Source organism: Arctopsyche grandis, chromosome 1, assembly GCF_051622035.1.
Source record: "Arctopsyche grandis isolate Sample6627 chromosome 1, ASM5162203v2, whole genome shotgun sequence".
In the NCBI taxonomy this organism is placed as follows: Eukaryota; Metazoa; Arthropoda; class Insecta; order Trichoptera; family Hydropsychidae; genus Arctopsyche; species Arctopsyche grandis.
The window spans coordinates 39,115,822-39,386,877 of record NC_135355.1 but is presented as its reverse complement, the minus strand read 5'-3'; the positions used below and the strand labels follow the sequence as shown (position 1 = coordinate 39,386,877).

The 271,056-nt window shown below is 34.9% G+C and overlaps 12 protein-coding genes across 15 annotated transcripts; 5 read left to right on the top strand and 7 right to left on the bottom strand.

Annotated features, from left to right (window-relative positions):
- Window positions 1-20,200: 20,200 nt before the first annotated feature.
- On the bottom strand, window positions 20,201-31,853 carry LOC143917873 (uncharacterized). Its single transcript, XM_077439489.1, has 4 exons — window positions 31,698-31,853; window positions 25,158-25,207; window positions 20,840-25,078; window positions 20,201-20,298 (listed from the first exon to the last, which is right to left on the bottom strand). Exons 1-4 carry the CDS (start codon window positions 31,763-31,765, stop codon window positions 20,201-20,203), a joined length of 4,455 nt encoding a protein of 1,484 aa, XP_077295615.1. The 5' UTR covers window positions 31,766-31,853.
- Window positions 31,854-73,220: 41,367 nt separating this feature from the next.
- On the top strand, window positions 73,221-160,029 carry yki (Transcriptional coactivator yki). Of its 2 annotated transcripts, XM_077442680.1 has the most exons (6): window positions 73,221-73,960; window positions 146,735-146,844; window positions 153,789-153,953; window positions 156,293-156,453; window positions 157,202-157,504; window positions 159,906-160,029. In XM_077442680.1, the coding sequence occupies exons 1-6, from the start codon at window positions 73,413-73,415 to the stop codon at window positions 159,999-160,001; spliced, it is 1,383 nt and encodes a 460-aa protein (XP_077298806.1). In that variant the 5' UTR covers window positions 73,221-73,412; the 3' UTR covers window positions 160,002-160,029. The 2 variants fall into 2 exon arrangements, with proteins under 2 accessions (XP_077298806.1, XP_077298815.1); XM_077442689.1 differs by lacking the exon at window positions 153,789-153,953.
- An 8,601-nt stretch (window positions 160,030-168,630) lies between these two features.
- On the top strand, window positions 168,631-180,608 carry LOC143917864 (cytochrome P450 4C1-like). The gene is made up of 15 exons (XM_077439478.1): window positions 168,631-168,910; window positions 170,617-170,726; window positions 170,962-171,052; window positions 171,127-171,309; window positions 172,726-173,114; window positions 173,260-173,328; window positions 173,396-173,564; window positions 174,566-174,745; window positions 174,894-175,043; window positions 175,121-175,214; window positions 175,712-175,797; window positions 178,931-179,313; window positions 179,379-179,616; window positions 180,197-180,376; window positions 180,448-180,608. The coding sequence occupies exons 1-15, from the start codon at window positions 168,748-168,750 to the stop codon at window positions 180,606-180,608; spliced, it is 2,646 nt and encodes an 881-aa protein (XP_077295604.1). The 5' UTR covers window positions 168,631-168,747.
- Window positions 177,038-177,961, top strand: LOC143919981 (cytochrome P450 4C1-like). Its single transcript, XM_077442633.1, has 4 exons — window positions 177,038-177,240; window positions 177,317-177,426; window positions 177,516-177,606; window positions 177,673-177,961. The coding sequence occupies exons 1-4, from the start codon at window positions 177,090-177,092 to the stop codon at window positions 177,873-177,875; spliced, it is 555 nt and encodes a 184-aa protein (XP_077298759.1). The 5' UTR covers window positions 177,038-177,089; the 3' UTR covers window positions 177,876-177,961.
- Window positions 180,609-180,749: 141 nt separating the features above from the next.
- On the bottom strand, window positions 180,750-185,953 carry LOC143916681 (myrosinase 1-like). 2 transcript variants are annotated; one of them, XM_077437917.1, is made up of 9 exons: window positions 185,854-185,945; window positions 183,955-184,052; window positions 183,580-183,848; window positions 183,107-183,511; window positions 182,080-182,379; window positions 181,855-181,989; window positions 181,667-181,773; window positions 181,441-181,576; window positions 180,750-180,926 (listed from the first exon to the last, which is right to left on the bottom strand). In XM_077437917.1, the coding sequence occupies exons 1-9, from the start codon at window positions 185,895-185,897 to the stop codon at window positions 180,876-180,878; spliced, it is 1,545 nt and encodes a 514-aa protein (XP_077294043.1). In that variant the 5' UTR covers window positions 185,898-185,945; the 3' UTR covers window positions 180,750-180,875. The 2 variants fall into 2 exon arrangements, with proteins under 2 accessions (XP_077294043.1, XP_077294125.1); XM_077437999.1 differs by lacking the exon at window positions 180,750-180,926 and adding an exon at window positions 181,053-181,273 and having other exon boundaries at window positions 185,854-185,953.
- Window positions 185,954-187,780: 1,827 nt separating this feature from the next.
- On the bottom strand, window positions 187,781-194,150 carry LOC143917854 (myrosinase 1-like). Its single transcript, XM_077439466.1, has 9 exons — window positions 194,074-194,150; window positions 192,976-193,073; window positions 192,602-192,870; window positions 192,129-192,533; window positions 189,685-189,984; window positions 189,460-189,594; window positions 189,272-189,378; window positions 189,047-189,182; window positions 187,781-187,945 (listed from the first exon to the last, which is right to left on the bottom strand). Exons 1-9 carry the CDS (start codon window positions 194,148-194,150, stop codon window positions 187,781-187,783), a joined length of 1,692 nt encoding a protein of 563 aa, XP_077295592.1.
- A 15,290-nt stretch (window positions 194,151-209,440) lies between these two features.
- On the bottom strand, window positions 209,441-216,152 carry LOC143919931 (protein disulfide-isomerase A3-like). Its single transcript, XM_077442531.1, has 9 exons — window positions 215,779-216,152; window positions 212,583-212,791; window positions 212,286-212,514; window positions 212,093-212,209; window positions 211,884-212,016; window positions 210,396-210,559; window positions 210,088-210,319; window positions 209,872-210,006; window positions 209,441-209,791 (listed from the first exon to the last, which is right to left on the bottom strand). The coding sequence occupies exons 1-9, from the start codon at window positions 215,934-215,936 to the stop codon at window positions 209,687-209,689; spliced, it is 1,482 nt and encodes a 493-aa protein (XP_077298657.1). The 5' UTR covers window positions 215,937-216,152; the 3' UTR covers window positions 209,441-209,686.
- A 2,425-nt stretch (window positions 216,153-218,577) lies between these two features.
- Window positions 218,578-222,835, top strand: mRpS31 (mitochondrial ribosomal protein S31). The gene is made up of 7 exons (XM_077442579.1): window positions 218,578-218,671; window positions 218,819-218,994; window positions 219,063-219,337; window positions 219,413-219,536; window positions 219,612-219,764; window positions 219,842-220,062; window positions 220,878-222,835. The coding sequence occupies exons 2-7, from the start codon at window positions 218,972-218,974 to the stop codon at window positions 221,141-221,143; spliced, it is 1,062 nt and encodes a 353-aa protein (XP_077298705.1). The 5' UTR covers window positions 218,578-218,671; window positions 218,819-218,971; the 3' UTR covers window positions 221,144-222,835.
- Window positions 222,836-223,010: 175 nt separating this feature from the next.
- LOC143919973 (uncharacterized) lies at window positions 223,011-244,820 on the bottom strand. Its single transcript, XM_077442603.1, has 8 exons — window positions 244,663-244,820; window positions 243,818-243,869; window positions 229,011-229,069; window positions 228,782-228,938; window positions 228,526-228,706; window positions 228,292-228,448; window positions 227,426-227,577; window positions 223,011-225,354 (listed from the first exon to the last, which is right to left on the bottom strand). The coding sequence occupies exons 1-8, from the start codon at window positions 244,730-244,732 to the stop codon at window positions 225,346-225,348; spliced, it is 837 nt and encodes a 278-aa protein (XP_077298729.1). The 5' UTR covers window positions 244,733-244,820; the 3' UTR covers window positions 223,011-225,345.
- A 5,111-nt stretch (window positions 244,821-249,931) lies between these two features.
- On the bottom strand, window positions 249,932-254,986 carry LOC143919996 (putative SERF-like protein). The gene is made up of 3 exons (XM_077442657.1): window positions 254,760-254,986; window positions 252,399-252,513; window positions 249,932-250,904 (listed from the first exon to the last, which is right to left on the bottom strand). The coding sequence occupies exons 1-3, from the start codon at window positions 254,764-254,766 to the stop codon at window positions 250,826-250,828; spliced, it is 201 nt and encodes a 66-aa protein (XP_077298783.1). The 5' UTR covers window positions 254,767-254,986; the 3' UTR covers window positions 249,932-250,825.
- Window positions 254,987-257,617: 2,631 nt separating this feature from the next.
- On the top strand, window positions 257,618-265,569 carry tun (N-terminal glutamine amidase tungus). Of its 2 annotated transcripts, none has more exons than XR_013261290.1 (6): window positions 257,618-257,849; window positions 260,767-260,920; window positions 261,004-261,152; window positions 261,224-261,348; window positions 262,745-262,950; window positions 264,905-265,149. XR_013261290.1 is itself a non-coding variant. In XM_077442619.1 (6 exons), the coding sequence occupies exons 1-6, from the start codon at window positions 257,770-257,772 to the stop codon at window positions 264,953-264,955; spliced, it is 657 nt and encodes a 218-aa protein (XP_077298745.1). In that variant the 5' UTR covers window positions 257,618-257,769; the 3' UTR covers window positions 264,956-265,569. The 2 variants fall into 2 exon arrangements, 1 of the variants encoding a protein (XP_077298745.1); XM_077442619.1 differs by having other exon boundaries at window positions 262,745-262,842; window positions 264,905-265,569.
- LOC143919963 (methionine aminopeptidase 1D, mitochondrial) lies at window positions 265,388-269,858 on the bottom strand. The gene is made up of 8 exons (XM_077442590.1): window positions 269,628-269,858; window positions 269,350-269,560; window positions 269,085-269,276; window positions 268,916-269,023; window positions 267,548-267,701; window positions 266,640-267,430; window positions 266,479-266,573; window positions 265,388-266,311 (listed from the first exon to the last, which is right to left on the bottom strand). The coding sequence occupies exons 1-6, from the start codon at window positions 269,669-269,671 to the stop codon at window positions 267,234-267,236; spliced, it is 906 nt and encodes a 301-aa protein (XP_077298716.1). The 5' UTR covers window positions 269,672-269,858; the 3' UTR covers window positions 265,388-266,311; window positions 266,479-266,573; window positions 266,640-267,233.
- Between the last annotated feature and the right edge of the window lie 1,198 nt (window positions 269,859-271,056).

Here is a 271,056-nt window from a genome sequence, read left to right as displayed (position 1 = left end):
AATTATACATATACTAGGGCTTCGCCCTCGGCACCCTCCTGAGCCTTTACCTTCTAGGGCTTCGCCCTCGGCGCCCCCCTGAGCCTTTGTCTTCTAGGGCTTCGCTCTTGGTGCCCCCCTGAGTCTTTGCCCTTTAAAAAATAAATTGAATCGGCGCCTATGAATCGAAAATGACAGCTGCGCCCCCTGCGGCCCCTTCGAGGCCCCATGCGACTGCACCCCATAAGGCTGCGCCCCTTGCGCCCCCTCCGCCCCTTGCGCCCCCTGCACCCCTTGCGCCCCCTGCGCCCCCTGCGGGGACTTTGAATCCATTGAATCGAAAAAATCGAATCGGCGCCTATGAATCGAAAAAAAAAAAATCGAATCATTTGTTCGATGACGTCACGGATCTACGAACGAACGAAGGATACATACATACATATATACAAAGTCTCTTTCTAAATTATATATTAGATAACTTGGTATTAAGCTTAAACTTCCAGGTATAAAATCTCAGTTCAATACGCCCAAAGGCATTCGAGAAAAACCTCAATCCTCTAGTGTAAAAGTACTACTTCTGGTTGAGGTAAAAATATTTTTAAAATATTAAGGCATAAAATTTATATTATCTGTTACATGTAAAAATATTCAGTCCGATTCGGTCAGCGGTTTGGGAGAGAATTGAATTCAAAAACTTATAAAAAGAGGACACCTATAAGGGGAGGTATCATTTCCTATCAACTTAAAAATTTACATCGTATCGATAAGAATTTTAGTAATCGATACGATAAGTTTCTATTCGATAGGACGAACGGTGTTCAAAAAATCCCCAAAATACACATACATATTTTTTCTAGATCATGAAAACGTGATTAGTGATCGATTCTGAATCATAATCTCGACTTTGAATTTTCGCATGCTCACAAAACTTCATCTATTATTATTACAAACATAGATAAAGTAAAAATGATTTGTAGCCGTAGTTTGCTAACCTTGCTAGTTTTGAATTTAAAACTGTTGAATTACTTGCATCTCTTCCACAAAGGTTTACCGTTTTTTTTTTGCTTTACTGACAAAACAGAGCCTAGAGGTACTCCAGACTCTTTCAAGTCGAATTATATTATTGTTGTCATAGTTTTTTATACCATCGCATTTTTTATACCATGACGGGTCGCATGATGTATTCCATACTTTCTTGCATATATAAAGCTTGTTGATGATTTTGCCCCACTCTAATGCTCGTATTTCACATACGCATCGTCAGTAGTGTCACTATTGTGTCAATGTTCCTACAAAGTTCACACTTTTGAGCAATGATATCATTAATTATCCAATGGTGATGTAAATACCTTTAACCTTCATCCGTTATGACAATATAATGTATTAATTTTTATGAAATGAAGTTTTATTTTAATTAAAATACGAGTTGTTTTGTTTTTTATCATATTGAAAAAAATAAGTAATAAAATCGTTGAATTTAAATCGTTAAAATAACTAGGCTTCATCTATCTTTTGACATTGGATATTGTTTTATCATTAGTCACTGAATGATAATAACATTACGAATAAACTCGTTTACTAAACCGTTTGTCCTGAAGTAGAATTTTTATTCATTGCAACATTCGTAAAATGTTATTTTAGTATGAGACAAATAGTTCAATATCAAAGTGATTTTTTTTTATTAGTTATAATCAATCAAATCACATTGGATACCTGAAAATGACTAACACTAAGTCTAATATTTGTTTTAAATGGCAACAAACTTTTTTAACAATCACATCCTTCGAATGTAATGTTATAAATATTAATAAGATGATGTGGCCAAATTGGGATATTGAATTTTTTTTATTATCCTATCAAAGCAGATAGTGATAGTGATAGATTACTTTTTAAAATAAACCTCACTCAAAGTTTTAACTTAAGTTTGAAATCACTACTAGTTGAAAAGTCAGCGGAAAAAACACTATTATAAAGCCAGCAGTATGGCTCGGTGGTTGCGTTTATGTTTAGCACCGAGAGTTTACCGGGTTCGATCCCGTACTAATCTGTAATACTGCTGGTCAGACTGGGATATTTGTGACTGCAAGTCGATCGTTTTTTATCAGAGTTTGTCAATTTATCTGATTTTCATTGTTGAAACGGTTCCTCCATAAAATTGGCAAAAATCATCCTACCCGCTATGTCACAAATATCTGAATTTGATTTATGTACAGTGTGTAAAAAATTGTGTACAAGTCTAAACCCATATATTATAATGTTTCTATGGATTAATTCATTAATGAATTAATTGTTAATTTCGTGTTCGAAATACAGCGATTTATGTAATAAAAATGCTGTAATGTTTGTAATTAATTGTCTGGGAAGGCGCATTGGGGTCTACTTTTGAGGTCTTCCCGGTATATATCTATGTAAAAATAAAATAAAATAAATATAACAAAATCTAAAGGAACTTTACAATTGAAAGACAGTCTTTCGGGTTTATTACGATTTTTAAATTAATTGAACATATCATGATAGGGGTCTACCTCACGGGACCGAAAGTAAAAAGGTCGAAAAAGCAAAAATCGGAAGGCAAAGATTGAAAATCGAAAGATCTTAAGTCGAAAGATAAAAAAAGGGTGCATGGTAAACGGTACTATGTACTATATACATATAATATATATCAGTGGCATGCGGTGAAATTATCTCTCTTTTCGTCATACAGCCTTGTTTAATGTGCGCGCGCAGGATACGGGAGGAAAAGCCTTTTCCTCTTGTTCCTGTTGTATCCTGCTCGCGCAAATTAAGTGAGGATGTAGTTTTACCGCACGCCACTGATATATATACTAACAGTTTTTCATATGTATGCATAATTTAATAATTTATTATTATTATTTTTTTTTTTTTTAATTCTGTGAATGTGTGTGTGTGTGTGTGTGATGGTGCGTACGCACCAAGCCAACGAACGGCCCACAGGCCAACTTTTAAAACCAGTAGCGTACAAAATATCGAAATAAAAATTAAATTTAAAAATTGAAATTAAATATCAAAATTAAAACTATTATTATTATATTAAAATTAAATTCAAGTATCAAAATAAAATTATAATCATTATATTAAAATTAAAATTAAATATTGAAAGTTAAAACAGAACATGCACAATTTAAATAAATTTTCGAGATTGACCTAAAATTAGATCATCAACAATCACATACAGGTAATCCTCGACTTTTGTTTGTCGAAGATGTTTTGACTTACGAAGATACGCACTAAGATCGAAAAAAAATCAAAGAATTATTATTTTTACTTCCCCGTAATGCGCAGTTACTGAGAATATATCATATATTAGTATGGGTGATCCAACGATTTTTGCTAACCCGGGGTGTTGTCGGTCACATCAAACGGATTTTTTTATTCTTCAATTGTTTCTCTCGTCGAAATAAATCAAGTAATTAAATCATTTCAGAGGTAAAATTTATCGGATAATGTGTGATTATTAATTTTATTTCGACGAAAGAAAAAAAACCCTTTGACAAATCACCGACATCCGACACCGCGTTTTTTTATGAATTGTTTTTTTTTTTATCGATCATCCACGTGGAAATACAGTAACATCTCGTGACGACATTAACAATATTTTTTTTCGCTCGTAATCAGAGAAATTATAATATTTCTCTGGTTTTAAATGCGGTATCGTCGTAATTCAAAACATTGTTGTAATTCAAAACATAAACGATGATCTAATTTTAGCTCAATCTCGCTCTTTAGCTTGATTTTGATATTTAATTTCAATTTTAAAATTTAATTTTTATTTCGATATTTTGTACGCTACTGCTGGTTAAAAAGTTGGCCCAAAATCGTCGTTGGTTTAGTCCGTAAGCACCATGAGTGTGCGTTTGCTGTTTAGGTGTGTGTATGTTTTTGTGGTTTGTGTCTGTGTGTGTGTTTGTGTGTGTTTGTGTGTGTGTGTGTGTGTGCGTGTTTATGCACGTATAAACATACATATGTACATGTATGTTCACTTGAGGTGTGCGTGCATTCGCACGGCACATTTCAGGTATTATTTCCTAACGCATGCGCGCTTTATGTGTTCATGCGTTGTTGTTTATTTTGTACTTGGTTATGTACAGTGTGGTTTTTTTATTAGAACAATGATGTGCGGTTGTTCTTGTGCGATATTCATGAACAACCGTCTCGTTCTCCGACGAAAGGGTCTCTTAGACTGTATTCGTTGGGGGGGGGGGGGGTGGCTTAATGTTGAGGGCTTTAAGGGTCAAATTCCTTGACCTTTAAAGCGGGCTTAGAATGTATGCATAATAAACGAATATTTTCGACTGAATATTTCACAGTCACCCATAATGATAGACCGTAACATCTCCTGCAACTTGCGGTCTATTCCCAGGTTCCCACATAATACTACCACTACGAGGTCAGTTAAGTCTCAAACGACGTAGTGGTCCAGCACAGGGGCCACACCACAAACTGACCTCACTCACCTCTTCGTATGTTGATATTTTCAAAAGCGAATAACGTCATATCTGGGTCGAAGTAACCGTGACCTAGCCGCTGGCAGCAGCAGTTTCCATCGTCGTGGTCTTGCCACCAAGTGCCATTCACAAGAGACTTCATATGATGGAGCAATGTTGTCCACGACGAGGGAGTTCTCGAAATAATTAAGCCTTGCGAAAGTTTTTAAACTAGTTTTTTCCCCCTTCCAAATTGAATCTTCGTCATCGGCGAAAATACTCAAATTTGTACCGAAGCTATCTTTAGAATATAATTGTCCAAATTTGTAACTGATTTGTAACGCATACGTCAGATTGGATCAACAAAGTTGAACCGTAGTTTTGAGAAGTGGACCTTGAATATAAAAATTAAATCAAAAACGACTTGAACCTTTGGAGCATTGATATTTTCAAGGTCACATTCTGGTTCGGTTTTCAATCGATGGTTTAAATCAGAGAATTAAACACGAATAAATTACTATTTATAACACATTATGACTTCCGACTTCTAGTAAGATATGTTTGACAACAATAAGGAGTTGAAGAATCAAAATGTAACTAAATGACTACAAAAATGCAAAGAAATTGGGGTGGAGAATATGATTTCAAGCCATTTTTTTATGGATTGTAATTATATTGGTTCCATTTGTATTCTATAATGGCATTATTAAAATGACGATGATTATTCGATTAATATTCTGTGAAAAAACTATTCTCTCGATTTTCCAATAAACGTAGCCTAGCGTCTCCATTGTAACCTGGTACCAATTTATATTCGAATTGAATTTTCAGTTGTAATATATTTTGACCAGTTGGAATTTAGTTCGGCACATGAATCAATTTACGTGGGTTAGACGGAATATATTCCAACTTCAACTGTAAAATATTTAAATATTAGGTACATATTCTTCAGCACCAGTGGCGGCTCGTGAGAATTACCAGTGGGAGGACTGCAGATATGAATCGAGCTGTAGTATCTCGTTGACCAAACCAGTGACCAAATGCAAACAAAAATGGCATACATATGTACTATGTATGTTAGAAGGGCTGCAGCCCATATGGACGAGCCGCCACTGTTCGGCATATTTAAAAGAAATATTTATACAGGGAATTTATACAACTAGAATATTAAGTTAAATAGAAAAATCGATTTTTCGTTATATGTATGAATAATGACTTTTTCGGACCAAATTATCAAATTAAATTTGCTGTTTTCTCAAAAAATACGTTTTCAAAGATACAATAAAAAATACTAAATTAACGTTATTATAATATATTATTTTTTTAATTTAACCCTGGCTAAGGCTTGGGTACCCGAGAGAATGTAAAAGCCAGCAGCATAGCTCGGTTGTTAAGCTTCTGCTTAGCGTCGTGAGGTGCCGGGTTCGATCCCAGGGCCGAGCCTCGAGTGAAAATGAATTTTTCAGAGTATGCTGCTGGTTAGACCTGGATTTGTGACTCCAGGTTGATCGTTTCCTATCAGAGTTTGCCAATTTTCTCTGATTTCATTGTTGAAACGGTTCCCGGTAAAAATTGGCCATTATATATACAATATGTCACCAATAATTTGTGTTTGATTAATGTGCAATGAATAAGGTTGTGTACGATTTGATAGATGTCTCATTGATTTGCGAGTTTTTCAGTGTCTCGTAATTCAGTTACTTATATAATGAATAAAAAGTGCTGCAATATTTGTAATTGGCCAGGAAGGCGCCTTGTTAAACAACGCTTGTTAAACGTCAGGAAGATTTACGGGCCCCGTTTTTAAGACGCGTTGTATAGGATATTTTATCTCCAACGTAATGGCAGACGATACATTAACGTATATTGATGACCAAAATGAGCAATATGGCAAAGTATGAAAACGATCGGATAAGAGATAAAAATGACCACCAACACGAAAGCCATGTGAAATGCAAAGGAGGTATGTAAAAAAAAGAGTGCAAGGGAGACCACAGGGGAGATGGGTAGATAAAATCAGAAAAATTAATTAAGAAAAAAGGGATGAGAGTTGATTAAAATGGAGACGAATTGAAGTATGCTGGAGAGACCTTAATCCAACAGTGGATGATGAATGGCTGTGAATGATGATGATGATGTAAATATAGTCACGCTAAGTTAGACATATACAGATGTACACTATTTTTAAAACAATAGGAAGTGCAACTTTAAATGAGACATCTTTTGTATTGTGGTTTTATTATGAGTATGTCAGAACAAACACGCAGAAACCGTAAGTGCTATGAAAACTAAACAGTCTACCAAAAGATATGTAAAAAGTACATTTTTTTTATTATTTTATTATAGCATGTTTCACATTTCAGCGTACATGATAATAAAAGTTAATAAAATTCCAGGGAAGCCAAATAAAACATTAGGAGTAACGAGACAGTGGTCGCGATATAATTAGAACGAACACGCATTGTTGTTCTCAAGTAAAACTACTGGTTCGTGATGATTTTGCCACAATTTCTAACGATTCTGTTTCTGAAACTCGAATTATAACCAACACGTATGTATTTTCAAATTGTGAATTTGACCCGGAAAATAGTTTGTTGCTTTTTTTATGCATTTCAGCAAAAACGTGTAAAACTTCACTAATTCGGTCAGAATACAATGTCGATATTTTACTACGACGTTTTTTCTGTAATGAAAATATAACCAAAACTGCGTTGAAACTTAATGTAGCCAAACGTTCAATTTTTGTATTGCATATACAAAATGTAACATCAGTCAAAGACAAAGCAGAAATAATTAGAAGATATAGTAAAAATATTCGCATCTCGTATGGAAGTTGTTTTTAATTAAAAAAATGTGTATTTTTCACTTGGATATAATCTGAGTTGTTAATTAGATTAAATTAAGATCTTATCTGAGCTTAAATTGATTCTTTGGTCTACAGCAGAGGTTCCTAAACTACGCTGTTTGTCTGGTCCACAAATAAATCTCAAATCGGAAGAATCTCCACAAAGAACATAAGTGGTTAAGAGGGCTGTACACCCGAAACCTTAATTTTGTTACCGTTCCTTTCTTCGATATATATATTGAGTGTATGTATATATTGTGTGAATGCGACAATATATATCAATATATATATATATTGAGTGAATGCGACAGTTGCGCTTCGACCAGATAAAACTTATTTTAAATTGACAAAATTGAGGTTTCGTATTCTCCTATTTTCTCCTCCAAAACTGGACCAATTTTAAAAAAAATTTCATCATCGGTATGAGAAAGATACTTTCTGTGCATCTATCGGCGTATTTTTTTTAAAATCGACCGTTAAATAAACACGCTGGACTCGTTTCGTGGGTGTAAAAAAGAGGCGATTTTATAGATGTTTGGCGGCTCCTAGCTCCTATAAAAATAATTAATCAAAAAAATAAAACGATAGATGCACCCCAATGGTGGATATCCATAGCATATTAAAAAATAATTTCTCTAGTGCCATAATTGAGGAAGGGAGAAGTATAGTACGTTTGTATGGACAAAGCGCTGCTGTCCAGCCCTCTTAATGTCGTTATTATTTCGACAAGTTCTTTCAAATATCTATGGGATACACAGTTATCGATAAAATATCACCGAAAACACTCCAGGGGGTGATTTTTGGGCCATGTGCCATGAATACGTGTTTGGCGTGCTGCATTTTTTTCGCATGTTTAAAAATATCTAAAAAAAATCATGTGCCACGTGCCTTTCTGTGTGATTTCGCCCTTTAATAAACTCAAGGCGAAAACACACAGCAAGGAACGTGGCACGTGGTTTTTTTTAGATACTTTTAAACATGCGAAAACAATGTGGCATGCCCAGCACGGGAAACCGTAAAAAAGTCGATAATGTTCGTTTACCATGCATACATACATATGAAAAACGGTTAGTATATATATATATCAGTGGCGTGCGGTAAAACTCTCTCCCCCCCCCCCCCCCGACGTACATCATTACTTAATTTGCGCGAGCAGGATACAACAGGAACAAGAGGAACAGGCTTTTCCTCCCGTATCCTGCGCGCGCACATTAAACAAGGCTGTATGACAAAAAGAGAGATAATTTCACCGCATGCCACTCATATACATATATTATATATATATACGTACCGTTTACCATGCACCATTTTTTTTTTGATCTTTCGATTTTCGATCTTTCAGCTTTTGGTGCCGTGAGTTAGACCCGCCCAAGCACATACTCATGCCACACCCAGCACACACCGTTCCAAAATCACCCCCTGGAGTGTTTTCGGTAAAATTATATCCTTGATTGACAGTGATCGATAACGTTGTATCCCATATTTGAATAAATGTAGGAGAACCCCCACAGCGGGGAGCCAAGCACACGACGTATCATTCTTCCCTGTGTGATTTCGCCCTTACTCCAGTAAATTTCTAGAATGTTCTAGAATCGAACCTAACTCCACTCATAAAATATTCATATTTGGCTAAAAAATTTGGACACACCCAATCTAAAGTCATTGGTAATTAAATCAATATAGTTCAACTTTCAGCTTTGGATTTGTAAGCCAGTACCAAACCGTTACATAAACGGGGGCAGGGGAAACACTAGTCGAGAACCATGCTTACTGGGTCGTTGGTCAATTGAATTCTAATTCTGATTACAAAGCAGTGGTGAACACAGAATCTAATCTTGGGGGGGGGTTTAATGGATGTAATACTCAATTATATATAATTAGCTGATAGCAATATATTAATTACCGCCAATTGGTGTTAATGTGCTATTTTAATCCAAATGATCAATGACTATCGCACGGCCAACGACTGTAGTATTTCTGCCACTTACATAGACATACAGTATACTCTCGATTATCCGAGCTAATGCTGGTGAGGGAGGGCACGGATAATTGAAAAACACGGATAATCCGAATCATCAAATTTTGACTTGGTTTCAAGTATAATATCATATTAACAACACAAATTTTTGTTTCATAATTTTAATACTCATTATTTATGAGTGGCCATTAGTAGTTAGTACTACTGTTGCCAAAATATAAAAAAAATCTAGTCAACCAGTCAGACGAAGCATTGAAATTGTCTACTAATCCTAATTTTTCATGGAAAAACTTGGCTGTTTCCATGAAAACATTTGACCGCTATTTGGTATTCCTTCTGCTTATTTTTGATTTAACTATTCAAGTATAGTTGCAAGCAAATCTTCGTATCTTGATCCGCAGAACTATCACAATCTCTCGCGAACGCCTCTAACTTATTTTTTTTGTTTCACTAGGTATATTTCGAACAGGTATGTACATCTGAAATATTTTCAAGTTAATAGCAAAGGAAATAATTTCACACACAAAGTATTATAATTGATAATAATTAAACATACGTATGTTCGAAAAAATCTGCTCTGAATACACGCACTTGTTACTTCTTCGATGATCAAAAGCGACTGAAAGAATTGACGCAATATTAAAATACTGTTGCGTAGGGGTGGGTGGAGGATCCAAGTAAAAGGCCAAAGTCGTGTCACAGCATTTATTGATGATTAAGGAGATGCACACACTGGCAGTGCTCCGTCCAAAATGGCTTGATATCGCCTAAGTACCGCCTTATAGGTCACTCGACGTCCGGTTTGTTTACCTATTGTTATGGTCACGTACTCGGATGTGCAGTCCCACGCTTTGGCGTTGTTAGTTCTAAGAACTCCACGGGAATGCGACCGAGTACCGCTATCGCCGCTAAGTGCATTCGGGGGTATCTCATTGTTACCCGATAATCCTCGAAACCAATTATAACGGTCACACAGTCTCTGGGATGCTACTCGGCCTAATCCGATTGCCCTTACTCGGCGGTGTACGTAACGGTAAACGGACTACTAGTCATATGTAAACCAGTCACAGGACAACCGGTCGCGCTAGATCGGTCACACGTGATCACCCGTCACACTAAAACTGGTCACGAGAAAACTGGTCACACCATAAAATCGATCACGATAAAACTGATTGACCGAATTTAGGGTGTCACCAGTTTTCTCGTGACCAGTTTTAGTGTGACGGGTGATCACGTGTGACCGATCTAGAGCGACCGGTTGTCTTGTGACCGGTTCACATTTGACTAGTAATCACCAAACCGTACGTTACAATACATTTAAAAGGGGAACGGAAAACATTTCTGTGTGACATCATTCGTTTCAAATAACACGCATGTTTACGGTCGCAATCAATCGGTGCGTCTCATTACCATATAAGAACAAAATTTAATTAATTTTAAAATATTAATTAATACTTTTCAAGCACGGATAATCCGCAAACCGGATAATCCGCACCCGGATAATCGAGAGTACACTGTATTCATAAAAACTTATACAGTACTTTTCATTTCATTAATTTATTTAACACGTTCAACCCGGCGTGTACCACCGGTGGCCACGCGGATAGTGCTATAGCAGACTATAATTTTACTGTTCCACTCCATTGAGCACCCCAACACTAAAATTCCTATAAAGATTTAGGGACAACTCATTATATAGAGTGATTTAATGCCGTCACGCGTAATTGGGTGCCGATACGCGTGACAGTGCCGTCACATGGGCAAATGTATGAAATCATGCGCCGGGCTGAATGTGTTAAAGTAAATACATAGAAGCCTAAAATGTGTCTTCTTAAAATTGATTCTAAAAGTTCTACCACTGTGGCCTCGTCAATCATACTACGAGCACTGTTATAAACAGTAGCTGACGTAACTTAGTCGGATATAGTAAACATCACACATAGTACATTGATAATACATGCTGTAAATTGTTTTTAATAAGCGCTTATCGATGATAGGACGTGCCTCTGGCCACTAATTGCTATTATCGAACGTTATCGAAGTGCATGGAAGTGCCCTTTGGCGAACCATCTATTTTCCATAAACATGCTCGCATTGCAAATACAATACATACATTATTACCGGAGGGGGATTCCTTTTTTGCTCGGATGAAATTACACTTTATCGTCGAGGAGAATTTGACACGCAGCGATAAGAAAAATATGCATGCGATAAGATGTTCTTGCCCTTGAAATGTGTCATTGTATATGCATCATCGCCAATCGACTCCATTGAAGTATCGTTCGTATCAGCCAACAGAAATCGAAAGTCGATGATTTTAGAATGAATATGTCTTAGAAATTCTGGTTTTTTAAATGAAATGCATAATAACATATCAACTGCATTATGTGCAATACAATTTTGTATTCATATATTCGTCACTGTGTGGTGACCTATTCTTGAATGATCGATATGTCGAATGTATCATTGTTCAATACGAATGTATACATATATGTATATAATATATATTATTTCAGATTCCTCAATATAGAAAGTTCATATTAGAAAAAACTTTTTGATTTTTTTTTTAATTTTCTTTATATGTAGAACAAGTTTCATACTACAAGTTGTGTATTCTATTTCTTCTTTTTTAGATGAGTATGAATAATTTTAAATTATTTCTTAATTTAAATTGTAAATAGGTTTTTGAGCTCTTTTTCCTATTATGCTGTACATTAACATTAGAATAATATAATACTATGATTACTAACCAAATAAAATAAAATTGTAAAATAGAAAATGATCAGTAGATCAGTAGCTATTCAAATAGATATAAGATGTATTGTGAACATAATTTCGTAATAATAAAAGCATTTAAAAATCAAAATCAAATTATTTCTTGATCGTAAATTAATGCAAATTCTCGTTTTAATCAACATATGTACATTAAAGTTTATTTTATAAACACTAAGGAAATTAAAAATAATGGCTAAACGTCCTTTGACGACAAAATATGATTTTGTCATAATAGTGTCTTTTAAGAGAAGAGCTGATTTTTTTTAAGTACACATTGTAAAATATAATTATTTTCTTATATTTCAAATGAAAAAATAAAATAAAATAAAATTTCATCGTGTAGTACTAATGTGTTTTTTAACGTACAGAAAATGAAATAATACGAATTAAAAAAAGTTTTTTAGTACAACGTCATACATATCTGACTTGTATTGGTGTACTATTGCCATCTGTTGATCTTAATGCTAACTATAAAATGGTTAAAGTAGGAAATTAGATTACAACAAGCTTTTGATTTGCTGGGATAGATGGTGGAAAATTAAATTACATAATGTTGGAAGAAAATTATTTAAAAAAAACTTTAGTTATTAAATAAAATGGTTCTCTAATTCACTCCTCATCGATAGCAGTATTTACTTTATCAGCTTTAAAATTAATTATTAAATTATTATGATTTGCGAATCTGTCCCTAATTGTTCATCCAAACCTTGTATACATCTTTTTTGAAAATATTATTTATATGTATGTATATAAATGTGTAAAGTGGCTATACGTTTAACATTGGAATTTATGCGAACTAAATATATGTAGGATATTACAGTGAAATTCTAGGAAATACGCTACAAAATAAATTGCAAATACTCAGATTTGCATTGTAGGTAAATATTTTTGAGATAACTATTTAATTCACTTATCTAATACTTATCTACCATAAATGAATCTGTTGCCAAAGCATTTCAAAATGGTTATGGCTATTGTGGCAATTACAATGGTAGACAATACAGATGGGTTGAAACGAAACTAAAAACATGGAAGATTCGTGTTTCAAACGATTGCTATGACATGTTTCACAATTTGGCGATATTATTTACGAAGGAGGAGAGGAGCTTAATATGACGTCTTTGCGCGATATAATTAGTTGTCATTTGACAAATTTCTCAGAGCGATTCGATTTCTATTTTCCACCAGATGACGATCCACAAAAGGGAAAAGGATGGATACGAAATCAATTTTTGCCATGGAATGATGAAATATCACCCAATTTGGAAGATAAACTAATTGATCTGACTGCAAATCAAGAATTAAAAAAAAATGTTTTGAAACAACAACTTCACTTACAGGCTTTTGGATCAAATTAAAAGTAGAATTCCCATATATTTATGAACTTGCAGTGAAAACTCTTTTACCATTTGCATCAACTTACCTTTGCGAGACTGGTTTCTCAACCATGAGTATAATTAAAACAAAACATCGTAATAGTGGGGATATTTGTGATCCATTGCGTATGGCATTGTCATCGATTAAACCACGACTGGATAAGTTATCTAATAACAAACAAGCTTATATGTATGTATCATTAGTTTTTTTTGTATTTTCATTTTTTATCTTTGTCTAAGTACTTCTTTGAATTCAATAAAATAATTTTACTACTTAGATTTTATTTTATTTTTATTTTTTTACATGTTTTCAAGCATATACATATATATGTAACCTTTTTATTTTAAAATATGATGCTGGTCCGTGAGAATTACTGAAAAATATAAACTGGTCTGCCAGCTGAAAAAGTTTGAGTAGCACTGGAGAAGAAATCTGAAACACAGATATGTACACAGGTGAGATCGAAAATAGAAATTTCAAAAAAGTCGCGCAACAATCTCAATTTATATTAACATATTTTTATCATTCATTACATAACCTATTCCTGGAATAAAAATAATAAGGGATAATGAGAGTCTATAATGTAAATTATATAAGATATAGTGTGAAAATGATAAATTTATAGGCGTTTAAACAATTAAAATCTGCCAAAACGAGTCAGGGGTGGAAAGTCAAACATGTTTGTTACAGACATTACTAACAAACTAAGCAGTGGATTCTATGGCAGAATCACTAATAACCATTCTAACACACTTGTGAAGAGTCTCGGTGATTACAACAAAATGTCTATACCCTTCAGGTATAACACACAGATTACCTAAACACAATCTGCTTTAGGTCATCGACTTTAGAGAGTATTTAATTAATATTATGTATTAGATGTATTATGAGCATTTATAAGAATTGTAAATAGGTTTTTGAGCTTTTTTTCCTATCATGCTGTACGTTGGAATAATATATGATTTATAACAAAATTAAATTAAAATTGTAAAATAGAAAATGATAAGTAGATCAGTAGCTAAATTGATATAAGATGTATTGTGAACATGATTTCGTAATAATAAAAGCATTTAAAAATCAAAATCAAAATCAAATTATTTCTTGATCGTAAATTAATGCAAAAGCTCGTTTTGTTCAACATACTTGAAGTTTGTCAAACGAAGTGAAACTAATAAAAAAACCCTGTTATGATTAAATTTTCGTAATTTTTTTTTAAGAAAATAATAGACAAAATTGATAAAGTGCTTCTATTAAACAACATTTGATTGTTTGTAATTTAATAACAAAACCTACTGTAGGTTGTTTCATGTTTCGCTGTGGAAAATTTGTTTAATATTTTTGATTTTTAAATGCTTTTTATTATTACGAAATTATGTTCACAATACATCTTATATCTATTTTAATAGCTACTAATCTACTAATCATTTTCTATTTTACAATTTAATTTAATTTGGTTAGTAATCACAGTATTATATTATTTTAATGTTAATCTAAAGCATAATAGGAAAAAGAGCTCAAAAACCTATTTACAATCCTTATAAATGTTCATAATACATCTAATACATAATATTAATTAAAGACTATCTAAAGTCGATGACCTAAAGCAGATTGTGTTTTGGTAATCTGTGTTTATACCTGACGGGTATAGACATTTTGTTGTAATCACCGAGACTCTTCACAAATGTGTTAGTATGGTTATTAGTAGAGGTAGGACCGGAAGCGCGCCGTCTATTGTTCCATTTTTGTAAATGCTTTTGTAAAAAAGGTTCGGCAAACCTTTAACAATGCATTTACATCATGTGAACAATGAACAGCGCGCTCTGGGTCCGCTCTTTAGTTATTAGTGATTCTGTCATAGAATCTACTGGTTAGTTTGTTAGTAATGTCTGTAACAAACGGAATATTATATATGGCATGCAGTTTTTTCAGGTTAGTATATATGGGTGTATTATAAATTATTTTTAGGGATTTATTTTGTATTACTTGGAGCTTGGAAATGTTAGTATTCGAGGCGTTATTCCATACATGTGAAGCATAGGTTAATAATGGTAATATGAGCGCGCGATATAATTTTATTTTATTTAGCGTTGATAAAGAACTATGGCGATTAAATATTGGATATATTGAGGATATACCCCGCATCGCCTTGCATTTCGCTGCCTCAATGTGAGGTGCCCATCTCATTCTTTTATCAAACGTTACTCCTAAATATTTTATTACTGACTGCCATTTCAGACTTTCCCCAGAGGGGATTTTCAGATCTGAACTTGGCTTGTCTAATATGATTGCAGCATTGATTGTAAAAATGGCGAAGTTTCAAAACGATCGGAAGAATGTAGGATGTCAAAACCAAAATGTTGTCAGAGCGAAGGAAAACATAGAAGAGGCTTGTAAAAAGTGGCCCACGTTTTAATCTGCGGATAAAAGTGTTGTCGAGAGCAATTACATGTTATAATAGTATGGCCGAAATTAAGGCTAGGCTACTGGGCCGCAATTTGGCCGCATTAGCCTGTGAGCTTTTGCGGCCACACAAAAAATTCACGCAGAAACGGACTGCAAATAGTATTTTTGTGATACTTGCCATAGTAAATTTCTTAAATTTTTATTTAAAATGCATACATATACATACGTATATAATAGGATGAATTGAAATTATATCAACGGTTGCTATGTACATACGAGTATGTATGTATGTATGTATATATTGATAATTTTTTGTTATTCTATAGTTTATAGGACAGAACTATGCTTATTTTTACAAACCACCTTTACGTTTCACATTAAAACGACTTTTTTATATCTCTTATCTTTTGAAGATAACGTCACTTAGGTGAGTGTTGTCCAACATTTTCCATCATTTTTCTCTGTATGATTGATAAATAATTATAAAAATATGTTTTCTTTTATTACAAACCTCTTTTACGTCTCACTTACGATTACAACTCAGGAAAAAGTTTGCCTCTTATCCGATCGTTTTCATACTTTGCCATATTGCTCATTTTGTTCATCAATATAAGTAAATGAAGCCTCCGCCATTACGATGGTGCAAATATATCGTGTAAGATGCGTTTGTAATCTGCCCGCCGACATTCTTCCTGACGTTAATCGCCCTAAATGTTCAGTGGCATTGATCGCCCACTGCGCTCGCCTCGGCGTTTTCTTGATGAATATCCCTTTTCACCGTCATCTAGCTTTAATTGCTTGAACGCCTATAACTATTTATTTTTTCACTCTACATTTATGAAATTCTTATTGATCCAAACTAACAAAAGCGATGTATATTTATTTACTTAAGAATACTTGAGAAAGACGGAAAAGCCAATGGACCCAACGGGTTTGATAATCATACAATATTTCATAAATACAAATATTAAATAACACAATGAAAGAATCAAATGAAAATAAAAATCAACAACGAAAAACTAAAAAAAAGAAAATATGAACCAGTCAAAATGATACCAAGATTCAAAATTGTTGATTATTATAAATACGCAATGTCTTTTTTGCAAATTTGCTATGTATAAAAAATGTGTTGATTGTAACATAGATGTCTCTATTGCTGTGCTACTCAAACTATGGTCCGCGGCCCATTACTGGTCCGCGGAGAAAGACGTAATTAAAAAAATAAAACAAAAGCTTATGTCAGAACTATTTAAAAATATAGACTGGATAGCCAAGCTAGCTTATTTGACAGATATTTTTTGCATTTTGAATGACCTTAACTTATCCATGCAAGGAAGAATGTCATCTTGTTTCACAATGGCAGACAATACAGATGGGTTTAAACGAAAACATGGAAAATTCGTGTTTCAAAAGATTGCTATGACATGTGTATGTTTCACAATTTGTCTGATATTATTTACAAAGGAGGAGAGGAGCTTAATATGACGTCTTTGCGCGATATAATCAGTTGTCATTTGACAAATTTATCAGAGCGATTCGATTTCTATTTTCCACCAGATGACGATCCACGAAAGGGAAAAGGATAGATACGAAATCCATTTTTGCCATGGAATTATGATATATCCCCTGATTTGGAAGATAAACTAATTGATCTGACTGCAAATCAAGAATTAAAAAAAATGTTTTGAAACAACAACTACACTTACAGGCTTTTGGATCAAATTAAAAGTAGAATTCCTATATATTTATGAACTTGCAGTGAAAACTCTTTTACCATTTGCATCAACTTACCTTTGCGAGACTGGTTTCTCAACCATGAGTATAATTAAAACAAAACATCGTAATAGTGTGGATATTTATGTTCCATTGCGTGTGACATTGTCTTCGATTAAACCACGACTGGATAAGTTATCTAATAACAAACAAGCTTATATGTATGTCTCATTAGTTTTTTTTTTTATTTTCATTTTTTATCTTTATCTAAGTATATATATATATATATATATATATATATATATATATATATATATATATATATATATATATATATATATATATTATATATATATATATATATATATATATATATATATATATATATATATATATATATATATATATATATATATATATTGTACTTATTTGAATTCAATAAAATAAAATTTACTACTTAGATTTTATTTTATTTTTATTTGTTTACATGTTTTCAAGCATATACTTACATATATAACCATTTTATTTTTAAATATGATGCTGGTCCGTGAGAATTACTGAAAAATATATACTGGTCCGCCAGCTGAAAAAGTTTGAGTAGCACTGCTCTATTGTATTATATAAACGTACTGTACTTTTTGAAATTGTTAGTACTTATGTACAAAAAATAATCTCACTATACATATGTATGTATGTGTCACCTTGAGGTAATTCCTTTCATGGCACCTATGATATAATTTATTTATTTATTTAAGAATATGAACCCAAGATGAACCCAAGATGTCTGATAAATAATTAAACAGTAGAAATAAAAATATTAAGTACAGTAAAATATTTCAGTACAGAAATATAAATATTAAATATGATAGTGAAAATAAAAATCAAAAAAGAAAACCAAAAACAAAAAATATAAACCAATCAAAATTGGCGAAAATAAAATAAAAAAGAGAAAATATACAAAAAATTAGCTCTAAAAATAAATGAAGAACCACAAAAACTCATTTATTTTATGGACTGACGCCACTTTTAATTATTATAAAGACTCATATATCTCTTTTTATTAGCACGAATTTACAAAAAAATGTATTTTAAAAGTATGGAATTGTAATTTTTCATCACAATACGTATGCAGTAAATTCAATCTCCTTTTAAATGTAAAACTTTCTGCCGAATAATAATCGATTGAATGTGAAATAAAATTACTTATCACTTAAAGATAACAAGTCACGGTTTGGGCGCGCACCTATTTTTATGTAATCATTAAAAAGTTGAGTCATAAATAAATATTACCTACCAAAAGGATAACTTACCGGAATTTGGCCGCATCAGTCGATGATCTCTTGCGGCCACGATCATCTTTCACCTGAAATTTTCACCACCCACCCCCACCCACCCGCTCACACTAAATCTATTGTGAAAATTCACGCAGAAATTGACTGAAAAATATCGTTTGTGATACTTGCCATATTACATTTTCATGTATTGCTAAAAATAAACACATATGTATACAAAATAATTAATATTAACAATTAAACGTATGCTATCTATGTATGTATATGTATGTGAAATAAAACTTTAAACTTCCAAGTCTACAAGACTGTGTGTGAGGGTTTTTGAAAAACCCAGTTCTTAAAACCCATCGATGCCAGGTCCAATATTTTGTATACCCCATGGGTTCAGGTCGGTTTCGGGTCACTGTGGCTAAATAAAACAACAATTTATCTACAATGTCTGTATGTACATTTTTATTTTATTCATATATATATATACCAGGAAGGCCTAACAGGTAAACACAATGCGTCTTCCTAGGCAATTACAAAAAAAAAGTATAAAACATTGAATAAATAAGAAAAAAACACATTTACATATGCACATATATACACATTTATATATTTTTGCACATGCAAAAATCTGGCAAATAGAATTAATCACAAATAGTAAATCGTTATAGTAAAAACTTATAGTCAAAACATGGCTTTTCTTGGATTGAGAATACTTTGGCCAAATTTAATCAAATTTGTTTTTTATTGTGCAATTCACAGATTGCATTGCAAATTCTGTTAATCATTGTAAAACATAAAACAACATACGTACATAAGTCAATGATACAAATAAATATAGGTTTCATACATAAAAAATTAATTAATTTAAACTAACATTTATAAATGAGATAATTAACGAATAAAATTGGTTGAATTTTTAATGATACATTTTTAATTTGTATATGCATAAATAATATAAGAATTTGATGATAAAATATTTCAATTAGTTCAAGTACATTATTATGTTATTAGGGAGAGAAATGAAATCTTAAAATTTAACACAAATATGAAAATTTTTTTGAACACATGAAAAATTCTAGTATCTTTGTGATATTGATAAATCCTCTGCATATGAAATCCTTGACAGATTCAATTTCATAAATGTAGTAATTAGCAATTTACTACAGTGAAATAAAATAAATAAACAAAAAAATATATTTTGCATGCATTTGGAAAATATAATTACAATAATTATTAGAAAATGTAATACTATATTACAATAGTTATATAGAATAATATATTGCAATAGTTATTTAGAAAATATAATACAGTTATTTAGATGTGGAAAACATAATTTTGGTTAACTGATTATTGAACACAAATTGGTATGAATAATATTCATTTGCAATGTATTTCTAAAAATTTAAGTGCATATGATTAAATCAAGTTTACTGGAGAGGATCCTTGCATTTATAATATACTTCATGACTGGAAAATGTGGTCCACCATGACGACAAAAGACTACAAATGACCCATGAGAAATTTTTACATCTCGTTTGACATAAAATTTAAGGATATCAAAGTTTTTAATTAATTTAAATGTGCATACATATACATATATTGATTGATATTTAGTTTAATTTTTTACCATTTTAGTAAAAGGTCATTTTGATTAACGACACATATCATACATAATATATTTGTACAAATAAATCATTCAATAAATCAGTTGTAATATATCTGGGAATTTGATATAATAATGTGGAGATGAAATGTACATATCTGTTATGCAATAGTAAATTCACAATTATTAGATACATTGAAAAAATATTGAATGTAAAGATAAAATATAAATTTAACGGACTAATTATAAAATTTATGTGAAAAATTGAATGCCATATAATCCAACAAAGTGTTGTACAAATAAAGTATTGTTATTTATTTTAATTAATTTCCGTTTCTACGTAGAATCAGTAGTAAACGTAAACATAGTATGATAGGTCGTTAAAGTAAGATAAGTCAATTTGTACATACATATACTGCTATATTATAGTGCAACTACGATGGCACGTTGATTTGAACTTTTTATGAATATTAACTGTCCTCTCATGTTGTTCACCATAAAATTCGACATACACTTTCAAAGCCTTCTCGTAATACATTTTAGCTGCCGTGTAATTTTTCAAACTTTGTTCCAAACATCCCATATTATAAATAACTGTTGCCGTTGCCACATGATCTTCGCCGTAAATTTTCTTCCGGGCGGCAAAAACCTCGTCGTAATGAGATTTTGCGATGGCGTAATTTCCTAAATCGCTTTCGGCATTCGCCAAATTCATCCGAGCTGTGACCGTTTGCACATGATCTTCGCCGTAAATTTTCTTCCGGGCGGCAAAAACCTCGTCGTAATGAGATTTTGCGATGGCGTAATTTCCCAAATTGCGTTCTGCAATCGCCAAATTCATCCGAGCTGTGACCGTTTCCACATGATCTTCGCCGTAAATTTTCTTCAGGGCGGCAAAAACCTCATCGTAATGAGATTTTGCGATGGCGTAATTTCCTAAATCGCTTTCTGCAGTCGCCAAACCCATCCGAGCTGTGACCGTTTCCACATGATCTTCGCCGTAAATTTTCTTCAGGGCGGCAAAAACCTCGTCGTAATGAGATTTTGCGATGGCGTAATTTCCTAAATCGCTTTCTGCAGTCGCCAAATTCATCCGAGCTGTGACCGTTTTCACATGATCTTCGCCGTAAATTTTCTTCAGGGCGGCAAAAACCTCGTCGTAATGAGATTTTGCGATGGCGTAATTTCCTAAAAACCCTTCTGCGACAGCCAAATTGTTCCGAGCTGAGACCGTTTCCACATGATCTTCGCCGTAAATTTTCTTCCGGGCGGCAAAAACCTCGTCGTAATGAGATTTTGCGATGGCGTAATTTCCTAAATCGCTTTCTGCATTCGCCAAACCCATCCGAGCTGTGACCGTTTCCACATGATCTTCGCCGTAAATTTTCTTCCGGGTGGCAAAAACCTCGTCGTAATGAGATTTTGCGATGGCGTAATTTCCTAAATTTCTTTCTGCATTCGCCAAATTCATCCGAGCTTTGACCGTTTCCGCATGATCTTCGCCGTAAATTTTCTTCAGGGCGGCAAAAACCTCGTCGTAATGAGATTTTGCGATGGCGTAATTTCCTAAATTTCTTTCTGCATTCGCCAAATTCATCCGAGCTGTGACCGTTTCCGCATGATCTTCGCCGTAAATTTTCTTCAGGGCGGCAAAAACCTCGTCGTAATGAGATTTTGCGATGGCGTAATTTCCTAAATTTCTTTCTGCATTCGCCAAATTCATCCGAGCTGTGACCGTTTCCGCATGATCTTCGCCGTAAATTTTCTTCAGGGCGGCAAAAACCTCGTCGTAATGAGATTTTGCGATGGCGTAATTTCCTAAATTTCTTTCTGCATTCGCCAAATTCATCCGAGCTTTGACCGTTTCCGCATGATCTTCGCCGTAAATTTTCTTCAGGGCGGCAAAAACCTCGTCGTAATGAGATTTTGCGATGGCGTAATTTCCTAAATTTCTTTCTGCATTCGCCAAATTCATCCGAGCTTTGACCGTTTGCACATGATCTTCGCCGTAAATTTTCTTCAGGGCGGCAAAAACCTCGTCGTAATGAGATTTTGCGATGGCGTAATTTCCCAAATTGCGTTCTGCAGTCGCCAAATTCATCCGAGCATTGATCGTTTTCACGTCGTCTTTGCCATATTTATGCCTCACAATTGATTCCAATCGCTCATAAACTTCCTTTCCCTTTTTATGGTTTTGTGTGACGGAATAGCAATTCCCCAAAGTCCATAATATTTCTTCAATATAGAACGTGTGATTATCATCAGACCCGGATGCATAAATTTCGTCGACACACAATATAAAAGCCTCCAAATGAAAAGTTAATTCACGTTTCGTATGAAAGTCACTCATGGAATATTTTTTTGGATGAACGTGTTCCATAAACTCTATCGTTTTTTCAATGAAGGTTTCTTCCAAATTTTGCTCCTTCATCATCAGCCGCGTCACTAACTGCACCAAACTGTGAATAGTAATATTTCCAGATTCAATCTTAATGATCGAGTACTCTATTAAAATCCCGAATTCTTCTTCCAATTTTACTTTAAAAAAGCTTTCCAACCATTCTGTTTTAATGTCTTTCGTAGCCAAGAAAGAAATCACGTTGATAACCTCAATGGCCTTTTTACCAATATTTTCATAATTCAAAATGCTTTGGAGAATATTCCTGAAATTTGTGAATGTATTTTTCTTGTAAGAACTTATTTCTTCCGGTAACTCCATTTTTAATATTACCCCCGAACTTTCATTAAACTCGTCAATACATTTTGAAACTGTATACTCGCTATTTTCTTCTAATTTTTTTTCAATATATACTGCCACTTGTTGAATCGCCAATGGGAAAAATTCCAACATTTGAACAAGTAGTTTTACGCGATCTGTATCCAGTTTATCTTTAACACTGATTTGATTTTCCACTAGTTTCTTTGCGTTTTCAGGACTCAATACCGTCAGGTCCGTTTTGAATTTCCAATCTGAGGTCGCCGTAGTTATAATTACAAATGGCAACTTTGTTCCAAAATCACTCTCCTTGGGCATAAATGGATCGATACTATCCATATTGCAAGCATCGTCAAAGACGAAGAGGCACTTTTTCGGATAGAACTCACGGTAGACGTGCTCTACAACTTTGTCGATGTTTTCTAATGTTTCGTCCGGTTGCTTTGTGGTTTTGTTCAATATCTCGGCCAATCGTCGAAAAGAGTCCTCCATGGATTCACGGGATCCTGCATCGATCCAAATAATTATATTTTCGTGCTGCCTGTGGTATTTTTGAATATATCCACGAACCAGTTCTGACTTTCCCATTCCCGGAAGTCCGCAAATCACGTTCGTGTGCTCGTTCTTTATTTTTCCCATCCGAATTTTGCTGCTTAAATCTTCGATTTCTTTGTCCCGGCCCATGAATGATTTCACAGGATTTTGGACGTTGAATTTCACCGCCTTCCATTCTAATAATTGGTGACTGTTTTCAAAGGTCTTGTATTTTATTTCTTTTTCTTTCTTCTTTATCCTAACTACTTCCTCTCCCGTCCAATTGAACACTTCAGAGTGAAAATACTGCAATATGTCATCCACGTATCGGTCAATGTCTTCTTTGTGGAAGTCATCATCGCCATATTTTCTTTTGTGTTCCTGTAATATATCTTGTTTAATGATTTCCTTTAATTCCGATTGATCCGGTTGGTTTACTGCAAAAACAAATAGTCCAAAAAATGCTTGTATCTCTTCCACTTTAATGACGCTATTCATCTTGACGTCTTTTAAAGGTAATTCCCAAATGGGATACTCCGATATTTCCCCCATTCGTTGATTTAAATATTCAACACTTATATCATCAGTTTTAAAGTTGTCGTCTTTCTTTTGGTTTTGTTTGTTTTTACGAACACATTCCTCGGTTATTTTCTTGTGAAACAGCTGAGCTTCCTTTGACGCGACTTTCTTATTCAATTTTAAAAAGCCGCCGTAGAATTTTTTTTGATCGACGTCAATGATTTCTTCTGTCAAAAACTTCCAATATGGTCTTATGACGTCCTCCACCTGTTGTAAACTCTTTTGTCCCGTAATCCAATCCTTCAGTGCTTGTGCAAGTCTTGTAACATTATATTCGTTGGCTTTACATAACAAAATATGTATTAGTTTATCGTTAAATTTATAACGACAAGATTCTTCCTTTGTTACGTCGAGAATACTATCTTGATCAGTTACGCGTTCAAATAAATCTTTGAGCTTTTTGGGTTTAGAATTAACGTCAATTGGATCGAATGTCATCAACTGGTCGGTCAGAATCATTTTGGGACCTATACTGCTTTCCATATCTAACGGGATGTTGGTGTATACGATGAGATCTTCCTGTTCTATCCCCTTGAAGTAATCGTCTCCTACCATATCTTTGTAAGCGAAAAAGTATTTGATGATACTAAAATCGCTATCGTCACCAGTTAGTAAACTCATCGAGTCGATCTTCTTCTTCCCAGTCGCATTGTGTTTAGCTTGCAAACAGCGACTGGTTTGCTTTTCTCCTTCTTCTCGCAAAAAGACAAGATCGTCGAACTTTCTGGCTGGTTCTATCTCGACGCCGATTTTAAATATGAATTTGCTAAAAACGGCTCTCATGATAAACAACATGGCAATGTAGCCCTCATAATTGCGACCTTCTTGAATTTGTCTGGCTGGTGCTTCTAGAAATTAAAGTTATATAATCGTGACAATCTCTCCGTGACTTCTTATATTTAAATTTAATTTTCGTGAAATGCTTACTTTTGTTTGTAGGTTTTTCTCCCTCTTTTTCTCCCGTATTCTCTAATGCTCTGTAATGGAATTAAGATAAAACATGTTATATTTACAGTCGGATGATACATTAACCAAGCAATTTATTTATAATATAAGTGGAAACATTTGTTTTTAAAAAAAAATCCGATGTAACCAACCCATGACTTTAAAAAACAAAATTCGACAAAGACACATATAATTACATTCACGCATACCGCCAATGAGAACTTTTTCTATACAAGTTTTATCACTTATGTATATATACGGAAACAGACACAAGACAAAGCTTCTATTCGTTTTGTTGGATTTTGTTCAAAATTTTTTATTTCTTCATAAAATATTTAATTACTTAAAAGTGGGTATGTGTGGATCATTCAGTATTTTGGGGATTTTTGGAACACCGTTAGTCCTATGAAACAGAATTTTTGAAGGTATCAATCTGAAATGTTGGTATTTTTCATGGACTTACTTAAAGTTGACAAAGTTTTGGCTAGAATCGTAAGCCAGAAGTAATATTTTTTGAAAACAATATTTCATTATTTTAATTAGACCTTTTAAATTATTTTTATCTTCTTGGTATTTTTTGTTTCTGATATTTATAGTGATTTTAATAATAATAATAGCATTTTAAACAACATCCGACAGCCAAAAGTATAATTTTTGTCTTGTGAAATTTTCCCTACGTTTTTCTATTTGGTCAACTTTTTGAAATATAAACAAATATTTAACTATGATGTTTGTCTTTTTTTTTTTTTTTTCACTCTGAATAATCTCATCAAATAATAAATATCATGATTTATAATTTATCGTGAAACTTAAACTTAAAAAAGGGGATACCTATAAAGGAAGATACCATTTCCCATCAACTTAAAAATTTGAAAAAATATACGTCATATCGATTAGCATTTTAATAACCGATACCAAGTTTCAACTCGACAGGACTAACGGAGTTCAAAATATCCTCAAAATACACACACACACACAGTTTGAATCAGTTAAAACTTATTATCATAAACGTTCCAGAGTATGACGATAAAAAGCAGTTAATAAATAAAAAAAGCTTTTAATGACAAAGTTTCGAAAAACTATAGGAATATAATCAATATTAATAAAAGATACAATTGAATTTTCAGAAAAATCAGTCAATAATTTTTCATTGCAGAATAAAATCACATTTCAGTTAATGAACACATATCATATACATGTAAATTGAATTTACTAGAATGAATCTAACTTTTGGGATAAAGTCAGTTTTCAAAATAAAATTGAATTCATAAATAACAATCAAATTATCAGGATGAGAAAGAATTGAATTTTCAGAAAAACAAATCTTATATATATTTTTTTAAATCTAACAAAATAAATATATTGAGAGCATCAATTTCGAGAAAAAAAAATACAATCCGTTAACGGTTTAAATTTTTGAAAAAATATACTACATATGTTAGGATATTAATATAAATAAATTAAATCGGTCATCCGATACTTTTTTAAATATTTTTATGTATCTATAAAAACTTTTCCGCTGGACCCACTTTTTCAGCTGAAAAATCTGGTTTGATGTTACTAGATTGTAAAAGCGCCATCCCTCTGATTTTAACGCGAATTTTTACCACTATATTTCACACGTATATAATTCTCAAACCGCCAAAATGTCGACTAGCTACAAAAATGTGAACACATTGTGTTTTCTGCTTATTGAAGTAGAATGTGAATAATTAGAATTATAGTTTTGTCATTTTTTTGATCGAAATATTCAATTAAATATGGATATGATTGAAAAGTAAATAATAAAAGGGATGAATACAATGCTTATAATTCTTTGAATTATCTTAAAAGTCGTAATTATAAGAATAATGTTTCAATAAAACTATTTTTGTCTTTAGCATACGAATTCTGAGTTGACTAGAATTTCCAACTATATTCATTTTAATGAACATGACGTTCTAGTATGATAGAATATAAATTTTATTGAAAGAAAAACGATTTTCTGTAAAACGAGAGATTTTATCACAACAATGCATATATTATAAACTACATACATACATACATATATATATTGGACCGGTTTGAAATACATAGATATAACTCAAATGTATTTATTTATGAACTTTTCTTCTGCATTTTAGACATTATTTCTATACAGGCGAGGAAGGATTTTTTGTCCATCCAAAAATTGTCATTTAATTCAGGAAAATTATTTCCAAAGAGTTATTTGATCTGGGAAATTTTTAACATAAACTATCGAATAGTTCTAATTTTTCATAAATCACGATAATTTTTGTTATTTACCATCAAAATTTGTCAACTTCAATAACAAACTATGTGATTCTTATTAGGTATAAGCATATATAAGTTATCTTTCCAAATCTTTATACCATTACAATCACATACCAACGCATAATAAAGTCAACCGGTCCTTTAAAATCATCACAAAAACTCCCACTAATAGTACTAAAAATATAATATTGGTGCATCCGTGTGAAATCCAAAATATAATACGTAATTTAAAAATAAAAAGGCACCTGGGCGAGATTCAATAGATAACATCATAATCAAACAACTTCCATTTAAAGCTTTAGTCTCATTATCTAAAATATTCAACGGGTATTTCCCAGAATACCCGTTGAATAAAACAGCCAACGTAATTCCCATACCTTAGCCCGACAAAAGCCCAAAAATCCCGGCCAATTATCGACCCATTAGCTTACTTTGCACGCAAAATATAATCAAGTCAACAAGAGGATACCAAAAATATCGATATTGAGAAAGTTATTGATAAGTTTGCTAGTATAAAACAGAGACGTTATCCTTTAGTTAAATAGTCGTATTTTATTTAGTTTTGTATATTGTTGAATATTTGTTTATTATTGTAGTGATTAATAAGAATTTAATGAACTTGTATTAGTTGTATTACTTGTTTATTGTTATAGTGATTTACATACAATGAATTTTAAATATGTTTCTGATTGTTTTTTATTCTGTGTTTTAAATAGATTTTAGCGAAAAAACTAAAATTAAAAAATATTTTTCCACCTACATTAACTCTGATAACTTTAATTTCGATTTTTATTATTTTTTACTACAATATATAATTTGTTTTTGAATTTTTATTTGTATTATATGTTTACTTCAGTATGGTTTGCTATTTAGATCAATGTTAATTTCCTGCTCAATGTACATATTATAAAAATATGTGTGTATTATATGTTTCAGACTGTTTTCCGATTTTTATAAATAATGTATTTTTTTTGTATTGTGCTTTTTCCGATTTCTTGGTTCTACTTATGGCAACCATCCATATTAGAACTGTTCCAGGTTATTTGTAAAATGTGATATGTATATGTTTTGAATTATAGTTTTGAATGGTTATAATCAGTTGATATTTATATACCTCCAATTAATAGAAAAATCATAAATTGAAAATTGTAGAAAACAGCGCCGGCCTCCCCTATTTAATATTAGCAAATAAAAACCATTTTTAAGCTGTTACAGTTTTAAACCATTTTAAGTGTTTAAAGATTAATTATTAACCCTTACAGACGTGACTTTTTATCTTTGGATGAAAAAAATATTTTTTATAGAATTCTATTAAGTGAGTTTTTTTAAGACAATTTTTTTGGAAAATACAGCACGTACATTGTAATTTAAAAATGGTCTGTATAAATGTACAAATTATCTTACCAAAAATTTCAAGCAGTTTATAAAAATCTTGAGATGATAAAGATGTAGTAATAATAAATAAAGCATAGATATCATGTCAAAATAATGCAAAAAAATTGATTTCTTTGCAACAAAACAGCGAAAACAAATCTGACATACCGGGATCCGTGCGCTCGGACCGTAACATCGTTGACAAACTGTCATGTAACTCAGTTCTCTTACCTTTGATGGCAGCACTGTCAATGCTAACTGAATTAATAAGATGTACACACGATGTACAAAAGGCCCAAAATATAATAATACGTCAACTAGACCACAAAAACACATTCAAATTACTGTACATTGCAATGTACACTGGGTCTGTAGGGGTTAATTCAGTCTACTTTAATGTGTAAATTTCTCTGCCCAATTATTTTCATTCGAATACTATGTACATACATACATACATCAATAATACTCACTTAAAGATAAAAACTCCTCAAAAATATCGTCATGTATTAGGCGCACCCTTTTTTATATAATCATTATTAGTTCAGTCATAAATAAATTTAATACGATATATCTCCCAATAAGATCAATTTCAAGTGTTTTTCATTCACTTATCGGAAAAAATTGCACAGTAACAATGACATTAATTTTGTAGCATTAGAAATTTTGGAAAATTTGTTTGTAATAATTATCAAATAATTTGGCCAACTTCGGTTAATATCGTATAAAATGTATACTGTACATATATACGTATTTTTAATTTACCACGGAAGTAGTAAAATTACCCAAACCTCAAAAAAAAAAGGTTAGCTAATAGAAGCCTGTATTTATTAGTGTTTGCAATCGAGAATGAATTAGAAAATATCAAATGAGATATATTTGCCAAATTATTAACAAACAAATTTTTCAAAATTTCTAACGCTACAAAATTTGCTGTCGCTATTAAATCGCCATTATTTTTATATATTTATAATCATATACTAAACATATGTATGTATGATATATATAAAAATAGCAGCTCTCGAACATTCTAGAATACGATTCATATCTCAATTTTTCAAGCAAAATTTTCAGCTTATCGTTTATCTCACTTTATATGTTATCGAATTTAGTCGATTTTATAAATTTATATTAAAATATTATGAAATATTTTCATGTGGATGGTCATTTTCAATACAATAACAGGCTGTTCTGATGAAAATTTATTTTGAAAACAATCACTTTTTGTAAACTTTTATCTTATATACATAGTTCTTTTACGTAATGCGTTTAACGATATTTCTGTTTTTTGTCAAATATATATTTTAAAATATTGATTTTACTGTAATCAAATATATTTTCATTTCATCGAAATCTGAAATTAAAAAATCCGAATTTTAAAGATGTGTTTTCAACCGTTTAAGCTCAAAAATATATAAAAATGTATGTAAGAAATGAAAAGTTTGTTGACTAGAATTTTCCACCCGTACATAATAAAATTTACATTCTATCATACTAAAATATCTAGTATGATAGAATGACAATTTTATTTAAAGAAAAACGATTTAAGGCATTGATGTCTTCTGTAAAACAAGTGATTTTAAAACTTTTTTCCGTACATACATATGTATGTATGTTAACTACATATTTTGGACGGGTTTGAAATATGTAAATATAACTCAAATTTATGAAATTTTCTTCTGCATTTTAGAGATTATTTGAATACAGGTTATGAAGGATCTTTTGTCTATTCAAAAGTGACAATTATTTCAGGAAAATTTTTATCTTTTTTTTCAAAAAAATTCGAAAGGTTTCAATTTTTTTTTTAGGTATTTGTAATATGTATAAACCGCTTAAACATGGCTAATCTAATAGTATATATTAATTTGTTTTTTTTTTATTAAATTTATTTGAATCGAAAAAAATAACATTTAAAGATTTTTTTTATATAAGGGAACCCAAGTTGTAAAAATAGTCCTGATCCGGTCTGAAAAAGGAATCCGGATTCGGAATAGAAACAAGAATCCGGATACGGATCTGAATAGGAATCCGGACCCGGGACTGAAAAAGGCATTCAGAGGTGGAACTGAAAAAATAATCCGAAACTGAAACTGAAAAAGTAGTCGTCATCGTAATTGGAACTGATAAAGATATCATAGAAAATTAGATTTTTTGTATAAAATCACAGATTCTACCACCCAAACTCCGGATACGGAACTGAAAAGGAATCTTAAAAAGGAAACTGGAACCGGAATTTAAAAAAGGAATCCGGAACCGGCACTGAAAAAATGATCGTCGTAGAAATCGGAACAGATAAAAATATTGTCGCATAGAAAATTAGATTTATTCGATAACGTCTCGGACACAAACCTTAAATACTTACATTAAACCTTATATACCTATATATAGTTACATACAATGTCTCTCTAGAAATTATATATTAGATGAACATATGTATGTATATAAGTTATAATTTATAGCAGGAAACAAAAAATGACACATTTTCTAATAAAATAAAATTTCACCAAGTTTCGAATATCACACTGTCGCGTCGAAAATCTTTAGAAATGGAACATTTATTTTTGGCATAAAATCGAATCACATAGAAGTAATTTATATTTGTATTTAAAAATAATATTTTGGGATAATAATAATTATATTTTAAAGATACAATACGAATAATCAGAAAACTATTAATATTTAAGAATTAAAATCTAATATAATATTTCTTAATTCATCAAAAAAACATCGTGATATTTAGAACATTAATGTCGATACATGCATACAATTTATGTAATATTTGGAAATTAAACTTATTAAAATTTAAATTAATCAAGCTAATATTTTTGAATCTCGTATACATAGATTTAATCATGTAAAATTACATTGAAAACAAACCTTGGACCCGCTTCTTCGGTTGAACTTGCAGTCGCTTCTTCGGAGTTATTAGATTGTGAAGTCTCCATCCCACTGATTTTACCACAGAAACTTACATATAAAGATTTCAATAGCTCTTATGAATTGCACACTAGGCTAATGGCTGACGAATAATTCAATCGCTCTTTTATAGACGAATTCGTATCTTATCTTTTCACGTGTTTTCAGATCGATATCAAAATGAAGTAGGGTCGATTTGTCACTTACGCCATTTTTCTGTGCAAACTTACATAAGTAAAGTTCAAATTGATAATAAAATGTATGTTCAAAATTGGTTTCCAATCCATACAGTGTGTTTAGATGCAACCAGGAACTGGAGTTATTCGTCGAACGTTCGATTTTTGCTAAATGTTTCATTTGAATGGTTCTAATCACTTGATGCATTTCGACTTTTATGAATAGGATCATTGTAAGTCTACTAAATTCTTAATTATTATAAAAAGAATAATTATTAATTTGAAAGTGAGGCAAACAGATCCGGTCTCCACTACTTATTAATAACAAGTAAGGACCATTGTACATATGTATTTTTTTGTTAGATCATATTTACAAAAAAAAGTATTATAATAGTACGAAACTAAAATTTTGCATCACAATATATGCATGTAATAAATTCGGTCTTCTTTTAAGTTCAATTTGTTCTGCTGAATTATACATACTCGTTCGAATATGAAATAAATATACTAATCTCTAAAAGATAACGGTCTTAAAGTATAATATACTAGTGGTTTTACCCGGCTTTGCTGGGTATTTTAATATAAACCGCTTAAAAATGGCCGTTACATACATATTATATATTAGATAAAGTCACGGGTTGGGCGCACCTATTTGTTTATCTAATCATTAAAAAGTTTAGTCACAAATAAATTTAAAAAATATATTATCTACCAATGGGATCATTCACTTACCGGAATAAATCGATTACAAAATAAAATTCGATATTGAACTGATGACTATGATAGCGATACAAATTGAGCGCAAATTTATGGAAACTTGCACAAAACAAAAGTTCTACTTCTGGTTGTTAGATTTTGTTCAAATTTTTTTTATTACTAAAAATCACTATCAGTATTATACTCATTAAATATCAAAAAAATAAAAATAATTTTACAGGTCAAAATAAAATAATGAAATATTGTTTTAAAAAAAATTATTACTTCCGGTTTACGAATTCTGACCAAAACCCTACCAGCTCTAAGTTAGTACATTAAGGATAGAAATATAAATTTTCAGCTTAATACGTTCAGGGGTGTGGACAGAGTAGTCGGCACAACATTTTTTGTGACGAACACACATGTCTAAGGGGTCGAAAAAAATAGTGGAAGAAAAATCGAACAAGAGTAAACTGCCACTTCCGGTTGACAGATGCTTACTAAATTTTATAAATAACTTGGTATTAAGTTTAAACTTCTAGATATGAAATTTCAGTTCAATAAACCAAAAAGTTTTTGAAAAAAACATAAAAAACCTCGATTCTCTAGAGTAAAAGTACTACTTCCGGTTCAGATAGAAATATTTAAAAAATATTAGGTTATAAAAATTATTATTTCTATCATATTTAAAAAAAAATTCAGTCTGATTAAGTTAGTGGTTTGGGAGATAATTGAATTCAAAAACTTAAAAAAAAGAGGACACCTATAAGGGGTGGTACCATTTTCGGTCGACTTAAGAATTTGAAAAAAGTTTACGTCGTGTCGATAAGAATTTCAGTAATTGATACTAAGTTTCAGTTCGATAGGACTAACAGTGTTTAAAATATCCCCAAAATACACACACACACAGACACACACACAGCCACACACACACACACACAGACACACACACACATTTTTTCTAGATCATGAAAACGTGATCAGTGATCGATTCTGAGTTCGAATCAGTCAAAATCTCGTGTTCGAATTTTCGCTTGATCACAAAACTTCATTTACATATTGTTACTACGTACATAGATAAAGTAAAAAACGAGTATGGGGTAAAAAAAATGGTTACGTTTGGCTACCTGCTATGTGTGTATGAAAATTTCAAATTCGAAACTGAATAATATACTATATTTATATAATGTACAAAATTAGCGATTTCAAAAGAGATCTTTATAACGAATGTCAAATTTGAAAAATAAAAAAAAATTGTCTTTTAGCTAAGATGTAAATTTTTAATTCGCATTAAAATTTAGTCTCTTTACAAATCTCCCAAAAGTAAACTATTTGAAAAATTCGTCCTCATCTTTTACCATTTAATAAAACTATCATATAGTTTTTAATGTGATGAAAATGTCTATATTTTTATGCACCTAAACGCATCATAACATTATGGACTCGTTATTAAATAATTATTTAAAAACGCATAATTTTCAACAATAACCATAGAACGGGAGATGTTAGTGGTTATCTTTAAAATTGCTTTATAAAGCTAATTTTTTCGAGAATTGCTTCTGCGAATCCTAACCGATGTAATACTTTAATTGTGGGAAAAGCCGAAAAAAATTATTCGAGTTCCGCGAACGAAGATATGGGTGAACGAACGGTCTGTGAAAGAGATGGCCGCATACGTAATGACTAGAGCGCCGCGTCAGTAAACGAGATCTTGGTGAACAGACGGGCTGAGAAAGAGATGGCCGTATACGTAATGCCTGGAGCGCGTCCTCGGTTTACCGAAAATCTGTGAACGAGTTGTCGTGTCACCGTTCTATATAGAGGGATAATATAATGTTTTTGTTATAATACTTATTTGTACATGTAGGCAGTTTGTTCCATTTATATGAATTTCTTCCTCGCACAATATGTCACAATTATCTAGTATGAGCATAGCGATCTCACTGTTTTTATTTATACGGTTAGTAGTTGATACATAAGTACATATATCCCGGTATATAGTACGTCACTTCACTATTTGAATGAGTTTCTGTTAACACTATGCATGCCGGCTTCTTGAGACCATTATTAATAGTTGATAAAAATTCAGCTATGTTCCGTTCTATGTTTCTTATGTTCATATGAAGAATGTTTGGTGGATACAGTATTCTTGGTAGCTGTTATATGTTTTTTCGTCAATACTATTTTTTTTGTCTAGTACATTATATAGGAAATCCGTCGTTGTTATTCGTAGTCAATTGTGTCTCTTGCTACTTTAGACATTTTATTTTTGTATGGACATGAGTTACTGAAAGCAGGATGATCTGTCTTATTGTTTTTGCCATATTTTGTATTTTCCGATATGCAATTTGCACAGACCGGTGTTTTTTCTCTCTCAGGGCATTTAGCGAAGGTGTGATCACCCATGCAATGAGGGCACACCGATGGATTAATTCGATGTAGGCATCTGGAGGCTGTGTGCATGAATTTACAGCAGTCGTAGCACTGGGTTAATGGATCACAATCCTCTATTTTAATTATTTGGTACTGGATGTTTAGCTTTCCTAATGCTAGTAAACTTTTTCGCATTGTACCGCTGGTTTCCATGATATAGTTTGAGAATTTGTTCCGTTCTTCATCTTTTTGATCCCGAGTATCGCGTTGATGTTTCTTAGAATATTTATATTTTATTTCAGTTAATTTTGTTTTCTTCGTTTTTTGAGAGATTATCCCTTTGACTATTTCCTCTTCCGTCAGGTTCGATTTGAGCCCTTTGACAATTAATTTGGCTTTTTTCTTTATTATTTCATTTATTTCCAGGTTATAATTGTTTTTTAATTTCTGTTGTTAGAGTGTTGGTGTATTCTTTTTTTGGGCAAGATATGATTACTTGTTCTTTATTTGTTGTTCGTGATCCATTTATTCCTATTTTGAGTTGGTCTAATTTAATGTCTTTCTGTATCCAGTTACATATTTCTGCAGCTTTTGTTGTTTTTTTAGTTGATGATTATTATATGATAATTATAGAGAACCTCTCTTCTTTTGGATTTTCTTTGTTATTTGCCGCTAGAACTTGTGCGTAAGATAGTGCTTTACTGTTTCCTTCTATGGTTTTTTCTATTTTCTTCGTGAGTTCTTCATGATTTTCGATTTTTGTAGTAAGATAAATTCTTCTTGGTGTTTAATTTTTTCAGCTTTCTAAATCTCTTCCAATATATTAACATTTTGTTCTAGGTTCGTTTTGGCTCTTGAATCTTCACTGTTGAAATTTTTTGTATTTCGGTCTTAATGTTATCAATGGCCCAGCGCTCGTTGGGAGAGTGTTTATTATGCGATGGTTGGGGGAGTGTTTTATTAAGCGATCTGGATTTTAATAACCATCTATATCAGTGTTTCTTAACCATATTGAAAGAGTCTCTCCCTTTACCACAGTTAAATTATCCAACACCACCCCTCCCCCAATTCCTCAAAAAAAAATTATAAAATGACACTCCTCTTTATGTATTTCATACAATGGATTCCCTAGAACAAATAATAAATTATAAGAAACTAGCTAAACCCGGCATGGCATGTGTTGCAATGCCATAATAACACATGCGATTCCCGTTCCCGTTCCCGTTCTCGTTCCCATTCCCGTTCCCGTTCCCGTTCCCGTTCTCGCTCACATTCTCGTTCCCGTTCACATTCTCGTTCCCGTTCCCATTTGTCAGCAAAACGCAGGCAGCGAACAAATTTGAAATTATTGCGTTGCAATGGCACTTATTTCCGTTTTCCCGTTTCCGATCCTGTTTTTTTCCCGTTTTTTTTTCAGTAATCTTCCCAGGAATGCATACAACAAATCCTGAAAGTTCCATCGTAATCGGTTCAGTGGTTTAGGAGCCTATTCGAGACACACACAGACATTAATTTTTATATACATACAATATAAAAGAGAAGATAGAAGATAGAAGAAAGAAGAAGATAGATACAAAAAAAATCCATGATATTATTTTAATATGCAGAAGTTCTCAAAAATTATTTATATATTACAATATATGTAGGTCATACATATTGTCATTATAATATTATTTCAATACAAATGTAAATGATACAATAGGAAATGTGAAATTTTATTAAAAATAAAAAAAATCCAAAGAGATCCGTGAGCTTTATGTGCTTTTTTACTTACCTCTTATACAGTTCACATGGTTTTCGTGTCAGCGGTCATTTTTTATATATCTTATCTCTTATCCGATCGTTTTCATACTTTGCCATATTGCTCATTTTGGTCATCAATATACGTCAATGTATCGTCTGCCATTACGTTGGAGATAAAATATCGTATACAATGCGTAACAAATATCCAGAATCTCGGATACGCTGACGTTTATGACGGTACGTAAGGCTACCATAATCTATCTTCAACCTTTTCGCCTTGATATGCTATTTAAGATTTTAATTGTTTAAACGCCTATAATTCACTTTAGTATATTTTATAAAATTTCCTCTGTAGGTTCTCGTTATCTCTAATATTTAAATATTTATAGTTTTAACTCTCATATGTATATATAAATTTCAAATTTGGCATCTAGCTTCATGTAATGTAATACACGATATATATTGATTTTTGGCCAAATATGTCAAATCTGACATTTCACGGCTAAAAGTATATCTCTTCACGGAGTTTTATCTGCGAGATAAGTATTCAATAAGAAGTTATGTTGTATCTAATTGTTAATATGATTTACAATAAGCTTACATACATTTAGTTTTTTACAATAAGCTTACATACATACATCATATACAATTATTTTTAGTTATCAGCTGATTTAATTTATCTGATGATTGAAAAGTTCATTTCTGTAAATACATAAACTCATTTATGGACAATCACTCATTGATAATCTATTCTTAAAGCAAATCATTAAAGCAATTTCAGTATAATTAAACTATTCTAACTGTAAGGTTCCCGGCATAAATGAGTATACATATGTATCTCCGGCTGCAACTCATAACCTCAAATTTAATTGTTTTATTCCTCCAAAACAAACTTTCTAACCAATACAAGTTACATACATATGTACACATATCAAACAGTGATAGTTTTATTTTTAGTTATCAGCTGATTTAATTTTTCATACTATTAGGTTCAAGTTAAGTTAAATCTCCTATTTGGCTTATCTGTAATTAATTTAATATTTTTTTCAATATATGCGGTTACTACGCTATAACCTTAAGAGGGCTGTACACCAGCGCCTTGTCCATACAAACGTATTACACTTCTCTCTTCCTCAATAATGGCACTATAGAAATTATTTTTTTTAATATGCTATGGATATCCACCATTGGCATGTTTCTGTGGTTTTATTTTTTTGATTAGTTATTTTTTATAGGTGTTAGGAGCCGCCAAACATCTATAAAATCGCCTCTTTTTTACACCCACGAAAAGAGTCCAAAGTGCTTATTTAACGGTTGATTTCTAAAAAAGTACGACCACACAAACAGAAAATATCTTTCTCATGATGATTTTTTTTTAAATTGGTCCAGTTTCAGAGGAGACAACTGGAGAACACGAAACCTCGATTTTGTCGATTTAAAATAGATATTATCTGGTCGAGGCGCAACTGTCGCGTTCACTCAATAGATGTATATATATATATATATATATATATATATATATATATATATATATATATATATATATATATATATATATATATATATATATATATATTTATATATATTGTCGCATTCACTCAATATATACATTCACTCAATATATATATCGAAGAAAGGAACGGCAACAAAATTAAGGTTTCGGGTATCCAACCCTCTTAATACGATGAAGAAAATGCTATAATGGGTAATTTTACCTTTTTCTACAGAAGAAGGTATAAATGGTAAAAACGGATCCAAAAAACATCATAATAACATTGATTGAACATTTTTTTAGCCTGTCTTTTTTTTCTTCAATAAACTGTTTTTTTAAATTTTAACTGACACTTTCTACATATGATGAAAATGGATTAATTACCCAATCTGGTATTACAAATGTATGCAAGTCTTTGAACACACGCACACTCGTAATCATCGAGAAAATCAATTAGTTTTTTGACTGTTAAAGACTGCAAGAGCTAAAAATCTGCAAAAATTCCACATTTTTTAAACGCTTGTATCTCAAAATCGAGAAAAAGCCAACAAAAATCATTATCATAAGTCAAACTTAGTATGGGTTGGTTAGTTATATTTAGCTAATTGGTTTATTCATTCATACAAACAAACAAATTTTCACCCTAGATGGGTCTCGAACTCGTGAATACACAATAAATCACTGAAAATAATTTATAACACATCCATGTACATATACTAACCTGAAAAAACTGCATGCCTATAAAATATTCCGTCACAGACATTACTAACAAACTAACCAGTAGATTATATAACAGAATCACTAATAACCATACTAACACACTTGTGAAAAGTATCGGTAATTACGACAAAATGTCTATATCCTTCAGGCATAAACACAGATTACCTGAACATAATCTATTTTAGATCATTGACTTTAGATAGTCTGTCGTTAATATTATGTATAAAATGTATTATGAGCATTTATAAGAAATCTAAATAGGTTTTTGAGCTCTTTTTCCTATTATATTGTACATTAACATTAAAATAATATAATACATACTATAATTATTCACAAAAAAAAAATGTAAAATAGAAAATTATCAGTAGATCAGTAGCTGTTAAAATAGATATAAGATGTATTCTGAACATAATTTAGTATTAATAAAAAGCATTTAAAAATCAAACCACAAACAAACAGTTGAAATCGGTTCATAATAAAATAATAATTATTTATTTATTTATTTACAAAAAATAATACCACGTTGATTTTATGCATTACAGTGGTTAAATTACATATTTACATACATGTAAAAATATAACAAGTATTAATAACTACTGTCGTGCCCCTTGATTCCAACGGGTGGATTTGGAAAGGAATTGATTCACGAATTAAATAAAGTTATATGTTATATGTAATCATAATGTTAAGTAATTTATAGGCGCGCGCGCGTATTAATGCGCTATTAGCCCACGTTGAAATGATTAATGAATATGTGTGTATATTTTCGTGGAGGCATGTACGCTCCCGTGCATCTGACGCTGACGCCACCCGTTCCAACTCGCTCAATACCAGGAGCACATGTCAGACGCTAATATTGCCACTTCCCCGCTTCCCCGCGCCTCCTCGACACGATCGGTCGTCATGCCTCATCCCTATGATTATCGTATACTCCTGATATTCTACAATTTCTTTTTTAAATCTCTATACTTGTCCACGCACTCGCTATACAAACATACATCCATACATACGTATATACATCCCGTCCGTTTTTATATACATATTTATTAGTGTTGTACCCGATGACATACATATAATCTCTAGGGTGTTGGCACATTATTCTTTTTAATTTACATTAATGACATCTCAAAAATAATTAAGTATTCAGACTATCTTTTATTCGCCGATGACCTTAAGCTTTTTATGACAGTTAAGTCTCATAGTGACGCAGCCCTTCTCCAATTGGACTTAGATGCGCTGTCAAGTTGGTCTGTCGATAATAAATTATTTTTTAGCATTCAAAAATGCTGTGTTCTCAATGTGACAAGATCTTCAAATCGCTTGATTTATCCATATCGCCTAAGTGGTGTTGAATTAAAGTTTGTAGATGAATATTGTGATTTGGGGGTCTTGTTCTCGAATAATCTTCAATTTAAACGACACATAGACAATATTTGTTTGCGTGCAACAAAAACGCTGGGATTCTTACTTAAGAGTTAGCAAACCTTTCCAGAGTACGTTGGTGCTTAAAATTCTTTATGAATCTTTAGTACGTAGTATTCTAGAATTTTCTTCTATTATATGGAATCCTACCCATATAACTCATTCATTGAAGATTGAGAGAATCCAAAAACGGTTTCTCAGATATCTTTATTTGAAACAGTATGGTTATTATCCTTGGCTATATCCTAGTGCATTCTTATTAGGGACGTTAGGTTTCAACTCATTTGAGTCTCGTCGGAATATGTTACTGGGAAGACACTTTTTTAAGCTGTTGAATGGGATAATACACAATCCTCAGGTTCTAAAGGAATTTAGGTTTAATGCACCTTGTAAATTCAGGGACTTGAGAAATCGTGATTTGTTTGTTCCTCCTGTGGCTCGCACAAATATGTTGTCAACGGCTCCTATGTCTAGAGCGATATATCTGCTTAACAGGATTTCTGGTGAAATTGACCTTTTCAATATAAAATATACTAATCTGGTTGAGTGGTTGTTGGGGAATTCCAGTGGTTGATTTTGCCTATTATAAATATTAATGATTATTATTACTTTATCTATGTTTTTTCTTTTTTTTTATGATTTTAATGATGTTGTGTTAATATTGTTATTATTACTGAATGACCGGCCACAGCGACGCGTTGGAGATCTCTGTAATGTCACTGTGGCTAATATGTTAAATAAATAAATAAATAAATAAATATTAAATTATTAAATAAAAAAAATAATATGTGTCGTCGTTCACGTTATCTAATATATAATTTGGAAAGAGACTTTGTATATATATATGTATGTATCCTTGGTTCGATCGTTCATAAAATAAAACGGAACGCTTAAACATAAAACGGAACGCTTGTGAATTTTACGACTTCGAGGCAATAAAAGGATTATCCCTTTATGTGTAGGTTTTTTAACGACCAAATATTTTAAATATGATTGTTTTCTAAGATTTGAGTTCAGTTTAGTGTGGGTTTTCGAGGATAAAGCATCAAAATCAAATTTTAACAGGTCAACATGATAAAACGCGCTCAGTTATCATTGGAGAAGGGTGTAAAAATCGCGACATTAGCGAGTTCAGGATTTTCCTTTCGGTCAATTTCCAAGAAAATGGGATGTTCTATATCGACTGTTTCGAGAATACTGAAAAAAAAAGAGAATCTGGAAGTTTTGATCGTAAGAAGGGGACCGGACTGAAAAGATGCACATCGAAGAGGCAATACTGTAGCACTGCCCTATACTATTCATAAAATATATTTGATAGGAAATGTTACCTCCCCTTATATGTAGGTGTACTCTTTTTTTTAAATTTTTGGATTCAATTATCACCCAAACTGCTCGACGGATTATACAGAATTTGTTTGACATGTAATGAATATTATACATTTTCCACAATTATATTTTTACCTCAGCCAGAAGTAAGTACTGTTACTCAAGATAATCGGGGTTTTTTATGTTTTTTTTAGAAACCTTTGGATGTATCAAACTAAAATTATACCTATACGTAAAATTTGATGAGCAACCCGTAAGTGGCAGTTTACTCTTGTTCGATTTTTCTTCCACTATTTTTTTCAAGAAAATTCAAGTATAATCTTTGTATCAATGTTATTATAAATTTAATAAATCGGACTGGGGATTTATTCCCCTTTGAAAAGTTGTGACCGCACGATTTTTACCACACCACTAAGCCCATCAAGCTGAAAATTTATATTTGTATTCTTTATGTACTAACTTAGAGTTGACTAAGTTTTGGCTAGAATTAATAAACCGTACTAATTTTTTTAAATAATATTTTATTATATTATTTTGACATTTTATGTTTATAGTGATTTTGAGTAATAAAAAAAAATGAATAACATCCGACGACTGGAAGTAGAACTTTTGTTTTGTGTAAGTTTCCATACATTTGCACTGAATTTGATCTCATAGTCGGTATTTGTGAACGTGTATGTGTGTTTTTTTATCGAATTTTGTTTTTAATATTTCATATATCCCTCAAATAAATAGATAAAGGCGTGGGTAAGCCATAGCCGAATTTTATTTTTCAAGTGAGACTATTTTTTTTTATCTCGCAAGATTTGCAACGTTATCGATTTAATGGCGACAGCAAATATAGTACAAGCACTGGAAATTTTGTAAAATTTCTTTATCATTGGCTAAACAAATAATTCCCCCACCTTCGGTTAAAATATTGTACACATTCGTTATCGTGTTTCTTTTTTATATTTGGCTAGTTACCGTGTGATTTTTTTTTCCGATAAGTGAATGATCCTATTGATAGATAATATATTTTATTTTATTTATTTGCGACTCAACTTTTTAATGATTATATAAAAATAGGTGCGCCCAACCTGTATAATATTTGAAGAGCGTTATCTTCATGAGATTAGAATATTTATGTAATATTCGAATAAACTGTATACATAAACGTTTACACATATAACATATATGTATATTCTGCATAATTTCAATTCCTACTATTATAACACATTTTTTTGTAAATACGAGGTATGAAAAAAATATATACATACATATAATGGTTTAAACCTGCTATTAATAAGTTATAAAACATCATTTTACCAAAATGCAACTCCTCAAATTAATGAAAATCAATCAATGAAGTAATCTATTATTTTTAGCCAAACGCACTAATTTGTATCAAATATTTTGTATTTAAATAAATATTTTAAATTAAATCAATTTTTAAAACCAATTTACAAATCTTCCCCCATATAAAATTTAATATTTTGAATACTTGTACATGTTCAGTATTCAATTAACAACCAATGAATTTTGTACGCCGTTTCAAAGAACCCTAAACTGTAGACAACATTTTCTGAAAAATTTATATTTTTCCAATTTTTAATGTTGGCTAGCATATATGTACATACATATGTATGTACATACATATTACCCATTTACATCGTTGATTTAAAGTTCGATATGTTATGATTATATACTAAATCTAGCAAATCTGAGTTGGAAAATAGAACAGAATAGAATTTCATCTGTCACTGTCACACCCATATATCCTAAATTCGATCCACACTATAATGAATGATCGGCTTATTGATTTCCCAGAATAGAATCACACACTAATAAATGGTCAAATCGTATTTGAAACTAAACACATACATATGTACATATTATATAATACACGGAAACAATGTCCGAATGCAGAGATGAAGATCTGTCAAAATCCACGCCAAACTATCAACGCATTCATTTCAATCATTTCAACATTTGATGTTTTTGTTTTGTTCGAGTTCCGTACTGAAATTTCATCGCAGTTATAATATTATATATAATGATGTGCCATAAAAATAACACTTTTACCGATGTCATTTTTCTCCGCGTGCCCCTTCATCCATAATAATGCTTTGTCGCAGTAATAATGCGAAATAAAAATGTAACTTGATTCGTTCCAATTGAAACATCAAAAAGAGACGTGACGGAATATTCCTTCGGAAAAGTCTTCAATTTTCCGAAGGAATATTCCGTCGCGTACAAAATCTGACAACCGGAAGTAGAAATTTTGTCTTGTATAAGATTCCTTACATTTGCGTTCAATTTGTATCGAAAATTCTCTCTGATAGCCTATATTAGTAAATGTGTATGTATGTTTCATTATCGAATTTTGTTTTTCATCCTTTTATATTCCTCAAATACTTATTTGAGATAATTTTGTGGGTTGATCACATCCAATTTTTTTAAATATGTATAAAAATCTTTTTTTTCAACTAAGTTTCCTCCAATTTTTACGATCGATGCATTATTCGCTTACTTACTTATCCCTGTACTTTCCTGGCTTCCTACTTTCCTGGCCATACCTTGGATATATGTACATACATATGTAACCTTACCATAACTATACATTCATATGTAACATAACCAGCAGCATGGACTAGTAATTAGCATATTATGCTTTCGAGCAGAGTGGTCACGGTTCGACTCCCACTAGTAGCTATTAGCCAAATCTTGGTTTATGACTCCAGGTCGATCGTCTCCTTACAGAGTTTGCCAATTTTTCTGATTTTCATTGAAACGCTTACTGTAAATTGGCAATTCCTTTCCAATCTCTCTCGCACATCAAAACGTTATTCAGCATCTTGAGGTTCGCCAAATTCCATAATAAAATGTTTCAAAAATTTCTCCATAGATGATGTTTGTATGGATTCGCTTGTATCAACTGTATTATTGTATTGTATCTGTATTAGTACATTCATCGCATTGGAGCTATATGTAAAGGCAAATGTACAAACATGTTCGTTTGAAATAAAAATAAAAAATGTGACTTCAAGTCGGTCGTTTCCTATCAGAGTTTGCCAATTAATTTGATTTCAATGCTGAAACAGTTGCAAAAAAATTGCCAACCTACTCTGATTTGTCACCATTATTTGAATATAATTTTGATTTAATTATAATAATGTTGTAAACATATATAAATTTGGCCATAGGTATGGCCTTGGGGTAAAACCCATAATAGCAACATAGTAAATAAAAATATTTATTATTAAATTAAAACTATTTCCACTCAGCTCTCAGTTCTTTTGAACTGCTCGTAATATTTTATACAAAAAAAAACATATTTTTAAAATATTGCCTTCACAAATTCTGTTGAAGATCTGGCTGCTGGGGTTCCAAGGTGGTTAAACGCAAACATTTTTTCGTCGTTTGTTTGACGACTTCACTTTCGAAAATCACTTTCTTAGAAAAACGGCATAGTTGATCTATTATTATTGGATGTACACAGTGAGCATCCAAGTTCTGGTATATGTAAATCGTTTCATCCGTTACGATACTGATAAGTTATCAGTCCCAAATTATAAATTGGCAGGAGCATAACCTTCTTATATTTATTACGGTATATATTTGTATAATTGATATAATATATTCGCTCTTAAAGCCTCTTTAGTTTATTTTTAACCTTATTCTTGGTTCTGGTAATTATCCTGAAAAATGGAAATTATCTAGAGTCATTCCTATACATAAAAGTGGCTCTAAAAATGAGGTTGAAAATTACAGACCTATTGATATCATCTCGGCTATTCCCAAAATTTTTGATAATATCCTTCACCGTTTGATTCTTTTGCAGTTCAAAAGATTGTTGTGTGATGAGCAGCATGGTTTTTCACCATGTCGTTCCACTACCACTAATCTTGCCTGCTTTTCATATTATACCATGTCTAAAGTTGACGATGGACAACAAGTTGATGTAGCCTACTTTGACTTTCGTAAAGCATTTGATCTTGTCAATAATGACGCTCTTATGATCAGATTAGCTGAAGTGGGCTTTTCTCCACGTCTTCTTGAACTCTTTGCTTCTTATCTTAGTGATAGGAAGCAATTTGTTAGATATGGTATTTATGAATCTCCTTCATTCCTCCTTCGCGATCTGGTGTAACTCAGGGGTCCACCTTAGGCCCTTTACTATTTACAATAGTCATTTATAACCTCCCTAAAGTACTACGCAATGCTTCATGTCAAGGATGAGAGGCAAGCCTCTCTCCTTCAAGCAGATATTAACACTGTTTTAGAGTTCAGCTCCAGTTTAGGACTTGAACTGAATACTAGTAAATGTGCCATTATGAGTTATGGACGTTCTTGGATATTATTTTAACATATTTATCTGGTAACCTGCACTCATCATTACTTTTTTAATTTGAATGTGATGTATGAGTGGAATCTAAATCTACTCTCTTCCATTTGGGCCTCGCTGTGATTTTATTTTTTATTCATATTTTGTTTTATTTATTTTACTTTTTCTTTCTCCTTTGTATATTTTTACGTACTATTTTAATTGTATTGTTGCGTAGGGGTGGGTGGAGGATCCAAGAAAAAGGCCAACAGTCGTTTCACAGCATTTATTGATGATAAAGGAGTTACACGTATTGCTAGTGTTCAATCCAGAATGACATGATATCGCCTACGTACCGCCTTATAAGGGGTAGATCTCTCAGGACGTCTAATCTGTTTACCTACAGTATAGTCACGTATTCGGATATGTATTCCCACGGTATGAGAAGTGCAATCATTGTTTAGCTTTCATGCACTTAGCTCGTCGCTAATCCCTAAAACCACTTACACCGGTCTCACGGTCTCTCAGGACGTCTACCCGTCTTAATCCGCTCGCAGTTACTCGGCGGCTCTGTTTAGTATACGTTACAGTATTATTATTTTCCTGTTACTTTTTTATTATTATTTTATTTTACCATGTTTTCTGCTTTTTAATTTTTCTGTTTTTTACTAATTTTACTTGTATTTATATCTTTGTTAAATGTAGGCCATTGTGGCGCATTAGGTTCTTCCTGTAATGCCACAATGGTCCAAAACTATTAATAAAATAAATAAATAAATACATATCTGCCCTCCGGATTACGCTTCTGTAGAATTTGAAAAAACTGCGTAAACCCACAATTTTCTATTATATAATACTAATAATATAATACATTATATTTCTACCATGTAAAAATAATGATACCCGGTTGCTAAGTTTTGCATATTCAATGATCAGTGGATAGTTGATTACTTTTTTCATTTGGCCCTCCATACATTTAAAAATTCCAAATCGGCCCATTTCATAAAAAGGTTAGAGGACCTATGATTTAAGTCATAATATAAAACCCAGCTCTAAAACCATTCATCAATATGATTATTTTAATATAGCAGATGGTTCAATATTGTCATTTTTACAAGCCTCATATCAGCTTGCTTTCGATTTTTATAATTCTGTAGCGCTAATAGTGGCGATTTAGGGAAACCTGTATGTCACACAATAGTCTAAGTTTAATTAGAAATAAATAAATAAATATAATGTGATACATTTTGTTATGCATATGTCTAAATTTGTGGATATATTTTGTACATTATGAAAGCAAATTCATAAAGTTTTATTGACAGCAAACGGTAGTAAATTGTTACTATTTTTGCGAAGAATATCTGTTTGTTTTAATTATATTAAAAAGATTCAAATCCACTACACAAAATCAAATTTATTTGTGTAAACATATATAGTACGTCCTACTGTTTTGATTATTGTAATTTTCAAAATACCGTATTTAATATCTTGAAGTGAAACAAACTCACTTTTGTTTCCTAAAAGCTCTTTATTCAAATATTTTTATCACACCTTGAGCCAATAATTTTTTTAATATCTTTTAAGATATTTTTCCTATTAATTGTTATATTTCATTGCTTTAAAATACTTCTAATTAATTGTCTAGCGAATTTTAATCCACCTCACAGAGTACAGCGGTCGGACTACTGCCATCTCGCTTGCACCCAAAATATTACACGCTACAACCATATACACAACGAAAGCATTTAAATTGCAATTACCGCTTGACTTAGTAAGTTTAGATAAAAAAATATTGAGATAGAAAACCAATCCTTATAAACGTGGTGAAATAAAAAATTTGCCAAATAAATGAAAAATAGGACGGAAAAAAAATCCGTAAAAAAAATATATATTTTTGACTTTTATAATTCGCTAGACAATTAATTAGAAGTTTTTTAAAGCAATGAAATATAAAAATTAATAGGAAAAATATCTGTCTATTGATTCCAATACTCACTTTGAGCGTAACAATCCTAAATTTTGAGTTAAAGACCGCAAAAGCCAAAAAACTGTAAAAATCGCGCATTTTTTTAAACGCTCATATCTCGTAAACGATCACCCACCAACAAAAATCAATATCATATACGAATTCAGTGGGTCAAAATTAGTACAGATTGGTTAGTCTCCGCTCTGGTAACTCAAAAACGTGATTTTTTGTTGCTCAGAGTAATTAATTATTTATGCATCGTTTCTATTACGCATGTTGTTGTTCCCTTTTGATGTTACTCAAAGGAGCATTTTTTACTTTATTTTTGTTTGATCTCAAGCGCTTTATTTTCTAACGCAGTGTAAACGAACCTTGCATATTATAAAACACACATACAAAATAACCCCAGCATTATATTGTGTTAGACATAATTTTACATCCCCTAAATTTAATTTACAGTCACTGGAAAATAAAACGAGGCCCGGTAGTAATAATTAGAAATTTGATACATTCAATTTACATAGGCGTTTAAAATAAACATTTTTTTTTTCACTATCGGAAGTAACGATCTGTGCGAAAATGAATTCGTATACGTAAATTGCGTTACTTCCAAATATGTAAATACATTGCGTGTTGTGTGCATTGTTGGGAAATAAATTGCGGTGTATATTCTTTGAGCTTTTTCGTATTCTAATTGGTGTAATTGTGGTTTTTTATTGTGATTTAAATGGAACGTGACGAAATTTGATCGCTTTCGTGATGCGTAAATTATACCGAAAAGATTGGCTTATAATAATAATAATAATAGCTTTTATTCCAGACGATAGGGAGAATAGTGCAATCCCCAACGCCCATATAAATAATAAAAAAAGTATTGAAAGATAGTAAACAAAAAATAAATAAATAAATGTAGGAATGATTTTTAAACGAGCCGTAGGTATGGTTGGTCAAGCTGGGATAAAGTGTGTGTGGTATGCATGGGAGAGACCGGATGCGTGCTGTTATTTATTTTTATTTTTATTTTATTAATTGAAAAATCAACAGACAGGATGTACAGAGATAGGTATAAAAAAAACAAAAAGTAAATAAATAATATATGTAACATCCGAGTCCAATAATAGATTTTTACAAAAATGAAAAAGATAAATATAAGGAAAACAAATTAAAAAGTAAAGAATAAAAGCATGACAAAATATGTAGTACATTGCATGATTAAACTATAGTATTAAAATATTTGGAAAAGGTTATAAGATAGAATATAAGAAGAAATTGAAATTTACAAATATAAAAAACAAATGAAAAAGGTAAATACAAAATAAACAAATGAAAAGGAAAAGAATGAAAGCTATAATATGATTAAATAGCACATTACATAACTAAACTAAAGTATAAAAATAATGGAAATATTGGAAAAATAGAATAGAAGAAAAAATGAATCTGTTATGGTCACTTGTTGGAGAACGAGCCCGAAGACATGTACAATAAATAGTTCTGACTTAATCTGTGCGTTTCGCTTGGAATCCTTCACATCCGGATCCTATATAAATATATAAATATTACTAATAATAAATAATAATAATAATAATATATAATATTAATAAAAATAATAATAATAAGTCTAATAATAATAAATAATAATTATAATAAGTCTAATAATAATAAATAATAATAATTTAATGTCTATTCAAGGCGGTCGGTGGAGTAGTTCCATCCATCGAACATACAATGAAGAATGCAAATGAGAAAGACAATTAGGCGATAAAAATATACGAAGACGTAGAGAGGCCGCTCTCATCCTGAGAATGGCTTCAAAGTGAGGCACATGCCCTTCCACAAAAATTTGCGACGCGCTGCAGCTCCTAGGTAGCCCGAAGAGAGCACGGTAGCAGTTGTTGTATTGTACCTTTATCTTCCTCATCGTCTCCCGCTTGTATCTGGTCCATAATTCACCAGTATAGAGGCTAGTACAAAAGGACATAAATAATTGTCTCTTAACCTCTACACTGGAGTGGAAAAACCGTCTAGCCAGCATATTTTCCCTTACACAAATGGCTCTTCTTTGTCTTTCGATGTCACGGTCATCAGAGAGATCCTCCGTCAGCAAGTGTCCCAGATACTTGACTTCTCTAACAGTTTCAAGATTACGCCCATCTAAAATAATGTTGGGGACGAAATGAGGACCTCGACCGTATCGGAAAATCAATACCATGGATTTACTCGTATTATACCGCATATTATGTTCTGCAACATAACTCTAGCAAACTTCCAGGAGGCGATTCAGAGCTGACGGAGAAGGCGCCAAGATCACCATGTCATCCGCATAGCTGATGTGGTTACTGCATATTCCTCCTATGTGGCAACCAACTCCAGTCTGTCGAAGGCGATGTGAAAGTTCATCCATGTACAGGTTGAATAAGCCAGGAGACATTGACCCACCCTGTCTAACCCGGCACTTCAAAGAAGCGGGATCAGAGTATAAATTCCCCAGCGTACATGGCTGAATTGGTTCCGGTGCAAGGATGCTAAAAACCTCACGATTTGACTTGGAGCTCCCCTTTTTAACAGTTTGGACCAAAGTAGATCATGATTCACTCGATCGAAGGCCTTGGATAAGTCTAGAAAACAGGCGTATACGGAAGTTTTTCGCGATGTATAAAAATCTTCTACCTGTTTTAAAGTGTAGATGGCCATGTCCGTCGACGAGTGCCTCTTGAATCCAAACTGTTCATCTAAACATTCCAATGATTGGGTTCCACTGATTTCAATGGTATTTTCATAGTATAGTGGATGTGGTGGAGGCAGTTCAACAGCATGCTGCATTTTTATGGAAAAACATAAGTCAGCTAATACATTGTGGAAGCAAAAGAATTTGAGTGATGCAAGGCAGAAAGCGGAACGCGTGGGGAGAAGTATGACAAGAGTAGTGGACATAGTGGATAGAGTGAAGAGATTGAAATGGCAATGGGCGGGTCATGTAGCTAGGAGGATGGACGAAAGGTGGACAAAAGAAGTGCTTGAATGGTACCCGAGAGAATGCAAAAGGGTAAAAGGAAGACCGCAAGGAAGATGGGTGAACGAAATAAGAAAAATGTGCGGGGTGAGATGGATGAGTGCTGCGCAAAACAGAGACGAGTGGAAGCGTGTTGGAGAGGCCTTCATCCAGCAGTGGATGGCGAATTGCTGTAAATGATGATGATGATGATGATGAAGGAAATTAAAAATAATGGCTAAACGTCCTTTGACGACAAAATATGATTTTGTCACAATAGTGTCTTTTAATTAAGAAGAGAAGAGCTAATTTTTTAAGTAAACATTGTAAAATATAATTATTTTCTTATATTTCAAATGAAAAAATATACTATGAGACATTTAAAATATAATGAGAACTACAAAAAATAATTTTAATCTTGTAATTCATACGACAACACTCATTGAAACTCCAGTCAAAACATGTTATTTAATATATTTTGTTATTTAAAATTTGTTGGCTTAAGTCCACTGCCTTAAAATTTCATCGTGTAGTACTAATATGTGTTTTTTAACGCACAGAAAATGAAATAATACGAATTAAAAAAAGTTTTTTAGTACAACTTCATACATATCTGACTTGTATTGGTGTACTATTGCCATCTGTTGATCTTAGTGCTAACTATAAAATGGTTAAAGTAGGAAATTAGATTTCAACAAGCTTTTGATTTGATGGGATAGATGGTGGAAAATTAATTTACATAATGTTGGAAGAAAATTATTTAAAAAAAACTTTAGTTATTAAATAAAATGGTTCTCTAATTCACTCCTCATCGATAGCAGTATTTAATTTATCAGCTTTAAAATTAATTATAAAATTATTATAATCTGCGAATCTGTCCCTAATTGTTCATCCAAACCTTGTGTACATAATTTTTGATAATATTATTTATATGTATGTATATAAATGCGCAAAAGTGACTATATGTTTAACATTTGAATTTATGCGAAGTAAATATATGTAGGATATTATAGTGAAATTCTAGGAAATACGTTACAAAATAAATTGAAGATACTCGGATTTGCATTGTAGGTAAATATTTTTGAGAAAACTATTTAATTCACTTATCTAATACTTATCTACCATAGATGAATCTGTTGCCAAAGCATTTCAAAATTGTTGTGGATATTTGCAGGTACTATATCTGCAAATTATTGGCTATTGGCAAATTATTGGCAAATGAAGGCTTTGCGCCTGTCACAGATATAGTACCTGCAAATAGCCAATAATTCGCAGATATAGTACCTGCAAATAGCCACAACCTTTCAAAATAGGTTGGGAGATTTTTGAAACCATTTTAGTTCTTGTTTTTACTGTGTGTGTTTGTCCGTACATAATTGCAAATGTTGGGTTATCCAATGCACTTGACTCCATTACGTGTATGGTTGATGAATTGTAATTCAATTTATTTTTCAATTAAGTGTAGATATGCTCAGGGTTTATCTAAAAAATGAAACTCGTTAAAAACTTCAGCTTAATGATTTATTATACATTTACCATGACAACGACCGTTGGAACACATAATACTGATTAATTTTCAATAAACAATGGATAGTTATGCAGTTTGAGAAATGCTATCTAAAAATATATATGTATAATGTTAACCGTAGGCCATTTTTAACTTCATAACTACATACACTGCTCATTGATAGAATTGAGTTTTTATTTTTTTAGTATACTGTATGCATGTAGATCACAGGTGTAACATAAAATCTATAAATCAAAATCAACCTACTCACTATATATTTAGCAGTAACAGTCTTGCATAAATGGCACACATATTATTCTTCATATTGTAAGTGTTAATACTAACTTCAACTTATATAATCTCTGCTAACTTATTCGATAGCAATGTGGAGTTTCAAGTAAATCATAATTTTTTTAAATATTCAATATATAGTATAATTATACAATATAGACTTGGATGTAAATGAGAACTTAAACAAACAAAACAAAACGATTTTAACAATATGAAAGACTACTAATATTTATTGTACTTTATAAAACGTTCAGTTTATGTTTGTGTGGTTCTAAAATTGGCTTTCAAAACATTTGAAAAAAAATTGTCAAAATATTACATACATATTGAGGTTAAATTATTTAATATTGATACCAAACATATAATACTGTCCATTTCTTAATAATTCTAACCATTTTTTTTAAAACACCGATACATCTTTTAAATTCAAATCCCAAAGATGCCAATGTTTATAGTAAATAAAATCATAGCTCATAATTACATATAATGATTGCAAAAACGTTAGAGGTTGAGAGATTCACTTTTTCCATCGACATTTCTATAAAGAGCATTCAAAAAGTGTTTTTTAAAAATTAAAATAATCACATACTACCATCAATCGTTAATATACTTGTAAGCTATCAAACTACACATTATCTGTCTTATATTTTCAAATGGCCTGTCTTTAATTGGTCAGTAACTTTGCTTGATTTGTTCAGTGTCATATTATCGGGCACTGAATGCTTGACTATTGTCGAATATAGTTCAAATAAACAGTTTATTATTATATGTACGTTACGATTTGTACAGTACACTTATTATTATACGTTATTAATGAATTCCTATAAAAGTTACTGGCCATTTAATTTGTTGCCTTTTCAAATCTATAAAGAAAACAGATTTTTTCAGTATTTGGCATGAGCATCGGTAACATTCCCAATGGCAGTATTTTTTTGAAAAATATTCATACAGCATAAGTAGCTCTGAGCAAACTCTAACACTTTATTTTAAGTATATAGATTTGATATAATTATTATTATTGTTAATAAATAATTTTAGCAAATTCGTAATTATTGCACGTACAATCATTTGTTCATATAAAAAATTATTTGCAGTTTCAGAGAACGTATTGCATTGCATTTCGTACCGAATATCGTTAGTACAGTATACAAGTGTATTTATAAAATATTTAAATAAAAAAATCAGTCAGTATTTTGTTGACATTTTCTTGATAATGTCATCGCTACTCAAGAAGAAGAATTGAAATGTGTAGATTTTTCGCGGTCCCGTTCAACTTCTACAGGATGCATCCTTTTGCGGTGTGAAAAACAATTCCCAGAACTTGCAAAAGCCTTCGGACAATATGGACAACGATATGGTCTCTCTCCTGTATGTTGGTTTATGTGAAACTGAAATTGCAATATTAATAAAAAATATTTTTATAATAAATTCAATAATTAATAGTCGAATTGCCTGATTGCTTAAGTGGGTGAAAGTTAGAAAAATTAATTTAAAAATGGAATTTCATCACAATATATTGGAGTCTATGGTCTAAGTTAGAGTACTGTGATATTTATTTATTTAATATACTTGGGAGAGGCGGCAAAGCCGATAAGCCCAAGGGGTTTGAACAAACATATTTTACAAATTATACATATATGCAATAAAATGAGAAAAACTAAAATACATTAAAAAAACAATATTAAAATAAAAATAAGAGAGAAAAAAATATATAAACAAAAAAAAAAGAGAAATACGATTATGGGAAAGAAGAATTACAAAAATCCTTTAGTTATAAAAAATGCATCAAGCTTATTCTTAAAAATATTAATGTTATCAGAGGTTACTATATCATTGGGAAGACTATTCCAAACTGAAACCACTCTGTTTGAAAAGAACGAATCTCTGATCAATTTATTAGATTTTTCTTTTTGGAGTCTAAGCGAGTGACCTCTGAGGTGAGTGTTTACATTGAATGTAATAAGATTAGACGTATGACAATTATAGTGATTATTAAGTATTTTATAGACTTCGATTAAGTCACCTCTAGTTCTTCTCGTCTCCAATGTAATGAGATTCATTCTTTTCAATCTTTCGTTATAAGAAAGTGATTTGAGTTCAGAAGGAATCTTTGTAATTCTCCCTTGAACCCTTTCAATACATGTAATATCCTTTTTAAAATGAAGATTCTATATGTTAAAAGCGTATTCTAGTCTAGGTCTGATGAAAGTTTTATATATTTTTAATAAAATAGTTAAATTTAGAAAATTGAATACCCGCTTTATAACATACAAAAATGAGTAACTTTTGTTGACAATATGATTAATATGTGAGGACCATTTTAGGTCGCAAGTGGTGATGATACCTAGGTCTAATTGGTGTTGGATGCAATTGAGGAAAAGGTTGTTTATTTTGTAGGAAAGATTTGGGTTATTTTTTCTTAGGTGGAGTACAGAGCATTTCTTAACATTTAAAGTTAGAAGCCAAGTTTTTGACCACGTGACAATTATGTCCAAATCGCTTTGAAGAGAATCGTTGCCATCTGTGTTGGCAGGACAATAAAGATTAATGTCGTCAGCGAAAATAGAATATTCACAAGTGAGGTCATTTGCTATATCATTAATATAAATTAAAAAAAGATATCAAATTGAAAAACTGTAGGTTTACAGAACGGACAATCAAACAAAAAAATATTCGTATATAGTAGATAATGATAGTTAAATTAATTTTCAGTTCACCTTGAGATCTTGATTTCGCTTAAAAGTCTTTTTGCACAAGGGACAATTATGTGGTCTAGCATCACTGTGAGTAACACTATGTGCCCGTAATGTACTATTAGTCGGATATACACGTCCGCACACTCCGCATGTATAAACTTCACCCCCATGATATTCCTTATGTCGAAATAAATTAGATTGTGTTTTAAACCTGTGAAGCATAAAAAAGTCAAGTTCAATCACAAACATCCAATCATTTACTTCCATATTGGTGTGAAATTAAAACGTGTTTTACGATTCGACTTACACTCTACCACAAATATCACAATTGTATTTCTCTTTATGGGATTCCATATGTACTTTGAGATTAGTCTTTCTTGATATCTCCTTTCGACATATTGGACATTTAATTTTGTTGCCACATATAGATAATTCCGTTTCCTGTTTATTTAGATGCAACCAAGAATGATTTTGTAAAGCAATGCTAGAAAAAAAACTCCTCGGGCAAAATGTACAAACGTAAGGTCTTACACTATCAGAAGGAAGAAATTTCTTTGTAGGTTTTATCGGTTTCAAATCAGGCATCACCTTCATCTTTTTGTCGAACGTCAGCTGTCCGGAAAACCTGACCGAGTCTATCGAGAGCGGCTCCGACCTGTTGTCAATTTTTGTCAGAGTTGCACAATCGATATCTTCTTCGGGTGGTGAATTTGTATCCTCGTTGAAGTGTTTGCTGTCATTGGTCTGGCTGTCGTCCGTGTGAGAGTCCAGAAACATCATCGGGTCGAGTCTCACCTCCATCTCTGTCACGTCCGTCTCGTCTTCGAGCGACGAATGGTCGTCTTCAGAGTCTTCGTCTTTAATTTGACTATCTTTGTTGTGATCAGGTGAATTCGACGAGACGTCATTCTCGTCATGTTCGCTCAAATTATCTAATTCTAATTGTTTACTTAACGTATATTGAGATTGATATGCCATCTCGGCGAACACTCTGATCGAGTCTATTTGGGTGCAACAACTTATGCAAACCATTTTAGGTAATTTATCATTGAGAGCAATCTGAAATGCGAAAACAATAAAAATATTAATATGTTACATACATATGTAGAATTTTAATATGTTACATGTGTAAAAAATAAATATTTATTTTAATAATTGAGCCGATTTCATATTTGAACTAACATTTATGACTTGTAAAGAGTGCCATTCGAAATTATTGGTAACATTTAACAATAATGATACTTAGAGACCCATATTTTTAACATTTTGTATACTTAGATACCCATATTTTTAACATTTCGGTCATCGACTTTAAAGAGTCTTTAATTAATATTATGTATTAGATGTATTATGAGCATTTATAAGAATTGTAAATAGGTTTTTGAGTTATTTTTCCTATTACGCTATACATATTAACATTATAAAAATATAATACTATGATAACTAACAAAATTAATAATTTAAAATTGTAAAATAGAAAATGATCAGTAGATCAGTAGCTATTAAAATAGATATAAGATGTATTGTGAACATAATTTAGTAATAATAAAAAGCATTTAAAAATCAAAATATTTTTAACATACTAAAAATTTGAATTTATGCTTTATAATTTTTTTACATTAATTTATGTATTTTCTCATATTACTTAATATTTCTTAATAACTGTCATTATTTTTTATTTGTTATTTAGCTTTAAATTGTATGTATTTCATAAATTGTGTTACAAAATATTGAAATCATCTTTATTCTATTCGTTAAATTGAAACATAGAAACGCTAAAATTGGAAAAAAAATACAGGTCTCTAATTTATACTAAATATTATTAAAAATACTGACTGTCTAAATAAAAAGCGAAAGAGTATACTATGAATTAAATTTACATCAAATTTGCACAAATTTTGAATTATTAATGCAGTTTTGTCCCATTTTTTTTCATATTCTGGTGCACACTGGTAGCTTCACGAATTTTGGCGAAAAAATGTACATATTTAAGTCTTAACTTTGATTTCAAACCGTTTGTGTAGTAAAAATACTGGTAGAAAATGTTGAATGACTAAATAAAAGAGCGAAAGAGTATAAAGTAAATTATATTTACATCAAATTTGCACAAACTTTGAATTATTAACGCAGTTTTGTCCCAGATTTTTTTCATATTGTGCACACTGGTAGCTTCAAGAATTTTGGCAAAAAATGTACATATGTAAGTCTTAACTTTGATTTTAAACCATGTGTATAAGAAAAATACTAGTAGAAAATGTTGAATGACTAAATAAAAGAGCGAAAGAGTATAAAGTAAATTATATTTACATCAAATTTGCACAAACTTTTAATTATTAACGCAATTTTGTCCCAGATTTTTTCATATTGTGCACACTAGCAACTTCACAGTTTTTGGCAAAAAATGTACATATGTAAGTCTTAACTTTGATTTCAAACCGTGTGTGTAGGAAAAATATCGGTAGAAAATGTTGAATGACTAAATAAAAAGCGAAAGCGTATAAAGTAAATTATATTTACATCAAATTTGCACAAACTTTGAATTATTAATGCAATATTGTCCCAGATTTTTTTCATATTCTGGTGCACACTGATAACTACAGTTTTTGGCAAAAAAGTCTTAACTTTGATTTCAAATCATGTGTGCAGGAAAAATACCAGTAGAAAATGTTGTACATGTGTATAAGTCAAAGGAACTTATAATTGAATTAAAATTATAAAGAATTAACGATATAATCAAATTTCCACTAAAAAAAGTAGCTTTAATATAAAAATATTTTTATTTTAAGATTCGGTCACCCCTCTGCATTGTTTACATAACAAATTACATATCATAATGGCGATGTGATAAATTGGCCAATTCTATAGTGAGGCAATCAATAAAAGGCAGTAAAATAAGGGAGGATTGTATCGAGTAGAGTGAATAAGGGATAGAGTGAGTTGTTACCTCAATGCGCAGGTACTTGCTGATGCTGTCTCTGAGCATGATGTGGTGTCCTCGAGGGCCGAAGATCATGACGCCTGCATCGAGGGCGGAGGCGCAGAGTCGGCAGCGGCGCCCCACAGACATGCCGCCCCCTCGCCCCCTTGCCGCCCCTGCCGCCCCTGCCGCCCTCAAAGCGCGCTCTCCTCGACACTGTGTGCGGACGTGCGCGCGCCCTGCCGCCCCTCACATTATTTTAACGATCTTTTTTAGTTGACGAACCACCCCGCATACTTACTACCCCCCTGTCCCAACTAGCGGTGCGCGATCATTCCCACTCTTCTCACTCCCTGCATCTCGCAAACATTAACATAAACATAAACACTATTTTGCCACCGTTCCCATATATACATATGTGCATATCTGTATCTGAATGGAATCACACTCAAGAACGTATGAAAACGAAATTTTGGAACTTTTAAACAGCTTTTCAAAGTTTAGAAATTATATATTAAAAAAAATCCATCTTCAAGTTAAATTTATTGTAATTGAATTGTACATATGTCACAGTGAAGTTATATTTCAAGTGAAAATATATTTTCAGTGAAATCATAACCAGGTTACGTTTTCAGGGTTGGTTTTATTTTATTTTTATTTTTTTATTTTATTGTATTTATTGAAAAATCAACAGACAGGATGTACATAGATATGTATAAAAAAACAAATAGTAAATAAATAATATATGTAACATCAATATATAATATATGTATGTAATAAATAATATAGTAAATAAATAATATATGTTTTATTAATTTAAGACTAGATTGCTAGGGTTGGTATTATTTAAGGGTTAGGATAGGTTAGGTTAAGTAAGGTTTGGTCCTATTAATTTATAATTGGGTTGTTAGGGTAAAATTTATAAAGTTAAACGTTGTAAATTCATTGTTTGATACAATTTCACTGCTTGAATTGGTGAAAATATATTTTCACTTGAAATATGCTTTCACTGTAGCATATACATACACATTATAGAAGTTTTCGTTTTCGAATTGTATTATTTTGTACTAGCGGCCCGGCCCGTGTGCACATACATAATTGTGCACTCGGTAAAATATCGCAATTCCGATCAACGGAATTAATTATTTATGAATAATTTAAAATTATTAAACTATTTTGTTTTTGTCGGCCACTTATGTGAACGAAGTGATATGTAGGGTCTCTTTCCACGATATACGATTCCAAGGGGAGAAAGAGAGACGGAGCATGGTCAGTGAGTGCTTCGTAAACACTCGCCAAGCTTCGTCTCTTTCCACGATATACGATTCCAAGGGAAGAGAGAGAGAGAGAGACGGAGCATGGTCAGTGAGTGCTTCGTAAACACTCAACAAGCTCCGTCTCTTTCCACGATATACGATTCCAAGGGAAGAGAGAGAGTCGGAGCATGGTCAGTGAGTGCTTCGTAAACACTCACCAAGCTCTGTCTCTTTCCACGATATACGATTCCAAGGGAAGAGAGAGAGAGAGAGACGGAGCATGGTCAGTGAGTGCTTCGTAAACACTCACCAAGCTCCGTCTCTTTCCACGATATACGATTCCAAGGGAAGAGAGAGAGAGAGAGAGACGGAGCATGGTCAGTGAGTGCTTCGTAAACACTCAACAAGCTCCGTCTCTCTTTCCACGATATACGATTCCAAGGGAAGAGAGAGAGAGACGGAGCATGGTCAGTGAGTGCTTCGTAAACACTCACCAAGCTCCGTCTCTTTCCACGATATACGATTCCAAGGGAAGAGAGAGAGAGAGACGGAGCATGGTCAGTGAGTGCTTCGTAAACACTCACCAAGCTCCGTCTCTTTCCACGATATACGATTCCAAGGGAAGAGAGAGAGAGAGAGAGAGACGGAGCATGGTCAGTGAGTGCTTCGTAAACACTCAACAAGCTCCGTCTCTCTTTCCACGATATACGATTCTAAGGGAAGAGAGAGAGAGAGAGACGGAGCATGGTCAGTGAGTGCTTCGTAAACACTCACCAAGCTCCGTCTCTTTCCACGATATACGATTCCAAGGGAAGAGAGAGAGAGAGACGGAGCATGGTCAGTGAGTGCTTCGTAAACACTCACCAAGCTCCGTCTCTTTCCACGATATACGATTCCAAGGGAAGAGAGAGAGAGAGAGAGAGAGACGGAGCATGGTCAGTGAGTGCTTCGTAAACACTCAACAAGCTCCGTCTCTCTTTCCACGATATACGATTCCAAGGGAAGAGAGAGAGAGAGAGAGACGGAGCATGGTCAGTGAGTGCTTCGTAAACACTCAACAAGCTCCGTCTCTCTTTCCACGATATACGATTCCAAGGGAAGAGAGAGAGAGACGGAGCATGGTCAGTGAGTGCTTCGTAAAAACTCGCCAAGCTCCGTCTCTTTCCACGATATACGATTCCAAGGGAAGAGAGAGAGAGAGAGACGGAGCATGGTCAGTGAGTGCTTCGTAAACACTCACCAAGCTCCGTCTCTTTCCACGATATACGATTCCAAGGGAAGAGAGAGAGAGAGAGAGAGAGAGACGGAGCATGGTCAGTGAATGCTTCGTAAACACTCAACAAGCTCCGTCTCTCTTTCCACGATATACGATTCCAAGGGAAGAGAGAGAGTCGGAGCATGGTCAGTGAGTGCTTCGTAAACACTCACCAAGCTCCGTCTCTTTCCACGATATACGATTCCAAGGGAAGAGAGAGAGAGAGAGAGAGACGGAGCATGGTCAGTGAGTGCTTCGTAAACACTCAACAAGCTCCGTCTCTCTTTCCACGATATACGATTCCAAGGGAAGAGAGAGAGAGAGAGAGACGGAGCATGGTCAGTGAGTGCTTCGTAAACACTCAACAAGCTCCGTCTCTCTTTCCACGATATACGATTCCAAGGGAAGAGAGAGAGAGACGGAGCATGGTCAGTGAGTGCTTCGTAAAAACTCGCCAAGCTCCGTCTCTTTCCACGATATACGATTCCAAGGGAAGAGAGAGAGAGAGAGAGACGGAGCATGGTCAGTGAGTGCTTCGTAAACACTCACCAAGCTCCGTCTCTTTCCACGATATACGATTCCAAGGGAAGAGAGAGAGAGAGAGAGAGAGAGACGGAGCATGGTCAGTGAATGCTTCGTAAACACTCAACAAGCTCCGTCTCTCTTTCCACGATATACGATTCCAAGGGAAGAGAGAGAGTCGGAGCATGGTCAGTGAGTGCTTCGTAAACACTCACCAAGCTCCGTCTCTTTCCACGATATACGATTCCAAGGGAAGAGAGAGAGAGAGACGGAGCATGGTCAGTGAGTGCTTCGTAAACACTTTTGCATGAATGTTCTGAGATATTAATCCTTCACAATTTTCTTACTTCGTTCATCCATCTCACTTGTGACCTTCTTGGAGTCATTTTAATGCGCAAACACGCAGTGTGTACGCGACATGTGTTTTTTTTTTTATGAGAGTTCTCCACATAAAAAAAATCACTAGCACGTCCGATATTTGCCATCGTAATCCAAGCCAAAGTTCACCTCTTGGAGTGTTTTCAGTAATATTTCATCCTTGTAATAACCCTACAATGCATAGTGATTCACTTATTTGAAGAGACGTTGGAAAAACTTGTCGAATTAATAAGATCGTACGAATTAACATGGACATGAAGACACATCCATTTACAGTTGGAGTCTTCCTAGTCATACCATGCCATTTGGGGACTTTAAATCAAATCAACAAAGTGTTTCACTTTCTGTCTCGTTATGTATGTATGTAAGTGTATTTTATATTTTATATACATCATGCTCAGAGACATATACATAAATCATACTCAAATAGTGGTGACATGGTGGGTAGGATGGGTTATTAGCCAATTTAAATGAGGAACCGTTTCAATGATGAAATCAGTAAAATCAGGCAAACTCTGATAGGAAACGATCGACAAATATCCAATTCTGACCAGCAGCATACATATAATATACTCAGAATACATTCTTTTTTAATCAAGGTCAACCCACGGGATCGAACTCGGCGACCTCTCGGCGCTAGACAAAAGCCCATCCACCGAGCCATGCTGCTGTCTAATTTTACATAAACATATACTAAATTTTTACATATACATATACCAGGAAGGCCTAACAAGTAAACCCCAATGCGTCTTCCTGGCCAATTATAAACACCGATAAACAATTTATACAGTAACTTTTATAGTGCATCATTCGAGATGCTCGAAATTTGCGAGAAATAGGTCAAGGTCAACAATTTGTTGGAAGCGTTTCAATGAAAATAAGATAAATTGGCAAACTCTGATAAGAAACAATCAACCTGGAGCCACATATCCAAGGTCTGGCCAGCAGCACCGTAGGAATTAAGCCCGTGACCAGTCGATCTGAAAGCATTACATGCTAACCAGTAATCTATACTGCTGGATAATCTGTTAACCTACGTACATACATGCATAGCATGAAACTTTAAATAACATATTGACATTCAGTACCCAAGTTTCGCATCTATTTAACTTGTGGCCTTCAACATATGTACATCTGTACATTCCTCGAGTACCATTCGAACACTTTCATTCTTCTAGCCACATTGCCATTTCAAACTCTTCACAGGCTTTGCTGTGCCAGCTACTTTGGTCCACCACTTACCCATATATGTACAGTGGTGTCACCCCAATTTTGGAACAACGGGTTTCTGATTTTTTCTTCAATAAAATTATTTTAAAAATATATTTGTAGATGTATTTTTTTTTCGTCGAAGGCAAGGCATGATATGAAAGTTCATTGAATTTTCAAGATTTGTATAATTTTTGACAAAAATTATATGAATTTTTAGATTAAATAACTGGTTTCCGGAAACCCATGGAAACCAGATATTTAATCCCTATTTGGGCTTAATCCCTATTGGGTGACACCACTGCCGATATGCATATATATTTCGCGTCTCTTCTAGGGATCCCAAATATTCGTCGACTTCAACTATTCGAATATCGAATAGTAAATCAAGAGCTATTCGAATATTCGAATATATTCGAAAATTAAAAAAAAAAAAGGTAATTACATATGTACTAAGCATAAATTTGAATGAATCGTATTATCATAGTTGCCATTGAATTCCACCGCGTTTTTACTAATAATAATTTCAATTTTTTATTTTCTTTTTTCATTATGATTTCTTGTAAAAATGTATATTTCGACGGTGACTTCTTAAATATTCGTATTATTTTTCTGATGTTTTCTAAAATTTCGTAGAGATTATTATCGATCGAAAAGTGATTTTCTTCAAACATTTCCGTATTTTTTTTTTAATGAATAAAAATCCGTTTCTTCACATGTAGACATTTCATCTTCTTCATTATCTTCATTTTCATCACATTATATGTATATTTAATTTTCTTCATAATCGTCGGCTTCTTCGTCATCACTCTTTTCATGTTGATTTTGTGTATTTAGTTTATAAAAAAATATATACACGAATAATATTCGAATAGTTGATGAAATATTCGAATAACGAATGGCTGAAAAATCAGATGAATAATTCGAATACTCGAATATTCGATTGGGATCCCTAGTCTCTTCTCGTACTGAGTACATGTACAACGTTCCATTCTAGGGTTCCAAAAACCGCCCGAAAGAAAAAGACCACACAATGACGCTTCAAACTTACGCGTCGGTAAAATCGCAATTACGAATATTATTATTAAGATGTTTTTCCAGTTTTTTTTCACAGTAAGCTTCCCGATCATGCATACAACAAATCCTGAAAGTTCCCTCGTAATCGGATGAGTGGTTTGGAGCGTATACGAGACAGATAACAGATATTTAATAACACCAACCCTAACAATCGAATCTTAAATGAATAAAACCAACCCTGAAAATGTTTGTAACCAACTATAGTTACAAACTTACAAAGTCTCTTTCGAAATTATATATTAGATGTATTATATATTATACCAGAATCCGGCGGCTCCCCCGGGGGGCTTTCGCCCCCGGCGCCTTCCGTCCCCCGTCCCCATGTCGTCATGAAGATTTTCACTTACAGAAATTATACATTAAATATAGATTGTCAAAAAGCCGGTTTTTCGGTTTCGGTTTAAGCCGGCTTGGAAGGCCTAGTTCCATACTTATCTGGTTACTTATAGATCGGACCGGAGGCGTGCCGTTCATTGTTAATTGTTGCTGTGCTTTGTTCACGCAACGAAGGAAGCACGCTTCCTATCCGCTCTTTAGTTATAATAATAGAAGCGCCCTTTTGAATACATTTCTTGTTTCAATAACACGCGTACCATTTCCATAACTACGCAATATTGTACGCGTATGCTTATGCTATTGCCGAATGCCGACGCTTTCATGAAAACTTTCATATACGATGTTAATTGAATAGCATGTTAATTAAATGATCAATTTACTTATAAAAATGTGTCCCATATTGTTTATTGTGTGTGTTTTTAATGTATCGTGCAATTTTAACGATGCACTTGCCCAGAGAAGTTTTTATCGGACATACGTCGACCACCAAGCATCAAATACGACTGATGCTAAAATTATTTAGGATTGTCTGTGGACAATCGTCACTTGACAACAATATAACGCCTAAAGCCACTTCTATTGTTATAACATTTTTCTGCATGTTATAACAATAGAAGTGCATGCTATCTACCTGCATGCTTTGGTCTGGTCGCCCTCAACCAAGTTGTTCGCGAGTTGAGCGATGCGGCCCGGCCCTTAAGCTCTTACGCGTCACGCAACGTAGTGCGTTATATCTCATACAATTTCATACAAACAATATTTGGCCGCACGCTGCCGTTCGTGTCGCAGACGCATAGTGCGGTCAGACCTTTAGGACTCATTATAACAGTGTGCAAGCCTCGCGTCCATACATTACAACTAGCACAACACCAAAGATCTTTTCTGAAGATGGAGAAAAATGATGGTCGAGTCTAAGGCTTCCAATCCCGGGATCCCGGTGTTTTCTGGTACCGTGAATCCCGGTGCTGAAACTAGTCTGAATACCGGGATTACGGTGCTGGCAGAAATTTCTATAAAAACAATATGGAAAACAACATTATATAATGAACAATGGTGGGATGAGCAATGACAGTCATAGTAAATTTGTTTGCCACCCGTTTCGACGCCGGCTTGCCGTTTCCACGAAATGGTATGAACGGCCTGTATTGTGTCCCATATATTGTGCTCAACCGCAATTATATTTGAAGCATATTTTAACTGATTCGAACTCAGAATCGAACACTGATCACGTTTTCGTGATCTAGAAAAAATGTGTGTGTGTGTGTCTGTGTTTATTGTGTGTCGGTGTATTTTGAGGATTTTTTGAACACTGTTCGTCCTATCGAACTGAAACTTAGTATTGGTTACTGAAATTTTTATCGGTACACCGTAATTTTTTTTCAAATTTTTAAGTTAACCGGAAATGGTACCTCCTCTTATAGGTGTCCTCTTTCTTTTTCAGTTTTTGAATTAAATTATCTCGCAAACCACTCATCAAATCAGACTGAAATTTCTTACTTGTAATAGAAATTATTAATATTATACCCAATATTTTTTCCTAAGCCGAAGTAGTACTTTTAATTTAGAGAATCAAGATTTTTTATGTTTTTCTAAGAAATCCTTTAATTTATCGAACTGAAATTTTACCAAGTTATGTGTAAAAGTTGGTAAGCATCCGTCAACCAGAAGTACTTTATTTAATTACATTTTCGGATGTGTTTTATTTAATCTTAAAAATTTATGGATGCGAACCGAAAATTTAAAAAATGTAGCCAAACTCTCAAAATTTGTACGCCAATATGGGAGTATTTTTTGCGTGAAACATCGGGAGAGTTTGCAAAATGCAATTGAACGTTTTTGACATATGAAAACATGCAATTGAATGTTTTTGACATATGAAAACATGCAATTGAATTTTTTTTTCTTATACATTTGAAATCCCGGTGCTAGCACCGGGATCCCGGGATCGAAAATTCCCAGCACCGCAATCCCGGTGCTGAAGTAAGCTTCCGGGATTGGAAGCCCTAGTCGAGTCATGCTGCGTACGGACCAAACCAACGACGATTTTGGTCCAACGTTTTACCCAGCAGGATAAAACCAGTAGCGTACAAAATATCGAAATAAAAATTAAATTTAAAAATTGAAATTAAATATCAAAATTAAAAATATTATTATTATATTAAAAATAAATTCAAATATCAAAATAAAATTATAATCAATATATTAAAATTAAAATAAAATATTGAAAGTTAAAACAGAACATGCCCAATTTAAATACATTTTCGAGATTGACCTAAAATTAGATCATCAACAATCACATACAGGTAATTCTCGACTTTTGTTTGTCGAAGATGTTTTGACTTACGAAGATACGCACTAAGATCGAAAAAAAAATCAAAGAATTATTATTTTTACTTCCCCGTAATGCGCAGTTACTGAGAATATCTCATGTATAAGTATGGGTGACCGAGCGATGGTCCCAACCCGGTATGTTGTCGGTTTATCAAACGAAATTTTTTTAGTCTTCAATTGTTTCTCTCGTCGAAATAAATTAATTAATTAAATCATTTCAGAGGTAAATTTTATCGGATAATGTGTGATTATTAATTTTATTTCGACGAAAGAAAAAAAACCCTTTGACAAATCACCGACATCCGACACCGCGTTTTATAATGAATTGTTTTTACTTTATCTATGTACGTAGTAACAATGGATGAAGTTTTGTGATCATGCGAAAATTCGAACTTGAGATTTTGACTGATTCGAACTCAGAATCGATCACTGATCACGTTTTCATGATCTAGAAAAAATGTGTGTGTGTGTGTGTGTCTGTGTGTGTGTGTGTGTGTGTATTTTGGGGTTATTTTTAACACCGTTAGTCCTATCGAACTGAAACTTAGTATCGGTTAATGAAATTCTTATCGACACGTCGTTATTTTTTTTCAAATTTTTAAGTTGACCGGATATGGTACCTCCCCTTATAGGTGTCCTCTTTTTTTTAAGTTTTTGAATTCAATTATCTCCCAAACCACTAACTGAAACAGACTGAATTTTTTTTAAATATGATAGAAATAATAATTTTTATATATTTCTATCTGAACCGGAAGTAGTACTTTTACTCTAGAGAATCGAGGTTTTTTATGTTTTTCTCAGAAACCTTTTGGTTTATTGAACTAAAATTTCATATCTAAAAGTTTAAGCTTAATACCAAGTTATATATAAAATTTAGTAAGTATCTGTCAACCGGAAGTGGCAGTTTACTCGTGTTCGATTTTTCTTCTACTATTTTTTTCGACCCCTCAAACATGTGTGTTCGTCACAAAAAAATTCAAGTATAATTCTTGTAGCAATGTGAAAAAATATTTAATTTGTATAATAAAAATAGTGATTTTAAGTAAAAATAAAAAAAAATTACTTAATTTCATGAACCGGAAGTGGGATTTTATTCACTTAGAAAGGTTGAAAATGTTATGCCCACTACTCTGTCCACACCCCTGAACGTATTAAGCTGAAAATTTATATTTCTATCCTTTATGTACTAACTTAGAGCTGGTAGGGTTTTGGTCAGAATTCGTAAACCGGAAGTAGTATTTTTTTTAAAAACAATATTTCATTATTTTTTCATTATTTTATTTTGACCTTTTAAATTGTTTTAAGCTTCTTGATATTTATTGTGTATAATAAAAATAGTGATTATAAGTAAAAATAAAAAAAAATTACTTAATTTAATGAACCGGAAGTGGGATTTTTTCCTCGTAGAAAGTTTAAAAATGTTGTGCCCACTACTCTGTCCACACCCCTGAACGTATTAAGCTGAAAATTTATATTTCTATCCTTTATGTACTAACTTAGAGCTGGTAGGGTTTTGGTCAGAATTCGTAAACCGGAAGTAGTATTTTTATTTAAAACAATATTTCATTATTTTATTTTGACCTTTAAAATTATTTTTATTTTCTTGATATTTAATGAGTATGACTGATAGTGATTTTTAGTAATAAAAAAAATTTGAACAAAATCAGACAACCGGAAGTAGAACTTTTGTTTTGTGCAAGTTTCCATACATTTGCGCTCAATTTGTATCGCTATCATAGTCATCAGTTCAATATCGAATTTTGTTTTGTAACCTTATTATATTCCTCAAATACATAGATAAAGTCATGGGTTGGTCACACCCGAATTTTTTTTTCGCTCGTAAGCAGAGAAATTATAATATTTCTCTGGTTTTAAATGCGCATCGTCGTAATTCAAAACATTGTTGTAATTCAAAATATCAACGATGATCTAATTTTAGCTCAATCTCGCTCTTTAGCTTGATTTTGATATTTAATTTCAATTTTAAAATTTAATTTTTATTTCGATATTTTGTACGCTACTGCTGGTTAAAAAGTTGGCCCAAAATCGTCGTTGGTTTAGTCCGCGAGCACCATAGACATGTCACATGGCATCACGACGATGACATGTCCATCAACATGTTATCACGCGGAAGCTTTCGTAGACAGTGCAGTGAAGTGCAGTGCAGTGGGGCGGGGCGAGTTCACCTGTTGATATCGAAACGCTAGTCAACGGCACGGCACGGCACGGCACGCGAGAGGAGAGATGCGATCGTCGCACACACCTGAAAAGGTTGTCGACCCCCCCACTTGTTCTCTCGTCGCGTATTCATCTTCGGCTTCGGTCTCGATGAAGACGCGACGATTCTCGATACGACAATATTGAGAAATGCACCGCACCGGCAATCGCTAACGGTATATACGAGTATGTACTCAGGGACTATGGCATGGGACATCGTCAGATAACGCGGACGATGAAAAGCGGAAGAAGAAACTTTTCTATAAATGAATGAAAATGCAGCGGGGAAGAGGTGGGGAGTGGGGTAGGGGGGGGGGGGCTAGATATGTATGTATGTATGCATAACAAATAAAAGCGTTTGTTTGCGTCGGCGAGTCGCGATGCACACTGGGACCGAATGGTTAACTGCGCGTCACTTTTATTTTTTTTTATCATTACTAACCTCTTCTTAGTTCGGAATTGATTTTTATTATTACTAACCTCTTCTTAGTTAGGAATCGATTTTGTCGTGTGATGAAGTTTGGGTTCTTATCCGATCATTTTCAAACATTGCCATTTTGCTCGGGTTGGTCATCAATATAAGTGAAAATGACGTCCGCCATTAAGAGGGCTGTACATCCGAAACCTTAATTTTGTTGCCGTTCTTTTCTTCGATATATATATTGAGTGAATGCGCAATGTATGTCAATATACACCAGCAGTCACATAAAACGGAACGCTTGTGAATTTTGCGACATACGTGTTTGTTTACTTTATCTTAGTTATTTCTTCTGCATATTGGTAAAAAAACGTAATTCTTTTAAACTGTGTACAAAATACAGTTATCTCGTATATATGCAAAATAAAACAGACTTAGGTACAAAAAACCCGTAATATACCTGCTAAGGGTATATTACGGAATTTTATTTAATTCTCATATTTATTTTATTTATTTACATATATACCAGGAAGGCCTTACAGGTTAATCCCAATGCGCCTTCCTGGCCAATTACAAATACAAATGCAGCATTTTTATTACATGTCGTTGAATTGCGAGACACTGAAAAACTCGCAAATTAACGAGACATCTATGAATTGTACATACATTTTATTGTACATTAATCAAACTTCAAATAGTGATGACATATTAGGTAGGAAGGATTTTTAGTCGTTTCATCAATGGAATCAGAGAAAATTGGCAAACTCTGATAGGAAACGATCAACCTGGAGTCACAAATCCAGGTCTGACCAACAGCATACTCTGAAAAATTCATTTTCATTCAGGGATTGAACCCGGCACCTTCTTGACGGTAAGCATAAGCTTAACGACCGAGCTTTGCTGCTGGCTTAAACATAAAGACAATTTAATATATTATCCCTATTAATTCAATTCAGATTCGTGTAAATACGAGTAAATACTAGTACGAGCTTTTAGCTCGAAATTTCACCGATTTCAAATTCAGTACACTTTCAACTAACCTTTTTAAACGAAACCAAAAAATAGTGTAGCCAGAAAACTATCCCAATAAACATGTTTTAATAGAAAAAGCTCAATATAAAATAGTATTAACAGTCGGTGAAAATACGTACTTTTGACTTTTAATTTGAACTGGACGACTACTTAAGAGGGCTGTACACCCGAAACCTTAATTTTGTTACCGTTCTATTCTTCGATATATCTCTTTCTTGTTAATGCCTTGTCCGCATCCGGACGTTGGCGACCACCTCGTCGATTATTTGAATATATCCGCATCGGTCTTCAGCGGCTCGGAACAGCTCTTCGGCGCTCATATCGGCCCACATGCGCATGTTTCGAAGCCAATATAACTTTTTCCTGCCAATCCATTTTTTTCCTTCTATTTTCCCCATGGTTATCAAACGGAGAAATTCGTATTTTGGACCCCGTATCATGTGTCCGAGATACTCCATCTTTCTCCGCTTGATGACAGAAACAAGTTCCCTGCCTCTCCCCATCATGCCGAGGACAGCTTCGTTTGATATCTTTTTGGTCCACGGAATCTTCAGCATACGCCTATAGACCCACATCTCAAAAGCTTCAATGCGGCTGATCATCTTGGTTTTCAGAGTCCACGTCTCACATCCGTGTAGTAATACTGTCCAGACGTAGCTCTTCGCGAATCTCAACCGCGTATGAAGATTGAGATGCTTGTTTGTAATAAACTAGATTTCTCTGAACATATTTCTTTTATTACCAACAAAGCATTTAAATCTCTTGGATTCCTACTCCGCTCAACAAAACCCTTTAATGATCCTTATGTACTAAAATTACTTTATTTTTCCTTTGTAAGGTCTCACCTTGAATTTGCCTCAATTATCTGGTCACCTTTTTATTTATCCCATATTAATTGTATTGAGAAAGTTCAACTTAAATTTATTAAATCCTTACGCTACCTTTTTCCTACCTATACCCATTCTACTGTTTCCGACATTTTAAAAATCCTTTCTTTTAACAATCTTTCTGTCAGGCGACGACATTCTGATGCTATATTCTTCTTTAAGCTCATAAATGGTTTCCTTGATTGTTCTGATTTACTGAATAAGGTTAATTTCAGAATCCCAGTTCGATACCCTAGACGCGTTACACTCTTTTCACTCGATCCTTTCAATACTAATTCCCAAAAATATTTTTATCTGCAGCGCGTTTATCGTATGTTTAACGGAGAGCTGAATGAGGTTGATCTGTTTGGTATTTCCCTACATCAATTCAGGTCTAACATCAAGAGAATCTTGACCGATTGATTCATTTTTTCTTCTATTCTATTTTTCCAATATTTCCATTATTTTTATACTTTAGTTAAGTTATGTAATGTGCTATTTAATCATATTATAGCTTTCATTCCTTTCCATTTCATTTGTTTATTTTGTATTTACCTTTTTCATTTGTTTTTTATATTTGTAAATTTCAATTTCTTCTTATATTCTATCTTATAACCTTTTCCAAATATTTTAATACTATAGTTTAATTATGCAATGTACTACATATTTTGTCATGCCTTTATTCTTTACTTTTTAATTTGTTTTCCTTATATTTATCTTTTTCATTTTTGTAAAAATCTATTATTGGACTCGGGTGTTACATATATTATTTATTTACTTTTTGTGTTTTTTATACCTATCTCTGTACATCCTGTCTGTTGATTTTTCAATTAATAAAATAAAAAAAAAAAAAAATAAAATAAAAATAAAAAAATATATATTGAGTGTATGTATATATTGAGTGAATGCGACAATATATATCAATATATATATATATATATATTGAGTGAATGCGATAGTTGCGCTTCGACCAGATAAAACGTATTTTAAATTGACAACATCGAGGTTTCGTATTCTGCTATTTTCTCCTCCAAAACTGGACCAATTTTTAAAAAAATTTCATCATCGGTATGAGAAAGATACTTTCTGTGCATCTATCGGCGTATTTTTTTTTAAATCGACCGTTAAATAAGCACGCTGGACTCATTTCATGGGTGTAAAAAAGAGGCGATTTTATAGATGTTTGGCGGCTCCTAGCTCCTATAAAAAATAATCAATCAACAAAATAAAACGATAGATGCACCCCAATGGTGGTTATCCATAGCATATTAAATAATAATTTCTCTAGTGCCATAATTGAGGAAGGGAGAAGTATAGTACGTTTGTATGGACAAGGCGCTGCTGTCCAGCCCTCTTAAGAGAGATTTGAATGCTGAAAAGTACTACAAATGAAAGATAAAATACCCGACTATAGATTCCAATATTAATTTTGAAGTATAGTACGTTTGTATGGACAACGCGCTGCTGTCCAGCCCTCTTAAGAGAGATTTGAATGCTGAAAAGTACTACAAATGAAAGATAAAATACCCGACTATAGATTCCAATATTAATTTTGAACAGAAAATTGACATATTTTGAGACATCGACCGAACAATACCAAGATATAGAAAAATCGCGCGATTTAAAAAACACATATATCTCTGAATCAACATTTTTTATTACCAGATTCGTGTTTACTGGGCATAGATCTATACGAAAAGTCATATCTCGTATCTGAACCATTTTTCGTGTCGAACAGTGTAATCTGAAAATTGACAGAGCACACGACCCGTCAGACCCATCGTGCGGCAGGCGGGCGCGGAGAGGAGGGGGTCGGAGTGGGGCCGGAATTCCAAGCAGCGGCGCGCACTGCGACTGGCGACCGGCTAGCGTGGAGTGCGGAGTGTGAGTGTGGAGTGCGAGTGCGGAGTGCGGGTGGAGTGGGGAGTGGGGAGTGGGGAGTGCGGGCGCGCGGCTGTGAGTAGAGTAGTCGCAGTCGCAGTCGCAGTCGCACTAGTCACTAGTGAGTGTAGTCTCGCGTCGCGCGCTCGGTGTCTGTGCGGTGTCGATCCGGCGCGCCTCGTTCGGGGGGGGGGGAGTGCGCGGGTGCGGGTGATCGGGAGTGAACCCCGTGGAAAGAGGACTGGGGATTAGGGAAGAGGAGAACGCAGGGCCGTGCCATGGCTCAGTCTCAGGCGGGAGCGGTGGGGGCGGCGGCCGCGGAGGGCGGCAACCTAGTGCTGCGCGTCGACCAGGACTCGGACTCGGACCTGCAGGCGCTCTTCGACAGCGTGTTGAAGCCGGACTCGAAGCGGCCGCTGCAAGTGCCGCTGCGCATGCGCCAACTGCCCAAGTCGTTCTTTATGCCGCCGTCCACGGGCTCCAAGTCCCCGTCCGTGTCCCACTCGCGCGAGAACTCCGCAGACTCCGCTTTCGGCTCGGGGGGCGGAGGAGGCGGAGGGGGCGGCGGGGGCGGCCCTCCCCTCGCCGTCTCCCACTCCCGCGCCCACTCCTCCCCCGCCTCCCTGCAGCAGACGTACGCCGCGGCCGGCCAGAGCCAGCCCCCCCAGGCCCAGACCCAGACTCAGACCCAGGGCCAGGCCCAACCCCACCGACACATCAAGCAGCGCTCCTACGACGTCTCCAGCGGCCTCCAGATCGACGACGGCCCTCTGCCCCCCGGCTGGGAGCAGGCCCACACCCCCGAGGGACAGGTCTACTACCTCAAGTCAGTACTATTATAACTCACCTGTTTCGAACCCCAACCACCTGTTGCATCCCCTACCCTACCCTACTCTACGCCACCGTGCCATACCCTACCCCAACGCGAAACCTTTTACATATCCCACGATACGTGGGGGACTTTTTTTACTCCTGCCCCAAAATATCATATCCAATGTTTTCATAGGTAATCGGATAAATGCATTCTCGAGACATCCAAACTTTCAAAGATGCTCAAGAAGAACTAACGCAATTCATAGAATTCCACAAAAAGACTAGAGGATTACTTGAACTTATTTTTTTTATTCAATCACCAGCACATTTAGTTCTATTTGATGTTTCTGATTTTTTTTTTTTATAATTTTAATAATATCTTGACCTTGAAACTACAAATAAACTACTGTTTGATATTCGATTATATACGAATATTTGGAACCCCTAGTGCTAACCATTTTTTTGTTTTCTATTGCGTAAGTCTCCTTGAGCGCTTTTGAGAATTAGGATTTCTCAAAACTGCGCACTATTCAGTGCATTTTCATATTTAAGTACAAAAGCCTACCGATATGCTAAATTTTGATTACAAATACATCTTCGTGAGTGCGAAACTCGGCTTGTTTATAAACAAAACATCGATTTCAAGTGAGATTTTTTTCGTAAATGCTAACTTATTTTAGTTTGTGGAATCCATTTGTATGGAATATGGTTATTTTAAAATTTTCATCCACTTGGAAGTATAATCCACGTGACAAAAGATGCTGCAATTTCACTGTGCAACAGAAAAAATCACGTTGTTTTTTATTACCACGTTTATATTAGTTTCACTTTGCTATTGTTTTGGCCTAAAACTATTGCGATCGCTTTGAAATTTTGCCATTTTGAGATTTCAATTGTTATTCAATTGTTGCTTTCATGTTTTAAATATTGTTTTAGTCAAATGGCCGACGATCGTTACGTTTCATACATATGTATTGTACTGTAGCTGTGAGAAAATCAACAGTGCATCCAATCGAAACAAATATATCAGCGTATTGGATTGAAACAAACCAAATTCAAAACAAAACAATTCTTTTGTTTTTGTTTGCATTTTTTTTTTTCGCCAAATGTAAACACTCGTCGAGGACACTTCAAATGTGTAGATAAAATAGTATTGTATTTGTAAAAGTGAACTGATAACGTAACTTTTTGAAGTAGGCATGCATCCTTGTTTATTGACAAAAATGTAGCATCACAAGTTTTCGGAATCAGTAGATGTTGTTTAAAAATACATAAAATACAATCATGATTCAATATATGTATATCAGATATGAAAGAAACGGTCTTATCTCTGATACATTTCTCGTGAATCCATATCACATTTGTATACTGCTACGAAGTGCTACCAATTTTGCTTTGCTTTTTACTTGAAATTTGAAAGTATTAAATACAAATTGTGACCCAATGGAGTTAAAATCATACAAGATACACGCATATGTGCAATTGCAACAGTTATTTGAAATCCTTGACCTTTTGAGATGATTGCTTTGAATTCGTAATCTATGTATGTACTTGCAACTCCCTTACATATCGATATCTTTTATTTACAATTTTGTTTTGATTCGTAACGTCGATCCTTGTTTACTACGATGCGACGATATGTTGATGTTTCGTTTTGCAATTTTACATAATTGCAACCTTGATTTGTTGCATCGCTAGTGATTATTTTCATCGGAATCGACGACCATATTAGAAGAAAATCATATCTCCTTTGGAATTCGTCCGACGCATGCGGGGCCGTACAACGTCCAAAAATTCCACATTTCCTAAAATGGAATTTTCACTAAAAACACCCACGATGCACCCAAAAGAATGATTGTGAAACTATAAAACAAACACAATTGCACATATTCTTATTTTTCCCCACACATGTTCTATCACCTCACATATGAGTAGGGATTGCAAAAATACCGGAAATTCCGATGCTGATATTATGCAAATAAAAAAATTATACTTTCGATATTTTTTTTAAGATTAATCAATTTTTAATAATAAAAAAAACATTACTTTCGATATCCCGAGCACCGCTTGCATGTTTCAACGTGTTTATTGAAAAATACACCAAACCCAATAATTCAAATACGATATAAATAAATAAATAGGATATTCGGGTACAAAACTGTAAAGTAGGTACGTCCCAGGTATAAAGGATTATATTTTTAAATAGAAACTCGTGTTATCATTTGTGATTTTAAAATTTTCTTATTTAAATTAAAATTGAAAGCTTTGAAACTTTAAAAAACATAGGGGGTAGTAAGGGGGGCGTGATACTGAAAATTTTAACTTAACATTTTATTTAACGATAAGTATCGGAAAACAGCTCAAATTAAAACAATTTTAAGGACGTGTGGCGTGATAAAATAAAGAGAGATTGAAAACAGTTTATAAAAGACGTTTTCGTAGTTTTTAGCCATGGAAATGTCGTTTTCGACTAATAAAATATACGAATTTGAAAAAAATCGGTATTTATGTTTTTAATACCGGTATTACCAAAGGCTTATTTTCGGTCAAATAGTGATACTACCGGTATCGATACTTTCGGTATTGCAATCCCTACATATGAGTATGAAAATGAACTATTAATCATGAAGATACTTCAGCTTGGAGTTTATACGTTGTCTTGGGAAGTTGATTGTGCTTTAACTATTTTTATATTTTCTTAAAGTTCAAAGAATATTCCTATCCTACCTCTATTTAATATGAGAAAATCTGATTAAAAGCCAAGAAAACAATTGGAAAGAAAGCTTAAAAGCATAATAAATCATAGGAATAGACGTTCTCGGTATAAACATTGTTGAAAATGCAATTTGTAAAAGGTAACTTAGAAAAAAAATGTAAACAATAAGCAAAATTTCACTCCTGAGAGTGATTTGTGGTGATGATAAAAAAAAAACACCCTTGTAAAAATGGATTCTTCCAGCTATAGAATGGTTACAACATTCATTAAAAAAATAAAAATGAAAAAGTTGCGTGTTGACTGTGTAATCGTCTCAAGTATTGGATACATCGAAGAATAGTCCTTTTCGTCCTGCTCACGCTGCTTGAGTTAAAACGTGTATTTGTATTGTTTTACTCTGAATTGGCAACGTCGCTGCTTTTGGCTGCTTGTTTGCTGCTTGCTGCTGTTACTGTAAACTGCTGTTGACGATGATGGCCGCCGTCGCTGTTTTAACTTCAACTTCGTCATTACAATTTTTGTGGTAAAATCCGTTACCGTTATCTCCGCGATCATCGATGACGTTGACAATCATCGGCGCCCATGATCCAAGTCCACGCGCTTTGATCTCCACCGTCGGTTTCTCGACAATTGTGAAAATTCGATATCGATCGTCGAAAATCGAACATGTGGCAGATGCTGAAAAAAAAAGCCGGTCACCTTGTTTGTTTGTTGTGTGAATTTTCGCTCGTTCTTTTTTGGGCTCTTTGATGAAATTGGAAACTGGCAATTCGATCATCACACGCTTCTGTAAAAACACTGGCCGAAGAGTGTACAACACCAATAAACAAGAAAGGCGGGCGTGTTCAGTGTGGACGCCTTATCTAACCGAACATAATATACGTGGGAAGTTGACGCTAAAAACGCAAGTTTATGATTCACACGACCCGACTGGAAAATATCAATATTTTCAAACGTCGAATTGGAACTTTTTTTGTGTTCTAATCAACATGTGAAAAGTCGTGGGCTGCGAAAACAATAGTTTTGCGGTTTCGTCTCCCACGCTCCTACCTTGCGATTTCGTCAGCGGCGCTTGTTTCTTATGAACACTTACTTCCACATTGGCATCCACTTTAGTGTCCTCGTGTGACGCCAAACGGATATTGGAAGTGGTGTTGATTGATAACCGCCAATGTGCTTAAAAAGCCTTGGGTTCTGTTAGGGATTTCAAACGACGTCGAGAGATTCTTAGAATGTATCGGATGTCTTCTTCGAGAAGGGACTATTTAACACATCCGTCAAACTATCCTACTCAGTGACGTGGGTGGGCTATGTATCGAGATCAGAGATCCGCATAGATGTGAAACATTGCATTAATTTGGATAACGAAGAGAGAGATAATGGAAGTTAAAGGAATCGATGGGAGACGAAAGTACTCAAATGGTACCCAGCATAATGTAAAATGTCACAAGAAAGTTGGGAGGACGAAGTTAGGAAAGTTCAGACCAAAAGGTATATAGGAAAGCGTAGAAGAGGCTTTTATCCATTAATTTTATTTTATTTCAATCGAACATGTACACTCACCTTTACAGATCGCTTCAAAGCGATGAGTGTACTAATACAGATACAATACAATAATACTATTAATACAAGCGTCTTTATACAATGCAAATTCATACAAATATCATCCTCAGTGACGATTATGGAGATATTTTTGTAGCATTTTATTATAGAAATTGGTGAGCCGAAAGTACTCAAATGGTACAAAACATAGTGTAAAATGTCACAAGAAAGTTAGGTGGACGTAGTCCGGAAAGTTCAGACCTAAAGGTATATAGTAGAGGTTTTTATCCAGTAATTTTATTTTATTTCAATCGAACATATAAACTCGCCTTTACAGATCGCTCCAAAGCGACGAGTGCACTAATGCAGATACAATACAATTAATACAAGCATCCTTATACAATGCGAATGCATACAAACATCATCCTCAGTGTCATCTATGGAGAAATCTTTGCAGTATTTTATTGTATATACATTGGCAAACCTCAAGACGCTGAATTAATTGAAATTGGAAAGGAAATGCCATTCTACAGGAACCGTTTCCATAAAAATCAGAAAAATTGGCAAACTCTGAAAGGAAACGATCGACCTGGAGTCACAAACCAAGGTCTGGCCAGCAGCGGGACTTGAACCCGTGACCACGCTGCTGGTTGATGATGAATTACTGAAAATGATGACCCAAACAAGATTTATATCAATTACATATCTGTTGTGCCGGTTTTTCATGATACAAGTAGCTTGAACCAAGTAACTTGGACGTTACTCGCAGCGTGGCAACAGGTGATCCAATTGTTTTTATTGAAGGCTGACATCCGACCCGAGCAAGTTGAACCGCGCTCAAATTTACTTGAGTCAATTAAAAAACGATTGGATTTTAAAAACTAGTACCGACCAAGGAACCCGGTATTAAGAGGGCTGGACCCCAGCGCCTTGTCCATACAAACTTATTAGACTTCTCCCTTCCTCAATTATAGCACTAGAGCAGCGTTTCCCAACCTGTGGTACGCGGTTGATGGTTGGTGGTAGGTGAAAAAAAATCAGTAATGGCGGACATGCAGGAACGAATAATTTACAATCATAAAAATATAAATATTTTCTATATCTAATATATAATTTCGAAGAGACTTAAGTTTGTATCTTTGTTTGGGAACTTCGAAAACAAAATAAAATTTCCATGACAACAATCAATTGGTTGAATATTATATTTTTTTCGATTAAAATAAATTTAATAAAAAAAAAACAAATGAATATACATACATATACTATTAGATTTCTCTTCATATATTTTAATAAGGGAAATATAGAAATTGATGGAATCCAGCTCCAGACTTAAGGGTTAATCTCACATCATTTGAACCAAATTTAAAAAAAACTAATACAAGTATCTCAATAAATTTATTTTGTAAGGAGATTTAATGAAAAGAAAACATATTATATGTACATTGTAATTTTGTGTTTTTATAAAAAAAATCAATAATATTTTTACTATCACTAATAGAAGTATGACAAGATAGTAGATAAATATATTAAACTTTGAGCATATTATAATTGTGACTCAAAAAAATTTTTTTCCATAAAATTTCTTACCAAAACAGATCTACATATTGCGTGTATCTTGTCTTCACATTCCTTACCATGCAAATACTATATATAATAATTACTTTTGCAAACACAAATTTCATGAAATACAATCATTTTTATATGGTGGTACAATTTAGCGTTATGTACTACCAAGTGGTACGCGAGTCAAAAAAGGTTGGGAAACGCTGCACTAGAAAAATTTTTTTTTGCTTAATTGATTTTTTGATTAATCAAAAAAAAAATTGAAACATGCCTATGATGGATATAAATAGCATATTAAAAATAATTTCTCTAGTGCTATAATTGAGGAAGGGAGAAGTCTAATACGTTTGTATGGACAAGGTGCTGGGGTCCAGCCCTCTTAACCACTTTTATCTAATGTCTCCAGTGTAAGTCAGTTGTATTGTTTTACAATTGTTAGTTAGACTAGTCGGTTTTGGCTAGGTGAATGTAAAATTTATGTATGTATGTAAGAAAGAGGTGCAGCCGTCTTGTGAGATTTTCTCAAGGCTGACGGACCTACGAAGGGTTCATGGCAGAGTTGCTAGGAAGCCCTGGCACTGGTCTAGACCAGACGCCCTCAACCTTTTGAGGTGTTTTGCTGTTAAATTCGGCGAAGTTTACGCGACACATTGAGATTGGTCAATGATTTTCATCCGTTGAGACCTTGGGACGTGGGCCGGAGGGAGTCGGTTGTGGACCACTGATCTAGACTACAAAGTTTTTTCAAGACAGACGAGTAAATAAAAATAGAGCCGAGAGGTCACCAACTCGATTGTGACCGGCCGTGACGCTTTGTACACGTTGTTGATTCAAACTATCACGGCAATCCTTCGACTTTTCAACACTGCATAATTCAGTGTTTGGCTCTAGATTGCCAATCATTTAGAACGGTCATGGCTGGGATCGTCGACTGATTCATCGTAGGACAAAGGGTTGCAATAACCAAACTGAGTTCTGAACAAACCCTTTGAGTGGTGACGTCGTTTCTGTTGAAAGCCCGCCACGCTGAAAATTTCGCCAACATTTCCTACTAGGATTATTTAGAAATCCAATAGAAAGCAGGTATAAAATTGTAGCTAATCAAAACAAACCCTAGATAACTACCGCCGAGGATTTCGAGTTTTGTAAAGGTGTGTTTAAGCTCTCTGATATATCTTGCAACAATATAAAATAAACAAAATAAGTGTATTGATGAATGTATTTTTCCAGAACTAGTTCCATCTTCTTCATTGTTGTTAAAATGTAACGCTCACAATCTAAATGTCAAGCCACAGTCTAAAATACTCAGTAGTTAAGGGTTTCCATTGGGAAATTCTGCTATGGTTATAAATTCAGAAATTCTGATGTAAACCAGTCTTTATAAACACGGATTATACGACCCATGTTCAATGCATGTTTTACTAACCTCGTCTTAGTTCAGAATCGATTTTGTCGTCTGACGAAGTTTGGGTTCTTATCCGATCGTTTTCAAACTTTGCCATTTTGCTCGGTTTGGTCATCAATATAAGTGGAAATGACGTCCGCCATTACCGCGGTGAAAAATAATCATAATAGACACATTTGAAAATACTGCATCTTCCTTCATGGTGACGTCTATCGTCCACACTGCTCTGATCGTTTTTTTCCTTTTCGCCCCCCCCCCCCCCCTCGTGCTATGGCAGATTGAGCACTTTGCCATACTCATGATCAAATTTTACGGAGAGAATTGGTGATTTCTTAATTAGGTTTTTTATATATTGTCTTTATTTTATAAACAAAATATAGAATAGGTTAGTTTTTAAAAAAACATTTTTTTATATATATATTTTAATTTTTTTTTCTAGTTTTCAATGCTACCTGGAAAGGCTTATCGTATTCTTGTTTGTTTTGTACATGCTCAAAATACAACGCCTATCGGCGTTTTCCAGGCCCATGTACTTGTTGGCAAAACGCCGATCGGCGTTGGTCAGCATTCAAAGGGTTAGCTCCTATGAGTGGTTCATCGGCATTCAATCAAATATGTATTGAAGTAGTCCGGAATTAAAAGCTAGTTGTAAGATTTAACATGAGGCATGTTTCTAACGAAAAGGTCCGTTCCTAACTGATTGTAAAACACCAATGAAATCTAAAGAAATTTCATAATCTTAATGTACGTGACAAAGGCCAAACTTCCCATGAACTAGTCGTCATTGCCGACGAGTTAAAATTAGCAAGTATGATTTTGACAATGTTCCCATAATAGTGTTTTCTGAGAAGGGCCGGATTTTTTTTATGAACCTGTTAGTCGAATGATTATATTTATGACAGACAGCAGGTGCCTTTTGCCGGCAATGATGTTTCACAATAACTGTTATTTATGAGAATTGATCATTACAATTAGATTTTTGGCATATTTATCTCTATACATTTCGTATAGTTGAAAAGTCTAAGCCTAATTGAATAAAATAAATTGTTTGAGATCTCCGAGCAGTCCATCATTCTGAGAGACATTTGAAAGAAGTTTTCACGTCCAGGGATTTACTTTTTGCAGCTTTGCAACTTTTTTAGCGAGGGGAGTTTGTCTAGACGGGATATGAAACGAAACGTTTTTGTTTAGTGAGTCGCAGTTGCTATATCTGTCGGTTGTTTTGAAAAGTTCGACAGTTTGTGTTTGGTCTCTGACGTTTCGATGCGCATTAGGTATAACGGTGTGACTTATGACTAGTCACCGGAGCCTGAGGGGGCTGTGTATTGTTCAAAGGTTGTAAATGCATTGTTAAAGGTTTGCCGAACAATGGATAGCACTGTGACTATCCTACCTCATAAGTTATGACCGCGATAAAGGATGACAGGTGGAGAGTGGAGTATCGTGGAGAATTTTTATAGACAATACATAGTAGATACAGGAAGAAGGGGGGGGGGTGAATTTTTCTTAATTGAGACTACGCATCAGATCTATAAAAAAAATTCTATATACATTTGCCACATAAAAGTTGACACTTATCGTGCGTGGCCTTCCAAACACGGTTCTTTTTCACCTACCTGATTTTTTTTTACATACACGACCAAAGAACAAATAGTTTTTTTTTATTATTATTATGTTCTCTTATTGCTATGACGGATATTTGTATGCTTGCAACAATCAACAAATTCGGACTAGCCGAATTTGCTTCAGAGTAAGGGGATGTCGATTTTATTGTAAACTTACGGTTTGTAAACCAAAATACGGTTGATCTGGATTTAATAACCAGCATCATATCTCCTCAGTGATGAGATAAAATTGGCAAACTCTGATAAGAAACAATCGATTTGGAGTCACAAATACCCCCGAATCTAACCAGCAGTATGGCGGATCGAACCCACTGATCACTTGGTGCTTTGTATATAAGTATGCATATACATGTATGTATGTACATATATATACATACTTATATACAAAGTCTCTTTCGGATATTATATATTAGATATACATATAACCGGTGGCGTGGATTAGTGGCAATAGTAGTTTTTTGTTTGTTTGTATAGAAACAATTTCGACTGCATGAGACATCATTGCTTTTGTTGCTGGGAACTCACCAGCTTCCGTCAAATCGTCGACAACAATCATAGAAAATAATTTAAAACAATGGAGTTTTCTTATATGGGATGGCGAGACTTGGTTACGGTCTCTCGCCGGACCTTTTCCCCAGTGACCGCGGACTAGTGGTTAGTATCAGTGGTGTAGTCGGACCAGGTCGCCGCCCCGGCACTTTGATTGATATAGACATTGTTTTTCGAGTACAATTAAAAAATATTTTGACTAAAATTTTGTATTCCGAATATTGTGAGCAGACTCTCGTTCTAACACTCGATGACCACAAGCGAATAGTAATCTGAGCACATTCAAAACTTCGAAAGAAAACATTGTTTGAACTATTGACAATACGCATTTGAGCTTAGATAAAATGAGGGAACTCTACTTAAATGAATAGTCATCTCTAAATTCGCATGTTAAAATTTGATAGTTTTTTGACATATGTACATGGTTTTAGCATTGCTAAAAGGAAATGTTGCCGTTGACACACAAACACAGGTTTTGCAAAATCAAAGATGTTGCATTATGGAAGTTTGTATAAAATATAAAAAAATACATAATAATTTCAACAAGTAAGAATATTTAAGTATTTGAACTACCAATATTAGGATACAACATTTTTTTTAGTAAGGAAAAAAGCGGAGGGGGGGGGGGTCGTAAAAATTAAACACGGACCTGGTTCTTTTTTATTTAGCGCTACACCACTGGTTGGCATATTACGCTTTCGAGCAGAGCGGTCACGAGTTCGAGTCCCACTAGAGTCCCGCTGCTGGCCAGACCTTGGTTTGTGACTACAGGTCGATTGTTTCTTATCAGAGTTTGCCATACTGCTACATATGTAGCTCAATACTAGACAGTGGGAGTGGCTCAGCTAAGCAAGTATGGTCTGCTCGCCGGTTTTAGAAGAAAGTGGCGGGCGCTCGGACCTCGAGTCCTCGTCTGCATCGACACCGGTTGTTGCGCAACGCAATTCGGTGGCAGGAGTGTCTGCTTCGAAAAAGGAAAAAGCAAGTGTTCTGGTTGGCGTCGTCGGCGCCGCGGTATTTTGATTGGGAGGAGAGCGTCGGCGCCGCGGCGCCGCCACCACAAATAAGCGTCGAGGAGCGCCGGAAACAAGGTCGCCGGCCTACATTCTATTTGCGAGCGGGACCAACTCATTCACCACACACACCCATCGTCACCAACGGGACAACACCATCCACCACTGACCACCCCCACCCCCATCCCCACCCCCCACCTCATCTCATCTCACCTGCCCACCACCCAACTCCTCCCAGACTCCTGGACGCCGTTCAAGGGTCGCGACCTTGCCGAAATGGTACCCACACCCACTGCTGCCGTCCGTCAAGCTTCTGACAGCTTCCGGAAACCCTTTGTTCAAAATGTCTTTAGCCAGCAGTATGACTTGGTGGTGGCTTTTATGTTTAGCACCGAGAAGTTACTGAATTCGATCCCGTATTAATCTTCAAAACTGCTGGTCAGACTTGGAGATTTGTGACTCCAAGTCGATTGTTTCCAATTTATCTGATTTTCATTGTTAAAACGGTTCCTCCATCAAATTGGCAAAAATCTGTTCAAAACGTCTTTAGCCAGCAGTATGGCTCGTTAGTTGCTTTTTTGCTTAGCACCGAGGGGTTACTGAATTCGATGCCGTGCTAATTTTTAATACTGCTGGTCAGACTTGGAGAATTGTGACTTCAAGTCGATCGTTACTTATCAGAGTTTGTCAATTTATCTGATTTCATTGTTGAAACGGTTCCTCCATCAAATTGGCAAAAATCATCGAGCTTCTGAAGGCTTCCGAAACGCATTGTTCAAAATGTCTTTAGTCTTTGCTTTTATGTTTAGCACCGAGAAGTTACTGAATTCGATCCCGTGCTAATCTTTAATACTGCTGGTCAGACTTGGAGATTTGTAAAGTCGATCGTTTCTTATCAGAGTTTGTCAATTTATCTGATTTTCATTGTTGAAACGGTTCCTTCATCAAACTGGCAAAGATCATAAGGGCTTCTGACGGATTCCGGAAACCCTTTGTTCAAAATGTCTTTAGCCAGCAGTGTGGCTCGGTAGTTTGTTTTATGTTTAGCACCGAGAGGTTACTGAATTCGATCCCGTGCTAATCTTTAATACTGCTGGTCAGACTTGGAGATTTGTAAAGTCGATCGTTTCTTATCAGAGTTTGTCAATTTATCTGATTTTCTTTGTTGAAACGGTTCCTCCATCAAATTGGCAAAAATCATCGAGCTTCTGAAGGCTTCCGGAAACGCATTGTTCAAAATGTCTTTAGCCAGCATTGTGGCTCGGTGGTTGCTTTTATGTTTAGCACCGAGAAGTTACTGAATTCGATCCCGTGATAATATTTAATACTGCTGATCAGACTTGGAGATTTGTGACTTCAAGTCGATCGTTTCTTATCAGAGTTTGTCAATTTATCTGATTTCATTGTTGAAACGGTTCCTCCATCAAATTGGCAAAACTCATCAAGCTTCTGACGGCTTCCGGAAACCCTTTGTTCAAAATGTCTAGCCAGCAGTATGGCTCGGTGGTTGCTTTTATGTTTAGCACCGAGAGGTTACTGGGTTCGATCCCGTGCTAATCTTTAATACTGCTGGTCAGACTTGGAGATTTGTGACTTCAAGTCGATCGTTTCTTATCGGAGTTTACCAATTTATCTGATTTCATTGTACAATGTGTAAAAATGTATGTACAAGTCTGATCCATATAATCCAACTTAGAGCTGATAAGGTTTTGGTCAGCATTCGTATACCGGAAATGGTAATTTTAAAGAATATTTCATTATTTTATTTTTAACTTTCAAATGTTTATAAGATTTATAGTAGTGTTTCGCAGACCCACAAGTCTTGGGTGTAGTCTCGATGTGCTCGTCTAGGGCCGATCCATCTCCATTAGGGCGGATTCTGGACCAGAGCCAAATCGGCTGCGGCAGGGGCGACTCTTCGTCGACGACACGTTCACCTTTTGTCAAACATAATCCATCGAGACTTTCATTTACCCGTGCGATCCGTCTCGTTGCGCGCGGTGAATGTCTCCAGTCTGCGCTTTCACGTATCGGACTGTTGTGTTTCAATGTTAGAATCATTATCGTCATCGTCATCATCGCCGCATAGTCGTGGGACGCGTCCTAGACTCGTAGAGTTTAAAATCGTCGACGAGTTCGTTGACTCGTCCTTGATGTGTGCGGCGTTTTTCTCCGCGAGATTAATGGACGGTTGGTTGGTGGTGGTCGAAAAATTTATTCGGTTTTCTTAACGGTTTCCGGTTTTGATGTAATTGCTGTCAAGGCTGTCCAACTTCGGATGCAGGTCGCTTTTCTTCCGATAGAACTTCTAGTCGACTTTGTGTCGCCGGTTCATGGCGGCTATGAGATTCAAGGAGATTTCTCCTGAGATTCAGATCGTTAGTACTTTCGGATAAAGTCCAATTCAATATATTCAATATACTCGTCAAATGACGTATTTTTATGAGATTTCTTAATAATCATGCTCATTACAATTACAATTTCGCTTTTCCTTGAGGCCTCTTTCCCGGTCAGTCCATCGACACTCAAAATTATAAAGATCAAACTGCACACATCTCTTCTTTATCTTTGAATTTTTTAGCATATTATTATGCATTGTTCATTTTTTTGCAACCGAATAATCTTTGACACATATTTTTTCTCTTTTAGAATTACCCAAGTTTTGTTTTCCATACATTTATAAGTTGGCTACCAAATGTTTTAGAATAATATCCGATAATTTACACTCAAGGTGGAAAGTGTCGTATTCAGGCTCAGCAGCAACAATTTCATTGAGAAGTCGAACAGCTCTTGGAATAGGAGCCATTCGATAAAGAACTGTGCGGGCAGGAGGTACAACGATGATGATGTCTACCACCATATAATTATTAGGGACAAAAAGTCCCAACTGTACCAGCAACGACGGGCATGATGTATTACCACGTAGTAGCTGGAGAACAAAACGAATTTGATGTTCATAGTCGGAAAAACAGGGCGAAAACACACAGAGATGCACGTAGCACGTGGTTTTTTTTAGATACTTTTAAACATGCGAAAAAAATGGGCCGTGCCTTGCACATATTCATGGAACGCCCAGTACGCCCCGCCCCAAAATGACCCCCTGGACTGTTTTCGGTAAAATTGTATCCAGCTTGACATTGATCGATAGCGGTGTATCTCATATTTGAAGAAATGTAGGAGAAATTGTCGACGTTCCACGTGATACATTCCGTGCTGTGTTTTCGCCCTAATGCGTCTCTGCCAAGTTTTACGCATCATTTTAACACTCTGAGACCCATTCACGCCTTTTGGTGTGATTTTTGAGCCAACTGTTATGAACCGTTCACGCCTTTTGGCGTACGGACCATACGCCTACTTCGTTATCAGAAAAAAAATTGCAAATTTCTTGAAAACTATGCGGCCCCTAGGCTAGGTTTAATGCAAAAATGAGCGGGCCTCAAAGTGTTTATAATATTTAGTGATGTGCTCGAGACGCTATCCCAAGCTGAGCTGAATATACATACATCTATATAATGACAGATTAAGTAATAAACCAACAGACACAACAAGGTTGTTTGTTAAGCAACAAACTTGCGCCGTATCGTAAAATTAACGGATTATGATAACAGCCAAGGTGCTAGTTACAAAGCATCGAAGCTCGCATGCTAGATCGATCTCCTGGGTGTACGTTCCCTTGGAAACTCATCGCGGCTGATGTCATCGTCGTCAGTGCATGACATAAACTGACAAACGCTGAAAATAATAATAATAAAAGAAAAAAAAAACTGAATCGAGTTCGATTGTTGTCTCAGGTGTGCGCCATTTCTTGTATTGTTTCAACGTTTTGCCTTTGCCACCGGTCTCCGGTGAATCACACAGATCGGTACTCGGATGCGTCCTCGTCCAAAATAGACGGTCGATAATTGTATTCGCGACCGCAGCTGTAGATGATTTCCAATGTGCAATGTGCAATCTCTGGGCTGGTAGTAGGTGCGCCATTGCGATCTGAGACCCCAGATCACCTGCGGTTCTCGCAGACCAGCCGCAAGGTCGGCGAGTTTTTCTCACGCGAAGCGCAAATGTCAAGCGAACGGTGATTTTTCCACTTCCTCAATTATCGGTGCACGAGCGGAGCCGCGTAGTTTCGCTCTCTTTCGGTGCATTTGTTTATGTAGGTGTCCGTCGAAGTTGACTGGCTGGTGTCAAAGTCTTTTCGCTCAGGGGCAATTAGGCGTGTTGACTTTGGTATAATTTGCACAGCGGGTTTATTTTTTTGAATCGTGTCAATCGTTTGGTGAGTAATCGAGGTGGGTGCAAGTTTGGTCGTTGAGGGTGGTTAGCACTCCCTTGCCCAAGTGCTGGGTAGTGTCAATATCCACTACCCAACCATCTTGGGTAGTAAAGATGCTTTGAATTCATAGTTTAGCATGTGACTTCTTCTGGCGCATCTTTTACTTATTTATTTACTAGTGATAGACCCGATGAAAATTTCAAAAGTAAAAACTACCTAAATGCTCGTGGCACTATTTTCTGAGGAAATATTGGTAGCAAACCATTGATGTATTAATACACATAGATGGGCCCTGACGCGTGATTTTGGTCGGAGATCTTGTCTTCACTAACTGAGGGGTGCGGGGGGGTTTAACTAGCGGGGAAGTTGGGAAAAAAATGGTATTTTTCCCTTCGACGCAGCGGTACCTACCTACCTACTAAGAGAAACTGTGCATGCGCCATGTATTTTGCATGCGCCAAAAGGGAGACCATTATAAAACGTGAGGTCGGATCTAGTGTATTATACATCAATGTAGCAAACAGTGTATGTATATACAGGTTGTTTCTTTATTCGTATATTATATTGGCAGAGTTTTAACTGTGACATTGTTTTATTTAAACTTAGTCTATGCCCTCGCGATCTTCCCAAAATTCACCCCATAGAGTGTTTTCGGTCATATTTTATCTTTGTATTAGAAGTGATCGGTAACTGTGATTCCCATATTTGAAGAACGAATGAATTAACACGAAGATACTCCCATCACAGTTGGAAACCACGAGTGCGTCCCGTGACGCAAATTTGAGTGTGTTCTTACCTTTAGGTTTACCTGTTCTTTAGGCCTTTTATACTAAGAAGAGTCACCATCATCCTTTTACGATAGTCAACTTTCAATCAATAGTTATTATCTCTAATCAGTTGTGACACAAATTCATTTGGAAGCATTGTTAGAAGAAGCTAAGTCGTCAGATTTGTCTATATATGTATTTATTTATACTATGCGAAGGGCCAATGGACTCAATTTTATATTTTCCCCAAGATGCCGTTATCGAGTTACCACTGAGCGACAACTATGGTATTAAACTCGTATGTACATATTTTAAATTTATAGATTACGAATTTTGAAATCTGTATAATGGTGTAATAGTGGGTAGGATTGTTTTTGTCAATTTGATGAGGAACTGTTTCAACAATGAAATCAGATAAATTGGCAAACTGTGATAGGTAACGACCGAAGTGGAGTCATAAATATCCAAATCTAGTTAGTAGCACTACAGATAATACTTACTCGGAATAAATTCTTTCAATCGGGGTCTACTTACGGGATCGAACCCGGCAACCTTTTGATGGGTAGCATTAACGCAACCACCAAACTACTCATACTTACTTATGTCGAAAATATTTTCAAAATTTAGAAATTAACCTCCAAATACTTCAATATGTTATATACTGTCCACCCCCGATGTACGGAGCATTCATCAATATATCTACATATGTATATTGGTAGCTGGTTCTTTGTTTGTTCAATTGCTTTGGTGAGTAATTGGGGTGGTTGAAAGTTCGTCATTAAGGGGTAGTTAGGTCTCCCTCGCCCACCTGTTGCTTTCAGTGCCATCGTGTTGGGTAGTATAGAGGTTCAACTTTTATTTTTATACATGTGTATTGTTCTGTCATAGGTTCACCACCACCATAGTTAGGTTTCAAATACTTCAATATGTTGGTTATAACCTGTAAATCTACAAAATGCAAAACAAAACATGCTCAGAGTATCTGTTTTTTTTTTCGCATAAAACTTGGATCACTTTCTGGTAGGAATTTCCAATGCTTTGGTGAGTAATCGAGGTGGTTGAAAGTTAGTCATAGTCTCATAGAGGGTGGTTAGGTTTCCCCTCACCCACCTGTCGCTCCATATAGGATTTGTATATATATTTTTTTCATTACAATTATATACCGAATATTGAAATATTAGAAAACCAAAGTTATGAAAAAAATATGTACCTTACATACATATGCAGTAGTAGGCCCATAATAGTGTTGTTTACTACTAATTATCAATTGATTAGGTGCTATGATGTGCTAGTTATCAATTGATTAGGTGCTATGATGTGAAGTCCTAGTTATCAATTGATTGGGTGCTATGCTATGATCTTATTTGCTTGATTTGTCCTCAGAAAAAGACAAGATAAAAATGCTCTTGAACATAGTGATGAGCATTATTAGTTTCTCATGAAATTTACTGCTAAAGCCGCCTTAAGAAATGAGTAAAGTGGACAATTAAAAGTTAAAACCCTCATTATGAACCCACTTCCCTCATATCGAATATAGTCCCAAGGACCTTTCTATTGCTGAGTAGACGTTATCAGTACATCAGATCAACTGCACGCTATATACTCTATTATTTTATTTTAAGTTTAAATTTGAACCATTGTGACAGTCACAATGGTTCAAATTTAGTCCCTAATGCACCACATTTGTCGAAAAAATACAGAGAGATGAGAAAAATAAAAATATATAAATATACAGACAAAAAAATACATTTATACATAATCATAAAAAAAACAATAGCATTATAATAATAGCAGATAAAGTAAAAATATCAAATAATAAAATACAAAGTAGGGATTGTCTTGCACCTATAACCAGCACCAATATACATATAAGAACCTGCCGCAAATACAAAACATTCCTGCGAGGCCCAAATGGAAGAGAGAAGATCAAAATTCCACTCGTACATAACATTCAATTATGAAAATAATGATGGGCGCAGGCTACCAGACTATTAGGTTAAAATAATCTCCGATAACCGATCACTGAGGTGGAAAATATCACAGGCTCAGCAGCAACGATTTCATTGAGAAGTCGAATAGCTCTTGGAATAGAAGCCATTCGATAAAGAACTGTGCGGGCAGTAGGTACATCCATCAAATGATGATGTCTACCACACACATACATAATTATTAGGGACATAGTCCCAACTGCTCCAGAAACCACATAGAAGCTGAAGAACAAAACGAATTATGTACATGTGTAGTTCTCGGAAAAGGTCGTTTCTTCGGTGTTTTTCCTTTGTTTTCTTCGATTTGAAGGAAAATATCTGATTTTGATGTGATCTCATTACACTGACTATAAGCAGTTGTAAGTAATTATTGTAGTATAACGCAGTGCTTCGTGTCGCTTCGCATCACTGTACACGCGGCCTTTGGTACAATTCTTTGAAGTACTTCACTCATTGATTTGATTTTTGTGTCAATATTGATCAACTTCACTCTCGATTATGGTTTACTATGACGCATATTAGTCATCACTATCAGCGTGTTATTATTACGCTTTCGATAATGTTTCCCGTAATGTACATATACATATATTATTTGCAACATTTTATCCCGTGCATGTGTATCACTTATCACTCGGACTCACCATTCAGTATCGTAAATACTCTTATCGGTTTTCCGCGATCGTTTCAATGTATTTTTATTTTTATTTTATTATATATATTGGTCATTGTTAGCTATCGACCATATGTTTTTGCGATTGTGCGACTCGTACAACACACGCGAAAATTTTACCGTAATGTCGTTACGTGTTTGTATATTATTATCCGATGACCAGTTTCGTAACGTCTCTTTTTGGAATTGTTCGTTTATCAATATAATGAAATCCTTAATCGTCATCGGATTACAAGCTACGTGTTTCCTTGTCGTGTTAATTTTAGACTGTTCAGCGATACCGGTGATTTGTGTGACATTTGTCGGTAAAAGTTCGAGGCGCGTTTTCCGTTCGTCGCTGTATCTTTTGCAATTTTAGAGGGATCTTGTTCAAATCGTGCGTGCGGGTAGTTGCAGGTGTTGCAGTTGATCTTGTAGTAGTTTTGCGAACGTATGAGCGAAATTACGTATTAATAGGCAAAAACAAAAGTCGCGGTGCGTTGCAGGAAACGTGGCGTCCTTGCGTTTTACGCGCATGCGCACGCGCCTCGGCCACCGGATGCTCTTGCGCAGCCGACTACCGTTTTTGTCATTCATAAAAAAAGCATTTCGGTGTCCGGTTCCGGTGCAATGCCATGTTTTGTTACACATTGGTTGCGTTATACGCATTTGATGATATTTTACTTGCATCGTTCCAGCAGATTGCGTTTATCGTGTAGTTGTATGAGTTCTGATCTTGGAAGCTTCAAGAGACTGACCGACTGACTTATGTACATATATGAACATGTACATGGCTCCAAAAGCTACCATCTCCAAAAATAATATGCTTAGAATTCCAATCGGATGTAATGTGCCACAACTTAAGTTGTTTATTATTGTAGTTACAAGCATAAGGAATTATCTATTATTGAGCATACAAAACGTAATGCAAAAAAATCTGACTTCGACGATGAATGCGTCCTTGACTTTCCGCTGCGTTTTTTCTACTTTGTGAGGTTTTACGACCGTGTTTGCTTAGTCCCGATTAGTATTATATTTAAATGTACCCGTACACTCTGGCGGACTCGGATAATGTCCTTCTTTGTAAATCCCTTAGACTCCCTGCAGGTCTTCGCAGCTGGAAATCCCTCGTGCATCCACTTTATCTGTTTGTGTCTTAAATTAGGTTTATTACATTAAATCCAAGAAATATTATAGGAGTGACGAAACGGGTGTCGCACTGTTCGTAGGTATGCTAGCGCGATCCCAAATCCACCTGTACGGTGATAATCCCCACATTGGGACAGGTGTAACGCGTACAGGTGTGTCCATTTCCAATTGGAATACACCACGTGTGTGGACGTTCGGGTGGCCTTCAAAGGGAACAAGTGGACTGACCTGGAATGTGTCGTTATCTGTCGTAGGAGTTCTCCTGGTTCTAAACTCCTCGTCGAAAAGCTAGAGACCCGGTCACGAGGTCCTTCCTCTACGTAGAGGGCTTCTGGTTGTTCCGTAAACAGTTGCGTATGAAGAGGGTGAGAGCTCTTGCTCCGTTCTGGAGTTCTGTGATCGAGATTTTAGTGACGTGCGCGAGATCGCTATTTGCGGAATAATCACCGAACCGAATGTCAAAGGACTGAGCGATGTGGGTAGAAAAGAGCACTCTGTCTCTCCTTGTTATAAGTTGTAAAATTGCATGCTAGTTATAACTTATAACTAGCATGCAATTTTATACGACGTTACATCATGCGATACCAGTTTCGCATCCATACCTCATTACTGCCAGAACACATCGATTGGAGTTAGCGGTCTACGGGCCGGCCAAATCAGACTCTCCGCTTAAGAACAAACTGTCGTTGAGAAATGGACCTGAAGTGAAACGCATCAAATGATGCTTGATTTATAATTGATGAAAACTCTCCTCGTCCTCTGGTCGAAATGCAGCATCATTCTTGTCGCGCTACAAAGCAGACGCTTCGCTCTGATTGCAGACGGTCGTTGCTCGCTAAGAAAAGGCCGCTAAATAATAATCACACACATATATGATCAACTGTGAACGTGCATACTTCTCCGGTTTCATTCAAATCAGCTCAAGTCATTTTGCAAGGTACCTATTTCGTACGAAGCATCGATTACTGAAGCCCCAGCAGTCCTCATATGCTCGAATGTACACATGTACGTAGTTTGTGATATGTGCACAAATGTCGATTGATAGAGTTCGACAAGTCATTGACGCACTTAAAGGGCAAAACAGGTTAAATGATTTCTTCTGTGGACTCCTCTTTGTCCCCGACGCGATGATCGAAGACGGGCTCGCTCCCCCATGGACCAATCACGATCGATTGCCGATAAAACTTATTTCTGTACAGTAAGCGATAAATGCCAAACGACTGATTTATAGTCCCCTCGAGGGTAACAATCATCCATAATACACTGAATGTGCTCGGAAGAAGTGAAAAGATCATCTTACGACTGCAGCGACTGTAGCAGAGTTGATTTGTTTCAATCTGGGTACACATAAATTCTAATTGAAATTCCCAATTACATATACATATATGTAGAAAAAGCAATAGTGTGAAACATCATTAAAAAAACACTGTCATTCATTTTATTTTTATTTTTACATACACATATATACCAGGAAGGCCTAACAGGTAAACATAACCCAATGCTCCTTCCTGGCCAATTACAAACATCGATATACAATTTTTAGAATAATTTTAACACAGCAACATTGGAGAATTTTTTTAAATAGGTATAAATCGTCAAATTTTGAGATGCTGAAAATCTCGAGACATTAATGGACAAATTTGCAGCATTTTATACATTTTACAAATATTATTAATATTATACAAAGTACATATAAATTAATATCCACACAGATATCTATGGTCAAATTTGTAAATTTGCAGCATTTTACACAATTCAGCAAAATTCGAGATTGCTGAAAACTCGAGATTTTGTGAGAAAGTGGGTAATGTTGCCAATTTGTTGGAACCGTTTCAATGAAAATCAGATTAATTGGCAAACTTTGATAGGAAACTATCGACCTGGAATCGTAAACCAAGGTCTGGCCAGCAGCAACCAGTGTGACTTGAACCCGTGACCACTATGTTCGAAAGCATATAGCATAAAGCTAACCGCTAGTCCACGCTGCTGGTTAAGTACATATTACGACTAATATGAATACGTTCTAAGTACATATTACAATTTGACAGTGGTTTTATAATATGTAGACATTAAGCGTTGAAGATAGAGATTGTAAAAATTGCCTATTGTCTGTGGAGTAAAAACTGATATTCCGAGGAAATGCTATCAGTGCTTTGGGTATGCTAGGTATTTTTATATACCCACTATTTAATGCAAATAATTACATTATGTTACGTTTGAGCAGAAAACTGCAAACGTTGGCATCTCAAAGTGTCTGTTTACATGATGAGATAAGCGCACACATGTATTATATTTTGTATGCTCCACCTTATCTGTGTAATATGTACTGATTTTTTCTTCTCCTTTGTTTCAGGTAAGTCTTCACTTTGATGTTATCAAGCGGTGGGTAAATATTTGTAATTCAGCAACTTATGTATATAATATTATGTGAGTGGAAGGTTTTGATTGTGTTACGTATTAAATTAGGAGTACAAAGCTTTGAATTGAGATACTCCTTAGAAGGTATTTATGTACTGATTAAAAAAAACTGACTATAATGATGGAAATTGCAACCAAGCATGCATGCTTGCTTGCATCTTGAGCATTTATGTACATTACAGTTTACTAGTACTGTAGTACTTTCTATATCAGGTAAAAGTTCAGAAAAAAAGGTTAGAAGAATTATCGTTCAACTTATTATTTATAAGATGTTCCGCCCCGTTTATTTAACTTATTCAATGTAAGATCTACATACATAGGTAGTATAGTTCGACCATGATATTGTGGAAACGCAGAATTTTGACTTATGTATGTCGGTGCAAACTGTAGCTACAATGTAATGTACGTACATATGTACATGTGTATGTAGCAATGGTGTGCTGTTGAAATATTCCTATTTTTGTCGCACAGCCTTACTTGCGTGTGCGCAAGCAGAATATAAGGACCCTAGTGACGTCATACCGAGTCCCTTGTATCCCGTTCGCGCACACGTAAGTAAGGCAGCTGTGCGACAAAAACAGGGAGATTTTAGAGAGCCACGGATATTTAGTTGTGCAATTTATGGGTCAAGTAGTTTTTATGTAAGTTTGATATACAAGGGAACATTGAAATATGGTGACCCTACAATGCCTAATTAGGTTCTTCCTAAAACTTTTTTTTGCAAGGTTTTTATTATTTTTGATGTTGTGAGCCCAGTTTCTTATTGTGAGTACGTATGTTTTATTTTTTTTGAATATGAAATATAATAAATAGGAATTTACTTTTGTCCTATGCGGGTATGTCGGCGCGGCACTGTCGTGCGCCGTTTTGTCGGCGCGGCATTTTCGTACGCGGATTTGTCGACAATATGATCTGATGTGTGCTAGATTGTTTTTTCAAAACTACTTAAGAACCTTTCCAAAATGATGACATACATATGTATGTAAATACAAATGTAGCAACATTGCTTTTCCAAGTTTCTTATCTATAAAATTTTTTGTGACATGTTGACATACTTCTGTGTGTTTACCAAACTTATATTTTTAAAGTACATACATACACAGATTGTTTCCAGAAAATTTCACTTTATTTTATTTTGTATTTTACTCTCCTATGTTATGTCATCATTACTCATTAGAGATACCTAAGATATTTCGATGACATGATGCGTCTAATGCGAACCGTCAGATTAATCTACTTAACTGATTGCGTATCAACAAACAAATTATCAATATGTCGAATGGTAAAGAAGAGGGACCAAATTTACCCACTGTACTTACTGACTGATCTACTTACTTGTTACGTTATTATTCCTTGTTAACCCTTTGAATGCTGACCAACGCCGAACGGCGTTTTGCCAACAAGTCCATGGGGCCTGAAAAACGCCGATAGGCTGTGTATTTTGAGCGTGTACAAAATAAACAAGAATACTACCAGCTCAGCCTTTCCGGTAGCATTGAAAAAAAAATTCATTGAACATGGGTCGTGTAATCCGTGTCATTAATTTGTCAACGTTTATTAATACTAGTTAACAGGGGAATTTGTGAATTTATAACCATATCAGAATTACCCGATGGAAATCCCTAACTTAGGTTTTGGCTTGGCATTTAGATTGTGAGCATTGCATTTTAACAACAATTAAGAAGATGGAACTAATTTTTGGAAAAATACATTCATTAATAGACTTCTTTTTTTTATTTTATATTGTTGCAAGATACATTAGAGAGTGTAGACACACCTTTACAAAACTCAAAATCCTCGGCGTTACTAATCTAGAATTTGTTTGGATTACCTACAATTTGAAGAAAAAATGCATTGAAAATGGGTCGTGTAATCCGTAAAGAGCGGACCAACTTTGCGCCATTCATTGTTCGCCGTGCTTTGTTCATTTTTATTATGAACCTTTTTTATGCTCTCTAGCTTTGTAGTTTGCCCTGTTTCCTGGAAAATATACCAAAAACGCCCTGTTTCCTGGAAAAAGCACGCTTCCGGTCCTACCTCTAAACTAATCCGTGTCAATGTTTATAAAGACTAGTTTACACCGGAATTTCTGAATTTATAACCATATCAGAATTTCACGATGGAAATCCCTAACTGCTGCCTATTTTAGATTGTGAGCATTACATTTTAATAACAATGAAGAAGATGGAACTAGTTTTGGAAGAATACATTCAATAATCTACTTCTTGTGTTTATTTTATATTGTTGCAAGATATATCAGAGAGTCTAAACCAGTGGTTCTCAGGCGAAATTTTACCGTGGCCGCACAGGTGATAATAGTGGTCCCATGGAAATGTCTGGTGGCCGCACCAAATTTAATCAAATAAATTATAGTTACAAAAAAAGTGGATCAATTTATTCATAAAATAAAAGAAATTTTAACATTTTGGTATCTATTTATTTAATAATAATGCAAATGGAAATTGCTCAATACTCCTTTCTTCCAATGCAAGCCGCATTGCTGCTTCTAAGTTTGCGTCTGTCAACTGGTTTCTAAATTTGTTTTTAATAAAGTGCATTACACTGAATGATCTTTCGCAATATACGGTAGTGGGAAAAATAAACAATATTAATAAAGCAATTGTTGCCAAATCTTTATATTGGTTTGTTTCATTGTCAACGTATATTTCCAACCAAAATTTTTGAATATTATTAAGACTAGTTTACACCGGAATTTCTGAATTTATAACCATAGGAGAATTTCTCGATGGTAATCCCTAACTGCTGCCTATTTTAGATTGTGGCTTGACATTTAGATTGTGAGCGTTACATTTTAACAACAACGAATAAGATGGAACTAGTTTCGGAAGAATGCATTCATCAATAGACTCCTTTTGTTTCTTTTATATTGTTGCAAGATATATCAGAGAGTCTAAACACACCTTTACAAAACTCGAAATCCTCGGCGGTAGTTATCTAGGGTTTGTTTTGATTAGCTACAATTTTATACCTGCTTTCTATTGGATTTCTAAATAATCCTAGTTGGAAATGTCCTAGTGGCAGGCTTTCAACATAAATCTCATCAGCACTCAAAGGGTTAAAGTAAACGCTGAATTTTCTATATTTTGACTAACTACCAACCGACACGTACAGAGGTAGACTAACTTTGTGCATAGGAGTTTTTTTTTTTTTGTTGTTTTTAACTTATCATCACATGATGAGATCTTCTTCTCTCTCTTCTCGGTTGGATGCTTTCAGGCGAGTGCATTAATGTTTTGGAACGAGTGACAGTCGTTCGCTAACTAGAGAGTGGTCCGTGTCGACAAATGAGTTGTCACGTGTGTACATGTGTACGCCTCTGGTACGCGTTTGGCATCGATCTCAGCGACTTTGATATTTCCGATAAGCGAGCTAGCCGGCGCCACTGGCGTTCTGGGAACGTTTTCGTTTCGTCACTATCCATTCACAAGTTGTGCGCCGCCACTGCGCTGTGATTAATGCGACAATACTCGGAAAACGCTATCGATAATACTCGAAACATGCGACTGTTGATCTCCGCTTGACCAATTCGCATTTCGCTCATGACTAATCCCTTCTAATTTCGGGTCCCGGATTTTTAGAGCTTCGACGACTGCCATTTCGGGATCGGATTTGTGGGCACACTTTTCAATTCGATGTATGGTTTCGCCCGACGGAACCAACCCGCGTGAGTGCTATTGAAGAAAAAGCGTTGTCGAATTACTTGACATATGGCTTGGCCAGCAGTACAACTCGGTGGTTGCGCTTATGTTTAGCACCGAGAGGATCCCGTGCTAATCTTTAAGAGGGCTGTACACCCGAAACCTTAATTTTTTTGCCGTTCCTTTCTTCGATATATATATTGAGTGAATGCGACAATATATATCAATATATATATATTGAGTGAATGCGACAGTTGCGCTTCGATAAGATAAAACGTATTTTAAATTGACAAAATCGAGGTTTCGTATTCTCCTATTTTCTCCTCCGAAACTGGATTAATTTAAAAAAAAATTTCATCATCGGTATGAGAAAGATATTTTCTGTGCAACTATGCGCGTATTTTTTTTTTAAATCGACCGTTAAATAAGCACGCTAGACTCTTTTCGTGGGTGTAAAGAAGAGGCGATTTTATTGATGTTTGGCGGCTCCTAGCTCCTATAAAAAATAACTAATCAAAAAAATAAAACGATAGATGCAACCCAATGGTGGATATCCATAGCATATTAAAAAATAATTTCTCTAGTGCCATAATTGAGGAAGGGAGAAGTCTAATACGTTTGTATGGACAATGCGCTGGTGTCCAGCCCTCTTAATGCTGCTGGTCGTACTTGGAAATTTGTGACAAAGTCGATCGTTGCTTATCAAAGTTTGCCAATTTATCTGATTTCATTATTGAAACGGTTCCCCTATCAAATTGGCAAAAACCTATGTCACAAATATCTGAATTTGATTTATGTGCATATGTAAAAATATATGCACAAGTCTAAACATTCATAGATGTCTCTATGGATTAATTAATTAATTCTTAATTTGGTATTCTTCAGAAATACGGCGATTTATATTATAAAAATGCTGCAATGTTTGTAATTAATTGTGTAGGAAGACGCATTGGGGTCTTCCTGGTATAGATATACCTATGTAAAATAAAATAAAATTTGTATTGTTACGTAGGGGTGGGCTTAGGATCCGAATGAAAGGCCAAAGTCGCTTCGCAACATTTATTGTTCCACACGAAACCGCCGATCACTCCGAAGAATAATCTGATCTATTGTATGTACCTCCTTATAAAGGACAAGTTGCACAGCGCAGCTTCCCCGATCCATTAATGTATCTATTATCTAGGCACTTAAAGATCTACCCTGGCGAGTCTATTGTTTATGTTACGAGTCTATTGTTAATTTATATATAAAATTGGTGAACAACCGTCAAGTGGAAGTGACATATGTATGTGTGCTCTTTACGAGAAAATTCAAGTATAATGCGGACGGCATTTCTGTCTTAAGGTTTTAATATTTTTTTTTATTTATAGCGTAGAATTAAGCCGAAGGTATGTTTTTAAGGTAGATGTTTTGTTTTATTTAGTTTGTAATTATCATTAACAATTTTTATTTGTTTATTACCTCCGAAATTCTCCATTAATTTTCAAAAATATACTTGATTGGGTCATGTTAGTGGTCAGCCGACCTTGGTCTCTTTTGGGCTCGTTTGATGGAGCGATTTGTTCGTGATCAATCGCTTGTAGACTCGTTCCGATAGACTAGTAAGTAGGATGTAGGTCTTCCAAGGACAAGGAAATATCACAAAGCAATGGCTTATTTGCCATAGGATTTCGCAAGCTCCGTAAACTTCTGGGATGTCTGTAGACCGCGTACGTCTAGAATTCCGAACGATTGTACAGTATTATTTACGAATCAATTAATGTCTATTTGCGTCGCACGGGAAGCTTGATATTTCCCGGCGCCTACATCGCAAGTTTTGCAGATGTTCTTCTCATTCAGTGTAAGCAAAATAAGTATGGCGTCACTGTGATGTTTTGTATCGCCGATATACCAGTCGACAGACATGTGACTTTCAATGGTTATTCGAGAAACGGAATCTTTCAGCCTTTCGAATCCTATCTGTGTATAAATTATCGAACGAACCCCTCGAGTGCTTACTGTTTATATATACATAACGTGTAGTCAACAAGCCGGCTTCCTCTTTTAAAAGATTACTAGTAACCAGGTGCTCTTGATAAAAAGTCAGTCAGTTGACATAAGTATTTTCTGTAACGAACAGTGTGACTTGTGATATGTATCAGGATAAATCATTAGTTGAATAGTCCATGGTTTTAATTGTTAAAATCAATAACGGATGCGAATAAAACATTAATTGTCTCCTTGAATTCGTTCCTGAGACTGTTTATGGTCATTGCTTACATTTTTCATGTTTATCTTTATTGATGAGAACCTCATTTGAAAATTGTATTATTGAGCGTGACAATATGTCTGACTTGGTTCTAAAGCAGTCACTCCTTACTTCTAGTAATACTCAGACACATTTGAAGTCAGTAAAAAGCTGCCGATTTTTTATTAAATATTTTAGTTAAAAACCCAACGACAAACAGATTTAGGGCGCAGACAATTTTTATTTTGTTGTTGATATTTTTGCACATTTTATCATTGTATTAACATAGGTTTGAGAGTGATCGATAGCGTTGGTTGTGATTAGAGGTAGGATAGTCACAGTGCTATCCATTGTTCGGCAAACCTTTAATAATGCATTTACAACCTTTGAACAATACACGGCCCCCTCAGGCTCCGGTGACTAGTTATGATATTTGAAGAAATGTAGGAGAAACTTGTCGAAATAAGATTGTGCCAATAAACAATGACATGAGGATACGCCCATTACAGCTGGAGTGTAGGTATGACGTGCCGTACGATTCAGTGTGTCTGAGCCTTTATTTGAAATAGTTTTGAGGCGACATAGTCGACGGAATCAAGTGGTTTTTCAATAAGTTAAGATAATATTAATAACAAAGCAATAAGTAAAACGTGTAGAAAATTGTGTAAAACACAATGAAAGAAAATAAAAGTGTCTAAATGCAAATAGAAAAAAACAATAGATAAAGAAAATAAGAGTAACCGAAAAAGAACTATAAAACCCCATTATTTTTTAGAAAATCGTCTAGTTTATTTTTAAAATAGCCTAATGTATTGACTCATTAATTAGACCATTCCTAATTTTAACCACTCAATTTGAAAAGTATTCATAATTTATTTTGGTAGTTATATATTTTTGGAGTCTGAGATGAGTGTTTTTGTTAGATGCAATTAAAGGCTAATCATACGACAATTGCAGTGGTTATTTATGTATAACTTTGTAAACTTTAGTAAGATCGCCTCTCATTCTTCTCGTCTCCAATGTTCAATGTTCCAAGATTCATTCTTTTCGATCTCACATCGTCTGATAGTCATTAAAGTTCGAAAGGCATTTTTGAGATTCTTCTTTGAACCCTTTCATAATACCCTTTGAGGAGTCCAACTTGTGGCTAAAACCTGATTTATGATGTCCAAAGATGAAGCCTATTTATTGATTGAACAATATGTTGGATACATATTTGAAAGACCTGCTACCTACTAACCTGCTAATTTGTTGCTAAATTGCCCAATAGATAAGAATCGACAATAAACATGTTCTTTTACTAGTTCACGTACTACCCAAAGACCTCAGACCGTATCGAAAGAGCAGGAATTTCAAAGGGACAAGTTAATTTGGTCCGTCGCGTACTCCAAGCGCTCCAGAGCACACGCCATAGTAGCACATCTATTACCACCAACGTGTTGATAATTTAATCGCGTGCACTGTGTATAATAAAATAATAAATCGAGATTTCCTCTATGCGTGTGTGTTGTCCAATAATGGGGTAATCAATTATATGCGTGTTCGAGCTACACCATGAGTAGTTCTCATGCCAAAAGAAGAAGAAGAAGAAGAGGAGATGCTCCGAGGAGATATAAATGATTGCTTTTGTTGAACAGGTCGAAGGTTTACGTGTGTGCGAGGCTTTTGGTTCTGGCCGACCATTCCCTGGGGGCCTTTTGTGTGCCTCGTCTGACCTTGGACCAGGATCTTTATGCTGGTTTTCCCAGACCTGTCTTCTTGTCGCCTTCATTCAGAGTTTATTTTTGAGAGGCTCAACGGTTGTCGTCTCGATCGTGAGATTATTTCTCGCTTCATCTTCGCCGATTGGGGTTTTTTTTTTTGTAATCTAAAACTTTTCTTCGAGGTGAGCTTCAATACAATGCCAATATGTTATTCAAATTTTATACAATTATCATACGACGAGTTCGACGACCAGCAACTTTTGGCAGCCTTCACTTTTTCAATGAAACACTTGGGTACTATGAAAATGCTTACAACCCAAATTTTGAATTTCTTGCAAAGATGTAAACATCAGATTTACAAAAAATCATATTTTGTACGTTCCAATTTTGACAATTTCATTTATTACAGCAGCTTTTCTCATCTGGAGTCTATGTTGCCCCATTGAAACCCCAGAACATTTCTGAATATAAGCTATAGTTCCAGCTAATTTGTATCGGAGAGCATTACTAAATATTTTTTCTCACTAATAGACGTATTTGAATTATTTTGTGATTATCATTCTAGATTGCAAATGTGTGCTATTGAAGATATTTCGTTTGGCAAAATTGCCGATGACGGTAAAGTTGTGAATTGGACCGGTGCTCTTCGACGGTAACGCAGGTGAGTCTGATCTCAGGTAGACAATTCTCAGAAGGATCTCTTTTATGTCCCGTATATTTGTGCGGCAGGTAGTCTTCTTAATGCCCGACCAGGTCTTCTAAACACATAACAACCGTAATTTATCACCCCCCTGTGAGAGCAGCCCCCGGCAGTAATTTTGAAATTAATAACCGGTTGTGGCCCTCCGGGAGCGCTAACCATATCGATTCGCCTTACGAAATGAAATCAAATTATAAAATCCAGGTGTATTGCATTCCATCGAAGGTTCGGATGTGTTGGATGTTGGAGCTTCGCTCGTGGAAATGTGAAATTGTTCTCGTACTAGTTTTTCCAGATTTCACTTCGTTCGTACTATTTTTTATCCACACTCTTGAGTTTGCTTCATTTCAGTCAATTTGACATTGAGTAAACCCTAAACATATAGTTCCAAATAATACAAAATAATTAATAATACACCCATATATACTAACTTGAAAAAACTGCATGCCATATATACTATTCCGTTTGTTACAGACATTACTAACAAACTAACCAGTAGAATCTATGACAGAATCACTAATAAAATAACCATACTAACACACTTGTGAAGTCTCGGTGATTCCAACAAAATGTCTATACCTTTCAGGTATAAACACAGATTACCTAAACACAATCTGCTTTAGGTCATCAACTTTAGAAATTCTTTAATTAATATTATGTATTAGATGTATTATGAGCATTTATAAGAATTGTAAATAGGTTTTTGAGCTATTTTTCCTATTAAGCTGTAAATATTAACATTATAATAATATGATACTATGATTACCAACAAAATTAATTTAAAATAGAAAATGATCAGTAGGTCAGTAGCTATTAAAATAGATATAAGATGTATTGTGAACATAATTTAGTAATAATAAAAAGCATTTAAAAATCAAATCAAATCAAACATTAAACTAGACGAGCTTTTGTCGTGAATCTGATCTCATAGGAACTTCGTTATTTTCTTCCTACTGAATTTGTAGGTATCTGGGTTCTAAACTCTTGACCAGATTCTTCCAGATGATACCGTTCTGCGCTACTTTTGGAAATTGATTTCAATGTAGTTTTTTTTTATGAATTCTGAATTAAGCTCAACTTTCGTACCTACATACATACATACTCAACGTGTACAATCAATTGATAGGGAGTTGATAAATAATACAAAAAATGCACTACAATATTTTACAACAACTTTTTGATTTTTAAATGCTTTTTATGATTATTAAATTATGTTCACAATACATCTTATATCTATTTTAATAGCTACTGATCTACTGATCATTTTAATTTTATTTTATTAGTACTCATAGTATTATATTATTCTAATGTTAATGTACAGCATAATAGGAAAAAGAGCACAAAAACTTAAATACAATTCTCATAAATGCTCATAATACATTTAATACATAATATTAATTAACGACTCTCTAAAGTCGATGATCTAAAGCAGATTATGTTTAGGTAATCTCAACAACTTGCTTTCAACTTGGCCGTCGATCTCTGATTATAACGCAGCGACAAAACGACAGCTCATTTCGACGCATTTATATATACATAGGTATATAATATCGCTATTCCGTCTGTCTGTCTGAGATAACGCTCGCCGTACTATAATCGTCAATTCGATTCGAAATACATATGTATGTACGTCACTGCTAAAACGTATACGAAGATATAATAACAAAAGAAAAAACTTCTATATATACTAACCAATGCCAATGTTTCCGCTTGGCTGGGAATTAACCGCCATTTATTAAAAATTTATTTTATTAATAACTTTTTCTATCGGTGTTTTATTTTGTTTATATGTAGGTAGGTAGTCAGTTTTTACCATTTTTTTTTCATATAACAATTAAATATAAATATATTTTAAAGGTATTTGAAAAAATTCGAACCCGTGGGGATCGAACATACATTTCTTTAATTGATGACCGACGATACATTACTTTTAATATTTTTTTATATTTAATAACTTAATATAGCAACATCCATGCGATGATATGTCATCGGGTACAACACTAGTCAATAAACAAACATACTCTAAAGCGCAAAACAAGTCTCATTGACTACCTGTATCACGTGTCTCTTTTCTAATTAAATCCTAACTATGTAGAATCAAAATAGTAATAACATTTTTTATGTGTTCGGAGTCGATTTAATTTTCGTGATTAAAATTAAAATTGAATATTAATATATGTATGATTGAATTCTTTTTTTTTAAGTTTAAGCCCGTTGTCATTTTTATTACATACATATGTACATACATCATATGTGCCATGACAGTAATTACCCTTAGTTACATTAAGTACTAACCATTTTTCAAACAGGATATAGATTACAATAGAGACATCTATAGATAATCAAAAAAAAATTTGATACTCAAATTTGTGAGAAATACATTATGTAGGTAGCATTTTATATGATTCAAAAAATTCGGAAACTGTGGGAGCATAGAGCGATCTATTGAATCTGTCACAACAATTAATCTAGGAAAATTCTATCATGAGACGGTCGATCTGTGTTTTTTTAATAACCAAAAGATCTCGCCAGCAGCGTATATGGCCGGGATTTGAACCCACGACCTCTCTACTGGTGTGCAATAGTTCTATCAGTGCACTATGTTGTGGTTTACGTCATATTTTGGCGTAAACACTCTGGTGTTTAAAATAATTTTCGAAAGTTCACTGAGCAAATTTTGCGCCTGTTTGAACTTTCCAAAGGTTTGGTTTTAAACTTGATTATCAAGCAAATAATACAATAGAATTATTTTCAGTGGTCCCAAAAGAGATTTCATTATTTGATTACAAGACAATAAAAATTGACGGTAGACTGCTCACGACGAGAATATCCTTATGTATTATAAATTAAAATAAACAACATTGTATGTATGTAGTTTTTTTGTTTTTTTTTTATTATATTTATATTCAGATTTTATGTAAAACAGTTAGCTTTCGTTCGTAATTCATTTCGTAATTCCCCATTTTTGTTAATTGCTGTTCGGCGAGCGTAAAGTCGTAAAACACTGGTTATTATTTTTAGATGGGATATTCAACGACTATCGAAATCACTTTGGTACATCGTGATAGGAATTAATCAGACCATCTATCTATCTTTTCTTCGATATTGATCGGAAACTAGAACGTTCGCGAGCATGCAAATTAGCTCAAAATGGTAGTTGTGATGCACAATTGAACGATTTCAATACATTTTTGATGCATTTAAGAGGGCTGCACACCAGCGCCTTGTCCATACAAACGTATTACACTTCTCTCTTCCTCAGTTATGGCACTAGAGAAATTATTTTTTAATATGCTATGGATATCCACCGTAGGCATGTTTCTATCGTTTTTATTTTTTTGATTACTTATTTTTTATAGGAGCTAGGAGCCACCAAACATCTATAAAATCGCCTCGTTTTTACACCCACGAAAAGAATCCAGCGTGCTGATTTAACGGTTGATTTTTAAAAAAATACGAAGACACAAACATAGAAAATATCTTTCTAATACCGATGATGAAATTTTTTTTTAAATTGGTCCAGTTTCGGAGGAGGAAACTGGAGAATACGAAACCTCGATTTTGTCGATTTAAAATAGGTATTAGCTGGACGGGGCGCAACTGTCGCATTCACTCAATATATATGTATATACATATATCGAAGAAAGGAACGGCAACAAAATTATGGTTTCTGGTATCCAGCCCTCTTAAGAGTAGATTCATTCTACGTACACTACTAAAGATTTTGCTTATTGCGTTTAAATACTATGGTGTTCTATTTCTCGTGTACACGAGCTGAACTGGTTGGGTAGGTGATTTTGACGAGTGATAAGAGTGATGTTGCCTGTGCTCTTGAAGTTAGGGAGATAAGCGAAGATAAACATTGTCAGTATCTGTGTCTACATATCTGCTCTGAGTAAGTTGTCTCATGACGCCAATTTTAGAAATGATGCTTTGTTTTCGAATCCACCACCGTGATAAAGGTGTGTTATTTACCTGGAAATTGTGGCCATGATAACGGAAGGCTACTTGCTTACAAAAACGCACGTTTTTGTCATCGCTGTCGTTGAAAATCTTCGTTCGTGTCTTCTTTTCTCACGTACATTTCGAATTCCTGGTGCTTTTTTTTTTTTCGTTATAATTTGTATTGTGCGCATAACAATGCACATTTGAATTCAATCTGAAAGAATGCAGATAAAAATGTCGTTCATTCGTTCATTCATGTTGCATTCTGTACGGAACGAATTTTTAATGTATAGTTTTGCGAGTAAGGGAAAAACTTTCGACATCGTTTCGAACGTCAATGGATTTCAAACGGGGATGACATACATATGTATGTAAGCCAAGTTCAGATCTGAAAATCCCCTCTGGAGAAAGTCTGAAATGGCAATCAGTAATAAAATATATAGGAGTAACGTGCGATAAAAGAACGAGATTGCCACCTCACATTGAGGCAGCGAAATGCAAGGCGATGCGGGGTATATCCTCAATATACCCAATATTTAATCGCCATAGCTCTTTATCGACTCAAAATAAAATATAATTATATCGCGCGCTTATATTACCTATGCTTTACCTGTATGGAATAACGCCTCGAATACTAACCTTTCCAAGCTCCAAATAATACAAAATAAATCTCTAAAAATAATTTATAACACACCATAGCCTGCGCTCATCATTATTTTCATGATTGAGTGTAATTTTGATCTTCTCTCTTCCATTTGGGCCTCGCAGGGGATGTTTTTTATTTGTGGCTGGTTCTTATATGTACATATAATATATAAATCCCTACTTTGTGTTTTATTATTTGATTTTTTAACTTAATCTGCTCATGTTTTTTATGTTAATAAATGTATTTTTGTCTGTGTATATACAATAATGTTTGTATTTTTATTTTCGTCATCTCTAACTGTGTCTATGCCCTTAAGGTGACCTGTCAGAGATGAAGGGCGGAATTGCGCGGATGCTTTTCAAATAACAATTCATTAGTATTGAAAGCAAGAGATCAAAAAAATATAGTTGACAATAGTGACCTTTTTTGTACAAAAAACATCCTCCCAACGCCAATTTTTGACGTTGACATACATATCTAATATATAATTTCGAAAGAGACTTTGCATGTATGTTTGTTTGTTTTTTTGGTTTGTAGAATCCGTGACGTTCATTTTAATAATAAAAAAAAACAAATGAATATTCAAATAAAATAAAAGTATTCAAATAAATTTAATAAAATGTTTACTATTAGATTGGGCATGTTTAAGCGGTTTATATTACAAATACCGAGCGAAGCCGGGTAAAAATACTAGTAAAATAGAAAATAGAAAATGATTATGATCTCAAAATTGCATTTAATGACAGATTTCTTCTCAAAATCGAAATTATATAATATATAATCTCACGATTTTTCGTAATATATGTGGGTAAAATCGTTACGACACAAATATTGTAGGTAGCAACCCTCTGACACAATAATCAGTCAACAGGTCGCTGTGTCTATGGGCCATTTATAAATGTCCAATTATTTGTTGTAGTGGTTTTATTAATTTTATTTTATTAATAGTTTTGGACCATTGTGGCATTACAGGAAGAACCTAATGCGCCACAATGGCCTACATTTAACAAAGATAATACAAGTAAAAAAAAACAGAAAAATCAGAAAGCAGAATAAAAAAATAATAAAAAGTAACAAAAGGAAAATAATAATACAAATAAAATGTACAAAGGGGAAAGAAAAAGTAAAATAAATCAACAAAATTTTATAGTGGAAGCCAACTTACACTTCGTAGTGGCGCGACATAACACGAAGAGGATACTCTATCGATTCCAAACTTTCATAGAAGCAGCATTGCTAACTGATCACTAGTCACCGGACCCAGAAGGTGCCGCGTATTGTTCAAAGGTTGTAAATGCATTGTTAAAGGTTTGTAGAACCTTTTTTACAAAGGATTTACAACAATGGAACAATGGATAGCACTGTGACTATCCTACATCTACTGATCACAGTGCTTCGTCTCCTGTCATGTCGTATGTGTCACTCGTTAGTAGTCCAAAAAAATCAAATAATAATTAATAAATATTCTTACTTGTTGAAATTATGATATATTTTATAAAAACTTCCATAATGCATCCTCTTCGACATCTTTGATTTTGCAAAACTCGTGCTTGTGTGTCGACAGCAACATTTGCTTTTAGCAATGCTAAAACCATATACATTTTTTTTTTTTTTTTTTTTTTTTTTTTTTTAATTTCATACCAGGAAGGCATTACAGGTAAACCCCAATGCGCCTTCCTGGCCAAATTACAAACAATACAGCATTTTTTTATTATATAAGTCGCTAAATTACGAGACACTGACTTAAACTCGACAATTAACGAGACATCTATGAATTGTACATACATTTTTATTGTAATATTTACATTAATCATACTCAAATAGTGGTGACATAGTGGGTAGGAAGGATTTTTAGCCAATTTTTAATCGGGAATCGTTTCAACAATGAAATCAGAGAAAATTGGCAAACTCTGATAGGAAACGATCAACCAGGAGTCACAAATCCTGGTCTGACCAGCAGCATTACAGATATACTCAGAAAAATTATTTTCAATCGAGGTCAGCTCAAGGGATCGAACTCGGCGCCTCTCAGTGTTAAGCAGAAGCTTAACGACCGAGCCACGCTGCTGGCTAATTGGCTTTTTGACATATGTACATATGTCAAAAAACTATCAAATTTGAACATGTGAATTTAGAGATGACTATTCACTGAGTTCCCTCATTACATACCTCCTTTACGTTTCCCTTACGATTACAATTCAGGAAAAAGTTTGCCTCTTATCCGATCGTTTTCATACTTTGCCATATTGCTCATTTTGGTCATCAATATAAGTAAATGGATCCTCCGCCATTACGATGGTACAAAAACATCGTGTAACACGCGTTTGATATCTGCCCGGCGAGATAGTCGTTGACGTTTATCCATTGTTTGTTTATTAGTTTTAAACATAGATGGCGGTAGTAAAATAAAATTATTGTTTGTATTCAAAATAATAATTTTATATACAAATTATAGAAGAGGTATGTTTTTAAAAAACTTTTTTTTTACTTTATATATTTATTTTATCTATCCTCAAGTGCGTATGGTCAATAGTTCAAGGAATGTTTTATTTCGAAGTTTGGGTGGCTTTAGATAAAAAATCCAATAAAGTTCATTAAACTTCCTTTAAGATTTGAGTGTGCTCAGATTACTATTCGATTTTGGTCATCGAATGTTAGAACGAGAGTCTGCTCACAATATTTGGAATACAAAATTTTATGTGAAATTTTAGTCAAATTATTTTTTAATTGTACTCGAAAATCAATGTTTATATCAATCAAAGTACCAGGGCGGCGACTTGGTCCGACTACACCACTGCTCATAGCCCATTTTCGCAAGATTAATGTCAGTGGTGTCGCGCTAATATGCACGTACCCAAAATTATGAACAGGCCAACGAATATTTGACACCTGCGAAATCTAAAAACCGACACTTGATCATAACAATTTATGATGCGTTACAGGATTGGTCAAAGATCTCGTGGAAGGGGATAAAATGTGATTCGTGTAACATATTGTCGTGCTATAATTCTATTGTTCTTTGTCGTCGTCCGATGCATTATTTCTCTACTATGCGAGTATGTATGTATGTATGTAATAATATTCCATCTCATAACAAGTATTCAAGGAAAAACTAACCATATTATCATCATGTGCGTACACACAACCACTCAGGTATGTATATACATATACAGGTATATCGAAATGTAGCTTGATTAGCATTTATTCGTTTGATTGTTGCTCGCTTTAGTGGAGAGCTGGTTATACATTTTTAATTGCGTAATTATCACAACACGTTTTGTTCCTTGTTTCTGACGGCCAACTGGTTGAAATGACGATATTTGTCATTAACGACTGTCTAAACACAATACGAATATACACGACGCGTTGCCGTGCTTGTTCACTTCGTCCACTATTCTCTCGTCGTTTCGACACTTTCAAAATCGTTTAATATTATAAAATACTAGCTGAACCCGGGATGCGTTGCAATGCCAGAATAAGGCATGCAATTCCCGTTTCCGTTTCAAGTGATGGTTGAAACTCAAATAACGTCTCTTCAAAGCCGTGTCGTCATAAACCAACTGGTAACGTGGTGACCAACGAACACATTTCCTTGACTACACAATGGCGCTTCAAACTTTCGAGTTGGTAAAATCGTAATTACGAATATTATTATTAAGAGGTTTTTTCCCGTTTTTTTTCACAGTAAGCTTCCCCGACACGTATACAACAAATCCTGAAAGTTCCATCGTAATCGGTTGAGTAGTTTAGGAGACAAAATAAAATTTTAACAATTGACTTCAATAAAGCCTTAAATAGTCCTTGAACGATCCGTTATCTAATTCTTCTTCAATGGTTATCTACCAATAATAAATCATTCCGACTGTCGCCACGATAAATCATGCAACTGATTGCCCGACATCTCATCGAGTTTGGTAGGTACATCTAAAATATCTAATTAGCGCAAAGTAAGTGCGAAATCACACAGAAAAGAACGCGGCACATGTTTTTTTTTTAGATACTTTTAAGCATACGAAAAAAATGCGGGACGCCTAGCACATATTAGCCAGCAGTATGGCTTAATGGCATCGTGTATGTTTAGCACCGAGTGATCAGAGGGTTCGATCCCCCTACTGCTGGTTAGATTTGGGGGTATTTGTGACTCAAAATCGATCGTTTCTTATCAGTAAAGCCCGGGCCCAGAGCGCGCCGCGTATTGTTCAAATGTTGTAAATGCATTTTTAAAGGTTTGCCGAACCTTTTTTACAAAGGATTTACAACAATGGAACAATGAGCGGCCCCTTGGCTATCCTACCTCTACTTATCAGAGTTTGCCAATTTTATCTGATCATTGTTGAAACGGTTCCTCAAAGTTGGCAAAAATCATCTTTCCTGTTGTCACAAATCTTCTGTATTTATTGTGTGAAAATTATGTACAAAAATCTAAATCCATAGATGTCTCAATGGATTAATTCTGTGATTAATTAATTAATTGTTATTTCGTGTTCTTCAGATTCTGCAAATACAGTGATTTATGTCACAATAAAATGCTGCATTGTTTATAATTGATTGTCCAGGAAGGCGCATTTGGGTATTCCTGTCAAGCCTTCCTGGTATATATCTATGTAAAAATAAAATAAAATATATGTGTATCTATAGATTAACAGAAAGCTACTCACTTCGAAGGAGTTTTGTAATATGCATGTATCATGCATATGTACTGGGATGCTCAAACTCTATTTTACGTTTACTGTTGTAGGCAGTAGTAGAAGTAAGGCGGGATGGTTTCCCGTTCCATTTTTTAATCGTACAACCATTCCGTTATTTATTTTTCGAAGTTTTTCATTAAAATCATATTTTATATCCCTTGTCTTTAATTTATTTAGTAGTATTTGGTTGATTTTGTACATACATATGCATACTCTCGATTTATCGGGGAATGGATTATTTGCGACCTTCCGGTCACTCTGAAAATGAACAAAATCATGATAACGAATCTATTGTACACGGAATTTAATGAATTTTGCTACATATAATGATTATTGTAGCAGAAGAATTGACGAAAGATGGGCAAAAGAAGTGCTAGAATGGTACCTGAGAGAATGTAAAACAGTGCAAGGAAGATGAGTGAATGAAATCCGAAAAATGTGTGAGGTAAACTTGATGAAAGTTGCTCAAAACAGAGACGAATGGAATCCTTTGTCCAACAGTGGGTGGTGAACGGCTGTTATTGATGATTATTAATCTGTTTCAACATTTATGTGGTATTTCGATTTATCGTGAGTTTTTTTTACAATTTCGCAATAAGTTGATGGATTTAAATGAAAACACACATCAATGAGTTTCATAAAGCAATTTATCTGCTCTTCATCATGCAATTTATCTTCTCAACCGGGTTGAGTTGGGTTGCTGGTGAAATTGATTTATTTAATATAAGCTTGCTGAGTGGTGCTAGTCGAGTGGTTGTTGAACAATACTCATTGTTGATTTTATCCAATATGAATGTTGTTAAGCACGAATGTTTTATATGCGTATATTTGTATTATGCTTATAATTAAAGGCCGGATAGCCAAGGGGCCGCTCATTGTTCCATTGTTGTAAATCCTTTGTAAAAAAGGTTCGGCAAACCTTTAACAATGCATTTACAACATTTGAACAATACGCGGCCCCTTGGCTATCCGGCCTCTACTTATAATATGTCTGACTACGGTGACGCGTTAGAGTATTCTGTAATGTCGCTTTGGCTAATATGTTAAATAATAAATAAATTTAAAAAAAATCATCTGCAGCACATTTCATGTATATCAAAAAATATGCGGCAATCAACATAAATTTGCGTATTAGAAATAAAAAATGGGATAATATTTTTGGCACGGCTGTAAAATAAATTATACGACAAATATTAAAACGACATTTAATGTCAAATTAACATCTCTAAAATAGCTCGCACGACAAAATCGGCGTTCGCCCGGCAAATCAAACGTCAAACGGGTTGCCAGTAACAAAAACAAACCTTGAAGTTTCAGTGAAATCATTACCAGTTACATTTTCACTGGGTAATCGTAATATCTTATTTATTTAAGGGTTAGGTTAGGAAGTTAGGGTTGGCCCTATTCATTTAAGATTAGGTTCTAGCAACCTAATCTTAAATGAATATTTAAGTCGGTATTTATTTTTGTTACTGGCAACATTTGCCGGGCCAATCAAACTTGTAGTCATGAAAAAAATCTTCGTAAAATTTTCCTTATATTGACAGAGGAGGGAGTTTTTGCGATATTTGGTATAATTTTGTTTGATAGATCTCATAATGTATTTAAATTCTTTCAAGGAATAATTGCAGTTAAATTTTAAAAGTCTCAACATGAGACCGAGACTATTGACTAGAAGAATCCACATGCTCTGATATTGCTCTACAGTAGTTTGCTTCAGTCATGTGGTCTCCTTATTACCAAACCCATATAGATCATTTAGAGACAGTTCAGAAGCGTAAGATTGCTACCAACTTATAATGTCAGACTCTCTTTTTTCAAGATCGCTAGTTTGTCTCATCGCAGAAGGATTTCTGATTTGTTACCTTTATACAAAATTGCTAATGGTATCCTTGACACATCTGTTTTGAACAAAATTAATTTTAATGTTAATGCCCGATTCACCAGATGTAGAAATCTGTCCTATCCACAAATTTGTAATAACAACACTTCATTTAATAGTAAAATCGCACGTATGTAAATATATGCCGTCTTTACAATGGTATGGATGGTTGTCTCGACCTTTCTGCTGACACTTTCAATACTTTTAGGGCTAAGGTGAAGAAGCAAATCTGTGGTTGATTTGCTTCTTCACCTTCATTTTCATTCATTGTTTATTAATTTTAATATGTTTTTGTAATTTTTCTTTTTTGTTTGCTTTATATTACCATGTGATGCTCACTGTACATGGAATATAATAGTTCATTTGTATTTGTATATTTTTTTGTCTCATTGTACTGCTGCCTTTTTTATATTTTACTAGTTGTTTTACCCGGCTTCGCTCAGTATTTGTAATATAAACAGCTTAATCATGGCGAATCTAATAGTAAATATTCATTTGTTTTTTTATTAAATGTATGTGAATCGAAAAAAATATAATATTCAACCAATTGAATTGTCGTCATAGAAACTTTGTTTTGTTTACGAAGTTCCCAACCAAAGATACTTACATATATACATACATACAAAGTCTCTTTCGAAATTATTTATTTATTTATTTTATTTTATTTCATACCAGGAAGGCATTACAGGTAAACTCCAATGCGCCTTCCTGGCCAAATTACAAACAATACAGCATTTTTTATTATATAAGTCGCTAAATTACGAGACACTGGCTTAAACTCGACAATTAACGAGACATCTATGAATTGTACATACATTTTTATTGTAATATTTACATTAATCATACTCAAATAGTGGTGACATAGTGGGTAGGAAGGATTTTTAGCCAATTTTTAATCGGGAATCGTTTCAACAATGAAATCAGAGAAAATTGGCAAACTCTGATAGGAAACGATCAACCAGCAGTCACAAATCCTGGTCTGACCAGCAGCATTACAGATATACTCAGAAAAATTCTTTTCAATCGAGGTCAGCTCAAGGGATCGAACTCGGCGCCTCTCAGTGTTAAGCAGAAGCTTAACGACCGAGCCACGCTGCTAGATTCTGTATGTGTGCCAATTTAAATAAAATAAAAATAAAATAGAATTAAATTTTATTAATTTATTACATAAAATTTCGCCATCTGATGGCCAGCTCGAAACTAGTGTGTATACCACGTGTCCCATTACCAAACGAAGTCGGACCTCCCTGTTACAGTACATTCTTCGAAAACTTCTGGGTGCCTGCGCGCCGTCCGCTTCCGCTCTGTTATACCGTTTTTTTGGTCGGTTCAAGATTGATACCCTGTTGAATTAGAGATAGCGTGTAAACGTTTTGTTGATTTGTGATAATTGTGCCCACGTGTACGGTGTGTGATCCACGTAGTCGGTGAGAGGTTACACTGGTGGGAGCGGCGGCCGGTCACCCCGCAAGGCCGGTGCGCAAGGATGCCGACGCTGCTATCAAACCGTGCCATCTCGCCGCTTGTCTCTAGTTGCTGTTGCTGTTTTGACGTTGTTGCTGTTGCCAACCGACTGCGGCCAAATTCATCGACTTCTCAGTCAAAACCCGTCCGATGTGCACCTCATCGACATACCGGTTCTGGGCGGGTCATTCAACCAACTCGGTGGACTTTTTAATCAGGGAGCAGTAAGTAAGCAGACGAAAGGTGAAAGGTCGGCTTCCTCTGCATCCCCTGGCTCTTTTTTTTCCTGTTTTTTTTTTGTGTTTTAGCTCAGTGAGGCTGGATAAGTGGGCTTCGGCGCCGGTGTCTGGGCGGCTCCAGTTGGCTAATCGCCGATTAGAGTGCACCGTTGTCGAGGAAAAGTTGTTGAATTGGCGTGTTGTAATGGCGTATGCGTGTAGCAAGAGCAAGCAGGCAAGCCGTTGGGCAACAACGCTCGAGGGGGCGTCACGCCGGTGAGCCCAACCACCTCTGGACACACTTGCCTCGCTTGACACTTTGCAACTTTCGTCGTTCTAGCAATATCCTGTATGGTTATGGAGTGACTGTGCATGTTGTCTTCGAATTTATATTCAGCTCCAATTAGATACCAACCACATTTGTCTCGTTTGATGCTGGCAACCTTTGTAGTTCTGGCAATATCCTACAGTGGCTTCACTAGGGGTGGTATCACCTGGTGCGGTAAAACAATTAATAATTAATATGATGAGAACCACTGACATTTGAAACTTAATAATTTATGATGAACCTTTTTTTTGCACTCTAAGCTTTGTAGTTTGCCCTGTTTCCTGGAAAAAGCACGCTTCCGGTCCTACCTCTATTTATAAAACACCCCCCGGAAATCTTAAAGACGTACTTTAATCCTTTTAATGCTGACCAATGCCGATCGGCGTTTTGTCAACAAGTCCATGGGCCTGAAAAACGCCGATAGGCGTTGTATTTTGAGCATGTACAAAGTAAACAAGAATACTACCCGCTAAGCCTTTCTTGGTAGCATTGAAAAAAAAATGCATTGAACATGGGTCTTGTAATCCGTGTCAATGCTTATAAAGACTGGTTTATATAAATTTATAACCATAGCAGAATTACCCGATGGAAATCACTAACTGCTGAGTATTTTAGATTGTGAACATTACATTTTAACAATGAAGAAGATAGAACTAGTTTTGGAATAATACATTCATCAATAGACTAATTTTGTTTATTTTATATTGCTTATTTTATATTAGAGATTCTAAACACACCTTTACAACACTCGAAATCCTCGGCGGTAGTTATCTAGGGTTGGTTTGGATTAGCTACAATTTTTATACCCGCTTCTTTCTAAATAATTCTATTATTTAGATTCTATTACGTCAGCACTCAAAGGGTTAATTATTAATATTTGTTAATTGCTATGACTAAGGATAGGAGGTCGACTTCTATTAGGACAAAAAAATGGGTCAATTTCTTCTGTAGTCATTGTGTATTTATCTCCAAATTGATGCTTCCAACTTCCAAATGTTGATTATAAGTAGTAGTTCCGCAAATCACTGCTTAGACACTTTTTTTGGTATTTGGTACAAAATAGGAGTAAATCAAAGACTCGGAACATTACAAGTCTGAAATTTCAGCTGCAAGGGTGTAGAATTTTTGATTCTAGAGTAAAGTTGCTATTTTCTTAGGGATGAACCCATCACTTTCGATAACCTCTTGACACATCTGCTTGATATTTTACAACTTTCGTCGTTCTGTATCTTCAAATTGATAGTTCCAAGTATTCTCGAATCTGCTCCAAATGTGTCATAGATATAATTAGTGGAAGGAGTGTATGATCAAACTGCTAAACGGGTATCGAAACTGATTGGTGTTTTATTTTGTTTTATCTTTAAGCTTCAAAACAATGGAAAATGATAGTTATCTTTGTTATCACTAGCGCTGTACTTATTACTCTCAATTCGCTATGACTGCTACTTAACGTTTAATCTAATTATCAAATGGGATAACTTTTTTTTTAAATGATTGTTGACTTTTTCACTCATGAAACACAAAATTTTAATTAAATATGAGGTTATATGTAAAGAGCGAACCAACTTTGCGCCGTACTTTGTTCATTTTTATGATGAAGCTTTTTTTTATGATATCTAGCTTTGTAGTTTGTTCTGTTTCATGGAAAATAGACCCAAAACGCCCTATTTCCTAGAAAAAGCACGTTTCCGGTCCTACCTCTAGTTATATGTATTAGTTAAATTGGTCAAATTTTAATATTTTTAAAGATCACAAACTAAAAAAACGATATTTTAGATACATTTTTAATATGCGAAAAATCTCAGAACTATAAGAAAAATACTTTGCTATTGTAACGTACGCTGCGGATTAAGCGAATAGAATCCCAGAGACTGTGTGACCGTTCAAAGATTATCTGTAACGGATATCTGTTAACGGATTAACTAAATGCATACCGTGCGACTGGTATAAGTGGGTTTTAAGGATTAGCGACAAGCTAAGTGCATGAAACAATGATTGCACTTCTCATACCGTGGGAATACATATCCGAATACGTGACTATACAGTAGGTAAACAGATTAGACGTCCTGAGAGATCTACCCCTTATAAGGCGGTACGTAGGCGATATCAGGTCATTCTGGACTTAGCAGTGACACTGCGTGTATCTCCTTAATCATCAATAAATGCTGTGAAACGACTGTTGGCCTTTTACTTGGATCCTCCACCCACCCCTACGCAACACTATTTTATTATATAATTGAATATGAAAGTACAATATAACAGGTATGACTTCCAACATGCCCCCCCCCCTCTCTTGACGGCCCTGCTTATACATATGTCTGGTCACTGTGAATATTCTGTAATGTCAGAATGATCTGTATTTTCACTGTGGCTTATATTATATGTAAATATATAAAACAAAATACTGGGAGAGCTGCAGCCACATGGACGCCAAGAACAGCATGAACGTGTATTATACCGGGAGGGCTGTAGCCCATTTTACTTATCGTAGCAACATTTTGCTCGGCTTTGATTGAAAGAGAATTTTCATTTTATCAAATGCAATCATGAGATAAAATTTTAACAATTGACTTCAATAAAGCCTTAAATAGTCCTTGAACGATCCGTTATCTACCAATAATAAATCATTCCGACTGTCGCCACGATAAATCATGCAACTGATTGCCCGACATCTCATCGAGTTTGATAGGTACATCTGAAATGTCTAATTAGCGCACAGTAAGGGCGAAATCACACAGAAAAGAACGCGGCACATGGTTTTTTTTAGATACTTTTAAACATGCGAAAAAAAATGCGGCACGCCTAGCACAATTTAGCCAGCAGCTTAATGGTAGCGTGTATGCATGTTTAGCACCAAGTGATCAGCGGGTTCGATCCGCTACACTGCTGGTTAGATTTGGGGGCATTTGTGACTCCAAATCGATCGTTTCTTGTCAGAGTTTGCCAATTTTATCTGATCATTGTTGAAATGGTTCCTCAAAATTGGAAAAAAATCATCTTTCCTGTTGTCAAAAATCTTCTGTATTTATCTTCTGTATATACAATTTGTACAAATCTATAATCCATAGATGTCTCAATGGATTAATTCTGTAATTAATTAATTAATTGTCATTTCGTGTTCTTCAGCTTCTGGAAATACAGTGATTTATGTAATAATAAAATGCTGCATTGTTTGTAATTAATTGTCCAGGAAGGCGCATTGGGTCTTCCTGTCAAGCCTTCCTGGCATATATGTTAAAATAAAACTTGCAACACACCCGAACTATAATTCTGGCAAAAATCGGGATAGCAGGTATAGCTTCATATATAATACAAAAATACAAATATCAGCCATTAAATGATTTCTGAGAGAGTTCGTCAGAAGAATACCCCAATATGTCAAAACAAGCTATTTTTGTTTTACTTCCGTTTTCTGTATCCTATATTGTGTCTGATATCAAAAAGATTTGCAATTCAAATTCGTTAAGAGCTTCGTTTACTAAATATAACTATGAAAAATAACTATGAAATAAATAATCAAGTGTTTTAATAATTTATTTTATTGTATATTTACCCAACTTAAAAAATAAGCTAAGTGCTCCGTTAAAATTTCCGGATTTATGAAGTGTTCCATTGAATTAATAAAATGCTGCATTTTTTGTAATTAATTGTCCAGGAAGGCGCATTGGGGTCTTCCTGTCAAGCCTTCCTGATTTATACCTATGTAAAAATAAAATAAAATATTCAAGGTACACCGTCCTAAAATCACCCCCTGGATGGTTTTCGGTGATATTTTGTCCTTGTATTGATATAAACTTGGCAGTGATTGTTAACGGCAAATCCCATATTTGAAGAAATGTAGGAGAAACTTGTGGAAATAATAAGATCAGATTGTATGAATTAACAATGAATTGGGGACGCCCTTTCTTGACCGCTTCCAAGACCGCGTGCCGTTCCGTTCATCTCTGTGTTTTCGCCCTTACACCTTACACCTTTCGTACCCCATAACCAACGCTGACGCTTCTTCATCTCAGTTTCTTAAACGACCATGTTTGCAGATTCTTCGTCGAGCATATTTTCACATGATCGATGATGTTACTGGCAGATTCTGAGCACCCGTTCGGTTCTATTTGGGTACGTTTTTGTTCGCGCGTTAAACATTTACGATCTGGATGCGTTGGTGTAACTATGCGTTTCCACAAACATCGGTTTCCTGTGGACCACACCATCCGAGACCATCCATCGTGTGGGATTTTTTTGCCTACGTATGTTTTCGCATTTTTCGCGTCGTTTCCTTTTTTTATTATTCTTGTTTTTGAAGTATTTTCAGCTAGCGGTTTTATTTCTCGCCGATGATCGAATCGGACTCGTCGATACGTTATCTATTGCCTAATCCAAAGTTCGAGCCGTTCGGATTTATTATTATGTTGTTTTTCATCTGCTCGTAATCTCGGATGGTCTCTGTTTTTTTTTATATATATATTTATTTTTTCAGCGTCGAAAGTGTGTCGAGGTCGAAGGGAATAAGCGTCCCAGCATCCGGTCATTTTCTCGATTTTTACACATGTGTAAGTGGATACAGTTAGTATTCAACATCTCGAAAGCATGAATAATTTTCATATGAAGTGGTGCGTATCTGATCTGTATCTCTCTCATATGTATGTGATATTATTCAAATTCTGTATGTATTTGCATATGTTTTTTGATGATATGTATATGGAGAAAGTTTCGTGTGATTTTTGGTACGTTCTATTAAGTCTCGGTGTGCATTGGCGTGCATAAAATTGGATCTCGGCTAATTTCGATATTTGTTATTGTTATCAAGAACGGAAATGGTGGATGTGTGGACGTTGGTACGTCATTGCATTCGCCATTACGTCAGTTTTCTCATACTATTAGAATCGTTCGTAGTAATCTTGACGCAATTGGAGTTACATACTAACGTGCGCAATGCGTAGGTTTTATGCATGTACTCGATTTTTATCAACTTTTTGTTGCGAAAGCTTAAAAAATGATCTAAATCGATTGCATTTTTAAAAGCATTATCATGGGGATCCAAATTTTGTTCGAATTTTTAGAATAAAATATTCAAAGATCGCACGTAAAGATAAGCTTGGCTGAATTTATATTCATTGGACACCGAACAGATTTAAATGGAATCATCTGCGGTGCATTTTTTATGCATAATTATTGTATGAGCCAAAACTTTGTGCAATGAGCTCTATCTGCCATCGAGCAAGACTGTTTTGCAAATCGACACTTTTTTGATAATATTATACATATATAACCAGCGGCGTGGTTAGCATATTATGCTTTCGAGCAGAGTGGTCACGGGCTAGAATCCCACTAAAGTCCCGCTGCTGGCCAGACCTTGGTTTATAACTCCAAGTCGATCATTTCTTATCAGAACTTTTCCTAATTTTCATTTAAACGGTTCCTGTAAAATTGGCATCTCTCTTGCTAATCTCAAGTACACAGCGTCTTCAATTTGTTCGCCAATTTGATAATTTGTTACAAAAAATTCTCCATAGATATCACTGTGGATTGTTGTATGAATTCGCACTGTATAAAAAATTCTTATGTGTGTTGACTTATTGTGTTGTATCTGTATAAGTCCACTCGAGCCATGTGTAAAGGCGAATGTTCATGTTTTATGAAATAAAGTAAAATAAAAAAATATATAGGAGTGGATCTCGTATGAAATTTTATCGTGGCCGCATAATTAGCATCAGCGCTTTTATATATTATATTTTTTCTGTATACATTAAATTTTTCTTCGGTGTGATTTAAAATTAAAGTTTTTTTTAAAGGTAGTCTAAGTTGAAATGTAGAAGTTCTTTAAAAAAAATTAATATTTCTAGTACATGTAAAAAAAATCAGTCCGATTTAGTTAGTAGTGTAACGTACGCCGCGGATTAAGCGAATAGAATCCCAGAGACCGTGTGACCGTTCAAAGATTATCTGTAACGGATATCTATTAACGGATTAACTAAATGCATACCGTGCGACTGGTATAAGTGGGTTTTAAGGATTAGCGACAAGCTAAGTGCATGAAACAATGATTGCACTTCTCATACCGTGGGAATACATATCCGAATACGTGACTATACAGTAGGTAAATAGATTAGACGTGCTGAGAGATCTACCCCTTATAAGGCGGTACGTAAGCGATCTCAGGTCATTCTGGACTTAGCAGTGACACTGCGTGTATTTCCTGAATGATCAATAAATGCTGTGAAACGACTGATGGCCTTTTACTTGGATCCTCCACCCACCCCTACGCAACAGTAGTTTGGGAGATAATTGAATTCAAAAACTTAATAAAAAAGAAGACACCTATAAGGAGATATTCCATTTCCAGACAACTTAAAAATTTACCTCGTGTCGATAAGAATTTCAGTAACCGATACTAAGTTTCAGTTCAATAGGACTAAAGGTGTTCAAAAAATCCCCAAAATACACAGACACACACACACATTTTTTCTAGATCATGTAAACGTGATCAGTAATCGATTCCGAGTTCGAATCTGTCAAAATCTCGATTTAGAATTTTCGCATGATCACAAAACTGAAATAAAGTAAAAAAAACTGAAATCATATAGATTTCGATGTATAGAATTAATTAGAAAAGGGCAATATTGTATTTTTTTGCACATTAATCTCCAAAACTTTGTATAGTAAATCGCTTGAACCCCATCGATAGTATTCATTTCCTCAAAGCAGTGTGCTCCTTTGTACCAAGATACCCAGAGGAGTATCCTAGACTCGCGCTTGATCTTCCCCGTCATCAGTCACTGCATTCAATGTTTTGGCACTTCCTTAATCATCAGACCAAACGAAGTGCTCGTCTGGTATTTGGTGATTTCGTATGGTATAGTGGTTTCGCCCGCTGAGCCTTTTGGTTCCACTCGTCTTAGAGGGAACGTTGATCGCATTATCCCCCCCGGCTGATTGATTATTTTGGCCGGACTCGCTCGCCACTTACTGGCTGGCGAGTCGGTGTGCTAGCCAGTGGCACGGCACAGTAGTGTTGTCGGTCGGTGTCGTTGCTTCTAAATTTAGTTGTATCTCTCATTATTCTATAAATAGGGTCGGGCGCTGCGCCCCGGCGCCCCCGCCCCCGCCTCGCTTTATTTAGCCGCCTTGGGTTATTCATCATCGAGCAGCTCCCGGCCGCGGTGATGCTGATGCCGACCGCCAATTAAATTTTGCTCTCGCCGAGGGAAGAACGTCACCAGACGACACAACTCTAGCCTCCTCAAAACTCCGACGACGCCAACACAAATATAACCCCGTCTATTTTTGAGACGCGCTATCGACGTTTTACATCGCCTCGGGGTGATCCTGAAACGGAACACAGATTTATTCGCCGTCGGAATATGTCCTAAACGTCAATCAAGTTATAGTGGTACTCCAGCCGATGCGGCAGATAGCGCGCTTTTTTTTCGCGTTAGGTTTTTTATCGTTGTTCTCGAAGAGTTAATGTTTTGGATCATTAATAGAATGCTATTAATCGATTCCCAAAAATAAAAAAAAATTCTTGCAAATTCACAATTTTAAGTTTTGTATAACTCGTGATACTTAAACTTGCCAAAACTAAATAGCAAACGGTTTTTAAAAGGATCTGTAAAAGTTTAATTATTTTTTCATTCTCAAACTGTGTTCAATATATGTACATATGAGCCCATGATTGTGAGAGTGGTCTATGCCAAGAAAAAAAAGTCGATTTTATTGTTTAATATCGGTAACATTGTAATATGTAATTGATTTAAAAAAAAATCTTGACAGACCACTTTCGTAATTATCGGCACATATATGTCAATGTATTGTAACGTATACTAAAAAGAGCCGCCGAGTAATGGCGATCGGATTAGGCCGGGTAGCGTCCTGAGAGACCGTGAGACCGGTGTAAGTGGTTTTAAGGATTAGCGACAAGCTAAGTGCACGAAAGCTAATCAATGATTGCACTTCTCATACCGTGGGAATACATATCCGAATACGTGACTATACAGTAGGTAAACAGATTAGACGTCCTGAGAGATCTACCCCTTATAAGGCGGTACATAGGCGATATCATGTCATTCTGGACGGGGCACTGGCAATGCGTGTATCTCCTTAATCATCAATAAATGCTGTGAGACGACTGTTGGCCTTTTACTTGGATCCTCCACCCACCCCTACGCAACAATATTATATTAAAATATTTAATACAAATGACAAAAAAAATATTTGTTGATAAAAAGTAACAATGGAAATCTCAAATTTACAATGTAGTATGTATATATGTATGTAGGTATATATATTTCTACTTTCGAAAAATTTCAGAAAATATCTGGCGCATTTTTTTTATTCATTAGCATATTGTGTTATATAAGGATATTTCTGATATTCTTATCTTAAAAATGTATTGTCATAAGTAGAGGTAGGACCGGAAGCGTGCCGTTCTTTGTTTATTGTTTGCCCTGCATTGTTCATTTATGATGAACCTTTTTTTGCACTCAAGCTTTGTAGTTTGCTCTATTTCCTGGAAAATAGACCCAAAATGCCCTGTTTCCTGGAAAAAGCACGCTTCCGGTCCTACCTCTACTTATGACTTTATACATTTCATAAGTCATCTTTTTTATCAAAAGCATCTTGACCGCTTTTCTTTAGTTATCACTTTTATATATAACGGTAGAAGGAAGAATAAATGCTTGATTGCTATTGGTCAGCTAGAAGTTCTAAGCAATTGGATTTTGTCTTCTGCCAACATAGCTGAATTAAATCGATACGCTTTTGACTACTAATCAATATCATTATTATCATTTCCAACACGATTCACTAGTGGTGAAAAAGCATGTCTTAACCCGCAGGGTTTGTCCCGACAAGTTTCACCTACATTTCTTCAAATAAGACAACCACCGTAATCGTTCACTGTCAATATGTGTAAGGATTTTTGACCTGGGTCATATGATAGCATAGATCAGGCGTGCAAGCGCTTTTTTTTACATGTGCAAAACACCTGCCGCGTAACTTTCTGTGTGTCTGCACCTTGAGCCATCATATTTTCAATTGAATATTTTTATTCCACTATCTCAGTTGTTGTATGTGATGCTAATCATGCGTCTGTGGATGTACCGAGGATGCAATGTTCCGCACTTTTTTTTTTATGTATTAAACTTTATTATGCATCATTTATGTATGCCGGGTTGGAAACCTATGAACGTGTTCTATGTAAGCCGTATTGCATAGTATTTTAGATACTCTAAACCGGATTGCTTTTATATTACACGTGTATGTTTTGCTTGCAACCAAAGTTGTTGTCTGTTATGTTTCTAAGATAATTTTAAACGGCAAAAAAAAATGAATCTGGGAATTACGCGTGTTGTTTGTATATTTTATTTTTTTATCAAAAAAAAGTCGCGTGGCGCTTATTGTGGTTTCGGAAATTTGGCACTAGAACTCACGATAGAAAAAAGAATCAGTCATTAGAGATGCGATGAAAGAAATATTAAAAGCACATTTAAACTTTGCAATGTGTTTTTTGAATGCGTGCAAATTTTTCAGCTGGAAGTGAATGGAATCTATTCCACGGATTTGTATTCATTTTGTTTTGAATCGAACACATTTAATATTTCTTATGTATTTTTGTAATATGGAAAACGCTATTCTAATCATATTTGATTTGACAAAAAATTTTACGTTCGATACAACGTCCAAAATTTATTCGTTCACGTGTCGAATAACTGTTCGTCTTCGGCGAAATGACCATTTTTAGAAATATCCGTATCCAGGAATCATCAATGGACGAATTTCATGACGTAATTTTTGTATTTTTTGCGGGATTCGTGGTTAGACAACATTATCACCGCCGGAAAATTTCCAAAATACTCGGAAATTGCCACTTTTCGTGAATTTCAAACGTAACTTTTCGTTTCAATTAAAATTACGATCATACCAAGTGATCAAAATCATTTAACATTAAATAAAATTCATTTAAATCTAATGATTATTTAATGGATAGTTACGTATTCGTATAATAATGTAAGAAATTGGAGGTCATTCATACTATCCAGTAGTTCTCGGCAACAGCACAAACGACAGCTTCTATTCATACTACACAGCAGCGCACGTTTCGGCACGTTCACACTTGTTTTAGTCGAGTGTAAAGCAAAATCGGCTTACATATACATATGTTACATTACAGAGCGCGACGATACGGCGCAATTTTGCTAGCGTCGTATCGTAGGGTCAATATTGTAACAGTATGACGTTTCTGAAAATATTAATGTGCGCATGCGCACTTTCGTCAAAGAAAAGTAAACCGGGTCTGCTTGATACTTTGCAGTGACGTGTACTGTTGTATAGTATGAATAGATTTTACGTTTACGCTCCGTATGATATGAATGTTTCCATATAAAATTTACCGTGTACTGCTGGTTACATGCAGTTGTCGGTACGTGCTGTGCTAATATGAACAGACCTTGGAGCGTATAAGCGTGGAAGTTTTTTTCTACTTATGACAAACTTAATAAATGGAGCTGACTCAACTTGATGTCACTGGTTCAATATAATCACACTGAATATAATCAATCAACTTTTGGACACATTTTTATTTAAATTGTAATACCTCATGCATAGATACATATTCATGTGTGTAGTACATAAGTATTCGGTTTAGGCATTTGGAACATTGCCATATTATTCTACGTAGTAGAGAACATTACCTTAAGGTACATACTATCCTCTTGGGTCATAGATTTATATCCGAGTGCCGTGGGGCTCTGAATTACAAAATCATGGTATTTTGTATGTGCTCATGGTCATTCTCGTTTACATATGTATGTATGTATAATCTCGAATTAGGTGTTACTTACATAGACGGGAGGTCTCACGACAGTAGCTTTTCCCACGGTCGCAGACGGTTAAATTTAACCGACTCGAATGTCTCATCAATTAGGGCTTTATAGGGTCTAATTGTCCATCGTCGCAAGAAGCTCTCTGAAATGCGCACACACTCGGACAAAATAGGCACAATCGGTTAATGAAAAATCGCATTTAAAAATATTCAATTCTGGAAAGGTGGTGTATGTCTTCGTGCTTCAGCTTTAAGTCCTTAGGTTGAAAATATAATATTATAATGAATGGTATAAATATACATATGTACATAGAACCAGACCCGGCCCGAAGGTATATGGCTCCCCTAGGCAGATTGGTTTCAGCGCCCCCCCCCCCCCCTTAAATTTTTAAACAGTAAATTTAATGAAAGTGCTTAAAATCTTATGTTGAAGAAAATGTATTAAGACAAAAAGAAAAAAAAAATCAAAATATGCACGTTTTATGTATGAAAATGAATAAAATAAAATAAAATGCAGACATTAATTTATATTCAACAATGGATTAAAGAATTTTATAGTGACATTTCTTATTTCGAATATGATTTATATTTAATTTCGTGAAGCAAATCCATCCCTGATATATATGTAAATATACATACATACATGTATGTTTTAGCGGTATTTTATATAAAATACAATTCCAAATTACAGTTCGTTGTTTTACGAGTTTTATTCTTGAGTGGTTGATATTTGACAGTAAACTTCCTGCGCTCCTCCTTTTAAATTATATTTTACAATCAGTATCGTTACTTCGAGTAGAAAAATTAAGTTGAATATAAAATGTTTTATAAATACAAAGAAAGACATTTTTTTTTTTCAATTTAATAAGCAAAAAATGAAAAATGGGCGCCTCGCAGCGCCCCTTGTCCATGGCGCCCCTAGGCACTTGCCTAGTCTGCTGCATCTTTGAGCCGGCCTTGCATAGAACACTATCGTAACAACAATCGCAAAATACATTTTCTGAAAAATGAATTATTTATACCTATTTCATTACCAATAATTCAATAAATACGGTGTTAGTGATTTTTTTTATTTTAATTTTAATTTTTTTTTTATATTTTGGAAATCCCTATTATTATAACTAGAGGTAGGATAGTCACAGTTCTATCCATTGTTCGGCAAACCTTTAACAATGCATTTACAACCTTTGAACAATACACGGCCCCCTCAGGCTCCGGTGACTAATTATAACTACTAACAATTTTATACGTTGGCAATAAAAGTCGATCTTACTAAAATCATTCAAGTTATATACATTCAGAGTCGGAGTCGAAGTCGAATCATAAAATAAAGTCTTAGTCACTAAATTTTGATGCGACCTACAGCCTTGCTTATCTACTGAGCTATATATGTATACCGCTGCTTGAAAACATTTTGGGTTCGGAAAATCTTCTACCTACTACCCAAGTGGTAGTTTGAGACCCCCAATCTTTTATCACAAGCATACAGTTAGTAAGAGCGAAAACACACAGCGATGAACGTGGCACATGGTTTTTTTTTATATAGTTTTAAACGTGCGAAAAAAATGTGCCGTGCCTCTCACAGATTCAGGGCACACCGTCCAAAATGACCCCCTGAAGTGTTTTCGCTAAAATTGTATCCTTGCTTGACAGTGATCGATAACGGTGTATCCCATATTTGAAGAAATATGTGAGAACTTGTCGACGTTCCACGTGCCACGTTCCTCGCAGTGTGTTTTCGCCCTAACTACGAAACAACACTCGTATGTATGTAACTACGGCACATTATATTTATATATTTATCATTTTGGCGCGTGTTACGTTATGAGTGTTTGGGGTATTATTTCTGTCCGGCTGTAAACACCTTTTCCTGACGTAGTCGCCTACGGTTATGGCCTGTGAAAGTTTCCGCTCAATGAGCCGCTCACAGCGCCGTTTTACTACTTGCAAAAATAAAATTTTCGCCGTTCGTCCCACACGCGGCATACACACACACACGTGCAAAAAGAGACCGAAATAATACGGAAAAAAATAAATTAAAAATATACATACGTGCACGCGCGCGCGCCTGATAAAATAGAGAACAAGTTGAGAGAACTGTTGTAGCGCGACGTCGCGATGCGATTGTTGCACTCGCGAAAGTCAGATGCAACGAATGTGTGCATGGATGATACCGCCATTTGCATAAGGAAGTGTGGCGACCTCTTCGATAACGGACTTTCAATTGCATGGTCGTTGTCGTTAATTTGAGCTGCGTGCATAGTGACGCGACGCGACAAATTTCATGTCAAGCGCGACGTGGACGCTTTTCCTAGAACCCGAAGAAGATGAAGCAAGGTTTCTCAACCTTATTTGTGTCGCACCCCGAAATCTCCCTGTGCGACCTACATTAAATCAAATTTATTTATTATTACATAGTCAGCAGCATTGATCGGTGGTTGTGTTGATACTAAGCACCGATAGGTCGCCGGGTTAGATCTCGTGAGCTGACCTCGATTGAAAAGAATTTATTCCGAGTATAATCTTAAATGCTGCTGGTCAGACTTGGATATTTGTGACTCCAAATCAATCGTTTCTTATCAGAGTTTGCCAATTTATCTGATTTCATTGTTAAAGCAGTACCTCCATCGAATTGGCAACAACCATCCTACCCATTATGTCATCACTATTTGAATATGATTTAAAAAAAGATATTATCTATAACATATGTAGATGTCTCGCAAATTTTCTTATATACATATAGTATTTTTTATTATGCTTAGATGTCTGGTCACAGTGTTGCGTTAGAGCCGGGCCACACCGTACGACTTGCGAGCGACTTGGTTAAGGGCGACCAGGCCAATGTATGCAGTTAGATGGGGCATTTCCACACCCGTCATCTTCTTTGTCGCTCACATTTCCATACATTTTTTCTGGTCGCGCAACTAATGGGCTGACAAAGTTGCACGTGTAATGTCACCTTGGCTAACATGTAAATAAATAAAATAAAATGTGCCATCTTTGGAATTACTCCAAGGCGACACAAATGGTTAGATTAATTTTTGTACGTACGTACTAACAATTTTTCAAGCATTAGTATATAGAATACAAATAAATACATCTATGGGTAATCAAAAAATTGTCTCCAACAGTTTCGACCAATTGGTTGGATCGACAATCGTTCAAAGGCTGGATTCAAGGTAAATTCGAGGCCGGATTAAATTAGTTTGTGGGCCGTATATTAGTTAACACTGGTATATGTTGTATATTTTGTCGTAAGAAAGTTTTACTTCTCGTTTGAATCGCTTCTCGAGTAAAATATCACTTTACCGTCGCCTTGTTTAAGCTATTGAAACTACGTTCAATAATATTTTGTTGGTTTATTAACTAGTCCTTGCCCGTTATTAATTCTCAAAGCAAGCGCTAAGTGCTGTCCCTTTTTTTGTTGTTCAAATAAATATACGCCTTATTCCCTAATGGATATGCTCACTATTTTCGTTCTTTCATAGAAAATTGAAATTCATAACTGTTAGCTTTGTTCAAAAAGCCGGTTTTTCGGTTTCGGGTTTAGCTGGCTTGGAAACCTTAGTATGAAGCAGTGAAAACATCAATTCGCTCATACATGTATCATGCTAAGTAGCCGGATGGCCTTCAAGTGAATTAGTTAAGATGTTTTTTCACGTTTATTATCTCAATATTAATTTGTCTAAACTTATCTCTCCAACAACGCGCAACTCTTTCGGTAATCTAAGTCCACAGAAGTTGAACTGCCAAAATACGATTATTTCCATCTAAACCCGACGTAGAATCACTCTGAAGATTAATTTTAATTGAAATGGTCCACGTCTGATCGATTTCTCGCACACGTAATTTTTATCTGTCATTGCGACTGTTTGTTTGTTTGTTCTTATCGCCAGATAAGAGCTGAAATCCAAATCTAAATCGATCCAGATTCGATTCCACGAGTGCACTTGAAATCGCAACAATAGGCTAACGCTTCATACATCACATCTCGCAAGAAACTTTTGACAGATCTCCGTCAGATCTTCACAAGCTTATCGCTTATCTTATCGAGTCGGCGATAAGTTGAGACTATTTGTACAGAAAAATCTATTCCTTTTATCATATGTAGTTTTAATTCTTATCTATCCATTGTTTCATCGTATCGGTAAATCCCCGTACACCGGTGACGATTTGATGACAGTGACAGCTTATTTCAATAAATTTAACTTTCATACTTTTAGCGTTTTTATTTTTATGATGATTAATTTCGAAGATAAGATTATTGTTTTTCGTGACAATCTAATTTAAATCGTTCAATAACAACTAGTATTATATATTATTTGTATCGAAAGTGACGAATCGCCAAAATTTAATGTTGAACGGAGACGTCATATTTTGCGAATATTTAATAGATTTTCCTCATTACATTCATTGGTAAATAAAGTTTTATATATATGTAGCATCTTGGGATAAGGCGGAGACACAGAATCGTAATCTGCATGAGTTTTTTTTTTTTTTATAGTTTTGCAAATGTAAAAAAACGTTAGTACGCCTGATTTATGCCCGGCCAAAACTCACTCCTGGAGTTTTTTCGGAGTTTATTTTTATTCCATCAATCAAAGTACACTCGTCATTACAGATCGCTCCAATGCGACGAGTGTACTATACGCACCAAGAAATTATAAATATTTTCAATTTAACATATGTACATACATATATACGGCCGCAAGGACTATTGAATTAAGTTTAACAATTAATTAAGTACAGAATTAATCCATTGAGACATCTATGGATTTTAGACCTTGTGCACAATTATTATAATTTATACACAATAAATACAGATTGAGACATCTATAGATTTAGATTTTGTGCATAATTTTTACAAATTATACACGATACATACATAAGATTTTTTGTGACAACAGGAAAGTATTTATTTGACAATTTGAGGGCTTATTTGCCAGTTTCAACAATGATCAGATAAAATTGGCAAACTCTGATAGAGAAACGATCGATTTGGAGTCACAAAACCCCCAAATCACTGCTGTTCGATCCGCCAAACAGCAGTTTTGGCGGATCGAACCAGTGATCGCATGGTGCTAAACATATACGCTACCATTAAGCCAAACTGCTGGCTTAATACTAATTTACATATGTATTTGAAGAAATATAAGAGAAACTTGTCGAAATAATAAGATCAATGAAATGAGACACGCCCATTCACAGCTGGAGTCAACCTAGGCATGCGGTGCCGTACGATTGTTTTTTTTTTACACATATATATATATATATATATATATATATATATATATATATATATATATATATATATATATATATATATATATGTGTAAAACCCAACAAAACCCCAATGCGCCTTCCTGGCCAGTTACAAACATTGTTATACAATTTTTTACAATAATGTCACACATCTATGGATGAATTTTTAAAAAACTTACATTTTCGGCGCATTTTTTAAATATAAATCGTCAAATTTTGAGATGCTGAAAAACTGGAAATTCGCGAGACATTTATGGACAAATTTGCAGCATTTTTATACGAATATGATATTCTGAAAACTCAAAAATTGCGAGAAATAGGTGAAGTTTGCACATCTGTTGGAACCGTTTTAATGAAAATCAGATAAAATGGCAAACTGGTAGGAAACGATCGACCTGGAGTCACAAACCAAGGCCTGGCTAGTAGCAACCAGTGGGACTTGAACCCCTGACCACTATGTTCGAAAGAAAGAATGTAGTAACTATTAGTCCACGCTACTGGTCAAATCTCCTCCAGAAGGCAATATGGAATCTCAAAGACACTGTATTGCATTGAAAATGTTTCATAACAATGGAACGGATGAGAAGGAGCACGTGTACGGGAATCGTGCACTTACATACATACCAAAGTGACACTGAGGTAATTCAGGGAAATTTTATAATCCTATGCACGTGACGATCGCTAAACGTCCTTTATATTGAGCGACCTTTGCATACTTATGCCTGTAAATTTCAACTGTATGCTGCATACCCAAGCTTTTTTTTTACATATCAAAATTTTCCTCACTATGTATTCTAAAGTTATAAGTAGTCACCGGAGCCTGAGGGGGCCGTGTATTGTTCAAAGGTTGTAAATGCATTGTTAAAGGTTTGCCGAACAATGGATAGAACTGTGACTATCCTACCTCTAGTTATAAGTTAATGAAATTATTCGTAACGAAACGATTCTCTACTAACTGATTGCTTCCAACTATTAAAAGCATTAGATACATTTCATCCCTTACGTCCTTTACTAACAAGAAAAACGTCCCTTACTAACAAGTATGATTTTGTCAAATCGTGCTGTCGAGTCTTCGGAGGCGATTTATCGGTCAATAAATCGCTAGCTACGATTTTTCTCATAGCAAGCCATTGTACGACCGACTGACTCAATGAAAGAATTATCTAGAGACAAATCTCTCGACTTCCTTTTAAAAAATCTACTTTCGTGCAAAAAACGCTCCTGTCCCTCGATCAAGTATTTATTTATTTAACGTTCCCTTGTCTAATTATTTAACGTTATGTCATGTTTTACGTTAAAATATGTCATTTTGGGCTGTTTCATTAAATTTACATATTTTTTCGGCATTACAAGTTTTTATATTTACTCGTGATGCCATTGCGGGTTGCCCCTGAGCAACACCCGTGGTATTAAACAAGTACATATATGCATAAATTTATAGGTCATAAAATCATACTCAAATAATTGTGATATAGTGGGTAGGATGATTTCGCCGATTCAATGAGGAACCGTTTAACCCTTGAAAGCTGACCAACGCCGATCGGCGTTTTGCCAACAAGTCCATGGGTCTGAAAAACGATGATAGGCATTGTGCAAAAAATAAGCAAGAATACTACCCGCTAAGCCTTTCCAGGTAGCATTGAACATGGGTCGTGTAATCCGTGTCAATGCTTATAAAGACTGGTTTACACCGGAATTTCTGAATTTATAACCATAGCAGAATTACCCGATGGAAATCATTAACTGCCGAGTATTTTAAATTATAGCTTGGCATTTAGATTGTGAGCGTTACATTGTAACAACAACGAAGAAGATGGAACTAGTATTAGAAAAATAAATTCACCATTAGAATAATTTTGTTTATTTTATATTGTTGCAAGATATATTAGAGAGTGTAAATACACCTTTACAAAACTCGAAATCCTCTGCGGTAGTAATCTACGCTTTGTTTGGATTAGCTACAATTTTTATACCTGCTTTCTATTGGATTTCTAGATAATTCCAGTTGGAAATTTTCAGCGTAGCGGGCTTTCAACAGAAAAGACGTCAACACTCAAAGGGTTAAGCAAGTAATTGATCGAATTGAGCTAGTAAGTCCCACTGGCATTTCAAATACCAGACTAAACTTATATACGTTGCACATTAGGGTACATTGAAAAAAAAAAAACAGCTCAAGTTGGAAAAGATGTTTTGTTCTGTATCAATTCTAAAGAAAAAAATATAGGCACTGCCGCCAAGTTTGTTTAGTTTATTTTTCGAGGGTTTTATTATTTTATTTTTCTAATTCACCTCATCATATAAATGTAGGATGTTTCGTCACATTGCTGAGGTACGAAATAATTCTCAAAATTTGTCGCATGTACCCTTGACGCGTCTCCGGACCATTACGTCCACTATTCACAAAATATGATATGATTTTAAAATAATTTTATATTCTAATCAATTAAAAAAAAAATCAAATTCTTTTTTAAAATGCATTATTGCGTGGACGTGAAGGGAGGTTTCCAGGATCGGAGACAAAGACGCAGTAGTGAGTAATTTTAAATTAAAAAAAAAACCTCATAGGGTTTTCAACAGAAAAGAGAGCACTCAAAGGACTAACGTTTCCTTGACAAGTTTTCCACTAGATCCTTCGTGGGGAATTATAATTAAGCATTTTTCGCTCCATCCTAATGTACGCAGGTACATATTATGTACATACATAGGTACATGTATATATACTGATTTTGATTACGTATGCAATAAGGGCGATATCGTGGCTCGGAGACGTGCTGAAAATTGTTATTTTCCTTTGCGAGGCGAATTATAAATGTAAAGCAGGTGTGTTGCCATATCCGCGTGTTGTGTGCGTGTGTGTGAGTGTGTCGGGCATACTCGTAAGTGCATCGCGGCGAAGTGCACGCGATGTTGCATCCGGGCCGGATTGCACCGCGTCCCGTCCCGGCCAGTCTGGCCCTGTGTCACTTTTTGTGTCTGGCTCGGCTCGCCCGCTCAAAAAACTAACCAGACGCACTCGTGTGCGTGCACAAACGCAGACTGCACCGACGGTCATCCTCGATGCATCCAATTATTCAAAAACATTCGACGGACGAACCCCTCTCACGGGACGAACGCTTGAGCCGAACGATGCAAATATGCGCTTTATAGGCCACGACAGGTTGAGCAACTGTTTAAAATAAAATTATATCCATTTACTCACATTGATGACCAAAATGAGCAATATGGCAAAGTATGAAAACGATCGGATAAGAGGCAAACTTTTTCCTGAATTGTAATCGTAAGTGAAACGTAAAGGAGGTATGAAAAATGTAAGGTTATAAAGATTATGAATTCTTTTACATGAAAAAAAAATTCAGTCCGATTCAGTTAGCGGTTTGGGAGATAATTGAATTCAAAAACTTTAAAATTAATAAATAAAATATACAGTATAATATAATTTATTTGGGTTTGGTGCATCCGCTCTAAAATCGCCAGATTAACAGAACGGCAGCTTTAAACGTAATTCTCGTTTTCTCAAATGATAGATTGCACATCAGACGACGAGTAACCTTTCGATGTGCACAGATGCAATTATTAAAATTGAGTTGGATCTTTCTGGCGAGTTTAATAAGGCAAAATTCGGAACTAAAGTATCAGAAGCACAGAACGTATACAGGGTAGGTGTATGTCGGGACTTCAGGTAGATTTCGCTTAGTGTAAGTGCGAGCAGTGCACACGCATAAGGTATACGTGTCGTTAATCTGTGTTCAGTCTGTCTGGCGCTTGTCGATTGTTAGCACCGCATCGACATATTGTATATCGCCAAAATCAAAATGGTTCGACTTGTTATATACTCAGATAAATTATTAAACTCGCCTGAAAGATCCAACTCAATTTTAATAATTGCATCTGTGCACATCGAAAGGTTACCCGTCATCTGATGTGCAATCTATCATTCGAGAAGACGAGAATTGAATTTAAAGCAGCCGTCCGTTAATCTGTCGTTCAATTTGTCTGGCGATTTTAGAGCGGATGCACCGCATCCATTTTATTTAGTTATATAACTTTTAGAGATCGAACCGGAAGCGTGCCGTTCATTGTTAATTGTTGCTGTGCTTTAATTTATGAAGGACCTTTTTTTTTGCACTCTAGCTTTGTAAATAGAACAAAAACGCCCTGATTCCTGGAAAAAGCACGCTTCCTATCCGCCCTTTATATATAAGTATTTAGTTAACAGTAACTTCATACAAACATAGTGTCAATGAACGGATATAGCAGGTAGGTACTAATATACCATTTATTGCAGTTATTCGTCCTGTATTAGTCGAAAAAAAAGGTTCACGCCCAAAATATAAAATGCGCCTGAAAAAATATATCTTTTATAAAAGCTTTTCAACCAATAGGAATCGAGATGTATAGTTTGTCTACTGCAAAGACTACTGAAATGAAATATACAAATTTTGTTTTGATTTTTTAAAATTCTTATGTACTCGTCATGGTATATATTTGTTGCTGTAAATATTTTTTTCAAAGTGAGAGTTGTTTCTACAATTGCACTTTGCTTAATGTTTAATTTGTTTCTATTGACCAATTTCTAATTCTTATCATTGGTGGTTTTTGTTGCTTCGAATCTTAAAGTTTAAGTCGTTGCTAAAAGTTCCGCCTCAAATTCAACACTTCTCGAAGTCGTACTCTTAGCTACAAATAAATTTCAACATTGAACTTGTCGCCACAATCACCCGACAGATGCAATTTTGGCTACAAATACCGTTCCAGAGTGACACATCTCGAAGTTGTACCTGTTGCCACGCCGAACATCTGAAAGTTGCACCTGTTCCTACACATATTGTAAACAGTAGTAGGGCTTTGGAGCATATTCCTAATAGATCTGCCACTCAAAAGTACAAGGAGTTTCATACAATATGTTGAATTCTCTGTTACATCACTTACGTTACCCACGACTCTCCGCTTCGAAGCAAATGTAATCGACGTACTTCCATTTAAACTTTGAACGTTAACGTGGATTAACGGTAGTTTTAACTATTTGCGGAATTCTTCGAATAGTTACACGCCTCCTCCTCCTCCCCCCCCCCGCCTATTCCCCTGTCTTCTTATTGGAAGTGTCGTCGTCAGGTGTGGAGTTGATGCAAATCGATCACGGCAACCATTCTGGTGGGTTTGAGGACGGATTCGGTTTTGTTCATGTCTTCGACTGCTTGATGTGCCGTTATTCGTCAGTTTGCGGCGAAGCCTGTTTGTTCCGTCCTAGGCTGGTCATTAGCTGGTGCAGGGAGCCGAGTGCACTCCTCTTGCAGCTTCACTTTCGTCGTGCATCGGGTCAGTGGCCCCCCGCCTTACAAATAGCCGCTGCGTGAGCAGAATCTCGAGGCCTCCGCTGGACCAAGCTCTGGGACCTTCTTTTGTGCTTCCACCTTCCCCGCCACTATTTTATTTACCGCAAAACAAAACAGGGAAAACAGAAGAACAGGTCTCGCCTGTCTCTGTCGCATCTCCTTCTCCCTCCCTCTTCTCCGTCTCTGGGTTTCCATTAGATTGCTGTAGCATTCGTAAACTTTCGTTTAATTGTGGCTAATTGACAAGAGGTGTCTTTGAGAACCTTGTATTTTTATTTTTATTTTTATTTATTTTACATACTAGCTGAACCCGGCATGCGTTGCAATGCCACAATAACGCATGCAATTCCCGTTCTCGTTCAAATTCCCGTTCCCGTGCCTGCTCCCGTTCCCGTTTGTTGGAAAAACGCAGTTAGCGAACACAATTATTGCGTTGCAATGACACTCATTCCCGTTTCCGTTCCCGTTTTTTCCCGTTTTTTTTCACAGTAATCTTCCCGGACATGCATACAACAAATCCTGAAAGTTTCATAGTAATCGGTTCAGTGGCTTAGGAGCCTATTCGAGTCACACACAGACATTCATTTTTAAATATATATATAGGGATATATATTTTTATTTATTTATTTTACATATATACCAGGAAGGCCTTACAGGTATATCCCAATGCGCCTTCCTGGCCAATTACAAATACAAATACAGCATTTTTATTATAAGTCGTTGAATTGCGAGACACTGAAAAAACTCGCAAATTAACGAGACATCTATGAATTGTACATAAATTTTTATTGTACATCAATCAAATTTTTCAAATAGTGGTGACATAGTATTTTTAGCCAATTTTTTTTTCCGGGAACCGTTTCAACAATGAAATCAGAGAAAATTGGCAAACTCTGATAGGAAACGATCAACCTGGAGTCACAAATCCAGGTCTGACCAACAGCATACTCTGAAAAATTCATTTTCATTCAGGGATAGAACCCGGCACCTTCTTGACGGTAAGCAGAAGCTTAACATTAAGAAGCTTATAGACATTCATTTTTATATATACAGGTAAACCCAAATGCGCCTTCCTGGCCAATTACAATTACATTGCAGCATTTTTATCACAAGTTGTTGAATTACGAGACACTGAAAAACTCGCAAGTTAATGAGACATCTGTGAATTGTACATAAATTGTATTGTACATTAATCATACTCAAATAGTGGTGACATAGTAGGTAGGAAGGATTTTTAGCCAATTTTTAAATGGGAACCGTTTCAACAATCAAATCAGAGAAAATTGGCAAACTTTGATAGGAAACGATCGACCTGGAGTCACAAATATCCAAGTCTGACCAGCAGCACTACAGATGTACTCAGAAAATTTCTTTTCAATCGAGGTCAGCTCATGGGATTGAACCCGGCGCCTCTTGGTGCTAAGCAGAAGCTTAACGACCGAGCTATTCTGCTGGATATTATATTACGTATAAAGATTTTTGGTTCTAGTATACAAAGTTCAACATTTGTCTTGGACGACCCAAGAGAGCAACACTCACTATCTTTCTCCCAAGTCTAATAGAGCGAAATCAGACAGCGCTGAATGTGAGACGTGGTTTTTTTTGATAGTTTTAAACATATAGAAAAGATGTGGCGTTCATGGGTTTAGGGTGTGACCAGTTTTGGTGTGACGGGTGATCACGTGTGACCGATCTAGAGCGACCGGTTGTCCTGTGACTGGTTCACATATGACTAGTAGTACGTTTACCAGTAAAAAGGAATGTCCTAAAAATACATTTTTTTGCATACGACAATTTTTTCGCTATGGACATGTAATAAGAATACAACACTTTTTTAATTAAATTGAATTTTTATTAATTATAAATAATGTGGGATTTAGTTTTATAACCTAGAAGAATGCACGTTTGTATGATTAGGCTGGCATACATGAGTTGAAGAATGGTTAAGTTGTCATCCTGTACATGTGACGCGCGAACGATTAGTCCATTGCGGCGCTCCTTGAAAGAAACAATTTTGTAAACCGCCCAACAATTCTTTATTCTACTCTACCGCCTATGTCTCCAACAACCAGATCCTACAATACTGATCATATTTTTCATAAATTGCAAAGTATGATTTTCAAAAATCACCCGTACTTCACATCTACCATTTACTTACACATGTACATATAGAGAATGACAGCTTTGGCCGATTATATTAAGTATAATAATACCTAAATCACGCACAATATTCAAAGCTTAAGAGGGCTGTACACCTGAAACCTTAATTTTGTTACCGTTCCTTTCTTCGATATATATATTGAGTGTATGTATATATTGAGTGAATGCGACAATATATATCAATATATATATTGAGTGAATGCGACAGTTGCGCTTCAACCAGATAAAACGTATTTTAAATTGACAAAATCGACGTTTCGTATTCTACTATTTTCTCCTCCAAAACTGGACCAATTTAAAAAAAAAATCATCATCGGTATGAGAAAGATACTTTCTGTGCATCTATCGGCGTATTTTTTTAAAAATCGACCGTTAAATAAGCACGCTGGACTCTTTTCGTGGGTGTAAAAAAGAGGCGGTTTTATAGATGTTTGGTGGCTCCTAGCTCATATAAAAAATAATTTATCAAAAAAATAAAATGATAGATGCACCCCAATGGTGGATATCCATAGCATATTAAAAAATAATTTCTCTAGTGCCATAATTGAGGAAGGGAGAAGTATAGTACGTTTGTATGGACAAGGCGCTGCTGTCCAGCCCTCTTAAGAATGACGCATATTTAATTTCACGGCTGTTTGCAGCAGGGAAAAATGCTCAACTCTAATTGGTCAGCTTAGATGCTCTGACCAATAGGAAACGAGATTTAAAGTTTGCCGCTCTGCAAAGACATCTGAAATGAAATACGACATCGTTACAATGTATTGGGACGGTGCGATTTGTCTGCAGTAGAGATCACGCGTACCATTTGCGGAAGACAATATTTAGGTCAGTACTCATTGACGCGTTCCTTCCGTCGAATTCGAAGTCCGGCAAATCGAGGCTCTGCGATATTTTGTTTGGCCAATGATGAATGGCGACACGGTCTCGATGATTAAGCATAAGAGGAAGAAAAGTGCGAGATACGCTGTCGCGTTTGGCCCCCGTTCAAGTGTTGTTATTTCTGACTCGACGTATCCCGCCTTCGAATCAACACTCTTTCATTAATATAATATTTACGTATTTATTTCGAAAAGAAAAAACTCTGAAAAATATACATACATACATATGCATGTATACAATTACTCGGTGTGGCCAACACGTGATTCTGTGCTATATAATAATAGTACGTGTTTACGCGTATAAATGTACAACTATTTTTGGAAAAAGTGAATCAGAGCTCTAACATGGATCTCTGGAGTAAACTGACATTTCCGTTCAGTGGTACTTGGAGTGGTTCAAAAGTTTCGTTCGTGTCGTGAACTCGATTTGTATTTGTTTATCTCGAGCTTGGGGCATCGTTCAACTGGGTCATTTTCTGATTTGGTCTGGAAGTGGATACAATCAGTTGTTGATTTGGTTATTACCAGAAATCGACAGTCAGGACTCTTTAATACACAAAAAATGGTTCACTATTGTCAATTGCTATTGTACTGCAAAGGAAGAGAGCAAAAAACAAAATGGTTGACAATAGTGAACCATTTTTTGTGTATTAACCCTTTATAGAGTGATGACTAGACTGCGGATAGAGACCGTGCTTTTTCCAGGAATCGGGGTGGTTTGACTCTATTTACAAAGCTCGAGTACAAATAAAAGGTTGGGCGAACCTTTTACAACAATTGAACAATAAACGGCGCGCTGTGGATCCGGCCACTAGTGATGACTAGTCACCGGAGCCTGAGGGGGCCGTGTATTGTTCAAAGGTTGTAAATGCATTGTTAAAGGTTTGCCGAACAATGGATAGCACTGTGACTATCCTACCTATAGTGATGACGTCTTTTATGTTGAAAGCTCGTCACGCTGAAAATTTCGCCAACATTTCCAACTAGAATTATTTAGAAATCCAATAGAAAGCAGGTATAATAATTGTAGCTTATCCAAACAAACCCTAGATAACTACCGCTGAGGATTAATCTTTCAACAATCTATATATGATATATAAATTTGAATGTCTGTCTGTCTCGTATATGCTCCTAAACAACTCAACCGATTACAATGGAACTTTCAGCATTTGTTGTATGCATTTCCGGGAAGCTTACTGTGAAAAAAAAACGGGAAAAAACCTCTTAATAATAATATTCGTAATTACGATTTTACCGACGCGAAAGTTTGAAGCGCCATTGTGTAGTCAAGGAAATGTGTTCGTTGGTAACCACGTTACCAGTTGTTTTATGACGACACGGCGTTGAAGAGAGGTTATTTGAGCTCCAACCATAACTTGAAACGGGAACGGGAACGAGAATTGCATGCCTTATTCTGGCATTGCAACGCATGTCGGGTTCAGCTAGTATGAAATGAACAAAAAAGTCTATTAATGAATGTATTTTTCCAAAACCAGTTCCATCTTCTTCATTTTTGTTAAAATGTAACGCTCACAATCTCAATGCCAAGGCACAATCTAAAGTACTCAGCAGTTAGAGATTTCCATTGGGAAATTCTGCTATGGTTATAAATTCAGAAACTCCTGTGTAAACCAGTCTTTATGAACATTGAAAAATGAATGAAACGGTTTATACGACCCATGTTCAGTGCATTTTTATTCAATGCTACCTGGAAAGTCTTAGCGGGTAGTATTCTTGTTTACTTTGTACATGCTCAATATACAACGCCTACCGGCGTTTTTCAGGCCAGTGGACTTGTTGGCAAAACGCGTTGGTCAGCATTCAAAGGGTTAAAGAATCCTGGCCGCCGATCTCTGGTTATTACCAAACTTAAGTGGACAAGATGCTTTAACCCACAAAATATGGTTCACTGTTGTCAATTATTACTATTGTCTCCACCTGTGAGTGGGCGTAACCTATGTATGTCGTTGATCTTATTATTCCTAAAATACTTCAAGGGTTGACTTTTAGACTAGCATAGATCTGGCGTGCTAAAAAAAACCACGTGCTACTACTTTACCTCGTGCCGTACTTCTGTGTATCTGCGCCTTTACCTTCGAAAGGTTAGCTATAAATTCGGTCCACAAACAAAGCGATTAGTCTGTTGTAGAGATCACTGCTCACGTTATTTGTATCGTAGCTATTCGCTTATGAAATCGCTCGATTTCGGTTGAATATTTTGAATCTTTGAAAGACCTGCTACCTACTACCTACTGATTGTACGAACTACGATAAATTCTGTCGATAAATTGTCCAACCTTCGTCGACCTTCTTATGTATCAGAAACTCGGATAACACTCGGTTTGATTTCGAAATGCAATGCTTCGATTTGCGTTTGCTTTTTGTCGATTTCCGCTTTTAAGCTTTTACTTCCCGTTCGTGAAAAATTATGACACAGTTTTCCGAACTTCCGTCATGATGCTTTCTTTACACGCGTGCGATGTGTCATCTCGCAGCATCTCTATCTCTTCGTAATGTCTCTTTTCCAAGAAGTTGTTTGTTTTGTTTTGTTTTATTTTTTCAACTTAACATGCGGGCTTACGATGATTCTTCAGTGGATAATAAATACACGTCTTTTTATCGGCCTCGTGCTCTTTTTGATGCGAAAGTTTTTCGCAGCTTTTCCTAGAAGCCGACACGAGAGCGACATTGGGTGGTCATCCATTATTCTTTAATGATGATAGAAGTTCGACCTGAAGCTTTCCTAAATTCTCTGAAATGATTCACACTCGTATTTACAGTAGAAATGTTGCCTAATCAGCGGTTACATGGAACCAACTGCATATTTGGCGAAGATTCCTTTACTATTTCAGATTCCTTTTGTATGGTATTAAACGTATACATACATAAATTTGAAATCATATTCAAATAGTGGTCACAATAATTTTTGACAATTTCATGAGGAACCGTTTCAACAATGAAATCAGATAAATTGACAAACTGTAATAGGAAACGATCGACTTAGGGCGAAATCACACAGGGAAGAACAGCACGTCGGGTGCTTGGCTCCACGCTGTGTGGGTTCTTCTACATATCTTCAAATATGGGATACACCGTTATTGATCACTGTCGAGCAAGGATAAATACAAGGATACAACTTTGCCTAAAACACTCCAGGGCGTGCTTTTGGGGCGGTGTTTGCTGGGCGTGCCATGAATGTGTGCTGGGCATGTCACATTTTTTTCGCATGTTTAAAAGTAATGGCAAACTCTAATAGGAAACGATCAACTTAGGGCGAAATCACACAGGGAAGAACAGCACGTCGGGTGCTTGGCTCCACGCTGTGGGGGTTCTTCTACATATCTTCAAATATGGGATACACCGTTATTGATCACTGTCAAGCAAGGATAAATAGAAGGATACAACTTTGCCTAAAACACTCCAGGGGGTGATTTTGGGACGGTGTTTGCTGGGCATGCTACATTTTTTTCGCATGTTTAAAAGTATCTAAAATAACACCATGTGCCACGTTCCTTGCTGTATATTTTCGCTAATAGAGTCACAAATGTCTAAAGACCAGCAGCACTACAGATAATACTGGGAATAAATTCCTTTCTATCCCGGCAACGTTCTCGAACACGGCAACCTCTAGGTGGTTAGCATTAACACAAACACCAAGCTATGCTGCTGGCTCTATAAATAAATTGATCTTCTACCACAGATGTACTATCGCTGATCACCAGATATCGCGTTCGCGCCAAAAAGGCTTCGATGTATGAATAAGCTGTATACAACAACCAATAAGGACTCGCGACCCATCGACCAATGACCTATCTGTGTTGAGAGTATAAATATTAGGCGGTTTTGGTCCGTTCGGAGCCGGCAGATCGACGGATCAAGAACAATAAACTACCACTACTACTAAATCTTTCACTCCGATCTCGGGAACGTATCTACACGTCCATAATACAAATATAATACAAATTAAATAAAACGCCCATGTTCTTTTGTCATGCGTTAATGGAGCCGTATATGGACGTAGCTTTGCCTAATGGAATTAACCCACATGCGCAGCTTCATAAGTAATAAATACTATTGTAGTTTGGATCCTTTTTACAAAACTACTCACATTGTTGCTTTTGAGCAAGTTAAATCGTTTTTATAAGTGTGGGGAAAATTTTTATCAAAGATATATGTAGGTACGTACATATATGGTGGAGAAGTTCACGACTTGTTCGACTAGATCAGGTCAACTTTAAGGCGCAGAAACAGTGTCGTACGTGGCACGTGTTTTTTTTTTTAGATGGTTTTACACATGTAAAGAAAACGCTAGCACGCCTGATCTCTAGCACCCATGCCAAAAATCACCCCCTGTAATGTTTTCAGTGTTTTTTATCGTTGTATTGACATACTTTTGACAGTGATCGATAACGATGATTCTCATATTGCACTTAAGCCTGGAGATAATCCTCGAAAACCAATTATAACGGCGGCTCCTTTTAGCATATGCTACAGTATTATATTATACCAATGTTAAGAGGGCTGAACACCAGCTCCTTGTCCATACAAACGTATTACACTTCTCCCTTCCTCAATTATGATACTAGAGAAATGAGAGAAAACTGGAGAATACGAAACATCGATTTTGTCGATTTAAAATACGTATTATCTGGTCGAAGCGCGACTGTCGCATTCACTCAATATACATATATGTATATATTGTCGCATTCACTCAATATATATATATCGAAGAAAGGAACGGCAACAAAATTAAGGTTTCGGGTATACAACCCTCTTAATGTACAGCATAATAGGAAAAATAGCTCAAAAATCTATTTACAATTAATTAAAATTACGATTATGTATAGTTCTTATCAACTAGACCGAAACGAAGCTAAAATGATCATTTTTTGATAATGTTTCGAGCCCTTGATAAACCTGCTACCTACTACATAGTTAGGGCCGGGCCGCACCGTGCAACTTTGTCGGCCGACTAGTTGCGCGACACGAAAAAATGTATGGAAATGTATGCGACAAACAAGTTGACAGGTGTGGCATATCCCATTTACCTGCATGCATTGGTCTGGTCGCCCTCAAGCAAGTCGCTCGCAAGTCGCACGGTGCGGCCCGGCCCAAGTCGCTGCGGCAAATCATCCCGATAAATTGTAAAGCTTATTACAAACGAATAGCACGACCTACACTATTATTAGTGCATGTTTTTAATTGATTTTTTTTTATTTTCTAGTCACGTGAGCCGTACCACTACCTGGGAAGATCCCCGCAAAACACGTCAGGCTGATTTACTCACATCACAACCTGCATCCGCAGTACAATCATCCCAGTCTACCACCACAGGTAAATTGCGTTGAATTTCTCAAGGAAACGTCAGCTCGATTTTACTCTCTAAGTTGTTGGTTGTTGTTTTTTTTTTTTTTTTACCTTTCATTATTATAAACGTCTATCGCATTGGCGCCATAGCCATAGGACGTGTTCTAGCGATCATTCAAAGGTGATTTGAAACTTGTACAGTTTCAAATCACGTTTTGTGACGATTTCAATCTCCGCCGGTTAGTGTAACATTTCAATTCGAATTTTGTCTTGTCACGCCAAACATCGGAAAAACACGCGACATTGCGTTCATCAAGGCAATATCGTCGTGTGATACACATAATATACGGACCGTAAAAAAATAATAATAAAATAAACTCGCGTTACACAAAACACGGAAACTGCAAACTCGTGTAACCTTCGTTTTAGCTTTAATTTCATACTATTATACTAATTTGCACGAAAATCTGACAGTCGCACGGTCGTTGTACCGCAAAAAAAAACAACGTACACATCAACGTGTAGTTTAGTAGTCAACACTTTTGTTGTTTGCGTTGAAAGTAAATCTTGAAATTTATGCTAATTTTATACTAGTTATGCTGAATTTGCCACTGATTAAGTCATTTTGATCGAAAATAAGGCTTAAAAGAAACATTATTTCGAAACATTAAAATCTTTATATGTATACCCGTTGATAAGATCTGGGCCTTGTTCTGACCCCTCTTGTCAGGATCTGCTAGATGTTTCCAAACAAAATTCCTTTCTATCATCTTAATAATTGACCCTTTGAATGCAAAAATTATTATTATAATGCTCAAAATTAAGGCTATTAATATTTATATGTACATATACCCGTTGATAAGATCTGGGCATTGTTCTGACCCCTCTTGTCAGGATCTGCTAGATGTCTCCAAACAAAATTCCTTTCTATCATCTTATTAATTAACCCCTTGAATGCAAAAATTATTATTATAATGCTCAACATTAAGGCTTTTAATGTACATATACCCGTTGATAAGATCTGGGCCTTGTTCTGACCCCTCTTGTCAGGATCTGCTAGATGTCTCCAAACAAAATTCCTTTCTGTCATCTTATTAATTAACCCTTTGAATGCAAAAATTATTATTATAATGCTCAAAATTAAGGCTATTAATATTTATATGTACATATACCCGTTGATAAGATCTGGGCATTGTTCTGACCCCTCTTGTCAGGATCTGCTAGATGTCTCCAAACAAAATTCCTTTCTATCATCTTATTAATTAACCCCTTGAATGCAAAAATTATTATTATAATGCTCAACATTAAGGCTTTTAATGTACATATACCCGTTGATAAGATCTGGGCCTTGTTCTGACCCCTCTTGTCAGGATCTGCTAGATGTCTCCAAACAAAATTCCTTTCTGTCATCTTATTAATTAACCCTTTGAATGCAAAAATTATTATTATAATGCTCAAAATTAAGGCTATTAATATTTATATGTACATATACCCGTTGATAAGATCTGGGCCTTGTTCTGACTCCTCTTGTCAGGATCTGCTAGATGTTTCCAAACAAAATTCCTTTCTATCATCTTATTAATTAACCCCCTGAATGCAAAAATTATTATTATAATGCTCAAAATTAAGGCTTTTAATGTACATATACCCTTTGATAAGATCTGGGCCTTGTTCTGACCCCTCTTGTCAGGATCTGCTAGATGTCTCCAAACAAAATACCTTTCTATCATCTTATATTAGTAACCCTTTGAATGCTAAACAACGATCGTTTTTGACGTCATAATGATCGTATTTGAATAATTACTTCTGAGCTATTGCATCATTGGTATGAAATATTTTATGTGTATACTAGTGGTTTTACCCGGCTTCGCTCGGTATTTGTAATATAATCCGCTTAAACATGGCTAATCTAATAGTAAACATTTTACCTACCTACCTACATATAAACATTATATAACAGCAATAGAAAAATTAATTTTCAATAGATGGCGCTAAATGCTTGTGTATTTTCCAAGAAGTGTCGATACAAACAATACAGGATTTTTCCTGATTCTACCACCTTAACTTTACTTACATACATATATACATATGTACACAGTCTCTTTCGATATTATATATTAGATGCATACTTTTCCCTTCGCTCATATAGTCTTATAATTCTACTATTTTCTATCTATAATAAGACAAACGTTAGAAAATCGTTTTCTATTATAGAGGTCACGAGCCGTCGTGCAAAAATGCAACTAAAATGCAAGTTCATTAGTCGTATGAATATATGATTGAACCTATTTACCGTATGATGGTCAACTGTTATTTGGACCAGGGCCACACCTAGGAGTTCGGCCGCCTGTGTGCAGACTTAAATTGGCCGCCCTTTAATTTTATCAGCATTTTTATAAATCATATTATTAAAAAATTAAGTGCATGCGATTAGTGCAAAAATCTTACCTTGCGATTAATATAGTGTTGAAAATTTTAATCACAATAAAAATTAAAAGAAAAACCAAAACGTTTAGTTCTGAACAGGACCAGACGACAGAGAGACTGAACGTTTTCAAGTTCATTCATGAAAATATAGTGCTTTTACCCCCAATTCCACATCTAGGACATTGTTCTTTCGATGACCAACCAATATTCAACATCCTTGTATAAATACAACTGGCAGTCGTAAAGATAATAGAACATAACAGACTATGCGGATCGAAGCTATACATGCTATCTCGTTATTTCCCCGAATTATAGTGCGGGAGTGTTACAAGTTAACTAAAGGCCGGATAACCAAGGTGCCGTCTTGAAAAAAAAACGGACCCAGAGGGTGCTGTGTATTGTTCATTGCATTGTTAAAGGTTCGCTAAACGTTTTTTTTTTTGGACTCTAGCTTTGTAAATAGAACTAAACCGCCCCGATTCCTAGAAAAAGCACTCTGACTATCCAGTGTCTAGTTATAACTAGAGGTAGGATAGCCAAGGGGCCGCTCATTGTTCCATTGTTGTAAATCCTTTGCAACAATGGAACAATGCATTTACAACACTTGAACAATACGCGGCACGCTCTGGGTCCGGGCTTTAGTTATAACTAAAGAGCGGATCCACTTTGCGCCGTTCATTGTTCCATTGTTCGCCGTGCACTGTTCATTTTTATGACGAACCTTTTTTATGCTCTCTAGCTTTGTAGTTTGCATTGTTTCCTGGAAAATAGACCCAAAATGCCCCGTTTCCTGGAAAAAGCACGTTGGACCTCCGTCCTTTAGTTGTAACTTGCAACAGCAATCCACAAGTATACAACAAGACAACTTAAATGTATTTTAAAAAGTCCGATATCTTGTTTCATATTTGTTAAGGAATATCATTTTTTCGACTCCCATCCTGTGTGCGTTGCACTCATTTGGGCGTTCATAGTATGCCATTTAAAAGAAAAATTATATTGGGAAATACTTGTGCTTTGGTAACCACTCAACTCTCATAGCAACTAAATCCTTGTAAACGTGGTAGTCTTTACTAAAGACACTCCAGACGTAAAGGTCACCGTCTGAAAGTCCCTAGTTCTAGTAGAATCGCCAGTTAACCTTTTTCCTTGTCTGGCTTCGCAAATAGCATCCGGGTCATTGTGTTCCCCAACTGGTTGATTTGCAGTTCACCACGAGAATGGCCTTCGTGCGTCTTCTTCACCTGTTAAATGTCACCTTCGCTGGTCCTCTTTCCATTCTCCTCAATACCCAAACAATTATAGACACCGTAGGTTTCAAATCGACATAAATTACGAAAGGTGAAAGTTCGGGTTTTCAATTATTGAAATTTACAACTTCGTATTTAGCAATCCAGTTTAGAGCACACTTTCTCACGTAACTTATGGGTGGGGCTTTCTTACATAGGTACAGTCCAGGTTATAAATAGTCAAGGCCTAATCTTGTCCAGCAATGATGCTTTTTTGTATAAAGGACTTGCAGTCGAGAATACTTTGGACTAAACTAAACTAAATGAGCCGATCTCGACGTATAAACCATATGGTTTTATTTTTTGAGTTTCCCATGTCTCACTTAAAAAACTTCGCTATGAAGTGAGACATGCTCATATCCAATATGAAAGCAAATGGTTAGTTGGACGCGAGCCATCAGTTCAATGTCGTTGTGATTGGTATTTAATATCAGGCCTATTCCTAGACAAAAACATTTGTTAAGTTGTACTCAAACCTCCAACTGATTTATAAGTAGAAGGAAGTATATTTATTATTTTAACTTTAAAGTTTAGACCATTGTGGCATTACGGGAATTCCTAATGCGCCACCACAATGGTTGAAAATATAACTGAAGAAACTAAAAATATATTGATACAATAGCAGCAAAAGTTCAAACAATAATAGAAGTCGTCACAAAACATATAATAATAGTTAAATATAAGGAGAAAAATTAGAAATGTCTTATATCAACAGCCAGTACCAATAAATAAGAACCAGTCGTGAATATGGAAGAGAAAAGATCAAAATTCACACATACATAACATTTTATTATGAAAATAATGATGAGCGCAGGCTACCATTCAAATTGGTTAATATAATCTCTTATAACCTACGCTCACTGAGGTGGAAAATACCACATTAAGGCACGGCAGCGGTGATTTCATTAAGAAGTCGGATAGCTCTTGTAATAGGAGCCATCCGATAAAGAACTGTGCAGGCAAGAGGTACAACCATCAAATGATGATGTCTACCACGCATATAATTGCTAGGGACATAAAGTTCCAACTGTTCCAGCAACGACGGGCATGACGTATAATCTATCAATCTACTTATATATATATTATTAATATATATGTAAGTAGATTCGTTAATATCATTCCATCACGGGGTTGAGGTTAGGTGTATCATAAGAAGGGTCGTTTTGAAAACGTTAAGCAATATCATGAAGCTTTATAGTGGCTTAAATTAGATTTTATTATACATACATGCCATGGTAGGTTGGCCCAAGGCGACATCTATGTTCAAATTTTTGTACTAAACATTACAATATAGTTATTATTATACAATACAATAGCGTCATCTATGGAAAAACTGGTACAATCAACGAATTTGTGTAAAACACATTCTACTTACAATGTGTGTAGGTAAGCATATTTTTAATATTAACAAATTTTACGAGACATGAATTTGAACACATAAGGTTGCTTATTTGTTTGGAACCGTTTCAACAATGAAGTCAGATAAATTGGCAACATCTGAAAGAAAGTGATCGACTTGGAGTCACATATGTACATATATGTGACTCCAAGCAATATTTTATTTAAAACTTATATGCACTGTGAGGGACAGTGCATATAAGTTCGGTATATATAAGATTTTGGAGTTATGTGATTAAGTATGTATTAAATGAAAATACTAGTATGTATTTAAATTATATTACATAAATAAAGTAAATCTAAGGTCTGGCCAGCAGCACCAGGCCAGGTGTTGAATCCGTGACCCCTCAGCTGAAAGCATTATACGCTAACCACTGAGCAAATATATATATGAACACGATGCGGTGCAAACGATCGACAAGCGCTAGACAGACTGAACCACAGATTAACGACACGTGTACCTACGTTCTGTGCTTCTGATACTTTAGTTCCGAATTTTGACTTATTAAACTCGCCAGAATGACCCAACTCAATTTTAATAATTGCATCTGTGCACATTGAAAGGTTACTCGTCATCTGATGTGCAATCTATCATTCGTTAAGTCGAGAATTGCGTTTAAAGCAGCCATCCAGTTAATCTGTGGTTCAGTCTGTCTGGCGCTTGTCGATCGTTTGCACCAAACCCATATGAACAAATTGAATTTCCAGCACCAAAATCTGATTCTGAATTATAATAATGATGATCAATTACATACTAATGCGATATTTTCAAGTACTTTTTCTTCATTTGGGAGTATTGCAATGCTTTTTTTATTATATTATTATTATAAACATTTTTTTTTAATCTATAACGAAAGTCTTGCTTAGCGTCAGAGGCCGACACACAGTATATTTTCTGCTTATATGAGATTAACTTTGTTTTAAAAACTTGAACCACCCAACAGATGCATACTGGCAAAAGGACGAGCACTTATTTTGGAGTATGAATGGGTTACTAAGATGTGTTGGAATCATAGATATAGAATAACCTAGATAAGCCATTACGTACACTTTTGGTCGGAGATGTTGTCGCCACCAACTGAGAAGTGCGGGGGGTTTAACTACCGGGGAAGTGGTGAAAAAAAAGGAAGGAACGCAAAAAACGCAGTGGTCAGCAACCAGTTTATGTACATATGTACATGCACTGAAGTTTCATTTTATTTATAACTTTATTTTATTGGACACTCTGCGTGACAGTAAAACAAACTAATAAAGCCATATTAGGAAAAAATATTTAGCTATACACACTATATTAAACTACAAATGTATGTTACTATAATGAAACCATCATTAACTATTACAATATTTAAACATTAGTAACTTCCACAAGGATCAATTTTAATGCTGACACTTTAATATTTAGTTCATTGTTTGTAGTTTTAAACTTAATGTCGATTTCTGAATTTCCTTCAGTGCCAACAAGATATACGCGTGCATTTAGAGACATCTGTGGCAGACTGTTCAATCACTGCATACAACACTACATATGTACATCGCGCCGATATTTCATTATATGTTAAAATACTACTATAATTGAAGACATTATATATTAATTCTTACTTATGATATGTGATGCCATCCGATTTTTTATGTTTTCTTGAGTAATTGTAACACAATTTCATTGAATACGTTGGCATTTTCGAAAAACGTCAATCGACCTTCCGACTTAGAAGCTAACTAGGTACTGAGAGAGAGTGTGCATGCACCGTACTTTCTTTTGTGTGTGCATGCACCAACAGGGTGATCGGCTTAGAGCGTCAGGGCGTATCTATGTATTCTATATCTATGGTTGGATTGTAGTTAACGCGTTTTGATTGTTAGCAGCAAGCAAGAACGGCAGTGTGGGCGCGGGCGGCGCGTTGGGGGCCTCCGGTGACTCCCTGGGGGCTCTTCCTGAGGGCTGGGAGCAGGCCGCCACCCCTGAGGGCGAAATCTATTTCATCAATCATGCGACAAGGACCACTTCCTGGTTCGATCCCAGAATACGTAAGTGTCTTATCACTGATTAAGAGATGTAAAAACTTCATTTGTAAACACTCCGTCTTATGCTATATAATATATACACCTTCTCCGTCCGTGTCATAGTAAAGTTTTGCTTTTGTGGGAACATCGTCGCACTATCTATCTGTCTTATTTGCTTCAGTCACAATCTGTCGTCCTTGTATAGTCCTGAACCAATTGGAGAAACAGTAATTGTACAATGTGTAGAGATCGCTCTATGTATCTACGAAGGCCCACTGCCGCTCCACGGAAAAGATGCGCACAATAAAATCTTTCACTGACTATTGCATTTGCGCAATTTTTCCCAGGAGTGGGGGTAGGTCTTTGTAAATAGAACTATCTCAAGCTTGGTGTAATGTGAATCATTAATTATAATATATAATAATACATTAACAGATGTACCCGTCGTTGTCCGAGTGTATAACAAGTCGAACCATTTTGATTTTGGCGATATACAATATGTCGATGCGGTGCAAACGATCGACAAGCGCCAGACAGACTGAACCACAGATTAACGACACGTGTACCTTATGCGTGCGCACTGCTCGCACTTACACTAAGCGAAATCTACCCGAAGTCCCGACATACACCTACCCTGTATACGTTCTGTGCTTATGATACTTTAGTTCCGAATTTTGCCTTATTAAACTCGCCAGAAAGATCCAACTCAATTTTAATAATTGCATCTATGCACATCGAAAGGTTACTCGTCATCTGATGTGCAATCTATCATTCGTGATGTCGAGAATTGCATTTAAAGCAGCCATCCAGTTAATCTGTGGTTCAGTCTGTCTGGCGCTTGTCGATCGTTTGCACCAAACCCACAATATGTATAGGATTAAAATATGTATAATACATAAATTCTACTACAAACACAACATATATATTCGTTGTCGTTTGAGTGTATGATAAATAATTTTGGATTGAGTGACGCCGTGTGTTTTTAATAGATTTTGGTACGGCTTTGAACGTATAACATGTTGGGTTTAAAATGAGGTGTTATAAATTATATCCCAAATTTACATACACACTTACCCGGCGTCGCTCAAGTCGAAATTGCTAGTTTCATTGCTGAAATAGACAAAACGTATTCATAAATTTTAATGGTTGTGGCTATTTGCAGGTACTATGTCTGCAAATTATTGGCTATTTGCAGGTACTATATGTGCAACAGGCGCAAAGCTTTCTGCGCATGCGCGTGAACTGTCACTGTCAGCGTGTTTACTGTTAAAATTTTGTTTTAAACCTCTTAAAATTTAGTTCGAACTCGTAAAGTGACGTTGAGTAAAAAATAAAATCCAAATTAGTTAATATTATTAATTGTTAGAAAATTATTATCATATACAACGTATAATACCTACGTACAAGTACAAGCCGCGAACTAGCTAAATGATATAAATCTATTATAATAACGTGCGAAATTTATTTGCCTCATGTATAATGAACGATTGATTAAACAAGTCTAGCATACATTAAATGTAAGAAATTATAATCAGATTATAAGTTCACGCAGACGGCTTTGCGCCTGTCGCAGATATAGTACCTGCAAATAGCCACAACCAATTTTAATTTGAAGCCGGGGATCCCGAGTATGCAGTCGCAGTGTATTTTCAGTTGTTATATAATCTAACTGGCGTTTTAGATTATTCATATTCGAATTCAGTTCAACTAGTAAATTATATCTCTACACTTTCAACAATGTGCGCCAGTTGTAATATAACAGTTGAATTTTGACAGCTCTGATGTTTTTACGAATGCTTTAGAATTCAATAATACGTTAATATTGGCTAGGTTTTACAAATAAAGGTAATGAATGAGTACCGTTTTATGATAACTCTTAGAATGTGTTCAAAACAAAAATGTAAACTTTCCAATTCATTTTACTAGTCAAGTGACGTTTTCACGAAAACCTAACTTCTCCATCTAATTTATAGTTTATACCAACTTATAGTTGAAGTGTATTTTCAGTTGTAATATATTTTGACCAGTTGGAATGTAATTCGCCATGTGAATCAACTTACATGGGTTAGATGGAATATATTACAACTGAAAATACACTTCAACTAGAACGGTAGTTGGAATTTATTATAACTAGTCAAAATATATTACAACTGAAATATACACTTCAACTGTAACATATCTACTAATTGCTAAGGCTTGCATATCATAATAATTTATATTGTTAATTCGAAACATTCCTATATGTATGTTTTTGATACCTTTCCGGGATCATTGATATGTAATATATGTGAGCTTAAAACGTTTATATATGGACAGTTTTCATTGAGATTATTTGTATTTAACTATTAAAACTTCTATTCCAGCTCAACATTTACAAAGAAGTCCGGCTGCCGGTGTCACTTTACCTCAGGGATGGAATCCAGGCACTGCGAACACTCTTCAAGCCTGTCAGAAACTACGGCTACAATCACTTCAGTTGGAAAGAGAACGGTTAAAGCAACGTCAACATGAAATTCGATTACAGGTATACTATATGCAACATGCAATAATATATAATACAATATATGTGTGTGTGTTGATGTGATATATGGACTTATATATGTATTGTTTGCAGATGATACATTGATATATATATATAATTGGAAAGAATGTTGATGTAATGTCTGAGATTTTAAATATAGAATTAAATTATGTGAATGACTGGTTGTGTGAAAATAAATTAAAGCTGAATGTGAATAAAACAAAAATGATGTGGTTGAATGGTAAAAATAAAAATATATTGAATGAAAGTAGAATTGATGCTAATTTAATTGAAAAAGTTGAAAATATAAAATACCTAGGAATATACATAGACTCGGGACTAAATTTTAAGATGCACGCTGATTATATTAGTACATTATCTTTTCTTTATAAGTTAGATCATAAGTTATTGCCTAAGTACTTTGATGATTATATAATAAGGAATAGAGATAAACATAGTTTTTATACTAGAAATAAGGACAAACTAGTTGTAAGTAGAGTAAGAAAAAATAAGACAGCTGGGGGTGTTTTTCACAGGGGTGTGCTCATGTATAATGCTCTCCCTGAGTGCATCAGGTCTGCTAAAACCATGGATGCATTCTTGCGAGGTGCGAAGAGACACCTCTGTGACGGACAGTACATATAAGTTAATTATAAATTTTAGAGTTAAGTAATTAAGATGTATTTTTTAAATTAGCTTGATAGCTAAGATAATATATAAATAAATAAATAAATATATATGTCTGTTTTAGCAAAAGTTGATTGCTCGTCAAGCACCTTCGGTCGTGTCGGGAGTTATAAACAGTGCCGAGTTGCCGTTGGATCCATTCTTGTCCGGCCTGACGGAGCACACCCGCCAAGAGTCGGGTGACAGCGGTCTCGGCATGGGCTTGGCGCAGTCCTACTCCATGCCTCACACTCCGGAAGACTTCCTGTCGAACATCGACGACAGCATGGATTGCGCCAGTGAGAACGGAGGAACTACGATGGACGCTAATGACATATCGCTGAGTGATAATATTGACTCTACAGATGATCTCGTACCTTCTTTACAAGTGAGTGGTGTTTGAATGCTCTCCAAATGCGAAGGTGACATGTCCGTCGTAATACGAATATCTGACCAGTATATATCGGTGGGTTTATGAGTGGTTCAAGTACATATGTGCAATAGTGTACATCGAAAACACTGAATTTTGGAATTTGGATACAGCTCGAATTGGAAAAAACGTTCCGTATCATGGGGAATTTGTAAAAAATAATATGAAAATTCTAAAAATATATATTATAACGTAGAGAAAATGGCCTCGACGTATAGAGGAGTCGTGTATAACGGCCATCAACCAATAGGATCGCGCGACTCATCAACCAATAGGATCTCGCGAATATCTGTAGAGCATTAGGAGCTGGAGAGCTGACAGGTGCAGACCAATAAAGAACCTCTACTACACTACTGCGTCTTTGTCTCCGATCCTGGAAACCTCTCTTCACGTCCACGCAATAATATTAACACTGCCGCATTTTAAAAAAGAATTGGATATGTTTTTTAAATTGTTTAGAATATAAAATGATTTTAAAATCATATCATATTTTGTGAATAGTGGTCTGGAGACGCGTCAAGGGTACATGCGACAAATTTTGAGAATGATTTCGTACCTCAGCAATGTGACGAAACATCCTACATTTATGTATATGATGAGGAGAATTAAAAAAAATAAACTAATAAAACCCTCGAAAAATAAACTAAACAAACTTGAATGGGTTGGCGGCAGTGCCTATATTTTTTTCTTTAGAATTGATACAGAACAAAACATCTTTTCAAAACAAAATGCCAGTGGGACTTACTAGCTCAATTCGACCAATTACTTACTTAACCCTTTGAGTGTTGACGTCTTTTCTGTTGAAAGCCTGCCAAGCTGAAAATTTCGCCAACATTTCCAACTAGAATTATTTAGAAACCCAATATAAAGCAGGTATAAAACTTGTAGCTAATCCAAACAAACCCTAGATAACTACCGCCGAGGGTTTCGGGTTTTGCAAAGGCGTGTTTAGACTCTCTAATATATCTTGCAACAATATAAAATAAATAAAAGAAATCTATTAATGAATGTATTTTTCCAAAACCAGTTCCATCTTCTTCATTGTTGTTAAAATGTGATGCTCACAATCTAAAATACTCAGCAGTTAGGGATTTCCATCGAGAAATTTTGCTATGGTTATAAATTCAGATATTCCGGTGTAAACCAGTCTTTATAAACATTGACACAGATTACACTACCAATGTTCAATGCATTTTTTCCAATGCTACCTGAAAATTCTTGATTACTTTGTATATGTTTAAAATACAAAGCCTGTCGGCGTTTATTAAGCTCATGGACTTGTTGGCAAAACGCCGATTGGAATTGGTCAGCATTCAAAGGGTTAAAGCGCCAGATCTCATCTTTCAAAACCACCACAGCAAAGCTGTACCATATACATATATGTGGTAGAGATTCCTGACAGATGACGCTGTTCAGGACCACGGTTGGGATGTGACGGTTGAGGTGAAGATCAAACACGTACGTTTTGTTTTGTCATGTTGTTTATTAAGACGATACGTGCGGAGGTTTAGCGACCAACCGCGCGGAGCACAGGTCCAACTGCGACTAGCTGTTACATCTCTGCCCCTTTTCATCCCCTTCTCACAATCAGTCGTAACATACTCTTTCTCAGCCATAGCCCATACATCAGCCTTTCGTTCAATTCCAACCCTACATATATGTACATATTGTAAATCTTAACCCTTTGCCTGCGGCAATAAATATAGCGAACAAGCCCTGTACGCCGCACCTTTTTCGCTAATTTGGCAATCGAGTTTTCGACCTTAAATACAGATTTTAATATTTACACAAGTAACCAGATATGTTAATTAATACATAAAGTATTATTATAAACAATAAAATATATAATATATCTCGTAGTTTTGGCTTAATTGTCAAATAATCATTCTTCATACAATTGAGGCGTATCGTCGCCATTGTTCAACAGACGTGACGTCACATAAACGAGGTTTCAGTATGGTTCCACAAAAAACTAATTTTGACTGGTATATATTCATTTTAAGCAAATTGAATAGATGGCATTCAACTCTCAGTAATATATTCAACCAATTTTGAACCTTAACACAGTTGAAATAGGCGCATATAAGGCTCAAAATCCCTTGCAAAGTTCAGAAATTCTATGGAAGACAGACTCGCGCAAAGCTTCCATAGAAGACCGTTAAGTTCTCCGATAAATACTGTTGATACAGTAGGTATATATGAGTTCAACTTTTGCATTAAGTCCCCCTGATTTATGGTGGCAATTTCAAACTGCCACCCAGAACAATAAACCATTACGGACATGTCAACTTTGCTATCTGCAAATGTGCGTCAATTGGCGAATGATTTATTCACTAATTTGTGACTGTTTGTGTTTCAGCTCGGTGAAGAATTTTCTAGTGACATATTGGATGACGTTCAGTCTTTGATAAATCCAGCTACCAGTAGACCTGACAATGTGCTGACATGGCTATAGAGATATTACTATTGAATTTCATAAAATTGTACATTTCGTTTGTTTGTATTACGTTTGAAAATAGTGTATGCAAATATCGCTGCGTATTTGTCGGAGACAGAGTGAAATTATACATAATATACACGCATATATATTACACACACACACATGCCAGTTTTTGATCGCGATCCTGTGGCTAAGTTTTCGCGACACGGTGCTGTAAAATACATAAATATACGTACGTTAATAAATAACAAGTGGCAGCGTCTTACTACTGAGAAAAATATACATATATATTATTATAAATATATATATATATAATTGTGGCAACTATTTTTTAAGAAGCTGTGACCCATTGTAGGTGCCTTAAGTTTGTGCCTGATTTTGAATTTTACTAACAATATATTTTTTGAATATATATTACGTAAAAGGAAGGCAAGTTATTGAGATTTTTACTTGTATAGTGATGATTGCTATTGTAACGGAGGATGTGACGTATGTTAGTGTACTGAAGAGTATTTTTTATTTTAGCGTTTTATACATTTTTAAAAATGATCTTAAGATTACCTAAAATGTATTCATTTCTATTACTCGTTAGCGACTCAGATTAATAATCAATATTTTCTATGTATGTTTTTATATGTTCTATTACTATGTATGTATACAATTTTATAATATGTATTTGACGTTGGTTATAATCTTTTAAGTGTATTTTTTTTTTTATTATTATTTTCACTTACTTTTACAATGCAAATAAGATTTTTAACATCGTCGTCGGTCGCATCATCACGTAAAAAAATCATTTAATGTTAATATTCCATTTTAGAATTGAACTAATGCATTGTAAAAATATTTGAAAATGAAACACGTAAATTTCAATGTATATTTTTGTTTTTAGTTAGTTTAGGTATATAAAATATATATAAATATATATATATATATATATATATATATATATATATATATATATATTTATATATATATATATATATATATATATATATATATATATATATATATATATATATATATATGTGGGAATTGATGTGAATGAATGTAATATTGAGGGGTAATGGCAAACAGTGGTACACATGAGTGTACACTGTTATGAGTTGGCAGAACTGACGACAATCCTCCCTATCTGAATCCTACATATATATATATATATATATATATATATATATATATATATATATATATATATATATATATATAAATCAAATTGAAATTATATAATGTTAGTTCAAATTTATGAGATTTTTCACAAATGGCAATATAAGAGTGATAAGTTAAGTAAATATAAAGAGCAATAATAATACATGTACCGTCCATTTCATCTATGCCTTAAATATGTCTTATTAGATATGAAAATGATATTTTTAATATTAAATATTTATTCACTTAATCATTTTTGAATTTATACGCATACATATGAACATATGTATCACTTTTTTTATTACATCTATGAACGTTTTATTTACACGAGATTTTAATCGCTCTTGTACATGTGTATATGTACTAGTGTGTAATATTATACAATTTTATTTCTCTACGTATGTATATTATAAAGCATACTTTTATATATGTATGTCTATGCACGGATGAAAGCTTGAATTTTATCTGCATTTTTTGGAAGAAATAATGTTTTGGTGTATAACGGTGCACTCTCCGCTCTTTTGAGAGTGTTTGCTTAGCTGCACTGATTTTTATATTATGTAGTGAGAGATTTTTATTATATGGCTTGTTCATCTCCATATGTGTCTGTTTGGAGGTGATCTCGAAGCTTTTTTACTCCGTCGAAAGATTATTTTATCATCAAAATGTATATAGTCTTGTATGTGTGTAACGTTTAAGCATTGTTGAATGTATGAAATATAAAAATTCTTCTTTGCCTGTTCATTAATTGATGCACAAGTACATATTAATACTACTAGGCTTTGAATATATTTATTTTAAAATGTATTATACACACACATCAAAGTCAATTTCGCTTGGAACCTGACTAGTCAAAATTAGACCGTAATATTGTATTAAATTTGAATCAATAATAAGTGCTGCATTTTAATATAAAGCCCGTGTAATTGGTACGTGCTTGTGGAAATTGATTATGACTGAAAAGAAGTCACTGAACGGTCGGAATCTATTTTAAATGTACAGACGAGTGATTGTGGATTAATTTATCATCTCGTTTATAAATCATTATTGTCATTCTATGTTCATTTTCTAAATAAATAATTAAAACAGGTGATATATTGAGTGACTTAAATATTGTATGTTGAAATGTATCTATTTTTTAGATGCTAAAAATTTTTTTTAAAACGATTGTCAAAATATTTCTTTTGTTTTTGTGATTTTCTGAAAATCTTGTTTAGCCAATAAGTCTACTACTTATCAAAAGTAATAGTTGAAGAATCACAAATAAATATATTTTCGCAATAAAGTGCCTAAAATGTACCTAAAAACATTTACTTTCAGTATTTACATTTACACATATTGTAAATGTGTATCTTTTTTTACTACACAGAATTCATTTAAAAGTTAAACCTTTTTAATGCATTTAAATTTCGGTTTTATATACATATGTACAATTCGAAAATTTTAGAATTTATTATGGAAGAGTTGAATTGAACATGAAATATTATTTTCATTGGAACGTTTCAGTATTTCAAATCATACGTAATGTTATATTACATAGTTTTAAAGTGAGATTGGAATTTAAAAACGCCTTTTTTATTATTACATACCTCCTTTACGTTTCACTTACGATAACAATTAAGGAAAAAGTTTGCCTCTTATCCGATCGTTTCAATACTTTGCCATATTGCTCATTTTGATCATCAATATAAGTAAATGGATCCTCCGCCATTACGATAGAGATAAAATATCGTTTCAAGTCCGAAAATTTTTAATCTCAGTGACGTTTGGTAGTCATTAATTTTATACATAGATGGCGTTATTCAAAATAATAATTTTATATACAAATTATTTTTACCATACACACTATTCCTGATCGATCTGTAGTATTTATTCCGCTCAAATGTAAGCATTTTCCAACCGACAGAAATAAAGTGCCATTTTAAAAAGGAATTGTTACTGTTATTAAATTTTAGAACGAAGCAATCAATGTCATCAAACCTTCCCACGTTAAAGTTTACAATTTTATTATATTTGTACATTTTATAAATATACATATTCATATATAGAAAGGTGCATTGCTTAAACTTTGTATTTACGTACATATGTCAAAACGTCCTGCAATCTACATATTATATATACACATATTCTAAATTAATCTCTCGGGTGTCTTAACATGTATTCTTTATTTGTTTCCTGTTGAATTATATCGAAAGTGTTTTTATAATGATTTAGATATAAAAGACGATTTTAATTACTTTGTAGAAAACTTCGCTTATTTGTACGTATTATTTTTTACTTTTAGATATAAATTTTTACAAAGTCATTCATTATTATTGTAATTGTAATACAGCTTTATAGTTTTGACTGAATTAATTGAAATTAAATTTAAAATTTTCACGGTAATTACATAATATTTGGTTTTGAAATGCCATTCATAGTCACCGTACGATTAAAATCATCATTAATAATATTGTTAATTTTTATCTTCTTATTCCGGAGCGATGAATGTTTTTCAATGCTAAATTCACAACAGCATTATATAAGAAATATGCAAAGACAATGTGTTATCTATAATAATAATAAAAAACATACATATATATATATATATTATATTTTTCGTATCAACCTCCATATGGCTCATATTTTTAATATAAAACGGTCAAAATCTATTTTTATGACATACATACATATTATCAACATTTATTATGATTAGTCTATAATTTTTATCATAAATTATACTCTTATTTGATATTTTCAATGAATTTTAAAATAGCAGGCATCACTAGATTTACGGGATGCCTGAAATTTGCATATACATACATATGAATTACTGATTATTTACCAATTTGTAATATTTTTATTACTTAGATTAAAAATGTAAAATTTAGCATATCGTGTTGAGAATTTGCATTGTGAGTGATCAGGGATACATTTATATATACACCTATTCATAGATATTATAAAATAGATTTGCTTCTACAGACTGATGTGTTGAGCAATCGATTTACGTTGTTTAGATTTATCTAAAGTGCCTTATTTTAATTTTTTGTTTTTAAGTATGTACGTCTAAGTAGAGTTCTCATCGTTAATTTTTTGTGAATATTTACAGTTTTTCAATAATTTTATAATATTGATAATGCAAAAGTATGTATACCTATTTTTTTTTTTTTTTAGATATAATTTTCAGTATTTATGTGGCAAGAATAATTGAATAACTGCTGTATATACCTAAATAAAATGATAATTTCAAAATACAAAATACACAGACTACTTCTCAAAAATACATCGTTTATTTATTTTTATACTTCCCGATTACTTTTAATCAACGCACACTACGGTAAAACTCCTCGCCGACTCTGAGATTTTTCGGCAAACATGTCTCTAGCGACTCGTTTTTCGTAGCTCTTTCTCAGCGACAGGAATTATCTGCTTAAATACAAACTCTAAAGGCGCAAACACACTGAATCGTTCGCCATACACATGCTCGTGGGTTCGACAGTCGACCTTCTCGGTTGAATTGAGTAAAGCAGAAGTAATATTGAGGCGTACTGCGTTGGATTCTTTAGTTTTGCTTGATGAATTGGAAGAAGAACATCTACATACAATGGAGCTGCTCTAGCGGTTTCCGCAGTGACAGAGGTTTCAACCATAGATATAGAATACATAGATACGCCCTGACGCTCTAAGCCGATCACCCTGTTGGTGCATGCATACACAAAAGAAAGTACAGTGCATGCACACTCTCTCTCAGTAGCTAATTAGCTTCTAAGTCGGAAGGTCGATTGACTTTTTTCAAAAATGCCAACGTATTCAGTGAAATTGTGTTACAATTACTCAAGAAAACATATAAAGGCGGATGGCATCACATATCATAAGTAAGAATTAATATATAATGTCTTCAATTATAGTAGTATTTTAACATATAATGAGATATCGGCGCGATGTATGTAGTGTTGTATGCAGTGATTGAACAGAGGTCGACAACCTCTGCCACAGATGTCTCTAAATGCACGCGTATATCTTGTTGGCACTGAAAGAAATTCAGAAATAGACATTAAGTTTAAAACTACAAACAATGAACTAAATATTAAAGTGTCAGCTTTCAAATTGATCCTTGTCGAAGTTACTAATGTTTAAATATTGTAATAGTTAATGATGGTTTTATTATAGTAACATACATTTGTAGTTTAATATAGTGTGTATAGCTAAATATTTTTTTCTTAATATGCTTTATTAGTTTGGTTTACTGTCACGCAGAGTTTCCAATAAAATAAAGTTATAAATAAAATAAAACTTCAGTGCATGTACATATGTACATAAATTGGTTGCTGACCTCTGCGTTTTTTGCGTTCCTTCCTTTTTTTTCACCACTTCCCCGCTAGTTAAACCCCCCGCACCCCTCAGATAGTGGCGACAAGATCTCCAACAAAATTTGTATGTAAAGGCATATCTAGGTTATTCTACATCTATGGTTTCAACTCATGTTTCATGTAAATATAATCATGATGGTCTTTGGTACTAATGTACAAAAGTTTGATCTCAGGTTTTTTCTTGGGAAAGCTGTAGTGGCAGCTAGGGGCTAATATACAATGGCTATACATATGTACAATGTATGGACTATAATATTTAATATTTTATTTTATTTTACATACATATATATACCTGTTACCTGACAACTCGTTCACAGAATTTCTGTTAACTGAGGATGCCGGTTCTCGCCTTCATCACCTGAAAAAATCGTGGTGCGAAAATCGTGGAAACGTATGGGAGCCGATAGCTTCAATTCTTCAAGCACTGTCGGATTGCTTATCTCACCTCTTAATAGTTTATATATGTAGAAGTGAGATATCAATCGGATATTCCTTCTGGAAGATAAGGTTACATAACCCAAAGTTCCCAGTACAAATGCACTGGCATACAGTAGTGTATAGTACCCAAACTCTCATATATGTATGTACATATGTATATGTAAATATTGTAGAAATTTCAATTTGTAAGTAGTGGGTTACTATATAAAAGTAAGATCCTTTTTTCATAACTACATCAACTTAGTTTCCTTATACCACGATAACTACTTGTCTATTTATTTATATTCTAAAGTATTTATCACAAATGAACAACTTTCACTTCAACACTATGCATAGGGACATACATAAGAATTCCATTCCGTTTCTATATGTACATAAGTTATAACAGGAAAATGCCATTGAACTCAATATTGGCCTAAAAATATTACTAATTGGTAGAAACACGTATTTTGGGCCATTTTGCTATTAATGCTTAATCGATGCTATAATTCGGAATAGATGCTAATATATGCTAAATTCGTAAAATATGCGAATAGATGTTAAAATAACAAACAAAAGTGAAATTTGCATAAAATTTATAAAATTAATAGACAATTTAGAAGTGACTTCCTTCCCCTTTGCCCATTTATTATGTGGAGAAATTGAGGGGATAAAACAGAGCTTGCAGCTTACCATAGACGGTGTTTTTCCTGTCGAAACCAAGCAACTGCTTTTGTCGACTACTGTAAACAAAATATACAGTTGGAGCTGTGTATCCAAAAGGCTGCTATAAAAATACTAAATGAGACAAATCTACTCCTCCAAACATTAAACTTAAACTCTTCATAAAAATAGATGCTAAAATTGAACATTTTCAATGCCCTAAAACGCTAAAACACAAAATGAAAATGCTAAAATTGACAAAAATAGATGCCCAAAATACGTGTCTCTACTAATTGGACATGGCTATATGTAGAGACACGTATTTTGGGCATTTTGCTATTAATGCTTAATTGATGCTAAAATTTGGAATAAATGCTAATAGATGCTAAATTCGTTAAATATGCGAATAGATGCTAAAATAACAAACAAAAGTGAAATTTGCATAACATTTATAAAATTAATAGACAATTTAGAAGGGTCTTCATATCCCTTTGGGCCGGGCCGCACCGCTCAACTCGCGAACAACTTGGTTGAGGGCGACCAGACCAATGCATATGTAGGTAGATGGGACATGCCACACTCGTCAATTTGTTTGTCGCACACATTTCCATACATTTTTTCGTGTCGCACAAAACAAGTCGGCCGACAAAGTTGCACGGTGCGGCCAGGCCCTTTGCCCATTTATTATGTGAAGAAATTGAGGGGATAAAACAGAGCTTGCAGTTTACCATAGACGGTGTTTTTCCTGTCGAAACCAACCAACTGCTTTTGTGGATGCTGAAAGGTATTTTAGTAAATACAATATAATTGTTACCGATCGTCGCACACATCTCAAAAAAGAATATTTAGAAATATGCTCCATGTTGAGTTTTAATAAATTTTAATTGGTATTATATTTTTATATTCATATTTTTTGTCTTTGTATTTTTATATTCATGTTTTTTTCATTGAAATTTTAATTCCAAAACATTTTTGAATTTTTCTATTACTTTTTAATTGTTATGTTGTCTTTAAATTGTATATCTTCTATATTCTATATCTATATAAATATATGTATAAAAATTAATGTCTGTGTGTGTGTGTGTGTGTCTCGAATAGGCTGCTAAACCACTGAGCCGATTACGATGAAACTTTCAGGATTTGTTGTGTGCATGTCTGGGAAGATTACTGTGAAAAAAAACGGGGAAAAACGGGAACGGAAACGGGAAAAACGGAATGAGTGTCATTGCAACGCAATAATTTCAAATGTGTTCACTACCTGCGTTTTTCCGACAAATGGGAACGGGAACGGGAATTGCATGTGTTATTATGGCATTGCAACGCATGCCAGGGTTCAGCTAGTATATATATATATATATAAATGAATGTCTGTGTGTGTGTGTGTCTCGAATAGGCTCCTAAGCCACTGAAGTGATTACGATGTAACTTTCAGGATTTGTTGTGTGCATGTCCGGGAAGATTACTGTGAAAAAAAACGGGAACGGAAACGTGAAAAACGGGAATGAGTGTCATTGCAACGCAACAATTTCAAATTAGTTCGCTGTCTGCGTTTTTCCGACAAATGGGAACGGGAACGAGAATGGGAATGAAAACGGGAACAGGAGCGGGAATTGCATGCGTTATTATGGCATTGCAACGCATGTAGGGTTCAGCTAGTATGTATATAAATTTTATTATTTAAAATTAAACTCTTCATAAAAATAGTCGCTAAAATTTAGCATTTTCAATGCCCTAAAAAGCTAAAATGCTAAAATTGACAAAAATAGATGCCCAAAATACGTGTCTCTAGCTACATACATATGTATATGTTAAGGATTTAAGAAACACTGTTTATTACAGTGTTGGAAAAAGTTTTATGCAGTTGCAAGTATCAATAAATATAATGCAATTTTTGGATTATTGTATATATGCACATATGTATAATATTTGCAACATAACAAAGCAAATCATATGTAGGTGCATACAATCATTTTTGCACTTTGCTACTATGATTACTACAATTCGAACCAAATAAATTACGACAGCGCAATCGTTATATTTTACTTAAACGTGTGCAATTACATATCAACAGTAGCATGTTCAAAATAAAAAAAATTGTATACATAAATAGACATGCCAGTTGTAAGTAGAGAGCGCCAGTGTTGGTTGTGCAGCCTCTCCGCTAAGTCGACTCTGTGACTATGTTGTGTCTTTTCCTATATTTTATTATAGTACTTGTATTTATAGTATATGGCCTTAACTTTGCCATACACAATACTAGAGAAGCGAAATTGTTCGATAAGATTCCGGGACCGAGCACCCTTCCAGTGCTCGGCAATGTTTTGGATTTTATCTGTTCACCCAGTGAGTTCTACATGTGTACATATCTAATCGATTTTTAATCTCAGTTAGTTACTAACGTTTTAATGATTAGGGCACTTAATAATTGCGTCGCAACTATTCTATACTAGTACGCATTGTTGAATTCCTAATTATTTTGTATCTCATTGATGTTAAATTTAATGACCGCTTTCACAGAATCAACGTAACTGGCAGTCATTATTATTTTTTTATATTATATATAATCAAAATCGTGGTCACTGTTAAAAAAAATGATTCATTTTATGCGTTCTTTTGAGATATACAGTGCCGGTCACTGAAAACGGAACGACTTACAAAAACATGAAAAAAGAATTTTACGCATTTATTTGGATGTAAAGTCACGCCCAAATGATTTAATATGATGGTTAATATCATTGTAGTTAATTGTGGGTTAATATGTGTGTTAGAAAAATGTAAAAAATAGAACTAGGACAAATTAAGCGTGAAGGATATTTTACGACCAGATTATTGCTGTATAAAATAAACCCCAACACTTTTTTAATTGAATAACAACATATTGACACATAAAAATAAGATAATAAAATATTTAATATTTAGTTGCTCCCCGTTTGTTTTAATGACTGCGACAATTCGCCAAAGAATGAAATTTACGAATTCCTTGAGGATTTGTAATGGGAATTCCTTAAATTATATTTTTTGGATAGTATTTTGTAATGATTGAAGGTTTGGAATGATATTTTTCGTTTAATAATACTCCACAGGTTATCGATGGGGTTCAAATCGGGACTTTTTCCAGGCCAAATTAATGTTGGTACTCCGACTTGTTATAAATAAGTCTTCGCCTTTGAAAAAATAATTCAAATATCACTTTTTTTTTGTCTTTATTATTATTGTACACATTCAAATGCATCAAATAAAGAAAAAAAATCAGCAATTTTGCCCGATGTATGTATGTATTTATATAGATTTTTTTTCTACCACTTCCCACCTAAAGCATAATTGGTTTCTCCAGTTTCACTATCGTCCTTCCTGCGTTAAATTTTCTCCAACATCCTTGTTTGGGATTGAACTACCCTGTTCGAAGGACCATGTTTGAATGTGTGTGAGGGTTGCGTTCAGGATTCAGAATGTTATAATTAAAGTCTCTCTTCTCTTTGACTCACATTTATTGTATGTTAAAGTACACCGTAAAGTAAAGTAAAAGTAATTGTAGTTTGTGTTTGGGATTGAAGTATTAATTTCGAATGAACATTTGATAATATGTAAGGATTGCGTTCAGGATCCAATGTAGTATAGTTAAACTCTCTCTCTTTTCTTTTTTTCTCATTTATTTTATAAGTAGGTACACTTTCCTGGCTTGCTCTATAAGCTGCGTGCCGACGGCTGCCGTGTGTATGAGTGGGCTCGAGTGACTGATTTCACGTGTCTGCCTGACTGTGCGTGCGCATTGCAACTTATAGAGCATTACATTGAATGGGGGGGGGGGAAATAGGTCGTAACCAACACAAGTCTGTCCAATCCTTATGGATTCTATTCGAGCAATTTCTTTGTCCACCTTCTGTCTATCTTTCTAGTTGTGTGAATCATTTTATCATTTTTGATATTCCTTAAGTAGAGGTGTCGTGGCGATAATTAAATAATATAATGTTTTTCTTATATATATGGAATTAGCTCAAATAATTTTAAAATTTATTTCCTTAGATTTAACCGATGAAATTTCTTTGCAGTACATCTCTTTTACCTCGGCCGATCTTTGGCTAATAAATACAAAGGTATTTATAGGACGTGGGGCATAACAAGGCGCATAATAAACGTATATGACCCAGCAGATGTCGAAGTGCGTAATATAATATACATATAGTGCATAGCATTTATGACACATGCATAGAGTAAATGCTAGAGTATTATTGTTGGCCACATGAACTAAAACAATACGGTAACAAAAATATATATTGATATCACTTATCAGTTATACACAATAGTCGTAAACAGAACAATCCAACAACTCTAGTGTTTCTCTGGCACTGTATATTAAGCTGAATTGTTTCAATTTGTGTTAAATTTATTTTTAGGTTTTGTTATCAAGTCAAAAATACATAACAAAAGGGTATGTGTATGAATTTCTGCATCCATGGTTGAAGAATGGACTCCTTACTAGCGGAGGTAAAAGTTGACGAAATTGCACTTGATATAAATTTATAATTGTCAAGTTACTAATGAATTGAAGGAATTGCCAGGGGAAAAATGGCAGAAGCGTAGAAAAATCTTAACGCCTGCTTTTCACTTCAACATACTGCGAGAGTTTTGCACTATTTTCGTCGAACAGAGCGATCGGCTGATCAAACTACTTCAAAACAAGACTGACCAAGAGATAGATATACTACCGTACATTACCAGTTTCACGTTACATTCGATTTGTGGTGAGATTTTTGTCTAGTTCTATTTAATTAAATAATTTGCAATGTTTGAGCGTTACTGCATAATCTTAAGATAATGCCATTGAAATATTTCAAAGGCAACAAATAAAAGTGATGTAATAAATAACGTTACATCATAGAGCCAATTTCAAAAGTCTCAATGATTTCATGACAAACGACATTAACCTTTTGGGTTAATAATTGACCCTGATAGACATTGGTTTGCGATAATTAAACAATTAATTCAGAAGATGTTTTTTGTGTGGCATTCAATCTATGTTTCTAATCCAGGGTTTCCCAAGCTTTTTTTGCAATGGAACACTTCGTAATCCCGGAAATTTTAACGGAACACTTAGCTTATTTTTTAGGTTGGGTAACTCCTACTAGTAAAAATTAAAAAAAAATGTTATTAAAACGCATTATTTATTTAGTAACTATTGTTAAATATAAAACTATAATATAATATAAACATAAAAATATGAATAAATAAAGCACTTGATGACTTTGATGATTTTGAGTCCTTGAATTGCATATCTTTTTGATATCAGGAATAATATTGGTAATTTGTCAGCGAATAACAGAGTGGTCACGGGTTCAAATTCCACTGGTTTCTGCTGGCCAGACCTTGGGTTTGTGACTCCGGGTTGATCGTTTCCTATCACAGTTTACTAATTTATCTGCTATTCATTGAAACGGTTCCAAAAAATTGGCAACCTTATCCATTTTCTCACAAAATCTCGAGTTTTCAGCAATCTCGAATTTCGCTGAATTGTATAAAATGCTGCAAATTTACAAATTTGACCATATATGTCTCTGTGGATATTAATTGATATGTATTTATGTACTCTTTATAATACTGTTGCGTAGGGGTGCGTGGAGGATCCAAGTAAAAGGCCAAAGTCGTTTCACAGCATTTATTGATGATTAAGGAGATACACGCACTGGCAGTGCTCCGTCCAGAATGTCTTGATATCGCCTAAATACCGGCTTATAACGGATAGGTCGCTCAGGGAATCTCCGACGTCCGGTTACTTCCCTATTGTTTAGGCACGTACCCAGATATGTATTCCCACGACACTCAGTCCCACGCTATCGGTCACTTCTGAGAAGGAACCAATAGCGGCCAATTTGGTGGCCATTGTTACTTGCACTAGTCTGGATATAATCTGATAATAAAAATCTGATGCTACTCGGCCTAATCCAATTGCACTTACTCGGCGGTGTACGTAATAATACTAATAATATTTGTAAAATGTAAAATGCTTCTGGCTATGAAAGCGCATTGGAGTTACCTATTAGGCCTTCCTGGTATAAATTAAAGATGAAAATAAAATGGTTTATATGATTATAAATCTTCCAGATGCAGATTTGTACATTAGTTGATAGATTTCATTTCATATTTGTTTTAATTTTAAACAGAGACAGCAATGGGAACCGACCTCGACTCTATCCAAGATATACAAAAGAAAGAATATAAGAATGCCATATTTGAAATGGGAGAAAACGTGGTTCATCGATTAGTCAGAGGATGGTTGCATTCTCCACTATTATTTTCGTTGTCTTCGCTCGGAAGAAGACAAGGAAAATCTTTATCCATCCTGCACAAGTTTTCGACGGACGTTATAAGACAAAGGAGAAACGCTAGAATAATTTCAGGCGATAAGGTAGTGGTCGATAAAATAATGGACGACGATTTAAAGTCTCTGAAAAAAAGGTTAGCGATGTTGGATCTCTTACTGGCTGCCGAGGACGAAGGGAACATAGATGAGAATGGCATCAGAGAAGAAGTAGATACGTTCATGTTTGAAGTAAATTTAAATTGTATTAGCTCTGCACATGTACATGATCACTGATCGTTGTAAAACGATACTGTAATTCATATCCATATACGTACAATTATAATAATTGTATTAATAGATCCATTCATCATTATACGGATTCGCATGTTTTCAGGGTCATGACACGACTACAATGGCTATTACGTTTTGTCTCATGCAGCTGGCCAATAATCAAGACATACAGGTGATGATCTGTTAATTTACATGTAAGCTGTGTTGTAAAATAATAAAATAATAAAATAATTTAATAGGAGCGTGTGTATGCTGAGATAGAGGAAGTTTTTCAAGATCCATCTGAACCTGTGACAATTGATCATTTGAATCAATTGAAATATTTAGAAAGATGCATCAAGGAGGCATTACGCTTATATCCCAGCGTTACGATGATTGGAAGAGTAATTTTAGAGGATATGCAATTTCGTAAGCGTTGTTTTGTTTCCAATTTATATATTTTATACTTATACAGAGTGAGGCAAACACAATTAGAAGAATATTAACTTGAAAACAAAAAACTTTTATTGAAAAGTAATTGTAGTTTGTGTTTGGGATTGAAGTATTAATTTCGAAGGACCATTTAATAAGGATTGCGTTCAGGATCCAATGTAGTATAGTTAAACTCTCTCTCTTTTCTTTGTTTCTCATTTATTTTATAAGTAGGTACACTTTCCTGGTTTTGCTCTATAAGTTGCGTGAATAAAGAATTGCAGACGAACGGTTTGAATAAAAAAACAATTTATTTTAATATTCGGTACAAGATTTGATTACGGACTGACTTAAATTCTAACAATATTGAGTTTATATACTCTTTAGCAAACAAAGAATGTGTTGAAGACACGTGTTGTACAATCTTGGTTAGTCAGTGCATGGGTGTGGTGGAATATAATGGTTTTATTCATAATCAATGTGTGTCAGAAATCAATAATCAGTAATTCATACGAGTTTCATTAATCAATGGTGCATTCATAAAATTAGGTGTGTCTTATCTCTACTGATTAGTCGTTTGTTATTTATATTAATCATATGACAACGAATGAGTCATATGATGGCGTCGTAGAAATGACGAATTTGCGAGTACATGAGTACAATGGTAGAGGTACAATGATGAGTACAATGGTAGAGGGTTGTCTTCAGCCCTTAACTCGTGTGACGGCTGCCGTGTATTAGTGGGCTCGAGTGACTGAATTCACGTGTCTGTCCGACTGTGCGTGCGCATTGCAACTTATAGAGCATTACATCAATTGGAGGGGGAAATAGGTCTTAACCGACACAAGTCTGTCCAGTTTGGTTTTATTTAACTTGTAAATATTTGTTTTTTAATTTAGATATTAATAATTCATATCACTAATCGTCTAATTGTTTCCACCCCATTCGATTATATTTTTAGCAAAAAAATGTGGAGTATAATTGTATTTAAATTTCAGCGAAATACACTATTCCTGCAAACACCACTGTTCATTTGCATATTTTCGACATGCATAGAAATCCGGATATATATCCAGATCCATTGAAATTTGATCCAGACAGATTTTCAATTGAAAATTGTGCTAAACGACACCCCTTTGCTTATATACCATTCAGTGCCGGACCCAGAAACTGTATCGGTCAGTGAAAATGATTTTATTTATGTATACATATGTGAATGATGAATTATTTCAACATTTTTATGTTTATTTATGTTGTGCAATTTGAAATATTGCACTCTTTGTTCCGCTGTTCTAATTATCAATTATTAACGTTATCAAATTTCAGGACAAAGGTTTGCTGTTTTAGAAGAGAAAGCTGTAATTTCGGCAATTTTGAAAAAGTTTATATTGGAGCCTGTCACACATCCTGATGATATTATATTTACAGCAGATTTGATTCTGAGATGTACCGGTGCTGTGAAAGTTAAATTTCGCCAAAGATCATAATAAATATACTTTTCAGAACTGGATAAGTCCTTTCTACCAACTTTACATGCAATTAAAAAAAAACAGATATCAAAAAGTTGAGTTCAGAAAGCAAAAAAAAGTTGCAAATGAAATGTGAGAAAGTAATCATATTATCATTTAATATTTCAAACAAAGCGGTGTAAATAACTAATTTTTGATAAATTTCAACATAGGATCTTTCACGTACTGTAGTGTACTTTCATGTATATATTGATTTACACATTGTGATTTGTTTTCTCCTCCTGTGGCTCGCACAAATATGTTGGCAACGTCTCCAATATCTAGAGCGATATATCTGCTCATGAAATTGACCTGTTTAGTATAAGCTGAGCTGAACTAGTTGAGTGGTTGTGGAGCAACGCCCGTGGTTGATTTTATCAATTATAAACGTCAAGCACGGGTGTTTTAAATGCCTTTATTTGTGTTATGAGTACTGTGTAATGTCACTGTGGCTAATATGTAAAAAATAAAATATGTATATGCAGGGCCAGTTGGGGGGAGGGGGGTTCCACAGAACCTTTTGTGGAACCCCCTGTATATATCTGATTTACATGTCCGGGAAGCTTACTGTGAAAAAAAAACGGGAAAAACTTCTTAATAATAATATTCGTAATTACGATTTTACCGACGCGAAAGTTTGAAGCGCCATTATGTAGTCAAGAAAATGAGTTCGTTGGTAACCAAGTTACCAGTTTTTTATGACTACACGGCGTTGAAGAGACGTTAGTAGAGCTCCAACCATCACTTGAAACGGGAACGGGAACGGGAATTGCATGCCCTATTCTGGCATTGCAACGCATGTCGGGTTCAGTTAATATTTATATACATACATATAACATGTAATTTAATTAGTGTATCAATTTCTTTCCAAGGTCACCCGTCGAAATCAACGGGCACAGTACTAGTATAATATATTTATCAAAAAATTTCAAAGCGTGGTGCCGCAAAAATCCTGAGGAACCAACGTTTGAGCCAGCCCTGTGTATATGTATATTATTATAAAGAAAAAAACCATTGCTGTTTAAATATATGATATTGTTACGTACTCTCGGATTAGGCCGAGTAAGTACAATCGGATTATGCTGAGTAGCATCCCAGAAACTGTGTGACCGTTATAATTGGTTTCAAGGATTATCTCTAGACTCTAAGTGCATGTAGGCTAAACAATAGCCACCGAAGTGGCCGCCAATTGGTCCCTTCGCAGAAGTGGCCGATACCGTGGGACTAGGTGTCGTGGGAATACCGGACGTCGGAGATGCCCTGAGCGACCTATCCGTTATAAGGCGGTACTTAGGCGATATCAAGACATTCTGGACGGAAAACTGCCAGTGCGTGTATCTCCTTAATCACCAATAAATGCTGTGAAACGACTTTGGCCTTTTACTTGGATCCTCCACCCACCTCTACGCAACAATGCGAAGGGACCAATTGGCGGCCACTTCGGTGGCCATTGATTAGCCTACATGCACTTAAAGTCTAGAGATAATCCTTGAAACCAATTATAACGGTCACACAGTTTCTGGGATGCTACTCGGCCTAATCCGAGTATACGTAACAATATTTTTAATAAATTTAACTGTATGTCATTAAATTTTATAATTGTATTATTTATTTAATTTAAAATGTGTACGTTATAAAATAAAAAATTTATGAAAATGAGCAATTTGAATTACATTTCATAACTATTACATCGTATTGAAAAATGGTCAAATGAGATTGAAAAGATAGCAAAGCAATTTTTAGTTGATTACAACGTACTCAATATGCGCTCCATTGTCATGATTGTAATGATTGTAGTGAGCTTTGGACAACGACTAAAAATATTCGTTATCGATAAAAATGTGTATGTACATATGTATATGCATATACATATAATAAAATCTGAAAATCGAAATAATCATAGCAATCTGATTTATTTATATAATTAATCTTCTTATCATCGATAACGTTTTTACACGCTCTCAGTTGGATTTTGAATTGCTATTAATCTAGTAGTTTTTTCGTACTTAAAATCATGTTTTTCGTATTGTTTTGTGTTCTTCTTGTTCTTTATGGTTTGCACAGCTATATACACAATAATGATAGTGCGAGACTATTCAATAAAATTCCTGGACCAAAGATTCTTCCAATTGTTGGAAATTCTTTGGATTTTGTAGTCACCCAAGGTTAGCATTTTATTCACTGTATTATTTACTAATTTATAATTGTAAGCAAAAAAAAGTAAATAATATGATTTCACAGTTCCCTTATTTTATCGTATGAGAGCACTCGCCAACAAATACAAAGGAATATACAGACTTTGGATCATCAACAATTCTAATGTGAACTTATATAATCCATACGATATCGAGGTATACCCTTTAAATTTTCGAAAATACTATACAAATATGTATTATTAAATTTATTTTGTACATTATATACCAAATATAATACATAATAGATGGTGCTAACTAGTCAAAAACATATAACTAAAAATCGCATATATTATTTTATACATCCATGGTTGAATGACGGCCTTCTAACGAGCACTGGTAACTATTGAACCATGATTCCATTAATATTGTATGCAGATTAAGAATGTATTATAATCAATTCAGGTGATAAATGGCACAGTCGGAGAAAAATTTTGACGCCAGCATTCCACTTCAATATCTTAAAACAATTCACAAGAACTTTTGTGGAACAGAGTGATCAGCTCGTCGAAAAGTTGAAGAAAACTGAAAGTCAAGGAGTAGATATCTTACCTTATATCACAGACTTTGCATTGCATTCAATTTGTGGTAAAATTATTTCAATATAATATACATATTTGTATATGTATTTTGACAATATGCCCATAAAACACTGAGTTTGACACAAGATTAGAAAACATTAAAAAGTTAAAGGACACCAAAAAAGTTCAATTTAGGCTTTGTAATAACTGTAAAATAACTTTTAGTTTTATAAACATAGATGTAGAATAACCTAGATAAGCCATTAGGTACACTTTTGGTCGGAGATGTTGTCGCCACCAACTGAGGGGTCCGGGGGCTTAACTAGCGGGGAAGTGATGAAAAAAAAGGAAGGAACGCAAAAAAAGCAGTGGTCAGCAACCAGTTTATGTACATATGTACATGCACTGAAGTTTTATTTTATTTATAACTTTATTTTAATGGACACTCCGCGTGACAGTAAACCAAACTAATAAAGCCATATTAAGAAAAAAATATTTAGCTATACACACTATATTAAACTACAAATTTATGTTACTATAATAACACCATCATTAACTATTACAATATTTAAACATTAGTAACTTCCACAAGGATCAATTTTAAAGCTGACACTTTAATATTTAGTTCATTGTTTGTAGTTTTAAACTTAGTGTCGATTTCTGAATTTCCTTCAGTGCCAACAAGATATACGCGTGCATTTAGAGACACCTGTGGCAGAGGTTGTCGACCGCTGTTCTACATATCACTGCATTTAACACTACATATATATTTCATTATATGTTAAAATACTACTATAATTGAAGACATGATATATTAATTCTTACTTATGATATGAGATGCCATCCACCTTTTTTATGTTTTCTTGAGTAAATGTAACACAATTTCACTGAATACGTTGGCATTTTCCGACTTAGAAGCTAACTAGCTACTGAGAGAGAGTATGCATGCACTGTACTTTCTTTTGTGTGTGCATGCACCAACAGGGTGATCGGCTTAGAGCGTCAGGGCGTATCTATGTATTCTATATCTATGGTTGGAAATTGTTTTAAAATCATTTCTTTAGACGAAGTAATTACGCCATTGCCTACCAATGTTTATCATAAGCACAAAGTAAATAAATTACAGCGTATTAAATTTACAGAAACTGCTATGGGAACAAATCTGGACTCTACACAAAAATCTGTGGTCGAATATAAGAAAGGAATATACGAAATGGGAGAATACTTGGTGCATCGCCTCTTCAGAATATGGTTGCATTCGCCAATAGCTTTTTACTTTACACCGACAGCACAAAAACAAAGAAAAGTGCTGAATACTTTACATAGTTTCACCACAAATGTCATCAGGGAACGGCGCCAAGAGAGAAATGTCTCCGGAGACAAAATCGTCGTGAGCAACCAAGATGAATACACTAGCACTTCAAAGAAAAGGCTAGCCATGTTAGATTTGTTACTTTCAGCAGAATCTGAAGGAAAAATCAACGAAATGGGAATTCGGGAAGAAGTAGACACATTCATGTTTGAGGTATGTATGAAGACAAGTATAATAACAATTTTATCTTAATTTCATGTAGTTTTTTATGCAATTAGGGTCACGACACTACAACAATGGCGATAACATTTTGTATAATGCTTCTGGCCAATAATCCCGAAGCTCAAAAATTAGCCGCAGAAGAAGTCGATAGTATACTGTTGGATTCATCACAAACGGTTACAATTGAAGATCTTAATAATATGCGTTATTTAGAAAGATGTATCAAAGAAGCTTTGAGGCTCTATCCTAGTGTTCCTTTTATTGGCAGAGAAATTTCTGAAGATTTACAATTAAGTATGATTTAGAATTAGTACCATAGATGTAGAATAACCTAGATATGCCATTACATACAAATTTCGATGAAGATTAAAGCTAACACTTTAATATTTAGTTCATTGTTTGTAGTTTTAAACTTAATGTCGATGTCTGAATTTCCTTCAGTGCCAACAAGATATACGCGTGCATTTAGAGACATCTGTGGCAGAGGTTGTCGACCGCTGCTCAATCACTGCATACAACACTACATACATCGCGCCGATATTTCATTTATGTTAAAATACTACTATAATTGAAGACATTATATATTAATTCTTATTTATGATATGTGATGCCATCCGCCTTTTTATGTTTTCTTGAGTAATTGTAACACAATTTCACTGAACACATTGGCATTTACGAAAAATGTCAATCGACCTTCCTACTTAGAAGCTAACTACCTACTGAGAGAGAGTGTGCATGCTCTGTACTTTTTTTTGTGTGTGCATGTTCCAACAGGGCGATCGGCTTATAGCATCAGGGCGTATCTATGGTATTCTATATCTATGATTAGTACCCATATCAAGACAGGTTTTATCTAACTATTTTCAATTTTAAGGAGACTATCTTTTACCTGCGGGCTCTTCTTGCAACATTCACATATTTGATATGCACAGGGATGCTGAACTTTACCCCAATCCAGATAAGTTTGAACCAGATAGATTTTTACCTGATAATTGCACCAATAGACATCCGTTTGCTTATATACCTTTCAGCGCTGGACCAAGGAATTGTATCGGTAATAATATGAGTGTAATCAACTTAAATATTATCAAGTTACCCTTGATGTAATTTTACGGTTGTTTTTAGGTCAAAAATTTGCAATTTTGGAAGAGAAAGCCGTTATTTCGGCCATTTTAAAGAATTTCAAATTGGAAGCAGTGACACGTCCTGAAGATATATATTTTTCACTGGATATAATCCTTAGAGCTAGAGACCCTATTAAAGTTAAATTTATTCCAAGAAATTAGTAGAAATGAGATAATTTCACATTCAATGATGTAAATGTTATAACAAATATGTACGTGTATTATAATTATTATATTTTCATAATATGTAAATAAAAATAATTACTCTTAAATTGTAATAAGTATCAAAATGATTGCACCAATAATAGGAAAATATTTTTTTATTACTAACAAAAAACTACAAGTCATCTGGAAATTGGAAATTGGAAAGCTGTGTTTTTCAACAATTGAAAAACATCATATTAATAGATAATTGTTGAAATAAAATAATTAGCACTGGGTTTTTTGATCATCTTTAACAATCTCTGCATTGCAATATTGCTGCAAATAAATTGAAATTTTGATAATATCTATATACATATGTATGTACATATATACAAGTTACTGAAGTTCTTAAAGTAATATAAAAAAGTAAGAAAAAGAAAAAGAGGAAGAGGAAGAAAGAAAGCATATATGTAAATTTTTTTAATTTAAATAAACAAAGAGTTAACACAAAAAAAAACAATAAGTTGAATAATAACAAATTTAAAATAAATAAATTAACTTTAATTAATGGAAGTAAATGCGATTTTGTGAAAAAGATTAAAATAAAAAATAGTAATCGTATAAACATTTGTTATAAACTATCACTTTATTCAAAAAAGGTACTTCGTTATAATTTCTCACACCTGAAAATAAATACATAACATTTTTTTAATTACCAAAGTATTGCTCAAAATAATCATTACACGAAAAAAAATCTTGGATATTATATGTATGTATGTTAGTAAAATTAGTAAATAGAAAGGAAAATTAGTTTTTCATTAAATTAAAATTACTTTATATTTATACTTACTTGTTTTTCTGATATTTTAAATTCATTACTCAATTCTCTCGATGCCAAAAGATTTTTATACATATCCGCAGATTTCTTTGGTCTTCTGGGTAGACTAGGATCAGTAATATTCACTGAATAAAATCCAAATCTCTCTCTAAAATATAAGTTACGGCATATAAGTTAAAATACGGCATTAAAATTATTTTAAACCAGTTTTTTAGTTTGATTTTATGCCAATGCTTACGAAAAACCAGCTAGCCATTCAAAATTATCCACTAGCGTCCATGCAGTATAACCAGTCACACGAACTTTATCATCATATACCGCTTTCAATAACTCGGCTAAGTAGTCCTGAAACCAAAAAAGGAAATAAGTATCTGTTGTTCTTTATATGAAAACATTTTTTTATATAAAAACTTATTTTGAGCGCACATTAAAATAACGAATTCTGCTTTCATCCGACAGTGTTCCATAATCAGAAACGCCATTTTCAGTAATAATAATTTCTGGATCGTTATATCGTTTTTGCGCCCATCGCAGCATATCGCCGAAACCCTCTGGTACAACCTATAATACATCCAATTACATATACTACTTCACCAGAACGTTGTTTTCTTAATTTGTATCTGATTGAATGATTGAACTGTTTGTACATACTCGAAGCCACTTAGAAGCAGAAGGCTCTCCAATTTCCATGGAAATTACGGCACCGATGTCTTTCAACCATGATGGAGACTTGGCAGTTGGATCCAATCCAGGGGTAACCATGTGGGTGGTGTAGTGATTTATACCAAGAGCATCAGCAGTTCCCCGGATGAGATTTTTCCATTCTTCACTCATTTCCGGAAGGCGAGAACGAAAAAGTCCTTCCTCCTTACTTCTGTTGCCGATTTGTTCTATCATTACTTTTGGATATCCACCTTCAGCTGAATAGATCGGATGTGCAAACCAACCAAACTGAAATTAAGATATTTCATATTAGTATGTTCTGATATCACTGTTACATATGTACACATATACAATAAGGCAGAAAAAATTAGATGACTAATAGTTTGAAATCAGCATATTATTTAAAAAGTATACATACATATATGGTTGTGGCTATTTGCAGGTACTATATCTACAAATTATTGACTATTTACAGGTACTATATCTGCGAATTATTGGCTATTTGCAGGTACTATATCTGCGACGGGTGCAAATCCTTCTGCGCATGCGTGTGAACTGTCACTGTCAGCGTGTTTACTGTTAAAATTTTGTTTTAAACCTCTTAAAATTTATTTCGAACTCGTGAAATGACGTAGAGTAAAAAATATAATCCAAATTAGTTAATATTATTAATTGTTAGAAAATTATTATCATATACAAGGTATAATACCTACATACAAGTACAAGCCGCGAACTAGCTAAATGATATTCATCTATTATAATAATTTGCGAAATTTATTTGCCTCGTGTATAATGAACGATTGATTAAACAAGTCTAGCATACATTAAATGTAAGAAATTATAATCGGATTATAAGTTCACGCGCATGCGCACAAGGCTTTGCGCCTGTCGCATATATAGTATCTACAAATAGCCAATAATTTGCAGATATAGTACCTGCAAATAGCCACAACCTACATATATTCAATAGTTAAATAAAGCCCCCTTGTAAAAGGTTTAAGAGTATGATACTCACTTTGAACTGATTGGCAGTTTCAGCTAGAACTACCTGCTCTTGATTTTCTTTATCGGTCGGAATATACCAAATAGAGTTGATGCTTATCATCACAGTTCCTTTTTGAGATGGACGATAGCTCTGATCGTAGAGATGGTAGGACTTTGCATGAGCTTTCAACAGGGTGTCGCCACATAGATAATTCCCAACCCCATGACTGTCGAGAGCTGGAGCTTTTTTCTCATCTCCATAACCATCTTCGCAAATTTCATACGGCTCGTTGAACGTAATCCAAGATTTAACTCGGTCCCCGAAATTTTCATAACATATGCGAGAGTAATCTTCAAAATATTCAATCATGAGTGGATTTGACCAGCCTCCGAGGCCCTGCAGAGTCTGAGGAAGATCCCAATGGAAGAGGGTGACCTGTAATTAAAGTGATTTTAGCCTAAATCGCTTTTCATTGTGTTCTATTGTATTGAAATTGTAATTACTAGAGGTTTAATGTTATTTTCCAGTAATAAGTTGATCAGATTATTATAATATTGAACGCCTTCTGGATTTATAAAATCTGCTCTTCCAGTGGGTAAAATTCGAGCCCATGACAATGAAAATCGGTAAAAATCCACTCCTAAATATTTCAATGCTTCAACATCTTCAGCATATCGATTGTAAGAGTCGACAGCAACATCTCCATTTGTACCGTCAAAAATCAATTCTGGTCTAGAATGTGACAGCCTGTCCCAGCAATTCTCTGTTTTACCTACAAATTTAAACGCCATTTTATTTTAAAATTTACATATGATAAGGATTTTTTATTTCTCAATTCAGCATTCAATTCATATGCAAGTATTAGTTTGTTAAAATACCGGATAAATTCCATGCTCCTTCGATTTGATGTGCAGCTGTTGCTACTCCAAATGTGAAATTTTCAGGAAATTTCGTATAAGGATACTCTGCAGCATATCTAGAATATCAACATTGATCTCAAACAGTTGAAACATAACTAAAATTTATCGATGCGGTGCAAACGATCGAAAAGCGCCAGACAGACTGAACCACAGATTAACGACACGTGTACCTTATGCGTGCGCACTGCTCGCACTTACACTAAGCGAAATCTACCCGAAGTCCCGACATACACCTACCCTGTATACGTTCTGTGCTTCTGATACTTTAGTTCAGAATTTTGCCTTATTAAACTCGCCAGAAAGATCCAACTCAATTTTAATAATTGCATCTGTATACATCGAAAGGTTACTCATCATCTGATGTGCAATCTATCATTCGTGAAGTCGAGAATTGCGTTTAAAGCAGCCATCCAGTTAATCTGTGGTTCAATCTGTCTGGCGCTTTTCGATCGTTTGCACCAAACCCATAATTTATGTAATGATTTATTATCCATTATCGATATTATACATATTGTGTTCCTTATCATATAGAATATGGAAAACACTGGCAATAATGGGTATTTAATAACAATTTGAAATATCATAAGCTTATCTTAAAACAGATTTTATCTTTCGATAGATAGCCCCTTGCAAAGTTTGTTAGGTGATATTGATAGAATATTAATCTGCACATGCAAAATATTAACAAAAACTACAATTTCAATTTATAAACGCATTATAGAGTTTAATTTAAAACTACATAGGTATATTTTATCATTGTATAAAACATGGCAATGGATAAAAATTGCTAAATGTAGGCTAAGTTAACTTTGATGGATAAATTTATGTATTAATGCACTCGGAAAAGTACAAAACAATATATGTATATGTATAAAGAACAGAAACACATTGAATGGAAAAAAGTCCTTAAAAATTCTTGCTCATAATTTATAGTCGAATTTTTAAGTCTACTAATATGGATAACAGTTTATTTCATTTTCAGAGCAATATTTTTGATAAATCTGACTTGGTAATGTGACGAAAATCATACCATGTGTTTGTTTAGTAATGTATATTAAAGACATGTGTGTTCAACAGAACATACGAGTATTTTTGGCCCCATTTATGGTGTGACATAAATACATATGTACATATGTTTATCTAAAAAATTGTCCAACAAAGATATTTTTAATATGGAATATGAATATCATTATTGAAATACAACTTTTCTCGTTTTGTTTTATTTATTTAAATTGATTTATCATCAATTGAAAAACCAATATATAACATACCACGTACATAATGTGCGCGCGCAGAATACGGGAGGAAAAGCCTGTTCCTCTTGTTCCTGTTGTACCCTGCTCGCGCAAATTAAGTGAGTATGTACCGTTTACCATGCACCCTTTTTTTTTGATCTTTCGACTTAAGATCTTTCGATTTTCGATCTTTGCCTTCCGATATTTGTGTTTTCTGTAATTTAACAATCTGGCTCGTCACGTACACCCATAACTTTTTTTACTTTTTTTAACACCCTTTTTTGTAATATACATACATAATAACGTTCCGGCACCTTTTTTTTCTTTAAAAAAATTTAGGATAAATCATGTACAATATTTTTGTAATTAATGGCATAGGAAAAGCTACTTTAAATTTCATTTAAAGCATATTTAGATAAAATTTTCTTTAATAAAAAGCTTGACAAGTATTCCGAGTGCCGGCATCTCTTTTTTTAAAAGCATAGCACTATATATTTAATTTTGAAGTAAATATAATGAAAAGTATAGCTATTTAAGATGAAAACGCAATAAATTTGTGTTTTATCAATCGTATTGTATGGGATTAATAAAAAAATGTTTTATGATGTAGTGAAAAACTCACAAATAACAAATGTTTATGATAAAAAACACAAAAATCCTCTTCATTGTGAACAATAATCTCTTGTGTCGTCTGAGCCAGTAACGAGACACACACAGACTGGTGAATTGATTTGGAACGGCAAAGTACATATATTCCGTTAGAGTTCACGTTGCAGGTTTAATCAATCTTGGGTCAGTAGACAAGTGTGTAAAAAGTTTAAGTTTATTTAAATAAAGTACTATTTTCGGTTTTAAATGAATTATTGTTTCTGTAAGCATATTAGCCCTAATTGAGCGTGTGTATGTAAATATTTTATCAAAATGTGAAGATTTAAAAACGGGTTGATAGATTTGGGTCATCACTGATGACCGATATAATAATATAATGACTAGTAATGACCAATTTCAACTGAATATTTTTAATAAAACAAAAGTATTTTCTCAAATACATTTATTGTATATATTTTTATAAAAGTATAGGTATATTTATATATTAAATAAAGTTAAATGAAAGAAACATTAACAGTCATTACTTTAGGTAGCACAAACAATTTGACCCAAATAATTTACAATTCCATTAAGAAAAACCTATCAAATCTAGATATCATTTCGTAATTATTCTCTTAGATATTGTATAGGTATTTTGATCATCATCAATTGATTCAGCATTGCTTAGAGTCGACGAACCTTCAGGTTCAACTCGGTATATTTATTTTCCTTTATCTTTTTACACATTGATTGGCTTCTCATTTTCAAAAGTATAAGTTTCGTGAGATTCGGTAAGACTCGAAGAATCAAATTCACAACTTTGCACATTCAACTTGTTCATCTTTTCATAAAAATCAGTCAAATGTACAGAAAGAACATTAGAACTTCCACTCTTTGGACTTTTTTCATTACAATTATCAATTTCTTCTATACTAACTCTATCTTCGCTTTTATTCATAGTGATTTTATGAGTATCTGCACCGTTTTGTTTGGCCCTATTTAACAAATCGTCCATTTTGCGCAGCAAATCCCACAACTTGATATTTCTATTTGGCTTTTTATTATTAAATTTTAATATTTCACCACTTGTTTTGCCGACTGCCCCTTTGAATGATAATAGGAATATAGCACGACTTGTGCTATTACGAATCAAAACCAGTGATCTCATACATTTCACACCAATCATCATCGCTCCTGTACAAACATGCATAACTCAAGGGCAACGTCCCCTTTTACCATTCCAGAAGAAAGAGTTCATCGCTCAATCGTCAAACGAACGAAACCCAACAGTGATGTCATCAGGAAACTGTAACACGTGTCCTGAAAGACGTTTACACGTGGTACACGACCGCATTCTTAAATGAACAACGTCCTGGCGCTGACCCCATAGCTATTAAACAAACGATGCCATAGCTATAAAACACGCGCCCCGAAAACAGATCAACACACGTGTCCCGAAAACACGTGCCGCGAAAACAGGTCAACACACGGATAAAACACGTATCCTGGAGATGAAGACAAAGCATCTGCACACGGCACGCTTCAAGCCAGAACGTATATAAACCGACGCAGCAGCTCCAGACGCCAGAGTGAACCTCTGGAGTTCAACCAGCTCACTTCTCCGAAGCTCAACTTCTTCGTACATACAATAACCATTGTAACAATTGAACAAAAATAAAACGATGCTCTTACAAACACAAACGGTGTTTTCTTAGACCGGGACACGGTCAACACATCTGTCTCGCGTACTAAATTGGTGACTCCTACAACGAACGTCGCACCTTCACGACTAAATTGGTGACCACTACAACGAACGTCGCACCTTCACGACTAAAGACTCTTTTCATTACAATTCTCAATTTCTTCCATACTAACTCTATCTTCGCTTTTATTCATAGTGATTTTATGAGTAGCTGCACCGTTTTGTTTGGCCCTATTTAGCAAATCGTCCATTTTGCGCATCAAATCCCACAACTTGATATTTCTATCTGGCATTTTAATATTTCACCGCTCGATTTGTCGACTGCCCCTTTGAATGATAACTTGCTATCGCTCGCATCTACTTTATTGCAATTTATCATATTCGACACGTATATTTCCACTCCCAAATTAGGATCAATATCTGGCTTGTGCACGTGATAACATAGAACAAGTGGGGAATTTTTTCGATCGCATGATAATGTCGTGAGATTATAAAGTGGATGAAAATCATGAAATATTGAAATAATGAAATATTAATTAATTAATTAAGTTAATATATATATATATATATATATATATATATATATATATATATATATATATATATATATATATATATATACATATAAATATATATTTATTTATTTTTTTTAACACAATTTAAAAACATCATATTATCATATTAATAGAGAATTGTTGAAATAAAATAATTAGCACTGGGTTTTTTGATCATCTTTAACAATCTCTGCATTGCAATATTGCTACAAATAAATTGAAATTTCAAAAATATATATAATACACATATAAAAATTACTGAAGTTCTTAAAGTAATATAAAAAAGTAAGAAAAAGAAGAATAGGAAGAGGAAGAAAGAAAGCATATCTTGGTATGTAATTTTTTTTTTAATTTAAAGAAACAAAGAGTTAACCGAAATAACAAAAAGTTGAATAAATTCCTTTTCATAATAACAAATTTAAAATTAATAAATTCACATAAATTAATGGAAATAAATGTGATTTTGTGAAAAAGATTAAAATAAAAAATAGTAATCAAAATAGTATAAACATTTGTTATAAATTATCACATTATTCAAACGGGCACTTGGTTATAATATTTATAGATAAATTTCTTTTCTTTATTTATAATTTCTCACACCTGAAAATAAATACACAACATTTTTACTTTATCTATGTTTTAATTACCAAACTATGGCTCAAAATAATCATTACACGAAAAACAAAAAAAAATCTTAGATATTATATGTTTGTTAGTAAAAATTAATAAATAGAAAACAAAATTAGTTTTTCATTAAATTACGATTACTTTATATTTATACTAACTTGTTTTTCTGATATTTTAAATTCATTGCTCAATTCTAACATTTTTTTAATTATCAAACTATTGCTCAAAATAATCATTACACGAAAAAAAAAATCTTGGATATTATATGTATGTTAGTAAAATTAGTAAATAGAAAGGAAAATTAGTTTTTCATTAAATTAAAATTACTTTATATTTATACTAACTTGTTTTTCTGATATTTTAAATTCATTGCTCAATTCTCTCGATGCCAAAAGATTTTTATACATATCCACAGATTTCTTTGGTCTTCTGGGTAGACTAGGATCAGTAATATTCACTGAATAAAATCCAAATCTCTCTCTAAAATATAAGTTAGGCATATAAGTTAAAATACGGCATTAAAATTATTTTAAACCAGTTTTTTAGTTTGATTTTATGCCAATGCTTACGAAAATCCAGCTAGCCATTCAAAATTATCCACTAGCGTCCATGCAGTATAACCAGTCACACGAACTTTATCATCATATACCGCTTTCAATAACTCGGCTAAGTAGTCCTGAAACCAAAAAAGCAAATAAGTATCTGTTGTTCTTTATATGAAAAGATTTCTTTATATAGAAACTTATTTTGAACGCACATTAAAATAACGAATTCTGATTTCATCCGACAGTGTTCCATTATCAGAAACGCCATTTTCAGTAATAATAATTTCTGGATTGTTATATTCTTTTTGCGCCCATCGCAGCATATCGCCGAAACCCTCGGGTACAACCTATAATACATCCAATTACATATACTAATTTATCAGAACGTTGTTATCTTAATTTGTATCTGATTGAATGATTGAACTCTATGTACATACTCGAAGCCAATTAGAAGCTGAAGGCTCTCCAATTTCCATGGAAAATACGGCACCGATGTCTTTCAACCAGGATGGAGACTTGGCAGATGGATCCAATCCATGGGTAACCATGTGGGTGGTGTAGTGATTTATACCAAGAGCATCAGCAGTTCCCCGGATGAGATTTTTCCATTCTTCACTCATTTCCGGAAGGCGAGAACGAAAAAGTCCTTCCTCCTTACTTCTGTTGCCGATTTGTTCTATCATTACTTTTGGATATCCACCTTCAGCTGAATAGATCGGATGTGCAAACCAACCAAACTGAAATTAAGATATTTCATATTAGTATGTTTTGAAATCACTGTTACATATATATATACAATAAGGCAGAAAAAATTAGATGACTAATAGCTTGAAAATCGGCATATTATTTGAAGATTATTTATTTATTTATTAATAGTTTTGGACTATTTTAGCATTACAGGAAGAGCCTAATGCGCCACAATGGCCTTCATTTCATAAAGATATAAAAACAAGTAAAATATAAAATAAAGGAAAAAAGCATAAGCAGAAAACATGGTAAAATAAAATAATAATAAAAAGTAACAAAAGGAAAATAATACATCAGAAAAAAAAATTAACAAAAGTGTAAAAATCAAAAATAAAATCCATAAATCTCATTCTTTGTTTACATTGAACAAAATTAAAATAGTACATAAAAATGTACAAAGGAGAAAGAAAAAGTAAAATAAAATAAAACAAAATTAGAATAAAAAATAAAATCACAGCGAGGCCCAAATAGAAGAGAGTAGATTAAGATTCCACTCATTACCAGATAAATATGTTAAAATAATATATATATATATATATATATATATATATATATATATATATATATATATATATATATATATATATATATATATATATATATATGTATATATAATCTACGCTCACCGAGGTGGAAAATATCGCATTGAGGGACGGCAGCAACGATTTCATTGAGAAGTCGAATAGCTCTAGGTATAGGAGCCATTCGAAAAAGAACTGTGCGAGCAGGAGGTACAACCATTAAATTATGATATCTACCACGCACATAATTATTAGGTACATAAAGTCCCAACTGTTCCAGCAACAACGGGCATGACGTATTACCTCGCAGTAGCTGGAGAACGAAACGAATTAACGAGAAGTTTCTCCAAAGTTCAAGGGAATTATACCCAAGCATGCCCAAAAGGAAAGGAGTAGGATATATATATGGGTAATACCCAAACTCCTTCTTATATAGAAAACGAAAAAATGCTTTTTGCACTTTTTCGATAATAAGAGAGTAGTTTGCTTCGTGCGGATTCCTCACAATCGCATTATACTCTAGCTTACTTCTAACAAGCGAGTTGAAAAGCAAGCGAGAAGACAAGGGGTTGGAGAATAATCCAGCATATCTCAAGACAAATCCAAGTCGACGAAAAGAAACGTCAGCGACTGTCTTGATGTGGTTGTGAAAGGTGAATTGAGGATCAAAAGTGATACCTAAGTGGACCATAGATTCCACACGCTTCAACAATACGGATCCAATGGAATATCCGTGACAATAGAGCGAATTCGCACGTCCATAACTCATAATGGCACATTTACTAGTATTCAGTTCAAGCCCTAAACTGGAACTGAACTCTAAAACAGCGTTAATATCCGCTTGAAGGAGAGAGACTTGCCTCTCATCCTTAACAGCAAAGAATAATTTAACGTCGTCTGCAAACAAGAGACATGAAGCATTGCGTAGTACTTTAGGGAAATTATTAATGAATATTGTAAATAGTAAAGGGCCTAAGGTGGACCCCTGAGTTACACCAGATCGCGTAAAAAATGAAGGAGATTCATAAATACCATATCTAACAAATTGCTTTCTATCACTAAGATAAGAAGCAAAGAGTTTAAGAAGACGTGGAGAAAAGCCCACTTCAGCTAATCTGATCATAAGAGCGTCATTATTGACAAGATCAAATGCTTTTCGAAAGTCAAAGTAGGCTACATCAACTTGTTGTCCAAGGTCAACTTTAGACATGGTATAATATGAAAAGCAGGCAAGATTAGTGGTAGTGGAACGATATGGTGAAAAACCATGCTGCTCATCACACAACAATCTTTTGAACTGCAAAAGAATCAAACGGTGAAGGTTATTATCAAAAATTTTGGAAATAGCCGAGATGATAGCAATAGGTCTGTAATTTTCAACCTCATTTTTAGAGCCACTTTTATGAATAGGAATGACTCTAGATAATTTCCATTTTTCAGGATAATTACCAGAACCAAGAATAAGGTTAAAAATAAACTGAAGAGGCTCTAAGAGCGAATTACAGTATGCCTTTAATACGTCAGGGGGCACACTGTCAGGCCTAATTATACATACATATATTCAATCGTTAAATAAAGCCACCTTGTAAAAGGTTTAAGAGTATGATACTCACTTTGAACTGATTGGCAGTTTCAGCTAGAACTACCTGCTCTTGATTTTCTTTATCAGTCGGAATGTACCAAATAGAGTTGATGCTTATCATCACAGTTCCTTTTTGAGATGGACGATAGCTCTGATCGTAGAGATGGTAGGACTTTGCATGAGCTTTCAACAGGGTGTCGCCACATAGATAATTCCCAACCCCATGACTATCGAGAGCTGGAGCTTTTTTCTCATCTCCATAACCTTCTTCGCAAATTTCATACGGCTCGTTAAATGTAATCCAAGATTTAACTCGGTCCCCGAAGTTTTCATAACATATGCGAGAGTAATCTTCAAAATATTCAATCATCAATGGATTTGACCAGCCGCCGAGGTCCTGCAGAGTCTGAGGAAGATCCCAATGGAAGAGGGTGACCTGTAATTAAAGTGATTTTAGACTAAATCGCTTTTCATTGTGTTCTATTGTATTGAAATTGAAATTACTAGGGGTTTAATGTTATTTTCCAGTAATAAGTTGATCAGATTATTATAATATTGAACGCCTTCTGGATTTATAAAATCTGCTCTTCCAGTGGGTAAAATTCGAGCCCATGACAAGGAAAATCGGTAAAAATCCACTCCTAAATATTTCAACGCTTCAACATCTTCAGCATATCGATTGTAAGAGTCGACAGCAACATCTCCATTTGTACCGTCGAAAATCAATTCTGGTCTAGAATGTGACAGCCTGTCCCAGCAATTCTCTGATTTACCTACAAATTTAAACGCCATTTTATTTCAAATTTACATATGAAAAGAATTTTCTATTTTTTAATTCAGAGTTCATTTCATATACAACTATTAGTTTGTTAAAATACCGGATAAATTCCATGCTCCTTCGATTTGATATGCAGCTGTTGATACTCCAAATGTGAAATTTTCAGGAAATTTCGTATAAGGATACTCTGCAGCATATCTAGAACACCAACATTGATCTCAAACAGTTGTAACATAACAATAATTTATGTAATGGATCCATTATCCATTATCGATATTATACATACATATCCTTATATTATAGAACATGGAAAACACTAGCTATAATGTTTATTTAATAACAATTTTAAGTATCATAAGCTTATCTTAAGATAGATTTGCACTCAGAAAAGTACAAAACAATATACTATATGTATAAAGAAGAGAAACACATTGAATGGAAAAATCACAGGTATCGTATTAAATATCTGCTAGCGCGGTACTTAAAAAACCTTGCTCATAATTTATAGTCTAATTTTTAAGTCTACTAATATGGATAACAGTTTCTTTCATTTTCAGAGCAATATTTTTGACAAATCTGACTTGGTAATTTGACGAATGTGTTTGTTTAGTAATTTATATTAAAGACATGTGTGTTCAACAGAAAATATTTTTGATCCTATTGTTGGTGTGATATAAATACATATGTATATCTAAAAAATTGTCCAACAAAGATATTTTTAATATGGAATATAAATATCATTACTAAATTACAACTTTTCTCGTCTTTTTAATTTTTTTAAATTGATCTATCCGTCAACATCAATTTAAAAAACAATATACATACATATATGTATATATATAGGCAGTGTTTTTTTTATAACGTTCCGGCACCTTTTTTTTCTTTAAAAAAATTTATGATAAATCATGTACAATATTTTTGCAATTAATGGCATAGGAAAAGCTGGATAAAATTTTCTTTAATAAAAAGCTTGACAAGTATTCCGAGTGCCGGCATCTCTTTTTTTAAAAGCAGTATGTATTCAATTTTGAAATAAATATAATAAAAAGTATAGCTTTTTAAGATGAAAACGCAATAAATTTGCGTTTTATCAATCGTATTGTATGAGATTAATAAAAAATGTTTTATGATGAAGTGAAAAACTCACAAATAACAAATGTTTATAATAAAAAACACAAAAATCCTCTTCATTATGAACAATAATCTCTTGTGTCCTCTGAGCCAGTAACCAGACACACACAGACTGGTGAATTGATTTGGAACGGCAAAGTACATATACTCTGTTAGAGTTTACGTTGCAGGTTTAATCAATCTTAGGTCAGTAGACAAGTGTGTAAAAAGTTTACGTTTATTTAAAACAGGTACTATTTTCGGTTTTAAATTAATTATTGTTTCTGTAAGCATATTAGCCCTAATTGAGCGTATGTATGTAAAGATTAAAAAAAAGGTTGATAGATTTGAGTCATCACTGATGAGTTATGACTTATATAATGATATAATGACTAGCAATGACCGATTTCAACTGAATATTTCTAATAAAACAAAAATATTTTCTCAAATACTGTATATATTTTTATAAAAGTATAGGTATATTTATACAAATCAAGATATCATTTCGTGATTATCCTCTTAGATATTGTGTAGGTATTTTGATCATCATCAATTGATTCATCATTGCTTAGAGTCGACGAGCCTTCAGGTTCATTCTCGGTATATTTCTTTTTCTTTTTATCTTTCTTCACATTAATTGGCTTCTCATTTTCCAAAGTATAAGTTTCGTGAGATTCGGTAAGACTCGAAGAATCAAGTTCACAACTTTGCACATTCAACTTGTTCATCTTTTCATAAAAATCAGTCAAATTTACAGAAAGAACATTAGAACTTCCACTCTTTGGACTCTTTTCATTACAATTCTCAATTTCTTCTATACTAACTCTATCTTCCCTTTTATTCATAGTGATTTTATGAGTATCTGCACCGTTTTGTTTGGCCCTATTTAGCAAATCGTCCATTTTGCGCAGCAAATCCCACAACTTGATATTTCTATTTGGCTTTTTATTATTAAATTTTAATATTTCACCACTTGTTTTGTCGACTGCCCCTTTGAATGATAACTTGCTATCGCTTGCATCTACTTCATTGCAATTTATCATATTCGACACGTATATTTCCATTCCCATATTAGGATCGATATCTGGCTTGTGCACGTGATAACATAGAACAAGCGGGGAATTTTTTCGACCGCATGACAATGCCGTGAGATTATAAAATGGATGAAAATCAAGTGACATGATTGGATGATGATCGAATTGAGCAGGGCTGATCATTGCGCACAATTCTCCAGTTGCAGCGTTCCAAATATTACTTCCTATTAAAACGAATGTTCCACAGGGAGACAGACATCCTCTTGCCTGATATCTAAAATCCAATGAAACAAAAAATTATCCAGGTAAAAATAGTCAGTGCACTTACACTACACCAAAATTTTCTTTTATTGTTCATTTATTTATGGTTGTGGCTATTTGCAGGTACTATATCTGCGACAGGCGCAAAGCTTTCTGCGCATGCGCGTGAACTGTCACTGTCAGCGTGTTTACTATTAAAATTTTGTTTTAAACCTCTTAAAATTTAGTTCGAACTCGTAAAGTGACGTAGAGTAAAACATATAATCCAAATTAGTTAATATTATTAATTATTAGAAAATTATTATCATATACAACGTATAATACCTACATACAAGTACAAACCGCGAACTAGCTAAATGATATAAATCTATTATAATAAGTGCAAAATTTATTTGCCTCATGTATAATGAACGATTCATTAAACAAGTCTAAAAACATTAAATGTGAGAAATTCTAATCGGATTATAAGTTCACGCTCATGCGCAGAAGACTTTGCGCCTGTCGCAGATATAGTACCTGCAAATAGCCAATAATTCGCAGATACAGTACCTGCAAATAGCCAATAATTCGCAGATATAGTACCTGCAAATAGCCACAACCTTTATTTACTTATTTATTTATTGAAAAATCAACAGACAACAAATGTAGAAATGCATAAAAGTAAAGAATAAATGTAACAAAATAAAATAACACCTCAGCCCAATTATAGATTTTTTCAAATTACGTAAAATGGTATATATAGACAAACAAATGAAAAACAAAATAATAAAAACTAAAACATGACTAAATAAAACAGTATATAACTAAACATAAAGTGATATAATATTGGATAAAGATTATATAATAGAAATAGAAAATGAATCAATCAATCAAGACTCTCCTGATGACTAAAGAGCGGACCCAGAGCGCGCTGTTCATTGTTCACATGTTGTAAATACATTGTTAAAGGTTTGCCGAACCTTTTTTACAAAGCATTTACAATAATGGAACAATAGACGGCGCGCTTCCGGTCCTACCTCTACTGATGACAGTCCTGAAGGAAATACCGAATAGATCAACGTCATTCAGCTCCCCGTTAGACATACGATAAACACGCTGTAGATAAGAATATTTTAGGGATTTGTTTTTTAAAGTATTAAGTGAAAAGAGTGTAGAGTTTCTAGTATACCTTACTGGGATCCTGAAACCGAGCTTACTCAGTAAATCGGGACAATCAAGGAAACCATTTAGGAGCTTAAAAAGGAATTCAGTGAGTCATCGCCTGACAGAAAGATTGTTAAAGGATAGGAGTTTTAAAATATCGGAAACAGTAGTACATATAGGCGTAGGTAGATAAGAAAACGGATTTGATAAATTTTAGTTGGACTTTTTCAATACAATTAATATGGGATATATTATATAAAAAGCTCACCAGTTAATTGAGGCAAATTCAAGGCGAGACCTTAAAAGATTACCTTACATTTATCGTTTTTAATTTTTTTTTCCTATATCATTTTAATGTTTGTTTCTAATTGAGTTTTCTTATCAGCTTATAAACCTTCTTACGGCAATTGATATGAAACGAATATAATACTATTGAACAGAAGTACCATCGAAGGTAAAAAAAAGCACTCAGTAGTATCACAAGGTTCTTCCTTAAAATTAACCATATAAACATACTGCAAATTCCATTTTATATAGATATATAAACACCCACCTATTGAGAATTCCATTTTTGTAACATGTGAATGTAGTTGAGGAGTTAGCATTCATTGACCAAGAAGTATCATTTCTCATCACAACTAACACGCGTTGATTATCATTGAATAGCACAAGATCGTTGATAATTTTACCCTTAAACTCTGCAACGTTTATATCCCTAAAATATACATACATATATATATGAATCTGTATTTACAATACAATACTTTAAGAAGGGTTTGGTGCAAACGATCGACAAGCGCCAGACATACTGAACCACAGATTAACTGGATGGCTGCTTTAAACGCAATTCTCGACTACACGCATGATAGATTGTACATCAGACGACGAGTAACCTTTCGATGTGCACAGATGCAATTATTAAAATTGAGTTGGATCTTTCTGGCGAGTTTAATAAGGCAAAATTCGGAACTAAAGTATCAGAAGCACAGAACGTATACAGGGTAGGTATGTCGGGACTTCGGGTAGATTTCACTTACTATAAGTGCGAGCATTGCGCACGCATAAGGTACACGTACAGTTAATCTGTGGTTCAGTCTGTCTGGCGCTTGTCGATCGTTTGCACCGCATCGAAAAAAATACATTTTTACTTACAACAACTTGACCCAACCATCTTTTCCTTTCGCCCACTTGAATATGGCTCCGTCACTATCGCCCGAATAAAACATTTCACTATAATCCAAGAAACATATAGTATTAACATATCCATTATGACCAACGAGTTCGTCTGACAGTCTATATTTAGCATCCACATTAGACTCCAATACCCAAATGCGAATAATCTTATCATAGCATCCGGTTGCTATGATATTTTCGTTTGATTTGCAAAATTTTGCCGCGTAAACAAACGTTGGATGGTACAGCTTTTGTTTTGTGCACTTTTCTCGATCAGATATGTTCCATATATATGCCAGGTTATCTGCAGACGCTGTAATCAATTGGGTCGAGGAAATGTTCCAGCAGATATCATAAATCAAACCCTTATGACATGATAGTTTGGTGACCTCTTCAAACTCTGGTATCTAAAATTGAAAATGTCAATACTAAACGCCCATATATGCCCGTTCATACCAAAAGTGCAAGTCTTTTAATTTTTTATGACAACACATACCAGGAAGGCATTACAGGCAACCCCAATGCATCTTCCTGGCCAATTACAAATATTGCAGCATTTTTTTATTCATTATATAAGTAACTGAATTACGAGACACTGAAAAACTCGCAAATCAATGAGACATCTATCAAATCGTACACAAACTTATTGATTGCACATTAATCAAACACAAATTATTGGTAACATATTGTATATACGTATATAGGAAGGATTTTGGCCAATTTTTACCGGGAACCGTTTCAACAATGAAATCAGAGAGAAAATTGGCAAACTCTGATAGGAAACGATCAACAAATCCAGGTCTAACCAGCAGCATACTCTGAAAATTTCATTTTCACTCGAGGCCCGGCCCTGGGATCGAACCCGGCACCTCACGACACTAAGCAGAAGCTTAACAATCGAGCTATGCTGCTGGCTGTGAGTTTATAGTGAATAAAATAAATAATTGCACTAATTTAGAGCTAAGACTCTTTAAGATTGTTTATGTTTATTCTACAGTTTTAATAGAGAAATATTAGACTTGTAAAATAAAGTACTTTTGGTAAAATGAAGGCCAACGAATACAACGTTTCTCAACATGGGTCCACATGACCCCTTTGGGAGGCCCAGACCCTCTCAAAGGAGGCACAAACCAAAATTCTTCTTTTGGGGAGGCATAACGAGCCCCAGGGGAATAAAATTAAAAAATATATATAAAAAGCCAGCAGCATAGCTCGGACGTTAAGCTTCTGCTTACCGTCAAGAAGGTGCCGGGTTCTATCCCTGAATGAAAATGAATTTTTCAGAGTATGCTGTTGGTCAGACCTGGATTTGTGACTCCAGGTTGATCGTTTCCTATCAGAGTTTGCCAATTTTCTCTGATTTCATTGTTGAAACGGTTCCCGGAAAAAAAAATTGGCTAAAAATCCTTCCTACCTACTATGTCACCACTATTTGAAAAATTTGATTGATGTACAATAAAAATTTATGTACAATTCATAGATGTCTCGTTAATTTGCGAGTTTTTTCAGTGTCTCGCAATTCAACGACTTATAATAAAAATGCTGTATTTGTAATTGGCCAGGAAGGCGCATTGGGATTTACCTGTAAGGCCTTCCTGGTATATATGTAAAATAAAAAAATAAAAAAAAATAAAATAAAATAAATATCAAAAAGTCAAAATAAAATTATAAAAAAATTATATTTAAATAATATCGATATAAGTGCTCAAATGTTTTATTTGTCATCAAACTGAATATACGTTTGCATTTCGGATAATATACTAGGTTGTGAAAATATACTAGATGGTGAAAACTGCTTAAATAGTTGGCAGATATCGAGACCTTATCAAGAACTTGTGCCAAATATTTTTTAAATAAGGTTGGGAAGGCGTTTACATGAATATGGATTTAGTCGAGTTGTGCATCTCCTCTCAAAAGCTCGTCACCATCTTGATGTTGTAATTAAGATATATAAATTATTATTTTGAATAAAAATACCAATAATTTTATTTTACTACCGCCATCTATGTATCTAAAGACTACATAGATGTCACCCAGATTTCAAATTTGCAAACTTCAAACGCGTATTAAACGATATTTTACCTCTATCGTAATGGCGGAGGATCCATTTGCTTATATTGACGACCAAAATGAGCAATATTGCAAAGTATGAAAACGAACGGATAAGAGGCAAATTTTTTCCTGAATTGTAATCGTAAGTGAAACGTTTGTAAAAATAAATACTACGTATATATGCATAAAGTTTATATAATATATAATATTTTTAATATGTACTTCTTTTTTCGAGAAAAAATGGGGGGGGGGGGAGGCACAGAAAAATATTAAATCAGAATCATTCACAAACCTTATAAACATTTATAACATATTTGTCGTTTTCTAAAGCAGAATATGCCAAGTATTTTCCGCACGGGCTAAACTTTACAATCGTAGTATTTCCATCAGCGTTGTTTAGCGTTGAAATGATTGTATTGGGAATTTCGACACATTCTTCCGAAGACCTTTTTTGTATATTTAAACTGTCGAAAGTATATACTTTTTCGCAATTCGTCAAATATTTTTTACTTCTTACGTTTGCTTCGTCTCTGTTGTTGCTCATTATTGCCAGTTTTATACTGTTTATCTTATCTGAATAGTCTTTGCATTTCAAACTCATCACGATGACGTTTAAAACGCTGGGATATTTCTTCCAAGGTTTCGATTTCCACCATTCGTATACGTTGGTCTTATTATTATGAGACTGGTCGATTTCGTACAGTTGTAATTTTAGTTTTTTGTTCATATTTGAACAACCATCATGACCTAAAGGTTTGATGAAGGCCCACGACACTGACTCGAAAGATTTAGTACCTAAAATATAGAAAAAAAATATCAACTGCTCTAATAAATAAATAAATCACTACTATTTTCCACAAGTATATTCTATGTAAATAAATATAAACACACCTGATGTTTCATCGGTCATTTGAACTTCATCAACAATCTCAAATAATATTATTATATTTTTAAGTAATTTCATATCTTCTATTATTGTATTATCCAATAGTAATATTTCATTCCATTTTGGAATTATCGTGCTTAAAGAATGAATATATAATAAATATGTATGTATTTTGTATATATGTACATAGGTTATTTTAAATGTAATCGTCAAATTTTACTATCCAAGGTAGAACGTATCTCAATTACACTGTTCGACACGAAAAATGGTTCAGAGACGAGATATGACTTTTCTTATAGTAAAATCTGGTAATAAAAAATGTTGATTGGCTCAAGATTCGACATTTTTCTAAGTGGAATTTTATTTAATTCTCATATAAAGACAATTTAATATATTATCCCTATTAATTCAATTCAGATTCGTGTAAATACTAGTACGAGCTTTTAGCTCACAATTTTACCGATTTAAAATTCAGCACACTTCCAATTAACCCTTTTAAACGAAAACAAAAAATAGTATGGCTAGAACACTATCCCAATTAACATGTTTCAACAGAAAAAACTCAATATAAAATAATATTAATAGTGATAAAAAATCGCAAGTGAAAATACGTACTTTTGACTTTTGATTTGAACTGGACGACTATTTAGAGAGATTTGAAAGCTGCAAAGTTATGAAAGATAATATACAAATGAAAGATAAAATACCCGACTATAGATTCCAATATTCATTTTGAACAGGAAATTGACAGATTTTGAGACATCGACAAAACAACACGAAGATATAGAAAAATCGCGCTATTTGAAAAACACATATATCTCCGAATCTCGAGCCAATCAACATTTTTTATTACCAGATTCGTGTTTACTGGGCATATATCTATAAGAAAAGTAATATCTCGTCTCTGAACCAATAAAAAAGTCGTCATTTGTCGAACAGTGTTATCAAATATACATAGAAATTCTCAATCATAAAACTATATCCACGGTTTCCAGAATTTAATGTTAGTAAGATTCACTGAAGAAAGAAAACTCCTCTATGAAAATAGAAGTACATATTTCTATAATAATATTGCAAAGACTCAACGACATGGTCGAGTTTAGGTTGCCATTCTGCGATTTGGGACCGATTCGACCATGTTGGTGGCTACTACTTTACTTTTCACCCGTCATATTTAACAGACATGTTTACAACAATACTGTCATTTAATTCCTTTCGCCCCCCATAATATGCTCAATGGTTTATAAGAGAGCTTCCCTGAGATTTTAAGAAATTATAAAAGAGTTTCTCCAAATAACATACATATGTATGTAGGTTGAGAATCGATCAATTAAAATATTTACAAGTGTAATGAAAAAATAAATACATTTTTGTAACACATCGCATATGATTCTTACCATTTCTCACGAAAATCAAATGGTTTTGTTTGAGCCGCAGATTTGTCTATCGAATTTCCAGTAAAAATTACAGTCTCTGTTTGGTTATCCACGACGTACACTCTTACTAATGGCTTGTTTAAAAATAAATGCTTTTCCAAAACTTCACTGCCTACAATATGAACACCTGAAATATGAAGATGAAATTACTATTTACAATTGAAAATGAAATCTAAAAATATGTATTGAAGATTTTTATTCAAGAAAACTAATAATTTTAATCAATATTTTTACCCTTAACATCAAAATATAGTAAAACAGTTATTTAAATAAAAGGTTAACAATTAAAAGCTGACTTTTTAACTTAATGTGCATATTATCTTCTGAAAAGTATGAAGAGAAGCTGTACAAATGAACTTTTAAAAGTTAAAGATTAAAAATAGACATAATTTAATGATATCTAAACTAATTCAGAAAACAATTCCAATTAGTTGTACATTAGTTTGAATTGAATCAGTGGCGTAACTAGAAAAATTTGTCCCGCAAGAAAAATTTACCAAATGCCCCCCCCCCCCCCCCATTTTTTTTAATGAAATAAATAAACTTACTAATTTTAAATGTCCTTCTTAGCCTACATATATGTATGTAAATTCGAAAATTATACAATCACATATTTTAAAGACATTTTATAAACTTATTCATAATAATATTTCAAGTTCGCAGAACAAGTAGATTTTTTTATACATACTTCTAACTGTTTTCAATTGAAAAAAAATTCAATTAACACGCAGGATACCGTGCGCACAAATTTGTGCGTTTGAAAAACTTCCTCTGGCTACCGTGCGCACAAATTTGTGCGTTGCGTCACTCCTACTTCATATAAAGAAAAAACACGTTGAACCTCGTATTTCTTGTAATTTATTCATATCGGGGCTTAGTAAAAGATGTCGTTGGTGATATTTAACTAAAATAATTTAAAAATAGTCGATACTGAAAAATCCAGAAGGTTAGAAACTGGACTATAGCAAATGTACCAAATATTTCTTTAAATTTACAAAATATTTCTTTGGTTATGCCGAAGATGTCTCAAATTTTATTTTATTTAACTAAAGCGTATAGGAGGCTTGTAAAAATAATAGAACAGATCGTCATCGACCTTTTCAGAGGTTCGAAACCAGCGAAAGCTCACATATGTTCACATATGCATAACAGATTTTTTTTCTATTGACATATTTACTAATTCGTAGAAAAGATATAGGTAGAAAAAAATAAGGGTGCTATATTTTCAGAAAGGTCGAGATCATTTCAGTCCTTTTCTGACCGTGACGAGGAAACGTTTATCGATAAATATACGCGTTATTTTTTAGATTTCGTGTTCTATTTGATATCTTTGACTATTTTGATTTTCGATGCTTTTTGGATTCTATTTTTTGGATTTTGTGTTTTTGTGAAACTCTTTTGGATTATATTGTGAAATTTCGTGTTTTCTGTTGTGTTATTGTTATAAATGGATTTTGTGTTTTTGTGACTATTTTATAAAACTCTGATTTTATTGTGAAATTTCGTGTTTTCTGTTTTGTGTTATCGTTATAAAATGGCTGAGAGAGAAGATTCATTTTTTGACGAGACTTTCGAAGACCAACTTTCTCAACCTCCTAGCGAAGGTGAAGAAGACATCGATGAGGCTTATGTCCAAGAAAGTGGAGATTCTGAGTCAGAAACTTCAGAACCACGTGTCAACCAGTCAGAATCTGAAAATTCTTCAGAAGAAGGTATCCCTGATGTGACATTGGATTGGTCCGAATTTGATCCTCCTAGAAATCTCAACAGCTTTGAAGGACTACCAGGATTGAACATTTTTCCTGATAATCCATCTAACGTGGGAGACGTGACTTCACTCTTCATTGGAGATGATTTATTTGGTATTATAGCCGAGGAGACAAACCGATATTATGCCAAAAATAATATCAAATATCCAACTTCCACACACTCGCGAAAATGGAGAGATGTTCTCGTTCCCGAGCTAAAAAAATGGTTCGGATTAGTTCTGATAATGGCTATTGTCAGAAAAAATTCCATCAGCGACTATTGGAGCACCAATCCTCTTATCGAAACTCCATATTTTCGAAAGACGATGAGCAGAAATAGATTTCAGCAGATTTTAAGGTATCTCCACTTTTCTGACAATGAGAAGATTCCGACCGGCAGTCCAAATCGCCTAATTAAAATTCAAAACATAATAGACTACTTCACGAAAAAGTTTCAAGAGACGTACACACCGACGCAAAACCTGTCTTTGGACGAAGGCATGATACCGTGGAGGGGGCGCCTCAAATGCAAGGTGTATAACCCTATGAAGATCGTTAAGTACGGGATTCTAAATAGGATGATATGTGAAGCAAAAAGTGGCTATATTTGTAATTTCAAATTGTATTCGGGTGTAGGTACTTCTTTGAATAACACTATCACCGATTTGTTATCTCCGTACTTAAATAAATGGTACAATGTCTACGCTGATAATTATTACAATAGCGTTAATTTAGCTACCAATTTATTGGGAGCTAAAACAAGAATATGCGGAACTATTAGAAAAAATCGTGGCTTACCGCAAATTTTGAAAAACGCCCGCTTACAAATTCATGAATCAATACATCGAAGAAAGGGGGATATATTGATTCAAATTTGGAAGACAAACAAAAAACGAGACGTCAGAATTATTTCAACCATCCATCAGGCGCAAATTGTAGAAACTGGCAAAATCGACAGGAAAACAAATCAACCCATCAAGAAGCCAATCAGCATCATGGACTATAATAAATTTATGGGTGGAGTCGATCTCGCGGATCAGTACCTATCGTACAACCCCGTTTCACGGAAAACCATCAAGTGGACGAAGAAAGCCGCAATGTATCTGATGCATTGCGGAATTTTGAACGCTTATCATATCCACAAAAAGTTGAATGGGACGAATTGGAAATTCCAAGAGTTTATGCTGAAAGTCGCAGAGGCATGGCTTCAGAGTAACATTTCCAATACACCAGGTACATCAGACACACATTCCAATATACCTTCAACTTCTGTCATGACGAGGACTCCCAGCATTGATCCGAACGAAAGACTACGTGGTTTCATAAAAGATCATGAATTAGTGAAAATAACTAATGAAAAAACGAATAAATTAGTGAGACGTAATTGTCGAGTGTGTGCAAAACTAAAAATTCGTAAACTGAGTGCTTTTATGTGTAAACAATGTAAAATTCCACTACATGTTGGAAAGTGTTATCAAGACTACCATACAAAAAAAAAATATTAGATATAAAATTTCATTAGTGTACGAATTTCATATTGTGTTTAAATAACGTGTGTGTGTGTAAATAATAAAAATATACATAAAGTGAGTTTATCGATAATATATTATAATATAAAGGAAACTTTTAAATAAATATTGTGTAAATATCTACCAATCAATCAAATGTGAATATCTACATAAGGGGTGCAGTTTGCTGGGTGAGTGCTTTTTTTGTGTTTTTAGTTGAATAAATATGTTTGATTTTTTTTATATTCATGTTCTGAAGAAAATATCACCATTGTTTACTATGTGCCCTTTTATATTTCTTCGGTAATTTATTGCCTACACTTGACTCCTGGTTACTAACCACTGCACTAGGTAATAAACACATTTTGGGGGGACCTTTTTTTTTTCTCACATCTGTTTTATGTTCCTCTTAGATTTTGCCGATGTCCTAAAATTCTCTCACTGATATTGTTATTTATGACGAAAGAGGATTAACCTTGTTGGATGTCGGCAATTCCAAAGCGCATATGGAATTGCATCTGACTGCATTGTATTTATAGGTTTCAAATAACGACATTTGTTGTTTTTGTTACACAAAGGTTCACTGCTGCTAGATTTTTTTTGTTTATTTATAAAATATGTATATTTGCCATATTTATACACATTTTAATTATTTATTTTATTAGTACGCGACTCACAGTTTGACTTTTACTGATTTTACAATTACGAAATTTTAAGATAGTCCATACGAAACTGCATTTCAAATTTCACTTTTATACGTTTACTGGTAAAAGAGATATGACATTTTAAACAGTTACAGTTTTATGCAAAGATTAGCGCAAATTCTCCCCGCCGCACGCCTGTTTCTTTAGCAATAGCCCGTGGTATCCTATGTGTTAAGACTTTGTTTTTATTTATTTTTTATATACATACATATATATATTAATATTTGGAGATCGCATGTACCGCATACCCCTACGTCACAGTAGTTACGCCACTGAATTGAATTGAACTATTCGGAAAATCAGTATCTCAAGTTGTAAATTTGAATGCATTTAATTACTAGATATGCAAGAAGACTTATACCAAGCATTGTCAATTCAATTTCTGTGGAATCTAATTTTAATTGAAGTCAAGATGTTAATTTTGAAATAGCATATAAAGTCAAGAATGCGTGTTATATTTTTACCAATGATTTTTGAGTCTTGATCGCCTTTGGTGTGTTTCTCCTTAGTTTTATTATGCTTTACAGGTGTCATTTCATAATCTTCAGTTTGAGACGAGTCGCGCTCTTTGCGTTTAGATTTCTTTTTCGATTTAGCTTTTCGCTTCACAGAGAGTTCTGAGGACTCGTCTGTATTTTCGATATTTGAATCGGCGATCTTCCCGACAAGCAACTCATCGTCAGAGACATTCAAAGGTTTCAACGCTTGTTTGATGCTAAATTTCCTGTCAGAATCGATGTTAACTTTTGAATTGGAAATCGAAGGCGATGACAAGTTAGACTCAACATCCAAACCCCGCTTCTGCTTTCTAGTTTTGCGTCTGTGAACCCCTGGAAGACCTCCGTTTTTGGAAGCGTCTCGAATCATCTCTTGAATGTCTGAACTGCTAGATATTTTCTGTATGTCGCAAGACGTGTTTTCATCGTCGTCGATTATTTCCAATTCTTGTCTTTCGACGAATGCTTGCACTGGAGCTTTGGTTTCGTCTATCTCAAAAGCGTTGTTGACGAATGATTTCGGTTTTAGATTGTGTATGGTGCCAACCACTATATCGTCTGATGTGTTATCATCGTCGAACAACTGACGCTGGGACGAGTACATACTTTGATTCCTACAATGCACAGGTAACCAGGATTCTTTTGTGTACTGTATTAAGAATTAATTTAAATATCAATGGATTACCCTTGAGGTGATGATACTTTCCTGATGATATTCATTTTTATTCACATTGAAAACAGCTGCTACAATACTAGCGTTTGTTGTGTATGTTCGATAGTTACTATGGATACATTGCAATGGTGTGTTGTGACTTTAGAAATACAGAATTTCTATCTCTTATGTTTATAACATGCTTCCTCCTCCTTCACCAAATTCCTTCTTTTTTATTTTAATTTTTAATTATACTTATAGAAATCGATCCTAGGAGTCAGTTAAAGATAATGAGTATTTTTTTTTATTTTTTATTATACAACATCAATTAATCAAGCACATTCGTCTAACAGATTGCTCCAAAGCGACGAGTGTGCTAAAAAGATTAAGAAAGGACAAAAGGAAAAAAGTACATGAAAAGATAAATAAATAAAATATTACATAGAAAAAAAAATTCTTAATAAATTCATAATTAAATAAACTAAGTCAACCTTTCTAAATGGTCGCGACTTCCGTAACTTGGGAAGTGGTGCAGAGAATGAAGAGAGATGTGACAAATGTCAATAGCACCATCCAGTGAATTTACGAAACGGAGAATGGGAGAATAACTAAAAGCCACAGTTCTAGCCAGGAGTGTGAAAAAGGGGACGATGGCGGGTCCATATCACACTCTCCGGAGCATGAAGGTCCAACTCAGTCAGGATAGACGGACAGGAGATATAGCCTCTAAATATGGAAAACAAGAACTTGATGAGGGCAACACTCCTCCTGTGGTCAAGAGAAGTGTAGCCGACCATACCCATGACGAATTGTGAAGGAAATAAATATGGGTAAATCCCGTATTGCTCCTTATAAAGCAGTCGGAGAAAGCGTCTTTGGATAAGTTCAAGTTTCATAGATAGAGATTTATAAAAGTACTATAGGCATTTGGGGGGGAGTAGACCCCCCCCCTTAGAATTGAACGGGACTATCCATGTTGTTTAATGTGTTATTATGAATTTGAATTAAAATACTAAACCAACAAAAATAGAATATTGAATATTTTTAGGACAATGTTAGGTATATTGTTACGTCGATTTTTCCAAGGATAAGAAATGTTAACTTCCAAATATATTTTGTTTTGTTGTTTGCCTTACATTGAAAGATATTTGAAAAACTCGTTTATCCTTTAAAATTATTTTACTAATAATTTTATTGATAAAAATATATTAATAAAAAAATGATTAAAAGAAATAGTTAAAATTCGGGTCTACCTCACGGCACCGAAAGTGAAAAGGTCGAAAAAGCACAATATCGGAAGGCAAAGATCGAAAATCGAAAGATCAAAAAAAATAATATATGAGTGGCATGCGTTGAAATTATCTCTCTTTTGGTCATACAGCCTTGTTTAATGTGCGCGCGCAGGATACGTGAGGAAAAGCCTGTTCCTCATGTTCCTGTTGTATCTTGCTCGCGCAAATTAAGTGAGGATGTACGGGGGGGAGAGACTTTTACCGCACGCCACTGATATATACGAGTATACTAACCGTTTTTCATATGTATGCATGATAAACGAATATTTTCAACTTTTTCACGGTCACCCTTAAAATTCATATAGATACTCATTTTTTACTTTAATACACCCCCCCCCCGAAAAAGTAATTCCTAAATGAATCCAAGACTCTTTAGTAATACATGCAAAAAAAAATTCAAGCATGCCTAGCCATCCCTGCAGCACCCAGTCCCAAAAATCACCCCCTGGATCATTTTCGGTGATATTTTGTCTTTGTATTGATATAAGCTTGACAGTGATGGATAACGGCTAATCCCATGTTTAAAAAGGTTCGGTGATTACTAGTCAAATGTGAACCGGTCACAGGACAACTGGTCGCTCTAGATCGGTCACTCGTGATCACCCTTCACGCTAAAACTGGTTTTCTCGGCATGCTACTCATATATATTATATATAAATAGTACCGTTTACCATGCACCCTTTTTTTATCTTTCGACTTAAGATCTTTCGATTTTCGATCTTTGCCTTCCGATATTTGCGTTTTCGGGCTTTTCACTTTCGGTCCCGTGAGGTAGACCCATATATATGTATATGTAGGGTTGGAATTGAACGAAAGGTTGATGTATGGGGATGAAAAGAGGTAGAGATGTAACGGTTAGTCGCAATTGGACCTGTGCTCCGCGCGGTTGGTCGCTAAGCCTCCGCACGTATCGTCTAATAAACAGCATGACTAAAAACGCACGTGTTTGGTCTTCACCTCAACCGCCACATCCCAACCGTGGTCCTGAACAGCGTCATCTGTCAGGATTCTCTACCACATATATGTATATTATATAGAAGATATACTCAATAGAGAAAAACAAATGTTTTGTAAAAAAATGATTTATTTCAAAAGAAAAAAAATAAATTGAAAAGTGTTGCACCTTTACGAGACACGCGTAACAAAATAACACAGTATTTATGGAATTGACAACCTTCTTAATTACGACTATTTTTTTTTTTGATTTCTAAAAGTGTTCCTTAAAATTACCGTACAAACAGATTCTATTCACACATGTATTTTAAGCTGGTAAATGTTACCAGGAGATACAAAATAAATGCACTGCCTTCACACTTTACAGTTCAGTCTTCTTGGGACTACCCTTCCTGTCGTAACCCTTGAGTTCGTCTGTGGCCTGCTTGGCGATGTACTTGACAAAGTCGTCTACCTCTCGACCACCCTACAACCAAATATCAACGAATTAAAACCGGCACATAAATACATACATACAACGAATAGCAATACGGATTGATTAAGCACTTCATATGTGATGGGATTCTTCTTATCGTCCTTGGACGCCCAGTAGATAGTGGGGAATCCGTGAACCTTGAACGGTGGTGGTACATCATTGCTCGACGCGTCCATTTTCACAATGGCGATATCTTCATCTTTCATCTGAAACGTAATCAGCAATAATGTAATCAAACTCTTACAATTAAATTACAGATATATACAAAAATGTAACTTCACACCGACCTTTTCACCGAGCTCGTCGTAGATTGGGGTGAGTTTCTTGCAATGTCCGCACCACGGTGCGTAGAATTCAATCAAGGTGTCTTTGCCGTTCTTGGTGACGATTTCTTCGAAGTTTTTGCCGACAGCTACTTTGACGGGGGCGTCGTTGGATTCAGGAATGGGCTCGGATTTGACGTACGAATCGAGGTCTCCGTTTTTCAACTGAGAGAGGAAGTCTTGGAAGTTTTCGACGCTGTTAAATATAAACGTGTCGTAAATATCAACGTTTAAAGTTAAATGTGTGTGTGTGTATTATGTGGAATATAAACCTGAATTCTTTCTCCATGATGAACTTTTGATCTACGTCATTGTAAGCGCAGACAACTGGTTTGTCTCCCTTGACATAATCTAATCCGAATTCGTTGAGTTCGTGGGTGAAGTCATCCTTAGAGCTGATGGCGAATGTAAATTCATCGGAATACTCTTTAGCAACCTAAAAAAAAACATATTTTTGTAGGATCTGTTTGGCAGGAGACAAAACGACACGTTGAGCAGTTTAAAACATTGTTTAATAGACGGAGCGCCGCAACGGTCTGTCGTTCGACGCGTTACGTTTACAAGATGACAACTTAACCATTCTTAAACTCACGCATGCCAACCTAATCATTCATAGATACAGTCTTCCAGGTCAGAAAACTAAATCCCACATTAAAGAAAAAATACAGTTTAATATATAATACTTGGACGGATGAGTTTTTTCAAAGTATTGACTTGAAAAATCACTTTGGCATATTCAAAATAATGGATTTATCCAATTTCATCAAAATCTTTATATACAAAATGAGATTTACAATTATACATGAATTGCTCGTTTCATATTGTAAGACAAGTGTTGTGCCCGTTGATATTTCAACGGTTGGTTTTGGAAAAGGAACTGATACATGAATTAAAATAAGTCATCTAATATATAATTTCGAAAGAGACTTTGTAAGGTTTAAATTTTAGTTGGGAGCATTGAAAAAAATGTTTCTATGACGACGATATCGATATCGTTGAATATAATTTTTTTTCAATTCAAATAAATTTTATATAACATCAAATGAATTTTATTGGAAATATTAGATTAGCCATGTTTAAGCTGTTTATATTACAAATACCGAGCGAAGCCGTGTGAAAATAACAAACAACAACAATTGCCATCATAATCGTAGTTGTAACTGAAGTTGGAACCAAAGCTGCAACCGGAGTCGGAACTATAGTAAGAACTGAGGTCACATCTGAAGTCGGAATTGAAGACGCAACCAAAGTCGGAATCATAGTAGAAACCGAAGTCATGAATTAAGTCGGAACTGACATCACAACCGAAGTCGGAGCCAAAGTTAGAACAAAAGTCAGAACTATAGTAGGAACCAAGTCAAAACCGATGTCAGAACCAATGTCGAAACCAAAGTCGCAACCGAACTCGGAACCAATGTCAAAACCAAAGTTGAAACTGAAGTCACAATTGAAGTCGGAATCGTAATAGGAACCACAACTGAATCGTAGTAGGAACCAAAGTCACAACTGAATCGTAGGAAGAACCAAAGTCTCAACTGAAATCGGAAACGAAGTCAGAACCGTAATAGGAACCAAAGTCAGAACCGTAATAGGAGCCAAAGTTAGACCCGATGTTGAAACCGTAGTCAGAATTGGACTCAAAATCAATATAATAATAATTGAAATCTCCATAATTGTCGATGCACTCGCCACATACTTACAAACATACATCCTTCCGTTTTTGTATATATTATTTTGAAGCAAAAAAATACTATACAAACTTTAAGAATCCTGTTTCTCCAATAGTTGGTGCCTTTGGGGTTTTTAACATAATCAACACTGTAGAATGCGATGACGAGAGGCTTTTTGAAGTCCGGAGCGGAGTCACGCGTGCGATATCCGACCAATCCGTGGCTAAAATAACAATTTTACACAATGAAAGCGTGTACTATTTAGCACATACAGACACACTGCATGAAATCCAGCTTACAAATTTTGAGTGATGAACTTGTTGATATCAATTGAGTCATCGCTGCCGGAATAAACGACCTTATCGTCTTCGAATTTATTCGACATCAGTTTGGGACGGAACAAAACAATTCCATTGCTGTGAAGAGAAGCACATTATATTTTCAACAACATTCATACATGTTATAACATTCAATGTGCCGACGTATACTAACGTTTGGTCGCCGGCTTTGAGCACTTCAGGCAACGAAGAGTGAGCGAATCGAACCTTCTCCCGCAGCTTATCGGCCAGTTTAAGGAACGAACCCTTCAAGTCGGTCTCCTTTTCGAAGAATCCAACGACGGCGACCTCATCCTTGGCGATGAAGTCTTCGAAATCCTTCAGCGACTTCAAATCCTTTGAACTGGGTCCGACTTGAGCTCGCATGTACTTCACAATACCACCTGTAAAAATAATCAATTAATACAATCGGGAATGGACGCGAGATACAAAAGTTCTGGACGATTCTTACTGGCTTCGCGGGGGCCTCCGTAGTCTTGAGAGACTTCACCGTTGCGGAAGATCTTCAGCGTCGGATATCCGGACACGGAGTACTTTCCGCAGGTATCCTTGCCGCCTTCGGTACAATCGACCTTTGCTAAAGCGATGGGTGGGTCATTGGCTTTGAGAAGTTCTGCCGCTTTAGCATATTCCGGTTTCAAACGTTTGCAATGTCCACACCTGCAAAGCGAATACGATATTTTTGTCATATAATATACATACATATGATAGTGTAATTAATTCTGATTAGTTATGTAGGTGTTGGTGAAGATATTGTGCCGTCTGTTGTGTGTGTGATTAGGTTGTGAATGTATTATTATCATTGTTTGTTATCAGCGGAGTGAAAAAATTAAAGCTTACATATGTATGCGAGTGATTTTAGTGCAGTCGTGGCTGTAAAATGTAACAATACATTCGCATAATTATCGCGACGATTAAATTTTATAACTTTAAATGTAAAAAGTTATTTATAGTATAGAAATGAGGCTTTACATTTAATGGTTTCCGTGACTGCCTTAATGTAGATGTTTTTAATTAAAATGTATGTATATAGTAGATGTTTAACCGTTTGCCTACGGCTGTCTTTCATAGAGTTTCTGAACTTTGCACAGGATTTTGAGGCTTATATGCGCCTATTTCAACTGTTTTAAGGTTCAAAATTGGTTGAATATATTACTGAGAGTTGAATGCCATCTATTTAATTTGCTTAAAATGAATATATACCAGTCAAAATTCGTTTTTTGTGGAACCATACTGAAACCTCAATTATGTGACGTCACGTCTTCATACAATTGAGACGATACATCTCAATTGTATGAAGAACGATTATTTGACAATTAAGCCAAAACTACGAGATATATTATGTATTTTATTGTTTAAAATTATACTTTGTGTTAATTAACATATCTGGTTACTTGAGTAAATATTAAAATCTATCTACGGTCAGATCAAATTAAACAACTGATGAGATCAAGCCTAAACGCTGCTTTCAACTTGGCACAGGACCAGGAGGAGTAGAGGCAGATCGTTCATCAGATTCCAAATGATAGAAATTACCCCAACTCCATATATGTATATAAAGGCGAGCGAAAGGAAGTATTTTATAAGATGGTCAGATCAAATTAAAGAACTGACAGGATGGTTATTTAATGTTGCTTTTAACTTGGCACAAGACTGTGAGGAATGGAGAACGATCGTCCACCGGATTACAGACGATAGAAATGACTACAACACTCAGCATTCAGCAAACGAGAAAGAAGAAGAAGTGATAGTCAAGTTCATTTCAAAGAGCTTTTCTAAACATAAGCAAGTAGGAGTGCAGTTTTGTTCCATTGATTTTTGGTTAAAGTCGACATTTGTGTTTCAAACCACCACCAATTGTACATACGTAATAATACATACGTTGACTTATGAATATAATAAGGTCACATTAAACGTTTCATCAGCCTTAGAAGCAGGCCTGTTTAAGTAAGAAATATGAGAGTCTCTAGAACAGTAGAGGAAAGGTGAGCGAGAGGACAGTATTTTATAAGATAGTCAGATCAAATTAAAGAACTGATGGTTCCTTAATGCTGCTTTCAACTTCGCATAGGACTGCGAGGAGTAGACCGAATCCTAGATGTTAGAAATGACAATGGAGAAGAAATCTACTCCATTGTCTGCAATATGAAAGCAAAATACTGTTACGTACACCGCCGAGTAAGTGCAATCGGATTAGGCCGAGTAGCATCCCAGAGACTGTGTGACCATTATAATTGGTTTCAAGGATTATCTCCAGACTAAGTGCAAGTAGGCTAAACAATGGCCACCGAATTGGACGCTATTGATCCCTTTTCGGAAGTGACAGCGATAGCGTGGGACTGAGTGTCGTGGGAATACATATCCGGGTACATGCCTAAACAATAGGGAAGTAACTGGACGTCGAAGATGCCCTGAGCGACCTATCTGTTATAAGGCGGTACTTAGGCGAAATCAAGACATTTTGGACGGAGCATTGCCAGTGTGTGTATCTCCTTAATCACCAATAAATGCTGTGAAACGACTTTGGCCTTTTACTTGGATCCTCCATCCACCCCAACGCAACAATACTATGACTCGAGATCAACAGAGCGAAAACCAATATTATAATGGTGGATTCTTGAAGTTCATCAGAAAGTTATCAGACGACGGAGGGTGTGAGACTGAAATAAAAAGACGAATCGGAGTGGTGAAAGGTTCAATATTGAAATTTAGAACGACTCGTCTTAGAAAGTATGTCTGGTTTGAGCTAGAAAAAGGTGTAGATGCTGCATATGGTGGTTTAGAATCTCCTGAAGAGTTGAAGGTTGGCGAAAGATCATCATCTATCTGTCTCGGGCGTATGTTCAAGTTCTTTAGATACATTGTGAGGCATGAACAGGAAAATTACTCATTCTAGGCAGCAGAAGAAGACGAAGATTTCCAACTAGATGGAATGAGCAGGTCAGAACTGCTACTAGGATATTGCAGCCGAGTCACTTTGAGCTGTAGGCTGTCGGTGGATTGTATTATGGAAGTCAGAAGGCACGAGGAAAGCTTGAGGAAACGAAGAAAGTGATCAAAATTTTTTTTGATTATTTTTAGTACTGACTGTATAGAAAATTTACGATATTTTTATTTCAGTTTCTCAAAAAAATTATCACAGCTTAGTGCTTTTGGTTTTGGTATGGTTTAGTAAAAAAATACGATAAACTTATAAGCAGTTATCAAATGATACGGAAGTGCTTAATCTTCGATTATTCACTTAACTGAGTCAGCAAAAGATATTGAAATGCACACGATGCAAAAATGGAACGTACTTTAGAATAGAAGGAATGATGCGAATTTAGGTTATTTTTTTTAATTCCTATATAAAAAGTACATAAAATAATGAACATAAGTACATATATATATGTAGTTTAAAAATACAAAAAAAAATGTAATTCATTGTTTAATTGAATAATTTGAAGATTTGTACAGTTTATATTGATCAAAAGCAGATTGGTTTGAATAGTTGATCAGAACATGAGTTGTAGTGATGATGTACTCATATACATAGGTAGAGCTAACGGTAATTCGTTCTATTGATCAATTTGATTAGACTGTCCAAGGTGTTGAGTGAGTGAGTGAGTGTATCAGAATAGTTGAAGAGTGAAATAGTGGAATAGTACCAAGGTGCGTAGAACATGACTAGCGTGGTGTCGGTTTCCGTGACGCCAGAAGTGAAGTCGGCATCCGTCAGGTCGAGGACGTCTTCTTCGGTGGCCGCCACGACTGTCAGAGCCACGACGGCGGCCGTCGCCATCATCCACAGGAACGAGTGCTGCATCTTCAGCTGATGAACCGAGTGAAACGACTAGGAAACCGGAACGAGACGACTTTCCCCGGCAGCCTCACGCCGGCAAGTGACGGACGTGTCCCGCTGGCCAAACCCCATTGGCCGGACCCCCTCCACCGAACCCCCCCCAATAGTCGCAACACGTGGATTCACGGCCGGCTGCCCCGTATCTCCACTTTCGCCACGTCTGCAACCTCTCAATCTCTCCAATTATCTTTACCGCAAAGACTATTCTAAATACCGACGAGCAGTAGCGTGTTATCACTCTTCTCATTACAATTACAATCTCTTAGGGAAAATACAAAACTTACAAAAAAATAAAGCTATGAGAGGTAATTTGAATGTTGGTAGATTAAAAAGTATTACAAGTATGTTAGATGAATTGGGATGGTTGTGTATTAGTAATAGTTTAAAGCTAAATACATTATCGTTTGTTAGATCATGAGTTATTACCCGATTATTTTAAGGATTATAAAATAAGAAATGGAGATATTCATAATCATTACACTAGAAACAGGCGCGGCTCGTGCATAGGAACTGCGGCGCTGCAGCACCCCCAGAAAAAATCGCATTTGCAACTTGTATTTAGATATATTTGACATACTCATTAATAATGAATATGTATGTCAAATATCTAATCATTCTTATTTAAATTATATTATGGAGGATGAACGAATGAGACGACTGGCATGTTAATGCACGTGTTTATTATATGACAGCTAAAGGCAGAGTGAGTAGTGACTCTCCGAACCCAGCCGAGTTGGTTCCCACTCGCAGGAAGGCAACCAAACTCGACCATGTCGTATAAGCGAGCCGCCACAATATTCACAAGTTGTAAATGTATACAAATGTGATTTTTGTATTTTTTTCTGGGGGTGCTGCAGCGCCACAGTTCCTATGCACGAGCCGCGCCTGACTAGAAATAAGAATAATTTAGTTGTAAGTAGAATAAAAAAAAAAGAAAGACAGCTGAGGGTGTCTTTCGCAGGGGTGTGCTAATGTATAATGCCTTCCCTGAGTGCATCAGGTCTTCTAAGACCATGGATGCATTCTTCCAAGGAGCGAAGAGACACCTCTGTGAGGGACAGTACATATAAGTTAAATATAGAATTTTATATTTAAGTTATTAAGATGTATTTTTTTAAATTAGCTAATAGCTAAAATTATATATAAATAAATTACTTGTGCGACTTGTATAAGACTCGTTTTAAACTAGCCCCACCGATTACTTTTGAAAGTTTTGCAAGATATCTAAATAACGGTTCGATGATTATTGGTCACAAAGCGCTCGCCCAAAAGTCATTAAAATCTCTATAACGGAACATCTGGCAGCCGAAAAGTCCATCATACTAACGATAACTATCACACTAACACTCAAACTCGAGTGCCAAATATTCCGTATTAGCGATTTTTTTGGCAAAAATTGTCTTTTGGACGATCGTGATGTGACTAATAATCCAATTACCGAAATAACAAAAACCGTCATCTTGTAGGAAATCATAGGAATCAAATGGTAAACGAATTTTTGCGCAAATTTAGGTCGCGTGCACGATAATCGTTGCCACAAAAATCGCGAATGCGGAATATCTGGCACTCGAGTTCTCGTTGGTTCAATATTTCGCGTGGCTTAGATGGAGTTATTGGGTGCCAGATTTTCCGTGATTGAGATTTTAGTTACGTGCGAGAGATCACCTTTCGCGGAATAATCCGTTTACCAAATTATACATGTCGCAATTCAAGCATATCCAGAGACACGACCCTCAAAGCAACCTCGCCTTAATTAATCAAGGACGTTATTTGCCCCCCCCCCCCCTCCTTTCTTTGTTTTGATTATTGATATTTTTTGTAATATAATATAGGCGCCATTCTTCTATAACAGGCTTTTCTTCAATTAAGTGTTCGCAGCCTTCCGAAGAGATCATTGTTTTTAAGCCTCAGAACTATAGTAAAATGAACTGCATGCGACTATATTTCTGTAAAATTTACAGTACTCAAAAATACAAATACTCAAAAATATTAGTATTTAGAATAAGCCAGTAAATTAAATACTTGTTTGATTTTTTTCAAATAAAAAAAGCTTCTCTTTTTCAGTAACGTTAAAAAATCGAATTTTCATTGTAAAAAAGATCAAATTTGATTTTTAGCAATACTTTTCGGTGAGGATTGCGAGAAGGTTGCAATTTATTCCCTCACCAAGAAAATAATTAAGACAGGAAAATTAGTTTGAAAAACATGATGGTTAAATTGAAAAATTAATAATAAACTATTTACGTATTCTGTATAAACTGTACGACGTATTATTACAAAATAACCACAGTAAAACAATTAAAATAACCTCCATATATATTTTTGATTATTTAAATATACGTGCAGTGCTTTTTTTTAAGAAAGTTGAAAGATCGGGTTATTCCAACGACTAGAAAAATAATGTATTTTTTGCTGGTAAACCTGAGTCCATTAAGATGTTATGAATTTTTTACAAGGTTTTTTTATGTTTCATTAGCAAAAAATATTCAAGTTAAGGTCTGTTCATACCTATCCAGCACGACCCGTATCCTGCAGGTGTCATGCAAGTGCGGATAGTATTATTTGGTACATTATATGGACGTATTCATACTCTATTCGGGCATGCGCATTTACGCATTCATGCGCGTCCATATAGAATGTACCATTGAATACTAACCGCACTTACATGACACCTGCAGGATACGGATCGTGCTGGATAAGTATGAAATAGACCTTTAGTCAACGTTTATCATTTTTACTTTATCTTTATTTCAAAATAAATTATATTCATAACGATAGTTTCTCTTATTTCATGATAAATCTATGCATTAAAAATATCGAATAACTACTTTTATAATCAATTTCAGCTGAAGATTCGTGAAAAAAATGATACTTCGCAATGGCTGTATAAAATCGTTTTATATCATTTTTGAGGTTATGTTTCCGTCAATGTTATTTTCCGACCAGAGTTAGATCGGTCGATCAAATCTTATAAAACTAAGCCTAATTAAAAGCTAAAAATGCTACATTTGCGAACATTTAGGTAATACATAAATTGATTATAATTAATTTCATACAAATGTATTCTTATCGAGATCAATTTCTACACAGGCCCATATTCGTGGATAATATTAAAAAAAATATAACTAGGACTTTTTGTTCAAAATCTTCGGGAGACGGTGATCCCGTTTCATCCGCAGAACCGTCAAATGAAGAAAAACCTAAATCAAAAGAGGAACTTACCAACAAAATCAACGACATCCTCAAAAGCATGATCGAAGCCAATGCTCAACCCCAAAATGTGTCCAAACCGAAGCTACCTGTCGAAAACTACGGCTTCCAAAAACAAAAGAGATCCAATATCAAATCAGAATTTGAAGAATCTAGTAAGTCCCCATTTTATATATGTACATATATATTTCAGAAATGCCATTTATAAGAACTGGAAATGTTATTTACAGTGAAAAATATCAAAGACGCAGCTGCATCAGTGGCGAAATCCTTCGGAGACGATCCCAACGTTGAAAAAGAGCTCATTGCAAAGGCAACAGAAGTTCCAAACCAAATCACAAATTTGAACTGGGGGTAAATTCAAAAAGTGCCCAACTCTTATCCTCACCTAATGAAAATCTTTCAACTGAAATCTTTTAAACTTTTCAGCCAATTAATAGACGGCATGCAGATCGACAATACTGAAAGCACCAACGAATACGTCGCCAAAGTCACGAGGTCGCAGCAGGTGAGAAGTGCCATGTCTAAAAACGTCGGAGAATCTTACAACACCAGAACAAATCCAGCCTCATTTACATCGAGGTAGACTATGCGTAGTTATCGGTGGTGTCATCAGATTTCTAACAAGTATAGGCTTTGAAAATGTCGTATCATTGCAGATTTAAAATACAATCAGTCCACCTACTCGATGGAAAGCCTCTCGGTATATTCACGAAAGATTTCGAAGGTTCTGCAGGAGTGGAACTGGCGATATGGAAGGATCTAGAAGAGTATGAAAACAATGTAGCAATAGCACACCCGCCTGAAAATTATTTCGATAAAATGATTCAATGGACAAATCAAGGAAAAATATGGAAGTTCCCTATTGATAATGAACAAGGTATGCTTTAATACACATATGTAATTATGAATTATGGACGTGCGAATTCGCTCTATTGTCACGGATATTACATTGGATCCGTGTTGTTGAAGCGTGTGGAATCTATCATTTTTGGTATCATTTTTGATCCTCAATTCACCTTTCACAACCACATCAAGACAGTCGCTGACGTTTCCTTTCGTCGACTTGGATTAGTCTTGAGATATGCTAGGTTATTCTCCAATGCCTTGTCTTCTCGCTTGCTTTTCAACTCGCTTGTTAGAAGTAAGCTAGAGTATAATGCGATTGTGTGGAATCCGCATGAAGCAAACTACTCTCTTATTATCGAAAAAGTGCAAAAAGCATTCCTTCGTTTTCTATATAAGAAAGAGTATGGGTACTACCCATATCTCTATCCTACTCCTTTCCTTTTGGGCATGCTTGGGTATAATTCCCTTGAACTTCGGAGAAACTTCTCGTTAATTCGTTTCGTTCTCCAGCTACTGCGTGGTAATACATCATGCCCGTTGTTGCTGGAACAATTGGGACTTTATGTCCCTAATAATTATGTGCGTGGTAGACATCATCATTTGATGGTTGTACCTCCTGCTCGCACAGTTCTTTTTCGAATGGTTCCTATACCAAGAGCTATTCGACTTCTCGGATATTATTTTAACATATTTATCTGGTGACCTGCGCTCATCATTATTTTCTTAATTTAAGTGTAGGTCATTGTGGCGCATTAGGTTCTTCCTGTAAAGCCACAATGATCCAATACTAACTATAAATAAATAATGAAATGTAATGTCGTATAATACTGTAATTTTAATTGACAGGAATCGTAGAAGAAAGGGACGTTCATTTTTCGGATCATGTATTCTTAGAAGGTCACCTGAAAGATTGGTGTCCGGCGCGAGGACCGATCAGACATTTCATGGAGTTGGTGTGCATCGGCATGTCGAAGAACTCATACATGCCGTACAAAGATAAGAGAGAGCATATAGAATGGTTCAAGAACTACTTTGAGTCGAAACGAGAATTGTTGGAGCAAGTCGGCGCTTACGGAAATTCCGTGAACGAATCCAAGCCGATGAATGTCTGATAGATGTAATTTTTACCTTAATAAAATAGATATTTTTAGTTTTATGGTGTTGTTTTAATCGGAAGGGACGTGGACTGAGGCAAGAAAATACATGGTTGGAATAAAAATATTCTTGTATTATGTATATGTATAATATAACAATCATATGAAAAAAAGGAACCACAGTTAAATTATAAACAAATACTAACACTTTAAAATCCATCACCATATTTTTCTTCTGTTTATTTCTTATACAGAAAAATAACACAATCGTAAACTAACGTAACATTAACGTGGATATTGAAAGTCGAAATGTACGCCAGTGGCGTGCGGCTTTTAAAATAAGTCACAATTACCTTAGAACAATGTGAATATAAAACAAAGTATACTTTTCAAGAACAATTTAAACGTCCATTTTATAAAATAAATGTTTTACATTACAAAAAAAATGTGTGCATTTCTAAATGACGGATACAGATTGCATTAGAAAGTTTGTTTAGATCATTGAAAAAAATATTTGCTACTTAAAAAGTGGATAAAATGTGCATTAAAATGACAGTTGAACTTTATCGGCAACGTCATGGATACCAAAATACGAACCAACGTTTGGTTAGGTTTAATTTATTTATGGTTTGGTTTTATTTATTTAAGATTACATTTCACTAGTGAGAAACAAAAGTAAACACTTTTGACAGTTCACAGTTGTCAATGGCAGAACTTGCCACTTTTTGTATCCATTCTAATGCTAAAATCTATTTTTTCGAATGATCGTTTCATATTTTTTAATGATGCACAATACGAGATTTTTTAATGCACCGAAAATAATGCAAATTTTTAATGCACAAACATTTTTTTTTAAGATACAAAGTATTGCTCTCAATGTACAGTTAAATCGTACCCATTTCTTAATTCTATTAGACGTATTCGATTTAAAACGAAATGTTTTCAATATAGATTTGTATTTAATGTATGGTATTTATCTCTGAAACTTTGAACAATCTTGTCAAATTCCGATATGTTTGCACGAGTGTCAATTTAAGACTAAAGGCTGAGAAAGAGTATGTTACGACTGATTGTGAGAAGGGGATGAAAAGGGGTAGAGATGTAACGGTTAGTAGCAGTTGGACCTGTGCTCCGCGCGGTTGGTCACTAAACCACCGCACGTATCCTCTTAATGAACAACATGACTGAAAACGCACGTGTTTGATCTTCACCTCCACGGCCACATCCCAACCGTGGTCCTGAACAGCGTCATCTGTCAGGAATCTCTACCACATATGTATGTACCGGGTCTACCTCACGCGACCTAAAGTGAAAAGGTCGAAAAAGCAAATATCGGAAGGCAAAGATCAACAAAAAGGGTGCATGCTAAACGGTACTATGTATATATATAATATATATCAGTGGCATGCGGTGAAATCATCTCTCTTTTGGTCATACAGCCTTGTTTAATGTGCGCGCGCGGGATACGAGAGAAAAAGCCTGTTCTTCTTGTTCCTGTTGTATCCTGCTCGCGCAAAATAAGCGAGGATGTACGACGGGGGGAGAGAGAGAGAGAGAGAGAGAGTTTTACCGCACGCCACTCATATATATATATACTAACCGTTTTTCATACGTATGCATGATAAACGATACCGCACGGCACTGGAATTTACGCGGTTTATAAAAGATGCATATATTTATTTAAAAAAAAAATCAATAAAGAGATTTCGGAATGTTCGTGTACATTATTTAGTCTAAAAACAGATCAATGGTCCTAGAATAATTGATATAATTTTTCGTATACTCGTTTAAAGCCTATAATTGCTTGTCAAGTGAATCAATATCATAAGATATATGTATTATGTACTTCGTTCGTTATAATTACAAATATTTTTCATTTAATTTTGACATCTTTTGTACATGTTCAATATGAAAACTAAATTGACACTAAAATTAATTTGTGATATATTGAATACTAAATATATATGTATGTATATAATATAATATTATACATTTGGATCGAGTGTTTCCAAACAGGAACTATGGATATGGCAAGACATATCGAGCCAATCGCAATAAAATTGAGCATCCGCCAGTCAGTTGAGCCTCTTAATAACACAATTCACGACAAGAGCAAATTGTCTCCCTTACAAACGACTAAATTATACACGTCGACGAACTTTTGGCTCTGATCTTTTCATTTTTTATTTTGTATTTTGATTCTGGAAGCATCTCCCATATACTTTCTATAATACTTAAAATCTTACAAAATCGTTGTATTATACTAGCACCCACTATTTGGAGGCGTTTCTTCGTCAGTAACCCTTCGATGATTCAATTTTTAACACTAAAATGCATGCATATCATACACGAGTTGAGGATGCTGTCTTTTAGGTCGTTGTCGTCGACGAAACCTTACGATCGAGCTTTAACATTATTTTTAAATGATCACTAATTCTATTGCACTTTTTAACAAGTTTGCATATTTCATAATATATATATATATATATGTATGTACGGTACGATTTAAACAATATTCAAATACAAAATTCAAACAAACTGTCTTCAAAAGACAACATAAAATTAAAAGCATTAACCATAATCTCAACCAATTGACCGTATTTATACATATATGCATTTTTTTTTATTCATTAAAATTTACAAAACCAAACAATACATACACCTTTGCAAAAGTCCACTATCAAATTTCAAAAATAAGTATCCTATAATGAAAGCACATTTCACATACTTAAAATAATGCCAAAATTTCAGAGCCAATGTGCTTTTTTTTTTTTTAACTTTCAGTCTTGATTACACATTATTTTCCAAAAGACTTACCGTTTAACAAATATATAATCAATTGAGAAAGACAGTATAGATAAGAATTCAAAAATTGTTTAACCGTTTGCCCGCGGCCGTCTTCTATGGAAGCTTTGGGCGACGAGTCTGTAGCGCGGCTGTCTTCCATAGAATTTCTGAACTTTGCACGGGATTTTGAGGCTTATATGCGCCTATTTCAACTGTTTTAAGGTTCAAAATTGGTTGAATATATTACTGAGAGTTGAATGCCATCTATTCAATTTGCTTAAAATGAATATATACCAGTCAAAATAAATTTTTTGTAGAACCATACTGAAACCTCGTTTATGTGACGTCACGTCTTCATACAATTGAGTCGATAAATCTCAATTGTATGAAGAATGATTATTTGACAATTAAGCCAAATCTACGAGGTATATCATGAATTTAATTGTTTAAAATAATACTTTGTGTTAATTAACATATCTGGTTACTTGAGTAAATATTAAAATCTGTATTTAAGGTCGAAAACTCGATTGCCAAATTCGCGAAAAAGGTGCCGAGTGCAGGGCTTGTTCTCTATATAAATTGCCGCGGGCAAAGGGTTAAAAAAATACATCAATAGAGGACAGATTCGTACGAAAAAGATCAAACTCTTTCAAAACAAAAAAAAAATCTAATAAAAACTATCGAAAATTAAGTATATTGTAAAATTGTTTGGCATCGACAGTTAAGACAGGCCCAATTGTAGAGCTTACATATTGAAAATCGGACTCTTAAATCAAAATTACATCATATAATCAGCTATTAGAAGATGAAGCGAGTCAAATCTCAGATGAAAACACAATAATTTCATTGCTGAGTTTGACTGTTTTATCATATTTTCTAATAAAAAAAAACCAGGCCCGTCAAAGCTGTCACCATTCCGACACAATATCACAAACAGTTGAGGTTTAACACACCTGAATACATGAGATACTGCGACGGCCTCAAATACAAAAAATATTACAATTCAGAATAGAATCAAGTCTTCAAATTATTATAACATTACGGACAAATTTGTATCGTAAGTTACAATTTTGAATAAAATCTATTAATAATAATACACACGTACCAAAATAATACTTGCACCTTTCCATTTATAAAATTAAAATAATACATTTATACTGCATACTACCTATACATATATGAGGAGGAAAAAATCATGAATCCCATATAAAAACATGTGTATAGTAAGAAATAAAAAAAAGTTTGTTGATTTTTAAAATGAATCATAGCGAAGGTGCTATGCATATGGAGCACAGCATCTGTCCTGGACAGTGATGCGATTGTTGTGTGGATGAAGACGATGGCAAAAGACCGACGATAACAGGCCACATTGAATTAGTAGCAGAGTATTGAGTTGGGTGTTGTTGGTTACTGCTGCTACCTGACCCATCCACTCACATTACCTATAAAATAAAAATCATTACATATTTTTTCCCCGTCAATCGAACATGGCCGTTGTGAGATCTGAATTTGGTTCAAGTGTTTAAATAAATTGACCATCAAAAGTCTTTTGATTTGCGAAAAAAGTGAAAGTCAACCGTAAGATTAGTATTTCTATTAAATAAATACTATATTTAGCGATAAATACACTAACAATAATCAAATGTAGGTATGCATTCGATTATTGACATTATACGGATATGCTGTCATGTATTCGAGTCTCACAATAACCGAGTTCGGTCTTATATAAAAACTAGTGTTGTGCCCGATGAAATATCATCGCATGGGTGTTGGCATATTAAGCAATTAATTAAAAATACATAAATGTGTCGGTCCTGTGGTTGATCCAAATACATAGCACGCGGATCAAATAATTTTTAATTTAATTTAATAACTTATTTAATTTAATAAGTTATTAAATTAAAATAAATGTGTCAGTTCTGTGTTCAATCTGCATGCGGTCGAATTTTTTTAAAATATATTTAATTGTTTAACCCTTTGCCCGTGTCACCAAATTTAGCGAACATGCCCTGTACGCGGCTGCTTTTTTGCGGATTTTGTTATCGCGTTTTCGACTATAAATATAGGTTGTAATATTTTATAAATTATTTTAGCCTATATTGAATTTTTTTTGACTACTGCCATCTATTGAATTTGGTAAAGTATACATTTAGTAATATTTTCAATCAAGTTATAAAATTTTAACACAATAGACGGCTCTTATACAGGTTGGAACTTCCAAGACATCTATGCGTGTCTCACGCGCTGAGGGCATGTTCGCTAGGACATGTATAGTAGTCGTACGCGGTGGAAAGGTTAATATTTAAAAACTACCAAACTACCTACAATATAAAACACCAATAGAAAAATGAATGAATTAAATAAATTTCCAATAGATGGCGCTAAATGCCCAGACACTAATTTGCCTAATGGAAAGAAAAAGTTGGTAGCAAAAAGTATATATTTTTTCTTGAATCTGTTATTATCGCCATCTATTCAGAGAAATGTAATAATAATAGAAGGGCCCTTACGAATAAATAATTGTTGTCAATATACATCTCTATAAATACGCTACAACGCACGGAATACAATCGGATCAATTTACTTATAAAAACGTATCCCATGTTGTTTATCGTGTGTTTTTGAATGCATTGTGCAATTTTTACCGATGCTTTCCCATCTTACGAGTAATATAAACAAACGGAGAAGTTTTTATCGGACATACATACGTCGAGCACCAAGCATCAAGTTTCGACTGATGCTAAAATTATTTAGGATTGTCTGTGGACAGTCGTCACTTGACAACAATATGACGCCTAAAGCCACTTCTATTAATATAACATTTCTTTGCATCTATTAAAATAACCAGCAGTATGGACAAGTGGTTAGCATATCTTGCTATGGTCAGAGTGGTAATGAGCTCGAGTCACACTAGTTGCTGCTAGTTTGTGACCAGGTCGGTCGTTTCCTATCAGAATGCCAATTTTTCTGATTTTCATTGAAAAGATTCCTGCAAAATTGGCTTTCCCTCCCCATTTCTCTAGCAAAATCTTGACTTATTATGTTATATCTCAAGGCTCGCCAGGTTTCTCTCCATAGATGTCTCTGTGGATGATTGTTGTGTATAAATTCGTATTGTTGTATAAATATTTGTTGGTCGTATTGTATACGATATTTGCAATGCACTTAACTATGTTTGACCATAGATTATATGTATAATTTCGAATTATGTATATAATTTGGTGTTGCTTGATCTGTATAGTACACTCGTCGCATTGGAGCGATCTATATTGACGAGTGTACATAGATTGATTGATTGAATAAAATAAAATAAAATAGCCTAGAGGAAACATTAGTAGCAAACAGTATATATAGAAGTTTTTGTCTTTTGTTTTGTTGGCAGTGTTTTAGCTGTGACGTATGTATATATGTATGTCGAATCGAAAAGACTATTATAGTACGGCGAGCGTTATCTTACACAGACATACAGAGTAGCGATATTATATATATGATGATACAAAATAAATAAACAACCTGTAATATCTGACTGGCTTCGAAAGCAGTACCCGGCAGAAGTATCACAGGAGTCGAAACGTGTCCAGCTTCGACACAAATCATATTGGGAAACTCATCGTCTCCGAAATCGCCTATTTCCTTGGCGCACTCTACCCAAGGATTCCAAATCACTGTTGAATAAAACATTTAAATAAATAAATAAAAAAAACGAATAATTACAGACCATCTCAATACAATAACAACTTCAATGGTGCCACTTTAGTATGCGGTCTACTTTCACACATCTACTTTAGTATGCGATCTACCTTCACGTTTTTACTTTAATACGCGGTCTCACTGTCTCAGCTCTCGCGTGTGACAGTGAGACTGAATGATACCGACCCTAACAATCCAATTTTAAATGAATAGGGTCAACCCTAACTTGACCTAACCTAACCTGACCATTAAATAAATAGGTGTTGGCTGCTAAGATATCAATATTTTCACAAAAAAAAACATATCTTAGCAGCCAACACCTATTTATTTAAGGGTCAGGATAGGTTAGGTTAAGTTAAGGTTGGTCCTACTCATTTAAGATTTGTTTAAGAGATATATGTATATCTGCTAACGATATTTTGATAGAAATGCTTCGACAACATTATGAGGCGGCAGGAAAAAACAGAAATTATAATAAACCGGTCGTTGCTACTATACATAAAAAAAAAATAGTCAACTGCGATTCAAAGGTAGATCGCATGCTAAGGTAGCACCACTTCAATGCTAGGCCTGCTCCGAGACGAAAACACATGTATAAATCAGACTCAAACAACACTAGGAGCGGACCTGTTTCAGTCGTCATTCTATCCAGATGGCCTCGAACAAAAAAAAATCGACAATAATCTGACCTGTATCTGGGAAATTATATTTTTGAATACGCATTTTACGACCGCTGACGACGTTCGTGATAACGTGTTCCTGCGGGGTGTTCTGATAAATTCTGTCCGTCCACTCGGCGATGGTGACCACCTCTCGTCCTTCCTGATACACGGTGCCCTCTCTCGTCTGTTCAAACACGGACACATTAAGAAGTTAAACGGTTGCGTACGATTGTATGTGGAGCGTGCGATTATAATACATACCTTATCGATGAACGTGCATCCGTGAAGGCCGGTTATTTGACAACGTCTTACATCAGGCACTTTGAAATACGTGTGAAGAAGCATATTGAAGCTGAACGTAAGATCTTTGCTCGGATTATATACTCCTATATTGAAATGTAATTCTTTTTCGCGTAAAATTAATCTATACGTTAGTCGAAATCTGAAATTAAATCAAATCGTATGAGTATATACAATGGAATATAATGTTTATATATGTATGTATATTGAATATTACTGGTAATTCCACATGGATCTAGTAAAGTCATCGTCGATTATCGAAAATATAGCTTCGACATCTCCGCTAGGAAGTCTCTCCGGAGGCTTCTCCACCAGCCACCTCGTGATGCGAGCGAAGCCATGCTGCGGTCCAAAAGACCACTGTCCGAACTGAGCTGAAAGTTTAAAGGAACATTATTAAAAGCTTACATCTTATGGATTGTCTTTGTATGAAAATAAGGACTTACGAAAAACAAACGGTATGCCACCCCTGATTGCTCTTTTTCCATCAAATACAGCCTGTTTGCTAAAATAAACAAAAAATAATCCACGTTTATTAAACCTTTTATATATATATATATATTATATGTATGTATAAAGCTAGTGTTGTGCACGTTGATATTTCAACGGGTGGTTTCGGAATGGAATAATTCGCAGATATAGTACCTGCAAATAGCCACAACTTTAAAATAAAGCTAAATGTATAATAATAATAACAAACAACCATTGTCGTCGTAGTCGTAATCGTAACTGAAGTCGCAATCGAAGTCATCATCGGAATCAAAATCGATATAATAACCAAAGATCGGTTAATAAGGGTTAATAGTCACCGTCTCCAAAATTTTTGGATTCTTAAACGTGTTTATTGCGATTATATTTCGCCATCGAATTAGCGGAAGCAATTTAAATCTCTATCGGCGGCCAAACCTCGCAAAATGGCAATGTTTCAAAGCGATCGGAAGAATGTAGGAAGTTTGTCAGACCGATTGGCGAAGTGAAACTAATAAAAAAATAATAATTTCTTAGAAAAATCATTATTTTTTGCTCTCTTGCATTGGATACTAATGTAGTGGTGTATTGTTATTTGAAAAGCATACATCGAAAGCCTATATTTAATAATAATACTTGATAATCCTTTTTTTTTATTACAAACCTCCTTTACGTTTCACTTACGATTACAATTCATGAAAAAGTTTGCCTCTTATCCGATCGTTTTCATACTTTGCCATATTGCTCATTTTGGTCATCAATATAAGTAAATGGATCCTCCGCCATTACGATAGAGATAAAATATCGTTTAAGACGCGTTTGAAGTTTGCAAATATGAAATCTGGGTGACGTTTATGTAGTTTTTAGTTTTATACATAGATGGCGGTAGTAAAATAAAATTATTTATTTTGAAATCTCCATACTGGTCGATGTACTTACTCACCACATACCCACATACATCCTTTTCATTTTTGTATATACATATCAGTCTACTTTCAGCGGTTTATAAGCAAAATATTCACAAAGATTATTACAGAAAGGTTGAAGAATATCCTCGATGAAAACCAACCTATAGAACAGGCAGGGTTTAGGGAATATTTCAGCACAATGGACCATCTCCAAGTAGTCAGCGAACTAATCGAGCGAACCAACGAATATCAACGGCTATTGTGCTTAGGTTTCGTCGATTACGAGAAAGCCTTCGACACAGTTAGTCATAATGCAGTATTTAACGCTCTACAAACACAGGGAGTGCCGGAACCCTATGTGGGGCAGTTAGCTGCAATAAATAAGAACGCAACAACTTCGGTTAAACTTCTGTCTGATACAGATAGATTTAGCATATGAAAAGGAGTAGGGCAAGGAGACACCAAATCTCCTAAACTATTCAATGCGGTGCTTTGAGGGCGTGTTCAGGAACCTAGAAAGGGACACAGCCGTAATAAGCATCAACAGTCGCTTCTTGAGTCACCTTCGGTTCGCAGACAATGTAGTTTTAATAGCTCGGGATCCAGCTGACCTACTTATTAGACTAACACAGCTGTACAGGGAAAGCAGGAAAGTATTAAAAATTAACGTAGATAAGACCAAACCAATGTTCAATAGTTATTGCATGCCTGATGGCATCTCATTAGATAATACAATAGTAGAAGTAGTAAATAATTATTTATATTTAGGCCAAATAATTGACATGCCTGGTAGTAAATAAGAAGAAATAAAGAGACGAATGAAACTAGGATGGAGTGCATTTGGACGAATGTTGTTTTTAAATAAAAAAAATGCCACTCTGCCGGAAGAAAAAGATTTTCGTTCAATGCGTTTTGCCAGTAATGACATATGATGCGAAACTTGGACATTGAACGGCAACATGCTACATAAAGTCCAATGCACTCAAAGAAGTATGGAACGCTTTATGCTTAGCATAACGAGGAAAGATGGGAAACGGATTACGTGGGTGAGAAGTATGACAAGAGTAGTGGATATAGTGTATAGAGCAGAGCATCGTAACCTCTGGATATTCGCGGCACACATTGTTTACGACTCGTAGAGTTTGTACATACATATGTACTTCATCGGCAGTCGCTAGTTATTCCGTATAAGTATATGCATAGGGACAAAACGATAACTAACATCGGTTTTCTCCCTCACACGCGATCTCACTCGCACGCATTAGGCCGAAGTGCTGTTCGGGGAACAAATATTGCCGCGGCACACAGGTTAAGATGCTCTGGTATAGAGAATAGGCCGGCGTGACCCTGCGCGCACCATTGTTCATTTATATGGTGAACCTTTTTTTCTAGCTTTGTAGTTTGCCCTGTTTCCTGTAAACTAGCCCCAAAACGCCGTCTTTCCTGGAAAACGCACGCTCCACCGCCGAATGCTAGTATAGAGTGAAGAGATTGAAATGGCAATGGGTGGACCACGTGGCTAGAAGAATAGATGAAAGGTGGATAAAAGAAATACTAGATGGTACCCAAGAAAGTGCAAAAGGGTAAATAGAAGACCACATGGAAGATGGGTAGACGAAATAAGGGAAATGTGTGGTGTTGGATGGATGAGAGCTGCGCAAAACAGAGACGAGTGGAAGCGTGTTGGAGAGGCCTTCATCCAACAGTGGATGGTGAGCGGCTGTATATGATGATATACATACACACACATTATAACAACTAGTCACCGGAGCCTGAGGGGGCCGTGTATTGTTCAAAGGTTGTAAATGCATTGTTAAAGGTTTGCCGAACAATGGATAGCACTGTGACTATCCTACCTCTAATTATAACTCAATTTCATTATCATATGAAATGCTCAAAAAATTATGGTATAAGGACACTGGGCAACCCGGTATACCATAGTATACGCGATCACAATCTTCAGAGGATTGTCAATAAAACTATTTAACACAGTGACTGACTACGGTAAGGGATTTAAACTTTTAAAAAGGTGCTAACCTTTTTTATGGAATTCTATTGCGTAAGTTCTTTTTGAGCGTCTTTGAAAATTATGACTTCTCGAAACTGCGCTACTATTCAGTGCAATTTAGTGCATCTTTCCGGGAACCAACCCCAATGCGCTTTCCTAGCCAATTACAAACATCAATAAACAACTATATTTATACAGTATCATAGAGATAGAGATGCAAATTCGAGATGCTTTATGTATAAACTCAAATTTGCGAATATGTACGCGTAAGTGACGTACAGCCGTAGCGTCACTGTGGCGGTTGGATGTCACACGCATAAGATCAGTGTAACCGTAGGTCATAATTAATTCACAATTCGTTAAAATCGAATAATTTTTATTACCTGTCTAAATGCGACGATATCAAATCGCTTAATAACTTGTCATAAATTAGGTAGATAAAAATAAAAGGTGTGCCCTTATACAATCCCGAATAATATTGACATACATTGACTGAAATTGGCGTGGGTTATTTTGGCAATAACAAGCATAGCATGTGATGAGAATCCTTATAATATACATCTGAAAAAGTCTGAAACAAATATGACACATAATTGAAAAATACACGGCACGTTTTTACGCCCATACATACCCACTGAAAAATACATAAATCCAAAAATTCAAATAACATATTATTATACAATGGACCAGCTTCTAGGTCAATTGTAAATCGTGTATTAACCGCAGTCCAGTATTTTTATAAAATAATTTGTAAAATATCATCTCTAAGTAGACAAATCGCTTCGTTTTTATTATGCACCACTAAAGAAGTGCTAAAATAAAGAAAAAAGCAACTTCGACCTTCTGACATATATTTCAATATGATCTCAAAATTGCATAAAATAAATCATCCAACAAAACAACTACTAGTTTGCAAGACAAATATCATAGGCGCGATAGATTGAAGGCAGCGCCGATTAGTACACACATAACATCCCCGAAATGACATTTAAAATTTATCATCTGAAACAACTCGGACTTTAGTAGCGCTAGGATCAAAAATCGACTTTAGACACTCGTGATAGTCTCGCAATAAGTTTTTTTTTTAAATACACACAGACTGTTAGCCCTGCTTGTGTGTTAGCAGTCTGCGTTGGTCTGGTCTGTGCTAAATAAATTCATCAATCATAGTCGTCGGTGTGACATGAAATACACGATGATTAGCTCTTTCAATACATTTGCTATGTACGCGAGCATTTAAAGGTCACACGCCAAGCACCAGAGAAGCCTTTCTAATGTACTTACTGCGTAGCAATCTCGTATACGTACATATGTATGTGCGAGCCCAATCTACAAATTATTATACAATCGCAACAAAAAAATGGCAATACATAATAGCGGTAATAGATATGTGATTTCCATTCGCAATCTGAACTGATTTTCAAGCGCCCATTTTCGCTCTGAATCGTCCATGCTAAATTTTCTCGGTAGACCCAGAAGGTGCTGAGAAAATCAGATTAGCTCATACTGCGAAAGGCTAGGATTGTAGATCAGACAGAAAATGAAGATAGACATAGTCTGGTCCAACCCAATACTGGATAAGAGAATTGAAGAAGAAGAATCACCAGTCGGAAGATAACTACCAATGCCAGCAGTATGGCTCGGTGGTTGCGTTTATGTTTAGCACCGGAAGGTTATCGGGTTCGATCCCGTGCTAATATTTAATACTGCTGATCAGACTTGGATACTTGTGACTCCGAGTCGATCGTTTCTTATCAGATTTTGCCAATTCATCTGATTTCATTGTTGAAACGGTTCCTCCATCTAATTGGCAAAATCCATCCTACCCGCTATGTCACAAATATCTGAATTTAATTTATGTACAATATGTAGAAATTTATGTACAAGCCTAAATCCATAGATGTATCTGTAGATTAATTAATTTTTAATTTCATGTTCTTCAGCCTCTCGAAATTACGGCGAAATCAGACAGCGGTGAATGTGAGAGACGTGGTTTTTTTTAGATAGTTTTAAACATATAGAAAAAAATGTGGCGTTCATAGGACGCGTACATGGGATAGTCCTTTCAAAATGATACATTCGACCTATTTCGTTGAAATTGTATGGTAGTATGTATCTATACCAAAACGACCCTTTGGACCATTTTCGGTCAAATTGTATCCTTGTTTGACAGTGATCGATAACGGTGTATCCCATATTCGTTATCGATCACTGTCAAAAGCAAGGATAAATACTACCATACAATTTCAACGACATAGGTCGAATGTATCGTTTTGACAGGACTATCCCATGTACGCCACATTTTTTCTATATATGTACATATTTAAAACTAACCAAAAAAAACCACGTCCCACATTCACCGCTGTCTGATTTCGCCCTTATGCCTTTGTAATTAATTGTCTAGGAAGGCGCATTGGGGTCTATCTTTTAGACCTTCCTGGTATATATCTATGTAAAAATAAAACAAAAATAATGCTATTGCTAATTTTGACAGCTTTATATGTGATGAAGCAGGTCGGGTTAGCATGCAATTAAGTCCATGCATAAAATCGCACGGTTTGAGTCCGATGTTTATATTTAGAGTTTAGGATTAGGCCTGGAACGTAAGTAAATATTTCTCATTTTCTCTTTGAAAAGTTTGAATTGATGTACGTGAGGTGCAGGCGGGCCATTACACCTTGCTCATTGAGCCCTGACCTTTATACGTACTACGATAGTATGTAGTCGCAAATAATGGTCATTTCCTCGAAATAATAATTATAGAAGCAGCCAAATCTTTCGATCCGACAGACAATGGGCAATGCTGTAAAACATTTCGTACGTTGCTTATGTCTGGCTCCGATTAAAGACATAGTTCGGCAGACATTTTCCGATGCTTGTAATGGTTTTTTAGGTTGTGGAAGAAATTTTGATCAAATAAAATAAATAAGTGAAAAAAATTCAGAATTTTTTCAAATGATTTGTGGCTTTTGGACTTCTGACAACTCGTACGTGCGCTGCAGTCAAAAATTTTCTGCTCAAAATATGTTCGTTAATTTTGCATGAAAAAATCTTATCAATCACAACACTATTTATACACGTCTTCAAATCGACACCCCGACAAAGCTGCGCAAGACAATGCCGCCCCGACAAAACCGCACACGATAGTGCTGCGCCGACATAGCCGCGCAGGAGAAAAGTAAATTCCTATGTATTATATTTAAAATCCAAAAAAATCAAAACATACCCATAATTAGACATTGGAGTCTGGAGATCAACATTAGCAAAAAAGTTTATGCAATAGCCTAATGGTTTCACACTTTTTACAAAATTATAAAATAATTAGATTAATTAAATAGCGTTTTGAAGAAAAAAATCAGAATTTAATACCATTAAAACAAATTGATTCCTCTAAAACTGAAATATATTGCAATGGATAAATATTAAAACTTTTTCTATTCTAGTTCTATTTTGCGCAACAATGTCGGCGTGGCATTGGCGGTGTTGTTCTGCGCGGCAATGACAGAGTTGTTGCGCGCGACTTTGTCGGGTAACCCTTAAAATTACTAAACACTTAGCAATTTTTTAAAAAGGATCTAACCTACAAAAATAAAAAAAAATAATGATAGACAACATTAGTCATTTTTCATTATAGCACAGAGTTCCTTATCGGACTCAATTTTATATTTTCCCAATATGCCGTTGTCGGGTTACCTCAGAGCGACATCTATGTTATAAAACTTGCATAGATTATAAATACGTACTTGAAATCATATTCAAACAGTGGTGACATAATGAGTACGATAGTTTTTGCCAATTTGATGTGGGAACCGTTTCAACAATGAACTCAGATAAATTGGCAAACTCTGATAGGAAACGATCGCCTTAGAGTCACAAATATTCAAGTGACACCAGCAGCACTACAGATACTACTCGGAATAAATTCTTTTCAATCGAGGTCAACCCGGGATTGCGAACCCGGCAACCTCTCGGTCGTTAGCATTATCGCAATCACCATTCGATTTTCGATGTAGATTTCATTGCTTAGATTCATTTTAGAACTTCTTGGGAAACTCTGCCCTGAGCTTGCACCGGAAGATTCTTAAATTATCTGACTTAATTGTTAGCGCAGAGATCATTATGACCGCCGCCGGGGATGACTAGAAATTACGTGACCATTTCACTTTATCCTCATTTCCGGCACAATAGCAGTAACAGTGGCGATAATGGATTTGAATTATGAATATTGAAAAAATTCTATTTGAATCAGAAATTTTACGACGAAAGATTGTCGCCAAGACTGTCGCATCGGCGGATGAAGACAATGCACGAATAATTCATGCAATAATAATTGGTATCAAAGTCGATGGAGCGAAATGATTGTGAAACGTAATTTTACTCATCACAAATTCGACACCGCGGTACAATTTTGGCCCAAGACTTCTCTGCAACGAGTCGATTCACAATACTACCTCTGATGATCCTTATAAGGAACAGTGTGGCAAAAACTGGGAATTGTGCGTCGGAGCTTCCAGTGTCATAAACGCATATTTGCAATTTTGCATCGTGGGTGCGATACGCAACGCAAAACTGCATTGCAATACAAGGTTTTGAAATCCCTAGGGCACGCTGACGTGTTCCTAGGCATTCAAAAGACACGGATAGTTGATACAATTCCAGAAAGTTAGTAGAAACGATTAAGGGCGAAAACACACTGAGTGGTATGGGACGTCACGTGTACAGTGTCCCATACCAGTAAACAGTGTGTGTTCCCCAAACCGAATTCGGGTGTAGTTGCACGTGCAGAATGCATATGTATGTTTGGGAGGTCGCATGTGTATGCATATCCATATGCATACGACAAGTTTCTCCTACATTTCTTCAGATATGGGACTCACCGTTATCGATCACTGTCAAGCAAGGATAAATACAATGATAAAATATCAACGAAAACACTCCAGGGGGTGATTTTTGGGATTGTGTACCATGTATATGGGCTAGGGGTGCTGGGTTATTATATTACCACGCCACTCAGTGTGTTTTCGCCCTAAAGTTTCTCTGCCTCCTCATTTTCATTCGTCAGGTGTGAGTATGTTAAAAAAAATGACAGTATAATCAAAGCATACTCTATGAAGAATAACGGCATTGGTTAATGTTTCAACAATGACTCAACTTGATATACGAGTATTTTACTTTTATATTTTAATAGTGGTCTGGTGCACGCATTTTCGCACTTGATAAAAAGTATAAACAATAATCAGTGGCCAGACTATGCATGCGCTATTGCTGTTGCGAACTATAATTCGGGGAAATGGCGGGATAGCAGGTATAGCTTCGGTCCGCATAAAGCTAGGTCTTTTATGTTCTATTATCTTTGCGACTGCCACATGTATTCCTTCAAGAATGTTGAGTATTGGTTGGTCATCGAAAGAACAATGTCCTAGATGTGGGATTGAGGGCTAAAAACACTATATTTTCATGAATGAACTTGAAAACGTCCAGTCTCTCTTGTCGTCCGGTCCTGTTCAGAACTAAACGCTTTTTTTCTGGTTAATTTTCATTTTGATTAAAATTTTCAACTCTATGTATGTCTCCTACAATATTTATCACAAGGTAAGACTTTTGCACTTCATTTTTTTTTAATACGATTTATATGGTAATTGGATTATTAGTCACATTACGATCGCTCAAAAGGCAATTTTTGCCATGAAAATCGCGAACACGGAATATTTGGCACTCGAGTTCTCGTTAGTATGATTGGACTATAGAGATTTTAGTGACTTTTGGGCGAGCGCTTTGTGACCAATAATCACCGATTTATATTAATGCTGATAAAATTAAAGAGCGGCTGATTAAGGTTTGAACACAGGCGGCCGAACTCCTAGGCGCGGCCCTGTGTATAATTACTGATTTTAATGTTCAAATTGAGACCAACATGTGATTATTAAAGAGCGGACCCAGAGCGCGCTGTTCATTGTTCACATGTTGTAAATGCATTGTTAAAGGTTTGCCGGACTTTTTTTATAAAGGATTTACAACAATTGAACAATAAACGGCACGCTTCCGGTCCTACCTCTAGTGATTATGCTAGAATAAGATGCGTCTTCTGGCTGCATTGGACCCAAAACTATTAGGTGTACAGTTTCGACTAGTTGTTCACTGACTGAAAAATCGGACGATTCTTCCTAAATTTACACATCCTGACATGACTTAAGAGGGCTGGACAGCAGCGCCTTGTCCATACAAACGTACTATACTTCTCCCTAGCTCAATTATGGCACTAGAGAAATTATTTTTTAATATGCTATGGATATCCACCATTAGGGTGCATCTATCGTTTTATTTTTTTGATTAATTATTTTTTATAGGAGCTAGGAGCCGCCAAACATCTATAAAATCGCCTCTTTTTTACACCCACGAAAAGAGTCTAGCGTGGTTATTTAACGGTCGATTTTAAAAAAAATACGCCGATAGATGCACAGAAAATATCTTTCTCATACCGATGATGAATTTTTTTTAAAAATTGGTTCAGTTTTGGAGGAGAAAATAGTAGAATACGAAACCTCGATTGTGTCAATTTAAAACACGTTTTATCTGGTCGAAGCGCAACTGTCGCATTCACTCAATATATATATTGATATATATTGTCGCATTCACTCAATATATACATACACTGAATATATATATATATATATATATATATATATATATATATATATATATATATATATATATATATATATATATATATATATATATATATATATATATATATATATATATATATATCGAAGAAAGGAACGGTAACAAAATTAAGGTTTCCGGTGTACAGCCCTCTACTGGTCTTTGTCTTCAGTGGTTCGTCTGCTTGGGTGTGCATCTAAAGTTTATGATGGATTGGCCGTAGCTGTGCGGCGATACAATACAATTGGGATAATATCGTTAATTAGACCGAAGTGTTTGTATGTGTAACAAAAGCGATCCGGAGCGAAAGGGGTGCAAAAGCCCAGGGCTGGCACAAGTGTTTATCGACCGATTGTGTGCGATAGTCGCGGTCGTTGTCGACGATGGCAGCAGCAGGAGCAGGAGCGGGAGGGCGTAATTAGCGGCGGACGGGGAGCCATTTGTCTTGACCAGAGAAGGGGAAAGGGAAGGAAGGGACGACGGGAGAAAAGGTAGAAGGGAGAGAGAGAGAGGGAGAGAAAGGGGGATCGTGGGGGAGGAGAAGACTCCCTGTGCGAAAGAAGCGGCCCCGGGGAATGTGGCCGTTGGCCGGGGGGAGGCAAAAAGTGTTGGCGCGGCGCAGCGGCGGGACCAAACGGCCGCATTCTCCAATCTCCGGCTTTTTGCCGCGTTAAATTGCGCATTCGTTACCAGAAACCAGCCGGAGATCGGAGACCGGAGACCAGACCCTCGTCTCGGACGGCGAACTCTCTCCAAAAACGACGACGTGCTCCCACGATGATACGTTTTGCCTTGGTGCGCCGCCGACTGCTAAAACTTTCAGATTAAAGTTCACAAATACTCAAATTTGAGTCAACAGTGTCTTAGGTCATTAGCACTGCCTACTATTCTGGGATCGGTAGCACTACACATTAACTAATCAAAGACCCAAGAAAGACGTATGTACATACATATATCCAAAAGAAGCAGTAGCATTCTGAGGAATGTTCAAAAATATTAACCTTTTGAATGCTGACCAAACGCCGATCGTCGTTTTTCCAAGTCCACGGGCTTGAAATACGCCGATAGGCGTATTTTGTAGGTTGTATTTTGAGCATGTACAAATGTTCATATACAATTTAAAATTATAAAATATAAAGTGAAAAAAGAAAAAGTTATGGGCGTTTAAACAAATAAAATGTGACATAGCGAGAGGGTGGCGAAAAGGGAAAAAAACTATCGGAATATCCGGCAATGTGGACAATAGACATCACCAAGATAATGGAGTATTTTCAAACGTGTCTATTACCATTATTTTTCACCATCGTAATGGCGGACTTGATTTCCACATACATATATTGATGACCAAACCAAGCAAAATGGCAAAGTTTGAAAACGATCGCATAAGAACCCAAATTTCGTCAGACGAAATCAGACGTAAAAGTCGAAAGCGAAGTAAGAAGAGGCTAGTAGTAACTAGTAAAAAATGCATTGAACATGGTTCGTCTAATTCATGTCATTCATTTGCCAACGTTTATAAAGAATGGTTTACACCGGAATTTCTGAATTTATAACCATAAGAGAATTTCCCGATGGAAATCCCTAATATTTTAGATTGTGAGCATTTCATTTAAGCAACAATGAAGAAGATGAACCTAGTTTTGGAAGACTTTATTTTATATAGTTGCAAGATATATTAAAAAGTCTAAACACACCTTTAAAAAACTCGAGTAGTTATCTAGGGTTTTATTTGTATTACCTACAATTCTTATGCCTGCTCTCTATTGGATTTCTAAATAATTCTAGTTGGAAATGTCCGCGAAATTTTCAGCGTGGCGGGCTTTCAACAGAAATGACGACAGTACTCAAAGGGTTAAAAAAAAACAAAGATTTGAATCATCGGTTTTTAAGTATGAACTCAATTGAAAATAATAATAAACTGCAGTGCTCGATGTAATGGCAACATGCCAAATGGATCAGGAAGAGGACGCTCACCCAGAAGATGCTTTGACTAAGGTACACGTGATGCGATTCACAAAACAACGACGAACGAGAACATTGGCTATCGGCTGATTTAGCCGAGGTAGATTTATTGTATTTTTTAAAAATCTATGCCGCAAGTAACGATGCAGGTCGAGTTATTGCGCAAGTAAAGTAAGACAACTTGTGGCGGCAATAATTTATCAAAAAGTTGCACCGATCTACATACAAGGGAGAATTCCTAGGAAGCAGCGATAAATGGAAGTATTAGCTGGCACCCAGACAAAGCCGCGCAGGACAAAAGTAAATTCTTATGTATTATTTCATATACAAAAATATTCATAATTAGTCATTGGAAGTCACGTGTTCAACAAATTTATAAAATAATTATATAAATAAAATAGCATTTTGAGGAAAAAATTGAGATTTAATTGATTGCTCTAAAACTAAAAATATTAATACAATACGATATTTAACCACTGGATCGCCACGCGTTTGTAGAAACCGATTCTATTATTTTATATTATATGTGTTTAGTGCCAACCCTTGACACTACCTCTTGAATATATCACAAACTAATGAAAAATATTGACTTTTTTCAATTTCATTAGTATCACAGGTAATTTTAGATGTCACTATAAAGAAACCAAAATTAGTTTCGAGTCATAGCCTTAAATACAAAGGAGCGCGCACCGGCGCGCTTATGGCGATGATGTGGTTTAACTATTTTAAATATTCAACAAAAACCTCAATCGAAATTCGTTTTATTTAATTTATGTAGTAGTTCTACTTTGCGCGGCATTGGCGGGTTTTTACGCGGCATTGTTAAGGGAAAACACACCGAGTGGGACGTGGTACGTGTTTTTTTTTTAGATACTTTTCAAACATGCGAAAAACGCAGCACCCCTAGCCCATATTCATGGTACACAGTCCCAAAAATCACCCCCTGGAGTGATTTCGGTGATATTTTATCCATGTATTTACCCTTGCTTGACAACGATCGATAACGGAGAACCTTGTCGGTTGCATATGGATATGTGTATATGTGACCTCCTAAAAATATTCATTCTGCACGTGCACAGCGGGAAGCCGAGGACACATGACGTCCATACCATCCAATGTGTTTTCGCTCTTATGCGCGGGTTTTTCGGCGCGGCATTGTCGAGTCATCGTATTCACTACTTAGCTTTTCTGAATTTTTTATTAGTTACTGAAATTCATTTTTGATACGTATTAGACATCAATCCGACTTGAAAAAATGAACTAAACTAAAGCGAGTCCCTATCTGTATGCTTTCACATGTGAGAAAATTTAATTATTACCGACTTATTAAAGCAGTATGTTCGATTTGATTACAAGAGGAGCATTTCTTCTGGAGTGGGGTATCTAAGAATCGAAGATTTTAATATGATTTTGTATGGAGTAATGAGTTAAATCACATCCAATGGGTTTAACTTTAGTACGAGTTCAAGCGATTGCTCTAACGACCGAGCTATTTCTGTGGATATTCTTGATTGCTTAAGTCAAAAAGCTGTGCCGTCGTCAGATTAATTTAAAAATTCAACCGTTTATATATTTGACATACTGTTTTGAGAATTTAGAAGGGAATCGGCAGCGGTGAGAGGACCGGGCAATAGCGTTACGTTCATTACCTTCTCCGTAACGACAATAATAAGCGAATGAGTACGTGTCGTAAATAATATAATACAACCACCGAATTATGCAACCGACCGAAGTAACGCTCATTAGATTCGGTATCAAATCGAAAAAACCGAACCGAGGAGAAAAATCAAAACGAGAAGTGGAAAAAATAAACGGCACCACTTTTTTTCTTCCTCTGGGTCGTTTTCGTCTGGAAAACGGTCGCAGAGTGCATAACCAACGTAGAAATCGATTTCGACATCCAAAATTAAATCATATCATTTTATAAAAAAATAATAAAAACAGCAATAATGAAACAAGTCGATAGTTTATGTTTGAACAATTTCACGCGAAAAACCAGCAAATTTGTAAGATATGTATGTGTATATATTTTAATGAAAATTTATATATAATAAAATAAATTGAATTCGGTGGTGCATGCGCCGCCTCTGTTACAGAAGACTGTTTTTGCGACAGTAGCGTCCCTCCGCTCAGAAATTTCCCCTTTCTCTTCAACACTTCTTGCTTTGCTACAACCTCACATCCACAAAGATATATGTACGCATGTATATTATATATTTTTTTCGACAGGATAAGGCAACGTTAATTATTCAGTGTCTGAGGCACGCCACTGTAAAATCCCAGCACAAAAATGACTAGCAATCCAAACAAAAAAAAAAAAAAAATCAACCACACAAGTACTAATATGTACTTCTACATATCGTTACCTTATTTTGAAAGGGTTCTAACTGCATATGGTATACGATATGTTTTTCGGTAAACGGATTATTCCACAAATTGCACAAAAATCGCGAATACGGAATATCTACCACTCAAGCTCTCGTTAGTACAATATTTCGCGTGTGTATCATTCGATTGATGGAGTTTTTGGGTGCCAGATGTTCCGTTTTCAAGATTTTAGTGACAATTTTTGCGGAATTATCACCGAACCGTTTATCTCATTGGTCCAAAGAATGGCGCATTGTATGCTTGGAATAACGAGGAAAGATATAGATGAGACGTATGACAAGTAGTAGTTAATATAGTGAAGAGATTGACATGGCAATGGTTGGGTCACATAGCTAGACGAATGGACGAAAGAAGTGTCCGAATAGTACCCGAGAGAATTTATAATGGTGAAAAAAAGGCCTAAGGATTACATGAAATTATTGAAAAAAAGTAGCGTGAGATGGATGAGTTGCGCAAAAGTGTGTTGGAGAAGCCTTCATCCAGTAGTGGATGATATTTTGTTTCAATAATATCAATATCAATCGCTTACTACCAATATCAATCGAAATTTTGTATAAAATATATTTTATTTTACCATGTTTTCTGCTTTTGCTTTTTTTCTTTATTTTATATTTTACTTGTTTTATCTTTATCAAATGTAGGCCATTGTGGCGCATTAGGTTCTTCCTGTAATGCCACAATGGTCCAAAACTATGAAATAAATAAATAAATAATATGAGCTCAATTTATCTGATGTTTTTGGATTAAAAAAAATCAGATAGTATGTATGTATTTTGGTTGGATTTGATATTATTACATTTAAAAAAATGTAATAATATTATGAATATGTGTTTTATGTAATATTTTTTTTACAAACCTTACGAAGAGTTGTTCTTGATTATTGACACGCCAAGATACCACAGTCGCACCTGATGACAGAAAAAAAAAAGAGAACGATTATAATTCGAAAGATTCGTCCAGCGAGAGAAACGCTCGCAGTACCCAAGTCTTAACCGGACGAAGGCAAACGGGGTTTTTTTAAGAGAACGTTACAAATTAACCAGCCAAACTAACCGTAAAATGAAAGAACGCTTTCGGCTATGTATATAAAATTATTAATTTACAATAAGAATCTTATCTGAAACGCAAATTGCACGGATTTAGCCGCTATAAAAAGGGGGATTTAGATATCGCTAACAATTGAATCGGCGGGATTTAACTATCACTATAATCAAATGAAATACCTTTTGATGTATGAAGGAAATGAAATTGTTAATAATTTTAGTAGTCGTTGCGTTTTTTTTTTCGTTTTGGTGATCAATTAGAAAAAATCTGCAAATGGTCGATACGGGGTGGGTTTCGACCGGTGTTTGTGACGTTAGCGGCCGCCGGTGAATGTTTACAAAAAATTCAAATGCGAAAGAGGCGCGAACGAAGAAGTTTCGGCGAAAGACGAGACGAAAGATCAAAGTGCGCTTCGGGCAGGCTTTGAGGCTTCTTCGCCGCCGAATCGCCAAATGGCCAAATGGCAAAATCGCAAAATCGTTCGCGGGCTAATCTCGTTTTTTTTGGAGGTTATATTTTTTGTTGTGAAAAAAAATAACACCGCCGAATGCGCGATTCGGGCAAAAAAAAGCGGCAAAGACGATCGAGGGTGCGGAGAGCGAGTCGGGGACGTGGATTAGGATGAGGATGAGGATGTGGATGTGGATGTGGACTCACCGTGCAAATTGACCGTGCAAGTGGTGTTGTTTCCCCTGTCGAGGACCACAACGCTCGTCGCAGCCGCCATCTCGTCCGACGCCAAACGCCGATTCCCTCTTCTCACCACTCCACTCTCCTCGCACCTTTTCTTCTCTGTCTCGCTCGCACTCGCCACCACCACTACCACACACCTAGCAACGCTCTTTACGGCCATGCTTTTATCAATGTGCACAATTTATTATAACATTTTAACAGGGTCTTGGAGTTGAAACACACACAGCTCCGGCTCCGACTTCGACTCCAATGTCAATATATCAAATTTAATACACTCAAAGCCTACTTTAAAGGTCAAAGAATTTGACTCTTAACCCTTAGAGTGCTGACGTCTTTTCTGTTGAAAGCTCGCCACGCTGAAAATTTCGCCAACATTTCCAACTAGAATTATTTAGAAATTCCAATAGAAAGCAGGTATAAAAATTGTAACTAATCCAAACAAACCCTAGATAACTACCGCCGAGGATTTCGAGTTTTATAAAGGTGTGTTTAGACCAGTGGCATAACTAGGAATTTTGGGCTGTAGGCATATAGTACAACTGAAATGATCTCATCAGGTCACTGCGAAACATATCCAGGAAAGTCATTAACGCATGGCACACGCTCGCCTCGTCAAAAGGTCGACACGTGTTTCTATACACGTGTCTTAGAAACAAAGGAAGAACTCACTGAACCCATAAAAACCACGAACTACGTCCAGGCGTATGAACCCATAAAACCACGCTCGCGAGTACCAAGAACAAAATATGTGCACACGACACACTTCAACCCAAAACGTTTATAAAGCAACGCAGCAACCTCCACCGGCAGAGTGAACCTCTAGAGTTCAACTAGATCACATCTCCGAAGAAACCTCTTCGTACATACAATAACCATTGTACCAATTGAACAAAAATAAACGATCCTCTTTCAAACTACACAACACGTGTTTCGTTAGACCGGGATACGGTCAACATACCTTCCCTGTCTTACACTGGTGACCCCCTCACCTGTCTTACACTGATGACCGCCGACTACAAAATTGGCGATCTTACACTGGTGACCCCTGTTCTACACTGGCGACCCCCTCACCTGTCTTACAGGCCCATAAGCAAAAATCATCAAGGACCCCCCCCTCGAATTTTTAAATCGAAATACCAAATTTTTGTTCTCGCATCGCAGTTTTAATATAAATATAATTATTGTTGTAGGAATCTCGTCGTCGTCATCGTCATCGAAACCTTCGAGAATATTCCGCAACAACAAACTACATTCCCGAAACCCAGACGACATGCACCTGCAGTCATTATATTAAACTCAGGCGGAACGCCCCTACCAGTCGAGTGGAACCAAAACGGTCGAAACACGCCGCCACCATTAAAATACATCGAGCGGAAAGGCGCCAAGCATTCCAGAAAATTCGACGCCTCGACGAAAACAAAATTCCTCTCGTACGCGTCAATAACCACTTCCATCAAGCATTCCAGAAAATTCGACGCCTCGACGAAAACAAAATTCCTCTCGTACGCGTCAATAACCACTTCCATCAAGCATTCCAGAAAATTCGACGCCTCGACGAAAACAAAATTCCTTTCGTACGCGTCAATAACCACTTCCACCAAGCATTCCAAAAACACTATAAAAGGAGGTACAACCCAAACCGCGCCAGTCGACCCAGAGCAGCAAGCGTCGACACACAGCAGCAGACCAGTCAACATCCAGCTCCTGACCAGCCACCACTTCACTACGCGGACTTGGAAGAACAACCAGCCAGCAACACACTGCCGTATCCAGAGACTTGCTGAACATAGCCGAACGCCGAGCCAGCGACACTCTACCATATCCAGCGACTTGCCGAACATAGCCGAACAACGAGCCAGCAACACACTGCCGTATCCAGAGACTTGCTGAACATAGCTGAATGCCGAGCCAGCGACACTCTACCATATCCAGAGACCGCTGAACGACAAACTTTTGCCAACAATTAATCATACTTGTGTATACGTGTTACTACCAAATAAATACCATATTCAACATGGCTGTATTTAATACCGAACACAGACGAACCTGTCTATAATACATGGCGGACTGGTGGTGAAGAAGACCTTCACAACAAGACTAGATCCCCATATTGTAAATATGTAGCTACATAATATAATTTTCTTAATTCAACTCACCTATTTTAAAATTTCTTCTTATTATTAGTTGTAAACATACTCTCATGAATTAGTTGTAAACAAAGATAGTTCATTGAGTCTGGTTGGACCGATCGAATTTCTTTTGTAATCTTTAATTTATTGAATGTTCTTTCTTCACTAGCGACAGTTACCGGAAGAGTAAAAATAGCATAAATGAGGGATATAAAAGCAAAGGTGTATATGTCCACACATAGGACATAGGCACCTTTGCTTTTATACCCCTCAAATGTGGTATATACTTTTGAAAAATCACTCTCCAAACAACTATGTATATACTTGGTTAGAAAATTGCATTATGGTCATTGTTTCAGAAAGATCTTTTTTTTATTAATAAAAGTACATGAGCAAATTGAGATTCGAATTAATCTAAGAAAACTTCTGGATATTTTTTTCTGAGATTCAAACAATGGTCTGCATTATCTGTTTCCAGCATATTAATAATTTTCCTAGGTTCAAGAAAACCGTAATAGTTTTTCACTACTTGCATTCCCGCAAAACGTGTTTTAATTTGAAGTTATTTTGACAATTTATGGCCCCCTATCTCCGTGGGCCCGTAAGCATTGCTTACCCCCGCTACATAGTAGTTACGCCACTAGTTTAAACCAGAGAAATGTAATAATAATAGAAGGGCCCTTACGAATAAATAATTGTTGTCAATTATACAACGCACGGAATACAATCGTATCAATTTACTTATAAAAATGTATCCTATGTTGTTTGTGTTTTTGAATGCATTGTGCAATTTTTACCGATGCTTGCGAGTAATATAAACAAACAGAGAAGTTTTTATCGGACATGCGTCGAGCACCAAGCATCAAATACGACTGATGCTAAAATTATTTAGGATTGTTTGCGGACAATCGTCAATTGACAACAATATGACGCCTAAAGCCACTTCTATTAATATGACATTAGACTCTCTAATTCTATCTGGTTTAGACTCTCTAATATTTATTGTTATCCGAGGGTGCTAACCTTTTTTTGTGGAATTCTATTGCGTAAGTTCTTTTTGACTTCTCGAAACTGAGCTACTATTCAGTGCAATTTAGTGCGTCTTTCCGGGAACCATTCCTTATGATAACGGAAATCCTGGATATTTATTTAATATTACTCATTTTATACCAGGAAGGCCTTACAGGTAAACTATAATGCGCCTTCCTTGCCAATTATAAACAATGCAGCGTTTTTATTACACAAGTCGCTGAATTACGAAACACTGAAAACTCGCAAATTAATGAGACATCTATGAATTGTACATACATTTTATTGTACATTAATCATACTCAAATAGTGGTGACATAGTAGGTAAGAAGGTTTTTAGCCAATTTTAATCGGGAACCGTTTCAACAATGAAATCAGAGAAAATTGGCAAACTCTGATTGAAAAAGATCGATCTGGAGTCATAAATATCCAGGTCTGACCAGCGGCATTACAGATATACTCAGAAAAATTATTTTCAATTGGATCAGCTCATGGGATCGAACTATGTTGCTGGCTAATATAAAATAAACAAAAAGAAGTCTATTAATGAATGTATTTTTTTAAAACTAGTTCCATCTTCTTCATTGTTGTTAAAATATAATGCTCTCAATCTTAATGCCAAGCTACAATCTAAAATACTCATCAGTTAGGGATTTCCATCGAGAAATTCTGCTATTATAAACCCAGAAATTCTGGTGTAAACCAGTCTTTATAAACATTGACACGGATTACACGACCCATGTTCAATGCATTTTTTTTTCAATGCTACCTAGAAAGGCACGGGTAGTATTCTTGTTTATTTTTTACATACTCAAAAAACAACATTCATCGGCTTATTTCAGGCTCACGGACGTGTTGGCAAAACAATGATCGGCGTTGGTCAGCATTCAAAGGGTTAATATTTAAAAAATCTAGTCACCTTAATACTTCTGCCAAACAATGCATGCAGGATTTTATGGTTTTTTGTCATTGTTCAAATAAAAACATGTTTCTTAAATATTTTAATAGCTCACAACAATCGTTCAAACTCCCTTCCTAATTTATTCATATAATATAATGGTTTTAAAAAAATTTCTGACAATACCGGTCATTTTTCACAAGTTTCTCGCAACTTAAATAAGATTTTTATTTTTATTTTTTGAAAACAAATAAGATTTTTTTGCCACAAAGTCAAATTGCTCTATAGATTCATTGGAAACAATCTGTCCAAGATGTTAATGATAAGCTACTTCCATCACTACTACTCATTGCATCTTTCACTCCGATCTGGAAACCCTTCTTCATATGGATGACAATAATTAACCAACGTGTAAACATATCGAAGCTGTAATGAACAGATGGAATCAAACAAACCATATAATTCGACTTCAATTTAACATGTTCTTGGCACTAATAAATCTACTATTTATCATCAAAAGCTCTAACTAGCTTCTCTTTCGTCAATATCATTTATTCATGTCAATTAAATTAGTCCACACCTGATAAAACTCTATCCAATGTAGGAATTTGTTTCAAGTTAATCATTTTTTTTATTATTACATACCTCATTTACGTTTCACTTACGATTACAATTCAGGAAAAAATTTGCCTCTTATCCGATCGTTTTCATACTTTGCCATATTGCTCATTTTGGTCATCAATATAAGTAAATGGATCCTTCGCCAATACGATGGTGCAAAAATATCGTGTAAGAGGCGTTTGATAGTCGTTGACGTTTATCCACCGTTTGTTTATTAGTTTTAACCCTTTGCCCGCGTCACCAAATTTAGCGAACATGCCCTGTACGCGGCTGCTTTTTTGCGGATTTTGTTATCGCGTTTTCGACTATAAATATAGGTTGTAATATTTTTTTGAATTTTACAACCTATATATTTTTTTTTGACTACTGCCATCTATTGAATTTGGTAAAGTATACATTTAGTAATATTTTCAACCAAGTTATAAAATTTTAACACAATAGACGGCTCTTATACAGGTTGGAACTTCCAAGACATCTATGCGTGTCTCGCGCGCTGAGGGCATGTTCGCTAGGACATGTATAGTAGGTGGAAAGGTTGAACATAGATGGCGGTAGTAAAATAAAATTATTGGTATTTTTATTCAAAACAATAATTTTATATACAAATTATAGAAGAGGTATGTTTTTAAAAAACTTTTTTTGAATACTTACACCCAAAGTAACAAATAAGTGTACTCTTTACTTCCCTCTTTTAAAATCACGTTCGACAAAACACACGTTTCATATTTCAGCATTCAACGCGAGGAATAAAATACAATAGCACAAATGAAAAAGAATATTATTTCAAATCTTTATTTACATATTTACACGAAAATTCCACTTTAAATTACTTACCGTTTAAAATATACAAATACGGTCGTCACTAATCACATCACGCGAAAAAATCAACTCGTCACAATTTAATCTTTAATTTAGAACACACATATTCAAGCGAACACCTTTAATGCAGATCTTTCGACAATATACTTACCAAATAATCAGTTTCATAGTTGTATGTATATCCAGTTTTAAAAATTTCATTCCGACATACATACATTGACGAGGTGAGAACGAAAATGCATTACAAATACAGATTATCGTTAAAATACAAGTTTATTATACATTTATGAAAGTGTGATGATCCCGGTGACAATGATCAATAAGTGGTTTAAAAAAAAAAAAAAACAACATTAGCAACTTAACCCTACACAATTTATCTATTGTACAGGACTTTGACAATTAATTGATATATTATACAGATGTAAGAGGTTTAATAATAATACAAAAAAAACACATTTCAAATAATAACAAAAGAAAAAAATAGCAAAAAGATTTCACTGTAATCGTACTCGAAATGATTAATATATATATCTAGACGAAAAGTATCTCACAATACGAACATTTTCACTCGTGTGATTTCAGTATCAACATTCATTTTTTAAGCTTAATGATAAGTTGCGACGGGATAATTTTAGCTTTTGGCTGTGGACGATTGCTCCGCTGCATCATCCTCCTTCTTCTTCTGTTTCTCTCTCATCAATTCCGCATCTCTGCAATTGAAACGAATCATTTAATATACAAAATTCGACATCATTTTTTTTTGAAAATACATACATTTCTCTTTTAACACCGAATATTTAAATTTAAAAAAAAGCGACACCTCGAGAGAGTGTCTAGAAAATAATTAACGCAGACAAATATTATGTGTTAAATGAAAAAAAATCGCAAATAAACGTTATATAAACACACAATGCAAGGAAATGGTAGTTTTCCATAAGTAAAAATAAAAAACAGACGTCATAAAATATGTTTTACATTTAGTATTCTTTTTTTTTCTTCAATTAAAATTAATGTAGATTTACATACAATAAGGCAACAAGGTCTTTCACAGTTTTGTTTTAATAAATATATAATATTGTTACGTACACCGCCGAGTAAGTGCAATCGGATTAGGCCGAGTAGCATCCCAGAGACTTTGTGACCGTTATAATTGGTTTCAAGGATTATCTCTGGACTGAGTGCATGTAAGCTTAACAATGGCCACCGAATTGGCCGCTATTGGTCCTTTCTCAGAAGTGACAGCTATAGCGTGGGACTGAGTGTTGTGGGAATACATATCCGGGTACATGCCTAAACAATAGGGAAGTAACCGGACGTCAAAGATGCCCTTAGCGACCGATTCGTTATATGGCGGAACATAGGCGATATCAAGACATTCTGGACTGAGCACTGCCAGTGCGTGTATCTCCTTAATCACCAATAAATGCTGTGACACAACTTTGGCCTTCTACTTGGATCCTCCACCCACTCCTACGCAACAATATTATAGTAATTCGAATAATTTTCTCTAATATTATTTCATCCTTTTGAAGCTATACGAACAGTTGAAAACAATATTATTACAATATTTTGTGACAATAAGGACACATCCCATACATACTTACGGATTGTTTTGAAGAACAATACAACTACAGAATGAATTCAATTGAATTGAGCCGCACTCGGCTGAGAACTTCCTCGACATTTTGCATTTTAACGTTAATTACTTATTAGAATACTCTTTGCTGACCTGTTCTATATAAGAAGAATGCAATCAAAGGACGAACGAAACTCGAGAGAAACCACCAAGCAGCAACAAAGTGCTGGATGGGCCGGTAGTTGTAACATCGTCTATTTTGAAACATCATCTAATCCCATCAGTTCTGGGGGGTGGTAACAAAAAATATACACATACAAAGATTATGCATACAATATGTTTCTTAAAACAGAAAGAACAGACTAAAACAAATTTACATTCAACATACATATTGTATATAGTAAAACAAAATCACCTACAAACTAACATCAATTTTATACATCGAATGGCATTCATCAATTAGAAAAAACATTTACAATGCTAAAACTGTACAACAATACATTTTTTTCACAATTGAAAGAGCACACATCGGTTAAATATACAATTATAATATTTGAGCGGATGTGAATTCAATACCATTCCTTGCAAAATGTGTAAATTAAAAATGAGCAAATAAACGCATGTATACCTAAATTTTCGTTGTTCGAGGGTCATTCCGTTCTTTTCGCCGGCGTTTTTCTTCTTGGACTGCTCTAATTGCTTCTTTTGATTTTTGGCCCGTGCCAAATCCCTCTGGTTACCACCTGTAAAACACCAACAAGTAAATTAACACGCTTTGTAAAACAATATAAGTGGTAGTACGCCAATTACATCAACTCTATCGGGTCAAAGCCGGTCGATTTTGGAGACGGAACAAATAAATCAAGCCAAATTGGCCTCATTGGGTTCAACGAGTGGCGAATAGAGCATCATCATCATCATTTATGCGAGAAAATAGCTCGAGAAGAAAATTAATTCGATAGTGTTTGTTTGGACGGCACAATACGATGGCAGTGAAAATCCTTGGCATTCAAGAAAAACTGGTTTTACACACTCGGAAACAAAAATTTCCCAATCGACAGGTCGAAATTTGTTAATTAACGTTTAGTTATTGGTAAATACAAATTTCAATAGTATTACAAAACGGCTAACTTAACATTTCGGCAATACTGCAGTTTCACAATCAGGTATTATTGTATTTTAATACATACACGGCTTTCGTTCATTTTCTTTTTGTTCTACAATTAAAGTGTAATCTTGCATAAGTAATACGACACTTAACATGTCTAGAAACTTGAGGCCGGATCATATTTAGTGAAATTAGCAAAAAATAATATACTGATATTTATAATTCTAATAGGACTAGTGTTGTGCCCGATGAAATACCATCGCATGGGTTATGGCTAGAGACACGTATTTTGGGCATTTTGCTATTGTTACGTATACTAAAAAGAGCCGTCGGATTAAGCCAAATAGAATCCCAGAGACCGTGCGACCGGGATAATTGGTTTCGAGGATTATCTGCAAACTAAGTGCAAGCACTTAGTTTGCGGCGATAGCATTCCCGTGCAGTTCTCAGAACTGACCCATACCGTGGGAATACATATCTGAATACGTGACTGTACAATAGGTAAACAGATTAGACGTCCTGAGAGATCTACCCCTTATAAGGCGGTACGTAGGGGATATCATGTCATTCTGGACTGAGCACTGCCAGTGCGTGTATCTCCTTAATCATCAATAAATGCTATGAAACGATTAAGGCCTTTTACTTGGATCCTCCACCCACCCCTACGCAATACTATTGCAGCCCATTTAGTATGTGAAGAAATTGAGGGGATAAAACAGAGCTTGCAGTTTACCATAGATGGTGTTTTTCCTGAAAATTGTAATTCTGATTGAATTGAATTGAATTGTAATCCTGAAAATTCTGCGCGCGCACATTAATACAGGAGGAAAAGCCTGTTCCTATTGTTCCTGCTCCGTATACCATGCACCCTTTTTTTTTGATCTTTCGACTTAAGATCTTTCGATTTTCGATCTTTGCCTTCCGATATTTGTTTCACATTTGGTCCCGTCACAGAGACCGTTTGCTACGATACAAATAAAAAAAAATAGTCGACTGCGATTCAAAGGTAGACCGCATACTAAAGTAGCACCGAACTATCTTATTATCTTTTAGATTATATTTAATTGTTAGAAGGGGTAATAAATCGTTATTTCATACTAAAAATATATAGATTTATTGATATTTTTGTCTGTTTTTGGGGATACAGCTGAAAAATTTACAAATATAAAAGACAATTTTGTTTGATAGTATTGAATAAGATTCTCATTTAAAATTGTTCAAATGAAACAAAAACAAATGAAAATCGTTTTTTTTTTCGTTTTTGTTTTTTAATATATATTTCATTCATTTGTTTCGACAGTGATTCAGACACTGTTGGAGAGAAGTCTACGATTTGATGTTGACGTTTAATCAATCGACGGAATAAAATTAGCGATTGATACGAACGAAATGAAATGCGTCAACTTGTTTGTTGTCACAAATTGCGTCGTGATGAAAAAAAAACGATATCTTCAAATAATCGTATTGACAGACGGATGGAGTATGAGTGTGTGTGTGTGTGGGCGTGTGTGTGTGTGTGTGTGTGTGTGTTGACCTGGTTTCATACGAATGCATATCGAACGACAGAGCATATGTCAAAAGCATACGAAACGCCCGAAAGCTGGTCAAATATTTGCATTTGCATTTGCATTTGCGAGGAGACAAAGCGTGGCGTGGATGAGCCACAAGCCACGAGGTAAGAACGATGAGTAGGAGTAGATCGGTAGTGTAGTGGTACGAGTGAATACACTAAACAGGGCTAATATTAGTGAGCGACAGTGGCGCCCCCACGGCTACGGCTACGACTACACTATTATGACTACGACTACGCTACGACGACTACGAGTATTCCCCAGCCGAATAATGTAGTATGATGAGGTCACAAATTGCAATTGTACTCACGCGTCATGTCGCCTGTGGAGTGGTGGAGTGGTGAAGTGGTGAAGTGGTGAAGTGGTGAAGTGGCGAAGTGAGCTGATCTGAGCCAATTGGAGTGAATTCGCGCACGAGCACGATCACGAGCAGCCCCCCTCGAGTCGTGCTGTCAACTGAGCGGCTCCGCCCCCTGCCCTTTATAACCAACTCCCACCACTCGCTGCTGTTGCTATTTCCTCATATGGCTGTCGAGTGAATCGCTATCCAGCCGGCATTATATTTCATCGAAAATAAATCAGTTCGGTGATTATTGGTGGGGTTTGCTGCAAATGATTGCAAACCACCAGCCTGCATGCTCTTTCGATTGCATTTTAACTGTTTGAATTTCAGCATGTACGAAAGACGAGTTAAGGTCTGTTCATACCTAGTCAGCACGTACCGACTTCAGCAGGTATCCGGCCGTACGAAAAGTATTCTTTGGTACATTTTGTATGGGTATATTCATACCAACCGTCACGTTTACGTATCGTATCCGTTTTTTGGCCATCGTGGAAATATACACGCGAATTACGTGCCATGAGTCTGCCGCTTTGCTGTTTTGAACCAATTATCGATAGTGATAGTTGACAGCTGTTTAATCTTTCGACATGGTTTTGGCGCAAATATTTAAAAAAAAAATTTAATTTTTTACGGAAATATTTAAAAAAATTTTGTCCATCATCCACAAGCTCCTTATACAGTGTCCAAAACTCTCCTTCGGTTTTTCTATTTTTTAACATGGGATGCACATCAAAACGCCTCCGTGCTTTTTTATTTTCTTCTTGAGCTTCTTCTTCCAACAACAGCGCGATTATACATAATTTTTCGTTCGATAAACGTCGAAACATTTTTGCTGACTTGTATTCTGACACGTAGCTACGAATGCACGTGTATGCATTCATATTGCAAGTACTCGACAATACGACGTAAGCAATATTGCGCCGTATCGTCATGGCCTCTAATGTAAGCCGATTTTGCCTTGCACTCGGCCAAATTCTGTAAACATGACGTGACCGCGACGTGTAGGTAGATATGAATAGAAATGTAATAAAATGACATATTTGAAACGGAGTCGTGCAGTGCTGAAGCCGTGCAGTGCTGTTAAGTATGAACAGACCTATATTCATGGAATTGCGCAGATGACATTTCGATGTACATTGATGATTGGCAATTCTTAAAATTGAGTTGGATCTTTCTGGCAAGTTTAAAATGGCAAAAGCCGAGACAAAAGTATGAAATGAGCATGCGGGCGCTTGTTTTGCAATCGTTTGCAGCGCAGGGTAAAGGAACGGAACATCTGGCAGCCGAAAAGTCCATCATCCTAACGAGAAAGCGAGTGCCAAATATTCCGTATTTGCGATTTTCATGGTAAAAATTGTTTTTTGGGCGATTGTGATGTGACTAATAATTCAACTACCAATAATCCTAACGAATTTTCCCCCTACTGTTTTTGAATTTCTCGCACTTTTACAATGAGGCTAATGTTCGCCTACACTTTAGACCCATCACAAACTTGCCAATGTTCTCAATAGCATATTTTCGTTTCCTTTATTTTTTCTCGACAAAATGCGGATTACCTTTTATAGTCTTGTTATAGAGACGCAGAGCCGTACTTATCATATGTACAAGTATGTGCAACGCACACAGCGGCTGAAATATTAAGGTGGCCGAAAAAAATTAGTCGAAAAAATTATATATAGAGTGGAAAAAATTGAAAAATAATTAAATACCATTACATAAAAATCAAAGGAAAGAATGAGACAGCTCTCGTTTTCAAACCTCGGACACTTGAGATGGTAATGCAAATGTTTGTGTTTTTATAACAATGTAGGGGCCCTACGACACGGTCGAGTATCGTTCACCATCCTGTGAGTTGGGACCAACTCAGCAATGCTGGTTTGCCGCTGTTTTGCTTTCTTCCCGCCTGTCATATTAAATAATCGCGTCTTCAACAATTCTGTCGTTTCGCTATATACGCCCCCCACCCCATAAAAAAAAAAAAATATATTTTTTTTTATTATTATTTTTTTGAGACCCTTCTATGCACGGATGTCTAGCATCCAGTGCTTCCACAAATTGCAGAAAGATGCAAATGCAAAAAGCAGTACATACTTTCGACAAAATCTTGCCGTTTGAAAAATCCTCAAACAGCTTTGAGAAAAAATTTTGCAATTGTTATTACGATAAATTGTACAACTAACTAAATGCGCTACGTTTTTCATCCTTTTTTTTTTAGTTCGTTTATAGCTATTGCTTCAACTTTCAATATCTTTCTTTCGTTTAAAACTATTTATTTATTTATTAAGTAGAAAATTTCTAATTGAATATATAACAAATAACAACTAAAATTAATAACTATAATATAATATAATTATAAAAACTATAATTAGTAACTACAACATAATAAATTATAATGCACAACCCACTAGATGAGCACTGTAGCGCAATATGCAGTATGAGGCCGTACAATACAAATATACATTATTATTTTTGCGGAATTCACGATGAAATATCCAAGCCAATCCTCATTTTATCCAAACCTTATCCGAAGACCGTAGACAGAAATGCTGGAATTGTATGCATATATAGCATAGAAGTATAATGCATAGAATGGTCATTGTCAACAAAAGTATCGCCTAAAAGCGAGCCATCGAAGAGAGAGACGGAAAATCAGAAGAGAGACAAGAGAGAGAGAGAGAGAGAGAGTTTAGCAAACAATGAAAAAAAACTCTACCACGCAGAGTTTTTGTAGCAACATTTTTGGAGGCTGAGAGCGATTCTATGCATTCTATTTCTATGATATATAGATTTAACCGCAATGTTTTGACGTACATTTTTGCAGTGGAGACATGGACGGAAAGTGGGGCGCTTCGGGCGAAAAGTACGCGCAAAAAACAAGGTGTGGAGTACGATCGATAAGAGCATTCTAGCGGGAGAGCGTAGAAGCGAGTGGAAGAGTGGAAGTGCGAAGGCAGAGGCAAGAGGAGAGAGGGCCGAGATGGCGAGCGTCCGCCCCAATGCCCCTCCGCGCGCGCTCTTCCCCAAGGCTCAGGACTGCTGCTACGTCTCCTGCTATTGGTGACTATTTCCTGACATTCGCTGTCAATCTCACTGCTTCGTCGATCCCTTCCCCATTTTCCACATTCTATTCCCCGTTTCTCATTCTATTATCATTGTTATCATTATTTCTAAGAAAAACCATCATTTCAACGGCGAAATCACACTGCAGTCTTCGGTATTGATTACCGATTCCCGGTAGTAGTAGCGATGGCAGTAGTGATAACTGATAAGTAAACAAAGAGTCGGCTTTTGGCCGAAAGGAGGTCACGAATGCGCCATTGCACTCGGACGTGTTGCGTGACCGACGAATGCCCTGAATCATCAAAAATATTACCATGTTTTAAAATGTTCGCGACCTCGATTTTATCGGACTTATTCACGCACGTCGCATAATTCTCACGCTTTTCAGCTCTTATCAGTCGCTCACCAGTCACGTTTTGCGCTAAAATGTTTCCCTCACTTCTGATTTATCTACGCATGTAGAAACATTTCTACTTTTATTAATCAGTATGATTTTTTTAGGACTGTACGTGTGATTTCTTTTATAGGTCAAATGCTTATGTCTTTGTTATACCGAATGGTTGAGCCAATTCCTGTAGCGTAGCGTGAATTCCTGGTGCTCCCCCGCAAAATATTTTAAAGCGCTTCCCCCCCCCATATATTCATAGTATTTACTTACAGCAAAATAACTTTCCAAATTAATAATTTATACCTTTTTTTACTTATCGGTATACATATGTACCTATATATCGAAATGCATTAATAGTTTAATCTGGACGACCAAGAAGCAGTGCACAATCTGTAAAGTAACTGATGGTGAATATTCCTTAAAAACTTCCCACCTGTTAATGGCGACAGTGAAAAATTTATAAATTTTATTGGTTTTAATTATATAATTTTGTTTTATTGTTTACACATTGAAAAAATATATACAAGAATAAGAGAATATTCTCAGCAAATAGGATAAAAAGTTGCCAAAATTGGAAAAAGACGGCAGTCTTCTAGCCCTATTGGCATAGTTCAATTACACAATGAAGATGAATTCAAAATATGTATAATAATATATGCACATACATATAGTACATACACATATAGTACAAATAGGTTGAAAAATAAGAGAAGTTATTTCAAAAAAATTACGGAACAAATTAAAAAATCACTGAAAAAGGCGCGCTTCGTGGCGCTTCCCAGGTCTCGGCGCCCCCCTGCATTACGGGGTCTGCGGGCACGGTAACTACGCCACTGGCCAATTCCTACATTTGGAGTTAATATTTTTAGTTTATCTATGTACGTAGCAGTGCCGGTTTTAGGGGGGGGGGAGCTGGGTCGGGCGCCATATATGTTAGGGCGCCACACGATACGTCAAAGGCGCTTTAAAATTTAAAATTAGAGCACCAACAGCCATTCAAAATTTTAGATTAGAGCGCCAAAAGCGAGTTTTTTCTAAGGGTGTTTAGAAAAAATTACCTGGGGGTGCCATCGGGTGTAAGGCTGGCGCTGGTACGTAGTAACAATAGATGAAGTTTTTTGATCATGCGAAAATTCGAAGTCGAGATTTTGACTGATTCGAACTCAGAATCGATCATTGATCACGTTTTCATGATCTTGAAGAAATGTGTGTCTGTATATTTGGGGGATTTTTTGAACACCGTTATTCCTATCGTACTGAAACTTAGTATCGATTATTGAAATTTTTATCGATATGATGTAAATTTTTAAGTTGACCGGAAATGGTACCTCCCCTTATATGTAAGTGTCCTCTTTTTTTTAAGTTTTTAAATTCAATTATCTCCCAAACCGCTAACCGAATCAGACTGAATTTTTTTTACATGTAATAGAAATTATAATCTTTATATTTTTAAAATATTTTTACCTGAACCGCAAGTAGTACTTTTACTCTAGAGAATCAAGGTTTTTTATGTTTTTCTGAGAAACCTTTTGGTTTAATGAACGGAAATTTTATATCTACAAGTTTTAGCTTAATACCAAGTTATGTATAACATTTGGTAAGCATCCGTTAACCGGAAGTGGCAGTTTACTCTTGTTCGATTTTTCTTTCACTATTTTTTTCGCCCCCTTAAACATGTGAGCTCTTCACAAAAAAATTCAAGTATAATTCTTGTATCAATGTGATGAAAATAAAAAAAAATCACTAAATTTAATAAACCGGAAGTGGGATTTTTTCTCTTAGAAAGGTCAAAATGTTGTAACCACGATTCTTTCCACACCCCTGGACGTATCAAGCTGAAGATTATATTTGTATTCTTTATGTACTTACTTAGTGCTGATAAGGTTTTGGTCAAAATTCGTAAACCGGAAGTAGTATTTTTTTTTAAAACAATATTTCATTATTTTATTTTGACCTTTTAAATTATTTTTATTTTCTTGATATTTAATTTGTATATTAGTTATAGTGATTTTAACTAATAAAAAAAATTTCGAACAAAATCCGACAACTGGAAGTATGTAGAACTTTTGTCTTGTGTAAGTTTCCCTACATTTGCGCCCAATTTGTATAGAAAATGCTCTCCTAACCGGTATGTGTGAACGTGTATGTATGTTTAATTATTGAATTCAATAATTAAATACATTTACACGATACATCTTTTATCCACCATCGATTTTAATCCAATAGTTAGTTAATTAATTCTCCGTCTTTCTCTTATGCCGGGTATCATTCATCAGAAGCGCCAGTTGTCTCTATATAATAGGTGACTGTGGTAGTTAATGTTTTCTATTTAATCTTGTTTGCTGTTCAGAATATTCGTATCTTATTCAATAAGTTGCTATTCCCCGTCACACCGAAAACTACACAAGACTGAGTTGCAAATATCTTATCAAATGGGACAATATTGTCAATGTCACATTTACTCTTAGTACTTAGTACCGAAAGGGTCTTAATTTTGTCATTTATGTTTTGAATTTGAATTTTTAGTGAAGAAAACGTATGGAAACTGTGTCAAGATGCATACAAAAGAGTCCCCGAAGAAATGGAATTATGCTATGTAGTATTCATTTCAAATCAGAGTAAAACGGTCCCATTGTGGAGACAACGCGCTGGACGGGAAGAAGATCGACTAGTCTTTTGGGTTATTATTATTATATATACTTGTGATTTATATATGTAGATGTATTATTTATGAAGTACTGAGTTGATACAATTGTTCGACAGGATTACCACGTCATATTCATGTACGTTTGGGATAGCAAGACGTGCCTTGTGTACGATTTGGATTCAGAAATGCCTTTTCCTACATTTTTCCCCAAATATGTCACAGAGACATTTCGGACCGACCAAGTAGTAAATCCTAATTATCATAGGTAAGATTTCATCTTCGTTAAATCACGACCGTCAAAACTGTCAGTGCTGGTAATTATGGTTCCGTTTCCAGATTTTTCCGAGTTGTACCTGCCATTCAATTTTTGCAAAATTTTGCGTCAGACCGTCGTCACATGAAGAGGCCCGACGGGTCATGGATCAAACCGCCCCCTCCCTATCCAGCCATCAGCACATCAGGTAATGATGAATTTAAGTTTCATGCACCTAGTAAGTTCAGGGACCTGAGGAATGGTGATTTGTTTTCTCCTCCTGTGGCTCCCACAAAAATGTTGGCAACGTCTCCAATATCTAGAGCGATACATCTGCTCAACCAGGTCGCTGGTGAAATTGATCTCTTCAATGTAAACTGTGCTAAACTGGTTGAGTGGTTGTTGAGCAATGCCTGTGATTGATTTTATCAATTATAAATGTCAAGATATAACATGTTATTATTATTATTGTATGACTGGCCATAATGATGCGTTAGAGCTCTCTGCAATGTCACTGTGTCTAATATGTTAAAAATAAAATAATGCTAGCGTTATTTCCAGAAGCCCTTTGTTCAAAATAAAAACTTTCTAGAAATCCAAATTAACTAGCAACATAGCTCATCGTAATATCAAAATTAGTATTATCGAATTTGTCCATTGATGTCTTTGTATATATACTGTACTGTATAAGCGCATTGAATTTACCTGCTAAGCCTTCCTGGTATATATAGTGCACTGGTAGAGTTATTGCATACCAGTGGAGAGGTCATGGGTTCAATTCCCGGCCAAATACGCTGCTTGCTGACGAGATATTGTGGTTATTAAAAAACACAGATCGATTGTCTCCTGCTAGAAGTTAATTGTTGTAACGGATCTAATGAATCGGTATCCTTCCTTTCAAGTTATTAGCATCTCGAATTAATGTTTATTTTTTATTTATTCAATTAATTATTTACACTAAGATTGCATCCAAAGCGACGAGTGTACTATACAGATCAAGAGCCATATCAAATTACATACATACATAACCATTATATGCTTTTTGCTGTTTTGTAGACGACATCTATGGTCAAACATTGCAAAAAACATTGCAAACATTATTAATTATATGATAGAGACATTTATGGAGAGATTTTTTGCAGCATTTTTGTATACAATCGGCGAACCATGAGACACTGAACAACTCAAGGTTTGCGAGAGAAAAAATGCTGCATTGTAATTGTAATTGGCCAGGAAGGCACATTGGGGCTTACCTGTAAGGCCTTCCTGGTATATATGTATGTAAAAAATAAATCTATGTAAAGTTGCTAACCATTAGACCACGCTGCTGATTTGAATTTGTTGAATCTTATAAAATGCTACCTACATAATGTGTTTCTCACAAATTTGCTGTGTATCAAAAAATTTGTTGATTGTCCATAGATGTCTCTATTGTATTCTATGTGTATGTTGTGTTATGTATGAAAAATTGGTTAGCAATTGTGTAGAAAAATAGTCTAACCATATGTGTCGCCTGTCATGGCACATATGATGTATGTATGTATGTATGTAAAAATTAAAGCAAAATAACTTAATTTAAATAAATATATGCAATGTTTTTTCAGAGTGCACTCACAACCTAGACGAATATACCAATATGGACTCGGCAGTCGGGCCCGGTCAGGTTTTCAGTCTCGTCCAGTTCGTCCAGAGGTTCTACAAGGTGATGTAGTATCTGGACGATCAGCAGCTAGACGACCGCTTTTCAATTTCTTCTACCTTGGCATTTTTGCTATTGCCGCATCGCCATACCTTGAGGATAAATTAATTTGTGTGTGTGTGTGTGTGTGAATTTTTTTGCACCTCTCGACGGTTGCCATGTTTGGGAGCACAATTACTCAATCACCAGTTTCCAACGATTATACATTTAAAAAATTCACTAATCTTTGTATATGTATATCAATCATTTTTCTCCAGTTTACTGGATTTTATTGAAATTTTTATAATATTTTATACATTTTGACGTCTTCTATTGAAGATTTAAAAGTAAATGTACTATTTGACTATTTCTTCTCGTTCTCGTACCTTTCTTCTTAATGGAAATGATATAATATGATATATCCTTTTTAACTTATAATCCATCTTGTTATTATAAATTAAGAGTTTTTCAAACGTTAAATGAATGGTTATTCCACTATGTGTTATCGGAATGTATTCACATAATATTTTACATTATTCTTCTATTATGTTGTCGATAAAGCGACGTATATATATAATATATATGAGTGTTATATTCCATGAACTCTCGCACAAGACTCGAAACGACTGTTTCCATTTTTTAACATGGACGAATATGAAAATCAGCACACTGTGACTATTTATTGATAGCATAATGTTTATATTCAACTTTACTAATACATATAACATTAAATCTACATTTGTATATCAGTTTCTTTATAAGTTCATGCAGTATTTAGATTTCGAAAACTTTTACAAAGTCTTGTTTTGACCCTGGCAAAAGTATTCAACTAGGTTATATAATTTATTTATTTATTTAATAATGAATTCGCTTTCACAGACTTGCTAAATAAATTTGAATTTAACGCTATTAATTCAAAACTAATTAACCGTTTTCCCGCGGCCGTCTTCTATTGAAGCTTTGCGCGACAAGTCTGTAGCGTGGCTGTCTTCCATAGAATTTCTGAACTTTGCACGGGATTTTGAGCCTTATATGCGCCTATTTCAACTGGTTTAAGGTTCAAAATTGGTTGAATATATTACTGAGGGTTGAATGCCATCTATTCAATTTGCTTAAAATTCATATATACCAGTCAAAATTAGTTTTTTGTGGAACCATACTGAGATCTCGTTTATGTGACGTCACGTCTGTTGAACAATGGCGACGATGCGTCTCAATTGTATGAAGAATGATTATTTGACAATTAAGCCGAAACTACGAGATATATTATGTATTTTATCGTTTAAAATAATACTTAATGTGTTAATTAACATATCTTGTTACTTGAGTAAATATTAAAATCTGTATTTAAGGTCGAAAGCTCGATTGCCATATTCGCGAAAAAGGTGCCGCGTACAGGGCTTGTTCGCTATATTTATTGCCGCGGGCAAAGGGTCAAGTATGTAAACATTTTGAAGACATTGACGTTTGGTAGCTAGAGCCTTATATGTTTGCCTTTTTTGTTGCTCAGTTTAATGTCAGATTTCTTCCATACAAATCTAGCCGAATCTATGTGTAGTTAAAGATGCAAAGGTAATTTCAAACCGACAACAAAGCATAAGTATTGTTCTATCGCGAACACCTGATAAAACACGTTTCATCGATTAGATGTAAGCGTAACATTCAGTTGACTATGTATTAACAACCGTGTGTACAATACAGCATGAACTTATGGGAATACTTGAGATACTCGGCTGTATATATGATCCGTAACGAAATTTATATGCAGATTATATAATATGTAGATGGTCGAGATTTTTTTCTACTACATAATTATCAATTAGACATAAATTTGGACATTCATAATGTGATCATTCGTCATTAGTCACGTATTATATCATATATTTATCACACGTTTACTATTGTGAGATTTTTACAATTGTCTTTTACTGTAGCCGTATATTTATAAGCTGTGTGATTGTTTTTTTAATGTTTAATATTACATATGTGTAATTTTTATAAGAGTAATTTTTAAATAATCGTTTTTTTTTCTTTTTAATATACATATATATATAAATTAATTGGCATTTGTATGTAATTTGTACAGTATGGCGACTGGGACGCTGCATGTTACATGAACCTCTTCCACAGAGCGTGACTTAAACATATAGACGGACCATAAACTTGTAGGTAGAAAGTAAAGGACTGCGAAAATCAAAAGTGGCTCCAGTTCTGTATTACAGGGTAACCCTTCACTAGGGACTCTCAGCAAGATCGTTATATATGTATATGTATCGTATAACGTTTGAGTGTACTGCTCGACATGATATTTTCATTTGTCTTGAATGTATTAAATAAGAATAAATATATATAAATAAAGAATAAAAAGACCAAAATCTGTTTAAAATGTGTACACGAGGTCTCCTTTCCGTTACAAGTTATTTGTGCGTTTCGTTCGTCGGGTATATTTGATGTGCAATGAAATGTAGTGTTACCGAGTCATATCGTTTATATCAAATACTTGTTATACCGAGTTTATTTGTGTTATGTACGTGTATAATGCTATAGTGAAATTTTTAACGATTGTTTATATAGTATTGGAAGATTTTATTCAGATTCATTTGAATTACATATATAAACTATTCACGAAATAAGAAATATGCTTAATATTTGACTGATATACAATGAGTGATATAAGAATGTGCTTGTGCTTTTAATGTACCAAGTTACATTTGTTTTTATTTAAATAAAATAAATCCATGAAAACTTCTCAACTGGCGTTTCATTTCTATTGTTTCCCGTTTGTTTGTTATTGTTGCGTGGACGTGAAGAGGGCTTTCCAGCATCGGAGGGAAAAAAGTAGTGTTGTAAAAGTGGTTTATTGGTCTGCACTCGTCGGCTATCCAGTTCCGAATGCTCTACAGTTCGAGAGCGGCCAATATTTATACACATCGGGCGCTCGGTGTATACAGATAATCGCGAGATCCTATTGGCCGATGAGTCGCGCGATTCTATTGGCCGTAATATACGGCTCCTCTATACGTCGAGGCCATTTTGGTGCGAACGAGAGATCAGGTGATCAGGGCTAGTAAACCATCGACCCAGCTTAACCAGTTAAAGCCAGCAGCATAGCTCGGTCGTTAAGCTTCTGCTTAGCGTCGAGAGGCGCCGGGTTCGATCCCATGAGCTGACCTCGATTGAATAGAATTTTTCTGAGTATATCTGTAGTGCTGCTTGTCAGACTCGGATATTTGTGACTCCAGGTCGATCGTTTCTATCAGATTTTGCCAATTTTCTCTGATTTCATTATTGAAACGGTTCCCGTCAAAATTGGTTAAATATCCTTCCTACCTACTATGTCACCACTATTTGAGATTGATTAATGTGCAGTAAAATGTATGTACAATTCATAGATGTCTCGTTAATTAGCGAGTTTTTCAGTGTCTCGTAATTCAACGAGTTGTATCATATAATTATCATACACTTTTTACCGAAGCCTCAAATTTCCAATCAGCTGGATTTTTACTTACTCTGCTTATTTATTCAAATTCTTATTCACCTATAACACCTTGTGGCAACCCCGAGGTACTGACCGTAAAACCATCGGTTGGCCAATACATCACTTCCTCCCCGGCTGCCGAAATAAACAGTTGTCCAACACGGTCGTCTCACTCGCCCTACCCCCATAACCTGTTATGTCTACAAAACATTTCCATAAAATGGCTACACAAAAATTTTGTTTTGAGTACTGATCACTATAACGGCCATCTTCTTTTCTAATAAAACTCAACCGAGTTTCTATAGGCCAGGACACGGTCGAAGCATAAACCTTCCCTGCTCACAGATTCCAGAGGCCCACCGCTCACTCCAGATTAATCTGAGCTACTGTGTGTGCTGTGCTGTCCTTATAAAGCACTGCACAGCTTCCCTGATCCATCAATGTGTCTATTGTCCAGGCATGTAAAGCAGGCATGTAAAGCCTTTACATGCACTCGCCCAGATCTGTGAGAACTCCAGCGTACCCTTTGTTTGGGCACTTACAGAGTTCCGTTAGCCTAATCCGGGGTATCTATTGTTCATCCACGTATGCACTTAGACAGTAGACACTGGATACTATTTCGACCGTGGACAGTGGATAATATTTCGATCCGGCCCAGGTTATTTGCATATTCTGTACCCGCCCTCTCGTCAGCCTTATGTGGATGCTAAAAAAAAGAAAGGAACATGTTGATGCTTTCGAAATGTGGTAAAGCGAACGAACATCTACATCCTCAAAGAGCTGGCAGCTTCAGAAACTATACCCAACATGTAGAAAAAAGATTCTTTCCTACTTTGACCATATCGCTAGGAAGAATGTGGGGAGTATAGAGAAGCTGGTGATATAAAATGAATAAAATCAACACATTATCATAATATCTTTAATTCTTCATCTCAAATTAATGTTGATCAGTGAGGATAACGAAGCCGTCATCATTGATTAGAATCGTATGTTCAGCCTGTGCTGATCTTGCACCGTCCGCTGTGACGGCTGTCCAACCATCTTCGAGCACTTCTATCATCTGTTCGCCGCGGGTCAGAGCAGGCTCGATTGTGAAGGTCATCCCGGATTCCATAGTACCGGGATAAGTGTTGGCTGGAGATAGAAATACATATATATATATATATATATATATATATATATATATATATATATATATATATAGCAGAAAATTTGTTCAATTCCGAAGATTCTCAATCGAGATATACTTACCTGTATGATATATATCCGGAGCACCGTGGAAATAACTACCTATGCCATGTCCAAGTACTCCTGGAAAAACATTGTATCGATGAACGGTTGCGAGCTCTTCGATTGAATAACCTATCTCGACAAACGGAACACCAGGTCCACATACAGATATTCCCTATAAATTTTATCATATTATTTATAAGCAAATTTTGAATTATCAGAGTATCGAGGGGGGCAAAATAATTAGAATAGAAAATAAACATAAAAAAATTCGGATGTGACCAACCTATGACTTTATCTATGTAGTTGAGGAATATAAGAAGGTGACAATGAATGAAACTTACACAAGACAAAATTTCTACTTCCGGTTGTCGGATTCTGTTCGAAATTTTTTTATTACTTGAAATCACTATAATTATTATACACATTAAATATCGAGAAAATAAAATAATTAAATATTGTTTTTAAAAAAAATACTACTTCCGGTTTACGAATCCTGACCAAAACCTCATCAGCTCTAAGTTAGTACATAAAGAATACAAATATAAATTTTCAGCTTGATACGTTCACGGGTGTGGAAAGAATCGTGGTTACAACATTTTAGACCTTTCTAAGAGGAAAAAAGCCCACTTCCGGTTTATTAAATTTAATGATTTTTTTTATTTTCATCACATTGATACAAGCATTATACTTGAATTTTTTTGTGAAGAGCTCACATGTTTAAGGGGTCGAAAAAAATAGTGGAAGAAAAATCGAACAAGAGTAAACTGCCACTTCCGGTTGATGGATGCTTACCAAATTTTATACATAACTTGGTATTAAGCTTAAACTTCTAGATATTAAATTTCAGTTCAATAAACCGAAAGGTTTCTGAGACAAATATAAAAAACCTCGATTCTCTAGAGTAAAAGTACTATTTCAGGTAAAAATATTTAAAAAAATATTATGGTATAAAATTTATAATTTCTATTACATGTAAAAAAGTCTCAGTGTGATTCGGTTAGCAGTTTGGGAGATAAATGAATTCAAAAACTTAAAAAAAAGAGGACACCTATAAGGGGAGGTACTATTTCCGGTCAACTTAAAAATCTGAAAAAAATTTACGTCGTATCGATAAGAATTTCAGTAACCGATACTAAGTTTCAGTTCGATTGGACTAACTGTGTTCAAAAAATCCCCAAAATATATACACAGCCACACACACATTTTTTCTAGATGACGAAAACGTGATCAGTGATCAATTCTGAGTTCGAATCAGTCAAAATCTCGAGTTAGAATTTTCGCATGATTACAAAACATCATCTATTGTTACTACGTACATAGATAAAGTAATGAACAGTTGTTATTTATTTCTCAATTGTTCGTTATCAAGTTACTATTCTAACATACTTTTTTCAAACACTCTTCCGTTAAGCTGATCAGCTCTTTGCCCTGTTCGTCGACGTCTCCTATCAAATATGTCTTTGAACAGTCTCCATGGTGTCCTTCAAAATAAACCTAGGAAAGATTTCGTATTAGAAAGGTTCTATAGACACAAAGTATAAACGTTTCGGCTTACAGTTATGTCAATGTTTATAATATCACCGTTGATTAACTTTCTATTGTCCGGTATTCCATGACAGACTACGTTGTTGACAGAAGTGCAAATCGACTTTGGAAAGCCTCTGTAATATAATGGTGACGGGTACGCTCTGTGTTTGATGCATTTTTCGTGTACATATTTGTCTATGTCGTCCGTCGTTATGCCGACCTGTAAAATTGACTGATGATATATCTTCATACATGAAAAATTCTTGACCAAATTCTAAACATATACACATTACCTGGACGAATTCGTTCAAGTCTTTCAAAATGGAACTAGCCAGTCGGCAACTGGCTTTCATATGTTGTATTTGAGTTTCGTTTTTTATTTCAGGGTTTCCTAAAGCTGGAGAAGGTTCACATGTTTGGTAGTATTCAGGTTTGTCTATGTTTTCAGGAACGTCAAGTATTGGACTGATTCTGGCTGGTTTTACAATTTCATATTTTCCAAAGCTAATGGATACATATTAATAAATATATTTTATTAAAAAAAAAACTCATATTAGTCCATAATATTTACTTTCGCTGTTGAAATATTCTTAACAATCCTAGTTTTCGTAACATGACAGATATCGTATAGGTTATGTATCGTAACAATGAAATTAACGACCATGATGCAATACATATTTGGGAGATAATTGGACTATTCGTCACATTGGGGTGGTCACAAAGACAATTTTTGCCCTGAAAATCGCGAATACACAATATTTGGCACTCAAGTTCTCGTTACTATGATAGTTATCGTTAGTATGATGGACTTTTCGGCTGCCAGATGTTCCGTTATAGAGATTTTAGTGACTTTGTGACGAGTAATTTGTGACCAGTAATCACCGAACCATTTGGGAAGCTATCCGCCGTCAAAAATTATGAAAATAAGCATTTAAAGATCAACGTTTGTTTCTCGCTATGCAATTCTACAGTTTTAAATTTAAAAGTAATTCCATTTCAATTGACTTACTCGAAATCTTGATTTCTAGGTCAAAAAGCTTATTTATGAACACGTAACAAATGCAATCTCGGTAAATATGTATGTGGTAAACGGACTACTAGTATGTGAACCAGTCACAGGACAACCGGTCGCTTTAGATTGGTCACACGTGATCACCCGTCACAAAAATTCGACCAATTTTTAATTTTTGGGTGTGACCAGTTTTTTCGTGACCAATTTTCGGGTGTAACCCAGCCGGGTTGGGGGACACGGTCGATTGGGCGCCCAGGACGATTGGGCGATCAGTGTTACTCGCCACTGCGACAATTGGACGACGAGACTGGCGGACACTGCGTCAATTGGGCCCTGCGTCAATTGGGCGCCCATCGCACTGGGCGATCATCGAGTGGCCGACGGCGACCGGGCGACCAGGGCGCGTGGGCGACCACCGACACGGCCCGCTGGTGAAGTGGTCGCCAAGCTTACGTAAACTCTGCGTTTTGCAAGGAACGACCGCGAACGGAGCGTTATAGGAATTTCCGATGCACTGACAAATATTCTACCTACATACATATGCTTTATACCGCTTTATTTTTCGTTTCAGTTTTACCAATTTTTCGTAACAACACGAATCATACTATTAATCTTTTTCGCTATATTATATTACATTTGCTGGAATTTTATATTAAACGTACTTTTATAAATACATGTGTAGCACCTTTTCACAAAAAATAATTGTAAGATGACAAATCATATGTACCTACATATTCTCCAAAATAATATAAAAGAAAAATGATCGATTGAATCTTTCGCGCAGTGCTTTTAGTTTTTTTTCAAATGGACACACTTTTTTTTCTTTTAAATGTTATATTTCAGTTTTATCAATTGGATAAATTCACACTCTATTCTCAATTTTCTCAACACTGTATTAGTTATACATAATAACAAAATATTTTCTAATAGCGATTCTCAAAGTTTTCAAGATTATATTTTTTTTCAATGATGAAATACGTTTACGAAA

What these genes read in the sequence shown, in the direction of transcription:
- LOC143917873 (XM_077439489.1), bottom strand. Translation starts at nt 31,765, where the DNA reads ATGGAGACTTCACAATCTAATAACTCCGAAGAAGCGACTGCAAGTTCA. An exon ending in ACCGAAGAAGCGGGTCCAAG is followed by an intron (nt 25,208 to 31,697) that starts GTTTGTTTTCAA and finishes ATTCCATTACAG; the next exon opens with AGCATTAGAGAATACGGGAG. An exon ending in GTTCAAATCAACGTGCCATC is followed by an intron (nt 20,299 to 20,839) that starts GTAGTTGCACTA and finishes GGTCATTTGTAG; the next exon opens with TCTTTTGTCGTCATGGTGGA.
- yki (XM_077442680.1), top strand. Translation starts at nt 73,413, where the DNA reads ATGGCTCAGTCTCAGGCGGGAGCGGTGGGGGCGGCGGCCGCGGAGGGC. An exon ending in CTGGTTCGATCCCAGAATAC is followed by an intron (nt 153,954 to 156,292) that starts GTAAGTGTCTTA and finishes CTTCTATTCCAG; the next exon opens with CTCAACATTTACAAAGAAGT. An exon ending in AACATGAAATTCGATTACAG is followed by an intron (nt 156,454 to 157,201) that starts GTATACTATATG and finishes TGTCTGTTTTAG; the next exon opens with CAAAAGTTGATTGCTCGTCA.
- LOC143917864 (XM_077439478.1), top strand. Translation starts at nt 168,748, where the DNA reads ATGTTGTGTCTTTTCCTATATTTTATTATAGTACTTGTATTTATAGTA. An exon ending in TAGACACATTCATGTTTGAG is followed by an intron (nt 179,314 to 179,378) that starts GTATGTATGAAG and finishes TTATGCAATTAG; the next exon opens with GGTCACGACACTACAACAAT. An exon ending in TTCTGAAGATTTACAATTAA is followed by an intron (nt 179,617 to 180,196) that starts GTATGATTTAGA and finishes TTCAATTTTAAG; the next exon opens with GAGACTATCTTTTACCTGCG.
- LOC143919981 (XM_077442633.1), top strand. Translation starts at nt 177,090, where the DNA reads ATGTTTTTCGTATTGTTTTGTGTTCTTCTTGTTCTTTATGGTTTGCAC. An exon ending in GGATTTTGTAGTCACCCAAG is followed by an intron (nt 177,241 to 177,316) that starts GTTAGCATTTTA and finishes ATGATTTCACAG; the next exon opens with TTCCCTTATTTTATCGTATG. An exon ending in CGGCCTTCTAACGAGCACTG is followed by an intron (nt 177,607 to 177,672) that starts GTAACTATTGAA and finishes TAATCAATTCAG; the next exon opens with GTGATAAATGGCACAGTCGG.
- LOC143916681 (XM_077437917.1), bottom strand. Translation starts at nt 185,897, where the DNA reads ATGAAGAGGATTTTTGTGTTTTTTATCATAAACATTTGTTATTT. An exon ending in AGGAGCATGGAATTTATCCG is followed by an intron (nt 183,849 to 183,954) that starts GTATTTTAACAA and finishes TTAAATTTGTAG; the next exon opens with GTAAAACAGAGAATTGCTGG. An exon ending in AAACTGCCAATCAGTTCAAA is followed by an intron (nt 182,380 to 183,106) that starts GTGAGTATCATA and finishes TCTTAATTTCAG; the next exon opens with TTTGGTTGGTTTGCACATCC.
- LOC143917854 (XM_077439466.1), bottom strand. Translation starts at nt 194,150, where the DNA reads ATGTACTTTGCCGTTCCAAATCAATTCACCAGTCTGTGTGTGTCTGGT. An exon ending in AAAATAACATTAAACCCCTA is followed by an intron (nt 192,534 to 192,601) that starts GTAATTTCAATT and finishes CTTTAATTACAG; the next exon opens with GTCACCCTCTTCCATTGGGA. An exon ending in CAGCTTCTAATTGGCTTCGA is followed by an intron (nt 189,595 to 189,684) that starts GTATGTACATAG and finishes GATGTATTATAG; the next exon opens with GTTGTACCCGAGGGTTTCGG.
- LOC143919931 (XM_077442531.1), bottom strand. Translation starts at nt 215,936, where the DNA reads ATGCAGCACTCGTTCCTGTGGATGATGGCGACGGCCGCCGTCGTGGCT. An exon ending in CTCAAAGCCGGCGACCAAAC is followed by an intron (nt 212,210 to 212,285) that starts GTTAGTATACGT and finishes TTCTCTTCACAG; the next exon opens with CAATGGAATTGTTTTGTTCC. An exon ending in ATCATGGAGAAAGAATTCAG is followed by an intron (nt 210,320 to 210,395) that starts GTTTATATTCCA and finishes TATATTTAACAG; the next exon opens with CGTCGAAAACTTCCAAGACT.
- mRpS31 (XM_077442579.1), top strand. Translation starts at nt 218,972, where the DNA reads ATGCTACATTTGCGAACATTTAG. An exon ending in CTACATTTGCGAACATTTAG is followed by an intron (nt 218,995 to 219,062) that starts GTAATACATAAA and finishes ATTTCTACACAG; the next exon opens with GCCCATATTCGTGGATAATA. An exon ending in CCAGCCTCATTTACATCGAG is followed by an intron (nt 219,765 to 219,841) that starts GTAGACTATGCG and finishes GTATCATTGCAG; the next exon opens with ATTTAAAATACAATCAGTCC.
- LOC143919973 (XM_077442603.1), bottom strand. Translation starts at nt 244,732, where the DNA reads ATGGCGGCTGCGACGAGCGTTGTGGTCCTCGACAGGGGAAACAACACC. An exon ending in CAAGAACAACTCTTCGTAAG is followed by an intron (nt 229,070 to 243,817) that starts GTTTGTAAAAAA and finishes TGTTTATTTTAG; the next exon opens with CAAACAGGCTGTATTTGATG. An exon ending in GATGCACGTTCATCGATAAG is followed by an intron (nt 228,449 to 228,525) that starts GTATGTATTATA and finishes GTGTTTGAACAG; the next exon opens with ACGAGAGAGGGCACCGTGTA.
- LOC143919996 (XM_077442657.1), bottom strand. An exon ending in CTCGAACAACGAAAATTTAG is followed by an intron (nt 250,905 to 252,398) that starts GTATACATGCGT and finishes TTTCAATTGCAG; the next exon opens with AGATGCGGAATTGATGAGAG.
- tun (XM_077442619.1), top strand. Translation starts at nt 257,770, where the DNA reads ATGGCGAGCGTCCGCCCCAATGCCCCTCCGCGCGCGCTCTTCCCCAAG. An exon ending in TGCTACGTCTCCTGCTATTG is followed by an intron (nt 257,850 to 260,766) that starts GTGACTATTTCC and finishes TTGAATTTTTAG; the next exon opens with TGAAGAAAACGTATGGAAAC. An exon ending in TCCAGCCATCAGCACATCAG is followed by an intron (nt 261,349 to 262,744) that starts GTAATGATGAAT and finishes ATGTTTTTTCAG; the next exon opens with AGTGCACTCACAACCTAGAC.
- LOC143919963 (XM_077442590.1), bottom strand. Translation starts at nt 269,671, where the DNA reads ATGTTACGAAAACTAGGATTGTTAAGAATATTTCAACAGCGAAA. An exon ending in AGAATATTTCAACAGCGAAA is followed by an intron (nt 269,561 to 269,627) that starts GTAAATATTATG and finishes TGTATCCATTAG; the next exon opens with CTTTGGAAAATATGAAATTG. An exon ending in TTATAAACATTGACATAACT is followed by an intron (nt 269,024 to 269,084) that starts GTAAGCCGAAAC and finishes AATCTTTCCTAG; the next exon opens with GTTTATTTTGAAGGACACCA.